The 288,358-nt window shown below is 40.2% G+C and overlaps 1 protein-coding gene across 6 annotated transcripts; it reads left to right on the top strand.

The window, feature by feature from the left end:
* Positions 1 to 80,973: 80,973 nt before the first annotated feature.
* On the top strand, positions 80,974 to 252,809 carry EPHA7 (EPH receptor A7). 6 transcript variants are annotated; one of them, XM_065400671.1, is made up of 18 exons: positions 80,983 to 81,079; positions 85,934 to 85,998; positions 90,318 to 90,987; positions 147,427 to 147,582; positions 148,470 to 148,805; positions 221,779 to 221,903; positions 225,004 to 225,172; positions 230,818 to 230,926; positions 231,659 to 231,714; positions 235,607 to 235,615; positions 236,309 to 236,434; positions 239,378 to 239,563; positions 240,123 to 240,184; positions 241,156 to 241,365; positions 242,294 to 242,443; positions 247,031 to 247,224; positions 251,280 to 251,435; positions 252,695 to 252,809. In XM_065400671.1, exons 1-18 carry the CDS (start codon positions 80,983 to 80,985, stop codon positions 252,807 to 252,809), a joined length of 2,991 nt encoding a protein of 996 aa, XP_065256743.1. The 6 variants fall into 6 exon arrangements, with proteins under 6 accessions (XP_065256746.1, XP_065256743.1, XP_065256745.1 ...); XM_065400674.1 differs by lacking the exon at positions 235,607 to 235,615 and having other exon boundaries at positions 80,974 to 81,079; XM_065400673.1 differs by lacking the exon at positions 235,607 to 235,615 and having other exon boundaries at positions 236,321 to 236,434.
* Positions 252,810 to 288,358: the final 35,549 nt, after the last annotated feature.

Here is a 288,358-nt window from a genome sequence, read left to right as displayed (position 1 = left end):
TTTCCATGGCACACAGCAGGGCAGACACCACGGTGTCATTATCAGATTACCAGCTCATGAAATACTGCAGGATCAGCTGTGTTGTGTTCATAACGCTCGCCACAAGACTGAAGAGCAGTGCAGGATCCATGCTTTCAGACAGACATGGCAGGCACGGTTTCCATGGGCTGTTGAAAAGCAGCATGAAACATAGTCGGAAGCCCATAGAATGATGGGATGGAGAAAACTGCATCATGGGATGGTGAGCCTACCCCATGAGGTACTGCGATCCCTTTTCAGAACTCCCAGCAGCAGACAGTGGTGAGGTGTACAGTGGGATAGCTACCATGGTGCACTGCTCTCTGTCGATGCAAGAGCACCAACTATGGATGTGTTCCACCATCACAAGGAACGTTGTGTGGACGTGCGAAAGCATCCAGAGACTCCAGCCTGTAGGAGCAGAAGCAGCCAAAAACAGAGACCTCTGGACATTCAGAGAACTTTCCACAATTTTTACTCGACTCAATCTGTCCTGGGATGATTGGCTGTTTGCTGCAGCCCTTCCCCTCTCGCAGTCTATTCACCTCAGCTTCTCTCCACACCTGCCTCTCTTAACCTCTCCTCCTCTGCCCTACTTTCCTTCCCATTTAGCTGATCCCCTTCCTAACTAAACCCACTAAAATGTTAATAAATAAATAGTAATAGTGGCACTAACATGACATTTGCTGCCATTTCATTGTTCACTCTGGTGTGTTACACTTCCCCCACACTGTGGGTGTCTCATCTGTTTAGATTGCAAGTTCTTTGGGCCTGTGGCCATCTATTATTCACTGTTTGTACAGTGTCTAGCAAAACTATTCTTGGTTGGCCCTTAGGCATTACCATAATAAATATGATTAATAAATTATAGTCAATGACAAGGATTAAGAACATTAAATGTAATATGAACATCTCTCAGTGATGGTATTATGCTCTCAGATTCTGTCTATACTTGTGGTGGCATGTAGAATACAGACATTGCATGCCCAGCAGTTGTCTGCTGCTGGAGCCTTTCCCCACCACCTACCTACCTCCTACAGGAGCCTTTCACTATGTCAGGAAAAGGGGTGGGTAGAGATGCAAAGCACGTTTAAGAAGAAAGATTAAGAACTCAGTTTTGGCCATGTTAAATTTAAACTGATGCCAAGACATCCAAGGGGAGATGTAAGAGATTGGATGAGATGCAGGATGGACACAAGGAGACAAATTAACAGCTGAAAGGTTGATTAGTAAGTCATTGGCATGAAGATGGTAGTTGTTGAAACAGTGTCAGCAGAGGAGATCACTCAGAGTGTAGAAGAGGAGGAAAGCAAGGACAGAGCCCACAGGCATACCAACCTATAGAATGTCAGAAAGAAGAAGAGGGTAATCTATAGAAAGACAATAGAAGAATGATCAGAGGTAGAGGCAAACCAAGAAAGTAAAAAATGCCTAAGGAGAGTAAAACCTCAAGAAGGAAGGTGATCACTTAAAAAGCAGCAGAGAACTCAAGGAGAAAGAGGAAGGAATATAGACTGGAAGGGGTTGGAGACTTTGGTGAAAGTACTTTAGATGAATGAGGTGACACTGGTGAGCGAAGAAGACAGAAGGCAGACTGGAAGGTATCCAAAATAAAGCTGGTGGAAAGGAACTTGAGGAAACCGTTGTAAATGGCACATTAATTGAGTTTGGAGTTGAAAAGAGGGGCATTGCAATAGAGCTTATGTGTCTTAAAGGCCAAGAAACAGAAGAAAAGATTGTGGGAACAGCTCTGTGCTGAATGAACACTGAACTGGGTAAATTCAGAATTGAAGAAGACTCAAGAAATATTGAATATGCCTTTTTTCTTTGATTTCATCATGGAAGATGAAGAATTGATTTAGGTGAACCATTACTGCATGGTGTGAATGATTTATGAACTGAAAAATCCCTGCTTAGAGGAGAAGAGAAGAGAGAGAGAATGTAAACAGTGCCATCATATTGTATTAGTGGTATAGCGTTATTTTCAGGGTAGTACAGACACAGTAACTGTACAATTATGTGAACTATTAGAAATATTATACACCCACAGGGCTGATCTAAAGTATCCAACCAGTGGTAAAGTGTTATGCTAAACATTAAATACTTGTTCCTTTCTGTATCTGAAAGTAGGAAGATACTTTCACAGTTAGAGATCCCTGAAGCTTTTATGAAACAGTACAGTTTGTCTAATTGTATCATTAGTATGTGCTGCAATCTATTGAAGACACGCTTTTACAATTAAATTGAAGTGAAATATTGTGTATTTTACTGTGTATTTCTTTAAGTTATTTTGATACTTGGAGCAGAAACAGCCAAAAGCTCCCCCTCCTGCATTGTGTGGAGGGGTGCAGAGGAGCCCAGAAAGAGGTACAAAGGCTTTGGAAACAGTATCAAGGGGGAACAGCGCTCACCTAGCAGGTCACAAGCCCATAGGAGCTGCTCTGCATGAGCACAGCATGGTTGGCACTCAGTGGGTTTGAGGGTTCATCAGCTTAAAGAGGGACCTAGCCACAGCATAGCCAGTTACATCAGTCACAGGAACCACTACTGGCAGCAAAACTCCTGAGTGAATTGTGCTGCTGAGTGCTGAAAAGAAAGGGCAGGATGAGAAATAATCTTTGCACAGATGCTGTGGGATTGGAATTTGATTTCCCATGCATCTCTGAGGCTCAAAGTTTGAGGACTGGCCCCTCCACATGGCCACAAATCTCTTCGCCTTGTCAGCAGAAGGACTCCTTCAATGCAGATACTGGAGCTGAAACTCACAAGGTTTTAGGATCATTGGCAGGGGGAGGGAGAGAGGAGATACACAAGTTTCTCCCCAAAGTTTCTGTTAGTTTAGAACAAAACCTTAGGGTAAATTATCTAGCAGAAGTGTCCTCCTGATAGTTAAGTGGAAACCAAACAGATTTTGGGGTAGGAAAGGCAGCGTTGATAGATTTCTAGACTAGAATGTTGTGGAGGAAGTCATCCCATGTAAGTTGTAACATTTTCAGGCTTAGCTATTGCTAGCAGATAATAGTAAATGCAAAAACAATTTTATGAAACCAAAGAACATTTTAATGTACTAGGGGTCATTTTCTAATTACAAACGCACACCTCCACATTTCTTGAAAAATCCCAACACAACTGCATACCCATATGTTTAGAAATTCAGTGATACCCAACTGAGATTAGAATTTGACCCTTATTACTTTAAGTATGTCAAGCAAACTATTTTCATGGTGGCTAAAGGCCTTATGAAAATAAATATAAGGAAGTGAGGCAAGAATATATACATAGCAGTATATTGGCTTGTGTAAAAATCTCACATTATGTTATATTTTTAACTACATAAGTGACAACTTCAAAAAACTGCAGTTTCCGGTTCCTACTATAGCTGTGCAAAAGTATCACTTCCTCTGTGTGAGCATGTCATGGTGTGCAGCCCTCATCACCAGACTAGCACCTCCTCCTGGTCGTGCTGGGGATTAACTCGAGGTCACCCACATCCATGGTCTACACACTGGCACTCTGCCTCTGCTCTCACCTATGGCTCCTCTCTTATCTCCCAGAACCTAAGAGTCCTCTTCTCAACTCAGCCCCCCGGCTGGGTCACCATCTGTGTTTCCCCCTTCTAGGACAGGGGCGAGGGAATCTCTCTGTCCAACAGTTCTGCCACTTCCCCAGTGGTGAGGACTCAGGCCCACCCACTACTCTGGGCCCCAACCAAGAGACCCTGTAAATAGCAGCCTCCTGCTACTCTTCTGTAACCTGAGTCAATGCTGCTCTATTTCCCTGGGCCACTTCCCCATGGTCCCAGCACCTTCTTCGCCCTTATCTCAGGGCCTCAGCTGCTCAGTCCCAGGAGCCAGCCACTGCTCTATCCAAGGTGCTTACAGTTACCTCAGCCCTCCAGGGACGCAGTCCATACTCCCTGGAATCCCAGCAGCAACTGACCTACTCAGCCCTGTTGCTCCTTTTTATATGGAGCTGCTGGGCCCTGATGGACTGTTCCTCACATACCCTCTCCTATTGGCTGTTCCCCACACAGCCTCCCCAGGGCTCTATTAACCCCTTCTTTGCCAGTGTGGGGCAGACACCCTATCACACACCCTCTCCCTCAAGGCCAGTACCCTGCAGGGAGAGGTATTACCTCGCAGCTGGTCCACAGGGCATCCCTCTTCTGCCTTGCCCCTTTCAATAGGAAACATACTTTTTCCTTCTCCTCTTTTGCATACCTGGCCTAGTCTCTCTGCAACTTTAAATTCCCTTCTGCTATTTGCAGGGCCTCCTCGGCAGCTGCCAATTTCTCCCATAGCTCCTTCATGATCCCTCAATCCCTTTCCCCCCAGGATCTGGATTCCCACAGTAGCCTGCTGCACCACTGGGTTCACCTCTACCTCTTTCTGGGCCCTCTCTGTCCCAATCTTTTTTGGGAATTAGCTTTTTCTTAAACCCTGTCAAGTGCATGCGGTTATACTCATGTACTCTGTACTCCCAGCATGGGCTTCCTGTCCCCCCTTCCTGGGCCCCCAACTCTGCACATGAAAAACATCCCTCCCGCCACCTACTCTCTCAGCAGATGGCCACCCTTGCCACTCGCACTTTCTGGAGAGCTTCCTCATTACAACTCAAATAGGAGCACTGCCTTTTTAGGTGTCCCCTCTAGCCATAGACATAACATAATTTTGGCCAGGCTTCTGGCCTCTGGCCCTTGGGTCTTCCCCCTTGTTCCCAGCCCTTACGGCTTTTCCCTTTTTTCTCCCTCTGGCACCTAAATATGTATCACTGTTGCATCACAATCTCTAGCAAGTACTCCTGCAGGTACCAGTTCACCTCCCGCTGTCTTTGCTGATTTTCAAGCACCTGCACCAGAAGGGCCTGGATCTGCCCTGGCTGCTTGTCTATCCCCTTCATTCTGGAGTGGCAAGTCTGGGGCCCAACCTGGGAGGGTTTTGCTGCCCTCTGCAAAGAGTGCCTCAGCCCAAGGCAACTCTATAGCCTTTTCTCTCCCCCCCTCCTCTCAGGGAGGTCTGTCATGCACTGTGCCACATTCTTCCTTTGTATCAGGAGTGATTGTGCTATGTAGTCTCTTTCAGGTCCCTTTCCTCAAGGTCAACTGTCTCATACAATCCTTCACCTGCTGTCCAGTCCTCCACACCATCCCCTTACCTCAGGGGCAAGGAAATACCCACATTCTCCACCATGTGGTCATGGGATGCAGCCCTCATTGCCAGACTGGCGCCTCCTCCTGGTCGTGCTCAAGGCCAATGCCCATGTCCATGGTCTGCACACCAGCACTCTGGCTCTACTCCCGCCTATAGAATCATAGAATATTAGGGTTGGAAGAGACCTCAGGAGATCATCTAGTCCAACCTCCTGCTCAAACTAAATCATCCCAGCCAAGGCTTTGTCAAGCTGGGCCTTAAAAACCACTAAGGATGGAGATTCCACCACCTCACTAGGTAACCCATTCCAGTGCTTCACCACCCTCCTAGTGAAATAGTGTTTCCTAATATCCAACCTAGACCTCCCCCACTGCAACTTGAGACCATTACTCCTTGTTCTGTCCTTCTAGTTTAGCTCCTCTCTCAGCTCCCAGAACCACAGTAACCTCTTCTCAACTCATCCCTCTGACTGAGTCATCATCTTCCAGGGGGTGTGGGAGAAATCTCTCTGTCCAACAGTCCTGCCACTTCCGCAGTAGCAAGTTGGGGGAAAACCCGAGCCCACCCACTACTCCAGGCCCCAACATAGAGACCCTGTAAGTAGTAGCCTCCTGCTGCTCCTTTGTAACCTGTGCAAGTAATCTTATTGTGGGGTAAGCCACACTCCCTGCCTCATAAGGCTATTGTTTCTGTGAGCATTCACACACTAAAGGGATATTTGGGGGTGGGGAGTGGGAGGGGGAATTTAACCTATCCAACACAAAATTGTCCATTTATTTTTCATCCCCAAAGTAGATCTAATAAAAAAATATTTTAAATCCTTCCACTTCCCCTTCTAACTTCAAAATTTGAGAGTTTGAAACAGTTTGACCAGCTCTATCATTGATACAAAAAGGAGGTGGAAATTTATATTTGTTTTTCCATTTATTTTTCAAATTTTGAAGTTTGAAATTTCAATGAACTTCACCCAAACAGTGATTGAAAATCCTCTGCTCTGGAAACTCCATATAAGGCCTGGGTATGGCAGGTTTTGTAAGCCTCAAAGCTTTTGAGTTCAGAAGAAAGTCTCATATTGGGATGGAAGGAGGGAAAGGACAGAGGGATTGTGGGCAAAATTGAAACTTTGATAAACAAACAATTAAGCTACTGTGCAATTCTGTATTTCCCCCCAGTTATTTTAATTTTTTTTTTACCATTCTGCACCAATTGTGATATAGAGAAGAGCAAATGAGCAGATGGCTCAAATATCCCTTAATTTCAAGGGATTTCATTATTGTAGTCCAAAAGTTACCTACGTTCCACAGAAATCTGGAGTCTTTTTACTATGGAACATTATTTACCTCAGAAATAAAGAAATTCACCTCAAAAAAGATATTCTAGCACTAGAAAAGGTTCAGAAAAGAGCAACTAAAATGATTAAGGGTTTAGAGAGGGTCCCATATGAGGAAAGATTAAAGAGGCTAGGACTCTTCAGTTTGGAAAAGAGAAGACTAAGGGGGGACATGATAGAGGTATATAAAATCATGAGTGATGTTGAGAAAGTGGATAAGGAAAAGTTATTTACTTATTCCCATAATACAAGAACTAGGGGTCACCAAAAGAAATTAATAGGCAGCAGGTTTAAAACAAATAAAAGGAAGTTCTTCTTCACGCAGCGCACAGTCAACTTGTGGAACTCCTTACCTGAGGAGGTTGTGAAGGCTAGGACTATAACAATGTTTAAAAGGGGACTGGATAAATTCATGGTGGCTAAGTCCATAAATGGCTATTAGCCAGGATGGGTAAGAATGGTGTCCCTAGCCTCTGTTCGTCAGAGGATGGAGATGGATGGCAGGAGAGACATCACTTGATCATTGCCTGTTAGGTTCACTCCCTCTGGGGCACCTGGCATTGGCCACTGTCGGTAGACAGATACTGGGCTAGATGGACCTTTGGTCTGACCCAGTACGGCCTTTCTTATGTTCTTATGTAATCATGAAACTAGAGGACATCATTTCCATGAAAGGATGAATCTCACCGCATTTTAGATTTACTGTGTGAATAATTTTATCTGTCATTTTAAGTCCATGTCACACAAATAGTGTCCTACGTTTGGGCTTTGGCAGCTTGCGTGGCATGCCAAACAAGCCCATGATCTACAGATAATACATAGCATGTATTTTATTCCTCTATAGTTAAATATGCACAGGTACAGTATAAGACTATTTTCATTTAAAAACAATTCTTTAGGAAAAAATGTTGCAAGGCAGTGTGGCTATGAACTGGAGTAGAAGCCTGAGTCCTATCTCTACCTCTGTCAGTGGGCAAGTCATGTCACTTCTCTGTACTGCAGTTTCCCCATTGGTAAACTGGGGATGATGAGACCCTCCTTTATAAAGACATTTGAAATCTACAGATGAAGAGCACCACATAAGAGCTAAGTATTATTACAACCCTATAACAAACTCCATTTCAGTTTTTTTAAAAAGGTGTGGGGGGGTGTTATTTATTGCTTATATGGAAGGCAGTTAGTTCTTGATGAAATAACCAGAACTGGGTGAACAAGCAGATTGATTTTTGCCTGAGTTTTCTTAGCAGTGAGATTTTTTTCACTATGCCACTAATTGCAACGCATAGAGGTTACTTTTCACTTCATTAGTGTTAATTTCATTAGGCCTCAACTTTAAAATTGTGTGGGATGTGGAATATTAAAATAATTGGTTTAATTTGGTTATCACTCAGAAAACTTTATCTTTTCCCTGTATTTGTATTTTGGTAGCTATACAATGTTATCATAAACAGTAATAAGAAACACAATGGCACAAAATGCTTTGGCATAGTCTCAGAATATGTATTCACACCTCCCACTGACTTCAACAGGAGTTGCATACATTTACCTAAGGGCAGAGTTTGACCTTTAAGGCCTATTCTGGATTCTAGACATAGATGTCCACCATGGGAAAAGAGGCACAAGGAGGTCCTTCTTTGCACACCTATCATAGAAAACCCACTGATTGTGTTTGAGTTAGTATTGTTCTCCACCTGCACTGACTGGTAGGTTGTGGGCCAACAGCACTAGAGTATATTCTAAAGCTTGTGTAAGCCTCAGTGAGACTCTGGATGACATCACTATGAGAAAGTAAGTCTCAGCCCATCCTGGAGATGAAAATACTAGGGAAGTTTCATAGAAATTGACAACCATTTCTAATCTCCCTATGTTAAGTTTAGAGTAGATGGAAAATGGAGATCTGCTTCCCCAGTGTCACCAATGACTAAACAGCACAAGAGATGGAATCAGGTCAATCACTGCACTGGTGCCTCTCTAAAACGGTCCAATCAGTCCTTCTAATCCAACGCTATGAAGTTTCCCTAGAAAACGTAAAAGAGAACTAAATCCCAAAGACTTTACTCATAATGGTGCATTCTACTTGTTTTATAGAAATCACTTGAGATGTCAGTTGTTGAAAGTTGACCAAATAAGTCTTGGGTAAGTCATTTAGTTATCCAGGTAAGTCACAGAGATCCAGAATTTCCTTCACTCCATATTCCTCAGTGAGCCATGCTGCTATAAGAGGGGTCAAAGTCCTATCAAACCAAACAGTATACAAAGACTGTGGAGGCTCCAGGGTCCTCGGTGAAGTAGCATGGTTTTCTATGGATTCCAGTGATCCAAGCTTCTCACACTTAGAGAAAAAAAACTGCATTCGGGAAGAATTTTAGACTTTCTGTACCTTCACACGGTTGTTTTCAGAGGAGGGTATGATATGGCCCCTATTTTTCCTTTAAAAATGTTTATATCCACCTCCTTTCTTCTTCCACTCAAACCATTCTTAATTGATTTATTTTAACTGGTACCAGTAAGAGTTGTATACCTGCTTCTGCAATTAGTAAGCACTAGGGAAGGAATTTTCAAAGTTTAAAGGCAAAACTATCCCACTGAATATTTCCAGGGTCTACTTACTAATTAATCTTTATTCAATTACAGCACATATTTCAGTACAATTATTGTTGTTCATTATTTCAGGTTCCGGCAAGTTTACAGATAACAGACATGTGGTCCAAGAATACTTTTCAAAAGTCAATATTTTTAAAAGATTGGATATTACACCAGTTCTTCTGCAACTATTAATTGTCAAATCACATTATTGTAAAGGACAACAAGGACAGTTGAAACTTAATCCATTATTTAAGAACAGCAAAAAAAATCACATAGCTTTGATTTCATGTACTGTAGATGCACGCTTGTGCCCTTCTAGACTTGAGTGAGAAGAATAAGCTGCATTGACTATGTAGGAGATTAATTTGATAAAGTATATATGAAAACACAGTCTTTTAGTGACTAAATAATGCAGAGGAAAAATATTTTTTTAAGGAATAGGATTTAACAAATGTTAAGGACTGGGAACTGGCTTTTATTTAGCGACATTACCAGTTTTACTTAATCTGTAATTTTGGTTCTGCTCATAAGAGACCATCTTTGGGAAGACAGAAGTATACTTTGGAAGTATGGAATGTATGCTAAGGAAGCAGACAGGATAGCTTAATGTACAGAGGAAGAGACTGGTTTCCAGCAATCCCCAGGCTACAATGCCATATTCTACCACCAATTGGTCTTGTGTAAATCATAGGGTAGACCTCTATTTCTCCATCTGGGAAATGGGAATAATACTTACCATCATCAGAGTTTTGAGGATTAGTGTTGTAAAATGCTAAGTATTGTGACAAAGTTCCTCCTCTATCTTGGTGGGTCCTGCACTTATTGGCGGATTTTCTTGCCTCAGAGATTCACCATGTGGGTTGGGGAACAGCCCAGAGACCTTCCCCTCTGGAAGAACCCACAGTCCAGGTCAATTGGGAGGTTTGGGGGGAACCCATGCCCGCCCTCTACTCCGGGTTCCAGCCCAGGGCCCTGTGGACTGCAGCTGTCTACAGTGCCTCCTGTAACAGCTGCATGACAGCTACAACTCCCTGGGCTACTTCCCCATGGCCTCCTCCAAACACCTTCCTTACATCTGAAGAAGTGAGGTTCTTACCCACGAAAGCTTATGCTCCCAATACTTCTGTTAGTCTTAAAGGTGCCACAGGACCCTCTGTTGCTAAATACTGTGACAGACCCAGACCAGTGGGGTACAGGAGTCTGGTAGAGGGCAAATATACTGGTCACTGGATGAGTAGTTTTCTGTTCCCTGAGTGACCAGAGCAGGGGCTGCACTAGAGTAATCAGGAACCTGCTAGAACCAGTTAAGGCAGGCAGGCTAATTAGGACACCTGGAGCCAATTAAGAAGAAGCTGCTAGAATCAATTAAGGCAGGCTAATCAGGGCACCTGGGTTTTAAAAGAAGCTCACTTCAGTTTGTGGTGCGAGTGTGAGGAGCTGGGAGCAAGAGGCGCAAGGAGCTGAGAGTGAGAGGGTGAGGGTGAGGGTGTGCTGCTGGAGGACTGAGGAGCACAAGCGTTATCAGACACCAGGAGGAAGGTCCTGTGGTGAGAATAAGGAAGGTGTTTGGAGGAGGCCATGGGGATGCATGAATCCCTAAATCCAGGGAATGTGTGAAAGGGATGCCAAGACCATGACTGTGTCACGAGATGGCCGGCAGCCCTGATTAAGTCAACAGAGAAGACCAGCTTCCCTGTCTGTAAAATGATGATATTTGCTGTACTTACTGCAGGAGTATTTTGAGGCTTAATTAGTTGGGGGGGGGGGTTGAAATATTTTGATGCTTTGATATGTCCATAATACTACCACTCTGTGATTGTAAGTTGTTATTAATAGCTGTAATATTAAATATACACAACCAACAGTGAAAGAAAACCACAAGGGAAGAAAACCATTCAAAATGTTTGAAGCAGCCACAACAGTTGCCTGCCCAAACTACTTGCGCTGGGCTTGGAACCAAAATTATGCATCAGGGTGCAACATATTTATGGGCTGGTTGAAATCAGAACCAGGACCGAATCTTGGCAACGTGGGCCCATATCTATAAACTACTAAAGCAAGGTGAGGAAAGAGTTTCTCAATTCAGCAGATGTGAATGAATTAATAACCAAAAAGGCAACTCTAAACCAAATGCAAAGTTTGGAGTCTGATTATGTATTCACTGATGAAACAATAATTTTTCACAGGTAGAGGGTAAGCTACTTACTGTAGAAAGTCACATCAAATTGGGAACTGGATGATTAACAAAATGTTAATTGCCAAATGTGGTATGTAATTGAAAATGTGATAATTGCCTTATAATTTCAGACATTAACACATCATTCACTGCAACTGACATGTGATGTCCTTCTTATGGAAAGTTGTATGCCTGCAGCCAATTTATAGTGCTGCATTGGCACAGTGCACAGTGCAGCTTTCTGTAGCTGATGGTCACCTTATGTTGTCACTCGTGAGCAGCTCCCTTCACTTAAGTGTGTTATTGTATTAAACATAATTATTTCATTGTCTTTCATCTCTCCATATTGCTGTTCCAAAAATGGCTTTAAGCTGTATGCACAGAAAGATAAACAGGGGGCTCAGTCATTCCTACTGGCTGTTTGGTGCTCTGCAGTGATGTATGAAAAAACGGTGCTTTACAACGAAAAGTGTGGGGAAGCTATATAGAAGGTGAGCTCTCACAGTCCTTTCCCCTAAACATAGACAGATGAGGTTCAGGAATGATCAGGGTCATAATGTTTAATTAAAGGCTTAATAGATGTTTAGTAAAAATGTTAAGTGAACTAAATACTGTGCAAATATCATCATTTTACAGACAGGGAAGCTGGTCTTCTCTGTTGACTTAATCAGGGCTGCCGGCCATCTCGTGACACAGTCATGGTCTTGGCATCCCTTTCACACATTCCCTGGATTTAGGGATTCATGCATCCAAACTAGGATTGAGGGATTGCTCTTCCCAGCCAGCAGGGCCAATACAGCACCTATTCTGCAAGAAGCCAGGTGGCTTTTCTGCTCCACTCTTGCATGTCCCTCTGGTGGAGCACCAGGAATTAGCAGTCAGAAGGAGGTGGTGCCTGCAGCAGCAGGGACAGAACATCACAATACTGGCCCCATGCTCCCTGCACCCAGATCCACCTCAAGCCAGGTACAGCACACAGACATCCCCATCCAGCCTCCTCCATCCTTCTACCACCCATCAATGCCATCCAGCTCCACTTTGGACACCACAGCACCATCGACACCTGACAACCACTCAGATATGCCCAGAAACTCCAGCTCCCCTAGCCACCTACCTCACTCATCTACTCCAGCCACAGCTGCCAAGTTTTGCCATGTTCTACCCACCCCACTGCTTAGGATAGGATATGTGGGGAAAATCTATTACTCTTACCTGTGACACATGTCTCACATAGCTGCTGTTTCACATGGCCCTAAAACCCAGTAACAACATAAATCAATATCAGAGCTGGTTTTATAACCCAGTTCTCATGGTTCTGCACTCCAGCCACAAGAGAATGCTGCCAAATTCCACTTTCACCAAAAAATTTACATTTCATAGTCACCTATGTGACAGATGCTGCAATGTCCCTGGTCCCATCTGTTTTACTGTATATGCACCAGTGCATAGACTAATGCCCACTGGTGATAAGAGGTGTCAGGCTTCTCATCAGTGAAGTCTCCTTTACTACGGTAATATGCAAAAGTCATTTGGGATGAAGCCACCTGAAAATGTATAATTCTGATTCAGAGAGCAAATGTTCCAGACATGTAACCGCCTTTCCTGCACGCGGACTTCAGAATTCATTCCTCTCTCACGGAGCTGTCAGTTGGGTGTTTTTCTACCGCTGGCATAGCACAAAGACATGTAGTACAGTATGCCACATTGAGCCAATTGAGTCATTCATTGCAGATAACCTTATCTGATGAAATTTTGGCATATTTTACAGAATAAATTATTCACAAATACATTAGATGAACAACTCTAATTTCAGATACAGCTATAATATAAAATGATCTATCAATTTGTTCCCTTCCTTCTTTTGAGACACGCTTGGCCTAAGAACACTATACTTTAAAGGCAAATCAAATCTGCAGCTGCACCTCAAATGTCACAGTAAACCACATAGATACAACAACTGGACTTTCAGTGCCCAAACTACACAGGGCTTTGGGTGGCTGAGGCAAAGAGCTCAGATACTAAAAGCAACTGAAATACTTGAACAAGTCTGATATCCCTGACAGCACAGGACAATTGTGTGTCTGTATGCACATGCAACACACACACACTAATTTGTATTACCATAGCACATAGAAGCCCCAGTCATGATGGACCAGGACCCCATTGTGCTAGGAACTGTCCAAACACGGAACAAAAAGATGGTCCCTCCTCCAAAAAGCTTACAGTCGAAGTATAATACAGGCAACAACAGACTGACACAGAAAGATGGAGGAGCACAAGGAAACCATGAGACATTATTGTTCAGCATCATAGGCAGTGGTATCAACTCACCGACAGCATAACTGTTTTCAAGTTTTTGTAGGTATCATAGCAAAGGAGAGTTTAATGGAGGCATTTGAAGGAAGATAAGACACTTCTGTGGATGCTTATAGGGTGTGCCTCCAAAGGGCATGAGGCAGCAGTAGAGAAAGCATGAAGGTGCTTGTTTGAAAATTTTATGAATGGCTGATGAAGGCTGGCATTATGGGATGATCAGAGGCAGGAGGCAATATTTTGATAGTTAATGAGATAATAGGTAGGGTAAGGATAGGCCATGAAGGGCCTTGAAAGAGAAGACAAGTAGTTTATGTTTGATATGATAGAGAAGGGGGAACCAGTGGAGAGATGCAGAGCGGGGGTGACATGATCAAAGCAATGGGCTAGGAAAATGATCATTGCATCTCATTCAGAATGGATATGAGCAGGGCAAGATTGCCTTTGTCAAGGCCAGAAAAAGGGAAGCTGCAGTATTCAAGATAAGGGATGATGAGAGCCTGGACGAGAGTTTTAGCTATATGGATAGATATGAAAGGCTGAATCTTAGAGATGTTGAACAGGAATAATCAGCAAGCTTTAGACATAACGTGGATGTGAAGGCCTAGAAAGAGGTCTGAGTTGAAGATGATGCCCAGCTTATGGGTCTTGCATGATGCCCAGGTTACAGCATCTTGCCCGAGCAACAGGCAGGATAATGGTGTTATCCATAGTGATCAAGAAAGGAGGTGGCGGAAGGGATTGGGAGTGGTAGGGGATTAAGAGCTCTATTTTAGCTATATTGAGCTTGAGCTGATGGCTAGACATCCACTAGTAGACTTCAGAGAGACAGGCTGAAATTTTAGTATGACAGGAGACAGGTCTGGAATAGAGATGCATATCTGTGAGTCATCAGCGTAGAGCTGGTAGTTGAATTTGTGTTTGCAGATGAGATGACCCATGGATAGGAGGTAGAGGGAGAATAAAAAGAGCACCAGTTTTTCAGTAACCATAAAGCATGCCCGGTGGCCCCATATTCTGCTCCTTTTGCCACTATGGTTCCCAATCCTGGGAGAGCCCCGCAATTCAGGTCAGCAGCTGGCTCCTGGGACCGGCGGTGCCACGTTCTGCTCCTTTCACCGCTGTGGTTCCCAGGAGAGCCCTTCGGTTCAGTTGCCCCGTGCCAGCAGCTCCTCCAGCACAGCTGTACCGGTAGTGCCCCCAGCTCCACCCCCCCAGCCCTGTCCTCCGGCAGGGCTGTACAGACCCCAGACAGGAGATGCAGCTGTGTGGAAGGGCTGGGGGCAGTACAGCTGTGCCAGAGGAGCTGCCAGTGTAGGGCTTCCTGGTGGCCCCACGTTCTGCTCCTGTCTTTTTCCGGTACGGTGTACCAGCAATAAATATCCTAATGGTACGGCGTACCATACTATACCATACCACCCTACTTGCACCATTGTCAACAGCAAATCTGTTATTCCTGGGGGCATTCTGCGCCAAAAAAATTAAAAATTCTGCACACAATATTTTAAAATTCCACAAAATTCTGCAAATTTTATTTGTCAAAATAACACTACATAATCATGCCAGTTTCAATTATTTTGGTAATTTATTTCAAAATACCTGTCAGCGAGTATGTCTGTAACAATACAGACACACACACAAAATTCCCTGAAGAGTAGAGAGTTAAAAAATCCACTATGACAATCCAATTCCTGTTTCTCTGCCCCCTCCCCGCCCCCAAAGTTCAGCCGGGGGGTCAGACATTCACAACCCCTCCTCCCAGAGCCCAGCCATGCCCCCCACCAATACACCCAAACCATCTTCCCCCCCAGAGCCCAGCTGCGGGCCTCCCACTTGCCCAGATACCCACCACTCCTCCCCCCAGAGTCCAGGGATCCAGAGGGAGAAATAGCCTGATGTTCAGTCCCAGGCTTGCACAGAGTTTCCTGCACACCGCCCTCTCCTTCCCTCAGGGCATGCTGGGAACTGCAGCTGCCAGGAACCCTCTATCTGTCTCCCCCTCCCCATCTCCCCCGGAAGTGACTTCTATGTGTGAGCTGGGCTCTTCCAGGTCCAGTGACCCCTAGTGGTGGCTAGAAGCACTACAGACCATTTCTGTGGGGGAAAGGAAATTCTGCACACACATTAATTTCTGCAAAATTCTGCATTTCGCAGTTCCGCAGAATTCCCAGAGGAGTAAATATGTGGCAGAGGGAACAAAACTCTTACCTTTTTATTTCAAAACACAATTCCTATATGCAATAAGCTAAAGATACACTGCCACCAACAGAAGTAACTCACACTCAAGTAGGTATGACATTACATCCAGGAGAGATCAACTAAAAATAAAATAAATAAATAAAGATATCCTATCTCCTAGAACTGGAAGGGACCTTGGGTCCAGCCCCCTGCCTTCAATAGCAGGACCAAGTACTGATTTTGCCCCAGATCCCTAAGTGGCCTCCTCAAGGATTGAACTCACAACCCTGGGTTTAACAGGACAATGCTCAAACCACTGAGCTATCCCTCCCCCTACATTGATACACCTACATTATATTCATAGTCCAGGTCATTACCAGTGGGTCACAAATAGTCAAAAGCAAACTGAATGTGGCATGTATGATTATTTGCCTTGTGGGCAGGTGACATGTGTGTGTATTCGGTGCAAGCAATCCATGGCCCTCAGAGATCAAGTGTGGGCTCTTGAGACCAGAGTGCTGAACTGGAGGAGCTAAGGGAGACGGAGGTACATAGATGAGACTTTCCGGAACACAGAGTTGTCCCACCCCCAGCCTGACAGACTCTGTGTTGAGGAGGATGAAAGTGTCAGGAAAGGAAAATATCAAGTTGGAGCAGAGGGAAATGATCCCATAGTTTGGACCCTCCCTTCAAATGATGGCATGATATCTTCTCACACTGAGGATATCTCTCCCAGAGAGGGGAGGTAATAGTAATGGGGGATTCAATTATTAGAAATATAAATAGTGGGTTTGTGACGTCCAAAAGAACAGTGTGGTAAATTGCCTGCCGGGTACAAAGGTTGTGGATGTCTCAAGACATCTAGATATACTTATGTGCAGTGCTGAGGAGGAGCCGGTGGTCATGGTACATGTAGGTACCAATGACATTGGGAAGGATAGAAGAGAGGTCCTGGAGGCCAAATTTAGGCTGCTAGGTAACAGATTAAAGTCCATGACCTCCATGGTAGCATTCTCTGAAATGTTTCTAGTTCCATGTTCAGGGCTAGTTAGACAGGCAGAATGTTGGGGTCTCAATGTGTGGATGAGACAATGATGCTGGAAGGAGGGATTTAGGTTTATTAGGAACTGGGGAACCTTTGGGGAAAGGAGGAACCTATATAGGAAGAATGGGCTCCACCCAAAAAAAAAAAACAGGACCAGATTTCTGGCATGAAAAATAAAAGGTCACAGAGGAGTTTTTAAACTAAGGGCTGGGGGAAAACGGAGGAGCATACAGTTGCAGATAAACACATCCTTGGGGGAGAATTTATTAAAGTGGATATTCTATATCAACTTCTAGCCTCTCCTCTTTACTAAGATAAAGTACAGGTAGAAATTGAAGAGAAAACTGTCAAATGAAAGCATTCCATTCAATTATATCATATGAAGACAGACAACTAAATATTGATTAATTTTATTATTGCTTGTATACAAATGCTAGAAGTTTAAACACAAAGATGGGTGAACTTGAGTGCCTGGTATTAAATTAGGATATTGATACAACAGGCATCACAGCAACTTGGTGGGATGATGATAACCAATAGGACATGGTAATACCAGAGCACAAAATATATAGGAATGACAGAGTAGGTCACACTGGTGGAGAAGTGTGTGAAAGAAAGCATAGTCAAATATAGTAAAAAGCTTAAATGAATCAAACTCTATCATAGACTCTCTGTGGATAGAAATTCCATGCTTGAATAATAAGAATATAGCAGGAGGAATATACAACTAACCCCCTGACCAGGATGATTGTGAAATGCTCAGAGATTAGATTGGCTACAAAAACAGAAAACCCCAATAATAATGGGGGATTTCAGCTATCCCAATATTGACTTAGAATGTGTAGCCTCAGGATATGATGCAGAGATAAAATTTCTAGACACCATTAATGACTGCTTCTAGACTCCATTAAAGACATACACTAGTCCTAGTATGCACAAAGGGAGAGGCAATTCTCAGTTTATTCCTAAGTGGAATACAGGATCTGGTCCAAGAGATGACTATAACTGAATCAATCAGTAATAGCAAACATAATATAATTAAATTTTATATCTTTGTAGAGGGGAAAATACCAAAGAACCCTACCAAAGTAGTGATTAACTTCAAACAGAGGACCTACACAAAAATGTGGAGATCGGTTAAGTGAAAAATAAAACGAAGAGTCAGAAGGGTAAAATGCCAGCAAGCTTCACGGAAACTTTTTAAAAACACCATAGAGGCTCAAACTACATATACCCCAAGTTAAAAAAAAATAAATAAAATTGAAAAAAACAGTAAGAGGCCAAAAAAAGCCACCATGGCTAACCAGAGTAAAAGAGGCGATTACAGACAAAAAGACATCCTTTACAATTTGGCAGGAAAACAGAAAGAAGCATGAACTTTGTCAAGTCAAGTTTAAAAGTATAGTGAGACAGGCCAAAAGAGAATCTGAAGAGCAACTTGCAAGAGAAACACAAACTATCAGCATTTTTATTTTATTTTAAGTACATTAGAAGCAGGAAGCCTACCCGACAGTGAGTGGGGCCACTACACAGCTGAGGTGCTAAAGAAGCATTCAAGGAAGACAAAACCACTGCAGAGAAGTTAAATGGATTCTTTGTATCATCTTTGTTGCAGATGATGTGAGAGTGATTCCCACACTTGAGCCATTCTTTTTCTGAGAAACTGTCCAAGACTGAGGTGTCAACAGAGGAAGTTTTAGAACATATTGATAAATTAAACAGTAATAAGTCACCATGACCAGATGGTATTCACCCAAGAGTTCTGAAGGAACTCAACTATGAAATTGCAGAATTACTAACTGGTATGTAACCTTTCACTTAAATCAGCCTCTGTAACAGATAACTGGAAAATAGCTGATATAATGCCGATTTTTAAAAAAGGCTTCAGAGGCGATCCTGGCAATTACTGGCCAGTAAGTCTAACAGTACCAGGCAAATTGGTTGAAACTATAGCAAAAAGCATTATTAGACACATAGATTAACACAATATGTTGAGGAAGAATCATGCTTCACCAATATATTAGAATTCTTTGAAAGAGCCAACAAACATGTGGCCAAGGTTGATTTAATACATATAGTGTACTTGGCCTTTCAGAAAGCCTTTGACAAGATCCCTCACCAAAGGCTCTTAAGCAAAGTAAGCTGTCAAGGGATAAGAAGGAAGGTCTTCTGATGGATCAGTAGCTGGTTAAAAGACAGGAAACAAAGAATAGGAATAAATGGTCAGTTTTCACAGTGGAGAGAAGTAAATAGCAGGGTCCCCCAAGGATCTTTACTGGGACCAGTGCTGTTCAACAGATTCATAAACGATCTGGAAAAGGGGGTAAACAATGAGGTGGCAAATTTTGCAGCCAATACAAAATTATTCAAGGTAGTCAAGTCCAAAGCTGACTGAAGAGTGCAAAGGGATGTCAAAACTCAGCGATTGGGCAATAAAATGGCAGATGACATTCAATGTTGATAAATGCAAAATAATGCACATTGGAAAATATAATTCAAACTATATATGCAATGATGGGGTATAAATCAGCTGTTATCACTCAAGAAAGATTTTGGAATCATTGTCAATAGTTCTCTGAAAACATCTGCTCAATGTGCAGAGGTAGCCAAAAAAGCTAACGGAATGTTGAGAATCATTAGGAAAGGGATAGATAATAAAACAGAAAATATCAGAATGCCACTATATAAATCCATGGAACACCCAATCCTTGAATACTGCATGCAGTTCTGGTCACCCATCTCAAAAATATATATTAGAATTGGGAAAAGCACAAGAAAGGCAACAAAAATGATTAGGTATGTGGAACAGCTTCCATATGAGGAGAGATTAAAAAGACTGTGACTAGAAAAGAGACAATTAGGTGGGATATGAGAAATCTATAAAATCATGAATGGTGTGGAGAAAGTGAATAGTAAAGTGTTATTTACCCCTTCACATAACACAAGGGGTTATGCCCTGGAATGCAGTAAAGGCCAAGAGTATAACTGAGCCCAAAAAAGTATTAGGTAAGTTCATAGAGAATAGGACCATCAACAGCTATTAGCCAAGATGGTCAGGGATGCAACAACATGCACTGGGTGTCCCTAAACCTCTGACTGCCAGAAGCTGGAACTGGATGACAGGGGATGGATGACTTGATAAATTTCCCTATCCTGATCATTCCCTCTGAAACACTAGCCACTGTCGGAAGTCAGGATTCTGGGATAGATGGACCATTGGTCTGACCCAGTATGGCCATTCTTATTTTGTTATTAGAGAAAGTTTATAGTTCAGAGAGAGAGAGAGAGAGAGAGAGAGCATGAGTGGAAATGGTTCTGCATTTTAAGATATCTTGCCATTTTATGATTAATTTTATAGTCTATGCACGGATGTTTAGCTAGTGAAGGGCTGTAGATATCCAGTACAATCAATCAAGATGGTAGGAATAAACTGTCACTCCCAATCTAAGATGTGAACATGTTTATTTATAAGCCATTCTGCTGAAATAGGAAGAGGGGAATCTAAACAGCAATGTAGAGAGGGACATCTGAAATGTTGTATGTTAAAACAGCAGCTAACAGAAAACATGCAACAAAAAAAAGACACTCAATCTTTTTTCTATTTACAAAGAGAAGAACAAAACTATCCAGTAGGTTTTTAGGCCTAACATCTGACCAACTTTAAAACTGTTACAATTGGGGTAGGGTAGGAATATCTTCTGAATTCAAAATACTAATTAGGTTTGCTTTGTTTTTATTCAAATCAACAGCACTGTTGCTGTGAAAATTTGTAAAGCCAATACTCATTACACCATGTTTGGTTTATTCTTGCAGAGATAGCAACACAGCACAAGTTACAATCGAGAAAAACTTCCATGTAATATAAAAGATTTTCTAAACTCTACTTCTAATTATAAAGAGTAATGTACTTCAAAGTGCTTAAATATGTTAGATAGCTTTTTGATTAGACACAAGTACAGCCAACATGATTTTAATAGTTGAGTCATTTGTAGAAGAACAAATAAAACCTGATGGTTTCTTCTTGGATTGTCAGGGTAAACCCCATTTGGGGTGGGGGGGGTCATATTTCCATCAGAATCATACGTATAGCCTTGTTTAACTGGGGTCTTTCTTTTAAAATGTTATTACCAAGTGTCTAATTCTATTTTCATCTTTTGACTCAGGTTGTAATTTTAGATTGAAATTTAATAAGAAAACCTCCATTTCTTAATATTTAGGGGGAAATAATGCACATTCTAGGAATCTTTATAGCTTCATAACTTACACAGCCATAAGACAAAGCTTATTTTATCCTGTACAAATGAATACCAACCTGTATTTAACTTGGAGTTTGAAGTATTATGAAATTTACCCACTCACAAATTGAAGTAACATTAAAAGTTACCTCTTCCAACCACTGAATATTGTTTTAGCTACATGGCTCCCACAGACTTTAAAGGGAGACTTGGGACTAAAATACCACATGATACTCTCAAATTTACCAATAAGCGTTAGACTTTCTGGTGGATAATTCTAGTTAATTCTGAAGCTAGAAAATTCTGTCCTTGATTGTACCCATTTATAGAATTCTTGTGACATCCCAAAAGCAGTTGATTTTACAAGTCCTTGAGAACCATTAAAATTTATTGAGGAAGATATCTACACTTGTATTTTTGAAGACCATTCTGATATAGTGCTACTTAGTTCTGTGCAGTTTATTGTACTGGAATCATTTTATATGGAACCTTAGAAACAAAGGTCCTGTCTGCTTGGGATTTCCAACCATCCACCTTCTGCCAACTCAATAATTCAAGCCTGGTCTTGGAGTTACCTTTGACTCCTCCCTGTCTCTTGGCCACATCCTTATCTGCTTTAAATCAGTGTCACACCATTAAATTCAACAGAGCAACACAGATTTACACCATTTAGGAGTCTTCCCCCTCACATCCAAGCTTGACACAATCCAATTTATGGAGCTGAACTTCCCCAAGTTTGAGGTGATTCAGAATGAGTGATTTAATTCTGGACCATCTCTACTTTGTACCTTTTATCCGATAATCTCAAACAGCTTTACAAAATATTATTTAATTAAAGCTCCCCCAAACTCTGTGAAATAAGAATACAAGGGACCACTTAGCCTAGAACTAGCATGATGGTGGTCACCTATGAGATGGGAATAATGTATCTGTTTAATAACACAACACTATCCAACACTTTAAGACAAGAAAGATAATATATGTAACTCAAAAATGGGAACAGAGAGAACATGATTATTAGAGCTGGATGAAAAATGATAAAAATAGAGTTGCAAACATTTTCACCATTCCCCTCCACCACCACCCCAATTGTTTCATTTACATTTTGTCCAGTCCTAATGAAGACTGGATCTTGAATGTGGCCGTCACGCAAGCCTTAGCACTCCTACTATTCAAAATATGCCCTCTGATCACTAACAACCATGAGTAGTCAAGACTCTGGCTTTATGTCTCTTCTCCAAGATGGCACCTCTAGCAGCATGGAAGTCACCAGCATGAATTCGTGTAGTGCCTAAATGACCTCTATAGAAGTCTCCCATCAGAGCACTGTTCCAGTTTAACCCTTTTTTTTTTTTGCAAACTAATTGAATGAGAGCACAAAGGTGATGGGCCTGCATGTACATCCACTAAAGTGCTAGCTCACTATTTCCATCTAGTAAATGCTGGAGTTGCCCATAATGTTTACACTACATATTTTTAAAATATCTGCAAAATGATGTATTCCTCCACTGTGTCCTAACTGTACAATAATTTGCTAGTGCATAATACCATGAGACTACAGATAGGAGGATCTAATTGTTGCTAATGTGCCTTATCTGAGCTACGGTTTCACTAACATATGCTTCATTTATCTAAACTGCTGGCAAATAATGCCCTTGGAAAGATTTGTTTTAGCGAGAATTGAATGTAGGCTATAAACAAAACTAATTATATTTTCAATGTTATCCATGTTAGATGATAAAACTAATAAGAAAGCAGCTTTAAAAATATTTTGCAGACCAGGTCTCTAGCACTGAGCAACTCAACAATACACACAATGGTGGTGGGACTCTTTATTCAAGTCCCAAATTGGCCTGTGGGCAACTAGGGCCAGCAACAGTCAACATCTCTTTGGAGGGAGTAGCAGAGGTGAGAGGGGGAAAGGGCAAGCCCTTTCTAATGTTAGCAGCAACGCTTGCCAGTTGATTGCTTCAAAGTTCTGACGTATTTTACATGGAGATCCAATTCAGTCCAGATACATGGGAACATCAATACTACCTTTAGAAAGGAGGTGAGGATTGGGAAAGGGAAAAAATGTCTTCATATAATGATATGAGAGTGCCTCAGATTTCCTCCAAATTTACCTGTGTGGTTTAGTGGTTAGTACAAGGGAATGGAAGTAAGAACTCCTGAGTTCCATTCATGGCTCTTAGGATGTGGGCAAGTCACTTAACTGAGTGTCACTGAGGTTTCCCCATCTGTAAAAGAGGGGATAATCAACCTTATCTACCTCGGATAGGTTTTGTGAGGCTCAACAAATGTTTGTAAAGCACTTGGAGATACTGAGCTCAAAACCAAAGTTTCACAGGTAAAGAGCAAAGTACTACTATTTCAGCTTACCAACAGCTGGTTTAAATTGTCTACATGTTAAAACTGCTACTAGTAGGCAAAATAAAACATTTTTAAGATATCTAAAATCAACTGATATTTAGAATGCTAAATAATTTCAGGATTACACCCTGAGACTATAAATCAATATAACTTTAATATAAGGACTTTTATAAGGACTGTTTTATATTTTAGAAAAAAGTACTCAGATATCAGACACTGTCATCCATTCACAACCCAAACACATTTAAAAAACACAGTTAATCAAGCTAAATACCTACATGGTATGTGCCCATACATCCTCTACTGTCCTAGGACATGCCCCAAATGGTAATAATCATAATTATAAACAATTGTGGCCAACATCCAACCACCAACTCATTTTCTTTGTTCATCTTTTAGCTTTTCACCTTGTATTCAGATGCCGTAGCTTGGTAATGTTGCAATTCTCTGGTAAATGACACATTTATCTATGCCCTTGGACCAAGACCAAGATGGGTAGGTAGGTTACAGAAACTCTACTTTTCAGTATCTCTCCTGAGGAGATACAGGGGTCTTTTGAGATGTTTCCAATAGATTACCCATGCAGCAGTAATCTTAACAAAAAGAAGATTTTACAATCAGAGAAATAATGGAATTAAAACTAAAATTTTCCACATAAGGTAAGTGTAACTGAGGCCTGGTCCAACATAAGTAATTAACATATGGAGGGAGATATGGAGGGAAGATAGAATTAGGGAAGTAAACGAACCATCAGGTTGAAAACAGAATGTTTATGTTAAATAAGATAAGTAAATAGGTCAGTAGGCTAAGCCAACTAAGATAAGAGGGAGAACATGCATTGAACTATTTACTATGAACTAGATAACAAAGGAAGTTAGGAATGTAGAAATGAGGAAGTCGAACCTTGGTCAGTCCATGGACAGCTCGTGCTGCACTGGGATTGTTTCCTGCAAAGTAACCATGCCAATCCAAAAATGTGTGATGCAATGTATAGTAAATGTAATGAGATGTGTAATGTAGGGAGAAGGTTTCAGTGTAACTTGGAGCTGTGATGTACCCTGCATCCTCTCCCCTGCGTTTGAATCTGATCAACTCAACATAACACTGCTGTATGCTGTATAAAGATACCTGAGTGGTGAAAGCTGGAGTCAAACAGTTCTTGGGAAGCTGAGTGGAAAGAGGTCTCAGAGGGAATCCCAACAGTAAACTATACAAGGCATTTTCAACTTATTTACAGAGTAAAGGGAAGTGAATAGCTTATATATCTGACCACTCTTCTCATCCACCTTTCTCTATCATCTCATCCACCTGTCAGTATCAATTGCTGTCCCCAGAATCCCCTTTTCAAGTCCCCATCCCTGGATCATCTTGCATGTACTGATATGCCTCTCCTGGATGTTCATCCATCTCTCACGTGTTAGAGTCCATTCACGCACCCAGGTGAGATTTTGCTAACTTTTATACAAATGAGTCTTTGAATCAGAAGTCTTACCTGGGAAGAAGGCCACGTGACTATTGCTTCCCAATCACCTCTTGAAGTTTCCCCAAGCCATCCTATCTTCAAGGCTATCATAAGCCCCAGTGAGTTTCATTAGTTTAAATATAGTGATCAACTTTTAGTCTGCCATTGTTCCATTCTAGAGGAGCTAGCTCATGCTTTCAGATGAATACATCCAGTCTCCACCACTGATGATCACAGAGGCAGCTTGGGCATAACCCTTTTAAAAGTTTCTTTTATTAATTTCTCTTACCATAAAACAAATTGACAGACCCTAGATCCTCTGCCATATCTATGAACACAGAAAGATCTGCTATGACACAGATTGACCTAAAATACAATGGAAAGGCCCATTACAGAAATCCACATCTATGTTCACAGCATTCACAGTTCAGAGTGGCCTGGAGAATAATTTCTCAATATACACATGTACAGTAAGAAATGCATCTCAGTGCTCTACTATCAAAAGTCTCCATGTCTAAATTGAATAGCTGAGTCACTTTTCACACAGACATATCTATGCCCTCTATAAGAAACCACCAACATTGTACAAGACATCACATTGTGTGCCATGGGTACATGGCCGAGTGGTTCATATGAGAAACATCTCTTAGCTCTACTGCTTAGGGTGGAAACAACTCAGTTACTATCCTACAGTTGTCACACATATCAGTTCTGAGAGTGGATGCTAATATGTCACAGCAGGAATGCATTTTTGACAGCACGGTTGCAACCATTGTGGAGATACATTCACCAAGTGCTGCACAGGTGCCTTGTCAATCACTACACACAGAGTCCATCACAAATCTTGATGATGCCATGTCAACAACACTCATTGAAAGAGGACGTAAAGATTTGCTGTCATCACATAAGCACTTATACGTGAATTACAAGCTGTGAGCTGCCTTGACAGTCATTCACTGTTGTCAGGCAATTTGAGAAGTCTGTTCTTTAGGTCTGATATGTGAAATATAAATATACTATGGGAGTAGCCTATAGAGTACACAATAACATGACTGTCACACACCCTATTCATGAATGCTTATATGTGGCAGTGTCTGTAGTTATGGTAGATAGGGGATGTTCCAATGTAGGTGAAACATGCTATGGCATGCTATGGCAGACTCGTGACTCTGAAATCTGGTATTATAGGCCCATCTAAGGCTTAGAAGCAAGTTTAGGATCCCACTGGGAAATTAGGAATCTCACCTTTTCCAATAGCATAATACTCCACTTACTACCTCTGTAGGTATTACGTCAGACAAAAAAAGAAAGATCAGGGATGGTATGGGTCTGCTGCTCAATGGAGAAGGTGAGCTGGTAACAGAAGATGATAAGAAGACAGAGCTGCTCAATGCCTACTTTGCTTCAGTCTTCACACAAAAAATAACATGTGACCAGGTGACTAGTGAGGAGATCAGGATAAGTAACGAACGCGTCAGGGATCTTCTGAGCAATGTAAATGAATTCAGTTCAGCAGGGCTTGATGCTATTCACCCCAGGGTGCTGAAGAAATTAGCTGAAAAAAACTTAGAGCCACTGGCAATAATATTTGCGAATTCATGGATGAAAGGAGATGTCCCAGAAGACTGGAGAAGGGTTAATGTAGTGCCCATCTTTAAAAGGGGGAGAAAGGAGTAGCTGGAGAACTATAAACGTGTCAGCCTGATTTTGATATCTGGGAAGCTACTAGAGCAATGTATTAAACATTCAATTTGCAAATATTTGGAGGATGAAGGGGTGATCACTAGCAGTCAGCATGGATTGATTAAGAATCCATTATGCCAAACCATCTTGATTTCTTTATTTGACAAGGTAACTGGTTTGGTGGACAGTGGGAATGTGATGGACGTAATATACCTGGACTTTAGCAAGGCTTTTGACACAGTCCCACATGACATTCTCTTAAGTAAGCTGGAGAAATGTGGGCTTGGTAGAACTGCCATTATGTGGATACATAATTGGGTAAACAACCTCAAACAAAGAATAACTATTAATGGAATTATGTCAGATTGGAAGTAGGTCTCAACTGGGGTTCCACAGAGATCTGTTTTGGGTCCAGTGTTTTTTAACATCTTTATTAATGACCTGGATGTAGGAATAGAGACCATACTGATCAAATTTGCAGATGGCACAAACCTAGAGGGTTTGCAAACTGTGATGGGGTGTGCACCTCTTGTTGGCTGTCGGGGAATGAGCACTGTACCCTCTTCTGGTGGTGTCTCACCTGCTGTCACCTCTGTTCCTGAACCCATGTCACTCCTAGGACTGCGGCATCCTCTTCAGTGACACTGCCCTCCAGCTGTACCACACTCCATGCCCCCCCCTTCCAAGGGGACCCGCAGTCTACTGTCCAGCCACTCCCTCCAGTGGCAAACTGCAGTCCACTGTCTAGACATTTCCTTCAGTGGCTCCATCACCCTCTTTGCCCTTGCATCTGGGCCTCAGTCTGCAGATCCCTGCAGCCTGCCAGGAGCTGCCTTTAGCTCTCTGGGTCTCTGCCTGTAGCACTGCTTGGTCCAGGGTGCTTGCTGCCCTCTGTCTGCAAGGCAGCCAGTCCTCCTCCCTTCTCAAGCTCCAGGGAGTCACTCAACTCTGCTCTGCCCTGCAACCCTTCTTATATGAGCCTGCCAGGCCATGATTGGCTACTCCTCTCAGGCCCTTTCTAATTGGCTGCCTCCAGTGCAGCCTCCCTAGGGCTGCTTTTAACCCCTTTTCTGCCAGTGATGGGCAGCTGCCCCATCACACAAACACATTGGAAGATAGAGCTAATATGCAAAGGGATTTTGATAAACAGGAGAACTGGGCTATAGACAAAAATGAATTTAAAAAAAAGACAAATGTAAGGTATTACACTGGGTGTGTGTGTGGAAACCAAATGCACAAATACAGAATGGGGGATAACTGGCTTGGCAGCAGCACTGCTGAGAAGGGTCTGGGAGTTGTAGAGGATCACAACCTCAACGTGAGTTAACAATACAATGCCTTTGCAAAAAAAAAAAAAAAAAAGCAAATGCAGTTTTGGGTTGCATTAACAAAGGCATAGTATGCAAGTCAGGGGAGGTAATGGTACCACTCTACTCAGTGCTGGTTAGGCCTCAGCTGGACTGTTGTGTCCAATTTTGGATGTAGAGAAACTGGAAAGGATCCAGAGGCAAGTGTCAAAGATGATGAAAGGGAAGAAATGCAAGCCATATGAGAAAAGGCTGACAGAACTGGTTAAGTTTAGTTTGGAAAAGAGGAGATTAAGAGGAATATATGGTAGCGGTCTTCAAATACTTGAAAGGTTGCCATAAAAAAAGATGGAGAAAAATTGTTCTCTCTTGCCACAGAGGGAAGGACAAGAGGCAATAGTTTCAAGCTATAGCATAGCAGATTTAGATTAAATCTCAGGAAAAACTTCCTAACTGTAAGAACAAATTGACGAGGGAAGTCGTGAAAGTTCCTTCACTGGAGGTTTTCAAAAAGAGGCTGGATAGCCATCTTTCTTGGATGGTTTAGACAAAACAAATACTATATCTTGGCTGGGGGTTAGACTAGATGAGCCTTGCGGTCCGTTCTAACCCTATGGTTCTATGAGTCAATAACTCTATTCTATGATTCTACTTAGTACCTAATTTTACCCTTGCTGGTCTCAGGCTGGAACAGACCTATCTACATAGCTCAACTAAAAGCCTGAAAAAAGTCCATCTGTTATATTTAAAATATGCATGCATGCAACATAACATGGATATCACACTACATAATGTGCTACCCCCAAAACACACATGTGTACACCTCCATTGATTCCCACCAAACCTATCAATTACTTCCTAGCGCACAAGGCATCAATCCACTAATTCTTCCTCTCAGTGCATCCATCCCTTCCTCCACACAATACTGTAGAAACTCCTATCTCCCAGCTTCTCTCTTCTTCTGCAGTAGTAGTTCTCTGCTCAGCTTCTCCCCATTAAGTGGCACTAAGCAAGTAGCAGCACTATTGCACTCTAATAGACTACCTTTACCAGTGTTTCCCCATCCTCAAAGGCTGTCTTAATAGAGAAAAGGGAGGGGCTGAGGCTGGAGAACAACCTGACTGGCAGAAAAACAATAGGAGGGATTCTCAGTGATTGACCCCATCCTTTCTGCCAAAAAGGCCCAAGACTCAGCAGGGGAACCAAAAAGTCAGGGCATGTTGCTAAAAGTTGGAGAGTTAGACAGATAGGTGTTGGAATAATGTTGCGTGAAATTTCCTACCCAGGAGAAAAAGAAGAAGCATTTCTCTGGTAAGTGATTTTAAAAACAACAGGATGGTAGCTGTTTGAAGCTACTCAGGAGTTTGGAGAGTAAGAATAAAATACAAGAAGATGGATTGGCATGCAGAGGGCAGGTGAGGTGGTCAAAAGTATATAATGGTTTACTATATAAAATAAACCCTTATTAAGTGGATCTGAAATCTCTGAAATCTCAGCTACAACTACCACGAGTCTTCTCTCTCTTGACATAGCTATCGAATCTTTCTCTCAATTAGTATTATGCAAATGATTTTGTTTTAGTTAATTTAAACCTCTGCAGCTCCCCTACAACCTGGGAACCTGTTCCTGCAGACACTTCATCATGAAAGTAATTGCTCTGAGTTTGATGGGATTACTGGTATGAGTAAAAGTTTGCAGGATCAGGCCCCAGATTTGTTTTTAAATTATCTTGGAAGTGTAAAACAATACACTTACAGCTAACTCGCTGATTAAGTGTCCTGTCAAGTTCTATGGGGGAAATTTTGCATTGAGGAAGAGCTCCATATTATAACAGATAAACAAATAAGTGTTTAAACAGATAAAATATAACACTAATGGATCACACACTCATGGAGGCCAAGTGCTGTGTGTTATCCAACTTTTTAACTGAAAATGGCTTTTCAGGTTCAATGTCCAGGGGTTCGGAATCATAGCTTGCTGCCTTCAGAAACTGAGAATGTATCTGTTGAAGCTGAGGCTGGAAGAGTTGTGACAATAATGAATTCTCCATTAGAAGAGAATGGGCAATGTCAGTCCTAGCTAACAAACTCCACAGAAACAATAGAAAGCCCACAGGTAAGTGGGGAACATGGAGACCTGGGAGATGGGTCGGAAACAAGAGGGAGTGTGGGCTATATTGGCAGAGAGAAAAGAGGGTCAGGACAAAACTGGGAGGCAAAATCAAACCAGTATCTTAGATGCCTATATAGAAATGCGAGAAGTATGGGTAATAAGCAGGAAGAACTGGAAGTGCTAATAAATAAACACAACTATGACATTGTTGGCATCACTGAAACTTGGTGGGATAATACACATGATTGGAATGTTGGTGTGGAGGGGTACAGCTTGCTCAGGAAGGATAGACAGGGGGGAAAGGGAGGAGGTGTTGCCTTATATATTAAAAATGTACACACTTGGACTGAGGTGGAGATGGACATAGGAGACGGAAGTGTTGAGAGTCTCTGGGTTAGGCTAAAAGGGGTAAAAAACAAGGGTGATGTCATGCTAGAAGTCTACTACAGGCCACCTAACCAGGTGGAAGAGGTGGATGAGGCTTTTTTTAAACAACTAACAAAATCATCCAAAGCCCAAGATTTGGTGGTGATGGGGGACTTCAACTATCCAAATATATGTTGGGAAAATAACACAGCGGGGCACAGACTATCCAACAAATTCTTGGACTGCATTGCAGACAACTTTTTATTTCAGAAGGTTGAAAAAGCTACTGGGGGGAAGCTGTTCTAGACTTGATTTTAACAAATAGGGAGGAACTTGTTGAGAATTTGAAAGTAGAAGGCAGCTTGGGTGAAAGTGATCATGAAATCATAGAGTCTGCAATTCTAAGGAAGGGTAGAAGGGAGAACAGCAAAATAGAGACAATGGATTTCAGGAAGGCAGATTTTGGTAAGCTCAGAGAGCTGATAGGTAAGGTCCCATGGGAATCAAGACTGAGGGGAAAAACAACTGAGGAGAGTTGGCAGTTTTTCAAAGGGACACTATTAAGGGCCCAAAAGCAACCTATTCCACTGGTTAGGAAAGATAGAAAATGTGGCAAAAGACCGCCTTGGATTAACCACGAGATCTTGCATGATCTAAAAAATAAAAAGGAGTCATATAAAAAATGGAAACTAGGACGGATTACAAAGGATGAATATAGGCAAACAACACAGGAATGCAGGGGCAAGATTAGAAAGGCAAAGGCACAAAATGAGCTCAAACTAGCTATGGGAATAAAGGGAAACAAGAAGACTTTTTATCAATACATTAGAAGCAAGAGGAAGACCAAAGACAGGGTAGGCCCACTGCTCAGTGAAGAGGGAGAAACAGTAACAAGAAACTTGGAAATGGCAGAGATGCTTAATGACTTCTTTGTTTCGGTCTTCACCGAGAAGTCTGAAGGAATGCCTAACATAGTGAATGCTAATGGGAAGGGGGTAGGTTTAGCAGATAAAATAAAAAAAGAACAAGTTAAAAATCACTTAGAAAAGTTAGATGCCTGCAAGTCACCAGGGCCTGATGAAATGCATCCTAGAATACTCAAGGAGCTAATAGAGGAGGTATCTGAGCCTCTAGCTATTATCTTTGGAAAATCATGGGAGACGGGAGAGATTCCAGAAGACTAGAAAAGGGCAAATATAGTGCCCATCTATAAAAAGGGAAATAAAAACAACCCAGGAAACTACAGACCAGTTAGTTTAACTTCTGTGCCAGGGAAGATAATGGAGCAAGTAATTAAGGAAATCATCTGCAAACACTTGGAAGGTGGTAAGCTGATGGGGAATAGCCAGCATGGATTTGTAAAGAACAAATCATGTCAGACCAATCTGATAGCTTTCTTTGATAGGATAACGAGTCTTGTGGGTAAGGGAGAAGCTGTGGATGTGGTATACCTAGACTTTAGTAAGGCATTTGATACGGTCTCGCATGATATTCTTATCGATAAACTAGGCAAATACAATTTAGATGGGGCTACTATAAGGTGGGTGCATAACTGGCTGGATAACCGTACTCAGAGAGTTGTTATTAATGGTTCCCAATCCTGCTGGAAAGGCATAACAAGTGGGGTTCTGCAGGGGTCTGTTTTGGGACCAGCTCTGTTCAATATCTTCATTAACAACTTAGATATTGGCATAGAAAGTACGCTTATTAAGTTTGTGGATGATACCAAACTGGGAGGGATTGCAACTGCTTTGGAGGACAGGGTCATAATTCAAAATGATCTGGACAAATTGGAGAAATGGTCTGAGGTAAACAGGATGAAGTTTAACAAAGTCAAATGCAAAGTGCTCCACTTAGGAAGGAAAAATCAGTTTCACACATACAGAATGGGAAGAGACTGTCTAGGAAGGAGTACGGCAGAAAGGGATCTAGGGGTTATAGTGGACCACAAGCTAAATATGAGTCAACAATGTGATGCTGTTGCAAAAAAAGCAAACGTGATTCTGGGATGTATTCACAGGTGTGTTGTGAGCAAGACACGAGAAGTCATTCTTCCGCTCTACTCTGCTCTGGTTAGGCCTCAGCTGGAGTATTGTGTCCAGTTCTGGGCACCGCATTTCAAGAAAGATGTGGAGAAATTTGAGAGGGTCCAGAGAAGAGCAACAAGAATGATTAAAGGTCTTGAGAACATGACCTATGAAGGAAGGCTGAAAGAATTGGGTTTGTTTAGTTTGGAAAAGAGAAGACTGAGAGGGGACATGATAGCAGTTTTCAGGTATCTAAAAGGGTGTCATAAGGAGGAGGGAGAAAACTTGTTCACCTTAGCCTCTAAGGATAGAACAAGAAGCAATGGGCGTAAACTGCAGCAAGGGAGGTTTAGGTTGGACATTAGGAAAAAGTTCCTAACTGTCAGGGTGGTTAAACACTGGAATAAATTGCCTAGGGAGGTTGTGGAATCTCCATCTCTGGAGATATTTAAGAGTAGGTTAGATAAATGTCTATCAGGGATGGTCTAGACAGTATTTGGTCCTGCCGTGCGGGCAGGGGACTGGACTCGATGACCTCTCGAGGTCCCTTCCAGTCCTAGAATCTATGAATCTATATCATCCCCTCTCAGATGGCTGAAGAGAAATTGAGCAAGGAGGGGAAAGGGCCAAAGAAATTTGGACGGGAGTAAAATTGATTGGGATGGTGACGTGAAAAAGTCCGGTGAGGAGAAAAGACTATATATAAATATGTAAGTAGTTAAGTTTGTGTTAATTGCTGGCATTAATTGCAAACCTAGTTAAAGCTGAGGTGTGTGTCCCCCAATACGTCCTCTCCCTCCCCATACCAGGCCCCCCATTCCTCCTATCTCCCATGCCAGGGGCTCTGTGTATCCACACATTTCCCCCTCCATCCCCGTGCCATGGTTCCCCATTCTTTCCCCTGTGCCATAGACTCCACATCCCCCATCCCTACCCTCTTCCCTTTTCTCTCCCATACCAGAACCCCAAAACTACCTTTTTGCCCCTGGAATTGGAAGGGATAGGTAGACAGCTTGAGTCCTCTCTCTTCTCTTCCCTCCAGCTAGGGTGACTAGATGAGAGACGTGAAATATTGGGACGCTGGGTGGGGGGGGTGCTAGTGGAGCAAACAAAAAACAAACAAAAAACCCCAAGAGCCGGCGGCAGAGGAAAAAACAAAAACCAAGAGCAGTCGGAGCATAGGAAAAATTGGTGGGGGCTGAGCACCCACCGGCAGCTCCACGCCCCGCCCCAGCTCACCTCCGCTCCGCCTCCACCTCCCCTGAGCTGGCTGCCGCGTCCTGCTTCTCCCCTCTCCCTCCAGCACTTCTGCCGCCATACAGCTGATTAGCGCAAGCCTGGGAGGGAGGGGTGAGGAATGCAGCATGCTTGGGGAAGAGGCAGGGCCAGGGCGGGGATTTGGGGATGGATCCAATGGGGCAGTGAGGGGGCGGGGCAAGGGCGGGAATTTGGGGAGGGATCCAACGGGGGAGGGAGGAGGCAGAGTCGGGGCGGGGCCGGAGTTGAGGGAGGGGTTGCGAGCCCCCTCCGCCTGTGCGCCGGAGGGCAAAATATCGGGACAATTCGCATCCCGACCGAACATTGGTCGGGACGCAGGACAAACAAGTAAATATCGGGACAGTCCCAATAAAATCGGGACGTCTGGTCACCCTATCTCCAGCCCACCATCTAGTATGCTTCAGGGACACAGCCCAGTAGGAAATGCAACCTTCCTCTACAATCCCCTGCTGGATCAGCATCCATCCCACAGCAGTTAAACTATTGCCAGACATACAAGCATCCTCAAGTTCAGATAGACATACAGAGAAGTGTAATTAAGTTGAGTGTCGGACCTCGCTTTGCTCAACCACTTAAACAGGTTAAAAAATAAATTCTCCAAATAATTATAAAACAAGGTGAATTGACAAAGTGGCACTGTATTAACACCATGACAAACTGGAAATATTAGTTATGTTTAAAGGATTCATAATCCTATAAGAAATCTATGTAAAATGAAAGGCTTACATTTTGTATATTTACAGAAAATGTATACAAATTATGTAAGCATTATCTTCCAATATTTCTTCAGATCTCACGCCTTCAAAAATACCACACAATCTAACATTAAGACAATATTTAGGATTCTTGTGGGATTCAATCCACACTTATTTTAGAGAATTGTTTTGGAAGGATCTGATCCAAAGCCTATTGAAGTCACTGGAAAGAGTGTTATTGACTAACAGTACTATGTGGATCAAGCTGTAAGGGCAGAAATGCTCTCTGTCTTTGTCTTTTCTGGCCATTGTGGAAGATCACTTTTTGAATGGTACAGTGCTGCTAGGCTGAAAAATATGGAACTTAAGAACTTTATCCTGCAAAACCTTATGCCAGTGAATAATTGTTACTTACCTGAGGAGTCCCATACTGACTTCAAAGATGACTTATATAATAGTTGAGCTGGAAGGTTTGCAGGATTTAGAATTTTGTTCGTTTTTAATTTGGATGAGGACAGTGAGGTAGTCATTGAGGATTCAGAAATGCCCTTCCTATGGGCCCAATCCTATGGAGGAAATGCTTAGCACTTTCAACTCCCAATGATATTGAAATGAGAGTTAAGTGTGTTTACCATCTCACCCGAAATTATGGTGTCATGGTCATTTTATATATTCAGTAGTAGACCCACTGTTCTCAGTGTTTCATTCATGTGCTAAACTACCTGCCATCTCCTGTTGCAAAACTCCTTCCACATGGAAGTTATCTTGGGTCTTTAATTTCAATCCTAGCTGAGACCACTAAACTCACTCCGTGTTATTTAGCACCTCAAGCTAGACAGCAACTTGGCTGTAGAAAGGAACAGCCAGTGTTTTATTCACCATTAAATACAGACACCTTTTAAACTGTTCACCATGTATTTTTATTAAACAAACGGCATTTTATTGGCATAGAGCCATTTTACATAAATATTTCTTGGTCAAGATCTAATAACGTAGAACATCCTGAATAACATTAAAAGAACTATATAACAAGATTTGTATGTCAGATTATATTAAAGTGAGAAATTTAAGGTAGCTTAGTTTCAAAATTATTGTAGTGTATGAACTGAATCTTGCTCAAATATATAAAAAAAACCCATAAATACACACATGCAGACGTTAGTTATCTATTCCAGATGTATGGTTTTCTTTTCAATGTTCATAATTTCCTTCTGGTAAACCCAGTCACTTTCCCTCTATTATATTCTGGAAGGGGAAAGGAGATATATTCACACACTGACAACCTTGTAACTATTAAGTTATCAGTATAATTCAGGATGTCCTTTTGTCATCATTGTGCCCTTTGGTATGAGCTGTTGGAGGCCTGTAGATCTGAAGTAGCAAAACATTGATGCCTGATCTACATTACAAACTTAGGTCGACGGAATCCGCCTTATGTCAACCTAATAATGTATGTGTCTACACTACTGGGTCCCATCTGCTGACCCAATTCGCCTGTTATGTTTGACTTAATTACTCCACCTCTGCGAGAGGCATAGCACTTAATTCGATGTTGATGGGTCAACAGAGAGGCAGTGTAATGCAGTGTTGTGTAAGTTGACTGAATTGGCCTTCAGGAGGCGTCCCATAATGTTCCACTCTGGTCGTTGTTTTCAACTCCATTGCAGAGCAGCCAGGTACACAGGAAACAGCCCCTCCCCTGTTAAAGCCCCGGGCACTCTTGAATTCCCATTTCCTGTTTGATCAGCATGGACAGCTCACCAGCCTACCTGGTCATGGTGACTCAGTGCCCCAAACTTGCTCCAGCCTGGAGTACCCAGGAGGTGGTGGATCTTAGTGGTCTGTGGAGAAAAGAGTCAGTGCAGGTGCAGTTCCAATCCAGCCATAGAAACGTAGACATCAACGCAAAGATCTCACAAGGCATAGGGGAGAAGGGGTACAGAAGGGACATGCAACAGTGCCATGTGAAAATCAGAGAACTTCGGCAGGTGTACCAGAAGACAAGGGAGGCGAACAGTCATTCTGGTTCTGGACCACAGACATTCTGCTTCTACAATGAGCTGCATGCAGTTCTTGGCGGCTATCCCACCACTATCCCCAAATACAGCGTGGACACCTCCCAGGAGTCTGAGTCCTGGGCCACCTCAGGCAACAACGAGGAGTACATTTTGGATGAGGAAGAGGAGTAGGAGGAAAATGGGAGACAGGCGAGCAGGGTATCCTTTCTCCCTGAGAGCCAGGAGCTATTTTTAACCCTGGAGCAGTCCAGCTGATCACAGGACAGCATCATGGCCGAGTGTGATGCCAGAAAGGAAACTCTGGTGAGCATGCAATTCCAATCAAACTGTAGGGGTTACATGCTCTTACGTTTTATGTTTAATATGAAGAAAAAGTGAGGTGCAGTGGATATCTGCTTCCCAGTGGCCGCTCCAGCTATGCAGGGGGTGCCCTCTGGAAAAGACTGTTTATGTGCATTGGATGGCCCGGGAATCCTCCATGGAGATCTCTAGGTAACTTTTTTGAAGGTACTCTGCAATCCTTTGAAGAAGGTTTCTGGGGAGGGATGCCTTATTTCTTCCACCCTGGTAGGAAACTTTCCCACCCAGACACTTGTAGCATCTGCTCCCTTGCTGCCCTTGTTACTCTCCAGAGACTGATATCACCTAGGGTCACCTAGGGGAGATGATAGAAGTTTTCATTACAAGTGCTCGTACCGCAAACAATAGAGGATGTGATCCCCCACACATGGTGATTTCCAGGTTCCTCAACCACAGTTTCCCTAACATGCTGGGGGTTAGGGGGAGGGGGCATTGTTCACCTGCCCACCTGTGCTCCCAACACAGGTTGCCCACAAGTTGCAGCACAAGGCCTGTTGCGCATGCCGCTGGGCCATGCTCACCATGTCTGGAACAGGAAACCGGTTCATTGAATAGTTAGGGATATTTATTATGTTCTGGCTTGCACTTCTGTGCTTTCACAGACAAGCTGACTTGGTTTCTCCTCTCCCAATTTTATCACACCATTTGCCCAAGATTAAATTATTTTCCTGGTCTTTCAGTTTCTTTATGTTTGTGCTATAAAAGTCAATGTTTGAGAATGAAATATTCTTTATTTATCTGAAGTATGGGAGGGTCGGGGAGGGAAGGGGAGGTACAGGAAAACTGATGCAACCAAGGGGATGGTACGGGAAGGCACAACGCAGATAAGCAGTGAACGTTGCTGTGGCTCATTACTAAAATGGGTTTTCAAAGCCTCCCAGAGACACAGAGCTCCTCACTGGGCTTTTCTTATTGCCCTGGTATCTGGCTGCTCAAAATTAGCTGCCAGTCTATCCAGCTCCACACCCAACCCCTGCGGAAATGTGACCAATCTCACTGCTCAGATTTCAAATTCTGAATACTCAATACTTGCAATGAACTGCTTGCAAACAAGCTACAGGAATTAGTCACTGAAGTTATTAAGTGAATATTTGAACAATACATTTTTAAAGATGTGATCTGCTCACTAACAATATGTGAACATAAGAAGGTGAAACTCATCCAGTAAATTAATCAGTACTCACTGTTCTCCTACTCTAGTAATTAATGACTCATTGTCAAGTTGGCAGGAGATAGTAAGTTGGGACCTATTCTGGCTCCAGTATTATTCAATATTTTCATTAATGACTTGGAAGCTGGAGTGGGAAATATGCTAATTGCATTTGTGGATAAATCCAATGCTGAAAGGAATAAAAAAGTTGGGGTTGTGGGGCAAGGACAGGATTAAACTGTATGTTGATGTTCTTAAATCACAAACTCTTTTTTGTGGTCAAGGACTGTGTTTACCTTTGTGTCTGTACAGTACCTAGCACAATGGGATGGCAACCCTGACTACGAACTCTGGGCATGACCTTAATATATTAATATTAACAAAAATGATAAATTGGAGAAAGTGACTGAAATAAATAATACTCGATTCAGTAAGTACTTCAGATAAAAAGGAATAATCAAATGCCCACATACAAAATGAGAGAGAACTCCCTAACTTAGCAGTACAGTGGAAGATCTATTCATTTTAGGGTGATAAATTAAATGAGTCAACAATATGACAGTTTCAAAAATGGTAAATGGTATTGTGGGTTGTAATAAAAGGAATATCATGTAAAACAAGAAGGGCAATTATGCTATATTACATGGCACCTCTGGTTGCAGTACTGTTTTCAGTTCTGGATACAACTCAGAAAAGCACATAGAAAAAACTAAGATATTAGAGGGAAGCACCGATTTTATCAAGCTTGGAAAGAAAGACTTAAGGGAAAAGATTTAAGAAGTTGGGCATGTTCAGTGTAGAGAAAAGTTGAGACAATAAACGTAACAATAAATAGATGCTATAAACAGGACATGGCTCACAATCCTCATGTTAACCATTATTAAACAAGAAGTTGTTGGATTAAGAGAGAAGTTTAACCTAGGTATTGTGGAAAACTTTAACTGTGTTTAACCACACACCACCTCTTGGAGTTTGCCAGCCACTGGGGTCTGAGCTTCTAAGGAGCCCTACTGGGGAGAGGGATATCTCAGTGGTTTGAGCATTGGCCTGCTAAACGTAGGGTGACCAGATGTTCCGATTTTATAGGGACAGTCCCGATATTTGGGGCTTTGTCTTATATAGGTGCCAATTACCCCCCACCCCGTCCTGATTTTTCATACGTGCTATCTGGTCACCCTAGCTAAACGCAGGGCTGTGAATTCAATCATTGAGGGGGCCATTTAGGGAACTGGGGTAAAAATCTGTTTGGGGATTGGTCCTGCTTTGAGCAGGGGGTTGGACTAAGTGACCTCCTGAGGTCCCTTCCAAACCTGATATTCTAAAAACCTGACTACAATTAAGATGACTACCAGAGCCCTCTGATATACCCAGCATGCTTGGAATCAGGAGTAGAGAGAGAAGGAACTAGAAACTCCAGCTCATCTGGACATGCAGTTCACTAGTCCAAAAACAAGCCAGTGTGGGGACAGCCTGATTTTACACAAAGAAAGAGAGTTTTGAATTTTGAGAGACTGTGCTTCTCAGAGAGTCCCTGCTGATTGACCCCTTCCTCCAAAGGAGTTCTTGTACTGCTGTGATATTTTAGCTGTGACTTTTCTTTAGGCCAGCCAATGCCACAGTGCTGCAATACTTGATCTCAGGACATGCAACCTCAGCTTACCTTCTGCCTTGGCAACATGTCTGGGATAGAGCTGGGCTTTGGAGAAGTTTCTGAGTGTTAGGAGGCAGGGTGTTATTTTATTTATAAATGTTTATTAATGATCATTTATTCTGAATCCCTTCCTTCCCCAAATTCTGTTCCCAATAAAGTTCCTCCCATTTTGTTTTAGTTATTTTTGATGTGTCATTCCTTTGCTGGGGTTTGTGTTATTTACCTTATTATCTCCTGTGAGCTGGGCTTTACACTCCTTGCCAGCTTGTAGTATCGATTTTTCTCAAGGGACAGCACCTCTGTGTATCTAGCACAGAGAGGAACCACTTTGAGTGGAGGCACCAGATACCCAGGACCCAACTCACATGAGGAGAAGGGAGAAAGCAAACAGCTGGGAGATAAAAGGGAGAAAGCTTATGCCAACACCTCAGGGGAGGGGCTACATATGAGAAGTGGCAATGGAAACAGTTGCCAATGGAATAACTTTCAGCTGTTCGAGGCTGAACTAAACATGCATTTAGTAAGGGTGGTTTATGAGTAGTAGAATCAGTCCAGCTACCATATAGAAAAAAGGATTATGTAATTCACTAGAGGTCTTTTTCCAAACCAAATGATTACATAGTCCATTATAATGCAGACTAATGGACCTGAAGTCTAATAAATATTCATACATACTGAAGATGATAATAGGCCAGATTCTCTGTCTTTTGCACTGCTGAACTGGCCAGTTCTTACCACCTGAGAACACCAATTTCTGTAGAGAAGTTATTGGTCCAGATTTGTTGCTACATCCGGTCTTTACTGGGTGCAGCAGAGTGGGGTTGTTTGGGGGTCAGAAAGGAGCCAGTTATGGATTCCTAATTCTCAGAGTGACTCTACACTAGTCCTGGCATAATGTAGAATGACATGGAACTGCTCGAAACAATGCCAGCTGGTACCAGGCTCCAAGGGCCACCTGACAGCTGAGAATAGACAGTGTATAACTGTGCTCCAGCCATACTCCCTCCTGCCCCAGCATAATTCCTACAGTTCAACAATGACAACCTCCATTGCTATTTGTTTGCCTCACCTACAGACACCTTAACGATTTCTTCCATGCTGTCCTATGCATGGAACAACCTCCACAGCCTTATTATTTGCTACATTGGATGGTTCTCTAATTGACAATATGGGAAAATTCCCACAAAAGTAACTATATTTTTAAATTAATGCTAAGGGGATATCCATATATAATTCTCACATACATTTAGAACTCAGTGTAATGAAGAGATGGAGGGCTGACTGGACATTTCTCTTAATAAAACAAAAGTAACTAGTTTAAGGACAAAAGGGAAGAGAAGTGTGCATTTAATGTTGTTAACAATGTTTACCACACAGTTATTAGATGTATCCCAATAAACTATAATAGCAAAGGACTACTCAATGGGAACTCTGAGGGCTCAGCATAGTAGGGTCACGCTGCATCTTTGCATATGTAATGTTTTGTTTGATGTTTATGTCCTTAATACAAGTTATAGAAAAGTCTGGGATTTTTTAAGTGAATAAAACATACTCTCTGAAAATTATTTTATCTTTGTCTCAGAATGTTTATGATTGAAAAATCTCATTTTACCAATATTAATATTATAATATTTATTGCACATAGCATTTGGTGAGCTATATGAGAGAAAATCTATTTTTCCCCCTTGGTTTATTTTTAATCTCAGTTCCCAGCTCTGCCTGTTTGGGAGTAGATGACAGAAGCATTGACATTTCCACAAGCCAATGGCACTATTCAGTGCCATAGACTGATAAGTGGAATTGACTACCTAGACAGCACCATTTGATAACCTTGCTGAGTGACTTGCCAACTCTCAATAAACTTAGAATACAAGAAAAAATGCATTTTAAACACTATGTGATTAACAATGTAAAATCATGCTGTTAACATTTGCAGTGTAGGAGCATGCTAACACTTTCAGGAGAAAAGTTCTAATATGACTTATGAAAACTGTGCGTATTTTTCCAGTCACCAGAATACAGAAGTTGTGTGTTGGAAGTAAAAGTTTTGAGTCTGAAGGATAATTAGAAAAAATACTAATTATATTTAGGTAAATTCAGATGCTTAACTGAAACTGCATGAACAAACTAGAGAGGGGAAAAAATTAATTCCAATTCACAAAGGTTCCAGTAAAACTTCTCCCACCACAAAGCTGTGAAAGAGAACAAATTCTTATTGATCATTCATGTTGATCGTCTCTCAAGATCTTTCACCTAGCAACTACTGAGATTTGCTGGCTTTTACAAAGTAATCCTTTCATGGGTGACACATACACCACAGAAAGAATGGTTTGCCTATATCATATAAAGGTCCAGTCCTGCAAACTCATGAGTATATGAGTAACTTTAATTACGTGTAGTAGTCCCATTTAAAGTATTCATATAAATGTTTGGAAGATCTGGCCCCAATAAGGTACTTAAAAATAATACAAGGATTGAAGGAATATGATTTCCAAACACTCAGTCTGCATTTCTGTGTATAGTAGCCTGTGGAAACTGCATGTAGTATTTTCTTTTACTGACATGGAAAGTCCAGTATTAGTGGAAAAAATATATATTTACTTGGAAAGTAAATTTTTAAATTTCTAAAGAGGTGTAAGGGAATTCAGGTACTCAAATATATAGTTGTCTACATCACAGCTACCATTTTGCAAATGAAGACATTAGTAAGAGAAGTGCCTGTATAAATATCCTATATGTGGATAGGACATAGACCCTCTAAGATTCAAATTTATATGCCAAAATTGTTGACAGTAGCTGCTCTAATAATTAGCAGCAAGTTCCCACAACACTTGAATCATAAACTTTGGGGGTCACCTCATCTAAATCAAAACTGGAGATTGTTCAAGTCATTTTGTATTGCAGAATTATAAGATGGACATATCATAAATTCTGTTATATCCTCAGCTGGCATTGACAGAACTCTACTGTAACTTTACATGACTTTTGATTTACTTTACAGAAAAAATGAAGTATACATTCTGGAAGTGACAATGATGTAAATTCTCAGAGGGAGGCTTTGTTGTGCTAATAAAGCAATTCACATGGGTTTAAGCTCTCTATTATTTCATCAAATGCAGAAGTGGAGCCTGAAAGGACACTAAATTTTTTCTTCCAAAGCATAATTTGGTGACTACAACTTGAGGGCCAAATCCTGCTAGCCTTGCACATGAGCTGGTAAACCAAATCAGTACAAAAGTCAGCTAGTCGGATCCCTTTTTCCTTTAAAAATAGACAAACCTGTTATATTTTCCATCTCAGGGTTTTCTGCCCAGACACAAAGCCCTGGGCTTAGAGAACATCCTTCTCCCAGGCAGTCTCCTCCCTCTTATAATTAGAGATGCTGCTTTTATAACACCTCTTTGCAGCACTTCAGTTCCTATCAACTCCTTGTTTGCCAAAGACATGGCATGTCTTTGCACCTACTCATAGTCCCCCTGAAGGATGACTCACATACATAGTAAGGTGACTGCACATCTTATAAACAGAGTACAAGTAACTCCCACTTCCTGCCCACCAAACATCCTCTTTCCTTCTCCAAACCCACTTCCTCCAGGAATCCTTTCTTCCTTCTTTTCCTCACAATCTCATCTCACTTTTCCTTCCACAACTGTTGTCTCGTGTCTTATCATTGTAGGTCTTGATTAACTTAGGGCCAGATTCTACCACCTTTATTCAAGGTGAGTAGAATGTTACTTCTTAAGTAGTCCTATTAATTTCAATGGCACTACTTTCTGAGTAAGGCACTTCTCATCCTGGGGGTGACAGAATCTGGTCCTTACTTTGTAGATGCTTGAGGGCAGGGATGTTTAACTTACTCTATATTAGTAAAGCACTATACGAATTTACAGCACTGAATAAAAAAAAATACAAACACCTCTACCCCGATATAACACGACCCGATATAAACACGAATTAGGATATAACGCAGTAAAGCAGTACTCTGGGGGGGGCGGGGCTGCACACTCCGGCGGATCAAAGCAAGTTCGCTATAACGCGGTTTCACCTATAACGCGGTAAGATTTTTTGGCTCCCAAGGACAGCGTTATATCGAGGTAGAGGTACATTATAAAATTTTAATAATAGATTAGAGCATTATAGGAATAAGTATTAAGTTCAACATCATCCTGGCCCCTCATGCTGTAGGGGCTACAGTCACAAAGAAATGTAGACCTGCCAACAATAAGCATCACCATGCCTAACTTTTAGGTGCCTAGAAAATCACTGGGATTCAGAAAGCCTGAGTTAAGCAGCTAGACTCCCTTTACAATGAAAGGGGAGAGAAAGGTGCCTCCGAATGGATTCACAATAACCAGCATGGCTAGGCAGCTCCCTGCCTAAAGTAGCCAATCGGAGATGCCAAGGAGAGGGGTATGTTCTAAGTCTTGCTTCTCTCAGTGAGGTCAGAACCTAAATCAAGGCTTTAGGGAGGCATCTCACTGCATTTGGGATTCTCAGCTGCTAACCCTCTCTTGGAGTTAGGACACAAATCTGACATCAGGAATCATAACATTCAAAAACCAGTAGGAGAACTTTAACCTGTCTGGTCATTCAATGACAGACCTGCGGGTGGCAATTTTGCAACAGAAAAGCTTCAAAAACAGACTCCAACGAGAAACTGCTGAGCTGGAATTGATATGCAAACTAGATACAATCAACTTAGGCTTGAACAGAGACTGGGAATGGCTGAGCCATTACAAACATTGAATCTATCTCCCCATGTAAGTATTCTCACACTTCTTATCAAACTGTCTGTACTGGGCTATCTTGATTATCACTTCAAAAGTTTTTTTTTCTCTTACTTAATTGGCCTCTCAGAGTTGGTAAGACAACTCCCACCTTTTCATGCTCTCTGTATGTGTATATATATCTCCTCAATATATGTTCCATTCTATGCATCCGAAGAAGTGGGCTGTAGCCCACGAAAGCTTATGCTCAAATAAATTTGTTAGTCTCTAAGGTGCCACAAGTACTCCATGTACACTGTTTATCTTTTTCGTTTGTTTTTTGTTTTGGTTTTTATAAGAGGCCAGGAGAGGCTCATGACTTTGAGCCCAGTGGTTAGGGTACTTACCTGGAATGTGGAAAACACCACTGTTCAAGTCCCCGACTCCTCCACCTGGGGGGCAGGAAGGAGGGAGGAAAGAGAGTTGAACAGGGATCTGCCACCCCTCAGCTGAGTGCAGTAAGCAGTGGATTATTGGATATTCTGATGTGGGGCTCCCTCAGTCTCTCCTTTAGAAGCTGTGGATCTGGTATGCAAGCTCTGAGCATGCTTACTGGATCAGGCCCCACAGGTAAGTTAGAGGAATGCCTGTCTTTTTCCAATTTGGACATTGCTCTGGGGCTTCGTGTGGAGTGCCCACCGCTTGTAGACAGGCAGAAACATAGGTGCCTAGGGAAATTTTACTGCAAAAATTTAGGCGCTGAGCAAGTTTAGGTACCTACGGGGTTTGGCAGCAGCTGAGCAGGGGGGTTGTGAATGTCAGTGGGGATTTAGGTGCTTAAGGTGGCAGTTAGGTGCCTAAGTCTTTTTTGTGAATCTAGTCCTAACTGACTAGAGAGGAGGTGAAGGGATTAAGGGCTCAAAGGGTAGGCCATGGTCCCATTTCCCCTTCCATGGCAGAATGTATGAATCAGTCAAACCACTTAGAGGACTGTAGGAGCATATGCCTTCCTGTGGCGTGGTGCAACTAGTTTTGCCTAAGGGACACAGCTAAGCCCATAATTTTCAGTTACACTAGCAGGAATAAAATTATAAAGGTTCTCAGTCCCAAAACATTAAGGGTACAATTTTCAAAAGTGCTTATGTGACTTCAGAGCTCATGTCTCATTTTCAAACATGGTTTAGGCACTTAGGAGCCTAATTCCTATTGATTTTCCTAAATGCCTAGGGCTTCAATTTTTAAAAGGTATTTAGACATTGTTGTGCTCAGTGTTACAATGCCTAACTGATTTAGGAGCCTAAATCCTATTTTCAAAGGGCATTTAGGTTCTTAGGAACCTAAATCTCATTGACTGTCAATGGGAGTTTGGCTCCTAAGTGCCTGAATCCTTTTGAAAATGAGATGTAGGCTCCTAAATCAGTTAGGCATTACAACACTGAGTGCAGCAACTCCTAAATACCTTTAAAATATGGGCCTAAGTCTCTTTTGAAAATGGGACTTAGGAGTGTAAGTCACTTACGCACTTTTGAAAATTTTAGCCAAGATGATTACCAAATGTTGCCAGGCAAAAGACCATCTTCTGCCCAAGGGATAGCATTGCACAATTAGGTGCATGATGGACATTCTTCATCTTCCTTTGAAGCATGCTGACTGCTGGAGACAGGATATTGAAATAGATGAGACACTGATCTGTAGCAATTCCTTAAAAAATGCTAGTCACCGTTTTATGCTTGTCCATGTTATGCACACTAAAGAAATGATTAGGAAGTTCTTTTGAGGCAGGATAGAGGAATACATCAGAAAGCATATAAATAAAGTCATGTGTGAGTTAAACGCTGACTATGTTTGGCAGTTAATAGGCATTGTGCATTTAACTCAAGGACAATTTATGGCCCTATGTGTAAATCTTCAAAAAAGTAGAAATAGTCCAGAATTTATTTTCAGTCTCTCACAAACATTAAACCATATGCTGTTCTGTCTATGTGTATAACTCCAATTGATGTCAGTAGGTGTTCCACTGCATATCAGGGCCAGTCTATGGCTCTTTGTGTGTGAAAACCAATGGTTGTCTTTAATTAATTTCTAGTATAAATCCTGTCCCAAGCTCTCTCTCTGATTTTATGGTCTTAAAACCCGCGTATATTATTCAATAATCATTCTAATAGCATCTACTCTTCAGTGAGTGAGGTAATATCTTTTCTTGGACCAACTTTTAAAGAGTAGAGATTGTTTTTTGTATTTGTAAAAGATATTACCTCACCCACCTTGTCTCTCTAATATCCTGGGACCAACATGGCTATAATAACACTGCATATCTACTCCTCAGTGTCATAAGGACCTGTACTGAAATCTGGCATGTAAGGTCTTCATATAGAGGACACCCCTGTTTTTCACTTTCAGTATTTTGTACTAAAATTGATTCTGCAGACTCAAGTTAAAGGAAACCCAAATATGTACATTTCAGATGCTTTCTTTTCTCTTCCAAGCAAATGAAAAAACCACCACACCCCAAAACAGCTGTCATTTTTATAATGAAATTTTGCAGGCAATTAACTTGTAATGCAGAATAATCTGTTTAGGTAATTTAAGTTGGACAAGATGTTGAGGTTTTAAAGCAGCTACTGCACACTCTCTGTTTTCTACTGGTGTGTTTACTGTGCATTAAGTATTGCGGGTATGTTGTTATTACCACACAGCAAGTCCATGTTTGGAGGGGCAATTACCATTCTGATGCAAAGGAATAATAGTAGAGATTGCTCTTTGTATTTATAAAACATAAAAGATGGTGATGTTGGAAAAGTGTCTACTGAGCTTGCTCAATAACTGCCTTACATGAAGGAGTTTCACTCTGCATTAGGTGATGCAAATCCACCATAACCATTCCATTTTATTGTGCATACACAGTCATAGTGTGTGCAATAACCACTCCTGAGACTGAGATTAGGAAAAAAAATCTGCTTGATATTAGACAAAATGGTGCATCTGAAAAAGCCTGCAAACCCAATGCATTTCAACAGGACTTCTCTACACTGACTTTAACATTCTGAGATAAAAGAAAGGAATGACAAAGAATTAAGTGTAAAGTTACAAGTACATTTTCAACACCTGGTGCTGTGCACAAATGCACCAAACCAATGGCTTTTTTAAAAATTATTAAACACTGTTGTTTCAGATCTAATTCATTGCACCCATGCTAAAAATTTACACCAAAGGCCCAATTTAAACTCAGAGCAGAGGAATTCAGAATTAAGGGCTCAGAGCAGAGCTCAGGACTGGAGTGGTACAAAGGGGCTGGAAAGCAGTTCCCATCCTATGAGTCCCCAGTCAAGTAAAGCAGACACAGTTAGCTCCTACACCACCCACTCTGCAGCATTGATACAGGGGTTGTACAGAGAAGTGAGGTTGGCTGTGAAGAGAAGATCTGACCAGTGTACAACAATGGATGGCTCTATGAAAGCATAGCCAGTGTTGTATTAATTTAGTATAATAAATATAGAGAGAAGGGTAGCATAAAATCCCTCCTTGGCAGCTGTACTGAATCACTTTACCTGTAAGGGGTTAAGAAGCTCAAATAACCTAGTTGGCACCTGACCAGAAGGACCAATGAGGAAAGAAGATACTTTCAAATTGGGGGGGAGGGAGGGGAGGATTTGTATGTAGTTCTCTTTGTTGTTCCCTCTCCGGATGGAGGAAGAGAACAAGCAGGTACAACATCTCCTGAAAATATACCTGGAATAATAGATCTAAAACCACAGAAATTGTAAGTAGGCAAGGAAATGCGTTAGGTTATCTTTTGTTTTAGCTTGTGAATTTTCCTGTGCTACAAAGGTAGTTTTATTCCTGTTTTTGTAACTGTGAAGCTGAGCCTAGAGGGGAATCCTCTGTGTTTAAAATCTATTTATTACCCTGTAAACTTACCTTCGATCCTGATTTTGCAGGTGTGATTCTTTTACTTTTTCTTTATAATAAAGTTTTTCTTTTAAGAACCTTATTGATTTTCAGTGTCCTGAAGACAAAGGGTCTGGTCTGTGCTCACATTGCTAAGGCAATTGGTTGGTATATTATTCTCAAGCCTCCCCAGGAAAGGGGGTGAACGAGGTTGGTGGGATAGGGATTCCAAGTGACCCTTCCCTGAATTTTTGTGTAAATCACTTGGTGGTGGCAGCAATACTGTCCAAGGACAAGGAAAGGAATTTGTGCCTTGGGGAAGTTTTAACCTAAGCTGGTAAAATATAAACTTGGGGGTCTTCCAAGCAAGTCCCCACATCTGTACCCCAGAGTACAAAGGGGGGAGGAACCCTGACAACAGTGTACAACAATGGATGGTTCTATGAAAGCATAGCCAGTGTTGTATTAATTTAGATGGAATATATGATCCCAAAGCATCAAGGTGTTAACATAACTCAGTCACTTGTCCAACATTAAACAGTTTCCAACAAGATTTGGTATACAGAGACTTCAGCCTGCTTAGTATCATGGCAAAAACACCATTTAAAGTCTTTAACCTTTTATTAAAAATATAGACGAGAAGGAAAAACAGTTGAAGTATTTGAAATGTAAATTATTAAATAAACCTTACATTTTAACATTGTTTCCTTTAGCTGGGGAGAGTTTTTAAAAGGAATAACCCCCTTGTTTGGCAGTCTCTTGGATAGTATTAAAGATGGTAATAACTGTCCTTTTTGGGGGGAAAATAAGTTGGTTGAGATGGGCTGGAGCTGTCTTTGTTGCTGCTGTTGTTAAAGTCCAATCTCATTTCCTAAAAGACAAAACAAGATGAACACACACAAAAGAGGGGAGAAAAGAATAACAAAGACAGAAAATTGAGCTTCTATGTCTGTTATTGGCTCTCACTCGCAACCTCACTGCTAGAAATACACAGGCACAGTACATGGTCTTAGCTGCCACTCGGAGACCTGGCAAACTTATACCAGCATTGGACTGCTTACAGCATTAAGAACATAAGGAGAACATAAGATTGGCCACACCAAAGGTCCATCTAGCCCAGTATCCTGTTTTCCGACAGTAGCCAATGCCAGGTGCCCCAGAGGGAATGAACAGAACAGGTAATCATCAAGTGATCCATCCCGTTGCCCATTCCCAGCTTCTGTCAAACAGAGGCTAGGGACATCATTCCTGTCCAGCATTGCATTTCTGGTCACAGGCACACAGTAGTGTTGTAAAATATACAGCCTTGGCCACCTAAGACACACACTCATTAGATAGAAGGAAAAAAGGACAGAGATAGGAAAAAGAAGAAATAAGGTAAGGAATGAAAAGGATACGTTTTAGGTGGGAGAGACAGTCTCACATTCCAGATGGTGATTGGGATTTAGCCAGAGGCAGTAGTGGTGGCGATGTCATCTGGTACCTGTCTTCTACATGGTCAGGACATCTCTCAGGACTAGGGTCATGAAAGCTTGTGGTCCCAGGAGGTTGTGTGTGTGGGGGGGCAGTCATGAGGTGAAGCTCACTCCACTAGCCAATTTTTCTCCTAAAGTATCTTTCTTTAAAGGACCTCAAAGGGAGTAATGGGTAGAATAGCTCATCCCTTTATTATTTTGTCTGCTAGTTAGGCCTAGTTTCCAAATTTTGATTGACTGATTTCTGGTCTCATACTGTTCTTGTTTACCAGGGATGATCTCAACACAATCCTTGAATTGTATCAGTAGGCCCTTTTGTTTGTACTAATTCAATCTTTCTGTCTCTCTTTTTTGCAACTTTTTCCATCAATATTTGTTATAGCTTATTGTGATATTTTATGAACCTTCATTCACTTTTAACAGTTGAGCTCAAGAGTGAATCTGTAGGCCCAATTATTACAACACCAGCGAGGTATATTTTAGAACAGCGTGAGGACGGCTCTAAAATATAGTAGGGGCCAAATCAGCCACACTAGCAAGTAGCCACAAATGGCTCCCCCAATCACCTGGGCCCAGAAAATATTGGGCACAGCTGAGGACTGATGATTAATAACTGGTCTACACAGAAACTTTACATTGGCACAGCTACATCTCTCAGGCGTCTGAAAAATCCATACTCCAGAGACCTAGTTAAGATGGCCTAACTCCTGGTTTAGACAGTGTGAGGTTGACTGAATTCTTCTGTATAAGCTATTGCTTCTTGGAGAGGTGGATTAATCTGTTCCCCTCACAATACAATCATATTTTAATCTCTTCCATCTTAAAAAAAACCTCACCCATGACCCCATTTGCCTCTTCAACTACAGCCCCATTTCTCTTCCATTTCAAAGCTCACTGAATGTACTGTTTTCAATTGCTGTCTGTAGTTCCTTTCCTCCAATTCTATCCTAGATCCTCTCCAATCTGACTTCCATGCCCTGAACTCCACTGAAACTGCTCTTGCCAAAGTTTCTAATGACCTCTTCCTACCCATGACTCAGAACCAGTACCCCATCTTCATCCTCCTTGATCTGTCAGCCGCCTTCAACATGGCTAACCATGCTTTTTTTCTTGAAATCTTGTCCCCCCCTTGGCTTCTGTGAATCTCTTCTCCTGGTTCTCCTACCTCTCTAATCCTTCAGCATGTTCTTCAGAGGGTGCTCCTCATCCATCTTCCAGCTTTCTGGGGAGTTCCAAAGAGCTCTGGCCTTGGTTCCCTTCTCTTATCCCTCTACACCTTATCTCTCGGTTATCTCATTCACAAACACAAATTCAACTACTGTCTCTTTGATGATGACTCACAGGTCTACCTCTCTCTGCTCCAGACCTGTTGCCTCCTATCCAAATTAAAATCTTAGCCTGTCTCTTTGACATCTCATCGAGGATGTTTAGCCGTTGTCTAGAATGTCGTCATCTCATGCTCAATATGGCTAAAATAGAAGTCTTAATCTCCCCCCCCTCCGCTCAAGTCCATTACCGCCTTTCTCGATCAATGTGGACAGCATCACCACCCTGCCTGTCACTCAGGTGCATAGTTTGCGTATTATCTTCAAATCAGATATTTCTCTAGATCTTCACATCCTGGGCTATGTCTAAATCTTGCTGATTCTTTCTGTATAATATCTCTAAGACATGGCCTTTCCTATCCATCTACACAACTGAAATTCTCCTCCAGGATCTCATCTCCCTTCTTAATTGCTGTAACACCCTTTTCTCGGGCCTCAACAAATGCAGTCTTGCCCTACTCAACCCCATTCTGAATGCTGCTGCAAAAATCATTCTTCCAGCCCATCACTTTGCCCATTACACACCTCTTTTTGTATCCCTCCAATGGCTCCCCCTTCTCTACTGAATCAAATATAAGTTCTTTGTTGTCACTTTCAAGGCCTTTCACGGCCTATTCTCACCCTACCGATTATCTCTCATTTGCTATAAATATGTCAGTTCTGGCCTCCAATCAGCCCATGATGCCAGCCTCTCTCGCTCACTTGCTAAATTTTCAAACAAGCACCTTCATGCTTTTTTCCAAGCTTAATATCTGCCAAGCTAACACATTATCCTTCTTCACATCCTTCTTTTAAACTCTTCTTTGCCGTGATGCCTACAAAATATTTGACAATGGTTAGGCTTCTGGTGTGCTGATATAACTGTCTATCATGCTGACTAATATTGTCTCATTATTTCCTTGTACCGTTTGTCTGTCTCCATCTGTTGTGTCTTGTCTTATACTAGATTGCAAGCTCTTTGGGGCAGGGATAATCTATTATTTTTATTAGTGCCGCCCCTACAACAATCGGGCCATGGTCTTAGGGCTCTTAGGCACTACAGTAATACAAATAATTAATATTAATCTCTGGGCTTATTTATTCTGTTATTACTATTTACTGTAGGAGGGCCTTCCAGTTGAAAATCGGGGTCCTGTTGTGCTAAATTCTTTATACATTTCCTTAAACCTCTCTCCCAGATCAGATTTTTTTCCCTTTCTTTAAAACAAGAAGCATCCATTCCCCTTCCCATCAGACTCACAAAAACATAGCCACCCAGGAGAGAGCTGAAATAGCTCTCTTGGGCTGGGCACCCCAAGTTAGAGGACAGGTGTTTCCAAGAAGTAGGGATTTTTAAGTGCGGGGAGAGATGAGCTCATTTCCATTAATTCTCTTTACCCTCAGGCAGTTCTGAGACTCACTGTTGCAGGTTTGGTTTTCTTGGGCACTAGCCATCTGTCTTAGGTTGACCTATACTGTGAATAGGTCAGCCTGCCACAGAGCCATCGTCTGTGGCCTTTGAGGGCCTGCATAGCCCACAGAATTATTGATACATTGGGCTTTTTATTCCTTCTTGCGTGAAACCTGAAATCCTCCCTAACTTCCATAAGTCAAGTTTTGTGCAAATAACTAGAATAGACATCAACGTTTTATACAAAGGAATGTTGTCAAAGTATTCTTGGGGTAAATTAAGTTGCATAAATCTCTTAAGGATCTTCAAGCACTGTATTCTTTATTTAAAAATGTGTACTGTGTTAACCAATTGTGAGTTCAAATGTATGACTATGATATTTTTGTTTTATTACACAATCTTATTTTTAAAATGTCTGGGATATTACTGCAGTGTTTTTATGATTAATCCTATTTACTTTACCAATTATTGGAGGTGAATTAAAGCTAAATTTGGCCAGACCCACAAACACTTCAAGGATCCCACCTGACAGCCTTTTCCCTCTCAGCTCCTCCATCATCCCAGAATGTCTCGGCTAATCATTGACTCACTCCCTTTTGAAGTCGGGAACATGGGTGCTGTCTCACGCCCGTTTGGCAGTCTGGTATGTTTGCTTTAGTTGTCATCTCCTTAATGCAATATGTGCAACACACTGAGTGGGAATTGCTCCCACATTATCATCCAACTGTCACCTGCCTGGGAATACCATTTTCCTGGTTACGGAGGTGGAAGGGGGGTGGGTGAATACTCCCTCCTAGATACACCTCTACCCCAATATAACGCGACCCGATATAACACGAATTCGGATATAACACGGTAAAGCAGCGCTCCGGGGGGGGGGGGGGGGGCTGCGCGCTTCAGTGGATCAAAGCAAGTTCGATATAATGCGGTTTCATCTATAACGTGGTAAGATTTTTTGGCTCCCAAAGACAGCGTTATATCGAGGTAGAGGTGTATTTGAAAGCAGGGGGAATGGAAAATTACTTCTTCAATCCCATCCTCCCATTGTCCAGGCTGCTACTTATCTAATTCACTTTGGTATTTCTATAATGCCCATCTCCTTGGTAATAAGTGCCAAAACAGTTATGTAGAAAGCAGAAAGATAACCAACAGGTGTTCTGTCTGGCAAAGTTTCCACTCCTGGGACAATTGGTAGGATACTAACTTTCCTTAACCCAGCCTTTCAGCCCTGGGAGACTCTATCCATTCTCCCCTCCTCAAAAAAATGCTTCCCCGTCTGCCAGGTGGGGTGGTGGTGGGGTCTTGGTGGCTATTTCTCTCTCATTCCATGTGAGAGTGTTCTTGAAATCTCATTTTCCTCCATCCCAGTTGATTGTGGAGGAGGGGAATGTAGGTGGTTTCCTGCAGCTTCTCATGTGGGCAGAAGTACTCCTGGTAGCTCCAAAACACTGTTAGCACTGTCCAGAAAATTCCAAAAGAAGACCTATCAGGCAGAGAGAGGTGAGCAATGGTCAGCATGTTCAGTATAAGGAGAAACAGCTCCTCGGCATGAGCTACTGCTGAGTGACCATTAGTACTCAGTGCTCAGCATTCCCAAATTTGGAATGCCTTAACTCCAGGCGCATGGCCAAAAGTCCTAAGGATCCTACCTTAATCACCACTGCCAATTATATTAGCTTTCACAATTTCATGGGAAACAGTCTTCCTTATTAAAGGCAAACTTACACAACATATTTCATTATATCCCACTTACCGTAGCAACCAAAGAGATAATCACATTGCTGTCAGCAAATAACAAGAAAACTTGGAAAGTTGTATTTTCCTCTGGCTTTTTTTTCCCCTTTGTAATATCCAGTTAATCAAACAGCACTTTCCCTTTCATAGTTAAGAACCCTGGCCAATGACACAACTGAAGCTAAAACTATTTCAAAGGGAGTGCAAGCTTTTGTTGGGATTTGGCTGGAAGTCATAGCTTAGTGGAAGGCGAGAGTGCTCCTTGCCTTGTAAAGGAACTTTACAAGGCAAGGAACTTTAAAGAGGGTTGACAGCAAAAACTATTGGAAGATTAATGAGGATCCCCACAGCCTGGTCTTTTATGGATCACCAGTTTCTCTTTCATCAGCTATATGTACTGGGCAAGTAAATCTACTGCTAAAAAATATGAAAGGCAACTCCCACAAGCCTGCGTAAAGGTAAGAGTCCCTAAACAAAGGAGTTAACAGCATTCTACCAATGAACGCCCTAATAAAAGATAATAAAAATAAACACCTAGGATAATCATCATTCTGCCTGCCAATTAGTCATTTTGCTATTCACTGCCATGTAGCTCTGGGACTGTCTTTTCTCAAACATAAAGAAGGTAACATAGGGTGGTTAATCATATTGCTGTATCGATCTTTTATTAAGTACTATGCTAAACCTCTAAGATTGTTAATAAAATTATAATGTATTTATGACACCCAGCATTTAAGTACAGAGTTATGACTCAAAGTGCATCTAGGCACTGTCACACATTAATGAGGTGAGGCAAGTTCAGACTATTCAAAACATATTTATCATGGTAACAAAATGTGTAATATATATAAAATCTTAGGGCTAGATCCATAAATAGAACTTAGACTCAGCATTGCAGCACCTAATTTTAGGCACCCTGACACCCAGTGGAATCCATGGCCTTGAGTTAAGCACCGGGGCTCCCTATACAATGCATGGGGAAAGCTAGCCACCTAAGAATGGGATCCAGAAAAGCCAGCATGCTGAGCAGGGAGCTCTGCATAAACTAGCCAATAGGATATGTCAAGGAGAGGGGTGAGGCCTAAGTCCCATCCCTCAAATATAGTTAGTCAACTAATTCTGGGCTAGAGGGAAGCATCTATCTCTGCTCTGGATTCACAGACATGAACCCTTTCCTGTAGTTAGGTGCCTAAGCACTTTTTCCCAATGTAAACAAAGGAGGGGGTGGTGCAGGGCGCTCTACCTCCCCAGGGATTTAAACCCAGGTCTCCCACCTTTCAGGTGAGTATTCTAATCAGTGGGCTATTGGATGTAAGAGTGGGGTGATACCACCACCATGGCTGTATTTTGTGCAGGCTAGGTGTGCTCTGAAAACACCTATTGAATCAGGTCCAGCAGGTCAGATAGCTGGGGGAAAGTCTAGCTTGAGGGACCCACCAGGGTTTCGGCATGAGTTAGAGGCTGGGCATGAGGGAGCTTTGTTCAAGCCCACAGGGAGGGAATCAAGGTGCCTAGGGAATTTATGTGCCTATAGGTTTAGTGGGAGACTGCACAGGGATTTTGAGGATGTAGATATTGGATGTAAGCACCTAAAGTGGCAGTTAAGCACCTAAATCCCTTGGGGATCCAGACCTTAATGTTTTACCTAGGTCCTGATGTTAACTCATAATAAATTACATTTGTAACTTATTACAACAGATTCAATTCATATTATGTTATGTAATAGCCCATGGAGACATAATTAATTTGCCAGTTTTCTCATCTCTGTATGTTATTTGCTTGATGGTATAGCAGTTCACACACTATTTAAAATGATCATGGTGAGCTCAAAGAGCCCTTTCCTCCACCACGGTCCCCACCTGCATACAGACCCACACCAGGGGTGAAAGTAACATTTAACACTTACTGGTACGGGGGCTGGCTCCGGCCCCCAGAAGGGGAGGGGCCTCAGGCAGAAGGGGTGGGTCTGGGGGTCAGAGTCCCCCAGCCAGCCCATCCACGCTGCCTGGCCCGTGCCACCTGGGGCTCTAGTGTGGATTTAAAGGGCCCAGGGCTCTGGCCACTGCCACAGTAGCAATGGCCAGAGCCCCGGGTCCTTTTAAATTGCGGCCCCGGGGAAGCTGCTCCTTTTGCCCTGCCGGGGGTGGGGTAGGGTGGGAAAGAGGCAACAATGAGCACTTTAAGCAGGGTCCTTTGCCACGGCAGCGCTTTAAGGACCCTGCTTAAAGCGCTGCCGTGGCAGCACTTTAATGTCAGCTGAGTACGGGCCAGTACCAGCGGCCACTTTTTACCGGTACACCATACCAGCCTGTACCTGCTTACTTTCACCCCTGACCCCACCCATAGTGAACATGGCTATATTTTTCAGCAACTTATCCAATCGCTGAAGCCCTAATTCAGCAAGGTACTTAAGCATGTGCCTAATATTAAGCACAGGGATAATCCCATTGAAGCCAACATGACTTAAATCTACTTAGAGACCTGAGGTTCTGGAACAGCCTCCCAATAGGATTTTTGGGAGCAAACAACACAATTAGTTTCAAGAGAAAGCTGGACAAACGTATGAGTGGGATCGTATGATAGGGTTGCTATGCTTGTCAGGCAGGTCTTCGGTGACTGAGCCCACCGGCCAAGGCACAGTCCACGTGCAAAACAAACCAACCCCTTCAGAGCTACATAATCCAAGGTGTCCCCCAATATCCCACAGCCCCTCTTGGACATAGTCTTCTAAAACAGTTCAACAGAGCCCATTGCGTGTCCTCCTCTGTTGGTGTGTCCTCCTCTGCAGCCATCCCTAGGCTCAGATTTTAACCAGTCCAACAGGGCCCATCAAGATACCCTCGCTTGGTCTGGCTAGGTTGCAAGGCTCCTACTCTGGAATTGAGCAACACCTCTAGGGTTTCTTCCCTGGGGACTCCTTGCCTCTACTTGAGTCCTCAGTGATGCCAGCCTTCCTGCTGAGCCACTCATCTTGGACTCAGTTCACTGAGCACAACTCCCCACTGAGTCAGTCCAGTGCAGCCCCCTTCCCTGGGATACAACAGTTATAATTCCCTTCATTAGGGCATAGCTGCTTCCCACCTGTGGCTTGTGGGGGAAAACCGGTCCCACCCACTGCTCTGGGTCCCAACTCAGGGACTCTTTAAGTATAGCGGCCTCATGCTGCATCACTTTACTAATTGTTGCTCTAGACCACTTTTCCATAGCCCATCTTAGTTGAGTTCCAGGGGGCAGCCAGAAGCTCCTTCCTCACTCTCCTGGTCCCTGCCAGTAACTAGTACTTTGGCCCTTACAGCCCCACCAGCCAGCAGCACCTCTTACTCCCCTGGTTTCTGCTAACAAACTAAAGTGATGCTGGACCAGCACTTCCTTTTATATGGGTCTGCTGGGCCCTGATTGGCTGTTCTTTGCAGCCACTCTAGCCCACTTGGAGGACCTCTCTACTGCTCCTTTCCTGGAACAGATGTGCCAGGACTCTGAGGCCTCCGGCAGGGGGCCTCTAGTCTTAGTCCACCCCATTACATGTCCCTAACTCAAGCCCTCTCAACATACTAAAACCTTTCACTCAAGTTCAGTGGTGCTCTTAACTCAAGCCAGCTGCCCCAAGAAGGGATATAGGCTAAAACTCCAGTGAGCACAACTCATCAGTTGCTAACAGGAGCACACTGTAGAGTGGATGCAGGCTAGCCCCACTCAAGTGCCTCTAGTTCTCCAATGCCTTCCCATAATTCCAACCAGTTGCCCAGAAAGGACAGACAAGTTATCCTACAATACACTGTGAAGGAATCAATAAAGTGGCTCTGTGACGTTGTGCAGTCTATATGGTTTTATAAAAACATGATAATAAGTGAATATAATGTAACTGGAATAGTTTGATAAAAACATGATAATACATGAATACAATGTAACTGGAATATGCTTCATGCAAAAGATCTCTTGTAAGGTATCATTACAAAGCTTATAATCTACTGAGTGTGATCATCCTATTTGTATAAATGTACCACTCTTGTATCTAAAACTAGAAATATGAAATATAACTCTGAGGGCCTATTGTAATTATGCAAAGTGTGGGCCGTTAATGGTGGTTTGGAATCTTGACTCCCATTAACCAGGACCATTGTCTGCAGATGGCTGTGTTTACCTGTGAGTCTTCCTGTATGTGTGTGTGCTGGCAAGTGGGTAATGAAGTCTTGCAGTGACATGTGATCATGTCACCTGAACTGGAATCCATCTTTAACCTGGTGCTTTTCCAGTGGGGGCGGGGGTGGAAACACAGAGGGACAAAGGGTTCCTGCCTTATGCAAAAGATATATAAAGGAGTGGAAGAGAACAAGGAGGGAGAGGAGCCATCATGAAGAATCCCCTACCTATCACCTGAGCTGGAACAAGAGCTGTACCAGGGGAAAGAATTGTGCCCAGGCCTGGAAGGCATCCAGTCTGAGAAAAATCTTACTGAAGCATCTCTGAGGGTGAGATTATCTGTATTCAGTTTGGTTAGACATAGATTTGGGCATTTTATTTTATTTTGCTTGGTGACTTACTTTGTTCTGTCTGTTACTACTTGGAACCACTTAAATCCTACTTTCTGTATTTAATAAAATCACTTTTTACTTAGGAATTGACCCAGAATATGTATTAATACTTGGGGGAGCAAACAGCCGTGCATATCTCTCTATCAGTGTTATAGAGGGCGAACAATTTATGAGTTTACCCTGCATAAGCTTTATACAGGGTAAAACAGATTTATTTGGGCATCTGAGTGCTATAGACAAGCACACTTCTGTGAGCTGTTTTCAGGTAAACCTGCAGCTTTGGGGCAAGTAATTCAGACCCTGGGTCTGTGTTGGAGCAGACGGGAGTGTCTGGCTCAGCAAGACAAGGTGCTGGAGTCCTGAGCTGGCAGGGAAAATAGGAACAGGGGTAGTCTTGGCACATCAGTTGGCAGCTCCCGGGGGGGTTCTGTGATCCAACCTGTCACAGGCTCAGCTTAGTGCAGCACTAAGATGTGCCCCCAGAAGTCCTAGCACCTCACATGAAGTCAGTGAAGCACCTGTGTGGATGGCACAATTCATGTATTATTTCACGGGGTGACTGCTCTCGCTCAAGCTAGCCTAACTCAAGAGGAATAACTCAAGTGCAGCTAATTAGAGTTAACTCCACAGTGAAGAAAAAAAAAACCAGGAGTCCTTGTGGCACCTTAGAGACTAACAAATTTATTTGGGCATTAGCCCATGAAAGCTTATGCCCAAATAAATTTGTTAGTCTCTAAGGTGACACAAAGACTCCTCGGTTTTTTTGCTGATACAGACTAACACAGCAACCACTGAAACCTATCCACTGTGAAGAGTTATCCTACTTTGCCTATCCTTCGATACTAAAGCAGAGGACTTACTCCAGCTGCACTGTTTAGTTGGAGCACAGTACAGCAATTACTTTTTGCTAGAGCTGCTCAAACTATTGGTTAACAATACTCCATACAAATCTAGACCTCCATTTGGTTAATGGATCATTGACTGTTTTTGTATTTGTTACTACTCACTAAATAGTTTGAATAAATAATTTTCAGGCTATGGGTTGCTCGTGAATTGCTCATCTCAGCTAGTCAATATTGATGCCAAGTGGTTGGTCATCTAAACCACATGGTATTGATTCCATTCCTTACTGTTTGATTGAAACAAGAGAATGAAGTACGGGGAATAAACTCACTTATTATGAATAATTGTGTGTGTAACCTTTGGGATTGACAAGCATTTCCAGAAATAGCAATTGGTTGTCAACACAATAATATAATCCCAAAATCATAGTGAACTGGGATTAGAAAATATTTCCATGAAAATATTAATGGAACAGAATTTTGGGGAGATTACTATTTGATCAGCTTTGCTTTTAGCTTTCTGCAAGAACACAAAATGGATTTATTGGTCATTGAGACCAAGTAACAATTCCAATTTTGAAAGTTATAACCAACAACTGGAGCCTCTTTCCACAAATTTTATTTCAGTTAAAACAATCACAGTGTTGAAATGGCTTTATGTGAAGATGACAGTGGTTAATGAAAGTTGTATTAAATAATTTTCTCTATGTTTGCTGGACCCCTTCTTCTGACATCAATAATTTAACAATTTGCATTCTCACATTACCTGCAAGTACACTGCTTTTTCCTCACTCCAGATTATTTTTATATTTTCAGGTTGATTCCAGTTTCCTTTATGCAAATTTTCTACTGCCCCCAGGATGATATATGCTGTATAAAGAAAACATTGCAAGGAATTAAATAGCAAGTAAGAAGAAATTTCAGTGCAATTGTATAGTTTGCCCTCCATTTGCAGGAGAGAGCAGGAAGAGTATGATAGTTTCAAAGTCTTATATCAGAACAAAATAGAAAGTTTTAAATCTTTATTCTCCACATCATATTCTGCACCTATAATCCAAGTTTATCATGTCATCAGACTGAGTTATAGTTTGTAGTTTTCTCTAATACAAAGTCTCCTAAACAGAAGTGCGAATGAGAGATCATGTATTTTGCCATTCACATCCAGTATCTTTTAAGGAAAGACTATAAAATTCATAACTTTCAGCATAACAATAATAATGCCATCAATAATAAAGTCATCTAAAACATCCCATTTTAAACTTTCAGGCAACAAAAGTTGTTAATCAAAAAAACAAGCTTTCAGTCTTGCGATGTTCATCAGATTGTACAACCATATTCTCTTCAATAACCAGTAAATAGTTTTCTGAGCACTCTGAATGTTTGTTTTATTTTAGATTGCAGAGTTTGTTGATCCTCCATCTTCATTCTATAAGCTCTCTGAGAACTTTCACTTTCTTATCATCACCTGTTCATTTCCAACCTCTTCAGCTCCAGTTTTAAGATCCAGGATCATGTTTATGAGCCATCCATGCCTCATGAACATCAAGAAATAAGGTGCATTCATATGCTTCCACTAAGTTATATTGTTATACTCATAAGTCAGACTGAGCAGGCAGAAAGGCCATTTTCTGATAGGGACCTCTGCCCCATTATTAGTGTTTGGTTGGCTCATTCACGAAGCCCCTCGTTTTGTAGATGATAGGCCATGGTCTTTAGCTTGTGTCTGCCAAAGAGCACAATTCCTTGAACATCTGTGATTCAAAGGGTGTGCATTATACTGGGATCACTTTGATGTGGTAGCCATGGGATTGGACAAAGTAGAGCAGAAGGTTTCTGCAGTTTCCAGTAATAATGTCCTGGAGAGTAAGGCAACCAGGAATTTGATAAAGTGATCCACAATGATAAGGAAGCTGGATATCCTACTCTGTCTTTGTTCTACACTCAAGTGGCTTAAGACTACTAACTTGAAATCTAAGCTGGTCTCCTATCCTCTGACACTGGGTTCCTCCTCTTGGTAAAGGCCTGGCAGTCCTTCCATCCTTCGTGTACATCTCAGTTCCATCTGAACAAGTACAACTGCCTGCAAATATCCACTTGGTCTTTTTCTCCCCAAAGTGGTCAGAAGCATTGTGGAAGGCTTCAAGAATCATGTCGCCGCTCATTTGAAGCAATACAATCTGGGCAATTTCTTCATTCGTTCCAAGATCCATGCTATTACATGTTAGTCTGCCTCCCACCACTCAGTTGTATAGCTTCCTAAGGCAGCCTGTTCTGGTCAGTGGCAGACAGTGTTGTGTCATGCCAGATGATCTTCTGAATTATAGGGTTTGGATCTGGACTACAGGTTCTAGTACTTCTCATACTCATTTAGAGATTCCTTCCATGCTCATCCTCATAGGAAATGTCAAAAGCCTGAGAATACACCTGTACCACATCAGCTGGGCCTGGGCCAGTGACAAATAGCAGAATCTGAGTTTTTATGCTTGTTGGGTGCATCTATACACAAATATTTTTTTAAATAGGAAAGCTTAGATTCTTGAGCACAAGATGACAACCATAAATGCAAAGTATCAGCTCACTGAACCACAGAAGACTGGACCAATTCACCTCCTACCTTCACACCTGCAGAGATGGTAGAGATTCTGTGTGGTCCTAGATGTAGGGACATATTCTAGGGTGGGGCTTAAGATCAGGGGGGTTGGGTGGCAGGTTTCAGACCCTTGATCAGCTGTGAAACTGTCAGAAATAATCCATGGGGGCTAGTGGAACTGCATTATAGGGCTGTAAGTAGCAATGATACATGTGAAAATTAATGGTGCAAAAAATGCAGCTATTTGGGGGAGAAAAGAAAAGAAAAGAGCCTGAATCTGACCCCTGATTATTAAAATATTCTTATACCTAGTTTCTTCCAGTTGCAAATGTCATTAGATTATACTTTAACTAATCCCTTGAATTTTGTTCTTTGTAATCTCAAAATTTTCAGAGTTATACAGCATAAAAACTCATCTTAAACTTCTCAATTCTGATCTCTTTGCAGTGTTGTAGTTCAAAAAAAGGCAAATAGGGTTTTTTTTAAAAAGTTTTTTTGGGGAAAAAAAGATTCCAGCCTGAACTGTGAATACCAAATTTCAACTCAGCCTTAATTTTTATGGCCCATTTATAAACCCCTAAAATGTAGGTTTGAAATGGAAATACTGACATACCCATAGCTATAGTGTTGCTGTAGTAAGAAGCTGTTTGTCATCTATTATTCATTGGAGACAGTCTTAAAACTTCTTTTCTAAAACATCTCCTTCCATCCTACTTTAAATTCTTATAGTACTGTATCATAAAAATAAGTTGCCCAACTTTGTCAAGTGTCAGAGGCATTCTGATTGTTTATCCCTAATGATAATCCAAGTTTCTGACATGTAATAATTTGCTATGTTCCACGTCAATCAAACTGATTTTCCTGAAAATCTGCAGAAACCATGGCTGGAAATTTCAGAGTGTTTTTAACAGTGTGTTTCTAACAGCTACAGTATTGTTAATCTGTAAAATATAACTAGACTCAAACTGGATGCATGCTTAACTGCATGATTAAAATAAGAATGCAAAAAATTGATTGTTTAGCTGAAGACTATTTAAAAAAGGTTTCCATTCTAAATGCTACTCTTAGTGTATTACCGCCACTTTGGGAGTGCAGTTAGTTTACTCTAGCATAATCAAATTTGCTGGTTAATCTGTTTCCAAAAGGTGTTTGGAGATGCAGCTGCACAAGCAAATGGGATCTTACAAAAAAATATGAATATTGATTAAGTTCCAGATTTCTTTATTCCCAAGGGAAGTGTGAATTTTTACACTAAATCTTTAAAAATTAATTTGTATTTTGCTTGTTTTATATATTAGTGATGTGGGTTGCTTATTAATCAATATTTAACAATGTAATTACAGCTGTTTTTAGTCTTACCAAATAACACAGATTAATAAATGACCTGAAACTAGTGAAGTGTGTAGAAAGGGTAATGAATTCTTTCCATCAACACATTAATTTATTAGTAATAAACAAAGAGTATGATGAATTAGAAGAATTTGTAGAGTTTCTGGATATTGCAACAAAAATTTCCAGATGAAAGCATTTAATCATTCAGTTTTCCTTCATTTACTTCTCTTCATGTGTTATAATGGTTTGGGATTTGCCTTTCTGAGCTGCATTAAGCAGCCCATCTAAAGCTCTATTTCTATACTTTATGTAGGTTCACGTTGATCCAGCTCATATTGCTACACATCAATTTTACCTACCACTGAAGTTGGGGTAACTTTGATGTGAACTAATTAAATTCTTTCTATTTAGACAAACAGCTTAATGCAGCTCAGCAAAGCACTGCTGAATTAGCCCTATCTTTCTAAACTATCCTTAACTACATTGGATTCCATTTGAAAAGGATACCCAATTGCAGGTAGAAAAAAGCAACTCTAGAAGTAGTCTGATTAATGTGACCTGCCTCTGTCAGGTAAGTGGGTTATCATGCATATCTGCATTTCATAGAGACATAACTGTTAAACCCTAAGCAAATCTCATTTTTTAAAAAAAATTCTTATTATATCCTTTTTATGAACTCCACAGGCATTCAGATATGGACAGACACCTATTATATTTAAAGTTGCATATGAAAAGTAATGCTCAAAAACAACTAATTTCTACTTACTTTTATCAGGTTTGGGTAAGATAAAATAAAAGCTGAGAAACCCTACTGTATAGGATACTAGGCTGGAACTCAGAAGACCAGGGCTCAATTCCATTGACTCCAGTGGAACTTCGTTGGGTTACACCAGCTGAGGATCTGGCCCCCAATGCTTACTCATTGGACATAGCTGTGGAGAGGAGTTAGTTACCTTACCTCAGGCTCTGCAGTGCTATGACCAACTCCCAGGCCTACAGCATGTATGCATGCAAAGCTTCTGTTGACTTCCGGGGGACTTACAACAAGTAAATATTACAAATCAGATCCCAAAGGTGCAGTGGCAGATGTAGCACATATTTGGAGGACTTATCAAAAGGAGATACTGGGTTCTTCCCTCTGGGGGCTCAGACAGCACTTACTCACAGGGGCTGCAGAGGCAGTATAACTTAAAAATATGTATGAGATTTCAGTAGGTTAGAATGGGGTGAAATCACTGTTACCCTAATGGGTCTAAATACTCAAAATCTAGCATAATCATGAGGTTCATGGACCAAGCATATTTACAGCTGCTAAGGATCTGGCTCTTTATTTGTATATGGTCATGTATATAGTTTCACTATGTTTAAGTTTCTAATACGAATATGTACACCGTATATAACTAAAGATATTTTTAATTTGCAATTTTTCACAACTGCAATATAGATTTCCCAAATGCTCAGCCAACAGACCTAAGTATGGATGGCAGTTAGTCCAGCTCAGGATTTGCAGTTGGATAAAAAGCCCCAAACCTTCTTTCTTTATGTAAAACTACTATGAACGTTCTGGGAATTGTGCATGTACTTTGCATGTTATACACATACTGAAAGATCAGGCCCTAAACAGATATGCTTCAGCATTTTTTTCTGTAAGGATAAGATATTGGGTTCTCCTCCAATTTCTGATAAAGCATCCTTCCCTTTCAATCTTTGATAGCAATAATGCACAGGCGCAGTAGAAGCAGTACAGTCTTAAAAGATATGTACTGATTTCAGCAGGAAGGAATGTGACCAAATACGTTAATTTGCTGGGCCTGATTAAGCTCCCCAAATCTAGCATAATCATGCTTCAACTGCCTACATGCAATGCCCATTATATGGCAGGATACAAGGGCTGGAGCCACATAAATGGTCCTAAAAATCCTAGTTTTGCCTAGGAGAGAAGTCCTCTGGTGCAGGCACTATGCAAAACAGCCTTCCAAGTACCCTATCACAAGTTTTGGCAAAAAGGGCATGGTGGGAATGGGAAGGGTATGTCAGGGGCAGAGCTTCATCATGCAGAGATTGCTGCCAGTGCTGCTGCCCTCAGAGCATCCCCAGAAAGCTGCCTTAATTTAGACAAGCTCCCAGTGCCTTTCCAGCCCCCAAAGCATCGCAGGATCAGGTGAGCACAGAAGTGGCTGAAAGCTGTCTTAGCCCCCCTTTCCCTGGGCTGCAAGTTCGGTGCTGTGCCTCTACATATCTCACCTTCTGGGTGAAAACATTCAATATGAACCTTGTTCTTGTTTCATGGGAAGCAAATTCCCCTCTTCCTAATGGGATGATTAGGAGGAAACACATGTTAAAACTGTATAGGGGACAGTCTAGTCTAGACTTTTGCACCAAGTGTTCAGAAAACTAATGTCTAATGATGTGTTCCTGACAGATCCATTGAGCTGTAAAACTACATTAAAACAAGATTAAAAGGTATGAAAAATCGTGGAGGCTCAGTTAGGTTTCAAATATATTTCCTATTGTTAGGATAATTATTGCAACAGACTGGTTAATTTTGCTCAATGGTTTGGACCCTAATAGACTATAATACATGAACAAAATACTGCAGTTTACTTCAAGGTATCTTAATTCCAAATTTCCTGCTTCTATAGATTTAAATCAGGCAATTCAGATTATATGAATTCATATTTTTGGTTTCATTTCATCTGATTGTTTATGATCATATTTAAAAAGAAAAAACAAAATTAAACTCAAAATGAAACAGGAGAGTCCCTCACAGGAGACTATTCCAGAAACTGAGTTATTGCAGAGTGACAGCTAACGTTCTGACAGATTGCAAATTAAGTAAGAGATAGGAAATAAAGAGTATTAATAAATGGTAAATCTCATCACAGAAGCAGGTAAATTATGGGGTGTGCCAAAGAAACATACTATGACAAACATTGTTTAATATATTTAGTAATGATCTCAAAAAGAGTGAACAACGAAGTAGTAAAAATTGCCAATGACACAAGATTATTTACGGTAGTCAATTTTAGAAAAGACTGTGAGAAAAAGGAAAAGACTCAAAAAGCCCTAACAAAGCTAGGCAACCAGGCAACACGATGATAGATAAATTCACTGTAGACAACTGCAAGGTTATGCATTTGGAAAGAAAAATGTGAACTATTCAAACACATTGATGGGCTTTACATTTATTGCAACCACTCAAGAGAAAGATCTAGACATCACTGTAAACTCTACAGCTCAGGGACAACTGCTCATTGTGCCATCACTGATTAAAAAAAAAAAAGACATTGTATTTTAAAAAGTCATATTGAATAATACTGAAAATATAATATATAAATTCATGGTGCACCCTCACATTGAGTACTATGTTCAATTCCTGCCACCCCTTCCTCAGAAAAGATATAGCTGAAATAGAAAAAGATCTAGAAAAGAGCAATGAAAATGATAAAGTGTCATAGAGTGGGCATTAAAAAAAAAGATTCGGAGCGTTCTGTTAGGGCCTGATTCTGTCACTCTTATTCAGGTTGATTAGTACCTTACCTGCACTGAACTCAATGCAACTACTCATGGAGTAAGGTAATGCCTGAGTAAGGATGATAAAATCTGGTCCTTAGAGGGGGAAAAAAAAGAGAGGTGACATGATACAGGTATATAAAATAATGAATAGCATAGAGGAAGTCAGTCAAGTGCTTCTATTACCCTTTGTCATACTACAAGAACAGGAGAAAAAAGGTCACTCAAAGAAATTAAAGTCAGCACATTTAAAACCAATAAAAGTAAATACATTTTTAAATAAAGCATATCTAATATGTGGAACTCACAGCCACAAGATAATTTCCACAGTTACAGCACTTATGATAAAATGTATAGGATATAAAACATCATGGTTCAGAACAATACATCAACCACTGTCTGGGTGTAAAAAGAAACATCGCAAATGGGCATGTTAGATTAGATAATGCATAATAGTTAGCAATCTATCACATGCTCAGGATCTAACTGATGGCCCTATGTGGGGTCAGGAAGGAATTTTCCCCCATGTGAGATGGTCAATGCTCGGGGAGGGGGGTTGGCCTTTCCCTGCAGCATGGAGTGCTGGTCACATGCTGGGATTATCTGGGAATAGCTCATACTCCTGGGTGCATTCTGCACCAAAAATAATAAAAATTCTTCACAAAATATTTTAAAATTCTGCAAACGTTATTTGTCAAAATAACAGTACATAATCATGCCAGTTTCAATTATTTTGGTAATTTATTTTAAAATACCTATCAGTAAGTATGTCTGTAACAATACAGACACCCACAAAAATTCCTCCAGGAGTAGAGAGTTAAAGAAACCCCTATGACAACCCAGTTCCTGTTTCTCTGCCCCCTTCCTCCCGCACAGAATCCAGCCAGGGTGGGCAGATATCCACAACCCCTCCCCCTGAGTCCAGCCATGGTGCCCCCCTAGCCAATACACCAAAACCCCCTCTCCCCAAGAGCCCAGCCATGGGGCCCCTAACCCAGATACCTGCACCCCCAGAGCCCAGACACCCACCACACACACCCCCCCGCCCTGAGCCCAGGGATCCAGAGGGAGAAACAGCTCAGTCCCAGGCTTGCACGATGTTTCCTGCACACCTCCCTCTCCTTCCCTCAGGGCATGCTGGGAACTGCAGCTGCCAGGAACCCTCTAGCTCAGGGATCGACAACCTTTGGCACGTGGCCCGCCAGGGTAAGCACCCTGGTGGGCTGGGCCAGTTTGTTTGCCTGCCGCGTCCGCAGGTTTGGCTGATTGCGGCTCCCACTGGCCGCGGTTCGCCATTCCAGGCCAATGGGGGCTGCGGGAAGCGGCGCGGGCCGAGGGATATGCTGCCTGCTGCTTCCCGCAGCCCCCATTGGCCTGGAGCGGTGAACCGCGGCCAGTGGGAGCCGCGATCGGACGAACTTGCGGACGCAGCAGGTAAACAAACCGGCCTGGCCCGCCAGGATGTTCACCCTGTCGAGCCGCGTGCCAAAGGTAGCCAATCCCTGCTCTAGCTCTCTCTCCCTCCCCCCAGCAGTGTCTTCTATGTGCGAACTGGGCTCTTCCAGGTCCAGTGGCTCCTAGTGGTGGCCAGCAGCACTGCAGCCCATTTCTGGGGGGGAAAGAAAATTCTGCGCACACAGTATTAATTACTGCAAAATTCTGCATTGCACAGTGGTGCAGAATTCCCCCAGGAGTAAATCTCACTTTATCATTTCTCTGCTGTTGCAGGGGTCCTGGTGCACCTCAGTCCCTCCTATTCTCTGACTGTGGCACATAACAGTTTAGTCTCCTGAGCTGTAATACATTGATCTAGTTTTGGTTGTTGGGTAGGGTTTAGTGTGCAGCTGCTGGGTGGTGTTGGTGGCATACAACAAGTCAGACTAGATGATCTGCTGTCCCTTCTGGCCTTAAAACTAGCTTTCTAAAAGGTGGGGGAGAAAGTTTGATTTTTGGAAGGAGAGAGAACTGATTTTGTGGAGGAAGACAACTGACAGTGTGCAGGGGTGAAGACTTCAGGAATTGTAGGAGTGATCTGGAGGAGGGGAAAGAGGGAGTTATGTAGTGGAAAGTTTTCTTTGGGGGAGCTCATTCATAAATGATAACATTCCTAGAAGAGGATTTACTTTAGCTTGGAGGGCACAGACTTCGCTAATGAGGTGAGTGATGAGAGGCAGAGGAGGGAGTTAGCTGTGAGTATGCAAAGCTTATACATATCATGTAAACAGCAAAATTAGTTCTCAAGCTTTTCAATGAATTAATGTGGTGAGGGCTGACCCATAGTTGTGGAAAGTGAGAGAGCAAATGGTGAGGGAGGCACAGGTAAGTGGAGTTAGAGTGTCTTGGAAGGGAGCAAGTGTAGGTTCAGTGGACAGACTGGGATGTTGGTGAAAAATGGGACACTTCTGCTAAAAAATTGTCCCCTTTTGCTATGTAAAGTTTTGACTAAAAAAATCTAAATTTCAAATTTTGAAATGTTTCAACCATTTCTAGAAAGATCTGCAGTCAGGGCAGAAGCAACCACTGAAGAAACCAGTTGAAGTACCATAGCCTAGCACACATCAACTCATTCACAGCCCCCCAAACACACACATTGATGAGCCTCCTCCCTAACAACCAATCATTGGAAAAAACAGACTACCATCACACATACTCATCAACCTCCTCCCCGCCCAACCTTCCCTAGCACAAATATTCATTAACCGCACACACACTTACTAACTAGGCAGTGTACCCAACATACCAAATCAACCCCTCTTTTCACCAACATTCAAACCACCTCACCAGTATCCCCACACACCTCTACCCCTCCCAAACCTAGGGAGGAGAGCACTAGAGCGCCTACCACTGGTTCCTGCTCTCTCCCTCAGCTAACTAAATAGGGGGCTTCTACCACTTGGATCTTCATATTACCCACCACAGCAGGAGTTCAAGAGCTGAAAAATCATTTCTCTCCCCTCCCCCCAGCCTAGCAGGGCTCCATAGGAACTGGGGGGGGGGGGGGAGGGAGGGGATTGAGGATACCTGCAAGAAGAAGCAGTAAGTGGAGCACAGGGCCAGCTATGGTCACTCAATTAGGGTGATCTGCAAAGAACGGGGCAGCCAAACCCGCAAAAGCTGGTGGATATTCCAATACTTAGATTCACCAAGCCAGCATAAAACAGCTTCTTTATTATCTTACTGGTTACTCAGAAGTCCAAACAACACAGTTCCCTTAAAGTGATCTAGCCTCAGGCCTCCATCCAGGTACCCACCTCAAATATGATGAAATTTTTTTGTAAATCATATTTCATCATATAAAAGAAAAAGTTCTACCAATCCCAAAGTATCGGACACATTACCTCCCAGGTTAATGAATGTTTCAGATCTTACCCAAATACACCCTACAGCCAATTAACTAAAGTAAAATTTATTAAAAAACAAGAGAGAGAGAGTATGGTTAAAAGATTAATATACATACAGACACGAGTTCAATTCATTGAGGTTCAGATTCACAGCTGAGATGGTGAGTTTTGTAGTTGCAAAGAGTCCACTGTTCAAATCTCATATTCAGGGCATACCAGTATAACTGGGATCTCAGTCTTGCGACTCAGACATCCCCTAATGAAATCTAAGCAGATCTGAGATGACAGAATCAGGACCCAAGGATCTTTTATACAATTTCATGTCTTTTGACAAGTTGGGATTTCCTCAGGGAACAAAGGGTAATTAGGATGACTTTGAAGGATGTCCATCACCAATATTTAGCTATACAAATTAACATAAGGCCAGAGTCTATGCAAACGCCCCGCTCGTTTGGGGTAGTACGGCCTTGTGGCCAAAGTCCATGAAACACGCCCCTACTGTCAGGGCAGTGTGGCCCAATGGCCAGGGGGGCCACCGGTAGGGGGGCCAGCAGCCCAGGTAGGGGGGCCTGGACCCACCCGACTCTACTGGGCCCCGACGCAGGGCCCTAGGGGAGTCCCACCGAAACATGCCAAGCTTACCTTGGTGGGAGATACACCTCTGACACCACCCCTGGGTCACTTCTTATCGCAGTCTCAGGCGTTGTAGTCCAGGAGGCTTTGGGATCTCTTAGTTCCCTAGCACCAGCCGCTCCCTGAGGCTCTGTGGGCTGCTGGGGTCCGAGGCAGTGGTCCACATCTCCACTCCCTTCTAGCACAGGCTGGAGGTCGTCCTCAGGAGGAGCTTCTGGCACACATCCTTCCTCATCAGCGTCTCTTCCTGACTGAGCTGGGCTGCTCTCTTTTATACTGGTACACCTGGAGAATGCCCAGTAGGGAGAAGGGGGCATGGCTTCCTCAGCCCACAATGTGGTGTTAACCTCTTCCTGTCCGGTGTGGGGTGAGTGCACCCCATCACAGGGTACAAAAATTCTGCCAGTATATATAAACACAGTATGTAAATAGTTTTCTGCACAGAGAAAAGATTATTTGGATTTGGACTAAAATCACAAATAGCCAAACCCTGTTTTCTATCATTTCTATTAATAGAGACTGATTTCTACTCTCACTCATTGTTTTAAAACAAATGTGACTGTCCTTGGAACTGGTTTTGTGGGTAGTGGCTTGTGTGGATGGACCTGTATTCAGAATCATTTTCATAAACCATGACTGAGGCTGTTTTTGAACATCTTTGTAACCACCGTTTTGAACTTGATTTAGCCCTGTAAACAGTAGCAAACAAAGCTTGTTCAAAATCGGCAGAGAGGGGAGCTGTGTGTGAACTTAATTTTGAAACTATTTACAAATACAGTTCTTTCTCCAGTATAAACTGTACAACCTCGGAATTTGGCCCATTTTTTCTACATGGGTGCTTTACTAATTCACAATAAATTATGTGACCAAATGTGCATTTTCACATTTGTCAAGGGGCTGATTCATTGAACAGTGGTCCAAATTCTGCTGTTGGTGCAATGCAGTCAATCCGTGTAACTCAGTCAGTGCCAACAAAATGAGGCTTCATAAGAATGGCTATACTGGGTCAGACCGAAAGTCCATCTAGCCCAGTATCCTGTATTTTGGCAGTGGCCAATGCCAAGTGCCCCAGAGGGAATGAACAGAACAGGTGATCCATCCCCTGTTCCATCCTGGCTAATAGTGATCCATCCTCTGTTGCCCATTCCCAGCTTCTGGCAAACAGAGGCTAGGGACACCATCTCTGCCCATCCTGGCTAATAGCCATTGATAGACCTATCCTCCATGAATTTATCTAGTTCTTTTTTGAACCCTGTTATAGTCTTGGCCTTCACAACATACTCTGGCAAGGAATTCCACAAGTTGACTGTTTGTTTATTTGAAAAAATACTTCCTTTTGTTTGTTTTAAAACTGCTGCCTATTAATTTCATTTGGTGACCCCTAGTTCTTGTGGTAGGAGAAGGAGTAAATAACACTTCCCTTTTTACTTTCTCCGCAGTCATGATTTTATAGACTTCTATCACATCCCACGTTAGTCATCTCTTTTCCAAGCTGAAAAGTCCCAGTCTAATAATCGCTCCTTATACGGGTAAGACGTTACATACGCCTAATCATTTTTGTTGCCCTTTTCTGAACCTTTTCCAATTCCAATATATCTCTTTTGAGATGGGCGACCAGATCTGCATGCAGTATTCAAGGTGTGGGTGTACCATGGATTTATATAGAGGCAATAGGATATTTTCTGTCTTGTTATCTATCCCTTTCTTAATGATTCCCAACATTCTGTTCACTTTTTTGACTGCCGCTGCACATTGAGTAGATGTTTTCAGAGAATTATCCACAGTGACTCCAAGATCTCTTTCTTGAGTGGTAACAACTAATTTAGACGCCATCATTTTATATGTATAGTGAGATTATGTTTTCCAATGTGCATTATTTTGTATTTATCAACTTTGAATTTCATTTGCCATTTTGTTGCCCAGTCACCCAATTTTGTAAGATCCTTTTGTAGCTCTTTGCAGTCTGCTTGGGACTTAACTATCTTGAGTAGTTTTGTATCCTCTGCAAATTTTGCCACCTCTCTGTTTACCCCTTTTCCCAGATCATTTATGAATATGTTGAATAGGACTGGTCCAAGTACAGACCCCTGGGGGACACCACTATTTACCACTCTCCATTCTGAAAACTGACCATTTATTCCTACCCTTTGTTTCCTATCTTTTAACCAGTTATTGATCCATTGATCTATTGATCCATTGATCTTCCCACTTATCCCATGACAGCTGACTTTGCTTAAGAGCCTTTGGTGAGGAATCTTGTGAAAGGCTTTCTGAAAATCTAAGTACACTATACTCACTGGATCACCCTTGTTCACATGCTTGTTGACCACCTCAAAGAATGCTAATGGATTGGTGAGGCATGATTTCCATTTACAAAAACCATGTTGACTCTTCCCCAACCAACTATGTTCATCTATGTGTCTGACAATTTTGTTCTTTACTATAGTTTCAACCAGTTTGCCCTGTACTGAAGTCAGGCTTACTGGTTTGTAATTGCCGGGATCACCTCTGGAGCCCTTTTAAAAAATTGGCATCACATTAGCTCGAGATTCACACTACTTTAATTGAGAGCAGAATTTGGCCTAGTAAGTGTAAATTTTCAATCAATAAAAAAGGATTATCTTAAAAAAAACCCAGCCTTTTGATTTCATTGTTGCAGTTAACCATTTAATTTGATGGTGTTTGAATGGTAACATACTGAGTTGAATGGAATTTCCAGTTGCTTTTTTCTCGGGGATTTGTATGTGAAAATTGATGGTTATAGTCCATTCCCCTCAGGTATTTCAGTTTACTTGTAAGCAATATTTCTTCTTTTATAATCTGACCTTGTTCACACAAGGTAAATAGCAACCACTCAGCGTGATGAGACAAAGTAACTCTGTACCTTCTTACGGAATAAAGTATTAAGAAACATTACCAAGAGGCAGGGGAGAAGGAAAAATCAGATTAATTGAAAAGGATTTCAACTTCTGTGTACATCTCATAAAGATTCCTTGTGGTAGAACCTGAACTCATTAACGATATTTTTTTCCTATCCATATGACCATAAAAGAGAGGAGGTACAACAGGGGAGCTTTAAGATGTTTTTCTATTGTATTTTAAAGTTGCTTCATTTTAACTGTGAATAAATCCATCACTGTCTTTAGGATGCAGTCGGTACTTAAAAGGATTTTGTAAAACTGCCGGATTTAGCCCAATGTCTGATGGTCAGGCAGGCAGGTCAATTTGAAAATGGTGCTATTGAGGAAAAAATAAGTATTTTAAGAAATACAGTAATTTCATTTGTGTTTGTGAGAGAGAAAGTGTGACAGTGTACCCCATAAGGCTTTATGGGCGGGGTGCTTATAAATGTATGTATGACATAACTGGAATATGTTTTGTGCTGCCTGTGCCATGTAACATATCTCCGTAAAGGTTATGGTCTACTATATCTATTCATCCTATCTGTACACATATATCATTTTCTACTTGAGGTTAAGAATATGGGCTGTATACTTGCTTGGTTTCTAAGTAAGCTTTGTGAGGCATTTGGTCAGTTTCTTTAGGAAGGAATTCGCAAGGTTAAGTACCTAATCAGGAAGCACTTGGGGAACAATGGATCTTGGAATGCTCCAATCCACATAAGAAGTCTTCCTGGAGACATAAAAGATACCATGTGGACAATGGCTTCGGCCTGTAAAGACTGAGTTATGCAGGGACATGTGACTTGCCCAGGTGACTCCAGAACTCCATCTTGGAGCTGGACTTTGCATAGGAATGAGGAGGGGGTCTCCACCCACAAGAGAAAGTCTATTTAAACCCATGGGAGACCCCTCCATTTTGTCTTCAGCTGGCTAAAGAAGGAGCCTCTCCACCCCCCCAGGATACTTGAAGGAAACTGGAACAAAGGACAGTAACTACAGGGGGTGTGAGTGATTGCTGGACCCAGGCTAAAAGGAGATTAGCCTGTAAAAGGGAGCATTCTGAAACTGGTGAGGATCTTATCTGTATTTAGTTTGATTAGACATAGATTTGTGCATTTTATTTTATTTTGCTTGGTGACTGTAATCAGGCGTGGACTCACCCCTGCGGCGCCTCCTGCTGGTCGTACCGGGAATTAGCTCACCAGCCTCTGGAGCGCCCTCTGCAGGCCAGCGATCCGCCTGTCGTTGGCCCCATGTCCCTCCTGGACCCCGGTGCCCTTGGCTTAGGTGCTGCCCCCCCCCTGGCAGTACCCCACTCTTTTTCTGGGTCTCCCCACCCAGGGGAACCCCCACCTCCTATCCCAATGTCACCTCAGTAATGGCTACTGCCAGTCACCATCTAGCCCCCGCGCCCTGGGGCAGACTGCAGTCTATCAACCAATCATCACCGGCAACAAGGGGTTTGGACTGGCTGCCTTTACCCACCCTCAGGCTGCCCTCTGCAACCCCAATACCTATGTGGCCCTAGGACCAGGCCCTGCAGCCTGGGGAGTTGCTGGCCTAGGGCTTCCCAGCCCTCCAAGGCCTTTCCCCAGCCCTGCCTCACTCTAGGTCCCCAGGTGAGCTCCCTGCAGCCAGGCCTGTCTCTCTCTACGGTCAGAGGGAGACTGCTCTGCTCTGACTACCCTGGTCTTCTTATAAGGCTGAGTGGCTCAGTTCGGGGCGTGGCCCCAGCTGCAGCCACTTCCCCAGTCAGCCGGGGTTTTGCCCCTTTACACAGCCCCAGCCCTCTGCAGGGCTTTTCCAACCCCTTCAGGGCTGGAGCGGGCGTTCACCCCGCTACACACACATACCCCCTCACGATCCCACACTCGGGGGAAGGGGGGTGGTCCCCTAGCTTGTGCAGCCCGGAGGTGTCCAGCCAGCCGCACTTGCTTCTCTTCGGACTCCTTTAATTTCCAGGCCAGACCTTCCCTTTCCTGGCGGGCCTTTCGGAGCTCCGCGTCCGGCGGGCCTCTTCCGCAGCCTCCAGCCGCGCCCGTAGACCCGAGTCCCCCAGGCCCTCTTCCTTCTGGGTCTGGGTCCCCACGGCAACCGTCTCCACACCAGCCTGGGTCCCGGCCTCTTGCTGGGCCCCCTGTGTTCCTACTCCCTGGCTGAAGACCGGCCCAGCAACGGTCTGGGTCCCGACCTCCCGCGGGGTCCCCTCCGTCTTGGGTGTCACCTTCATCAGCTCCTCATGCTTCAACCCTTCTGGGTCTCCAGGCACCTCCATCAGCCGTACCCCAGCTCCCCTGAGGGGGCAGTGCCTCTTTATGTGTCCCAGTTCATGGCAGCCCCAGCAGGCTCTGCACCTCTTGGCTACCTTGGACCTTTCGGGGTCCTTCGGGGGTCCCACCCCCTCACCGGGGCTGACCTGAACTCACGGCCTCGGGCCAGGGCATGCCCACTGCAGGTGCCCTCGTCGCCCACAGGCCCAACATGTCCTCTGCCGCCTGGGTTCCCTCGCCCAGCAGATTAACTGTGGGACTTGTCCCTGTCTCTCTTTGGGGCGAGGCGCCCTGCCCCCGTCCCAATAGGGACAATCCCTTTTTACATGTCCCTGCCTTCTGCAGGTATGACATGTCTTCCTCCTCTACCACTCCTGCCGGAGGATCCTTGCCAGGGCCCGCTGCTCATCCACCAGCTGGCCCAACTGCTTGTGGAGGGCCCACTGCACCTCCCATAGTCTCTGTGGGTCATCAGCCCCCTTCATCCAGGGTGCCAACACCTGTCCCCAACCAGAGTTAACCCCTGGGCCCTCTGCAAAATATACCCCAGTGTACCAGGGTTCCATTATCCCCCTTCCAAAGTCTCCAGGCAAAAGTCCTGCTGTCCTTGCTCTGGCCCCTTATGTCAGGGGCGGACCGTTCATGCCCACGTTCTCCACCATATGTAATCAGGCGTGGACTCACCCCTGCGGCACCTCCTGCTGGTCGTACCGGGAATTAGCTCACCAGCCTCTGGAGCGCCCTCTGCAGGCCAGTGATCCGCCTGTCATTGGCCCCGTGTCCCCCCTGGACCCCAGTGCCCTTGGCTTAGGTGCTGCCCCCCCCCAGCAGTACCCCACTCTCTCTGGGTCTCCCCACCCAGGGGAACCCCCACCTCCTATCCCAATGTCACCTCAGTTATGGCTACTGCCAGTCACCATCTAGCCCCCAAGCCCTGGGGCAGACTGCAGTCTATCAGCCAATCATCACCCGCAACAAGGGGTTTGGACTGGCTGCCTTTACCCACCCTCAGGCTGCCCTCTGCAACCCCAATACCTATGTGGCCCTAGGACCAGGCCCTGCAGCCTGGGGAGTTGCTGGCCTAGGGCTTCCCAGCCCTTCAAGGCCTTTCCCCAGCCCTGCCTCACTCTAGGTCCCCAGGTGAGCTCCCTGCAGCCAGACCTGTCTCTCTCTACAGTCAGAGGGAGACTGCTCTTCTCTGACTACCCTGGCCTTCTTATAAGGCTGAGTGGCTCAGTTTGGGGCGTGGCCCCAGCTGCAGCCACTTCCCCAATCAGCTGGGGTTTTGCCCCTTTACACAGCCCCAGCCCTCTGCAGGGCTTTTCCAACCCCTTCAGGGCTGGAGCGGGCGTTCACCCCGCTACAGTGACTTACTTTCTTCTGTCTGTTACTACTTGGAACCACTTAAATCCTACTTTCTGTATTTAATAAAATCACTTTCTACTTAGTAATTAACTCAGAGTATGTATTAATACCTGGGGGAGCAAACAACTGTGCACATCTCTCTATCAGTGTTATAGAGGGTGAACAATTTATGAGTTTGCCCTGCATAAGCTTTATACAGGGTAAAACGGATTTATTTGGGTTTAGACCCCATTGGGAGTTGGGCATCTGAGTGCTAAAGACAAGCACACTTTTGTGAGCTGTTTTCAGGTAAACCTGCAGTTTTGGGGCACGTAATTCAGACCCTGGGTCTGTGTTGGAGCAGACGGGAGTGTCTGGCTCAGCAAGACAGGGTGCTGGAGTCCTGAGCTGGCAGGGAAAACAGAAGCAGGGGTAGTCTTGGTACGTCAGGTGGCAGCTCCCAAGGGGGTTTCTGTGATCCAACCCGTCACAGAAAGTATACACACACACACAATATTATTTTTGTTGCCACATTTTGAAGGGTTTTATGTGTTCAAATAATTAACATAATATAACATATGCATAACATATAGTATAGAAAATTATAAGAATGTTTGTATACTGCAGGTGAGACAATCAAAACCCTTATTTTTTTATTATACCCAGGACATGTATATATCTCTTTATCACCCTCTTCGCTAGCTTTCCTCTAAAAAAAGCTTTTACGTTTTCTATTCTTAGCCAACCCTAGTCCCAACCATAGGTACTGGAACTATGGAGGCTGGGGGGGCTGCCGCACCCCCTGGCTTGAAGTGGTTTCCATCATATACAGGCTCTACAGTTTGGTTCAATGGTTCAGTTTGGTTCTCAGCACCCCCCACCAAAAATTGTTCCAGCACCCTTTGTCCCAACTGAAATTCATATATATTTTTTTCTTTTTTACAAATGCTATATAGTGAAAATCATATTTATGACTTAGTGATCCTGAATTAAAATGTTACCACTCATCACAGTTATGCTAGGAAACTAGAAGACTAGCTGGATTAAGGACTTTTTTCCATCTGGCTTTATTACAGTTATAGTGTGTGACATTTTGATGCTATATGAAAACCAAATTTACCTGTGAAAACCTGCGGGGAAATTACAAAATACCTGTTTATGTGAATTTAAAATAAAATAGCCTTTTAAAAAAATGTACCAGCAAACTCATTGTTTTTCTCTTTCTCTCTCTGTATGAGTGCGAGAGAGACAGCAAGAGAATAATAGCACCAGAAAGCATGTCACCATATTAATAACAGTATCTACAATAGCTAAAAATGATATGTTCAAGAATTTATTGAATTTAATGGAAAAGTATTCATACTCTCACCAGTGAGTATTAGTTATTCAGTAGATGAAAGGAATACAGTAAACTTCACATGCTACCTCAGTGTCATTCTCAGAAGTAATGATGAGGCCACTGGGAAAGTGTTGAAAGCCTAGAGGATCTATTCTATTTTGGAGGTTGCTTATCAGACAGTGCTGCATAGATGATTTTTTAAATTCTAATTTTATCTACTCAAGGATCCTATAAACAATCTCCCACATTTTAAATTTTTATTTATAACATACTGTTTTGCAGTATCAGTGTCTCCGTTTATATAAGGATTGTTTCAGATTCTCATATAATCTTGGCATTGAATTGTAGTTACATTCCCTGTGTTTCTTTATAATTATCTGCTTCCAAGATATAATCGGTTATTCAGTTTATTTCCTTTAAAAGGACACAGCCAAGATATTTTTATATAATTATATAAAAACATTTAAGGTAATATAAAATAAATCTGTGGGACATATGCATTATAAAAGCAAAAATACCAAGCGAAGAATTTAAGAGAAGGAGAAAGGAAAGGAGAAGATCATTTAATTATTATGTTATGGTCCTGCAGTAAACTCATCTGAAGAGTAGAAACTTCACATTCCTTCACAGCACAACTGTGCATCTGGTAGTTGTTGACACAATTAGGTTGTGTATTCCATTCAGACAAAGGCCATCTGCGGTAACATCCCCATTATAGTTACCAGTAGCACTTCTATTTTCCTCTCACTCCATCTCCAAGTCCACCCTTCCTTTTTTCATTTTTTAAAGCTTCAGTTCAGGAACAGAAACTTTGTTTGATTCACCTTTTAAAAAGCAAGATATAGGTAACAGACATGTAAGGGCAAGGAGGGTGGATCTTCTGCTGGAAATGCAATATTCAAGTCAGTGGGGGTGAACTTTGACAAAGGGAGATTTGGCAAGTTTCTTTCTTTTTCTTATTATCTCATTGTTATCGGATTACCCCTCGTTTTGGATTACACCCGATAGGGTAAAAGCGTCTAATATCAATCAGATTTATGTTGTCATTAACTGGTCTCTTCATAGTGTTGGGAAAGTAGGCAAATGAAATGTTAGTGTTATGTCTGGAATAATTTTAATTTTTTTTTACACAGACTTGTTTTAAGAAATGAAACACAAAGCGTACAAAAAGTTCTGAGTTTCAGTAGCAAAGTGTTTACTTGCTCTGTGTTATGAGTGGCACCACAGAGATCGGAAAATATAGTGAAAGGTTCCCGCAGAGGTCAGAGAAATAAGAAAAACTATCAAGGCGGAATGTTCTGCTGAGTGGTTTCGACTTGTCCAGATTTTACTCAACAAACCTTTGCTTCCTCTTTGGCGATGTTCATCGTGGCACGGATGCCGCGATCGAAAGGGTTTTTTAAATGCTCACGTTGTTTGGGGGGTTTCCTTTCTTTCCCCCCTGCTTCCTTGGTCGGGGCTTGTTTAAAACTCTTGCAAACGTGCTATTACACTGTGACCAGTAAAACACACTGCGTTCAACACCCACTTCGAGCGGTGCCCACTCGGGGGAACTAATTTGGTGGTGGCGGCGGGGATGCTGCAGGAAAGATAATTAACAAAGTTAGCAGGCGAGGGATGGTCTAAAGAGTCAGTGCCCTGAGAGTGAATCACTTGACTTAGAGGAACGATCAGAAAATCACCGTCTCCTTAAAGACTGGGGCTTGTGCAGCCAGTCTCCTTTACGCCATCCTGAGAGATCTTGTCTTTTTTAACCATTACTCTTGTCTTTGCTTTATTGCAATCCCCAGCAGTAACGAGCCTGCCTGGAGCGCGGCTCCCAGCCCTGCCATGCCCACTCCACATTCACGCCCGGCCCCGGCTACACACTCAACCTGCGAAGAATCCTGTGCCAGCGGCAACCTGACACCTTCCCCCGCTCATTGGACAGCGCCGCCGGCCCCGCCTCCACTGCCGGGGCGATTCGTTCCCCAGCTCAGCCTCCCCGGTCTAGCTTGCCGCTCCTCTTAGGCCGGCTGCGACTGCCAGTCACTTTGAGGGACGGCCCGCTCTCCTGGCTCTGGCCCCGCCCCTTCCCCCCCTAATTGATATTATTGGAGTGTGGAGCTAGCAGCCAGGCTGCAGTCGGAGACTCGCAGGCAGCAAATACGGTGTGCGGAAACGCATAGGCAAGAGAAGCAGGCAGCCGGGGGAGAGAGAGCTCCATGCAAAGGCAAAATAAAACACATAGCAGAACAAACCCTTTAATCCCCAACAAGCGGCGGCAGTAGCAGCAGCGATCGTACAGTACATATAAAATATCCTGCTCCTGCATCATGGTTTTTCAAACTAGGCTCCCTTCTTGGATTATTTTATGCTCCATCTGGCTGTTTCGCTTTGCACACACGGGGGAGGCACAGGCTGCAAAGGAAGGTAAGGTGATGCAGAAAACAAAGTTTGGGCTTATTTATTTCCGTGCGCACACATTGCAATGTTTTAGTGTTGGGTCTGTTGCACACTGCATGCAGCGCCTTCCCCTAGTTAACAGCTTCTTACTGAGGTGGAGGAGAGGCATCCACCACGGGCAGTGTGTGTGTGTGTGTGAGAGAGAGAGAGGGAGGGAGGTCGGGACAAACTGCATTTCATTTAAGGAATTGGGTTTTCAAGGCATTGCACTTGAAGAGCTGATATATTGGGGAGGGGGGTTAATGCAGGGAATACTGTCTATTGAATTGTTAATAGTACTCGTAGTATTAATACTGTTAGTAAGGTGAGGATAAGAATTCCCCCGTCCCCCCTCCGGGTGGAAGCTACTGTACTTTGTCAGGGGCACGCAACCAGAGTGCCACAGCCAAGACTGCAGCGGAGTTTCACGACTCTGGACGCTCCCCAAAGGGGTTGGGGGGGACTTTTTGTTAGTCCCCCAGGTAATCATAAACTGTCTAATAAAAGTCCGCGTCTCCGTTTCCTGCTGATGCGGGCCTGCAGGTCTCAGAAGCCGGTGGGACTGAGACGCTACGCGGAAAGATGTGGCATAGATCATGTTGGGGTTCAATTAAATGTAACCGAGGGATGGATCTATAGGATGCTATATACATGTATTATATCTGTGTGTCAGTATAAATTGTATATTATCTAATCATCTGTAGGCATCTCTGACTAGATGTATATAGATAGAGATTTTTGTTCCATCTGCGTATCACAAACAGGGCTTCATAAATCCCATCACTCCAGCATCAGTCTATTTTACATAAAACAAACGCATAATATTTCCTATTAAAAGAGAGCACAGGCAGTTTTCTATCAGAGACTAACATAAAAATCAATTCAGAAAGTCAGTCCGGGCATTTCTTTTCGTATGGGGAGGGAGAAATAAAAATGAGACCTTTTAACTCTGATAGTGTGGTATCAGTTTCCATCTTTGGGAGGAGAGGACTTGGGTTTTTTTTCTCTCCCAGATATGTCAATATTCGTCTTTGAACCATTGGCTTAAGGTAAAGTACCTTTCTGAGCCTCAAAAAGAACAGGATTACTTGTGGCACCTTAGAGACTAAAAATTTATTAGAGCATAAGCTTTCGTGGGCTACAACCCACTTCTTCGGATGCATAGTTGTGGGTTGTAGCCCACGAAAGCTTATGCTCTAATAAATTTGTTAGTCTCTAAGGTGCCACAAGTACTCCTGTTCTTTTTGCGGATACAGACTAACACGGCTGCTACTCTGAAACCTTTCTGAGCCTGTAGCTGGAGCTTTAAAACTAAGCTCTCTCTCTCAATTAAGATGTTCTTTGTCCCTAATAGAAAAGGGGGGGGGGAGAGAAACACCAAAGGCCCTTCCTGGGCGGCATTCAAAGTTTATTTGAAGAGATTTAAAAAATGGAATAATGAACTAACTCCTGGAAGGGCGAGAGAGGCTGAATGGGGGAGGTGAGCGGAAGCGAAGCGCAGAGAGGAGTGGGGAGCTGTGCTTGGGAGCTGCTTTGTGCAGGCTGCATGGGGAGTGCGCTTGGAGCTGTGACATTCTGCTCACCGGGACAGAGTCCCACGTACACCTCGAGTTTGTGTTTCCGCTTCGAGCGCTCAGCAGCTAGTGGGCTGTAGGCTGAGCTGGCAGGAGGAGGGGGGAGCAGCAGGCAGGCAGGGATTTCGGATCCCTATGGCTGTTAACCTGCTGCAAATCTCCTGCGCAAAGTAACTTTCGTTGCCACTGGATTTCACCGTCTATGGTGATGAGAGAATCCAGCCCTCTGCAGACACCTCCTTCTCCGTCGGAAACTAGCAAGGCAGAGGGGCTGGGGGTAAGAGAGGAGAGATCCGAGAAGTCCCAAAGTTTTCCCAGCAGGAGCTGGATAAATAGGCGCCTCGAGGGGGAGAGAAGGTGATGGGGGTCTGACTAGGGAGGCGGGAGCTTGCAGGGGCAGAGGTGACCCAGCCAGGCCGGGTCTGAAAAGTTTAGCATAAAGGGATCCTGAGTGGGGGTGAATTGAGACTGGGTCCCGGGGTTGGGGTGCGCGCTGGCTTACACGGGGCAGTGAGTTCGCTGCCTTCCAGCCCTTGGAGGCATTGATTGGAATCGCAGCGGCATGGCTCGGAGGTTAGACACAGGTTAAACACCACGTTTGACTCAGCTCCCTCCTGCCTCCCGTAGGCTGCGGCTGCTGGGCTCGGAAAGGCTGCTTCAGCCCTGTTGAAGCCAAGGGGAGCCTTTGCCATTGACTTGGGGGGGGGGGGGCACGATTGCATCCGTGAGCTGGGCACGGAGATGCCTTGCCAGCGCGGACTGGCGGCATTTGAACCCCAGCCCCGAAGTGAGGGCCCCGGCGGTGGCTTAGGGGGAAATCTGAGCTTGGGTCGGGGGTGCGGCGGAGGCGAGAGGCTGCCCGTGGCTCTCCGCAAACAGCGCGCCCCTCTGACTGGGTGCAGAGCCCGTGGGGGAGTCCCCAGCTCGGGGAGCGCACGGGAGCTCAGCTCAAGGGGCACCGGAGGGAGTGAATAATTCAGGCCGAAAAGGGCGGATTAAAGCCTCCCATTGACTTCCCCAGCAACTTTTCCCTCTGTCCCAGCTTTGTCTTGTGTCCGTTGTAACGCAGTGAATGAACCAGGCAGACTTGTCTTTCTTCAAAACTGGGTAGCGTTGCTAGTCAGTTTCTGCAACAACAAGAAGTTCCGAAACTCAGCTCCTGTTCACTTTGAGCACTGCATAGAAGAACTTAAGGGCTGTCTTGGGAAGTAGATGGAGAATGTTGCCCACCTCTTGGGGAAAGTGTCTTTATCTCAGAAACGGGACATGCTGGATCTAGACTGTAACTGTGTAATAAAAAAGGCTGTGTCACCCACATAACTTTTGAAAACTAAGACAGCACTAGGAAATTAGCATTTCATATTGCATTTTACCTATTCAAGGCATTGTACAAACGTCCGAGTAGGAAATATATTTCCCAATAACTTTTAGTGCAGTGGGGAGTATGCCATATGATTATGTAAAGGTCATCTATGTGGCACTGCTTTTTAATGAAGAATTACTGCCAGATTACACTGGCAGTAATTCTTGGCCATCCACTATTTCATGGGCATGGTGATGAAGGGGTTAAACTTGCACTGTACCTAAATTTTTAGCTTATCAGCATTGTCCTTGATTAGCAAGCCAACACACACACCATCAACTCTTCTTTACCTAGTATTGCTAGTTAAAGCCCCTTAGATAGCGAGATTAATTAATTAAGAAGATAATCTATGTAAAGAGAGAATAGCAAATTTAATTCATTAGCTCAAGTGTATGTTGTCTTACAGAAATGGAAGTTACAGTTTTGTCTTTAACATGTTTTAGCTATTCCTGTGTCAGCATGAACCTTTATGTAAAAAAAGTGTTGCGATCCTTCTAATAATGTTTTAAAAAACTATTATTCTAAATTATATTTGACATAGGCTATAAACCAAAGGTATTGCTCTACCTAACAAAAAGTTAATTATACTGAAATCAAGTTTAAGAATTAAAGCAGAAGATCGAAATATATGTAACTACTTACTCATATAAAACCTTTTACAGTGTTATTGGTAGAGCTGTAATACTTTTTTATAATTAAAATGTATATTGTGGTTATTTGAAATTGAAATGTGTTTCTCTTTTGTTAAAACAATTATTTGTTAAGCAGTAAATATGACTTTTTTTGTTCCAAAAATGTAGCATATATAGACAGATATAACATTAGGATTTATCTCTTTCCAGTTTAAAAGATTATTTTTTAAAATGCAATCTAAGAAGTTATTTCATAGAGTTCCTTAGAAATTTCAAGGTTAACTAATGTAAGTGCTGTTTAGAAATTTTGTGAAAACATATGCAATAATATATTCTGAGGTTTAAGACTATAATTAAATATAATCTCATGCTGATTGTTGTCAAAATATCAATATGATTTTCCCCAATATGTAATAAAGTGGACATTTTATATTTATATTTAATGATTTGTTTATTGGACTAAGATTGAGAAGTCTGCATTAAACACTTTTACCAGCAAGTCACATTTAATTAACAGCTTTGTGTATCAGAACTTCTTTTAGAAGTCTCATTGGATATGTATACACATATGAAAATATTTATTTAATAAAATGTTGCACAAGAATTAGTTCTAACTAATATGCGCGTTCAATATTTTGAAAATGCATAATGCTACATAAGTACAAAGCCTTATTTTGTGGAATCTTATTTGTCATATATTGACTTGTTTAAATTAATAGTCTCATAAGTATTAAGGGACCATCTTTTCTTGTGCACTACCCTTGACTTCAGAGTGGGGATCCAAGCAGGATGTAGTGTCCAGCAGTGTCCAAATCAGTCTGGACAATGTTGAAATATTGCCGAATTTCATTTTAAAAAAACCTTAATTTTAATGAAAAGTACATGGGAAATATCCTTTGTAATAAGGAACAAGAGGAACACATATTCACAATTAAACCTTAGAATTTTTATGACACTTAGATAATAAGATGGTAAGTATAAATTTGTAGACAGGCATAGAGAAAGATGCAGTAAAAAATAAGATTTAAATATTGCTGCTTAATAAAAAATGTGAATATCATACCTTAAATAATATAAAAACTTTTCTAATTACAAACATGCATATAGTGGTGAACATACATAATATATTTATTCCTTTATTAAATAATATTGACTGATAAAAAGAAGACTTTATATACATTCTTGTTGAATTTCATCACAAAGCTTTTGATTTAGTTTAGTAAAATTCTTAAGTTCTTTCTTTAATACATAGTGGAAACTTTTTCTCTTGCAGTAATATTGCTGGACTCTAAAGCACAACAGACAGAGTTGGAGTGGATTTCCTTTCCTCCCAATGGGGTAAGTATTCAAAAAAAGAAAAAGAAAAAACAAACAAACAAAAAAACCCCTCCAAACATTGCTGAGTGTCTCATCTAGACAAATTTTTAAACATGCTTTAAACAAGCTGGTATTTCCCAAATTTCCCTCAGGAATCATAGTGAGTGTTTACGGCTCTTAAGTTTCTGTTGTGAAAAGAAGCATACCTCAGGTTACAGTGTACAAAAGCAAGCCAATTACAAGTAAGAGTCTCTTCAGTAACTCACCTAAACCCCTTTATTAGCTTTATGCTTTGTAGTGTAATCCTTTGTGGTACTTGTGACACTGTATTTTAAATATATTTTCTTTTCTCTTTTTCTTTTTGGAAGCAAATATATTTGTATATGGAAACTGCCTCAGAACATGTTATTTGATATTTTCCAGATAAACCGTGATAAGAAATTTATATACAATATATTTGTTGTAATTGAATAGCGTAGTATGAAGTGCTCTGAAATATAAACATATGTATTAGAGATAGGTCTAAACCAAAACCCAGACCTGAACATTCCCAAATTTTAAGGAGCTTGAAATCTGGCTCTAAGTCCAAATTTTGTGGCTTGGGCCTAGTTCTCATTTATACACTGCAATACCTTTTAGAACAACTGCATCCCAAGATGTTCTATGAAAACTTATCAACATGCAAATAGCTGTGTCTTCAGCTCTTAATTAGAAATTGTGAAAAAACACATCCCTCATCTCTTGAAGAAGAACATTTCAAGAGAGGAGAGTATGGCCAGTTGTATTTACCTTAGAGCTCAGTCCTACAAACCTGAAGTCATGTGAGTGGTTCTTACTCCTGGAAGCCATTTCATTGACTTTTTTGGGGCTACTCGCATGAATAAGGGCTTGCAGGATCAGGCCCTTAATCTTCAGCGCCTTACGAAATCTGGAGCCAGAAGAGCGCGACATGTGAGTGAGGTTATAAAAGTGTAACAAATCCTTTAAATAAGAAGAATGAAAATCTGAAAGTGTCTTAGTTTAAAAGCAAGATCGTAAAATCAATACAAGCACAAAACGGGAATGAGTCTGAAGACTTGAGAAACTACGTAATGTGAGCCGAACGCTTAAGATGGATAATAACTTTGGCATTAGCATTTTGCATTGATTGAAGCCTTTTAATAGAGGTGTCTGAAAGATTAGTTAGAAGAGAATTGCAGTAGTCTAGCCTGGAGGTAATGTAAGTATGAACTTTGCTAACGTATTTGAGGATGAAAGGTGGAAACATAGTTGACTAATATTGTACAAATGGTAAAAAGATGACCTTTTTAGGTTAGAAATATGGATTCAAAGGAACATTGAGAATCCAAAATAACAGCTAAACGATAGTCAGTGAGGATGGCTAAAAAATAGTTTCCTATAAATTAACAAAAAATTACAATTTATTGATGGTGTTTAAAATTAAAAATATAGTAAAATTTTTTGTTAAATTCAGCTGCATTTAATTCTCCCCATGTAGTACAAATATCATGAAAACATGCACAAATAGAGGAGAGAAACCAATACATCATCCTATGCTAGTTACATTTCAAATGTACTCTCTGGCTCTGAGTGGCATGAAACATGTTTTATATAACTAAAGGAATTAACGTGTAATATGGTGTAGGTATACAATATGTATTAGTGGAGGAAGATAACCATGTATTTCACTCATATATATATATAAAAGAATGAGATAAAGAGAAATAAAAGAAGTTAAGTATCTGAAAAATCAAGTATAGTGTTCAAGTCATTCCAAGATGATTTTTTTAAGCAGTAGTTTTCAAATATGGTAGACAAATACAATTATGCTCCGAAGTATCTATAACATGTGCCTATCAAAGGGAGGAAGTTTGAACCCTTTCAGAGGAATGTTTGAGTAGTACAGCTATGACTACTGAAATTTTTTGGATAAACCAACAAACAAATGCATATAAACTATCCTTATGATCTTCCCCGTGGTTTTAGAAAGATGGGGAAGGTGTGACGATGGGTGTTAGCATAAGAGATGATCTCTACTGGATTTTTTTTTTCCATCCAAAGGAGTAATCTGAGCACCTCCAAGATTAATTACATTAATTAACAAGCATGGAATCTCTGGCTCTTCTTCTGGTTTGTGTTACCTTACCCAATGCAGAGTTTTGTATTTTTATGATTATTTTGGAGGATTTGGGTGAGGGAAGAAAGGAATTCAGATGATCAGTGGTCTGTATTCTGCTCTTTGAATACGCTAGGGTAACTCATTTGACTTCAAAGATGTTACACTATTGTAACTTTGGAATATCTGAGAGCAGGATCTCGATCATGATGGGAAAACTGCTTACATGAGATAAAATATAACATACTCAAAATGAAACTGAGAATGAGAGCAGCAGAGTGAAACTCTTAGAGTGAACTTAGGCTCTGAGCCCTTTTTGTGAACTGTTTTTTGAACTGCAGTAATGCCAAAAGCCCTGCTCCATGGTCATGTTTGTTTGTTGTTGTTGTTGTTGTTTTGCTAACCTTATCAATACTAGTCCATATAGGAGAAAAAAAAAATCTTGGTAGTTAAAATCTACTAAATGTATAATGAAGATAAGCTTTCTTCCTTTCTAAAGAGTATTAGGTTTTAAAATGTAATCATTTGTTAACTATAGAAACATTTCATAATATTTTACTGTAAGCGAATACCAGATGTGTGGTACCATATATACCATACCTATAGTAACTGAAATACTTTGAAATGCATTTTGATATGTTCAGCTTCTGTACATTTCAACACTTACAGCCATAATATATTTTGTGGTAAAAACTTCCAGCATCAGTTCATCAACATTTACTTTTCTTGGAGTAGTAGAGCAACATTAAATTATCTCATTTGCTGTCAAGTAGGCTCATGAAGTATTGCATGCTGCATGACTTTTGGTCTGGGAAACCAGTGTCCGTTAGTGTTTGCCTTTCCTGCCTGATTATCAGTAACAGCACATTCTATAGGTGTTCAATCCTGGCACGTGCTGTGTGCTCTAGCCAATCCAATAAAGCACATGCTTAATGTTAAGCACATGAGTAGTTCCACTGATGTTAAGCATGTGGTTAAGTGCTTTGTTGAAATGGGCACTTGGAGGGATTGAGCTCTAGTTGGCTGTGTTATTAGACACCATTTAACTAATTGAACTCTTTAAATGATTCCCATTTTATTTAAGTTGTAATTTCTGCTATGAATTGAGCACTGCAATACATTTATAACAAGTGTAAGGGCCAGATTCTGCTTTTAGTTATACCTGGGTAAATCTGGAATAAGGGTCTAACCTTAGTTCAACTGATGTCAGTGGGAGTTTTGATGTTGACTTCAATAGGTCTGGGATTTGTTTCCAACTTTGTAAAAACAATGGAATTATTGTGCATTTACCATTTTAGCACCTAGATACCATGGTGCCTGAGAAATGAAAAAAGAAGGAAAGCAGGCCCTGAACTTGTAAATCCTTATTCAAATGATTAGCCCCTACTCAAGTGTGTAACCCCATTGACTTCAAATGAAATCCCATTGTAGTGAGGTAAGATTGTTTCACCATTGGTCAGTGAGCCTATTTGTATGAGTAGGGGTTTGCAGGATCAGGTTTGTAGCTTGTACATGGGAGCTGAAAATGGTCCTAAATGCATAAAGTGATAAAACAGCTGGAAATGTCATCTTCATGATTTATTTTTTTCTTCATTTTCAGTTTGTTTTCCCTGCAAAATGTGATGATGATCATAATAATGGTAATAAATTGAAGTGTAAAAATAATAATTTCAAACGCAGATTACAGTTACTAGTAAAGAGTCAGGGCTCATTGCTTGTGCACCAAAAAGTGTCACTGAGGTTTAGATGCACAAGGACTGCAAGATTAAGGGCTCTCAGTTTCTGAGACTTCTTTGTTGGTTGTAGATTTGTTTCTAGCAGCACATCATTGATCACCTTCTTCATTCCTGGCTTACCTAAAGTTCTGATTGATGTAAGAAAATGTAGGACTGAACCCCAACTATAAGCTGTATTTGAGTATATTGTACAGTACTTTCTAGAACTTGTAATTAATGTAACTGTAAACTGTTGTAATATGAATAATATATTTTGAAGGTTATTCACATGTTAAAATACATGAAACACAAACTAGAACGCCATTAAAATTTGTGATTTTCTTACACAAAACATTAGCATTTTAATAATACTCCACTATTTTTTATGAGGCTTCACTGTTTACAAAGGAGGAAGACCAGACCTGTGTCAGAGTATTTTTATATATGTACGGATTTAGTACAGCAGTAAAATGCTGTCTTGTATTAATAACTGTTTGTTGTTGTTTTAGTGGGAAGAAATTAGTGGACTGGATGAAAATTACACTCCTATACGAACATACCAGGTATGCCAGGTCATGGAACCTAACCAAAATAACTGGCTTCGGACTAACTGGATTGCAAAAGGCAATGCACAAAGGATTTTTGTAGAACTGAAATTCACTCTGAGGGATTGTAACAGTCTTCCTGGAGTACTGGGGACATGTAAAGAAACTTTTAACTTATATTATTATGAAACAGACTACGACACTGGCCGGAATATCCGAGAAAATCAGTATGTAAAAATAGACACCATTGCAGCAGATGAAAGTTTTACCCAAGGTGACCTTGGGGAGAGAAAAATGAAACTTAACACAGAGGTGAGAGAGATTGGACCTTTGTCCAAGAAAGGATTTTATCTTGCATTTCAAGATGTAGGTGCCTGCATTGCTTTGGTTTCTGTCAAAGTCTACTACAAGAAATGCTGGTCTATTATTGAGAACTTAGCTATTTTTCCAGATACAGTGACTGGCTCAGAGTTTTCCTCTCTAGTTGAGGTACGAGGAACTTGTGTCAGCAGCGCAGAAGAGGAGGCTGATAACTCTCCTAGGATGCATTGTAGTGCAGAAGGAGAATGGTTAGTGCCTATTGGAAAGTGTATCTGCAAAGCTGGGTACCAGCAAAAAGGAGACACTTGTGAACGTGAGTAAACCTACACTTTTAATAATATCCTACAATAGCAGTTGGGTTCTACAGTCACATTTCTATTGTCTTTGCATCAAAATATGTTATTAGGCCCATACTAATACTTCGAGCATTTGAATCTATACACTTCACATTGGCTAATTTAAAACAATCAGCTGTTTCAGGAATGGAAGTCAGCAGTTGCATATTGCATTTCAAATATAAACCAGGCAATTCAGAGCACAGTTTAATGTAAATACAGTTGCAGAAATTACAGTTCACACAGAAATAAGGTCAGGATGACATTCCGTGTAGTTCTTTGTAATGCTACTGAGCAGATTGTATCTTGCTAAGAAGACCTTATTAACGTTCTTGCATGTGAGCATTATATAAACCAAGGATCGGCAACCTTTGGCATGCGGCGCGCCAGTTTGTTTACCTGCCGCGTCCGCAGGTTCAGCTGATCGCAGCTCCCACTGGCCACGGTTTGCCACTCCAAGCCAATGGGGTTTGCGGGAAGCGGCGCGGGCCGAGGGATGTGCTGGCCGCTGCTTCCTGCAGCCCCCATTGGCCTGGAACGGCGAACCCTGGCCAGTGGGAGCCGCGAGTGGCCGAACCTGCGGACGCGACAGGTAAACAAACTGGCCCGCCCCGCCAGGGTGCTTATCCTGGTGGGCCGTGTGCCAAAGGTTGCCAATCCCTGATATAAACTATTTGCTGTTGGTCCATATGTTTTGTGACAGAAAATTATAAGGAAAATAAAACTCAGGATATATGGAATTTGTGCTAAAGTATAGCGCATACTCCAAATGAAAACTGAGCTACAGAGTTTTGAATCTGCATTTCATTCTCACTCCTGTGCAAATGCAGTAGATTTATTTATTTTAAATCTGTTTCAAACAGAATATATCAAAATATCGAGTGGCAGAATTTCAGTCAATATTTTTCTACATAAAATTAATTCAGCTAGAATCTTAAAAATAAAACGTTTCGGTTATTTATGGATTACATTGGGTCTAGTTAAATTATCAGCAAATCCAAGACTGGGGAGAGCTTTTTATTTTGTATTTTCAGCATGTAGTTCATCTGGTAGTGTTAGGTTATTGGAAAGCAGTTACACTTCAGAGTAACACACAGGATTAACATTTTCACCCTGGCTAGTGAATAAAAATCTCGAAGTAGTTTGTTTTTTGAAAACAATCTTTTTAGGTCTTGATTCTGTCACCCGTATTCATATACTTACTCTGCAATTAGTGTCCCCACTGACTTAAATGGGGCTACTTGGGTACAAAGGCAATTCTGAACATAAGTGTGACACAATCAGGCTGTTTTGTTTACAGTGAAGGTTCTAGGATACTAGGTACTTTGTATAGTGAGTAATGGTTCCAAATATATTTAACACAGAAACTGATATCCGTCAGACTTTTCTTGTAGCATATGATAGAAACATACTTGTCTGTTTGTAGTGCTGCAGAAAAAAATGATATAAAAATAAATGTGAAAGTGAGAAAACACTAAAAAGTAAAACCATTACAGGCACTGAAGAATCAAGGGAGTGACGCGTATACCTGATTTAATTTGGGGTTTGTCTAAGATTAAACCCTGCAGTCAATGAGTCTAATGAGAGTTTTGCCTGTGTAAGGATAGGAAAAGGACTGCAGGATTTGGCTCATACTGAAAGAAAGAAAGAAAGCAAGCAGTGTCTCATCCTGAATCCTTAGTCCTCAGGAAACTCACATGATTGCCTTCAGCAGGGGTTACAATGGAAGATTTGGTACATAGTTGGAGTGTGTGGAGTTGATCTGGGATCTTTCCAGCACTCTTTCAGCATTGTGGGGGAAAGGGCTGAGTTTCTACCATGTGGAGGGTGATCTCATTAACAGTTATAATGTGAAAAACTGCTTACACACATCAGTTCAATACGGTGTGTCTAGGTTCTGTTAAAAGTATTAAAATCATTCTGCCCCATCAAAGCACGTTCTGAAACTTTCAAAGGTATTCTCTAGCGACACTGACTTTTTTTTTTTTTTTAAAGCATCTTAGTTAACTCACAGTTGATGATGTGAATCATGGATAGGCCTATAATTATAATACTAATTTTCTTTGACTTTCAGTAAAGGAGAGAAAGTGCCCAGCCAAAGGGAAAGCAGGGGTAATGGGGGAGGGGGAAGGGAATCAGTGTTTGGTAATTGGAATTCAAGGAAATTGTTTAGTAAATAGGCTTCTTAATTTCTAACCACAGCAATGTTGACAAAGGAATTAAATGATAACGTGTACTTGAGTTCATTTGCAAGAACATTGCCCATTTTTGGCCTGCTTCCAGAGCAATTGCTAAGAGAATACGCAACTCTGGAAGCAGTCCAGAGGCACATTGGTAGGATTTCTCCTCTTTTCTTTCAGTGATCTTGTTAAGAGTTTGAAAACAAATTCTAGCTCCATATTGAGGCAAGTTAATATATTGAGGCGAGAGAGAGGGTGGGAGGCAGCCACTCGCTGAATGAATGATGTTACCAGCTTGAAGTCAAAATGATCTGGGTGACTCTGTGGCTCTATAGTAGTTGCAGTCTCTGATACTTGTTAGGATTCTCTGCACTTGAAGGTGTTATTAAGTATGATCAACTATATAGTGACTGATAATGCAGCTGACATACTGATACAGTCACTGTTTTTGTGACAGATATTGAAAGAAACTTATCAGAACGTTGACACTAATGCAAGTGGCTATCTGTTACTGTCAAGCTTTATAACGGATCAAGCAGAAGCAAGTTGGTGCATGCTTCCTTAATCCAAAGCTTTTGTGGTCCTTCTTAAGGGCTCAATGCTGCAAAAACTCAGTGCCAGGCATTCTGCATTGACTTCATGCTAGTAAGCATTGGACATAAGACCCTGTCTTGATGGGCGAAAAGGATATGTTTTTTTCTTCAGTCATGGTAGCTCAATGGAGTTAATTTAACACCATTGAAAACCCTGCTAAGATGCAGGCTAACATGTCTGAAGATGTATTAGATGGCTGTCTTGTAGCCAAGGGAGGATGGCTGGTGAGAGCGTAGACTACAACATAGCCATCTAATACATAGAATCATAGAATATCAGGGTTGGAAGGGACCTCAGGAGGTCATCTAGTCCAACCCCCTGCTCAAAGCAGGACCAATTCCCAACTAAATCATCCCAGCCAGGGCTTTGTCAAGCCTGACCTTAAAAGCCTCTAAGGAACGAGATTCCACCACCTCCCTAGGTAACCCATTCCAGTGCTTCACCACCCTCCTAGTGAAAAAGTTTTTCCTAATATCCAACCTAAATCTCCCCAACTGCAACTTGAGACCATTACTCCTTGTTCTGTCATCAGGTACTACTGAGAACAGTCTAGATCCATCCTCTTTGGAACCCCCTTTCAGGTAGTTGAAAGCAGCTATCAAATCCCCCCTCATTCTTCTCTTCTGCAGACTAAACAATCCCAGTTCCCTCAGCCTCTCCTCATAAGTCATGTGCTCCAGCCCCCTAATCATTTTTGTTGCCCTCCGCTGGACTCTTTCCAATTTTTCCACGTCCTTCTTGTAGTGTGGGGCCCAAAACTGGACACAGTACTCCAGATGAGGCCTCACCGATGTCGAATAGAGGGGAACGATCACGTCCCTCAATCTGCTGGCATCTTCAGATGTGTTAGCCAGCATCCTAACAGGGCTTTTCGATTGTGTTATGCTAACTTATTTGAGCTACACTAGTTGAAAAAGTCATCCTTTTTGTCTCTCATGAAATCCTCTATGAGTAAGTATTTGCAGGACCTTAAGAAATAACGTTTATCTTTTATTTTTAATTTAGACAAATTTCACTGCCAATATGTTGGCAGAGGATATCTGTGTCATGTAAACAAATACTCTGCAAATAGTAGTAAATGATACTGCTTATCAAAGATTAAATTCTGAACTTTGCCACTAGTTTTCCCCTTGTGTTCTATCTCCAGCACCAAATCTTTGAATGTGTATCCATATGTAAATATCCTTATTTTGGATGTACATTGAATTATTCATATTATAAATTTGCATTCCAGTAACATCTAGATGCCTAAACCAAGTTAGGGCTACATTGTGCTAGGTACTGCACAGACGTATAATAATAACGGTCTCTGCCCCCAAAGAATTTACAGTCCTAGTTTAAAGCAAGCCATAACAACTAGGTGAAATGAAGTGTGTGGGGGGAGGGAGGGAAAGAGGGGGGGAGCTTATATTCTAGTGCTTGATCCTGACAGTGCTTAGGAAATGGTGAGCCCCTAAAACATCCACAGACATACCATTTCTGCTACTATAAAAACTAATGGAAATGTTAGCACTCAGGAGCACTACATAGGACCCATTCCTGCAATTCTCACATAGCCTATGACCTGTGCAGTGGGAATTTCACCTATTTTGCCTATGCAAGGAACACATTTGGGATAATATTTGAATGACTGTGGTTTGGGGGGAAGGAGGGAAATTCTTTGTAAAGTTCTAGTATAATCCACTTTCCATATGTTTCACATTATTTAAAGAGAAACTATACCCATTCGCTCCTGAGCAGCAGTATGATATTTCAGAAGGTAGGAAGCACCTCTCAACATGAATGAACTGAAAAAATATATACGAAAATTAATTTGGCACCACGTCTGAAAATTTGGATTTCTGGAGTAAGCCAAACAGGTACAGTTTACTCTTAACTGTTTTGTAATACTATGTGCATTAGAAGAACACAACAGAATAAAATTTGCTTATCCAAAAAATGGGAGAGGGCTACAACTGGTTGTGGAATGCATGTCCTGAAGTGAAGAATACATGCTTGATTTTTGAGCTGCATTGTATACTGGATGCAGCAACTTGCAACAAGCTACGAACTGCTACAGGAACTACTGATTTCTTTTGGGACATAAACTTTTGGTGCTAGTAAATGTGACTTGACAGAGAGGTCCAGCCTACGAGATATATTATATATGACACATTTGTGATATGGCATTTTAGTTACATTTTCAGGCATATTCCACTTCTGAATAATTTTTCTGATCAGTCTGAGTTAACACTGAGCTAATGTCCTAGCTTACTATTAGGAGGGACTGTACTGCTGGAGGAGCCTGTTTCTGAGACTTAAAGATTGGCCATTAAAGTTCTCCTAGCACTTCTAATAAGAGTGGGTTGTATGGACTGTAAATCAATGTAGAATTTGGCCCAGGGTGTCTATCTCAAGAGTTGTGGCTAACCTGTAGTTTGGGGTAATTATCTCCTGTCTATCTAAATTCCATGCTGTTTCAGTTTTCCCTGCTCCTCTTCCTTTGCACTGCTGAGAAGGCTCATACAGAGCCAAAATCACCTTCAGGTCCCTTGCTGGAGTAGAGCCAGTAAGGTTGGATCCCGTCTCCCTCCCAGTACTCCCAGGCACAGAGCTGTATTAGGTGGGGCATTTCAGGGTGGGGAGGAGGTGTGCTTGGAACACAATGCACTAGCTGTCCTCACCTGTCTGTGATGTGATTTCAAGCAAGTTGTAGCTAAGGCAGAGCACAGGCAATTTGTAGCTGGCTCTCTGATGGCTTCTCTCCTTTCTGCACTGAGCAAAAGCTGGATGTGGCAGACTGCCCCGTATTCATTTTCCTTTTCTAAAGTGTTCTGTAATGTTTCTGTGCACTGTTAAACAGTTGTTGGTTTGGTCCCCAGATGTGACTCTATTTCAGTGGGGGATGCTTCTGTGTATATCAGTTTGTGAAGAATTTAGGCAGGGTTTAAAAAATGTGGCTGATACCTACTTGCTGGAGGATGAGAAAGGTAAGTACAGGGCTCTGACCCCCTGCCATCCCCAGCTGTTCAGAGGGGAGCTGGGATTTCCATAGGCTTTCTTGAAGATGCTGCTTAGGGACACCATGTTTTTATATTGGTCTTTGGCTAGAAAGTGACTCTAAATTTGAAGCTCCATCCCCTTTCAGTTGCTAGAAAGTAAAAGGATACTGGTTTGTTTTTCTTTCCCAGAGTGTTCTAGCTGCCATTCATGAAGTGGCTGGGTGGAAGAGTGTTTTTTCTGCCCTCTCTCTCTCCCACAGCATCCTAGCTGTTATGGAGACAAGGGTTTTTTACTACTCTGCTACATCCTTCTGGTCTAACTGTAGGTGGAATGGGTCTTCAGTACTGTCCTGCTCCTCTAGTCTTTTGGGTGCATTGTGTAGAGAAGGGAAGGGGGAAGAAGTTTATTCTACTTTACTACTTCTCCAGCCTTGTCCCCCTTCTCCTTCAACCCCCTGCAGAACTCCATGCTTTCCTAAGTTAAAGGAGGGAGAGGGAGTCTTGCTTGTGGTCACTGGGTGATAGGTCCCCAACACCACCACCCATTCAGTCACTCAGGTACTTGCATGTGGGATATCCCAGGCCTGTTAAGCTGCAAGGCATAGACAGGAGGTTCCCTTGAAGCATTTCCCGATGGTATCCTGCCCCTGAAACTGGCTACTCATAGAAATCCCAGACCCTCAGAATCAATGTAGCCGATTTTACCAGTTTTACCTTCAACTACTGATCCTGCATAACACACAACACTTGCAATGAAACAAAAGTAGGTTTATTAAAGAATAGAGATTCCATTAGAAACGAGAGAGTGATGTGAACAAATGGTTACAGTACAAAACAAAATAATAAAACGCAGACTAGGGCCTACACCTATGAATAGTTCTTTCCTGTCTAGTAGGAACAGGGGAAAATAGTAGGTTTTTTCCCCCAAAGCTCAGTCTGTTGCAGAGCTCACTGGCTTCACCGGAACCAGGATCCAGCTTTTCACAAAAAATACCTCTGCACAACAAAGAATCTGATCAGTGAATGGATTCGGAGTGCCTCTCCTCGCTGTGTTATACTGAAACAGTCTTTTGTCTCTATTCATAGGCAGGGCGATCCCCTGTCTGTTATAACGTTTCTTTTTTTTGTTTCCAAGTGGTTTCGATTGTTGGCAGGGGGATTCTGGTGGTTTTCCATTGACTGTTCTGTGGTGGGGCAGTGGTAGACAACTGAACCTTGCATTATGTCACTGGCTAACCAGGGAGGGAGGCAACTCCCTCCTGCCTGAATAGGCCATCACCAAAAAAATCACTCCATGGGGACTCCTTTTAACTTTGAGACCTTAGGGCCATAAACTACAATATAGTTACATTATTCCTTCAATATTACCCCTACATACATTATGCCATGATTATGAACAAGCTTTCAACAGAGACCTTACATGTTACCCTTTACGGACAATTATCCTGTGAGCAATGTATTTGATGTAGTGAGTTTGTCATATCTGAGATTAGAGTTGTTTGCAAAGAACAGGGGATCCTTTGTCACGGAACCTGTGCCAGAGAAGCCTTCCCTGAATAATCAAAATCAGGTATAAATCGAGATTTGTGTTTAGTTGTTGATCAAATGCTGGGTATGTGTTTAAGCCGTGAGGATCTCCAAAGTACTCCCATTGCTGTACAGCTGTGAGATCTGCACACTGGGGATACATACTTGTGATGTTTTCTTGAGCCTTTTCCTGCACTGTTTCTCCTAGGTCCTCCTTCCTTCTCTAATCGAAGAAGTAGCCACAGGCTCCCTCATTGCAGCCTTTTCTGGTGCCAACTTCCTGGCCTTTTTACTAGCCCTGTCTGTTCCTTCTCAGCTGAGCTCCTTCATAAATCAGGGGTTACTTAGGCCACCTGATTCTCCTCAGGTGTGGCCTATCTGCTTAATTGGCCCTTGTCAGTTTCATTAACCCTTTCCAGGCTAGTGTGGAGTGAATACCCCATCACAGATGCCCAGAAAAATGGGAGTTAAATGTGAGGATTTCCCAGGGTAAAGAATTTTATCTTAAGAGTGAGCAATTATAAACCTGATGCTCACCTGGTGTGAATCATAAAATGTAGAATTCTGATTCACTGGATAAAATGATTTCCATTTTCACTTTTTACATTTGTTTAGAGGGATCAAGGAGTGAGCTGGGGTGAGGGAGACAGGGTGTGTGTGGCAGTAATGGGGCTAGAAGGAGTTGCAAGCCAGGAGGAACTAAGGAAGCAGCAGAGAGGCTACAAAAGAGTGGGGGAGCAGATAGTAGTTGTTTTTGTGTTTTCTCAGGAGGGATGGGGGAGCATGTGTGTGTATATATAAGACCTCTGTCACTTTGGAATCCAAGTGCTGATAAATGTGTAAATGTGTTTGGGTAAATTATTTTTGAAATAAATATGGGGCAGTGGGGGAGTAATAGGGATTTATTGAAACAAAAAAGAAAAGAGGCAGGAGGTGGCATTTGTTGAAAAAGTGAGTCCATACCTGCCATGTGTGGCAAAGGAGTTGAAGGCAACAGAAGTTCCATGCGCAAAGTTTTTGCGTGATTGGGCTAGTATTTTAAGTGTTTTGTTGTATTTCAGAGCTTCAACAGTGTATGACATGAAATCATGTTTTCACTTTGTCCCAGCTGTCAGTTCATCAGTATTGATTAGCTCAGGCATTCTAAGAATACCTGGCTCTTACTACCTGAGAAATCATGGAAGTTGTTCTTTCTTTGATCTTTATCTGGGCCTGCAGTTGCTATTGTTTTATTACCACTGAAGATTGTTAGAGTAAAAAATCAGTTATTGCTCCCTCACTCTAGGCATTAATAATACATGATTTAAATGTTTTCCCTCCATTCTGCAAGCCCTGGACTACAGTGGTAGTCTGGTTGATTTAAAATGCTAAGATGTTCATAGAATGTGAATGTATATTCACTTAACTTGAAATACTATGAATTAAACTATTTTAAACTACCGTTTCTGCAAAAGGCAAACTGGAATTTTCTAAGTGGATTCACTTACTGAAATATTTCAGTAGCTCTTTATAAACTGAATAATTTTGTTTTACATTTTATTCTTCTGTAAATATTAGAACTCATGCTTTTTAAATATACTTTGTTATTCAGAACTACATTTTTGTTGAGATCAGAACAGAACTAAGAAGAAAACCTGGATTTTAAAAAAAAAATCTAATGTTGGTTCAAGGGTTCATAATAAATGTGAGAGACCCCATCACTCATGTGATTGGAAAAACTTCATATTTGCCATTGTAAGTCTTCACTAAAATGTGGTGTTGTGATCAACTTTTTCATGAAGCCTAAGAAACAATGGCCAGCTCCTATTTAATTCAGCATTACCTGTCATTTAATTCCCTTGCTGTTTGCAAGACTTTCCTTACCAGACAATGAGTGAACCACCCAACGTCTCCTTTGGCCTTGAGCTGGTGTAGTGAAACAACATGATTAATAGTGAAAGGTGGAAACAACATGTTTAATAGATTCTGTGGCCAGAAGGAACTACTGTGTGACCGTCTAGTGAGTCTGACCACCTGTATAACTCACGCCATAGAATTTCCCCAAAATAATTCCTACAGTATATCTTTTAGAAAAAAACACCCTATCTTGATTTAAAAATTGTCAGTGATGGAGAATCTGCTATGACCGTTGGTAAATTTTTCAAATGGTTAATTACTCTCACTGTTGCAAATTTATACCTTATTACATAGAGAGATTTCCAGGACTGTGTTGTTCTGAGGTTAACATACACTTAGAATTTCATTGATAATTTAACAGCTCACAAATTATTAAAGTTTAAATCTCATTCAGGAGCTTTCATTCCCTCACATTTCAAACTCCTTTAATTGTCCATAACCGTCATTGAAAGCATTTAGTCCCTACAGGCAGTAAAATGATTTTCTTAAAGTGTGTGTGTGACCCTCTCTCTCTCTCTGTCTCTTTCTTTCTGTTGTAGTTTATAGCAGAAAAGTGTTCTCAGAACTTTTCCTCTCAGGACCCTCTTCAGACATGTGTCAAACATGGCAAAATCTGCCCAGAGCTTAAAGGGGCTCTTTTGACAGGAAAGAAGAGCATTTTTTTACACCTTTCCACCAGCAACTGCATGTGACTCTGCTTGAACCTCTGTAGTACAAAAATGTTGTCCAATGCATTGAACAAATGACCAACAGTTGGGAAAATACACTCATGGCTTCTTGATGCCATTATGATTCCCTCATGGAGGTAATTTATTATATCCTTTGAGCAATAATTTTCCTCATACAGTAAAAACTTCTGTCTTGGGGCCTCAGTCAAATCTCACTTCTAGTGGACTAAATCAGGAACAGCCCTACTAAAGGCAAAGAAAACTGGTGTAAAACTGGTGTAAGTCAAATCAGAATCTGACTCAATTATTTTACCTTATCAGTCCCTGTTTATTTGTGTGGGTAGCCCCATTGATTTCATTGGAACAACTTATGAGGTTAAAGTTAGGCACATGCATAAATGTTTGCCGGACTGGAGCTTAATATTGGGTTTTTTTGTCTTACATGTACTGCAGGTGTAGTAATCCTCTGCTGCTGATTCTGTTTTAGATTATAGCTTCATGTGACCCTTTTAGATAATAGCAGATCTACTGCAATAATAGCATCAGCCATCTTGAATGAACAGATAACTGTTAAATTAACATTACTACCAATTTTTATAGTTTCTGGTGCTTCATATTTACTTCAAAATGTGTTATATGAGAGCTAGGTTATTAATTTTTTTGTTTTTAAAAAGAATATTACTGTGCATATCTCCTGGTGCATAAGAGTACCACAGATGGTGTGCCAAGTGTGAGTAAATGTTAGGTCAAATTTTCAAAAGTTGCTTTTTGAAATTGTGCACTCAAGTAACATTGTGTAATTTTTACTTGCACAGTTTTAGAGAGAAATTTTAAAAAGTAATCCCAAAATATTTCCAAAGGAATTTTTTTTGCCATATATGGTACAGCTACAGTGGGCCATAATGATGATTTTTTTCTTTTTGAGGACATCGGAGTTTTGGGTATATAATGCCCAATCTTACAAACTCTCTATTTAAAACAATGGAATGATGGGCCCAATCCTGGTCCATCAAAGTCAATGCCAAATCTCCTATTGATTTCTGTGGAAGCAATATCATGCTGAAATCGTATCCTTATTAAGTCCCTTTGATGTCAGTGGAAGTTTAGCATATGTTTAAATGCTTTCCTGAATAGGTATGTTTTTCGGAATATGGGTAATATGGGTAGGAGAAGACATATACCCGAGAAGTAAATATTTGATGAGTCAAGAGTAACTCCACTGAAGTTATCACATATTATGTTCACACAACACACAGACTAATCTCTGTCATTCATGGCAGCACCACTTGTTATATATTCCTTTCTGATTTACTCATGAAAATAAATGCCATCACAGAAACCATCCATTATTTGTCTGTAAAATATCAGAAATGGTCTAGATTAAATTAATGTATTTATTTAGCATATTATGACTTGTCTTCACTATGGTGCTAAGTCAATATAAATTACACTCCTTCAGTTATATAAACTACGTAACTGAAGTTGACGTAACCTATGTCGATTTACTGCGGTGTCTACACTGCTCTATGTTGATGGGAGAGCTCTCCTGTCGACATAGCTTATGCCTCTCGTTGAGTCGGATTGGCAGTGGCACCAATTTAGTGCCGTAGTGAAGACAAGCCCTTAACCATTATCCCTTAACCCTCCTATCAGTAGTAGTAGATATAGATTGATAGGGTAAAATCCTGACCCCAATGACTGACATTTTTGCCATTGACTTCAATGGGCCAGGATTTCACCTCTAGATTTTTAGGGCTAGAAGGGACTATTAAGATCTAGTCTGACCTTCTGCATAACACAGGACAACATTAAGTCCAGTGTCCTGCATCAAACCTATAACTTCAGGTTGAGTTAAAGTATATATCTTAGAAAGACATCCCATGATTTAAAGATTTCAAGTGATGTAATATCCCATGTCCTTAGGTAAATTTGTCCAGTGGTTAATTACCTTTACTGTTAAAAGTTTGCACTTTATTTCTAGTGTGAGTTTGTCTGGCTTTAGCTTCCAGCCATTCGATCTTGTTTTCCCTCTCTGTGCTAAAGTAAAGAGCTCTGTACTATTAGAAATGTTATCCAAATGTAGGTATTTATAGATTGTGATCAAGTCACCTCTTAACTTTCTCTTTGATAAACTATATAGTTGAGCTTTCCAGTAAGGCAGGTTTTCCAGACCTTGAATTATTCTGGTAGCTTTTTTCTGAACCGTTTCCAGTATGTTTACTGAGGCACCAGAACTGGCACAGGGTTGCAGTAATTGTCTCTCTAATGTATGACCTTTGCCATGGAAGTCAAAGCTAGCAAAGGTCTTGGCCAGATATTTAGAGGTATTTAGATGCCTAAAGATACAGAAGTCAAAGGGAGTTAGGCACCTAGCCACTTTTGAAAATCCCACTAGGTATCTGTTTTTATCTTTAGTTGCTTAAATTCATTTAAAAATCTGGCCCTAAGTGCACCTAAAGCTGATGTTTTCAATTTGGCCATATACCATCCTATTTGAACAGTTATATAATATTAACAATACTTATTCCTGACTGGATTTTCTCATTTATTTCTTAAAAGATCCCCTCTCTTCTTTGTAAGGCTCCCATGTGCTTTCTGACTTGTTTTAATGTTTTTTTCTTAATTGCCGATGAGATATTTTAGAACATGATCCATCAACCATTTAACTAAAGTGGCTGTTCGAGCTGGTCATAGTCTTTCAAGTTTCAAAATTTCAACATTTGTTGCTGGATTTTGCCAAAGAATTGGCAAAGAATTGGGATTAGACAGCTTTCACATTTTATTTGTTTTGTTTTGACAAGCTATATTGGTTGTGTGTTATTATGCATCTGACCCCTGTACAGTAGAATTAAACACTTATCTTTTTTCACACTGAGCATACTGTCACTAGAAAATATTCTGAGTCTTAACATACTTATTTTCATGTTTGCTGTATATGAGCAATATATTTGTAACATACAAATGGAAAATAAAAATGATGCCTGGTTGCTCTTGGAACTAGGGGAAATTATTTGTTTGTTTTTTGTTTTTGCAAGACTTAGAAAGTGGCATTGCTATTTTAACTGGCAGCAAATTCCAACATTCCATACTGTCAGCTACTAATTAACTTGCCTGTAGAATTTTCAGCCAGACCCAACCTGCAGCCTCTTGGGAGACCAAAAAGTAACATACAGTATATATTTAAAATCTTAAGGAAGATAGAAAATATTGTCTTGGCTATGAACACAATATTCTATCCATGGACCATGAATATGCCTTTTCATTCCACTCACTTTTGCCTCTCGTTAGTTATATAAGGATGCTATTGGTTGAACACAAAGGGATACTCTTTGGCCTTCCAGGGATCACGGTCTGTCAGTTGTTTCAATGTGTCAATTAAAGTGAATCTGTTTATCTTTGTGACTAGTCTAATGTAAAAAAAAAAAAAGTCTTGTCAGTGAGATTGCTAGTGAATTATGACAAGAAATGAAGAAACTTAGAATAATAATGTTTTTCTAACATGTTTTTTGGAGTGAGAGGGGAGGAGTGACATATTTCCTTTTGATCTTTAGTATAAAGATTTCCTGTCATAAGTACAGAGTTGCAGAGACACAGTATTGTGTGTTAGAATGGTTTAAAAATGCATATTCAGAAGTCTGAGATTTAAGCTTGTATAACACAAGCTGAGACAAGGTTGCCTTGTTAGAAAATAAAAAAACATTCATGTTCACAGTAGTTCAAATTAAATATGAATCTTTTAACACAGACTTTTCTTTTTTTCTCTCTCCTAATACAGCATGTACATGAAAACACAATCTAAATTTTCCCTGATCAAACCACACGTTTGAAGTCCACCATTTTAAAGAGATGTATGTATATTTAAGCAATGACAAGGGTATTCATCATTCATTAACATTCAGGAGATAGCTGACTGCCAGTTGCCAGTCAAAATGGAGTCTGGGTGAATACTGACATTGATTGATGGACATGCTCTGAGAATATGCACGAACAGGCTGCTTAGGTCATTTTGAACACATAAAAACCACTGTAGCTAGGCTCCACAGACACAAAAAGACTCTTTGCTTGGGCTTTCCTTTCCTTCTAAAGCATCCCAGAGTATCCGAGATTCACATGATTGATAAGGTAAACCTTAGTTTTCGAACAGCATTGTCATCAATTAAGGAAAGTGTCTAGTTTGATCTGGTAAATATGGGCGAATTGTATTCATGCTGCTTCTAGCTGTGAGCTGAGTGTCTGAGGGGGGAATCTGGTGCTTAATCATTCAGCTTGACACATCTGTTTTTTTTTTTTTTTTGATGTTTTATAATGTGCATTTTATATGCATACCTAAAGATGATTGGTTCTCTCCAGCGGGTGGGGGAGGGGGGCAACTAGGTAGAACACTAAAAATGCAGAGCTGGAAGAGTTCAAATGTTGATAAGGCACCACCCAGTATTTCACATACTTTGAAAGCTTTCAGTCTCCCAAATAATGCAGAAATGAACTGTGGTTTTGCTTATGTAGTGAAGAAACTAAGTACTATAAAGGATTGACTGTGGTGTTGCCGCAAACCCAAGGTAAAGGGCATTGCGGTGTTGTGCTTCCCCGGGAGCAGACCGTTGACCATATTGTGACTGCAGTTTGGTCCCTGGTTACTTCCGCCTTGGAATAGGAAGAATTTTGCCCTAGACTTATATCTGACACAATGTTACTTCCCCTCCATGCTGGTTCAGCTGTGCTGGCTGGTGCAGGAGAGGACAGCGTAAACTCTGCCCACGTCTCACTGCTGCCCACCCACACATGTGCACGAGTAGGGACAATGGCCTGATAGAGGCCCTGTGCTGCAATCTGTGATATTGGTAGCCCATGTAGAGGAGTGAGGGGGCACGTTCTAGCCTCTTACTCCCTTGTGCTGGTGTACAATATAAGTGACTTGAAGCTGTGGAGAGCTATATAAGCACTAAATATTATTATTTGCATTTTCCTGTATCTTAACACTTAGTAAAGTCCACCGGCAAAGTGATCATATTTGACTTGCATTATGTGACCAAGGTTAAACAGAAAGTGGGTTATTCATTAAGATGGGGCAGGGAAGGAAGGGAATCCCTTGGACTAAATCAGGGGTAGGCAACCTATAGCACTCGAGCTGATTTTCAGTGGCTCTCACACTGCCTGGGTCCTGGCCACAGGTCCGGGGGACTCTGCATTTTAATTTAATTTTAAATGAAACTTCTTAAACATTTTAATAACCTTATTTACTTTACATACAACAATAGTTTAGTTATATATTATAGACTTATAGAAAGAGACCTTCTAAAAACATTAAAATGTATTACTAGCATGCGAAACCCTAAATTAGAGTGAATAAATGAAGACTCGGCACACCACTTCTGAAAGGTTGCCGACCCCTGGACTAAATCATTCCCCATTGATTACCTGTGGGGAATAGACCCTCAATTTAAATCTCCCCTGCCTCAAGTGCTTATTGAATCATAGAAATGTACGGCTGGAAGGGACCTCAAGGGATTGTCAAGTCCAGCCTCCTGTGCTGAGGCAGGACTAGGTATACCTAGACCATCCCTGACAGGTGTTTGTCTAACCTGTTTTTGAAAACGTCCAGTGATGGGGATTCCACAACCTCCCTGGAATCCTATTCCAGAACTTAACTACCAGGATCAGCTGATGGATCTCTCATTCCACTGAGGGGCCAGGCCTGTCCATATGAAGACCCTATGTCTCCACCTCTGCTTTGGGTCCCCCCCGAGCTAGGGAAGATTCTGCATTGCTGGGCCCCCTTGCCCACTGATATCCCTTTTTGGGGCTTCTGTAGCATGGAGGGGCAATCCAGTGGAAGTTTCCATAACTTCAGGCTTGGATGAGGGAACTAATCTCCCTCTCCCTGGTCTGTTTCCTCTCTTCCCGCTCCAGCTAGGTGGAGGTAGAACCCCTTCGAGCTTTCCTCATGGCTGGGTGGAGTTTACTGCAGAGGCAGTTCTGCCTCTTTCCATGGGCACAAGTTCCCTTTCCCCTATCTCTTGGAGTGAAGCGGGGGACCAAAAGCTTCTTTCTTTCTCACTTTGTTTTAAATATAAAACTGCTTATTTTCCCTTTGGCAAAATCCTGCTTGTGTTAGACCTACAAGTAATTAGTCCACTTGTGGGACCAATTGTGGGAGTAAAAAGAGCAGGAATTGGCCCCCTGTCAGAACCATCTGTTGTTAACACAAAGAGCAAGGGCCCAAACTCGCTGTCCTTACAAAAGCAGAACTTCTACTTCACTTTAATAGGAGTTATCTTGAAAAAGGGTTGCAGGATTAGCCTCCTAAACATGCAGTTTTTCTTATTATTATCATTGTGATATTCCCTGAAGTAGTGTGGTGGTGGTGGTGGTTGGTTTTTTGTTATTATTATTTTTTAGTGATTGCCAACAAGCGTGAGTGTTGGCATAAACTCACATGAGCATCATATATTTTAAGTTGCAGTATGTTGTATTTTAGGCAAATAGATGGAGTTAGCTTCATATGTATTTATGCATGCTGTCATTCACAGTACATCTGTATTAAATTTGTGACTGGAGTTGTGAATAGATTTCTTTTTCTGCTGGTTTTGGGATTGAGGGAAACTTCATTTTAACTGGAGCTAGTTGAGAAATAGGCTTTTTTTCTGTGGGACATTTTGACATTTTTGGCAAAAAAAAAAAAAGCAAAATATTTTGATGGAACACTGAAATAGTTTGATTTGGAAATGCCATTGCGGTGTCTGATGGGAGTTGTAGTTCAGCTGCCTCATGTTTCCATTCACCTCTATAGGCCAGTGTCCCTAATTGTAGTAGTAATAATAACTATAAAAATGCTTTTCTTATCTAGCACTCTTGATCAGTAAACCTCAGAGCACTTCATAGTCATTCTACGTATTTATCCTCACAGCTGTCTTGTGAGATAGGGAAGCATTTCCCCCATTTTACAGATGGAGAGCTCAGGCAAAGAGAGGCTAAACAACATGCCCAAAGTTACACAAAGTCCATGGCAAAGCAGGGAATTGAACTGAAGTAACCCATGTTTTAGGCCAGTGTCCTAACCACTTGACCATTCTGCCTGACTATATCACACCTTGATTCAACATTTCAGAATTGAAATATTTTGGTTTTTGCGCATTCAGGGTTTTATTTTGGGGGGTGGGGGTGGAAACAAGCATTTAGTAAAAACCCAATTTTCAGTTAAAAATCAGTTTAAATGAAAATTTTTGACCAGCTGTACTTTTAACTAATTGGGGAATGCATCACTGAAATAGTTTAAATATGATTCTTAGCTGTGGCCGAGGAGTGCACAGCACAATTCCAGGAGCTCCTGAGAACTGTTCTCACTTGTGCCAATTGCAAATCACATCAAGGTGATGACATGACAGATAGGATCTAGCAAGATGTATGTGGCCATGCCCCTTTGCGCCTGGCTAGGCACCTATGTTGGCCATGGTGGAAATGGCGTAGGGGTTGTTACACTGGCTATATAGCACTGGAGGACCAATCTTTCTATGTCTGGCTACACCGTTTGTAGGATCACTTTGAACCACCAGTTCAGTACAAAACAGATGTAGCACAGCCCAAAATCTGGGGCAATATGTGTAAGTTTTTGTGAGAGGCTGTTTCCACAGCGTGTATAGGAACGTAAGTATTGCTGTATTGGGGCAGACCAGTGTGGCATCTAGTCCATTATCTTTTCTCTGGCAGTGGCCATCTGTGGATGATTCAGAAGAAGGTGCAAGAACCCTGTAAATCTTTCCTCCTCCCTGAAGCGTTCGCTTTAACTCTGTTCTTTTCATGTTCTTGTACCATGCCCATAACTATGGTATCAGAATGCCGGAGGGTTTAAATCTCTGATTTTTTTTTTTAGCCTATCTACCATAACGGTGGATAGTCCCATTCATCTAAATGCTTAACCCTTTTTGTGAATCCTACTAAGCTCTTGGCCTCAGTGCTATTTGTGTCAACAAGTTCCACAGGGTAATTATGTGTGTGTGTGTGGGGGGGGGGGGGGGGGGGGGTTAAACTAGTTTTTATTTACACATTTGTAGCCTTTCAGTTTGATTGCAAACAGTATAAAAATAGAATTATACTATGTGTAGACAGATTTCTATATATATTGTACAGTTATGAGAATTAATAGCAAGTCCTTTACTTTTTGGTCTTTTCTGTCAGTGAAATTAATTTGTGTAGCCATTATGTCTGGTATCAAGACAAACATATTGTTCCCTGATGGTCGCAAAATTACAATGGTTGTTTCTCGGCTTATCAGCACTTTATGAGATATGAAAGGGTTAAACTCTCCAGGCAAACCACATATCTCTTTCCTTAAAATGCTATTGGGAAACTGAGATAAATGGTGAAACATTTTCTGTGTTGACATGATGTTCGCCTGTCCAATTGCATCCTTCCCAACAGACAGCAGAGAAGCAATTACAGAAAAAGACATCTGTGCCAAGGTTTGGCTAGCCAAAGAGGGCAAGCTCTCGTGTTTAAAAGGTATAGAATCCAATCGATGAAAATGTCTGGACCTGTTAGCACCAATAAAGCTGAAGGCCACTGGGAAGCTCAGAGAGGGTCTTTTGTTATGGAGAGAGAAAGGAGGCTGAAACTGTGACACTTAGGGAGGAATAGGGTCAGCTAGTATGATCATCCATCTTCCTCTGTGGCAGCTTTTTGTCAGCTTCTAACCCCGCTCAGCAGAGGATCTAAACACCTCTATTGTTGACACCAGCCAATTCTCAGCCAAGTGTAAATGAAGTTAATATTCACTGACCTTATGCATAGCCAATGAAGGCCCTCTGATGACATCTTGGAAATAATGTTATCTGACACTTCAAAAAGAAAATGTTGGCAGGTTTTTTTTTTCTTTTTTTCTTTTTTGCTGAGCAAGTTAACAAATATACATTGTTTAGCCACCTCACATTTTAACTGATTTCCATCATAATCACAAACGTCTTTTTGGCCTTAAATCAACTTTGTTATATTTTCAGTTTGTTTATCATTATATCTTACTCTTAGTCTGTGAGAGGTACCTTGGCTTACTTGCATAAGAAATGTAGAGGCCAGTGAGCAAAACTGTGTATATGTTGATAACTGAATAGGAAATTAAAATAGTTTTCAAGAGAACATATGAGTCAAGAGAATGCCTTTTTCAGAACCCAATGAGTAAAAAATTCAGACTAGAGTTTATTTGATTTATAGATTTATTCAGAGAAAGTACAGTATTTTAAAACAAGACTATGAAACTCTTTTTGAGAGACCTTGTTAAAATTAATCGCTAAGATCTTCCTTTGTCTCCGCTACTGTTTGTCATGACCAAACCTTGTTCATCTGACAGTATTTTAATTACAGAAAGTCCAACAATTTTCACAATCCTGCTTTGCCAGAAAATGTATTTAAGAGAAAAATATCATCATGAGCTTTTACAGAAGGACTTATAGTTCAGTAAAATATTAGCTAATGAAGAGACACATGAAGGAGCGGGTATAAACTGTCTTCTTGAATATGTTCTCTCGAGTGTTGATTATTATGCAGATAGCTGTATTTATATAGTACTTTTCATCCAAATGGATCCCCAAACAACTCACAGACTCACTAACTGAATGCATGTGCACCATCCCTGTATAAAATCAATTGGAAAACAGCTACCATAGTTCAAAAATGAAACAATGCAGCTGTTTTTAAAGCACAGCAATGCTGCACAGCAGTGTATGGCGCTGATTCAAGGAAGCACTTGTGCTTAAATGCTTTTCCGAATAGCACCTAGCACTGGAGGTGAAAACTACCTTATCTAACAGAAATGCTTATCACCCCCTCTAGTCTTCCCTGCAGGTATGCCAGCTATCTGCTGTCCCATGTCAGGCATGCTTACCTTATAAGAAATTAGGAGATCACAGTTTGTGGTAGCAAAATATGGCTTCAGGTTGAGCAGTTATTATTAATCAAGTATGTCCAGCTGTATCCATCAGCAAACTTTGCACAGCTGCATTCCCCCTGCCATCCCCGCCATGAACAGAAAACAGCTATAGATAACAGAATTATCTGTTTCAGAGTGGTAGCCGTGTTAGACTGTATCAGCAAAAACAATGAGGAGTCCTTATGGCACCTTAGGGTAGGTCTACACTTACCCGGTAGTTCGGCGGCAAGCAAATCGAACTTCTGGGTTCGACTTATCGCGTCTTGTCTGGACGCGATAAGTCGAACCCGGAAGTGCTCGCCGTCGACTGCGGTACTCCAGCTCGGCGAGAGGAGTACGCGAAGTCGATGGGGGAGCCTGCCTGCCGCGTCTGGACGGAGGTAAGTTCGAACTAAGGTACTTCGAACTTCAGCTACGTTATTCACGTAGCTGAAGTTGCGTACCTTAGTTCGAATTGGGGGGTTAGTGTAGACCTGCTCTTAGAGACTAACAAATTTATTTGGGCATAAGCTTTCGTGGGCTAGAACCCACTTCATCAGATGCATGGAGTGGAAAATACAGGAGCAGGTATAAATACATGAAAGGATGGGAGTTGCCTTACTAAGTGTGAGGTCAGTCTAACGAGACAAATCAATTAACAGCAGGATACCAAGGGAGGAAAAATAACTTTTGAAGTGGTAATGAGAGTGGCCCATTTCAGACACTTGACAAGAAGGTGTGAGTAACAGTAGGGGGAAATTAGTATTGGGGAAATTAGGTTTAGGTTTTGTAATGACCCAACCACTCCCAGTCTTTATTCAGGCTTAATCTGATGGTGTCCAGTTTGCAAATTAATTCCAGTTCTGCAGTTTCACGTTGGAGTCTGTTTTTTTAAGTCTTTTTGTTGAAGAATTGCTACTTTTAGGTCTGTTATTGAGTGACCAGAGAGATTGAAGTGTTCCCCTACTGGTTTTTGAATGTTATGATTCCTGATGTCAGATTTATGTCCATTTATTCTTTTGCATAGAGACTGTCCGGTTTGGCCAATGTACATGGCAGAGGGGCATTGCTGGCACATGATGGCACATATCACATTGGTAGAAGGCAACTCCCATCCTTTCACGTATTTATACCTGCTCCTGTATTTTCCTCTCCATGCATCTGATGAAGTGGGTTCTAGCCCACGAAAGCTTATGCCCAGATAAATTTGTTAGTCTCTAAGGTGCCACAAGGACTCCTCATAGAATTATCTGTAAGTATACTATAGGTATCAGTCTTTTTGAAAATTCTGTGGAATGATGATTATTAATGTTTGGACTAGAACCCATATCTGTAAGGAAACAATCCAAAACTGTGACATTTTTGGCAAAGATTGGGTTAATGGTTGAAGTGCGTACTATAATCACAGGGATTGCTGGTAGGTGATTATCTGACATGCTGGCTATCATGACAATCACCAGAACAGATCTGCATCTAATTGGCATCACTCATATTTGATCTGAAAGTAAACAGTCCTAGAATTTTTTGGAAGCTGTGTATTGATTTTGTTCACCTCACCAGTTTTGTTTATTTGTATCTATTATAGCTGTGAACATGTTTCCTATGACAGATTTACATCTGACATACATACATACATACAATGACAGCATCTGATCGGCTAGATCAGTGTTTCCCAGACTTGGGACGCTGCTTGTGTAGGGAAAGCCCCTGGCAGGCTGGGCTGGTTTGTGTACCTGCTGCGTCCGCAGGTCCGGCCGATCGCGGCTCCCACTGGCCGCAGTTCGCCGCTCCAGGCCAATGGGAGCTGCGGGAAGCGGCGGCCAGTACGTCCCTTGGGCCGGCCCGCCAGGGGCTTTCCCTACACAAGCGGCGTCCCAAGTTTGGGAAACACTGGGCTAGATGTTTTACTTATGGGTTTTGCTTGATACCAACTCAGATCTTCAGATGGGATTTCAAAAGAGAGTGAGTCTGACCATGTTCCTGCATTTATGAAATCACTGACCAGTTTTGTTTAAAATACAGCACTGTGTTGCATTAGCTTTTGGATAGTCACCTACAGACTGAGAGGACACATGCCGTCTACCTCATAGAGCAAATAATTAAAAGGTCCATTTTCTATTTTTGACTGATCATTCTGAAGTGGTCAGCAAGAGCAATTTGTACAGACAGATTAATTAAAATAAGACATTTTCACAGTGGTTTTGGGATGGACAATACACCTCTACCCCGATATAACGCTGTCCTCAGGAGCCAAAAAATCTTACTGCGTTATAGGTGAAACCGCGTTATATCGAACTTGCTTTGATCCACCGGAGTGCACAGCCTTCCCTCCGCCCCCCCCCCCCCACCCCTCCGGAGCACTGCTTTACTGCGTTATATCCGAATTTGCGTTATATCAGGGTAGAGGTGTATTATTATTATTCTCGAGTTACCCGGAGAAGCAAGAGAATTGCTGAAATATAGTCAACCACTGAACTGTGCAATAGGGGGCCTCATCCAAAGACGATTGAAGACAATGGGAGTCTTTTCATTAATTTCATTGGGCTTTGGATCAAGCCATAAAATTACTAAACAAGCAAATTACTACCTACGAGACCTTTTAAAAGGATCTATTTATTGTGCAGGCAATATCCAGTAATAACTAGATTCTGGGCCAGGTCTTGATTTCCTAAATCCACTGACTTCTGGCTCAGTTCTGACATTCTGTCCCTTTGTCAGGTTTATCCTGGGGAAGGTGTGGAATGCCAAAAACATACTGAAACTTCTTTGTTTTTGTTTTTGCCATTGCTTATAAAATAAACGGATAGTGGAATATGGTGTTTTGTTTAATATTTTTGGCGCAATGCTGTGTTTTGCTTTGAGGGTGAAAAAACTTGTTTCTCTGAATTAAACCATGGGGAAGTTGATTCATATCTCCTTTTGGTATTGAATATGAGTCCTGTTTTAGTTGAAAGTTTACAAAATCTTAGCTTTCTATAGGCAAAAAACTGAGCAAGTGATCCAAAAATAATGTAAATTGAAAATGTTTGGTTTAATGTACCTTTCTGTTTGTTTGTTTGTTTTTCCCTGTAAAAAGACAGAAGACAGGTTCTTTGTACTAAATGTCAGTGGAAGATTCATTAGGCCAATAGTGAACTGTGGGTGTCTGAGGAGGTGGCTATTTTCTCTTTGTTGCTGTTTGAAGGGAGAAATAAGCCTGATAGTACCAATAGCTGGTTTAACATTGTCACTCTGTCCAGCTGTTCCTGTAGAGGAAACCGGGCAAAAGAGCATGCAGGGACTGGGGATATAACATTCTCATTGGGAGCTAGAATGATTTTACTATGATTAATCTAACTTGTAGGGGGTAAGGACTTCAGTGACAGGCTTTGGTCTGCTTCTGTTATTCAGAATAATGGGTAACTTTCACCTCCTACCTCTGGGTCTCTGTAGAAAAGATCTGTATGGATCGGTGTTCATTCTGAATTGCATTGTCAGCATAGCTGTGATTTTCTTTGACAGTTACATCAGTGGGGATGAGAAGAAAGGAATTAGGCATGAAAAATTGCTTTGTTCTCTTGAGTTCTAGACAAGATTTTGAATGTGTACCATGCAGTCTTCAGCACATCTGCAGATGATTACATTTATAAAGAATAAACATCAAAAAAGTATTTTAAAAACTTAATAGTGCAGGAAAAAAGCAAAAAAAAATCATTTTGAAAGAGGAGACTGAATATTCTATGGTGAGTAGCCTACCCTATACAAAAATAATTAAAAAAAACCAGATTATATGACTAATAAAGAATCACCTTGAAAGCTGAGTTGACCAGATAGCCCATCACTAATTTAACCAAAGTATATAATTTTACAACAAACAAAATTTGGGACATGCAGAAAGGATCTTGGTTAAATCTTAGATATTATTCTTTAATCCTCACATTTATGAAACAGTCCACCTGTTTCTACCAGTAGGGCAACTGCAGCATAATGCCTCCAATTGGTTAAAGGGCTTTTCTTTGTTTTCATACTGTAATATACCTACACTTCAACCATGGCAATATCCATTATGCTGAAGATCTGCGCCTGGGGTTAGCCACAGAACGATACAGTTTAGGCCAGGGGTCGGCAACCTTTCAGAAGTGGTGTGCCGAGTCTTCATTTATTCACTCTAATTTAAGGTTTCGTGTGCCAGTAATACATTTTAACATTTTTAGAAGGTCTCTTTCTATAAGTCTATAATATATAACTAAACTGTTGTTGTATGTAAAGTAAATAAGGTATTTAAAATGTTTAAGAAGCTTCATTTAAAATTAAACTAAAATGCAGAGCCCCTGAGACCATGGCCAGGACCCAGGCAGTGTGAGTGCCACTGAAAATCAGCTCGCGTGCCACCTTTGGCACACGTGCCATAGGATGCCTACTCCTGGTTTAGGCAATAGGTTTATTTGAGAGATTCTTAGAAGTACTTTTTGGTTTTGATTAGTGACAGGTTGGTAAAATGAACGCAAGAAAATAAGTTTGGGACCTGATCCTGCTTCTCCTGAAGTTAGTGGGAGTCTTGTCATTGATGTCAGTGGGAACAGGGGCAGGCCCAGTTCCTGTTTGACTGTTTTTTTTCCTCCCCTTATACTATTTCCAAAGTACACTTTGTACCTTAAGATAACAGCAATTTCTTTCCTCTTTTTTTTTTTTTTTTTTTTTTTTTTGAGACACAATTTCTGATAGATACAAAGGCCTTAACCTGGAGAACTAAACTTGACAATGAAGGGCTCAATTATGAGCCTTGCTGCGCACCCATACAGTGAAATAAGGAAGCATGAGGAGCTACTTTACTGTACTGTGTGGGCTGTGTGCATCACCGTACCCTGCACTGGAGGGTGTAGTAGGCACCAGGGTGCTGTTACTGGCCTTCCTGCTCAAATGGGTGGGAATGGACTGGCAGAAGTGGATGAAGCTGAAGGCTTTCCCCACATCCTGCCTGTTGCCAGAACCTTTTCCAGCTGCCAGAGCCTTTCACTGCTAAAAACAGAGTAGATGGGGCTTGCACTGCTTGGGTGCACAGAGAGCTGTGTAGGATATATACCTTGCGGGTTCAGGCATGTAGGGCACTCTACTCTATTTGCCTGAGCCGTGCCTCACCGTCTACACTGTTATTTGTACCCGTGCTAGCTGGGAATGCAGTGTCTATACTCTACACCCCCCCCCCCCCCGTATAGGCATACCGTAAGAGAAGCACCAAATATCGCGAGAATCCCCATAAAATCATGTGAGTTGGCAACACTGTTAAATGCGTAGTTCTTCTCTGAAATTCCTGTGTAAAAATAGGACCTTCTTACTGAATACGTGTGTTCCATTTGTGTATTCATAATCAGGCCTGCTCACATTCTTGCTGTTTTTCAATGCTTTTAGCCCTACAGAGCCAACACACTACAGAAAGAGTGAGCTGAGGATGCTATTAAATCTGATCATCACCAACAACGTTGTTTACTGAGTTCCAATAGATTATATCTGTGCAAACCGGTAGAAGACAAATGGGTTGAAGAGGTCTCTCTGAATACAATGGGGTTGCACAGGTATAATCGAGGGTGTAATTTAGCTTGCAGAAACTTCATTATGCCTGAAATGGAAAGAAGCCAGTTTGGTTTTCACAGTCCAGAAGTCCAGACTGAGTTTGCATGGTTGGCAACTAGCAAAAATACCTGTTTACTTGCAAACTGAGCAAATTTGATACAGAAATAATTGAAGGACGATAAACATGGATCCACATAATGCCATTTTTAGAGACCCTTTTTAGAGTACAACCATGCTTTAAGTAGTGTGTGCTGAATACCCCCAATGGACAAGCTAAATGGGACATTCAACACATAATGGCATGATCATGCAAATCCTTCTATGGTAAACATCAGGGAGCACATGATAGTTGCATTCCTATCCTCATGTAAATGGAGGCTATGTGTGGTCTCAAGTTGGGTTCAGAATTAGGAATATTCCCTCTGCACTGAGCAGAATAGATTTTAGGCCCATGGACACCTACTCCTTTGTACTCAAAAGTGCAGGATTAGAAAGGAATGGGGGAAGGGCTGGTGAAAAGCAAGCATATCTGAGGAAACGTGGGCTGAAAAGTGATCCTCAGTTTGCAGATCAAATGCTCAGCTATGTATTTCTCCATTTGGCCTTACTATTGCTGCTGAACTGGAGTAAGTTGGTGGCTATGCAGAAGCAATCTAATTATTTCAGGGTTGGTTTCCACTGCTTTCCCTATCCTGCACATCCTCTTTTATATGTACTGTACAACACTGCACTTACCCTGTGCAGATCTAGCCCTATACATTTAAAACTTCCTTTTTGTTGTTCTCATGTCTCACAACATCCAGCCCTGTTTGGATTTCCAATTCCTGCTTCATTCTGATATTTGGCATGCCTTATCCTGGTGACATCACATCACTCACTGAATCTCCATGGAGCAGTGGGTGACCTGTGGGGAGATGGGCAGGCATGTCAGGTAATATAACTTCCAGTTCTCCACTTAGCACTTCGCTAAATGTGATGCCGTAGCCATGTATACCAGGGCTGAATTTTACTCACTCTGCAATGGACAGTGTTTCCAAATTGAACAATTTTATCACACGTCTGGTGATATTGTGTGTGTCCCCCTGTCCTGTCCCCCCCGCTTAAAGACCCTGTTGCTGGAGCCATGAATCTCAGCTTTCATTTTTGGTTAAGGAGCAAAGCTGGAAAATGTGACCTGAATGTACCTCAGAGGGTCATAAACCAGAGGGCAAAGAAAAAGAACCCTACACGTATTATTTAAAAATCTCACAACCTTTAAGCCAATTTCATGATTTTGGGGGGCCTGGCTCATGCTTTTTTTTTTAATGCTTGATGTTGGCAGTAGTGAACATATCTCCTTTTCATTCCCTTGTACAGCATTCTCCTCTCTCTCTATGGATGTTAGTGCCTGTCAGTTGTTTTTCCCCTTGGTGACCGTGGAACATGAATACTCTGGGTTTGATTCTGATCTCATATCACTTTTACAACACTAACTTCAGCAGGTTACTCCTAATTTTCGTGGGTGTAAGCGGAATCAGAATGAGGCTGTTGACATAAACAGATTGTACCAAAGTTCTCAAGTTCATGTGTTCATGGAAAGATGTGCATTTGCTATGTGGGGACTACTCTGTGACAGCTGGTCCAAAAATGTGTTTCCAGCATTATTGTACCGCATACCCAGAGTGTAGGAGAAGTCTGTCATGGGATAGCGATCACATACCTGTGATGTGGGATGCTATACCATGCTGTGGGAGAAGCTACACAGAAGTCCTTCTGCCCAGAAAAAAAGAACCCTAGCAGCCTGACTCCTAGAGCATAGGAGCACAAACAGGTGAAGTTACACATCCCATGGCAGGACTTTCTGGATGACTGCCACATCACTAGGCAGGGGCCAGTAGTTTTTCTGAGGTTTAGGTTGGACTAACTCTACCTACCCGCTAGAGCCTTTTGAGCTTCCAAGAGGAATATTCATGCCCTGGAGGGGGAAAGTAACTAACGTTTTGTGGTATTATATTTTTGGATGGAGAAGGAAGGTAGTTCTTGTTTTGTGTGGACTCATTTTTCCCCCTTTTCTTTTTAATTGCCTGTTGTGTGCTTCAGAGGTGGAAGGGGAAGAAAATTGATTTATTTATTAATAACAAATAATGGATTATATTTGTGTATAGTGCCTGTCAGCAAGAGTATCCTTGATGCTGCCCAGAAGCATCCCTATTAAACTCATTAAAATCACATAGATATGTTTATTCTTACCACCATGTATTAATAGCATTCAGAGCTATTACTATCTTGCTATTGTGCATTTGCAATAAGTTGCATTCTTGGGTCAGCACATACACTACTTTTCTGTGATAAATGAGCAATATTAACTATCAGGGCAAGAACAGATTAAAAAAGTTTAGATGTCAGCTTTTTATTTTACATTTCGGCTATTTTCTTTCTGTTGCTAAAATTCTAAGGTAAGTGCTAATTAGATAGTATGTAGTGTTGTTCTGGACAAAATGCACCAAAAAACCAATGATATATGTGAGATACATGAATGATATTTTTATCCTCTGGACAGACAACTTAAAGTCCCTCATAGATTTCCACCACAAATTTAACAACCACGACCCGTCCATTAAACTCTCTCTGGAACGTTCCCATGCTAGCATTAACTTCCAGGAAATCAAGATGAGCTTCAATAATGGGGGGAGGGATAGCTCAGTGGTTTGAGCATTGGCCTACTGAACCCAGGGTTGTGAGTTCAGTCCTTGAGGGGGCCATTTAGGGATCTGGGGGAAAAAAACAAAAAACACCTGTCAGGGACAGTACTTGGTCCTGCTAGTGAAGGCAGGGGACTGGACTTAATGACCCTTCAAGATCCCTTCCAGCTCTATGAGATAGGTATATCTCCATATATATATATATAACCCCACAAATAACTATATTCAAGAAACCCCCAGATCACCACACCTATCTTCACAGATCCATTAACCACACCAAGAAATCTGTTATCTGCAGCCAGGGACTCAGATAACACAGAATGTGTTCTGAAGAGAAAGTCCAGGATATACACCTTAACACACTCAAAACCGCTTTCACCAAACAAGGACACTTCACCAGAGAAGTAGACTGCATTGGAGAATGGGCCACCCAAATAACCCAAAAGAACCTGCTTCAATAGAGAAATAACCCCGACCACACACCGTTAGCTGTCAACTACCATCTCACACTGGAACCTCTTTGGGATAACATCAAACTACAACCCATACTTTATAAGGTCCCCATCCTGAAAGTAATCTTTCCTGAACCCCCTCTTCTGACCTTCAAACAACCTCCAAGCTCACCATCAGATGCAAGCTCCCCGCAGATCAGGACCCACCAACTCAAAGTGGCACCAGACCCTGCCAGAGCAACAAATGCAAAATCTGCAGACATATCTCCAATGCCACAATGATCAGCATCCCGCACAACACACCTTTCAAGATCCAGGGTCCTTCACATGCCTATCACAACATGTGGTGTGCACCTCATCCAGTGCACTAAATGCCCCAATAGTAACTATGTGAGTGAAACCAGACAATCACTATGCTGTCGAATGAACTCACACAGGAAAACAATAAAAGACAAAAACACCCATATATCACCTGTGGATGAACACTTTTCACAAAGCGATCATTCTATATCTGACCTATCAATCCTCATTCTCAAAGAAAACCTGCACAACACTCTCAAAAGCTGAGCCTGGGAGTTTAAATTCATAACTTTGCTAAACACTAAAAATCATGGTCTTTATCAAGACACTGGATTTATGGCTTCTTATAACAATCTGTAACTCACTAACCACCCCTTTTTGTCCTCTGAGTATAGAGGTGTTTAAGGGCTACTTCACCTTGAATGGTCCTTTAGTTTAGCATAAACAGCACATATTCTATCTATTCAATCTTGTATTTAGCTTTGACACACTTAGTACCTTTCCCAGACCTGAAAAAGAGCTCTGTGTGGTTCGAAAGCGTGTCTCTCTCACCAACAGAAGTTGGTCCAATGAAAGATATTACCTCACCCACCTTGCCTCTCTAATTAGATAGTATATCATGTAGGTGTTGTAACTTTAACTCTTAATATTTTGAATCTGAAAGAATGATAAAACATTTCCCCGCAAATCTACAAAATGATGTGGAAAAAAACCGAGTACTTGCCTCTCCCTTCTCCCTCCACCACACATTCCTTAATCCAGTTCCTTGGTTCAAGGTTGATACAACCTCACCAGCAAAGTGCCCATCATTATTCAAATAGGAGGTAGTGTTCAGAGCAAGGCAGGATAATTTGGGATTCAAGAACAAAAAAAGTAACCTTCACATTTATACTGAATGCCCTCACTTAATTTGCCTCTTTGGAGAATTAGGACATTGCTAAAGTTATAGGGATGTTCAGATCACTTTAAAGATATGCTGGTTCCTTATGGAAAATCTGAAAAACATTCCATAGTACACAGAAATATTTCTTCATGTGTGCTGCCATGTATGTGTGCATGTATATTTATTTCTACCACTATTCTGTTTAAAGGTGATGGGTCTCCTTGTGCTCCCATAGAAGTAAATGGCAAAACTATTGGATTCAGTTGGAAGAGGATTAGTCCAAATATTTGCATGAAAACTGGATCTTTGTTGCTCAGTTCCAGCTGATTGTTTCTCAGCTAAAATCAATGGGTAGAATCCTAGCCCCCATTGAGTGCAACGGGGCCAGGATTTGACTTTGAATATTCTGTTTATTACCGCATAATCATTTCTATGACAACTAATGGATGTCACAGAAGACTTGTGAGTTCAGATAAGAAATATCAGCAAGAGCTGAACTTCTAAACAACATAAGATCCTGTTTTAGGTAAATGTGTTGTGTAAAACCAGACAATAAAAAAGAGAGAAGTCCATGACACTTAAGGTTTATTTCTAGGTTTTTGATGAGTCAGCTGCTCCTCAGTGGATAATGACGAGAAGTGAAAAGGAAAATTGTCAACTTTTTGAAAGATGGCTAATAGAGTTAGGATATAGATTATTTTGCTATGTTGAATTTTGTAGCTATGAACAATGCATAGAGCACTTGCCAATACATTCATGAACTATTTTTTTAAAAAAGTGTTTTCTATAGTAACAGGAGAAGTGAACTTAATAAGAGATGTGATTTTACTATGCTTCTGTGCAGAAAGTTATTTGTTGTAAAGGGCGGACTTCTGAATGAAACATTTGTCTTCAGCTTCCTTGTAATCTGCCTTACATTTAAGCCTGTTAGCTCAGTAGGAATAATGTGCCGATTTTCTAAGGATAAAGAGAATTTTATCCCCTTTCCCCCTTCTATGGTCTCTGTGCAACGTTTCCTTAGATTTCACAGTACCTGTTTAGTTTTAGCAGCTCTAATTTCAGTCTATCGCTTTCCCTGGCTGAAGTGTAAAAACTGATATGCTCTTCTCCTTGAAGGAGAATATTCAAGAAATGCAATCCCAGTGAGAGTGCCATTTACCAGCAGCAGGGATCCTTTCTTCCTGTCATTTTCTTAATTCAGGCTCTGTTTCAAATCTTTATCAGCACCTGTCCTTTTAAGGAAACAGATTAAAATGTCTAGGGGTAAATGGAGGATTGATTTGGTGTGAACATAGAGCTTCTGTGCTTTTACAATGCATGCAGTTATAAAAGGGGAACCACATGTTTTAACACTCTTGCTAGCTGTGTAAGATCAGTCTTCCTTGCTTGCTTACCCATGCTGCTTTTAGTTCTGCCTGGAACATTTTAGAATTAAACTGCATGTTGTATTTTAGGCGGGGAGGAGGGAGGGGAGAAGTTTTTAGGTAAAGTGTAAGAAGAGTTGCCAATTTTGGTTGGACGTATTTCTGGAGGTTTCATCATGACATAATCTTTAATTTAAAAATTAATCTTTAATTCCTGGCGACTCCAGGACAATCCTGGAGGGTTGGCAATTTTAAGTGTAAGAGTGGGGCTGTTGTATGGAAATACTGAAGAGTTCAATCATTGGTTCGTTTGATCTGTTATAAAGATTAATGAAGTATGCTAATTGCAAACAGTAACAAAAATTATATTCCTAAAGGTTACAGAACTCATTGCTGGTTACTATACCTCAGAATGTTTCAGTGACTGTCTTTCACTGAGCTAGAGATAAAAGCTCTAGATATACATTTTGTCTATTTGATCTCATTTAATTTCACTGTAATGAGTCACATAGACATCAAGATTTATTTGAGTCTAATAAGTAGTTGGAACAGAGCACCCTAATAATAGTTGTAGTGCTTTCTGGAATTCCATTTCTCCTGACTTTGGTTGACATTGTGACTCTGAATACTGGAAATTAGAAAGGGGGTTGTGGGAAGATCCTAATTCAGAATTCACATTTTATTCATCATTATTTAGCCTGTATGGACAAAATCATAATTAAGTTGATTTTTCTACATTGCCATATCGGTACAGTACTTTGAGTGCACTGTATTCCTTAGCAAAAAATTCCCAAATAAGTAGCAGTGTATGTTTATCAGACAGCAATTCGGAGAAAATAATTCATGAGCTCCGATTTAAAATATGACTAGATAACTTCAGACATTACTCATCAACTCAAAGGAATCCTCCATCAGCAATCAGTGGACAGAGTAGCTGAGTCTTATTGACTCACTTGGGAAAAGTGTGTCAAACATGATCTGTTTATGTTGATGGCACTAATTTTTATACAACTGATGCTATGAAAACTGCTGCCTCTGTTACCATTGTTGATACCCTTATGAATTTTTAAAGGAAAGCTACAATGACTTCTACTATAGCTTTCTGTGATTACAGAGGAAAAAAATCCACTACAGCCTGATCCTGTGAGGTGTTGAGTGCTTAGTGGATAGAGCTCTGACTGGGACTCGGAGACTGGACTCCATTCCCTATCCTGCAATTTGCCTGCTGGAGGACCTTGTGAAAGTCACTTCACCTCCTCTACCTCAGTTTCCTCAGCATGCAAATAAGTATTTTAAAATGTCTGGAACTATTTCACTATCTTTTATATGAACAAGGAATTTGTGTAGTCCCTGGAAGCTGCCATTTTAATGACACTTCTAAAAGACAATGCCTTTTGATGAAATGAATTGAGACAGGAATACCAGAGCTGCTGCCAGAGATACAGAAAACTATACTTAAAGGCACAGGGACCAGCAGGAACTTTTCACGCTCTTTGTAGGTAGGAAATGTAAGTACACCTCTACCTCGATATAACGCTGTCCTTGGGAGCCAAAAAAGCTTACCGCGTTATAGGTGAAACCGCGTTATATTGAACTTGCTTTGATCTGCCGGAGTGCGCAGCCCCGCCCCCCCGGAGCGCTGCTTTACCGCGTTATATCCGAATTTGTGTTATATCGGGTCGCGTTATATAGGGGTAGAGGTGTATTTCATTAAACCAGACCAGTCAAAATAAGCCCCTCCTGCGTGTGGACATGCTCATGCGTGTGCACACCCCCAATTACCTAAAAAGATGTGGCAATTGCTACCTCTTTACTACAGCCCTGATTTTCTTGTCTTGTTACATACATGGCATCAGGCTGACAATATGGCTGCTTCTGAATTCATTATTTTCTATTTATTTTTAAATATATAGGTATAGTATCGAGATCTGCTGATGAAAAGCACCATGTAAGAGCCAGGTATTATTATTCTTTTAAAGAAATATAGTAATTATTTTTGTAGCTAGGTTTTTCAGTGGATCAACTGCTTAGGACAATTTCTCTATTCCACTGACATTTTCCTTTAAGCAATAAAAGTGCTTTCTGGAGCTGTATATATTTATTGAAGAAAATTTTGTTTTTAGTTATTACAGAAATATCTTGGCTCCACTGTCCTCACTATTGTACAGTGAGAGACAATCTCTGCCCTGAAGAGCTGACAGTGTAAACTGACAAGACAAAGAGGAAAATGAGATGGCAAGTGGCAAACCTAGGAATGGAACCCAGGGCTGTTGGCTCCCAGTCTAGTCCCCTGGCCACTGGACTTTACTGCCTCACAGTGGTATCAACAACACTGACAGAAGAGGCAGCAGCTTTCACAGCATCTGTTGTGTCAGCATTAGTGCCATCAGCCTAAATGGACAGTTCTCCCAAGCAAGTCAGTTTTTTGTGCAAAAGCAGATCATGTAAAACTTACTAAAAACCTGTAATATTTAGCTAGCAATGGCGTCCTGAAAGTGAATAAAGAAAAGAAGGTTTGAGGTTGGAAAGCTGCCCCACATAGCCCAATGCGCTGCACAGAAACAAACACTGCTTATATATGCAATTTGTCCAGGTAAGATGGTACCCCAGTAATGATTAAAAATTAGTCAAACCAAAAATGTGAGTCAAATTTCCCATCTGTTCATGGGACAGATTCTCTGCTGCTTCCAGGCTGGGTGTTTGTTTGTTTTTGTTTTTTGCTTTCTCTTCTTTATCTGAGCACCACAAAGGGAGTGGAACTGGGTAGAGAATCTGCCCCTGCATACTTAAAGAAATATATGTATATGTATCTTTAAAAGAAAAAGTCAGTATTACAACTTGCTGTGCTTTTTTGTTTGTTTGCATGACATTTTAAATGTGTGTGCCTCATATCAAGGCCAATTGGAGCAAGGCAGAGTAAGAAGGCCCAAACCTATTTTTTTAAGATAGGTTTGATGTACCTTCTGTATATAGCTTCTGATTAGCTATATTGCCTTCCATAGAAGTTGAGGTTACTCAGCACCTTGCAGTATAGAGACCTGAATGAAGGCAATAATGAGCAGTGGAGGAATAATAGACATGTTTCAGCAGGAAGGAATTTGCAGTGCAAACTGAAACAGAAGATCTGAATCTAAATGCCAGCTGGACAGTCTGAGGAAGAGTAGGCAGACAAAAGTAGTCTTGAAACACTGTGCTAGAAGCTTCACTTATAGAACGGGAAGCAAGGAGGCTACAGATCACATTATCATGGTCATTTTCTAAGAAATAGGGTATTCAAGAGAGAACCTACTCAACTCAACAGCAGTAGCTCTTTGGAGAGACTTGTTAGACATCTTCAAAGACTGAGAAGTAAAGAAAATAACTGTAATGTACTTTGCGATCCCGGCCATTAAACTGTGGTTAAGGAGAAAATGGAAATGTTTAGGTTAATGAAGGCGGTATACTATCTTTATTTATAAAGTTACTTACCCCTCACTGCACCACAATATTTGGAGTGTCTATATATCATAATTTAGAGTAATTTAAAACTCATAAAATTAAACTACCCTCGGAAAGCTTAACAGCTGCAGACAGTAAATGGGTCTGCTCAGAAAAGACTGTATGGGCTGTGTGACCTTCAGTAGAACAGTAGGGTACTCTTATCTCCTGGATTTAATGGGAGTAGTATAAAACCGGAACATTTATGCATAGGTAAAGGGGTGTGTGGGTACATGGGCTAGGTTCCTTCCCAATACTTAGCAGAGCACAAAGACCCATTTCTGAAGTTTGGCTTTATCGGTAAATCAAAACCTAAAGGGCAACATAAACCTCAGTCTCATCTTCCTTCCTGAGCTTGGCTGTCCCTGGGCTTTCCCTACACCTGTCCTTCTACTCTACTTCTTCCTGGCCTAAAGAGGCACCCTCCCATCCCACTCCTTTTATGTTGTGGTAGGAGTTAATTGGACTCCTTTGGCAGTAAGGGTCAGCAGTAATTCCCCTGAATCTTAATGTGGGGTTGTAGTACCTGAGCCTAGGGTGACAGAACACAAGAACCCTGCATTCTTTTGCAGGGTCTTACAATCTGCTGACTTGTTATGTAGTGTTACAAAGAGAAGAGGGATAATTTATTCTCACCTGCCAATGGGCATAAATAAAGATGCTATGTGCTTAAACTCCAGCAGGAACAATTCACATTCTTTATTTTATTTTTTATTTTTTTGAGGGGGGGGGGGGCAATTATAAGATCAATTAGACATTGGGACAAGCTGCCCAAGGGATGCTGTAGAAACTTCATCTTGGAGAAGGTCAAAAGTCTAGACTAGACCCCTGCATGCAAGCTGTGTGTATTCTACCCCACTCTAGCGTGGTAGACTGGACATTTTGTAGCAGCTTCAGTCAAACTATAAGATGGTTGTGTCAATGAATTGAATATAAAAAACAGATTCAATCAGTACAGGATCCCCGGGGTTACTTATTTTCACATTAAATTCCATTTATTTTACGCTGCCTCCCATTTTCATACTTACGTGACAGATTTTTCTATTGATGATGCACACACATTGTGCGGTGTGTCCTGGGGTACTAGTGCGAGGAGGGAGAGGTGGAGCCATACATTTGGAGCTTTGGGCACCTGTGGAAAGGTAGGAGGCAGTTTGTGGAGCAGGAGCAAGACTAAAGTTTGTTTAAGAATTAAAACTGGCTGAAAAACAACTCTCTTACAGTCGTGTACATATGTGGGCCTGATCCTGAAAATACACTTAAGCAGAGTTATTCATGTGAAAAGTCTCATTGTTGTCAGGATGAGGCCTTCTCCTGTGTGCTTGAGGGTTTTCAGTGAGTTTGGTGTTCATTTTTAATCTTAAACCATGTTACAACTAGCCAAGTGTTTCTGTTTTACTTGGCAAAGTTATCCACCATTATAAAAAATAAATAAATGCCGCAGGTCAAACAGTGTTCAGCTTGGTCCATTTGGGTACCTTATTGGATAAGGGCAGCAAAAATAAACACAAAAATGCTTTGTGATTTGAACAATGGAGTTAATGGTTAGACAGAGGAGCTGGCAGCCTCTTCAGTGCAGAATGTGATGGTGGGCTGTTAATTAGGGATTCTCACAACCTAGCATTGTACATGCTTCCTGCTTATTGTGCCCCATGTGCATGATAGCTAAGTCCAATATGTCGCTGTTGCATCTGAGATTTCACAGATGTCATATGTGTGATGTGTCTCAAAATTTAAAGGAAAATAAAATGGGCAAAACCAATTAAAGTGCTTTACTTTTCTAAAAGTGTAATAGTAGAATAATGATAAAGCCTTGGAAACCTGAACTTTTGCATGGCCAGTAATAACTGGTAATGTTTAACTGCTCTTGGCTTCATGTCAGTTACTTACCTGTTCCTGTCACTTACCAGTTTAAAAATAAAAGACCAGAATAGAGCGTCATAGCACAAAGTAAAATAGCAATACATTTTGAGACTCTGTCATTGCTGATGTGTTTTACCATTGCATATTAAATAAAATAAAGGGGTCTAATGATAGCACTTCTAAAGAAAATACTAGTCAGCCAAGACTAAGGCCCCGATCCTACAAACGCGCACGGGCTTAACTTTAGGAACATAAATAATCCCACTGATGTCAATGGAACTTGTGTACTTAAAGTCATTCATATGTTCAAGTCTTAATAGGAACAGCGTTCATATTTGCTAGTTACCTTTAATATAAGCCAGTGGCTAAAACTTTTTTAAGTAAGTTAGTGCATGGCATAGCAGTGTTGGTTCTGGGAATTTCAGGAGATTTAATATTCACTATGTGGATTCCTGAAAAACTAAATGCATCTTAAAAAAAAAAAAAACCACACACACAAAAAAACCACCCAACAATTTTTATTTTGCAGAGCATGTCTATTGTAAATAAAACTAATATCATTTTCTCAGCATCACACAACAAATAGATAATGAATGAGGTCTGGAAACAAAGAAAATCTGAAATAAAATTTCAGTTTTTCTTGCTTTCTATAAAATTACTTATACTCCATATAGAAAATTATCAGTTTTATCATCAGATTCTCTTCTGCGTCTTTCCAGTCCTTGGTATCCACTTTCCACTAACTTTATTTAATTAAAATGGTAAGCCATTACATAACACTGTAATGCAAAGTCTTTTTTCATTTTACAGTTTAATAACAGAACTCATTTCTTGTAAGTGAAGAACAGGATTCAGGTGTTGAAATCCCTGATAAATCCTTGCTCCCTGAATATCAATAATATCAATAATATCTTGTGATGTTCTCTTTCCTACAATATCTTTCTAGGGTTTAATGTGTTTTTATGCCAAAAATCACTATATTACACTCTTTTTGATAATTACTAGCTAAAAGATGTTCAGTTCTTTTAATACTTAGTTGTCTCTATGGTGTTATTTTCTACTGGCTGTTTTCTATAGTGGGATTCAATATGCTTTAATTCCCCCTTCTATGTGATTTATTACTCAATTCCTGCATTTTACTTTCTGAAAGAATGTATACTTTTAATTATTGCAAAAGCTCATAAAAGGAAAAAGCAAAACAAAAAACCCTACACATTTTAAGCTGTGGCACATTAAGTTATTCCCTATAGATTCAATTCTTCCTTAATATAACCACATACAGAAAATCCTTAATTTAGCACTAAGGTTGCTCAAGTGCATGTTTACTCAATACAGTCACTGAAAATCAAAGAAATGACTAGCTAAGCCAATGTTCACATTCACACCAAACTCTGTTTTAGTGCCTTACTATAAAAATTTAATATCTCCCAACAACAACAAAAAACCCTCTCAGAAGATTCAGCTCCATAACTAACTCACTTTCAGTTCCAACAGATAGCCAGTCACAACGCATGTGACCAATTCTCCACATGCACACTCAAATATACCAACCTCAACTAATTAAGATCTGATCTCCACAGTAGACAGATTGTTGGCCTCATTTTAGTCACTGAGATTCTATTGGCATGACAGAGCAATACAAGTGTTACAAAAGTCTGTGTGTGGAGGAAAAATAAACAGACCCCTCTGGTATTTGTCAGGGGAAGATATGATCTGCCCAGGATAGCTTTAAACACTCTGTTTGGAGATTGATCCACTATGTCCATTTGTCATTACTCTTCATTCTTCATCTAGTGGCTCAGGTAAACTTTTTAAAAGGTGTTACTTTTGCATGAAAAAATGAAATATTCAGGGTGAAGTTGTGCATTTGAGTGTGATATGAGGAACTGGATGGGTGTATTGTGGTTGGCTATATACATTAGAACTGACATGAGTAGCTGAGAAAGTAGTCTAGAACCTCTAATCAGCAAGTCTCTGCACAGCTTTGTGTGCAGACCGTGGCATTGGTTGTTAGCACCTCTGTTCCTGAGCTCCCTTGCATGTGTTTATTCATCCCATCCATGCAGTCACCATATATGCCTCCCTCTCAACAATCCCCCCACACCCCAGATTTCCTGGGAGTGGCCATCGGGCATTCCACTCCATCTCCTAGGCTTGTTAATAAAGAGGTAAGGAGAAAGAGGCATTTTGAGCTGTAAGTTTCTCAGGAGTGGAGGTTGCAGATCTGTTATGGAGAGACCCTCTCCCTTTGAGCATCCTGTAGTTCTCCAGAGGGCAAACCCATTCAGAAATGAGCAGGTCTATTGGACTATATTCCTGCTGCCAGATGTAATAAGCATCAGGGAGTCTCAGGCGGAAGGGGGTGAACATAGATGTAGGCAAGGGAACTAATAGGCATGAAGGCCATTGGGGGAGAGGGAGGCTGAAACTAGAGAGTTAGGCTTCCCATTGGGGCCAAGGCACTGGACTGTGTAGTGGGACTGGGGACAGATGCATGGTGGAGCTCAGAGAGGCAGCGCAGAATGCCTTCTGCCAAAGTCTGCATGTTGCATTCTGTCCACGCATCTCCAGCCATGCCTATCGCTGTCTCCCTAGGATGTGTTCTAGCCTCTTCCTTGAGGCAGCCCACATTTGAGAATGATTCCTATAGATTGTCCCCCCAGACTGAAAGATTTAAGAGGTAAAACTAAGTTCAGCCTTAATTATGGAGCAGCTAGGGAACTTCTATAACACAAGAGTAACTCTTTAGGGAATTGCATCTTCGTGATATGAGGGCAGAAGTTAGCCCCATCTATCAATTAGGCGAGTTGGAGAACTTTGTGAACCTGACATAAAAAAACCCAATTTTTTACTTTGTGAATCAGCTTTCTTTGCTTACTTGTGACAATTCCATCCAATTCCTCTCAGTTTTTTTTCCTGCTCAGCAGTTAGCAAGCAGACTGTGAACCAAACACACGTCTTATTGTGAACTAAGAAATCAAAGTTGATAAGAGTTCTTGTCTCAAACCAATGACATGGAGTAGCTATCTGAATGATTACTCAAAAAAGGAATTTATGTGGGGGGCAGATTATTCATAAACAGGGCTCTGAGTCATGGTCACATGTGTTAGATAAATGTATGAATTGGCTTGGCAATCAAAACTAATAGATGTAGCATGACAACATAAAGGACCTTCCCCCAAATTCAGAACTCTGATTTCTTTATCTCATTGCAGTGTCTTTAGAATGCTTTCTCCTCACTGTTCTGATGCCAACTTGAAGCGGCACAACATACACAAAAATCAGAGCTTTCAGAATTTTAAGTCTGACACTAAAATATGGTAAATACATTGGATCTTTGTAAAGGAAAGCTTTCCACAGCACACCAGACAATGTAGATTGTATGTTTATAGTGGCAATTATCAAGTAAAATCTATAAATGGCATTCGAATAAATAGCCCTTTGGATGCACTATCACAGGGCTTAATCCAAAGCCCACTAAAGTCAGACTCTCATTGACTTCTTTGGGCTTGGATCAGGTCTTTAGGGCCCAATTTACTTCACTCATGTGAGTAGTCCCATTTGAGGCTCCAGATGTGCAGATACACAACCAGTGAACTGTCCTAACTCAGTTGAACTACTCATGTGCATAGGGTTATCCATGTTCTGCTGTATTTGAGGGATTTGACCCTTTAAATACAGTGTAGTGAATGAGTGTGCAATGAAGCATTTTTTAATGTTTCAGAAGAGTACAGTCAACACTACAATCAAGGTAAATGGCTAATGATTTCAGAATAAAGATTGCAGTTAATTTCAGAGAAGAAGAATGTTAAGTTACCTAAAAAATGAATGCCCCTGAAATCCCTAAATTGGTTTGCACTTTTTTCTTACTTTACTTTTCCACCTTTTTTTTTTTTTTTAGGGCAGCCCATGAAAAGATTACTTCTTATAGCCTTTCCTGGCGAGTGACAGAGCTAAAAAGCTTGATTAAGCAGCAGTATAGAACTTTCCAATCCAAGAAAAATATTCTTTTGTGTGGGTTTGGTGAATATCTTTTTGTCTTGTATAACAGGAATAAAGTCTGTTGCTTCAGAGGATGCCATGCTGGCACTAAAATGCTTTTTCAGGCATCCAACTCCTCCACTTCGCATTGGTGTTTAATCACTTGCAAAAGCCATGTGTTGCTTCATACTCTTCAACCATGCACATTATCCCTTAATTATATACAACTAAGCCCCTCTTGACTATAAGACATTTTGTTTGTTCAAACGCATTTACAAATACATTTTCTTATCAGTTCTTTGTTGAACATTTACACAACAGGGAGCTGTTTAAGTATGAAAATAAACCATTTTAAAAAAAACCTTGTTTGACCCACCCACCTGGCCTCCATCTGTGATTATTCTGTTTTCACAATCTGTCGTCTGCTTTTCCTCTGCATGCTTTTTATCATTTCAGATGGGTGCTGTCTTTGAACTTACTACCCCTCCCTGTTTTCTCTGAGCTGCTTAGTGTGAAGTGACATTTCCATATCCTCAGGATCAGCCAGACAGATTTGATATGTTATCAGCTATAAGATACAGTGGTGATCAGGGTGTGCAATTAATAGAGACAGCTTCATTTCACAGTATTGTTCCTCTTGCTTTACTATTTGGATCTGCAGAGTTACGAGATTCTGGGAAGTTTCCCTCATGAAAACTTTCAGCAAATAAATCTATCATAGGGTTATCACCCTTTCTATTACCACAGCCTTACTGAAGCAAACCCAGAAAAAGAAATCCGTTCACATTTTAGTCTAACTCCATTTCGTACTAGTACATTACCATGATAATGTCCTTCTTCCTGAATTTCTTTCAAATGGGGGTGTTAGATTTGTTTTTATCTCTTCAGAAACTGCTGCCTATTTCTGTAGATTATTAATAAAACCTATTCTAACTTAATTTTTTGATTATAATATTAGAAACGTAGGGCCTGATGAAGCTCCTTCTGAATTCAGTGTCAAAAGTTCCTTTGGCTTCAATGGGATTTGGAGTGGGCCCATATTTTGAAAAAGTTTAATGTTTTTATTTCCTTCCCCATACCTTCTAGTCCTCCCGCCCAACTAGACCTAATTGTGGAGTACAGGGAGCTCAATTACATAATTTTTCCTCCAAAAAACACCAGTCCTACAAATGCTTATGCACTTCCTTAACTAAAGCCATGTGACTGTTCCCACTGAAGTCAATAAGACGACCTGCTGCTTAAAGTTAAGCACATGAATAAATATTTGCGGGATTGGAGCCTAAATCAGGTCCTCCATTCCCCAGCACAGAGATGCAGAGAATGGTCTGTTTTGCTTTTCCTTGTCACAACAGGCTGACCTTTCTCTTGGATAGGTTGGCCAGATGTATAGTTCTGGGGGACAGCCTGGAATCCCCCAGATATATTCTGCTGGATCAAGGCCTAGAACATTAACAGTAGGTCACACTATCCAAAGGAAACAAAAATCTGGTATTAAATTATTTTAATTACATTTCAATTGGAAAGCCTATAGAGATGTCTGCTGCTGTTTTACATTATGAACAAGCCCTCCGGATGTATTTCTTGCTGGCTCGTCATTAAGCATTACTACAATTAAATTAAAAATCTAATTCAAATAGATCGTGTCAAAGCATTTTTTAAAAAAATCTACACTTACTGCCTTTTTTTAAAATTAAACAAAATAGTTTATCCTGAAACAGGCTACCTTCGTTTTCTCAAGAAAATCCCTGTAATTCAGTCAGAGATTTCATGCAGTGAAGCAGAATTTTGAGATTGTCCTCTGGAGATCTGTGCATGCATGTCAGGGGTGCTGGAACAATTTGTATAGTGCGGGTGCTGAGAGCCACTGAATCAAGCTGTAAACCCTGTGTATAATGGAAACCACTTCAAACTAGGGGGTGTGGCAGCACCCCCTGTACCACTAGTTCCAGCACCTATGATGCAGGTTGTCCTTTGCATGTGGAATAAGGAGGTCAACAGCCCTGCGACACAATGCTCAGATCCTGCAGAAAGCTCTCTGTAGGGATGGGAATCCAGGACTGAAAAGAATGGAGCCAAATTTGGGGAGGGGTGGGAGTGTTCATAATGTCCTTCCCCCCCAACACTGGGGAAATGTGCTCAGAAGTTTATACCTGAGGGTGCATTAATTCTTGAAAGCACTCATCTGAGTAGTGGAGCCTCCCGTTGCAAGTTGTTCAAGGGGCTGCTGCCTTTTGGGGAAGCCCAGACAGAGCTGACAGAGCTGTACTAATGGGGAACCAGAGGAGAGCTGCATTGGCAGGTAGGATGGAGGCACAGGGCATCTGAACACATAGACCTCTACTACTGGCAGACCCCAAATTATACAGGGCACTGCGGGGGAATTTTTATTTTTACAAGGAGAAAAACATCCTCCCTTAGCCTTCCCACCCCTTCACCTCCCTTGACAGAAGAATTTGGAAGACGCTCCACAAAGAGAATGTCATGGATTTTCCCTCAACCAACCGCACACTCCCTCTCACAGGTTTTTCTGCCGGAGGCAGGGGTAATGCAGATTGTCTTTGAATATTTGGATACTATGATCTGATGAGAGGAATATGGAAGGCCCCACCACAGACTTCAGTTGTTCACAGCAGAGTGAAGGAGACGATAGTGTTTTGGATGCTCTCCCTGGCTGACTTCATTTTGAAAGGCTACTTCAGACAGTATGGCTCTTCTAAAGCCAATCAGACAAGAATAAACCTTCCACCTGTTCACTGTGTTCTCTAACATCATTCTCATGCACCCAGTTGCCAAAGGTGTTGGTCTTTACAGAGTATGTGACTCTAGCCCTGGGAAAGGGGGGAAATAGTTGACAGCAGCATAATGCCTAAACTAGTGATAGCCGCCAAAGCAGAAGTTCCCTTTGAATTGGGAGCAGCCTCTAAGGCAGGGGTGGCCAACCTGAGCCCAAGAAGGAGCCAGAATTTACCAATGTGCATTGCCAAAGAGCCACAGTAACACGTCAGCAGCTTCCCCGTCAGCTCCCCTCTGCCTCCAGTGTCTCCCACCTGCTAGCAGCACCGCCGATTACCACCTAACCCTCCATCCCTGCGCCTCCCACCCGCCGCGATCAGCTGTTTTGTGATGTGCAGGAGGCTCGGGGTGGGGAGAGGAGGAGCAAGGGCACGGCAGAGTCAGGGGAAGGGGCGGGGGCCTTGGGGGAAGGAGTGAAGTAGGGCCGGGGCCTGGGGCAGAGCCAGGGGTTGAACAGTGAGCACCCTGTAGCACATTGGAAAGTTGGTGCCTGTAGCTTCAACCCCGGAGTTGGCGCCTATGCAAGAAGCTGCATATTAACCTCTGAAGAGCCACATGTGGCTCCGGAGCCACAGGTTGGCCACCCCTGATTTAAGGCTATGTAACAAGAAGCATCAGCAGAGCCTGTTTGCTTTTGAATTGAGCATATAGTGTTAGGAAAACAATTGCTACCCGGAATTTACCACATGGTAACCTATCGTTTCAGCTCTTGCTATGTATTTCTACCTGAACTTTCTTCCTTAAATAGAAATATTTTAAAGACATCCTGGGTGAAATTCTATGTCATATGTTATGCAGGTCAGACTAGAGGATCATAGTGGTCCTTTCTGGCCGTGAAATCTGTGGATCTTTTGTAGTTCATTATAAAGCCTTCAGATAAATACAACAGTTGCCAGCTTTGACTGCTTTTTTCATTTTTTCAGAAAATTTAATTGTATTATTACTTACTATATATTATTTATTGAGCTCTGGCAGTAATCTTGATGCTATGTAGGACATAAAAGAAGACAGTCCTTTGCCTAAGCTGCTTGCTATCTAAAGCCCTGATTGTGCTTTGCTCATGGACAGACCCCTGTGCGTGGACAGACACTTGTGCCTGCAAAGACCCCCACTGATTTTGGTGGAGTTGGAGTTTAATTGCAGTGGAGTTTGAAAAAGGAGAGCACAAAATGTAGCTGGTTTGTGGATTGTTCTCATTGGGAAGCTTCAAGCAACTTTGTTCATCCAAGCTACAATCAAAGTAATAGCTGACGAAAATAATCTATTTTATTGATTTCCTCACTGGTAATTTTATTGTCTTTTTGTTTGCTTTTGGAGCTATTTCTTGCTACACACTGAAACAAATCTGTGACCTTTTTTCAGCATAAACCTTTCATGAGTCTATTTAGAAAATGTCGCTGTATTTGTATTGAAAGTTTGAGTTTGTGTAGCTAGTTTTATTTCATTATAACAATGTCTAGTGCAGGGGTTGGCAACGTTTGGCACGCGGCTCGCCAGGGTAAGCACCCTGGCGGGCCGGGCCAGTTTTATTTACCTGCTGACACGGCAGGTTCGGCCGATCGCGGCCCCCACTGGCCGCGGTTCGCTGTCCCGGGCCAATGGGGGCGGCGAGAAGCAGCGGCCAGCACATCGCTCGCCCGCGCCGCTTCCTGCCGCCCCCATTGGCCCGGGACGGCGAACTGCGGCCAGTGGGGGCCGCGATCGGCCGAACCTGCTGTGTCAGCAGGTAAATAAAACTGGCCCGGCCCGCCAGGGTGCTTACCCTGGCGAGCCGCGTGCCAAACATTGCCGACCCCTGGTCTAGTGACTAAAAACCAGCATAGCTAAATGATCTGTCAGCGTTTGTGTTATATAATCATAAAACTTCACTGTGAGAGCATAATAATCTAGGGGCTGATTGTTCCCCTGAGGTCCTCTGATGATGGCTATCATCCTTTGCTCATGGAGGAACCATACATGCTGCTCTGAATCCCTTTGAAGAGCCTTCAACAAGGAGAAGGATGGGCCAGTAGCTGAAATGGGAGGGCCAAGACAGAGCTGCATCATTCCCTCTAGTTCATTCAGATTTCTCCTTGGATAAGCCCTCTGAGCAAATGTGGAGGCACACAGTCTCCAAATGAATGACTCAGATTCTGGTAGGGGGAATCCACTTTCTTCTTTGGTGGGGCTGGGGATGTAGTTCTGTACCCTGATGTTGGGTTGGGGGATGCATTTCCCACACTACCTGCATAGAGCTTGTATCCCAGGTGTTATGAATTTTACCCATAGGATAAAGTGTTGTTATTAGAACATGTTAGCTAGCATAGCTAATGGATTCTAAAATTCTAGCATACAAGAAGTTGTATTTAGCAGCTCATACTAAAGTAAAATGTGGCTCATCTGTATTAGAGTTTTAGAAGCTGTTAGTTACAATGTGCTAGCTAACATGTTCTATTAAAAAAACTGTTTATCCTAGTCCACACAAACCCAAAGTGAGTGTTTTGTATACAGGCTACCTGGAAAGATTATTTTTTTGTTTGGTTGGTTTTTTACCTTTTTCCCCCCCCTCTGGAATATCAGGAATGTCGTCTTGTTTTCCCTATTTTTGTTGGTGTACTTCTTTCATGACTTGGAAACATATTGTGGGAGTTTTCTCAGCTGTTATTAGAGCTGACCAAGAACAAGTACAATTATTTACAACAGTCTTGATGAAAAAATTGTCCTCTTTTAAAGAAAATTTTGACCAAATTTTCTTGTTGAAATATTAACATTCATTAGAATTTCTAATTGAGTCAAAAAATAATTTTGAAAAGAATCTAAAATCAGAATATTTTTATCAGCTCAACCTTTTGAAAGACTAGGCATGTTAAATAATTAACAATAGTCATTTTTATACCAGGGTTTTTACTTAACTAAGTGGAAAAAAAACACATTTTCCATCTCAATTAATCATGTTTTCCTTCCATACTTGTAATGTCATAATACCATTAATTCCCCAGTTTAACATAGAATCGTCAGTGGACTCCAGCAGGGAAAAATAAATTTCTGTGAGGAACTGGAAAAACGCTGAACTTTAGGCACTTTTTTATGGGTATGATTCTGCAAGGTGCTTGAGTTCTGTGGCCCGATCAAGCAAAGCACTTAGTATGTGATGAACGTCAAGCATTAGAGCAAGCATCTTGAAGGTTTGATCCTTATGTTTTCATAAAAAAACAAAAATGGAAAGAACTAATCTATTTTCCTCTTTTCACATCCCCTCTTTTGCAGAGTTTCAGCCTTTTTCATTTTCCGTTTTTTGTGAGTTTCACCCGTTACATTTTCAAAGCTGTTCGTGGTGATTTAGCTGTGCCATTCCCATGAAGGTTAATGTGAGGTCACATGTCTAAATATTTACATACTTTGAAAATGTAGGGGGTAAGCGTTAGGTACTATGCAACAGTAAAATTTGTCCAAGTACTTAATTTTGTTCAAGACTGCACTTGTGTCACTTTAATTGCCATTTAAATGCATTCTTTATTACAGCGTTTTCATTCATAGTATTTAGGCTCTAAGTAGTTCTGTTGTTGCAGTGCAGTGAAACTGTGTATTCTCTGACTTGCCCACTCAAGAAAAGAAGCTTTATATTCTGTGATTGTTTAAGTATAAGCCAGCAAAACATTTGAGAGTATTGCTCTATAACTATTGGATTTCTTTGCTCCTAGAGAAGTTAAATAAATGATCTGGCATCTTGCTACACTGTTTGAATCTTAAATGTATCAGAAGGAACCTCTTATATTTAAGAGGATCTGTAGGAAGTAGGAATTTTCATTTAATCTTAAAAAAACCCTCTATAGTATTATTTAAATGTTCAAAAAATTGTGCAAACAGCATTATGTGAACATCTCGGAAGACATTAGGAAGGCTTTGGACAACAAGGGTTTATTAGGTTTGGGAGGTGAATATCAAGTCAGAGAGATTCTTGACAGGCAACAGCAAACATTCTGCTAGTGATGGTATGCAGTCACAGGACAGCCCTATTTAGATATGTCATTCACACTATTGCTGATGCACCATTAAAAGTCTTGTGTTTACTCTGGCTAAACCATACAACATAATTCTTTGATTGAAACATACATAATCTTTAGACACTATTGCAGTTAAAAAAACATTTGCAAGATGAAATAAACATCTTTTTCAGCTAGACATTTATCATTGTATAGCAGTTAGATAAATGAAATACTACAGTCTGGGATCCTTATAAAACACTATATATTAGGTGCCATAGAAGGCATAACAGATGCCATCTCTGACTATAAAAGTAATTTACACTGTCTAACTTAGTCATGACTGGAACACACACATGAATTACTGGAAAAGGGGATCTGGGATTATAAAGTCTCCCTTTGCTGCTGGATTTTTTCCCAGCCCCCTTTTGCACTGAACTGTGCATTTGAGAGTTATTATAGGATGATCTGCTTCCACTTACCTAAACTTTGCAAATAGACTGACTCTAAAACTACCAGTGCTTAATGTTATGATCTATTAGTCAAGTCTATGTTGTAAAAGAGTGAAACTTTTTCTTTTAAAAACTTCTGTTTATAACTATATTTACTGCCCATGTGATTACAAAACGTATATGTCCTGTGCCAAATTGTCATGTGTTTGCAGCAGGATAATACAGAAGGGGTCTCACAAATCTTAATATAATCATTACACCATGTTGTTTTCATCCTCCCAGTCTGCTGTTCATTTTCATTGTGAAAAATCATTATAGATCAGTGACAGGAGGTCTGGATTTGAGGCTGACGGTTGTAATTACTCCCACTGAGGCACTGTCAATAGGATTAAAATAAAGATTCTGGACCTGTCCATCCTAGATGAGGTCAGCAACACTGGCAGTGTGAGTACTCTTTCTGCAAGCTGTGCTTTCAGTTCTGAATTATAGAACCATAGATTTTAATATGATACAAATATTTGAAAGCTCCAGTGTAGAAAGGCCAGCCTTTTTCTGCATTAACTAAAGTGTCCATCTGTAATAAATAATCTAGCAATATCCATCCCAGTCCTGAGTATATATGTATGTTAATTTTAAAATGTATTAGAACCCCAGAGAGTTACAATTACAGAACAATCCATTTTATGTTTTATAATTAATAAGCTCCTTGCAGCTGCATAACTTCAGCCAAGAAACATCTGCACAAACTCCGAGCATATACATAATTTCTACAAGAAGAGTTTAGCTGAATTACCCTTAATGTCTACTGGCGTAGAAAGTGGTCTTGTGATTTGGTTTGCGTTATCTGGAGAACGGATGTTTATGTTCAGTATGTCCACATCAAAACAAAACAAAAATTCTAGCCACTGCCTAGGGAAAAATAATAATAACTGAACAGAGCAAAACTAAAAGGTAAATGGGAATCCCTATTGATCAAATCAATTTTTATTCAAAATGCACGGGAGGAGAGGATTAAGGGTGAAAAACCTGGCCCCATTGAAGTCAATAGGAGTCTTGCCATTGACTTCAGTGGGGCCAGGATTTCTCCCCACATTCATAAGTAAATTGCTTGCAGTTTAACCCTCATCTCCACCAAGGTCCACTTTTTTGTCACCATTGGATTATTAACTTCTTAGAGTAGAGGCTACTGTTTTATTAACACTACTTTAATCTGCACTATGTATAAAACTATGCTATTTGTACCATTATAATTTGCATATGATGGCAGGGTCAATTAAACATGACATATCAAGAATTAATGAATGAGCGCTATTATTCTGATAACATAGTGTATATTTATTCGTTTTCTTACACTGATTATTCCAATATTATATATTGGTGACAAACAGTAATTAAAGTTCCAATCACCACATGCAACATATTAAGTTTTGTTATTTTTCATGCAGACTGAGAGGTTATGATAAAAAAATCATGTTCAGTCAAGCATCCACCATGCCAAAAATGATAGAAAGAGGGGCTGCATGCCCTTTGATTCTCTAATCTAACTGCTCTCCCTAATTTCTCCACATTTCTTCATAACAATAATTCTCCTGAATGAATGTATCATTAACGTCAGTCCTCTTTGCCATCGTTCCTCCTATTATCTGAACAAGATGTATTGCTAATCTATCTTTCTTTCCCATATTCTCCCAATTTAAATTCAAACCCAGCTATAAAAAACACTTCTAGCTTTTCACAGCTTTTACACTGAAAAGTTTTTAAAGTTGCATCAAGAAATGTATATTACTTCAGTTAACACCTTTCTTTGTCCTCTTTGTCTCCCACAAATGGGACTCCAAAATGCCATATACTGCTTTCCACATCTGCTCTGGGGCTGGAGCACCCATGGGAAAAAATTAGAGGGTGCGGAGGCAGGGAAGGCGGGGTGGGGGTGGAGCAGTGGCAGGAAGAGGCGGGGCGGGGACTTGGGGGGAGGGGTGGAGTGGGGACGGGGCCTAGAGTGGAGGGGGTGGGGTCGAGACCCCCCCCCGGCAAGATGAGGAGTCGGTGCCTAAGCATGATTTTTAGTTAGCCGGATGTCCGCTTATCATGGGTGGGCCCAAGTTTCCCGTGGTCAGGCAAAGTCCCACCAGTCCTGTCTCTCAGTGTTCTGTGCTGTATTTACCTCAAATTTACCCATAAATATGTCTTCGAAGAGACCAGCAAGCAGTGGCAGTGTTGGTAATGCTGCTAAACGTAAGCACGTGTCAATATCAATACAGCAAAAGGTGGAATTGTTGCAGAAATTGGAAAAGGGCACATCGGTGGGTGCTTTGTGTGAGTTTAACAATGTAGGGTCATCTACAGTATATGATTTGAAGAATCAAAAGAATCAAATCCTTAAGTTTTTTGCCAAAAGTGACAGTAAAAAAAAGTATGAGTATTCGTAAGACATTGAAAGAGGGGAAAAGCAGCGATTTTGATAGTGCGCTTATACATTGGTTCAAGCTTTGTAGGAATGAAGGTGTTAGAATTTCAGGTGAGATTGTGATGGCACAAGCAAAAATATTCCACAAAGAACTTAACCTGCAGCAAGAGTGTGACTATTCGCAAGGATGGCTTCAGAAATTTCAAAACAGGCATGGCATTAGTCTACATTGCGTGTGCAGTGAAAAAAGAAGTGCAGATACGGAAGCTGCCGCCAAGTATGTTGATAAATTTGCACAGTTAGTTGCAAATGAGAAGTTATCCCCAGAGCAGGTATACAATGCCGATGAAACTGCTCTCTATTGGTGTTGTATGCCTACAAAAATGTTGGCTAGTGATGCAGAGGAGCCACCATCTGGTATGAAGGAGTCAAAGGACAGGGTAACTGTCCTTGGTTGTAGCAAAGCATCAGGAACTCACAAATGTAAGCTCATGCTTATTGGGAAAAGTGTGAACCCAAGGGCATTCAAAGGGGTGAAAATATTCCCAGTGATCTACTATGCCAACAAAAAGGGATGGATAACAACTAATCTATGTCTCGAGTGGTTTGAGAAATATTTTGTACCGGAGGCAAGAGCCCATTTCACCTCGGTAGGTCTGGATCCGAAGTGCAAAATTGTACTAATTCTCGACAATTGCTCTGCCCACCCTAAAGCAGAGCTGCTTGTCAAAAATAACATGGTGGGACTGTATTTACCCCCAAACTGTACCTCAGATTCAGCCTTGTGATCAAGGTATCTTATGATCCCTGAAGTATATGTACAGGTCCAAGTTTATGCACCAATTGCTAGTATCGCTTAAGGATGGGAAGAGTCTGACAACATTTAGGAAAGAATTTAACCTCAAGGATATGATTTGGACACTAGCTAGAGCCTGGAAAAGAGTAACTCCATCTACTCTGAAGAATGGATGGCACAAATTGTTGCCAGCCCTAATGTTTGAGGACAGTCCTGATGTCAATGATGAGTCCAAGTTCACTGGATTTGAAGTGTCTGAAAACCAAAAAATTGTTAGTGAGTTAATGGAGCATGCCAGTGGTATGTCCCACCCTGTAGTACTTGAACTGGCCAAGATTTTGGGAGAGGAAAATTTACTAGACTGGATGGAACTCAGCACAGATGCACCAATTGCTAATCAAATGATGGATGAAGAAATTGTGCAAATGGTACAGCAGGGAAAAAACAAAGATAACGAAGAAGCCAGTGATGGTGATGAAGATGATGATGAATATGTCACAGAAAAAAATTCTATTGATAAATGCATTCAGTTGGTAACAAATTTAATAGAAGGACTGGAGCAAAGACGTTTCATTTCTGAGCAAGCTATCATGTCTTTCTACATGATACGAGAAAAACTCATTAAAGAAAAAACAAAATACATGAGACAAGCCCAGCTGCAAGATTGGTTAAAGGTAGAGAAGAGGAGTGTGGAGCAGCACTCTACAGTCAGAAGTCCTGTCGCCTCCACTTCATCTACTCCGGATATACCTACAGCAGAGACCCCAGATGTAACTTGAGTTAGCAGTTATTGTCACATCACTTTGGAAGGAATCATTTTAGATGAGTAAATTATAGATTTGCCTGTATTATTATCTATTTATTTTTTATATTATTTTATGTTTTTATGCTTTATCTACTTATTTCCTTGTGCCAATACAGTAAAATTGGGTAACAACACTAACACTTTGTTATGAAGTGAGCCGTAAGCCTTGGCTAGGCGGCCTTGCAAGCGTTGTTCAGTTTATTCACCTCGGTGGCGAGATAAAAATAATAAGAGACCCATAGGCATGGGAAGTAGGGGTGCCGGGGGTGCTGCAGCACCTCCAGGCTTTGCACCGAGTGGGGACCCCCTCCAGGTCCCAGCTGCCGGTCCCCCCACCTGGGGCTCCAATAGCGGCCCCAGGGTCTCAGCCGCCTGTCCCTCTGCTGTTGCCCATGGTCCCAGCCACCGGCTGTGGGGGCTCTGCTGCTGTCCAGGCTCCTGGTCGCTGGGCTCCGCTCCTGGCCCCGGCCCGGGCCTCCACAGCTGCCCCCAGCTGTGGTCCCAGCCTGGGGCAGTGAGGTGCTCGGAGAGGGATAAGGCTGAGACCACAGCTGGGGGCGGCTGCGGAGTCCTGCAGCTGATAGCTGGGACCCCGGGCGATAGCAGAGGGGCCGGCGGCTGGGACCTGGGGCCAGCAGCCGGGACCCTGGGTGGCAGCAGAGCGGCCGGTGGTTGGGATCCTGGACGGGGGGCTGGCGGCTGGGACCTGGGGCCGGCATCGGAACCCCCAGTCAGGGGGCTGGTGGCTGGGACCCCGGGTGGCAGCGGGGACCACAGGCAGGGGGCCACGCTGGGTGCAAAGCCTGGGGGTGCTGCAGCACCCGCCGCATCCCTACTTCCTATACCTATGGAGACCCGCTGGCACTCTGCATTGACCTCCTGTGGTTTGGAAAATTCTCTGGTTCGGCACCGGTCAGGTCTCGAGGGTGCCGGACTAGAGAGCTTCAACCCTTCAATTCCCAGTACAGCCATATGTGTACTAGGAAATACCCAGAGTTACTGCAATATGGTACATTGGACAGGGCCTCTGGAGACATCAGTTCTGTTCCCAGCTCTGATGTAATGTTTGACCTTGGGCAATTTGCATTCATTCTGTGTGCCTCTGTTTCCCCCATTTCAGGCTTTTTTCTATTATTTCTCTTCAGGACACAGGTTGTCTTTTCCTACATATTTGTACAGTGCCTAGCACAATGGGGCTCTGAGCTTATGTGGGGCCTCTAGGTGCTAATGTGGCATGAACAATTATTTCGTTGTTTTGCTCAGCATGCACCACGTGCCACATTTAAATGTGACTCCTGTTATTTTTTCAAACACGGCAAATTGTCTTTTTCCCATTTAGGACCACCACATATGCGAAATCTGAAATTTTAAAACAAAGCTACTTGCTACCTAGGCAAAGTATCAAAATATTGAGAGATATAGGATCAAAAGCAAACTGGGAGTTAAATTGAAATCACCACCTCAGCCTTAGCTACAGAGTAGTTGTTACAAAAGGATAATACTATACATACAGGTCTACGGATAGCATTAGTATTTCTTTGGCAAATGGTTATTTACAATTAATGAGAGACACAGTTTGGGTGAGGCAATATCTCTTATTGGACCAACTTTTGTTGCTGAAAAAGATAAATTCTCCAGCTCCACAGACCTTTCAAATACCATCTAGAGATGTTAGTCACTTTTTCTCCATTAGATCAAAATATATATTTTAATGATTTATAATTTAAAAAAATTAAATTTTGACAATTCAGGGAAATTGAGCCAAGGGGAAAAACAATCAATAGAAAATGTCCTGTCTTAGCTTAAAAGAACAGAAACCATCTCAGACTTAAAAATGAAATAAAATTTAGAAAGGAAAAAATAGCAATAAGCTAATTTGTTTCTTTAATTCCACCAGAAAAAGAGGAGCATTGCCCTTTTTAATATAATGTACGGTACCTTGAATATATCCCTTTTTAAATTTCTTAAAACCTTTTTGTGTGTGATATTGGTAACAATTTGCTATTAGACTTCGTGGTAGAATCAGTTGAAAGCACCTTTTTAAGGCTGTTAAGGAATGCATTGCAGGAATAATGTTGCTCTATATTTATGGGGTGCTTAAGTTGAAGGAATAGTAATTAAATGCTATCACATGGGCCTCTTATTAGAACTAAAGATGATGGAGATTGTAGTATGATACAATGAGTGTCTGATCCTGCTGCCTCTGGTATGCACTGCACAAGAATAAAGAGCATTCACTTAGACTAGTAGCAGACATTCAAATCCTTTGAACTATAATAAGAAATGCACACTTACTTTAAATAACAAGTGACTGAGCATATACATGTCTAGATGAAGCCATCAGGAAAAAAATGTAAAGAGGTTTTCTGTTTGTTTTGTTGTTTTGTCTGAAATCTCTATTTTCTTTTGGCATCTTTGCTTTGTAATGTTCCCTGCTGAGAGGGACAGACTGGATTCACAGTAGGCATCTGTGCCTTTCAAGTTGCTCTTTGCTCTGCAGAGGGCTGCATGCTGGAAGATGCAGTGTGTTTGTCCAGTGCTTTCCTCATCTTCTGAGGAACTTGACTAGCTAAGACAAGACAGGAAACTTATTATTTGGTCAGGTGGCTGGATCTTAATTGAGTGTGCTGGAATAATAGACGTAAGTTTAATTCATTAATATTTATTTATAGTTCATGTTTACAAAACAGTTTAGGATCAGTGCTCTTCGCTCTTGTCCTGGAAATCTTGGAATAATCTTGAAAGAGGATGAAAAAGACTAATTCTGCATTAAATTTGAACTCCTAGCATTATCTGAAAACTCAATGTGTCAAGTTTATCCAAATGTTTGTTCCAAAAAGCTCTGATGAATGCATGCTAAGGCATTCTTGTTAGATGTTTGTTTTTTAGTGGTGCTATATTTGGCATGTTACCCTGCAGGGATACAATCAATAAAAGAGAACATATTTTCCAAACATAGGGCTAAATCTCTTCTGAGGTAAATTAATGCAACTTCATTGAAGTCAAGCAGATAATTTGGCTTAGAACCCCTACTTTTTAAACAGGACAAACTCCAAAATGTCATTATGATTATTGTCTTTTCGACCTGCTTTGTCTTTAGAAAATTGAAAAAATCAGAGGTAAATCTTCAGAGAATTTTTCATTTGTTTCATCTGTAATGAACTAAATCAAGAGTGGATTTTATCAGTCCAAGTGAGGAAAATTTGACCTGTATAATTTATATCAGAGTTGCATAGTGCTCATATATATTAAGTGGAATAGTATGGCTACTACACTACAATGCACCTGACCTAAAGCCCACTGAAGTTCATCTGACTCTTTTTTCATTGATTCTAATGGATTTTGAATGAGGCCCAGTGTTTTTAGACTGTGCCCATCACTGTGGTATCTGATCTCCAAAACCACATGCAAATATTTAAAATATCAGTAACTATGAGACAGCCTCACCAATCAAATGTGAATGTTACCAGAGCAAATGTTTTTTCTGTGGATTTATAAGGACTATTTAACTAGCTTTTCCCAGTGAAGATTTTAACACCTGATATTAAGCTTCACCCACAATAAATTTTTCACACACATAAGCAGTGGCTTAGAGGTTAAATTGTCTGTGCTGTGGTTGCCTGATTTATTGGAGAACAGAACTTGAGTGAAGCAGTGCAATTGAAAGAGCCTGAGTTTCATTAGAAGCTTCTAGAGGAATTCTGTACTCTTGCGTGTTTTCTGTTGACAATGGTTGCTATATTAGCAAGTGTGCCCCTGTAACCTTCTTCACTTAAGGTGAAATGGGGTCATAATCTGTTTACCATTGGTGGCATTTCCCTTTGTTCAGTACGATGCAGCCATCCTCCATTTGGAACATTCCATCAGGTTTGGGAACAAGGAGGATTACTTAGAAAATAATCTGTTTAATAACCTGTGCAGGTTGATTTTCCACCCAGTAGTTAACTGAAGTAAAGGTTAAAAATATATCCATTAATCACATTCAGGTAGGTTTTTAAATGTTTTTGCTCTATAAACAAGAAAACGCATTGTGATTTGTTTAATAGAAAATAAATGCTGGTGATTGAAAATGTGTTTAAAAATCACAGTTTAATAGCTGGTACAATAAGCAAGCAAGCAAACAAATATTGTAACTTCACAGTGGGCTAGGTTGTCCATAGCCCTTTAGAGGGTGCACAGGGGTGGGAGTGGGGATCCAGTGAGCCATTCCCCACTCCTTATACCCCTGGCACAATTGTCCAGGACAGTCACAGACTGCACATGAGGGGGAATGCTCCTTCCTAGTGCTTCCTGAGCTACTCGCCCAGATAGAGTGGAAGGGGTGTGAAGGGAAAGCCAGAAGGACCAGGCTCCATTTCTTACTGGCCTTAGGTGCTGGTTGGGCACCCTGGTGAAAGCAGACTGCTTAATCCAGAATGAGGGGGGATTTGATAGCTGCTTTCAATTACCTGAAAGAGGGTTCCAAAGAGGATGGATCTAGATTGTTCTCAGTGGTACCAGATGACAGAACAAGAAGTAATGGTCTCAAGTTACAGTGGGGGAGGTTTAGGTTGGATATTAGGAAAAACTTTTTCACTAGGAGGGTGGTGAAGCCCTGGAATGGGTTACAGTGGTGGTGGTGGAATCTCCTTCCTTAGAGGTTTTTAAGGTCAGGCTTGACAAAGCCCTGGCTGGGATGATTTAGTTGGGGATTGGTCCTGCTTTGAGCAGGGGGTTGGACTAGATGACCTCCTGAGGTCCCTTCCAACCTTGATATTCTATGATTCTATGATTCTGTGATCCAAAAGAATGGGGTAGCATGCACACTTTCTCTGTGTACTCTGGGAACTCTCCATATAACTGAGGTGGAGAAGAAAGCAGGGCAGATGCACATGCAAGTGTATATCTGAGTTTTTTTTCTTCTCCCTTAGCATGTGGCCGAGGATTCTACAAATCATCTTCGCAAGATCTACAGTGCTCTCGCTGTCCTACTCACAGTTTCTCTGACAAGGAAGGATCTTCCCGATGTGATTGTGATGATAGCTATTATAGAGCGCCTTCTGATCCACCATATGTTGCGTGCACAAGTGAGTCAGTCATGAATTTAATAGTGAAGGACGTTGCTTAACCAACTGGGTACAGCCATTTGTAGTTTGTTCTCACTAGTACTTACTATTGGCCTTCAGTATGTTTGCAAAGTAATAAATGAAACTGATAAATGAAATTGAACTGCAATGGGAAAATGTACACTGAATATAGAATCAACATAAATATAATTTCATGTTTGCCCGATGTAACCTTGGGAAAGAGAAGTTACTGGGTAAATACATAACTAGACATAATAGAAAGAATGCAAGCATGGTTTTCCTACAGTCTTAAAATTGTCACAGACTGTATGCCTAATATGATACTACACAAAAATGAATTGAATGCAAAATGAAAAGTAACCTGTGTGGATTTGGACTTTGATTGAAATGTAATGGGATCTAGCTTAACATTCCATCTGCAAATAGACTAACCTACACAGATTGGTGGTTCAAGTAATGAAAGTCTCCAAAATCCAAAGCTGTACCCAAATACTGCTGTAAATCAATCAGAGCTGATTAAGGAATGCCTAAATGCATTCTGTGCTGTTTGCTTAAAAGGGGGAAAAATCCCCATACTAAAAATGTTGTAAGAGTAAACTTTTGAGGTGTGTTAACTGATCCTTTTAATTGCACAGAAGAAAAACGGCTAAAGTCAGTTGCAGTAAATACACAGACAATTGTTATCCTGATTCCTTAATGGAAAATAAATAAAGCTTTTTGTCAAGTGAGGTCAAGGAAGCTTTCATGTAATTTGTAGTAAATGTAATGAAATGTTTATGTGAAGAAAAATGCTTCGTCTAGTTTGAGCCTCAGTAATTAAAACACTAGGTAAATGTCCCTCACTGATTTCATGTATTTACATTGTCCTTTTTGTGTGTGTTACAAAGGACCTCCATCTGCACCACAGAACCTCATCTTCAATATCAACCAGACTACCGTGAGTTTGGAATGGAGTCCTCCTGCCGACAATGGGGGAAGAAATGATGTGACCTACCGAATTTTGTGCAAAAGGTGCAGCTGGGAGCAGGGTGAATGTGTTCCCTGTGGGAGTAACATTGGATATATGCCCCAGCAAACTGGATTAGTAGATAACTATGTCACTGTCCTGGACCTGCTGGCTCATGCTAATTACACTTTTGAAGTGGAAGCTGTAAATGGGGTATCTGACTTGAGCCGTTCCCAGAGGCTCTTTGCAGCTGTCAGTATTACCACTGGTCAAGCAGGTAAGTTTTCATGACTCACTGTGAGAGCAAGAGAGACTGTGAACCTGCAAAGTGCGGGTGCAGTTTTTCAGGTTTATGTTTGATGGATTCTATCTCATGAATCTTTTCATTTTGCCACCTAATTAGCATATGTTTATACTATATCATGATAACCTGCTACCTTTTCTTGGCATGATAATTGCTTTGGCAAATAGCATTTTACAGAATGTATTTATCTTCATCCTTTTATATAGGTTCTCTTGGGTCTGTACAAAAATTCTCTCTTCTACTTACTAAAGTATTGGTGCTACAAGGAGCTGAAGAAAAAATACAGTGTGAAGGTTCTTCTGCATAGGCTCCCTTTCTGAGTATTTTAAACCTCTGTTATCTTCCTGGGTGCCTGGAAGATGACTTGGGTATCTGACACTGTTTTCATCATTCATGTCTTCCCTCAGGATTACACTTCCAATTTAGTTAATTTGTCCAGATATTTGATGATGAAATTCAGTGAGAATGTGACAATTATTCTTTGTCCCTTATATTTATCATAATCTGACAGGTGAAATGTCAGGGAAAATAAAATCAAACTAACATATCGCCCATGGGGGAAAAATGTATCCGTTTTCTATATGTGGAATAAAAAAAACCTAGGAAATCTCGTATCAGGATAGTGAAATGGTAAATTGCTTGTTGATAAAAAATCGTCTTATGATTCGACTGTATTTTGCTTTGTGGCATGATCTTGGGACAGTGTAGTAACCCTGCTAGGAAACTAACCATCTGAGGTTTAAGCAGAAGTCTTAACCCGTGCAGTAATTATATTTGCTGGGTTTCTGAAGGAATTCTAAATGGCAAATAGGAAATGAATGTGTATAGACTGGTTTAAGAAATAATGTTAAGTAATGTTTTAAAGTATTTCTCATAATTTATATGTCTTTTTAGCACTTTTTATTGATCATCATAATCAGATTTTTTTAAATGCAGATATTTATTCTTTTCTGTGGAAGCATTCACTATACCAGTGCATTGAATCATAGTCTACCCACTTTGGTCTCCATAGTGAATTGAAGGGCTGTGTGGGGGTCTGTGGAGATAACTAAGAAAAACAGCCTTGAAAATGTAAAATGATTACTATCTTTTCAATGAAAAGGGGCTAAACATTTATCTAATGCTGAGATTGTCTGTGACATTTCTAGGTTCTGTGGATCACAGTCCTCAAATTTAGGCTTTGTCAGGGTAGTTCAAGTATCTCCACATTGATCTGCCAATATACCTCAGTTCTTGCCTATAGGAAATCTCTGTTTCCATGTTCATTCAGCCTTTGGTCTTTCTGTTGGGATTATGAATGTAGACTAATAACTGTCCCAAAGTTACCCCATTTTGGCACCCTACTTTGCTGCCTTTAAATCGCTTGGTTATGGTTTTTGAAGCTGCTACCAATTTAATTAAATGGCTGTCTCATTTCAAGCAAACAGATGGACGGTATTCAGGACAGGATATACATCTATTCTGAACTATCCTATGGTGAAGAGAATTAGAGTCCTCTGGTATTTAGTTGGCGAAATGGACTTCCATTATATGTACCTTGGTGATCCAGTAGCACACCAAATATGTATGAGGAAGTGTGGTCCAGTGGCTGAATTCATAGCTAAGGAGGTGGGAAAAGACCTATTAGGTCATCTGTTCTATCTGTCTGCCAATATAGGATTCCTAGTACATTTTCTAGTATTTTCATAGTCATGGATTTATAGATTTTAAGGCCAGAGGGGACCATTATGATGATCTAGTCTGATATCCTGTGTAACACAGGCTATAGAATTACGCCAAGTGATTCCTGCATCGAGCCCATAACTTCTACATTAAATGCTGTAGCTCATCCAGAAAGACATCCGGTCTTAATTTTAAAGCGTGTAAGTGGCGGAAAATCCACCATGTTTCTAGGTAAATGTTGTAAGAGTGCAGGAGTCGAGAGACCTGGATTCTGTTTTTAGCATGCTTGCTCTCTATGGCTTGTTGTGTGATCTTGAGCAGGTCACTTAAGCCAACATTTTCAAGTGTCCACTAATTTTGAAATTATGGCACAAAGCCTGATTTCAGTTGAGGTTTTGGATGCTCATCACTTCTGAAAATCAGGAGCTAGATATCTCTGGTTTGGCAATCAAATAGTGACACATCATGGGTCCGGTTTTGAAAGTTTGTCTTCAAACTCTGCGCTGCAGTTGCCCCATCTGTAAAACGGAAACAATACATGCCCATCTTTTAAATAGCACTTTGAGATCTTCTGATGAAAAGTGCTAAATAAATGTAAAGTATTTTCTCTGTCTCAACTACAGAAATCCTTTTAAAGAAAAGACTAGCTTCCTTTTTACATTTTTCAAGAACAATTATAGTCACAAAAAAGGAATGTTCTCATTTACATTATTTTGTAGCAAAAGGTTTTGCTGCATAATGCTGATTTCTTTGGTTAAGTGTGTGTGGGGGAAATATTTTATATGGAACAGATTGATGACTATAATTGAAAATAGAGAGACTGGTTACACAAAGGACAATGTAATACATCTGTGCTCCTATTTTATTTTTACCATGGAGAGAAGAAAAATGTTAGATTTATTTATAGCCAAGTAAACTAGAATTCATGCAGCTCTCATTTGTGACTGGGACTCTTCTATACTACTTCCAAAAAATGATTCTTTTTGTATGCCTGTATTGGTTTTTGTTTGTGTAAATGTGTGTATGACTAAACCCTTTGCACTCTCTATTGTGTTGTCACGTTAGGTGGCTATATGTAATAACTGGGCATACCACATGCATGGAATCTTGCAGTGAGATTTGCCCTTTTTGTGTTTTGTTTCAATGAATGGATCCCTGGGGCTATCTTCCCAAAATTCAAATAATTGTGTAATGATAACTTGAAATCATTTATAAAGGAATGAGGTTACAGAATACTTTCTGCTCATTAATCTGCTTTTATTCTCCCACGTATAACGGGACCCTAATGGGACAAAGAGATCATGTCAGGGAAGGGGATGCCAAGTTGAGTAACACAAGGGGGCTAGATGTTTAAGATCAAATTATTTGTTTTTGTGAAATAAATATTGGTGGAGGAGGTAGGTAAGTGGATAAACTGCATTCCAGCATCACAATTCTCACAATATGTATGTGTGATGCACAGCTATTGGATCTTGTGTTTAAAAACTGTGTGGTGTTATAGGCTGTATCCAGAGCCATGCAGCCTACATTAAAAAACACAAAAGAACAAAGTCAGAAGTGGAGATACAAAAAGTATGTGAACCCAAAGGTGTGACCTAGCAATTTCCAAAGAACATGAATCTAAATTGAGGTTTACTGGTATGAAATGTGCAAAATAAACTCTGATCCTGCAAGCTGATCTATGCAGACCCCAGCGGCCACCAGTCTTGTAGGAGTGGGACCTACTCCTGTATAAGCCCCAGACACAGTGGATGAGTGCATTTGCGAGGGAGGCAAAGGAGTGGTGCACTACCCACCTTGTGGGGGCCTGTAAGAAAGTTGTTCATGGAGGGTGAAATTCACCTATGTTTTTGCTAGGGGTCACACAAGGCTTATGCACTATTTAAAACTCCATTAAATCCTCAAAATGGGGCTTAAATGTATTGGTATGAACTATGTATTGGTAATTTGCTTATAGCCCTCAATTTCTTTTGTAAAATACATGAATAATTTTTTTTTTGTATGTAAATGTATGCCAGTTAACTAGAATTGATACTGATAGAGAATACTGGACCAAAATTTAATCACCTGATTCCTGCAGACAATCCCACTGAAGCCCATACAACCCTGTTTTCATTGTTGAAATGGTGTTTGGATCCAAGAGCAGACTTGCATGCAACAGCGTGGTGCCAATGAGAGCTTTGTGAGTGCACTTGGGAATGCATTTGTTCAGATGTAAGTTACAGTAGGGTTGGTGAACTTCTTTGTCTTGCACCATCCTCTTAGTCCCTTTATGACTTCCTGGACCACAGTTGGTCTTGCGTTAGTGAGAAATTCACCTTTTCGCACCCGTGGAATAACTTCTTTCTGATTGATCACAACCCCTCCACCCCCTCAAGATTTCCTACTCTCCCCACCTACCACCCACGAGACTACAAGGAGTTAGACTCCTTTTGTGATAACTTGGTATTTATCAGGTGTGCAACTTAGACTACTTTAGCACTTAGGCCCCAATATTTACATCACTGATAATTCTATCCCATATAATTGGAGTTGTCATTTAAGGGAGTTATATATTTAAGCAGTCATCACATTTTTTACCAATGTGTATTAACCAGTGTTTTTAAAACTACCTTATTCTGTATTCTTTCTTACCCAATAAACACTGATGGATCACTCTGTATTTTCAGGAATGTCAGGAATGACCTGCTGAGTGCTTGTTCTGTCTCAACAAGTGAAAGTCACCCAGTAGTTTTGTTCCAAACCCATTCCACATTGCCAGCCCAAAACATTTAAAAATCCACAAGTTAAGCCCCCTCCCATAAAAAAGATTAACTTGAAACTAATGAGATTTTTAAAAATAACAAACTTAGGCTCTTTTTATTTGCTTTTTAATTTTTGTGCTTTCAGGATTGATGTTTTCAAGCTTTTCTCTGCAATCATTAGGGCTAGAACTTCCCTCCCTCCCTCCCCCCCCCTTTTAAATGAAAGCTGAGATTCTGATGTTATTATATGATTCCAAGAGCTGGGGCTTTAAGAAAAACAAAAAATATCATGACTCACAATACGATCATGAGAGTTGCCTATTTGATATAAGATAACAAGAAATGAACAAATGGATAAAACAATTAAAATATCCCTGTTGTAAGGTTGCGTGACATGAACTGTTTCTAGCATTCTTAGGTACTTCTGCAGTCTCTCTCATTATGGGTATCTAAGCCTCTGCATTTTCCTTCACCGTCTACTCCAGCTCCCCATCCTCTTCTCTCCTTGCTTCTCCTGACACTTTCCAGGATTGTTGCCTACACCTTTTCCCCTCCCTTTCCACCATCCATCCTGTCCCGTCCCCTTCAACCTTTCTTCTGCTCACTTTGGGATGCCTGCTCCAGGTCTAACTATCTCACCACTATCCACATCCTTTTTTTGTCCTCCTCCTCATTCTCACTGAAGTCTGACTCTCCTCCTTCAACAATGAGCTGTCTCACAGCAGAGGCAGCGAGCAAGAAAAGGTGCACTAGAAGAGCTATTGGTTTCTTGCTCTCCCATTCCAGTCTGCTCTGTGACTCCTTTTCTGCCTTCCTCCCGGACAATGTTTGCTTCGTTATGTACTGCAAATGGCTTCATGTATTCAGTTCTTAACACTTACATTCATCCCTCAATTTCCCATCCACACCTCCTGTGACTTCAGCTCTCACCCGGATGTCCTGTCTGACATTTCAGCTTCCAACTTGTTGGACTTTACTTCTTCATGTATCTTTTAAGCCTGTATTAGTTCTCCCACAATTAAAATGGCCACTCCCTGGACTTTTTCTTCATGCCGCGCTACTCCCTTTCTACATCTGTTCCCAGTTCCTCTTCTCTGACCACACTCTGATCTCTCTCACTATTGTGCAGTAATCGCCAACCACTTAGCCTTCCATGCTTTAATCCATCAATATCCCTAAGTTCTCTGCCACCTTTTATCCACTCTTTCCCTCCCTCTGCACTGTGGATTGCTTGGTTAGCTTTGTTCTGTCTTCCACTGTTGATTCCTTTGTCCCTCTCTCTCACCACAAACTCCAGCCCTAGCCCGCACTTCACATCCTCTTCCTCAGCTCTGCTTATGTGCCTCTGAACACCTCTGGAGGAAATCCAGGAACTATTCAGACTTTCTCCCCTATACATTTATTTTTTCCCCTTTTTTAACACTATTTCTCCTCTCTCATTGTGCTCAGAGGTTTCAGTCCCCACCACATCTAATGTCTTTCAACATCTTCCTCAAGCCTTTATCCTCCGCAGCACTGTAAGCCCAGATTTTGCTAACTTCTAGAGGTGCTCACATGTTTCCAAATTTTAAGTTTTTTGACAAAATGTTTTGTCAAAAAAATTTCAACTAAAGAACAGCTAAATATTTTTTTCAAAAAATTTTCCAGCTGCAGAACTGGTGGAAATTTTTCAATAATCAATTTTTTTTGACTTGTTTCAAAAATTTAAAAACAAACACAAATTGTGTGGGTTTCTTTGAATTTAACTGGATCATCAACCCGATCTACTAACTATTTTAAGGAGAAAACTGACAAAACCCAGCATGTCCTTTCTCCACCCCTTCCCATTCCTCCTTTCCAAGATATTAAGCTTTGGAATGGAATCAATTCACACACACATTAGTGTGCAGCTGTGTTCCCGAATCCCTCACATGCTTAAAGTTCAGGATGTACATAAGTGTTTGCAGGATTGGGTCCATTATCACTAAAAATATGAACTTTTTTTTTTAATAAAGCCCCAGATTGTGTTCAGGGTAACATTCATAAATCAGTTCTGTTGAAGCTGTAGAGATCAGAAGGGTACACGTACTGATGGTTATATTTTGGGCTACCATTGTGTTTGGTTTTCGTAGTGAGAGTTAGAAAACCACTGCTACTTCTGTTTATTAAAATAATGTCCAAGGTGTATCTTAATGTCTTTTGTTTATTTTGCATTTTCTTCAACCTTGCATACACCCGTCTAAGCCAAAGGATGGGCAGGATAGTTCTTTATGAACTTTGTACAGTCTGTGGCTTCACTTGAGTACAAGTAATACTGTAAAAAAATTATTGGCCCATTGAAGTTATTTTTCTCACAATTGCTATTATGCCTTTTCTGTACATTTTTAAAATTTTAAGAAATAGATCAGGTTATTTCCACTGAAATAAATACAGATTCATCTAAATCATTTTGTCAGATTAATATTACAGGTATTTGACAGGAGGTTGTAGCTGGTTTTATGCCTGAATGAAGCTTATGGAGAAAGACAATAAGAATTCCTCTGTCTGAAATAGAGACCACCAGATCTGAGGGAGGAGTTTGTTCATTGACTGATTATGTCAGTCAATGTAGCATTTTAGTGGAAGATTCACAAGATTAAAGAGATACTTAAAAATGCTAGCTAGGGCATTATTATAGAATCAGCTCTAAATATTATATTAAGAGTTTTAAACCATCTGAAGCATAGTAATCAATCAACTGAGATTTCAGTCACAGTAAACTACAATCATCAAAATATGTGATTTCAGGCTGTTTTGATAGGTTAATAATCAAAAAAGTCTGAAAGAGCAAAGGTTATGTTCTTGAAAACTTGCTGCAGAACATGGGATTTAAATTTGTTTTACTATTTAGGTAGATATTCCTAACTAAGAGGTAGGAAAGAAACACATGGGGCAGATGCTAGTCATGCTAGGGTCTGGTCCTGCACCATTGAAGGAAGTTCTGTCATTTGCTTCAGTGAGAGGCGGGTCTGAGCTTTAATGCACTGGCTAGATACTATAATGTTGGGTAAGATATAAGGAATAGAATAGAATAGAATAGAATAGAATAGAATAGAAAGCTCTCACTTTATATCACATCTTACTTCTTATTGCTAACTACAGCTGTTTAAAGTTTTCTAAACTTGAGTATTTTTTGTCAAAATTAGATACTTTGATAAATATTGGCTTTTTTTTTTTGCAATTTTTTTGTTCAAAAATGTTTCCCATATTTTGACCAGCAGTACACCTGACAGTTTTCAAGAGCAGGGTGCCACAGTCATTTAAAAGAATACAGCAAGTATTTGTGGCACAGCATATATGAAATTTTTATTATTAAAATTAATAATAATATTGGGCTACTCTAACCAATTTATGGGAAGTAGGAGATTGGCTTATACATTTGCAGCTGAATTCTATGTTGCCAGCTACACAATCAAAAAGCAATGTGAAATAGAGATAATCAGGCCTGGCAGTGTGACTGTGAAATGTTCAGTCTTGTGCACTGAAGCTACTTTTCACTTACTTTGTGCCTTCATTCCTCCTCCCTCCCCAAATTTGTTAAGTAAACTAATGTCATAAAATGGTGTATAGGACACACAGAAGCAGCAGGTGCCAAAGAACATTGGCTTGCTGATGGACTGCGCAATGCTAATACTAAGCAGTGATTTCATGCTGAAAAATGGCTTTGTCCTCTACCTTGACTTACGTGACTTTAACTGTTGGGCAGTCATATTTCCCATGTCTCAAACTTTTTTGCTTTGTCTTTTTACTACGTTGTCTTCTCTTAGTGTGGGTGGAAGATGACTCTGTATGGAGAAATTATGGGATGGGTGAATTGGCAGGCCAAGAGAGGGTAAGTAGGCTATCTGAAGATATGTTTTTATGGGCTTGTCTACACTTACCAGGGGATCGACAAGAGGGGATCGATGCATCAGCAGTCAATTTAGTGGGTCTAGTGAGGACCCGCTAAATCGACTGCAGATCACTCTCCCATCAACTCCTGTACTCCACCTGAACGAAAAGCACAAGGGGAGTCGATGGGAGAGTGTCTCCTGTCGACATAGCATAGTGTGGACCCCGTGGTAAGTAGATCTAAGTATGTCAACTTCGGCTACGTTATTCATGTAGTTGAAGTTGCGTAACTTAGATCAATCTCCCCCCGTAGTGTAGACAAGGCCAATGACTCTTTGTAAGGGAGGTAAGTCTTGGCACATCTTCAGTGAATCCCCTTAGCTCCCTTTGAGAAATTTCCAAAGTGGGAACAAAAGTGGAACATGAAATCAAACTTCTTGGCTGCATAACGCCAGCTCTGTTGTGGACAAAGAGAGCGTTAATCATCACCTACCATGGAGTGTCACACACATCAATTATTATTTACTGTTTATATTAATCATAGACCAGGACTTCATTGTGCCAGGTGCTGTGCAAACACAGAACAAAAAGATGGTCCCTGCCCCAAAGAGCTGACAATCTAAGTATAAGATGAGACAAATAGCTGGAGATGGGGGAGTACAAGAAAACAATGAGACAATATTGGTCAGCCTGATAGACAGTGGTCTCTCCACACCAGCAACCTATTGTCAAGTTTTTTTGTAAGTCTTGTGGAAAAAGGAGTGTTTTCAGGAGGGATTTGAAGAAGGATAATGGATTAGTTTTGTGGATATTCTTCCCAAATGTGAGCCTCGGAGAAAGCATGAAGGTGCTTGTTTGAAAAATTAACAAGTGGGTGATGGAAGCAGCTGGAATGTACCCCTAAGTTCTGCTTGGATGATGCTGTAGACCCAATTTTAGCATAATTTTGGGTGGTTCCATCTAGTTAATGTATGATCTACCTACTGATTTAGGAAGTAGCTATGTTATTTTCAGCCTTCTTATCATGCACAAAGTGGCCAGCTGTGGAAATGAGCTTATTTAAGTGTCTGGCAATTTTCTGTGCTCCTTGGACAGGACCAAAATGTGTCTAGCTTTGCATATATATAGACCATTTGGTTATATAATAGAGGACATGCCTGAGTTGATATTAGTGCTGCTGTTTGGAGTCTGTGCATTATTGATTGTTGCAGATACTTATTAAATTACAGATACTCAGCTACTGCTGTTGTTGGGCCTTATATCAGTTCCTCCATTTCAATGTAGAGGCACTATTCCATGCCTACTTCAGCACCACAGTCGGTCTTTTTTTTTTTTCCTCTCAGCCTCAGAGACTTATGGATCTGATGGATTTGTGTGTGTGTGTGGTCTCCTAACTGTTTATGGGGCAAATCAGATTATCCCTTTCAGTCAGGTGGTTGGTAAATTCACCAACATCTCACATTAACTCTGAGTTCTGTAGAAGTCTATCTCACCGCAATGAAATGTGCAAAACCAAGGCAGACTCATCAAATACAGAATCAGTGACCACATCCCAATGGTGGAAACTGGTAGTTACAAAGCACAGTCTAAACCCAGAGAGGAGAGATTGTGCAGCCAATGTGATTATGCTAAGTAGGCACAATCTTGCATTTGGGTCAGTGAAAAACTGCCCCTCCCAAAACAGAACACCAAGAAGTTTTCTGCATCTCTGCAGTGTAAAGGCCAACACACCCACGAATACACCGTTTTATGAAGTGCAGCTTTTACTATCTCCTTGGTAAGAAGGTAGCAGCTTCATAGGCTAATGTTTCTGGGAGTGAAGTCATGACCCCACCTCCTTTTCTGCCTGCCTCCTTTAGGATGTAATGAGCCACTGGGGATGCAGGGATGGAGCAGTCCAAGTAGGTGCCTAAGGCCATAGAATAAGTCAGGGGCTCAAGTGATGACACTTGCTTGGAATGTTTTACACATGTGTGCACCTGCATCATTATGTAAATAAATTATATATCAACGATCATGAGCTGCATAGAAGAACTTATTCTGAAAATGTTGAAGTTCAATATTATGCGTCATATTAGTTAAAGCATTGTAGTGGTTATATTTAGAACTAATTATTGAGGAAAAATAGTTAGTGGAGAAAATAGAGGGCTGGGAGACAAGTGATTTGGGTTGTATTCTGGGCTCTGCCACAGACTTCCTGTGTGGCCTGAGTATATAGATTTAGTTCCTTTGCCTCAGTTTCCTCATCTGTAAAACGGGAATAATAATACTTAGCCTATCCTTAGTTGTAAGGATTCACTTCTCAGGATTTGCAAGGTATTTTGAAATTTGCCAGTGGAAAAAAACTATGGGAGTTTAAAGTATTATCAATATAATATAATATATAGATATTTTGGTTTACTGTGTTTGAATTATACTAAACTCAAAATACTATGTTAACATGAATTCAAAGATCTGACTGAAGTACTGGCAAATTTAGAATTAAAATGTTTCACTCATGTTTTTTTGCCTAGTAAAAACAGAGTTTTGAGAGAAGTGCTTGATTATAATTGTGGTTAAAGATGATGTGAAAAATTTTTTGACCCAGAATTTCCTGAGTTTTGTAGGCTTACATCACATCCTTGGTATTATAGGGTGTTTTTTTGTTTGTTTTTGTTTTGTAGTTTGTTTTTTTTAAATAGTAAAGGCTCACAGTCACTCTTAGATAAGCAAATGAACACTACTGCTGAAAAACACTATTGCAAATGTATAAGCGCTCTTGTATCTGAAAGCCTAATTGAGCTCCTATGTAGTGAATTAAAATTTCTTTAAATGTAACATCTCTACATAATGAACAATGTGATGATAGAGGCAGTGTACTGTAATGGTCTCTATGGAGGTCTGTAAATAAAGAAAAGAAGATGGTTCACATAGGTATAAGGAGTTTTTACATTAAGCTTAAATGAGAGAGTATCTGTGTGCTGGCATACCTTCTGAGACATTTTCTGCTCAGCTTATGCAGAACATCTTGTCGAGTTCTGGGAGGACACTATGTCTACAAGTTCTAGGAGGGATAGATTCCTCACATTGGTGCCTATTTAATAGCTGGATGCCCGTTGTGGTGAATTTGTAACAGCTGGCATGGTTTGTAGGGCAAATGTGCAATGAGGCAATGGATTGAGAATGCTTTGGGTGGAGTGCTTTCTTAAAATGATGTTCAGACAACTCTCTTGTGAGGATGTTCAATCCCATCCTCTAGTTCTTAAAAAGCAGATCCAAGTTTGTTTATTTAGCACTTAGTTCAATGAAGTCTAGTCCTGATTAGCTCTACCATATTATAAATTATTCATAATAGTAATAACAATAATAATGCTGCTGCTGCTTAAGGTTAAACTCTTCTTGCTTAAGTGGCAGCAGAGGTGCAACTTCATGGGAAAAAAAGGTTTTGGCAAGGGGTCCAGAAGTAAAAATGCATGAGTCCATGTTGAGAGAGAGAGTGAATGTTTTTTGGAAGGCAGAGGGGCTATATCTTCATTTCTTCCTCCTCTGCTTTCATGAGCGCTTAGTGATGGGCATTATAGAAAAAAAAAACATGAGGCTATATTAAGATTAGATAAATCTGCTGCTTTTGGATCCAAAAAGCCAGTGTTCAAGACCTAGCATGGACAGTTTTCTCCCAATGCTTTTCTCCAAGCCATCAGACTCAATACACATTCTTTATTGGATAGTGCAGTGATAATGGTGGTTCTTTTATTGATTGAACTATTTTTGTATACATTTGCATTTCTATTATAAATTCTCACTGGTAAAGTCAAAATATATCATTGGATCTAGTTCTAGGGCAAAATTTGTGGGCAATCTGAGAAAGCCACGGTGGGAAGCTGCAAATTGAGAACAATAAAACTGTTATCCTCTATTCAGTATTTAATTTTAAGATAGTAGATGCTGATTATCTTCTTTGCTTCATAAGTGATGAATGGAAGCAAATTTGATGCAGACAAGCAATCTGGTGGAATGATGCAGAGCCATCTATGAAAACATCTGTACTAATCCACCAATGCAGTAAATTATAGCTACAAGCAAGACATTGATCCAGGAGGATCATTAACAGCTTTAAATAACTGATCCAAGTAATAGGGTAAATGAGAGAACATTATCAAGACTTGACTTTTTAGAGCTGTCAATTACAATTGCTAAAATACAGTTTCTACATTGTTTCAATTTCAAATACTTTATGACTTGAGTTCACTGTGTTCTATTGTGGGCGGCCAACAAGGTTCAATGGAGTAGTAAAATCCACAGGAAAAAATTATTCAGCCATCCTGCATTCCATTTACCAGGAGGTCAGTCACAAAGGGAGAGATAATTGCTGCAAGCCAGCAAAATTAATCGGGGATGAGCCAGAAAGAATGATGTATGTTCTGTGACAACGTACGTGACAGAGATGTTTGTACAAACCTGTAGCTGCTTGCCTTTTTGAGGACACAAGGACAGGAGAAGGAGACCTGTGAAAAACAATTAGCATGGCTTCAGTGTGAGCAATTCTTAATTATCCATAGCATGTCGACAGCAGATAATTAGTGTCCCAATTTTTAACAATATTTGGTCATTAACTACAGCAGACTAGAGAAGAGCAAGAGCAGAGACATTTGTCTGAGCTAAGTGTTACATAACTGCACCCGCATGTGAACACAAGTCAACTAAATCATGCTGATGATAACAGCATGGAAATCCTGCTATTGTGTGACTGATTCAAATGCATCTAAGTTGTAATGTACCATAATCTACATTTTATGTCCCTTTATGGTAAGCTGTTAAAACTGAGATATCAACCCACAGAACAAAGCAGCCTTAAATGAAATTTGTAACTTAAAGCTCCCTCTATAATCCACTGCCTGTTTGTTTGTCCTTAAACTTGGCAAAGCATACCACAAACAACGTTGGCCACTTATCTCAAGTCACTTCAGTATTAAGAGATTTTTAAAGGCATGGCTATGAGCTAATTACATGTAAATCCTAATAGTTTATTAATTAAAAAAATGATGAAAAATCCTTATAGAACCACAGTTTGGGGATGCCCCCTTCTTCATCCCATCTCTCTCCTTCTCTCTGACACACACACACAACCAACGTTTTAAAGTATTTTCTGCTCTTGCTTTCTCCTGGGTTCAGACTATATTTCCTGGTCTCTGTAGGACAAAATTTTTAGTTCCATTGAAGTCTGTGGCAGACCTCCCAGAATATAGCCCTATAGCTATAATTTTCTGTTGTTTTCCATTTCTCTGCCTTAGGGCCATATCCTCCAAACCCTTACACATACATGAAAAGTTTTTTGTTGCACACTGTTGTCCCAGCAAGTTCCGTGTACCCTCTTGTGTGATAATATTTGTAGACTTGGACAGAATCATGTATATGAAATAAAGAACCAAATGATAGCATTTCAGAGCCAATGTACTTCTTTCTCCAGAAGCCTTCAGTGGAATTGCTCTGGATATTCACTAATGTAACTAAGTTTCTTTAGTTGCTCTCTGATTAGCAAGGAAGAGGAAGCAGTTTACTCTTTGGTATCGTACTGGGTATGTCTACACTGCAATTAAATATTCTCAGGGCTTGGGCTGTGGCGCTGTAAAACTGGGGTGTAGATGTTTGGGCTTGGGCTGGAGTCCGAGCTATCTCACTCTCCCCCCGCAGGGTCCCGGAGCTCAGGCTTCAGCCCAAGCCCGAATATATAGACTGCAGTTTTACAGCTCTGCAGTCCGAGACCCTCAAACCTGTGTCATCCAGCATGGGCGAGCTGCAGGTGTTTAATTGCAGTGTAGACATATCCATAGAGGCTATTGGGATAAATCAAGTAAAGAGTTTTAGGGCTACATTCTGCCCTTCTATGTGTGCATTCCAAGTTGGTTTGTGGCCCTTTATCTCAATTCCTGTCACAACCATAACATATTAATTAATTAATTGTAGGTTATATGTTTAATATCTTTTGGGCCTTTGGTAATGTTTCATTAATTTTTGAGAAAGTACTAAAAAAGGAAATAAGTAAACAAGAACATTAATGACACACAATCAGTGTTTTAAAATGGCCTAAAAGGCTATTTATTTAATCATATTAGTACGTTGTGTTTAAGATATTTACTACTAACTGAACAAAGAGACATTTTATTCAGTATATGCATATGTAGGGATGTCTTTAAAATAAGGATAATTAACTTGAGTATTTAAATACTTAGTATTATATGAATATATATGATATATGAATGTTTAAAATGTAAATAAGAGTATACAATATTTGTTTCATTCATTTTTTCTTTAGATTTAAGCAGCAATAAAAAGATGCCATAGATAAAACTCTAAGTGCCCTAACGATTAATCAGACTTATACTAATGATTATCCATCTGCAATACATATTCACAGCCAGCCAGCCAGTAGTATTAAATAAATATATACAGATAATTGTAGCTAGCCATTCAATCAGCGCAACAGAACCCTCCCTCTCCCCTTCCCCCTTCTCCAGAACATAGGCTCAGCTTTCTCCCCGCTTGCCCAGAAGTTATCAAGTTCAGGCTACCTTGAACCAAGATGGGGAGCAAGTTCTGAAGGCCTGGGTCCCTCACCAAAAATGTTCTTTTGGTGGCCTCCTCTGCTTTAAATGGGGGTGATCCATTTTGAGCACCTCTCAGGAAGGCAGGTCTCAGCCGACTTAGGGCTTTATAAGTCAAAACCAACACCTGAGGGCACCAGTAGGCAGGGATCCCAGAGCATGAGTGTCAAGTACTAGAGAGGCCCTGCTCAGTAGGAGAGCTGCTACATTCTGCTCTAACTTTGGTCTCTAGAGTACATTGTAATAGTCTAATTTTGAGGGAGAAAAAAAATGGATAATGCTGGCAAATTCCCAATCTAAAATAAAATGTCCCAACCTCCAGCCAAGGAACAGATGGTACAAAGCTGATTTGGCTCCTGCTGTAATGTGCTTATCTAACAGCAGCTGGGGGTCTAGAATCATCCCTTGGCTGGGAACTGTGGCAACCAATGTCTGACACATTCCCTGAATTAAAGGGTCTGATATTACCTCTGCCAGCAATTGTTTGCTTCCCCAACCCATCATTATCACTTTGATCTTGTGTGGTTGAGCTTCAACCAGCCTCTCATATACTCCCCAGCCTTAGCTAGATACTGGCTGAGGCCCTGAACCACATTGTCCAAATAGGATGAGATAGAGACATACAGTTGGGTGTCCTCGGCATACTGATAAGACTGCACCCCATGACTCCTTCAAACACTCCTAGTGACCCCATATATGCTTTGAATGAGGGGTGACAGAATGACACTCTGCAGCACTTGATTGCGCTTCAGGCAGAGGAGTTTTTGTCCACAACTGCCCACTGAGCTCTCTCCAAGAGAAAAGAATGAAACCTCTGGAAGGCAGCCCCATCATTTCCCTCTGAGGTCTGCAGATGAGACAACACCACTTTGTGATAAACGGTATCGAAGGCAGCTGATTGGTCTAATAATATCAGCATAGACATGCAAAAATATTGACCATGTGCATTAGATATTTTAAAGTTGTAAGTGGGCTGCTCTTAGCTTTTTTAAAAGAAGCACTTCATTTGTGTGCAGTTGGAATTTTGTATCCTTAGTTGGAGAAAGTCTGCATTCTGCCTTTCAGCTAAGAAAAACTAGCCATGTTAGGTGCCACTGAAAAGATTTCTGCTTCTTGTAAAGCTGCCATGACAATTAAGAGCTTGATCTTGCAAACCCTTACTCGCATGAGGCAGACTAATCCTTAATGAAGTCAGTGTGATTACTTGAATGGAAAAGGATTATGAGACTCAGAGCTTGCAGGATTGGACCTTGGGGCCTCAGTTTTAAACACAAGCAGCAGCAGGATCAGTGCCTAAAAGAGCAGAGCAAATTTCACTATGTGAATTAACAACAAAATAAAATTCTAACAATAGCGATAAACAGGGGTGCTCAGAGTCCAGCTTTCTTTAATATGGAGAGGCAGCCATCACAACTACAGATCGTAGCATATATTTACCTCTTGATTTTAATATGTAATTGTTTTGTATAATCTAAGGCTGTGTCTACACTGCCCTGCAGTTAGGACTACAGACATGTGAATAGAAGGGTGCACCAAAATGCTACATTGTAATGCAGTGTTCCTAGTTTGCTTTAATGTAGTCTGGTTTGAAGAGGACTGTGTTAATGCATTCTAGGAACCTTTCGTTTGCACACGCTGCATCTACATGGAGGAGTTATAGCGCAGCACTTTGGTGCACAATGCTGTTGACATCACTGGGGGGCAATGTGGACAAGTATGAACTGAGGGGCAATGTGGACAAGCACCAAGTGAAGTTGAAATTTTAGGACATTTTGAAGTCTTTTAAAGAGCTATATAGAAGGTGGTGATTTTGTATGCCTGATTATCCTATAGGCTCAGTCCCTTAGTAAAATTCTGTATTATAAGGTTGCCTTTCTGTTAAGCTGTCCTAAGGTACTTTGCAAATTTTCAAGTTAGGAATATGTCAAGTCACTCAGCAATAAGTCAGGAGACAGCAAAGGAACTTGATTTTCAACTATTAATGGACAAGTCCTATCTGGCTGTTTTGTCTTAACTAGATAATCATTTATAGTGAAAATTATGATTTTTCAAATAATTTTAAGCCTAGGAATATTTTTTTAACTTCTTTTTGCAGATCAGTTATCCCCCCCTCCCCCCCCGCTTGTTGTGTCCACAGGGAGAAGCTCCCTCAAAGAAAGCAAACAGCTTTGACAGAGGGACATCTTAGAACAATAGCATTTATTTTTCAATATGAAACATCTGTTTTGTGTGCATAGTTTTAACTCTTGATAGTCCACATACCATATCTTAACTGACAACTGAATTCTTTCAGCAACTCTTCTGTATCTGATGTCCTATGAAGAGTAACATGAGCAAGACTGGGATGCCTTCTTATCCCTCCTCCAGAAACAAATAAAGTCCTGTTAAATATTAGTGTGACATCGGCAGACCAGGTGCCAGCTCATGATAAGACGCCATGTCTCCGCTGACATATACATAGCTGGAGCCAGTCTGGCTCACCCGTGTGTTAGTATTGTTAAGATAAGTATTAAAGTTATAAGAATGTGTTTAGTGTTTAGACTTCATTGAATGCTTGTGAGTTGCTTCATGCATTAGTCTGACTTATAACATCTGTATCTCATATTGTAAGGTAATATTTGAGCATTTACCCCTGAGGGCATTCTGCACCAAAAAATTAAAATTTCTGTGCACAATGTTTTAAAATTCTGCAAAATTCTGCAAATTTTATTTGTCAAATACCTGGTCTTGTGGCTTCCCTTTGCTTTCCCATCAGAAAGTCATTTTTCTGCAGGGAAGCAATGAAATCTGTGGGAGACAAATTCAGTGCATGTGCAGTGGTGCAGAATTCCCCCGGAGTAAGTCTCTGTTACTGTGTAGATCACCAGACAGGAGAGACACATTCATTCGAGTGAAATGCTGGTCTCCAGAAGGTGTTATGTCCTGCTTGAAAAGGAAGGCCTGTTGACACCAGACAGGCTATAGTAGGGTTACCATTCATCCGGATTCACCCGGACATGTCCGGCTTTTCTGAGTTAAAAATAGCATCTGGGGGGAATTTGTAAATGTCCGGACTTCCCCCCCATGCAGAGCACGCGCGGCTGACAGGGCAGCTGGCCAGATGGTGCCACTTGCACTGGGCTCCGGCAGCCAGAGAGAGCCCCTTCTCCGCTTCCTCCTCCTCTCCCCTGCAGCTGAGATCACTCCCTCCCTCCCTCCCTCCCTGCATTCGCAGATTGCCGGACGTTCGGGCCTCTGGCAGTCTGGAGCTCCTCCCCCTGCCCAGCGCGCCGCTCAGCAGCACTCTGCGAGGGCGGGAACCGGGTTATGCGCTCCGTGGGGGAGCTTGGCAGCGTGTCGGGCTGCGCATGCAGCCCGACACGCTGTTCTGAGCGGCACGGTAAGGGGGCCAGGGGGTCGAAGAAGGGGCAGGGAGGTTCTGGAGGGGGCAGTCAAGAGACAGGGAGCAGGGTTGGATGGGTCGGGAATTCGGGGGGGGGGCTGTCTAGGGGTTGGGGGTGTAAGGTTTTGGGCAGTCAGGGGACAGGTAGGGGGTAGGATCCTACGGGGGCAGTTAGGGTGGGGGGGTCTCAGGAGGGGGCAGTTAGGGGACAAGGAACAGGAAGGCTTAGGTAGGGGGTGGGGTTCTGGAGGGCAGTTAGGAGCAGGGGTCCCAGGAGGGGGCAGTCAGGGGACAGGAAGCAGAGGGGTTTAGATGGGTTGGGAGTTCGGGGGGGGGTGCTGTCAGGGGGTGGGGAGTGGTTGGATGGGGCGTGGGAGTCCCTGGTGTCTGTCTGGGGGTGGGGGTGTGGATAAGGGTTGGGGCAGTCAGGGGACAGGTAGGGGGTAGGGTTCTAGGGGGCCAGTTAGGATGGGGGGAGGGTCTCAGGAGGGGGCAGTCAGGGGACAAGGAGCAAGGAGGCTTAGGTAGGGGGTGGAGTCCTGGGGGGGCAGTTAGGTAGGGTTACCATATGTCCGGTGTTTCCCAGACATGTCCGGCTTTTTGGTCCTCAAATCCCCATCTGGGGGAAATTGCCAAAAAGCCGAACATGTCCGGGAAAATAGCTTTGCCGGCATCCCTGCCCCAGTCCCCTGCTTACCTTGTGGCTCCCACAGGCTGCGAGCTGCAGGCGGATTCCCCCGCGGCGGCTGCTGCTGCTCCCCCCAGACACCTCAGCTCTGTGTAGCTGAAGAGCCGAGCTGCCCGAGCGCTACTGGCTTCACAGTTTGCCGGGCAGCCCCCAGACCTCCGGACCCTGCGCCCCCGGCCGGGCACTTCCCCAGCGCAGCTGGAGCCCGGGAGGGGAAGCGCCTGTCCGGGGGCGCAGGGTCTAGAGGTCTGGGGGCTGCCCGGCAAACCGTGAAGCCAGTAGCGCTCGGGCAGCTGTTTCGCGGCTGGGAGGGAGGAGGGGGAATGCGGGGCACTCAGGGGAGAGGGCGGAGTTGGGGTGGGGACTTTGGGGAAGGAGCGGAGTTGGGGTGGGGAAGGGGCGGGGCCAGGGCCCCGTCGAGTGGCCTCTATTTTTAATGAGGAAATATGGTAACGCTAGGCTATAGTGGAACATTAAAGAGGAAAAAAGACTTTGTTTTACTCTGTCCTGCTCTCCCCACATGAAGATGAGTCTTGCAAGTGAATCCCTCCCATCTGCTGAGTTTGCGGCTCAAACCAGAAGGGGAGAAGGAAATAAAAAACCCTAACAAGGAGGAACTGTATCTTCATGCAGCTGGGACTCAGGAGAGTGGGGGCAGGCAAGGATGACTATACATAAGCAAAAGGTCCGTGGTGCTTAACCTTGGTTAGACCCTAAAAGACATATAAAGCTTGCTTATTACAGAATCTTCTGTTACTTTTTGAAACTTAAGATTGGAACGTGTGGGCATATATGTGTGCATGCTTTTACCATGTAAATAACTGTTTTATTTCCTTCTATGTAATAAATCTTTAGATAGGTTATTATAGGTTTGGATACAAGCTTTGTCTTTGGTGTGAGATATAAGGTGCAACTGACCTGGGTTAAGTGACTCCATGTTAAGGCCGGCATAATGCCTGTGGAGTTAACACTTGATAATTGGTTGGTAAAATTGAGTATAGAACTCACAGCCAATTTGGGGTGTGTGTCCTGGTTCTTAACAGTCTACTCTGAGGTTGGTACTCATGCTCTTGAGCCACTGCAGCACAACTTGACAATTAAGTTTTTCCATTTAACGGTTAACAGAAGCATTTCACATTAGTATGTTTGCTGCATGACTCTTTTAGGTCTAATCTTGTTCCCACTGAAGACATTGGCAAAATGCCTGTTGCCTTCAATGGGAACGGTATCAGGCTCTTCTTTTTGGTTCAGTTTTTCCTTGATATCTCTAATGTCAGAAATAGTGTCATTTAAACAGACTAGGAAACTGATGGGCTATATGTAGATTTATTTATGTTAGTTAATCTACAACACAGAAAGGAAAACACAAAGGAGATACAGGTGTTCCAACTGGAAAGGTGCTAAATCACCTTCTGTGAACTGCTGTCTTGTTTCACTGATGTTTCATTATTTTCTCAGAGCCAGGGATGAAATGGACGAATGAATCTTAATTGCAGTGTCCTGTTGGCTAAATATCAGACAGTTCTCTAGATGGGTGCTTGGTAGTCTGACATTCAGAAACGTTTGTGCTTCAGAGCTTGGTTGGGATCTAGTTATAAGTAAAACATGTCGGGAGAGGTAAAAAATAATCTCTCATTAGAATGAGTCAAGTGTTTAGAGTGACTGTGTTTTTTAATGTAATCAATAACCATTAAGAAAATAGAACTACATACGGTATTGCATACCTAATCGGTAACCCCATGACAGATATATTTTGGTACATTGCTTTATTGAACCAAAAATGATTTCAAAGTTAAATTTTAAAAAAAGCATCCAAATGATTGGACTTGTTTGTATTGCATTCTCTCCTCCTGCAATTTCAAAACTTATTGACAAGCTCAGATAGTGTGTTATAATTAAAAAGCTGAACTTGGGATCAAGTAAACTAAATTTCAGGCGAATTTGAACTTTCTGTTGCACCATGTAACATGAACAAAATATTCATCTATTGCCAAAAATTGCATTCCTTTTTTTTTAATCTCTCAATTTTGTATGAGAAGGGAAAATAAATGATAACGTGTGAATTAAAAAAAAAAAAAAGAAAAAAGTCCAGAGTTCCTCTTTAGAACAGAAAATACCTATTTGTTAAATATACAATACTACTTTCTGGAAATCTGTGAAAATCTTGAATATACTTTTTGTAGAAGTAATGTAATAACTTGCTGTTTCAGGAACATCGTCTTGCTATAAAACCCATTAAAGGCAATGGGAATCTTTCCATTGCTTTCCATGGGCTTTGGATCAAGCCCTGTCAGACGGTGGGGGAGGTGGTTATTATTTATTTTATTATAAAAGTTACATAGAATGGGCCACAATCCTATTCACTTACTCACATGAGTAATCTCATTGTGGTGACAGCATTTAATTGTGGGATTATATTAATTTTACAGACAACGTAAAATAAAGTAAATGTGCAACACCAATCAATAGGAAAATACATATTTTTATAATTCTGGGGTATTGCTGTTAACAACTGGGCTGTATGTTCCAGTACTCTTTGACCATCAGATATTAAATCTAAAATCAGCCTACTATTTTTCTTTCAAAATGTGTATAAAAAGAGACAGATCTTGGAAACCTTTATTCATGTCAGTAGTCCTGTTTGAGTCAAGGACTTTATGAATATATATGGATTTGCAGAATCTGGCCAAATGGGGGCCAAATCTTATATTCCTTCTGCATTCAAAAATCCATTTACTTCAATGTATCCTCCTTCCTCAGTATGTCTCAAGAGGAGCTTTTGGCATGCCAGGCGTCCAAGGTGGACCTCTATGGCTGTAAAAAGTAAAAGACAGTGATCTTCTTTAGAATTAATATCCCATTGGGAAATGTCACTTGCACATTATTGTAAAACATTCTTTATTTTACTGTTGTTTCTGGACTGTAAATACATGTATTGATGTTAAAGAGTTAATGACAAATTTCAGAAGACTTTATTAAATAGCAATAATGTGAGATGCTACTTGTGCCACTTGATTTACCTAATTTATGACCCTGTTTGATTACGACATCATGTCTTTCATCTGTAAAGATTGTACCCAAGGGACTAGTCAACTTATTAATTCATCACTTGCCTTCTTTTACGGTTGCAGACTCCTATTATGGCGCAAAAGTAGAGAGATATACTAATCTGAAAGCTGCCAGCCAACTGGTTCCACTCTAGTTGACCTTTTGTTTGCAGGCACAATCCTGATAACTTTTCTATTGGTTTCTTTTTCTCTGAGGTTACATTACAATCTATTCTTTTGTCTTATAGTACTATGATGAGAGCAAGACAGCGTGAATTGAATTCAATGTCTGCAGTTACCGTAGCCTCTAAAGAGGAAAGGCCTGCCTCAAGTTAACCTGTAGCTCTTTTTTTAAAATGCCTTTTGATGTATCTGTCACCTGATCCATCAGCAATGAATAATTTTCATGGAAGGTGCACTTTAATTACATTCCCATTTGACTTGCATTATCATGCCCTATCTAGGTAATTAATCTCACCAAGTATCCAATTTCGGCCTTTATTGCAGGCAGGCAGACCTTCTGAATTATGTGTGCTTGAATGGGCATTGGGCCTGTTGTTAAACCAAACAGGCCATGAAACACTATTTTGGGTGCTCCAAATTTTCTTTACAATTTATCCGGTAAGGTTTTTCCTTGCTGTGGACTCTGTTGTAGCTCAATTGCTGTGTTTGATGCTATCAAGCCTTTTAGAGTTTACAGAAGTTGAACTCTCTAGCAGATACTGACTGAAGCACAAATGATTAAAATATCAGAATCCCAAGAGCCATGCACTCTTTGAAGTAGTAGTCAGCAGACAGTGAAACTAGGTATAAAAAAATAATAATTTTTGGTCCTTGAATAATTTATCAAGTTCATAGCATAGCCAAAGGTCTACTTTGAATTGGTGCATTCAGAGGTCATATTAGTATTCCTCCTACCACTATAAGATTAGGAATTGCAGTTGTGTTTAATTTTGAGTTTCACTGCTCTGTGGGGTGAAAAATGGAGTTTTAAGAAACATTGGGCCCTGAACCAGCAGATTAATGTACATTTCTTGTAGGGATGATTATTCTTATATCTTATTCACTGCTATCTAGAAATAGTAGCTAAGGACTCAGGTGCTAGAAAGCTACAGCATGTGGGAAGCTGTGGAGAAAATACAGTCTTTAAGGGTAAAAATGAATAAATAAAAGCACACAATTAAAACCTTGTTGTTAGGTGTCTACTTTAATGGGGGAAATTCTATATCCATCTTATGAAAAACTTCTTAGTGCTTCTAAAACTGTTTGTTTTTCCACCTTGAAAAAGAAAATTATTTGATCTGAGTTTTAATTAAAAGGAATCCAATTCTAGTTGCTCATATTTTAACTAGAGAGTGACCCAAGTCCCTTAGCTAATATCCAGTTCCAAACTTCCCCAGAGTTCAAGGTTTCCAGGGGGTCATAGAGCATAGAGCTTAAGGCCAGAAGGCTCAAGGTTTTGGACTGTGTTTTAGCATTTGGGAAGTATGAACATTTCTGAAGCGAATGGCCAGTTCTTAGTGGCAGTTTTTAAATTAGTTGCAGCAGGCTGTTTTAATAACTTTAGCATAATCCTCATAAAACATAAAGGGAGTTTAACATAGATGCAATGGAACTTGTAAAGCTTTTTGTTTCACCTCCTCCCCCCTCCCATTAAACTTTTAAAATAAATATTCTAAATTTTGGTTTCAAGTCTTTCTTTAATATAAATCAGTTGATTGGCTCTCGTCCAATCAGAATAGTCTTATTTTATTTGAAAAAAATCTTTTTTCATTTTATCAAGAGTTCCCCATAGACAGAAATCTTATTGAAAATATATAGTTTACATATAGAAAATTTAGCTTCAGTATCTAAAGTCTGAAAAAAATTAACTGGATCCAATTTTGGGGGGTGAGGGGATAAAACTGGTTTTCCGATTGTTTAACCCACATCACACCACTTTGAAGCCTTAAAACAAAACAAACAAACAAAAATAGTGAGTGAATAACACAGGGTTGGTATTGGAGTACAGAATCTTTCACCTCTAGGTTACCAGTTCAAATCCAGTCTAGTGAGGTAGTGATCAAAAATTGTTACCATCTGAAAGTTGTTTAGTAGCAAACAATTATGTGAAATCAAATGAAGATCTCAATTCATTTTCTAGTGTGTGAGCATCATCATAACTGGTACTTGTGGCAGTCCCAAAACAGAAGGCAAGGATTAAAAGGCTCACGGCATGGTGAACCTTCTCATCCCTGACCATAATCCCTCTAGGTGAAGGCAATACCTGGAGAATCTTATGCGGATACGTTGTGCTGTGGATAAAGAAAGAACTTAATTTTTCTGCTATATACTGTTGGTCAGGACCTTCAACAGAATAGTCTTTTAAATACAATATTTTATTTTTTTAACTTACTTGCATTGTACACTACCCTAGTGTGTCTCATTCCCACTGATAGAGAATTACATGGTTGATACAGAGAATTAAAATGTACTAATGTCCAGTTAGCTAACATTTAAACACATTTACTATAGATTGTAATCATTGCTTAGTGAACCACTAAAAGCAAACCAGTTCACTTAACTGAACATAACAAGGAAAAACTAAAAATAGTCATAGCTTTCTCAGTGCTCTTAATTTCCCCCCCTTTAATTTCCATCTCTCTTAGCAACTATGGTTAGTGGCAAACTGCTCTTTTTAACGTTACATTTCATCCGGAGTGAACACATTTTGGCACATGCACTCTCATTTTTCTGTATCCCCAACATATTACCTGTTTTCCAAAGTGCTGTGTATGAAGTAGGCAGACTTAGAATAAAGTCTGAGAAGGGCCCACTGACAGGTTGGGCAGTGAAAGATTTTGAACCTGTGCATAGCATGAGGATTCTCTCTGTCTGCTGTCTCTGCACCTCTTTGGAGGCAATCTGGTCCCTTTATTGCTGTCTCTGAAGCTAAATGGTTTTCTGATTAAAGCATTGGACTGAGACTCAACGAGATCTAGGAAAAATTAGTCAGTCCCACAGACTTTCTGAGTTACCTTGGGTAAGTCATTTAATCCCTCTGCACCGCCATTCTCCATGTGAAGAATGGGGATAATAGAACCCTCCTACATCAAAGGGGAGTTGTAAAGAAAACTCCACTATTGACTGAGTGGAGCTCAGATACTCAGGTGTTGGGGGCCATATAAGTACTTTGAGAGACTGAAATTCTCAATCTTCGTGCAAATTTTGCTTTTATAAAACATAAAATAAAATGGAGCGTTTGTGGTTTTATTCCTAACTTGCAGCGTTTGGCCTCCCCGATTCAATAGCAGGCAAATCCTGCCTTGCATAGACCCCCCTACTCTCTCCCTAAAGCCTCAGAAGGTCCTGAATGCAGCCCCTCCCTGCTGCAGAGTACAGCTCCATAGAGGGTACCCTGAGTTCTAGTGTGCAAAGTTGTGGAGCAGGGTTGGGTGAGTATCGCCACAACTATGTGGGGAAGTCTTAGTGATTATCAGTGTCTACTGAAGCCTGACGACTGTGGCAGTATGCACAGAGTAGCTTAGCTACTGACTGAAGCCTGGAAAGAGGACTAGCCTACTTCCCCCTATGCATTCCCCCTCCCCCTCCGACCCTGAAATAACTCCTCTGCACGTAGTCCATGCTTTCATGCTCTGCACAGATAACGTGATTTAGCCCTAAGGTGGTGTTTTGTTTTTGTTTTTAAATATATTCACTTACCAAAAAGTCTTGTGATTGTGACTTTTTTTAAATAGTGTACAGTTTCTGGAACTTTGTTTTTAATCATTAATCTTTTTGACACCATTTTTTTTTTTGGCAACCTGGTCATTGTGAATCTTTCTGTACTGTTCTAGGTCAGACTCCCATGGGAGAAAAGTGAGTCTTTGAATTGTGGATTTAAAATTGAGGCATTGATGCACTCCACTACTCCCTGTTGGCACTTTATTTAAGGGCCCTCTTTTGTTGTGGTTAATAGTTCACCTAATGTACTAAAATAACATCACTGGTCACATTAAAGTGATCTTGCATGTTTCACTCCCCCACAAAGTAGGCAGTTAATTTGGCTAGATGTAGCATCACTGCTGTTTATCTTTTGTATGAAAAGGCCTTAGGATTTTATATACCGTAGATGTCCCTAAAACTCAGATATCACGTCTGTCACCTTCCTGCTGATTTGCAGTCATTAAAAAGCTCAAGAGGTTTTTCTAGAGTAGAGCATATATGATCGGTAGCCTGTGTCTGAATTGGTATGAGGTTAGGCAACTTTACATCTACTGCTTTTATAAGATAAGGCAGGTTGTAAAACAGCAGCTGAAATGATTGCAGATTTTCAGCTCAATTTTATAACTTTCATTTTTGCTGTAAGTCTCATTAAAGTGAATTGCAGCTTCATAAAACAGATGTGGCAAAATCAGGCTGTAAATATATAGCTGACCATTATGTTTACAAAATCATTGAGTTTTGCTTAAGAAATCATGGAACCCTATATTAAAAAGGTGTTCAGTATAAAGAAAAAAATCCTAATTCTTTATAGCATACATCTTGTCCCATGATTTTAGACAGTAAATCCAAAAACGGGGAGGGGAGGGATGAGCATGAAAGAGAGTGTGAGGGAGCAAATGCTAAATTGCTTTGGAGTTTCAAAAAGAGTATAGCTTTTCAAACCTCTTTATTCAGAGAGCCACCCATAAGCACCGAGTGGAGGAAGACAAATCTGGCTTTCTCAGTATGAATACCAAAAAGATATGAATTAAGGCATAATGAAAGTCAAGTTAATGACCTGACCATAAGCCAGCTTCTCATTGGTCAGATTTTTTCACTCCAAACTTTCACAAAATTGTAGGCTTTGCTTCTCTAAGGTTGAAAGGAAAGTAAAATATGTAGCACTGGGTGGGATGGGGAGGAGGGAATAATAAAAAGACTGTTCCAAAAGTCCCCATTATTTCTTTGCCACTGCAAATGAAAATGGGCAAGAATTAATTGCAAGCATTTTGGCTAATTTGCTATCAAATGTGCACAGTGTACAATGAGTTCTACTGTGCCCTATTCCAAAATATGTTAAACCCTTTAATATGAGTATCTGCTATGTAGCCTTTTGATCACAACAAACCTTTTACTATCACACCACCTTGGGACCAAGGAGTGGTTGTGACCAGTTCGCTGGTATATTTCTAGTCTTTGCTTTTTCCCCCCTTCATGATACTGGTAGTTCTCCCAGTCATTTATGATGGTGATTTTCTGCATAGCAGCACTAGTGTTTCTCCCATGCTACAGATTATTTTTAAAGTTCCGCAACTTTATTAATAGCTTCCAAAGGCTGACCAATATGTCAATCTGATTATAAATAAAATTTGAAAGAATTCCAGTACTAGTCTGACCCCACTTGTGGGCAGGCCTTGAAGCTTATATAGTAGAGCTATACTCAACTATTGTATTCAGTATAGCATATGAAAGCAGTTAAAGTATATATTAAATGAAAAGTGAAATTTTCCTCCTGGTATTAGAAACAAAGGAAATAGAATTTTATCAATGTGGTAAGTACAACATTTTTATACCAGTTTTACAAGCCAACTGAGAAGATGGAGCAAAAACATTATTTTTTAAGAGAGACCTCTTTATCTTCTTCTCTGCAGCACAGAAATATATTCAACTTAATGTAATGCTATGATCCGTTCTTAAACTGTCAGATTTCTAAATACAAGTCATGTATCATGACAGTGCAGAACAATGTACGTGGTACCAAAGCAGTGTTGTTAGTGAAGGTGAAAATATGTAAATTCTGCCTCGATCATTGGGGAGCCATGTTAATTTGCATTATTCTTTCAACCTTGAAACTGGTAGGTTGTGATCAAATTAAAAAAAAAAACAAAAAACCTTCCACCAAGATATATTCAACTACACAAAAGGTTCCTTAGTCTTTCTATTTGATAGTATTATCAATCTGATTTGTTAGGGTATATACAAGCAATTGAAGATACTAAAAATTCCAGAGAATGTTTATTTTAATTTTTCAAGGGAACCCATTAAGCGACACATTTTCAGGTCAGCCTTACCAGGTCTTCATTTTTATGCTCATGATTTTGCAGGTGCATACTATGCCAGTTAGAGTATTAATGATTTGATTGTACTCACTAAATTGTGGACATAAAACTGCCTACAGCTGCTTGGACTCACAAATTGCACTGAAATGCAGGCTAGAGTTTGAAAATCTAGTCGTAAGTTTTCTATGTGAAATTATAGATTAGTACATTGAGGTGCAGCAAAATTAATTGCACAGTAAAAGTGCTTAAACATACAATTTTAAATTTATTAAAACTCTTGCCAGATTACAGTGTTAACCATTTATAGCAAATGCATTAGTAATTACAAGTCCATTTTACTAAGCCAAAGTAATTTAAGGGTAAGTGTTACAGTGGATGAAATATTTAGTTTTTATGTAGGTGATTGGAAATGTGAGGCATAGACAGACAAATCTCCTGCAGCAAATTTTGGAAGTAACTGGTCTGTGGTAACAGATTATGCATTAAACCACAGTCACTCAAATGTTCTCAGCACACAAAACATCTGTTTACTGTCTGTTGTGAACATATATATTGCAGTAGAGCTCAAAAATAAATAAAGCATTGGTGTAAATTTAATATAGTTTAATATTTGTAGAGATTAGCAGTGATAAAAATAAAATAGAAGAAGCTGACTCTTATATGAATTTGATGAAATGTTCCACAATTTTGTGACATTAGATATTGTTGTTGTTATTTTGTTGTTTGGGGCTGGTCTTTTTAAAAAGTATTGAAGGGCGTTTTGAGACTACGGACATAATGATTTTATCATTAATGTCAATAATACTGCACCTCAGTTTGATAAAGGAGACCTACTAATGCTTATGTTTTGGGGGTTTTATAAAGGTAAAAATATTTCTTCTGAAAAGTACAAGATTGACAACCCTGAAGAATTAAGCCCTGTGTTTATATGCAGAATTGAGATAACATGGGCACCAACACAAGCTTCTCTTTACTGTTTCACCCGTGTGATTCCATCACAGTTTGGTAGAAACCTAAAATACTTAATCCTCCAGCACGCTCCATGCTGGGTCTGTCTGCTGAGACAAGTCAGGGTACTAGTTGTAATAGTGGTTTTGTGGACACCAGCCCAGCTGACCATCTGTCTATCATGCTTATATGGCTCTTATTACAGCAGTATCTGAGCTCCTAACAATTTCTAGTGTATTTCTTCTCATAAAACCCTCGTGAGGTAGGGAAGTGCTATTATCCTCATTTAACAGATGGAGAACTGAGGCACAGCGACTAGGTGACTTGTCCAAAGTCACACAGGAAGTCTGGGGCAGAGCTAGTGTTTTAACTACTAGACCATTTGTCCCCTCATTGCATTGTCCTCATTCCATCCTCCTCTCATTTTTCAAAGCTCGCTGGATATCCAGCAGATGGCAACAACTTTTAACCACTGCAGATTTGTGAAAAGCTCTCTTGTTACCATTCTCCAATTTCACAGATATGCCCTCGCTATAATCAGATGGTGCTATTTTCCAGTAACTTAGAAAGATGGGGTATGTGTTGTTAGAGACCATCTATTTTAAAAGGATGAACATAGAGAAGAGAACTAGCTAGCTGAGACTGTGTAGGTTTCCTAGAGCTACATGTGAACAGGGTATTATGAAATAGAGACAAGAAGGATATTGTTCACATTAAGACTGTTGAAAACTTATGTATAAACAATGTTGACAGTTTATGTTGCTGTTTTAATATGGATGTCAAAACCTATAATAGCCTAAAATATTTGCTGCTTTTATTGGGTTTACAAATTCAGAACCAGAACAACAATTTTTTACCAGTTTGTTTTTTATTAATGAATGTTACATTTGTTAACCTTTAATGATTTGTAAATTCTGCATTATTGATACCAAATATACATCAGGCTCTATTCTGACTTCATCCTTTTTCCTAGGCAGATTTTTTTTACAGTATGTGGGAAGAAAAGTGCTTGGCTTATATTAGAGTCAGTAAAAAGAAATGTCCAGAAATCATTACTTCACATCTAGGCAAGAGTTAGATGACTTTATATTTGGACTTTCTTTAAGGGTTGCATTAAACCATTTATGGGTCCTTCCCTGTAATCATATAAGGGAACTTTACAAGCCTTAATTTTGAGTGCGTCTTATTAATGCGTTTTTAGGGTTGGCCTTACTGTGGACTGCACAGGAACTACTTAGTGTTAGAACTTCTTGGTATAAATACTAATAGTACAGTCTTATGTGGTGTCCAGGTCTAATGCCTTTTAAAGGGAGCATGTGTATACTGGTGCTGCTAGTGTTACCATATCTGATAACTGAAAAGCTGCTTTATTCAGATGCTGTGCTGCTAATGGCTCAGCACTGGATGGGGCAATAATGTTTACTGGGATAGTCAGGTGCTAAAATGAGGAAGTTTACAATGGGATTAAAAGAAAGTTACTAGAGCAGCAGATCATTGTTGTTCTATTGCACTGAACTCCTGGAGGAAGATCCAAAAAGCTATGGATAGGGAAGATCCTGCCTAGCAGAATTACCATATGATACAGAATAAAGTATCTAGGCTAAGGTTTTAAAATTTGGCCTGTAAATTTGGTGCATACATTTTTGAGTGCCCAGCTATTGATACCTACGGCCTGATTTTCATCAGTGATTGGAACTGAAGTTGTAGGTGATCAGCATTTCTGAAAATCCTGCTTTGAGGCATAGAAATTGAGGCATCCAAACTTAGAGGCCACATTTAAGAACATGGGCTTCAGTTCATATCCCTTACACTTTATTATCTTTATCATTATTATATATTATCATTCAGCAACTTAAACAGAAAGGGAGAATGGATTTGCTTTGGGTTTTTTCCCCCATGATTATGAAATCTTTGGTGATTAGTAACAGCTTGTTGCAGTTTTCAAGAATAATATATCCTTTAACTGCCTTGTAATGCTGTCAAGATCAGCAAAATCGTAGGTTATCTGCCAAGAGGTGGCTATAATATTGTACAGCTTTTAAACCTTTTAAAATTTGTTTTATTTGTTGTGTTTTTATGATTTTTTGTAATCTGCTAGTTTAATTTGCATTCTCCTGTTTTCCACCCTTGTTTAGACTAAGGGCTAATCTATATGGGGTGTTGTTCTGGAATAGCTATTCCTGATCAACTTCTTGTGTGGACCCTCTGCTTCCACATTAGCTTTATCTACTTCAGAAGTGGATTTAAGCTAATTTGGAATAAGGCTAGGTCTACACTACCCGCCTGAATCGGCGGGTAGAAATCGATCTCTCGGGGATCGAATTATCGCGTCTCGTCGGGACGCGACAATCAATCCCCGAATCGACTCTCTTACTCCACCAGCGGAGGTAGGAGTGAGCGCCGTCGACGGGGAACCGCAGAGGTCGATTTTGCCGCCGTCCTCACAGCAGGGTAAGTCGGCTCCGATACGTCGAATTCAGCTACGCTATTTGCGTAGCTGAATTTGCGTATCTTAACTCGACCCCCCCCTGTAGTGAAGACCTACCCTAAAACACTCTTATTCTGGAATAAAAGCAATTGTATAGGGAGTTAATAAAAACTAGCTATTCTGCTTTAAATTTATATCCTACCTTAATCCAAATTAAGTTCTCAGTGTAGACGAGATCTTAATTAACTAATTAGCATCTATCCAATACATATTTCAGTGTTCAGACCAATATCTATGGTAGGTTGCAAAATACTGCTTTTTGTATAGTCAAGAGAGATGCTTTTCTGACTAAATTATGGAAAAGTTTGAATGTTGCATGGTCTGTGGATACAGCTCCTTAGATTATTATCTCCCCATATCTCATACTGAGTGGAATACTTGCAGTGAGAACCAGAGTATTGAAAGAAGTGGTGTTGGTGATTCAACAGATACTTTCTCTGTGGATCATACGGAACCCATAGCCCATCATGAGAAAAGGAATTGTGCCATTGGAGTTGCTGCCTTTCAGATGAGAGACAAAACCAAAGTCCTGTCAAATGTAGCCTTGGCATTCTTTGCAGGGTTACAGGTGTTAACCCCAGTGTCATGAACAAATTCTAGTTTGAGAAGTTATGTCTTGCATACCTGTAAGTTCAATTGGATAAGCTATTAATTTCCCATCCCAAACTCTTGTGAAGTATTTCCGTCTTCCAGGTGCTCTTTAGCTGTTTGCACATTTCACCTGAGACCTGATTGAAGTGATCTTTCTCTGTCTCTCTCAATCTTTCCCCATACACACACAAAGTAATTGTGAAGACCCTTGCAAGTTCATAGAGAAGCTCACCAGAAGCCAACTACAAGCTCAAGAAATTGAAGTTAATATTCTAGACTTTGCACAATCTGTATCTAGGCCAGAACATGGAACTGAAACGTCTTTATTGGTACTGATGGATGATCTCCTCCTGTCAATGGATAGAGGAAAGACAAAGACATCCATTCTCATCTTCTGGGACCTCTCTGCAGCATTCAGTACTGTCAACCATGAGATTCTGCTGTCTCACCTGAGAGAGGTGGCAGGGGTCCAGGGAAATGTGCTAATGCTTTGGGTCCTACCTGGACCCAATAATATTGGGTAATATTGGGAAAGTGCACCTCCATTACCAGACCCCTCACTTGTTGAGTCCCACAAGGAACAATTTTCTCTCTGGTCAACATCTACATTCACCTTATAGGTGAACTGGTCAGATGACATGGACTCAAATGCCAGAAACATGCAGATGACATCCAGCTCTACGTATCCTTCACCAGACATGACCACCCCACTCCACCAAGCCTGCACAGTGCTTAGACATGATAGACTCATGGATGAGGTACAGCTGTCTGAAGCTGAATCCAAGCAAGTCAAAGGTGATGCTGGTGGACAGAGGAAAGAATTTGCCACCACGGTGCAGTCTCCTTTGATTGAAGGTTCACATCCACAATTGTTTGATTCAGTCCACGAATAATGCTTTCTGTCTTCTCCAGCTGGAGACTGAATCCCACCCTGGCAGATGTTGACCTGGCCTCAGTTATTCACAGCTTTGTCTCTTCTCAGATGGACTATGCAATGCAGTGTACCTGCACATAAAGACTGTGTGACGGGTTGGATCACAGAAACCCCCTTGGGAGCTGCCACCTAATGTGCAAAGACTACCTCTGCTCCTGTTCTCCCTGCCAGCTCAGGACTCCAGCACCCTGTCTTGCTGAGCCAGCCACTCCTGTCCGGCTCCAACACAGGCCCAGGGTCTGAATCACTTGTCCCAAAGTTGCAAGTTTACCTGAAAACAGCTCACAGTAGTGTGCTTGTCTTTAGCACTCAGATGCCCAACTCCCAATGGGGTCTAAACCCAGATAAATCCGTTTTACCCTGCATAAAGCTTATGCAGGGCAAACTCATAAATTGTTCGCCCTCTATAACACTGATAAAGAGATATGCACAGTTGTTTGCTCCCTCAGGTATTAATACATACTCTGAGTAAATTACTAAATAAAAAGTGATTTTATTAAATACAGACAGTAGGATTTAAGTGGTTCCAAGTAGTAACAGACAGAACAAAGTAAGTCACCAAGCAAAATAAAATAAAATGTGCAAATCTATGTCTAATCAAACTAAATACAGATACTCTCACCCTCAGAGATGCTTCAGTAAGTTTTTCTCAGACTGGACACCTTCCAGGCCTGGGCACAATTCTTTCCCCTGGTACAGCTCTTGTTGCAGCTCAGGTGATAGCTAGGGGATTCTTCATGATGGCTCCTCTCTCTCTCTGTTCTCTTCCACCCCTTTATATATCTTTTGCATAAGGCGGGAACCCGTTGTCCCTCTGGGTTTCCACCCCCCCTCACTGGAAAAGCACCAGGTTAAAGATGGATTCCAGTTCAGGTGACATGATCACATGTCACTGCAAGACTTCATTACTCACTTGCCAGCACACACATATACAGGAAGACTCACAGGTAAACACAGTCATCTGCAGACAATGGTCCTTGTTAATGGGAGTCATCAAGATTCCAAACCATCATTAATGGCCCACACTTTACATAATTACAATAGGCCCTCAGAGTTATGTTTTATATTTCTAGTTTTAGATACAAGAGTGGTACATTTCTACAAATAGGATGATCACACTCAGTAGATTATGAGCTTTGTAATGATACCTTACAAGAGACCTTTTGCACAAAGCATACCCCAGTTGCATTATATTCACTTATTATCAAGTTTTTATAAAACCATATAGACTGCACAACGTCACAGACTAGTGCTTAGGAAACTCCAGCTAGTACAGAACACTGCAGCATGTCTCCGCAGCAACATAAACAACCACAAGCACATCACACCTGTCCTCCTGTCTCTACACTGACTTTCCATACAATATTGAATTAAGTTCAAGGTCTTGGCCTTAATTTCAAGGTGCTCTGTGACCTGGGCCTAAACTGCCTAAAGCTCTGGGATAAAAACCATGGTCAATAACTTTGCTCCTCTGGCAAAATGGAACCCTCTACAATATCAGTAAAGCTCATCTGTAGGGGAGACAAAACTTCCTTGGGGCTGGTCAGACACAGTAGAATGAACTCCCCCAGGAACCTGAGGACCGACACAAACCTCACCACCTTCTGCTCCAAGTGCAAGGCACATTTCTTTGACCTTGTCTTTTCTGACATAAATACATAGCAACATATATATTCAAAACAAAACAAAAACACCCTGCCAAAATAAGACGCTCCGCTGCATGCTCATCTCCCCCTGGGGTCAAGATGAGACAACAAATACCACATTGTCACATCTCTTAATGCACTATGGACAGGCACTCAGACATTCTGGTTGTCAGTGTGGTATAAGAACCTATACAGAATAGAATCAAATTTGGATCTTTCTGGGTGAGAATCCTATAGGGGTTAACATCCTCAGCTAGTGTGAACTGGTACAGCTCTCAAAGGTTGGAGATAGTTGGTTGGATTTGGTGGCTCATAAGCTTCTTTCTAAAGAAGTTGCTAAACTATCTTTAGTTGTGCCAGTATTCATGAACGTAAATAACACAATATTTACATTGAAATTAAATACCAAAATAATAAATATTGTGACATTCAATAATTTTTACCTAATATTAGTCATTTTGCTGTTGCAGCGATATTGGGTTATCAGGGAAGAATTTGAAAAACAATCTCTGTACTGTCAATTCTGCCTGTAGATACTATTCCTGATATTTTTCTTCAGTTTCTCTGTTACTGAAGGTGGTGGAGAGAGTATTTTCACATTGTTCCCCTAAGTGCCTAATAGAAATTGTTAGATTATACCTGGGATCTGGGACTCTCATAGGGAGGTAGCAACTGAGATTCTTTGTCATTGCCTCCTACATCAAGCACTTCACGGTTAAGGAGACAACATATATGTCTTTCTGGCTTTAACAGCTTTCAACTAGCAAACATTACAGCAATAAGAATTTAGTCCTAGTGTGTCTGATATTAACAACTTTGTTAGAAGATGCTAGAATTAATCAATTTGATCTCATAGGATAATATTCTAGCCCAAGGTCCTTTTTCCGTCTATCACTTTATAAAATTTGTTCTAGTCTGGGCATACAAATTAGAGTTGGGTGAGTCAGATAGGACAAAATATACACAAATCTTTGAGCAGAACTCTGCTCCCTTTCTGATGATCTAAAAAGCTCCAAGGGCTTCTGTATCTGATGCTCACCAGAGGTGTGTAAATTGTAGAGCACTTTAATTGCCCTGTGTAGACCCTGCTGACACATTCTAAAAGGTACCTAGTACACTTTGATGTAGTCCTGGTAATGTAGAGCATGTCACCAAGGTCTTCATGGGACAGGGAGAGTGCAACATTTTAGAACATTCTACAGTTTACTGCCTTGTGGTGCACATTGCTGCATGTGTAGACAAGCCCAGAGGTTTTGGTGTTTTTTTTTTTTTTTTTTTTTTTAAATCTCTGCATTCTGAGAGACTTTTCTGTCTGGATTTTACACTTGGTAGGAACCAAGAAGTGAAACAAACATTTAAAAAAAATCTGTCTCCTAAGAGTCACACACTAAAGAGGTTCAGGTACATCTGAATAAGAATCCACCCTTTTAATTGCTTATCCAAGCATCTTACCCATCATTGCATAAAGTCTATTTGTAGATGATTTTCTTATATCTTTTGGCAATATGGAAATATTGGGAAATATGACTTTATAGGAGCCCATGCAAAAAAACCCCAATTTTATAAGAGAAATTTTTGTTTGGTGAGGGGAAAATCAAAATATCCAAAATACTTAATGCAACTTAATAGCATTTTTAACAATTATTTTCATGCCATCAATACTTCTAGTATCTGTGGGCCTGATCTCTCTTGCACTGATTTTCAATGGTAGAATTACTGTTTCAGTAGAATTACTCTTAATTTGCATTAGTGTAAGTCAGAGGAGCATCCAACCCTTTATTTTTCTAGGTTTCCATCAGGATGTAATTGTGTTTTGATCCAAAATACACCTGCATCTCTGCCCTGCCACTATACTATTTTATATCAGAGGTTCTGAACCTTTTTCTTTCTGAGGCCCTCCCTCTCCCCACAACATGCTATAAAAACTCCATGGCCCACCTGTGCCACAATAACTGGTTTTCTGCATATAAAAGCCAGAGTCGGCGTTAGAGGGTAGCAAGCAGGACAGTTGTCCGGGGCCCCAGGCCACAGGGGCCCCCACAAAGCTACATTGCTCAGGCTTCAGCTTCAGCCCCAGGTGGCAGGGCTCAGGGACCTGGGCTTCAGCCCCATGCAGTGGGGCTTCAGCTTTCTGCCCTGGTCCCCAGCGAGTCTAATGCTGGCCCTGCTTGGAGACCCCCCGAAACCTGCTTGAGGCCTCCTAGGGGGCCCCAGACCCCTGGTTGAGAATCACTGTTTTATACTACTGTATATATTAGAAAATCACCCCATACATCCCTGCCCCTGTTTTTTTCCCCTCAGTTCCAAATGAATTTCTATGTGGATCACTCAGTCAACCGTTGTTCTCATTTTACTCTCCATTAAAACCAGAGATCATGTCAGTTTTCAGGCAAAGTGAATTCAAGGATTTAATGCAGTGGTTCCCGAGCACTGGTGTGTTTACCAAGAGAAATATTTCATCATCTTATTGTGACTATACTCTGCTTTCCTTTCTGCCTGGCCCATTGCAGTGGTACTACCTGTCTCACATTCAGTTAGTACGCTCTAACCTACAGAGGAGTTGCCCGACAATACTGAAAGAAGGACAGGAGCCACTTGATAATCAGGCCGCAAATTTATTATTAGATGCCTGGGACTACCCGGTGGATAAAAGTGTACAGTGCAGGCAGCACCATGTTCATTCGATAACGGTCCAGAGGCTTCCTTCAGCCCCCCCTTCATTTTCCATCCAGGTGCTTCAGCCAACCTATGGCTGGGACCTTACCATCCACCCCGCCTGCCTCGTAGGAGGGTTAAGGTGAGCTATAAGAAAGGGGGGGTTGGCTCTCTGCTGTACGAATCATAGCAGCCCTCTCCCCCACCCCATTCCGTTCCTTTAAACAACACCTCCTTCTTAAGTCCTTTACCAGGCCATTTATCCGATCACTGGATGCCTTCTCTATCGAGAACCTGCACTGGACATCCTCTCCACACTTACATAATGAGTTGTGACATATAGCCTAACCCTCTTTCCTCCTCACCAGAATAGGTCCTCCCTGAAACCCGCTGTGGGGAAGGCAGATAAATAAATTAAATAAAAAGCACACACTTCACCTAGGCCAATCTGGTGGCAAGGGGAAAATTCCTCCCCAGCCCCCTCTCCCCCCAGTGCAATGCCCACAGCAGGTCCTAGCCAAACCTGATATTTGCCACCTCAGTGGGAGGGAGGGAGGGTGGATGCTGCTTTGCCTGCTGCATGGAGAAAGAGTTTCTAACACCCAGGCTTGCCCCTTTTAAAGCCTTCTGCACTTACATTCGCAGGGAATGAGTCAGCATCACCACGCTGACCCCCACCCACCTTTTTGCAGTAGCTTCTGACCTCTGCACCCCCCCCCCCACTACCCATAAAGAACTGCTACCCTTCCTTTGGAAGCCCGGACAACAGCCCCCTGGCTTCAGGTGTCATGCGGTCATTTGAGCTGTTACATACCTTAATGGTGGGTTAGTGCATGCACAGTTGAATGGAAAGTCATGGGTACTAGCTGGTACAAATTAGGTGTTAGCTCTTACTAACACATGGTAAACTGACTCTGTCACTCCAATATATTCACAACTATGGCTCTAATGGAGCCCTCATTACTGTGGTGGGGCTTTGCTTGATTACATAACTTTCAGTATTTAAACAAACTCAACCCAAATTCATGGTTCTGAGCTTTAAGGAATTTGAAAGAAATTAGTTTGTCAAGGGAAAAGGAAAAATGGACATTTTTATCAGTGAATTTCTTTGCACAGTAAAATATAAAAGTAAAAATGCCAAAAGAATGAATACTAGGACTTGTGATTTAGACCCTAATCCTTCAAACACTTATGCACATGGTTAATTTCACTACTAAGATTTGTCTCATTAAAGTCAGCGGGGTTTTTCATGATAATAAAGTTAAGCAAATGTGCAGGCTTGAGGCCTAAGAAGAGACAGCCTGAAAAAGGTTTCATTAGCTCTGGAGTTCTACATTTGCACATCCGCTTGTACTTGCACCAAAGTCCTCCCCATAAAGTTCCTTGAATTTTGAGAGTTTAAGGCTGGCTATTATTGCTACATAAATAGCTTGTTGCTTTTGCTAAATATATTCATCAGAGGAACAGAAAACTGAAGAGCCACCTGGAGTGAAGATTTTAATATTTCGTTGTTACAAACTGACTCCAAAACCAGTGTATTTTTTCCCCCAGCAGATTTGGTGTGAAAATGTTTAGCGTAGCAGATGGCGCTACAGCTGGTAGTGTACATGTTTATCAGGGTAGCTGGCATTTAGCTGTATCCAAAACTGATATCAAGCTAAAAGAAGCTAAAATGCAGCAGTGACTGGAAGCTCAGACGATACTTTATTTGATCAGTTAGGAGTAAAATTCTTTAATTTTCAGCACTCCAGCCTCAGAGGAATAGTTTCAATCTGGAGAAGTTTTAAATTTAAAAATAAAATAGAAAAATATATCAAATAAAATATTTAGATACTTACTCTAACTTTGTTTTAATAAATAGCCTGGGGCATTCAGATCATAACCTTGGGTGCACTGAAATTGAAGGTTTAAGTGACGAATAACATGCATCTGCAAATGTTTAATTATCATATATGTTTTGCAGGCAGAATACAGAATCTGCATGGTCACTTATTATACAGCAGAGAATTTAGATAGAGCTTAAGAAGGGATGCATGACCAGGGAGGAATAGGAACTGAACAATTGCAAATAAATTACTATCATTATTAGTAGTAAGACAATAGTGCTTAAAGGCCTCAAACACAATTGGTGCCCCATTGTGCCAGGCACTATGAAAACACATAATGAGAGTTTCTGTCCCAAAGAGTTTATAATCTAAATAAAGAGGACAGATACATGAATTGAAAACTTATCTACAAATTGCATATGCAACTGAAAGCTCCTGAGTCAAATTTAAGACATACAAGTGACAGAAAACTTAAGTTTATGTACCCCTGGCTAAATCCAAATCGGGTACAAAAATGGATAGAACAGTTCAAGCCAAAGTTACACCCATTTATTAATTCGAATTTGGACCACTGACTTTGACAGTATTACAGGAATAATACTGTACTCAGGATGACCAGATCAAGCATACTTTCTTTCTTCCAGATACAATTTTTCTTTCTGTGCTGCTTGTTTTCCTTTGGGTCCTCTGCAAACATAAGACCTATGGAAGAAAGTTCTGACAGGTGCATTAGTTTTCCTGGTCTCTATTAGATACAATATTCCAGAATGTTGAAATGGTACAGGATTGTGTTACATAGTGCTATTTTGTACAGGACACTTCCGTATAATTTCTATATCTAAGGAGTTATGTACTGCAACTGAGATCTGTTCCTCTTATCCTTCCATACTGCAGTACTAATTTCCCTTTTTTGACATGTGAAGTTCCAGAATATTCTACTTTACTTGTTGCTAGTGGCACAAGTAGCAGAGATAAGTGTCTCTCTGACCATCTGAAGTGGCAACATTATAGATGACTGAGTTGAGACAGTTCTGCTCTCTTAGCCTGAACCATAGCACTAAATTACTCCTACTCACTGCACACAGATGCTTGTTTCCTCTTTGGTGATGAGTAAACTTTCTGTGTCATGGATCTGACCTTAAAATGTGAGGGTGCCCTCAATAACAAAACAACAAAAAACCTGAAAAACAGGAGCTGATTATTTTATATACTCGGTACAAAGGCGGCAGAGCTGGGGCTGCCAAGACTTGACCTTTTGTTATTATCATTGAGATAAGTTAACGTAAAAAGCATGGTGAGATCCTCTGGGCCCTTTATACTGGGAAAGGGCCAGAGCAGCTGAAAAAGGAGTCCTAAAAGCCCCAGTGCAGGCACTGTTCTGGCCACTGAGGACTACTTGGAAGCCCTAGTGTGGGGGGCATGCTGGAGGAGAAGGGCAGATTGCAGCAGACAGCTCTGCAGAGATTCCATACAGCACTGCAGCTCATAGGCCAGCCCCGGGCGGCTACTGTAACTTAGACAGACCCCCAGGGCTGTAAAGGTTACACTTGGGACCTCTCTAGCCCCTGGAATAGTCTAGGATTGTGAGGGTGCAGTGGTGGCTTAAAGCCGCCCTGACAACCCCATTTCCTTGGGCTGCACCTCTTAAAAAGTTAAACATGTGCAGAATTTTGGGCCTTTGATTCTCTGTTGTTGAAAAGCCCCTTATAAAAAATATCTACAGGGCAGTAGGAAAGCCCTTATGAACATTTAAAAACTGAAAAGGTTAAGTAATTCTATTTCTGTACCAGATATTTTTAAAAATTAATCAGCTTCAGATAATTCAAACTGGCAGTGTCCCTTTTAAGGACTATGCATCCAACACTCTCCTCCAACAGTATTGGGCAATTACATACAGTTAAGTTATAATTATGCAAGTCAAATGATGGTGAGATAATATTTTATGATGTAAAAAGCCATGATATTTTATAAGGCAATGGCTGTATTTAATATATTCAAACTTCTACTCTTTCCATAGAACATGAACACAGTTACTTGTATTCAGGAACATGTGGAACCCTTTAAAAATGAGATTATGCTGTATGGAAATCCAGATTCTTTTTGTAACATGTGGTTCAGTAAGCTTATTCTTATCTTGCCTTTTAGCTTTTTAATGTTGTCTCTGAGCTTCACTAATTGTGTTGGGCCATGCTGGCTCCAGAGCACTAAACATTAGCACAAATATGCAAGCTTTAAATATGAACTTGGCCAAATTATATTTTTAGACTAATGCTTATGTAATTTAGTATATTATGGATAAATGAAAAGGAATATCCCACATTTTTATTTTTCAGTTTTTATAATATACTCTTAATTGTATCCAGATTAGATTTTTTTTTTTGAGAAAATAGAAAAAAGAATATATTGCGGATATGGCACCTTTAGATGTTCCACAATGTAATTTTCATAATAAAGTAAAGAGAGTTCTGTTTCTCCCCTGTGTAACGAACTTGCATTAAAATGTCGTGTGTCCTAATGGTCATGTTATTGTAAAGAAAGCCAATATAACTGGTCTCCAGCCACATTGCATATCATGGTAACATAATGTTCACCTTCCAGAAGGCTCTTTTCAAGGAGGAAAAAATGCACAAATGAGGCTGCTCAATAAGCACTTCCATTAAAAACTGCAGTATGTTAAAAACACGCTCATTTCTCTTTTCCAATGAAACTAAGCATTTAATAAACCAGTGCTGAGCAAAAAAAACAAGTGCAGGTGTGAAAAATATATTTATTTCCCACTCTCAGGATGCATCTCTTATTTTATTTTGATGACAGCTTGCAGCGTACATCCAGTTGAACTCAGCAGACGGATCTTGGGTTAAATCCAGATGCTGCTTTGCACTAACAGCTGGTGATGAATACTGAAGTCAAAATATATAGCAAAATGTTGAGATTTAGGGCCAGATCTTGCTTGCCGGGCTTTCTTCATGGGAGTTTTGCATGGCGACGGTCAGCAGGATTTGGCTGTTACTATAAGAGATCAGAAGAAAAAGAGTATGCTAAAGTGTAGTCCATGGTAAAGATAAGAAGAATTATTCCAATTAGGACAAAGCCTGTATTTCACTTAATAGTTTGTAATCCATGATTGAAGGTGAGAAAAATCGACTGGCGTAGTGGAAAGTTTAACCATTATAAACAGAGAGACAATAAAAGGCCCTTTATAATCCATTTGTTATGATTAGGAATTGAAGATTAAAACTTAATAGGCAATACATAAATAAATTAGGGTTGTAAAGCAATTAAAAAAATTAATCGCGATTAATCGCACTGTTAGACAATAATAGAATACCATTTATTTAAATATTTTTGGATGCTTTCTACATTTTAAAATATATTGATTTCAATTACAACACACAACACAAAGTGTACAGTGCTCTCTTTATATTTATTTTTGATTATAAATATTTGTGCTGTAAAAAACAAAAGAAATAGTATTTTTCAATTCACCTCATTCAGGTACTGTAATGCAATATCTTTATCATGAAAGTTGAAGTTACAAATGCAGGATTAGGTACAAAAAATAAATGCATTCAAAAATAAAACAATGTAAAACTTTAGCGCCTACAAGTCCATTCAGTCCTACTTGTTCAGCCAGTCACTCAGACAAACAAGTTTGGTTACATTTGCAGGAGACAATGCTGCCCTCTTCTTGTTTACAATGTCACCTGAAAGTGAGAACAGATGTTCACATGGCACTGTTGTAGCCGGCGTCGCATGATATTTACGTGTCAGATGCGCTAAAGATTCATGTGTCCCTTCATGCTTCAACCACCATTTCAGAGGACATGCATCCATGCTGATGATGGGTTCAGCTTGATAACAATCCAAAGCAGTACAGATTGACACATGTTCACTTTCATCCTCTGAGTCAGATGCCATCAGCAGAAGGTTGATTTTCTTTTTTGGTGGTTCAGGTTCTGTAGCTTCCGCATCAGAGTGTTGCTCTCTTAAGACTTCTGAAAGCATGCTCCACACCTCATCCCGCTCAGATTTTGGAAGGCACTTCAGATTCTTAAACCTTGGGTCGAGTCCTGTAACTATCTTTAGATATCTCACATTGATACCTTCTTTGCATTTTGTCAAATCTGCAGTGAAATCTGCACGAACAACGTGCTGGGTCATCATCCAACACTGCTGTAACATGAAATATATGGCAGAATGCAGGTAAAACAGAGCAGGAGACATATTATTCTCCCAAAAGGAGTTCAGTCAAAATTTAATTAACACATTATTTTTTTAATGAGCGTCATCATCATGGAAGCATGTCCTCTGGAATGGTGGTCGAAGCATGAAGGGGCATACGAATGGTTAGCATATATGGCATGTAAATACCTTGCAATGCCGGCTACAAAAGTGCCATCCGAATGCCTGTTCTCACTTTCAAGTGACGTTGTAAATAAGAAGAGGGCAGCATTAACTCCTGTTAATGTAAACAAACTTGTTTCTCTTAGCAATTGGCTGAATAAGAAGTAGGACTGAGTGGACTTGTAGGTTCTAAAGTTTTACATTGTTTTGTTTTTAAGTGCAGTTATGTAACAAAAAAATCTACATTTGTAAATTGCACTTTCACAATAAAGAGATTGCATTATGGTACTTGTATGAGGTGAATTGAAAAATACTATTTATTTTGTTTATCATTTTTACAATGCAAATATTTGTAGTAAAAATAATAATATAAAGTGAGCACTATACACTTTGTATTCTGTGTTGTAATTTAAATCAATATATTTGAAAATATAGAAAAACATCAAAATATTTAATAAATTTCAATTGGTATTCTATTGTTTAACAGTGTGATTAAAACTGTGATTAATCGCAATTAATTTTTTTGAGTTTATCGCGTGTTAACTGCAATTAATTGACAGCCCTAAAATAAATTAATAGAAATATGTTCTGAGAAAGAAGGGCTTTACATAAAATTCACCATTTCAAAGGATGCTATGAATTTAGCTAAAACATATGACTTGATTTATTTTATTTTTATGTGTGTATGACCAGCCACCATTATGGAGTATTGTCAAAATGCCAGTGAGTAATCCAGCATACCTGGATCAGCCCAATGAATGTCTGAGTGGAAAAAGAGAAACAGATCTACAAACTAAAAACCCTAAGTTAATTTTTAGATGTGCTGCCAGTAAAATCCACCAGTTTTTCTCTTATTGATCAAGCCTTGGCACCACTCTTGTTGTCTCTATATCCTTCAGTTTTTTTAAAGCTATTAGAGACTGATCCTACCCTTATTGAACATAAAAGAGATGGGCAAGTGCAGGCTGGGATTAATGTACACTGCTACCTTCACAGTTTTCACTGGCTTATAAAGGTAAACCAGTGGCTGGTTTATAATATGCTTTGCAGTGTGGTTTGGGAGACTGCCAGAATCGAAGTTATTTTAGTAAGTTTGGCCCTTCTTCTGAGCAGTTTGCATTTATTTTAGTTTTCGTTCTAGTCTTTGACTTCTCTGTGTTCTCCAAATTAAACCAATGCCGTTTTAAAAGTCTTGTTTCTCTTCTTTTAAATATCACGAAGAAAGCAAGAAAGTTGCTACTGACAAGTGGCAAAGTGGAGTGTGTGCTTTTTACATTTCATGAAATGAATAAGCCCTTTAAGAGATTTTAAATGTGTTCCCCTGTGCCATATATTGATGCCTAATCACCTCATTTCTGGCAAGTGATGAAATATCCTTTGGGCTAGTGAATGCTGATTCCCCTCTCCCCCTACAGTGATATATTGGGGTGATTTCATAATAGTCTGAGCTTTCAATTGCAACTTTATTTTGTGGTGGTGTAGTGTTAGCACACTGGGCTGTAATACACAATATATATGACTCTTCAAAGTGAAAGGCTAATAGTTGTTCAAGCAGGTCAGTACAAGGCTGAGGGCAGAGGATGGACACCTTGAGTAAATGTGTTAAGCATAGCATGATTTACTTTAATAGGCTAAAAGCTTTTTAGCAGTAAATTCCCTTTCCCTCTGCAGATTGTGGAACCAGGTCCTCCCATTTCTAGCTGTTAAAATGTAAAAAATCTGTCCAAGGCCTAGATTAATGTGAAAAACTCTGGATAAAGTTGCCAGATAAAACAACCGTGTTCGCTTTCAGAAATGGTAGTGTTGACAACTTTTGCAATATTACTGTGAGTCTCACAATATTTAAGTATCAGAGGGTTAGCCGTGTTAGTCTGGATCTGTAAAAAGCAACAAAGAGTCCTGTGGCACCTTAAAGACTAACCGATGCGTCTGACGAAGTGGGCATTCACCCACGAAAGCTTATGTTCCAATACATCGGTTTGTCTTTAAGGTTCCACAGGACTCTTTGTTGCTTTTCACAATATTTAGTGAGCTTCTTCCCTTAAAGCCCCAGCTTTTGGAATCAAGAGATTGTATGAGAACCTAAGTTTTCATTTTAAAAGAAATAGTAATTCTTCAAGTGCTGGCTCATGTCGATTCCATGTTATGTAGGTGCGCACATACCTATCATGTAATGGACATGAGCAACACATCTTGAAGAACAACAGTTACGAGAGGTAGGTAACCATTTTTTTCTAACCCTCATGGTCGTGGAGAAAAACTTGAAAACCTAAAGTGAGTGCACCCTAATGGCTCAGCAATCAGAATAAAAACAATCCTAAATTTATTTTTTATTTTTTTTAAATCTCATGATTTTTTATGGCCTGACTCATGCATTTTTTTGGAGGTCAGACTTGAAGTTGTATTCTACTCCATGATGGAGTAGAATACAAAAGGCAGAGTGTTTCTTTAGCTCCCACAGAAGGTCAAAATGTCAGAAGAAGAACTATTCCTCATAACAAGGAAGATTCAGTAAATAATTAGTTTCATGCAAAAGTATAGTAATTTCAGAGTGGAATATCTGTAATAGTGGGCTTTGAATGGGCACCTATTGAAGTCAATGGCAAAAGTTCTACTGTCCTTACAAGCACATTAGTTGCATGTTTCTTCTTAATATTTAGTTGTGAATAATTAATAATGTGGACTTTAAAGAAATGTTATAAAGTTTCAGAATTAATAGTACACTGAAATGAATAGAAGAAGTTCACACATCTTAGAACTACTGTTTCAGAGTTTCTGCAGATGCAGGAAGACACCACTGCATTGATTTGCATTTTTTTCATATTTGAACATTTTCCTTTGCCACCAGGACTAAAAAACGAATTGTTTTGAAAATGAAATCTTAAATTCTGGAACCCAATTCTGTAGCATCTTCCCCGCTAGAAGAAGAATATAATATTTGGGGTCCTGTTTAAAGCACTTTCTGTGTTTTTGTTTTAAAGCATTACAATTGACCAAAGAAGAGTCCTTGTTTCTCTGATCATCTCATATCCTAAATTTATAAGAAATGTCTTAACATCAAAGACCATGTAGGTTCCTAAAATTAACCTGTTCACTGATAACAATAACGTTCATAGAAGGAAACAATATGATGATTTTGTCTGACTTTTGCACAGGTCATAGAATTTCACAAAGTGATCCCTGCTTCCAATTAGATTAATGCTGTTTTAGTTCTTATAAAAAATAGATATATTAAACATCAAAACAAAACTATTCAAAAACATGAAAATACATATTTTATATATATATATGTGACAGAAGTAATAAAGCCATCAAAGGTATGAACACTGGGCATCAAATGTGACTTAGAACAAAAAATTGATATATGAAAGGAATAGATATGTTAAAATCTATTTTCTGTGTACCAAACCAAACTACAATTAATAAAACAATTAAAAATTGAAGGAAAGTCTTAAAGATTTGATTTCAGCATCAGGGTAAGGTATTTAACAGGCTTTTTCGGTACATCTTGCTGCTTTTCTGATTTTAAAGCACATTTAGGTAATATGTATTTTTTTACCGTTAAGTATCACTGCAAACTAATTTGACATCTAATAATATCCTGAACATGTCATTCAGAAGTATCAGAATGCTGCAGTCATAAACAAGTTTGCTTTGAACCTCATTTGTCTCTCATTCCTGTACAAATACAGTGATTTAAGCGATGGAACCGCATGATTTCTTTTCAGAATGTTTGCATTATGTCAAACATTTTGCTATGAATAAGGTTCTGGGTTTTCTTTTTCTTTTTTTGTTTGTTTGATAACTGGACATTTGAAGTGTTCATGGAGCCTCATCAGTTTAATCATGGTGGTATCTTTGTTTTTTTTACAAATGTAAATGAATTTATTTTCTCAACATCCCTGTTACGTGAAATGGTTTTATTATCCCCATTTTACAGATGGGACACCATAGTGCAGAGAGCCAGATATTTAAAAGTATTTAGGCACCTAAAGATGTAGATAGGGATTTACAAAAACTCATAGGAATTAGGTGCTTAGGCACTTTTGAAAACTCCACTAGGTGCCTATCTGCATCTTTAGATAGAGAGAGATCAAGATCAAAAATATCCATTAATTTTGGGTGCCCAGTTTGCTGGAGATACACATATAGATCCAGATTAACTCCACTGAGGATTTGACTGAGTATAATTTGACTCATTATAACTGCATATGGATAAAACAAAGATAAAAAAGTCAATGCAGTTTGTGGGACTATCTGTTGGACTGTCTGTTGAACTGTTGAACTATCACCTGAATATTTTACAGAAGTGAACCAAAATAATAATAGCACTTGCTCCTGATTAGTTATTTTGTACAGGTAGATTGTTTGAGTAGACACCAGGTCCAAATTCATTCCTAGTGCAACTCAGAGTTCTACCAGAGATGAATTTGGCCAAGTGTGCTGCAGATAGAAAGTATCATTGCTTTAAGTAGTAATACTTCAGTATTACTTTCATGGTTTTTAAATTATTTTTGTTTCAGAATTAGCATTTCAATAAAAATAAGAGAATGTTCGTGCAGAAAATAGTGTTTTCTGGGAGAGACAGCGAGTGTAAATGTCATCCTCCCTCTCTGTATGTTCTCCTACTCTCACTTTATTGGTTGAAATGCAGAGCTAAAACTGCTTTTCTGAGCAGCCGGTGTTTTAGCATATTGAGGAATTTCAGAAATTATAGTTTTTCTAAATGTAATCTCTTCTAGTAGGAAGGGAGGGAAAGGATCTTGCCAAACGTTCATCCTGTTAAAGAATGACTGATTTATAAAGTAGCATTCAAACTGATTTTATTGATGAGGTCGGAGTGGATCACATCCTGAATTTATTGCAGATTAGGCTCGATTAATCTATAGCCCAGCATTCTACCAGCTGTGAGCTTTGCTGCAGCTTTTTTATTTTTTAAAGGCAGATTAGTTTTGATTTCGTTTGGAGGGGGATTGGAACCCACATTTTTCCTTCTAAAGCACGCTGCTAATAAAGGACAATCCTTTGACAGGTCTTTCATTGGGTTTATTGAAACCTCTTGCACTTGCCAGAGCAGGTGATGAAGGAACTATGTGAGCTCAGTTCAGCAAGCCATTGAGAAATATGTTGTAGTTTTCAGAGGCAATAAAGGTTCGGTTTGGTTAGATCCTGAGATGGTGCTTTGAGTTATCAAGTAGCACATCACTCAATAGTGATTAAGCCTCAAAGGCTTCAAAACAGTAACCATTTCACAAGACAGAAAGAATACATTGTCTTACTAGGACCCCTTCAGTTTTTACTGTACAGCCGATCTTGTTTTCTCATCTGTCTTTTAAAACAATGCAATTAGAAGGCTTCTATCTCACTCTATCCTTTTATATTCCATGGTACGGGAGCCTACCAAAAAGTTCACCCATCCATATTCATAAGAAAGTAATATTGAAATTCAAGAGCTAAGTAGAGGGTTTCAATATTTTCATGAGAATAGTGTCCTCTCCCTCTTTTCAAATCCTCTCTTTAATACTCTTCATCTCAAAGTACATAAATCAACATGATAGAAATTATGATCTCATTGAAGATAGGCACCATAAAACTAGTCAAAAACTGTGGATATATTTTTACAGCAGTCAGCCTAAATCATAATTGTGCACTATTTGCTCAAGTTGGTTAGTGTGGTCCCATGGGAGGAGCACAGAATAAACATAATATGGACATAATGTGTTCCAGTATTTTTTAGTTATTATTCCATGCTGAAAATGTGCATTGCATCAGACTCCCCTCCCTTACCGTACTGCTTTTATTATTGAGGGCTAGGAGACATAATGAAAATGTAAAACAATTCATGTGTGTGAGTGAAGCGAAGACAGGAGAATGCTTTTGCTGAGTTATAGCAAGCTGTATTTTTAAGGGTATATTGTGACTTCCATGACATACCCATGCCAGAGAGTAAGAGGGAAGAACCATTCATTTTAGGCCCCCTATACAGGCTACCTGTGTCTTGGGCAATTAGGCCACATGCCTACTTACGCCCTTCCTGAGACAGGTGGGTGCAGTAGGGCAGGGAATGGGAGGAGCCTAGTCTCTACTCCACTCCACTCCATTCACTGCCCCATGCTGCTGGGCCAAAGCAGGATAGTTGCAAGTGGGAACAGTTGTGACGTTTGGGGTTCACCCAGGCCACTAAGGGGTTTGTTCACCATCTGCCTTGTAACCTTGGGTGTCTTGTGGCTGTGCACCTTCAGGCCAGCTCTCTGACCCCAGCACTTCACAAGCCTCACCTTGGCTTTGCCCAATCTGGTTGCTCCTTGCAGGCTGACCTTAGTACGCTCCCTGCCCCGAATTCCTCCCACTGCAAGGACCAGTCCCTCTCACTGGACCCTCACAGAGAAAATATTAGGTTTGCTGCCTTTACAGAGACAGTAAAACGCTCCATGCTGTCAGCTTTCTGAAGCGCACACTTTACTGAACTTACACAGCAATGATGATTTATAATGAAAGCAAAACAAGTTTATTAACAAAAGAACATGGATTAATTATATCAAGTAAAGGGGACAAAGATAGAAATGGTTACAAGCAAATCAAAGCAAAAACGCATCTAAAAGACTAAGCCTTAATCTAGCAAGATACAGTTCGTTCAAGAGGGTTTCTCTCATCTACAGTCTCTTTCCCAGCATTTGCTAATCAGCCTGGACTGGACTCATCACGGAGACCAAGTCACTTGGTTCCTTTGTCTCACAAGGTAAAGGCGCAAGCTGGAGATTCTCTCTGTTCCTTAGATTCTTTGTCTTACAGGTCAGGAAGGCCTCCTGGGGACTCAGTCCCGTGTGTCTCTCTGGGGTGCAGGAGCCATGATAATTCTCTATTTCTCCAGTTGAGTATCAGAATAACACCCGCCAGTTTAGCTTGATGGCTTTATCTATGGCTAGTATGTAAACTGAGGTAAACTAATATTCCTTTACCTTGGCTAGGCTGTTCTTAAACATGTTCTAGTAACATCATACAGACAGAATTCATAACTTCACATATAATGTTAACACATACATTTTACAAGGATATTAATAACCAGTGTGGTGTTAGCATTCATATACCTCACAAGGCATATTATTGCAGCAGGGTATAGGGTATGAATATAGGTGCCTAAGATCACATCAGTGTGGTTAGTACTTTATTGTTTGTATAGGCCAGAAGTAAATCTCTACAACCTCCACCTCTGAGCTAGGAGAAGGCAGGAGAGAAGTTGTGACTCAGAGGGATTTGTCTGATGCCTCCTGGGGCTACTTCTTGAAGGCTGCAGTTTACACACTACCCCCTGCTCAGGGCAGTGCCTAAAATTGAAATGTACTCCATACTATCATGAAGAGAATCATTCATTTTTAACAAGAAATGCTCTGTGTTTTTAAGGTTGGTTATCTTGTCTTGCAGTGTGTGGATGGCTCCTGTTTTATTTTAACCCCTTCCTTTCAGTGACCTTTCATATTAACAACTAAAGCTCGTCAACTAAGAAACCCGTAATTTTTAGATGCTTTTGTTATTTGATTAGTATGGGTAGCCATGGTGAACCCTCTGGGTAGCCAATAAGAAATCTGGTTATTTAGTATAGAAGGAATAAAATAAAGTAATAAAGGAATATAATAAAAAAAAACAGAGCCTAATCCAGCCATGACTCAGATGAAGTCAGTGGGACAAGCTTTGAGTAAGTGCTGTAGGAGCAGACCCCAAAATGTAGACTCATAACTAAGCTGATCATAAACAACAACTGAAACAACTGTATAAAGCCGTACCTGCCTGAAATGTGTTTGGTTCCATGGCTATGCTAGGGCAAATTGTTTCCAAATTGTGGGGTATGGCCCAAAGGCGGGTCACCACACAGTCCCGGGTGCAACTGCATTCTCCAGTCAAATGGTTTGGTTTCAAAGATCTTAAAGCATTTCTTTGAGTGCATATTGCTAGGGATTTCTGTCACTAAAATTGTTTACATTAAAATGAAAAGGAAACATACACTGTTTATTTGCAGTGTTATTGTTCATAGGTATGCAATAATTAAATTAATAATTTTCTCAATAAACTTTTACCTTTATGGCTGTAATTTCCAGACCAGGTCTCTGACCAAAGGTAATTTTTTGTTAGTTTGTTTCTTTAAGAAAGAAGGGACTTGACTGTTTAACAGAAAATGTTTCAGCTCTTTGGAGATATAAAAAGAGTGGGTGAGGAAAAATACACTTTTCCGCTGTAAAAAAAGAATCTTGCAATATTATTTGAATAGCTCTGGCACCAAAATTGCTTGGGGATAGAAAGTTAAAATTGGTCTGGAAAATAACCATGACTAAGGTGACATATCCATGATTATTTTGGTGAAATTTTTCTTTGATTTTGCAGAGTCATGAGCCTTTGTAAATTGTATGTAATTCATGTGGAATACCTTTTGAGGAGCCCTGCTTTGTTCACCACTTGTGTTGACATTCATGGACTCTGTTTGGCATACATAGAGTAGTAAATAGTAATAAATAGTACACATGTGGTGGGACCTTGCCTTCTTTTTTGTTTGTACAATGCATAACACGTAGGATCTACTAGAAACAAATAACCATTATTAATAATAATCAGACTAATATTTGGTTCTAGGTTACCACCTATGTTATTGGATACCTGATTTTGCTGATAGTAGAGTAAGATAAGAAAGTATACTAGTAGAGTTTGTTACACAACTGTTTTGCCTATTTATACCAAAAGCAAACATATGGCAGATTTATGCCAAAGGCATGACAGTTTAAAGAATCTTTCATAGAGGTGTAAAATTTAGAAAAGCACACTTGTATTGGAACCCATTTCAACTGACTAATAATTGTCCTTTCCTCCACTCCATTTACATGTATTTCAGGTATTTTTGTTTGAATAACTGCTTTTCCTCCCACAACCCATCTCCTACTGACTGATCCTTCAGGACAGTCAGAATCAAGTTTTCATGATGGTCTCTAACTGTGAAAATTAATGTAATACACCTCTACCTCGATATAACGCTGTCCTCGGGAGCCAAAAAAATCTTACCGCGTTATAGGTGAAACTGCGTTATATCGAACTTGCTTTGATCCACCGGAGTGCGCAGCCCCCCACCCCCCGGAGCACTGCTTTACCGCGTTATATCCGAATTCGTGTTATATCGGGTCGCGTTATATCGGGGTAGAGGTGTATCGCAAATCAGGTTAGTGATTGCACTGCAGGCTCAAGTCCTGCTAAAGAAGATGGGAAGAGATGTAGACTGTCTTGTTTCAGCACAGATATCCTTGATAAATTGACTAAGTGGGAAGAAGAGTTGTCCAAAACTAGTAAAAATAAATAGATTTGTTTAAGTCTGTTACTTACTCTGCTTTGAATGTGCTTCTTTAAATCCATGGAAATGTGGTTTGCAAAGCAACTTCTTCATCTTGCGTTTGGAAGTGCCAATGAAAATATCAAACGACTGCAGGGCCAAATCAGACAACGCTGCCAGTCTTGCATAGAGGGAGAATCTAAGTTCATGATTAGGCATCCTTCATTATTAGTTATCGGATATATGTTGTTTGTGTTGTAGAGTCTTCTGTCAAGTTCCAGACCTCATTATGCCAGGCATAATGTATACATATTATCAGGCATTGTGTATACATATAAGCAACATAATAATAAAAAGGTATCTGACCCAAAGAGATTTTAAGACTAAGTAATAATGCCATCCCTCACCAGGGACACGTTGAAGTGCTAGTGTCTTATTTACTGCTCATGCTGCATGGGGAAGATGAGCTTTATGCTTCTTATTTCTTGAGTTCCCTCAGTAATTAGGATATGTCCCTCTATTATGGCACTGTCTGGGGCACATCACAAGTTCCCCACTTTTCCTTCCACCATTTTAAAAGGAAATCTCCATCCCATAGTTAAGTACATATTGCCTCCTTTCTTATCCTTTTCCATGGTACTGAATCCTTTCAGCAGATACAGCAGAGAATTTTGGAGTAGGTGAGATTGAGAGGGTGTCACAACAAATTTTAGGCCTTATTGTGGGGAGCCTCAATCAAATGGCTTTCCAGGTAGCCACTGATTTACTTGAACCAGCCTTGATCACCTATATCATCACATATCTGTGATGTGAAGCATTATGGGTCAAAAACATTTGATTTAACATATCCACATAGAACTAGGAAAGCAAAAATGTCATTTCTCTGGAGGATTTAAACTGATGCATTTACCAGCCTTGAGGATAACATCATCCTAGACAAGACCACAGAAATATACTTGTCTTTTCTAGAAAAGTTACTGCTGTTAACTGTTTTGATTGTCGTCCTATTTTGAGATTTCTGGATACAGTGAACAGGAATAATTGACAGATAAATATTCATAACAATGATTCATAATTTTTCCACAAACAAGTTTATTACAAGAAATGCAGTGGTATCGTTGCTTGTATCTCTATTTTTGGCTAAAACAGGAAATATTTAAATAGTATTTATAAAGATTTTTTGGCACTTGTTAATCTATTTGCCAATTTCAGTGTTATGCAAGTTTATTATGACAATACTCTTGTTTTATCTTTTATCTTGCTATAATTATCAATATATGGTTTTCTTATAAAATAGAATAAAGTCCTTATCGTTTTGGGGTAACTCTTTTTATTTATTTATTTAACAATTGACTTTTCTTAGTGGTTATCGAAGAATACAGATCCATTCTGCTCCTTTCAAGGAGCACATTAACATTTCAGCATATGTATTTATCACATATATTGTTAAAGATGAGAAATTGGATTAAATTCAAAGAGATGAAGGACACCTTAATGGGTTTTTTTTTGTATTCTAATTGAAATTATAATGAAGAAAAAATCTCTCTTAATCACAGCATCTGTCTGGGGTGGAGCAATATTCTGGTCTCAGTTACTCCATCAGTGAAGTTGCACTAGTATAACAGAGAGCAGAATTTGGCTCCTGTACTTAAAATAGATCAGTCTTTCAAACACATTATGAATACATGTATGTAAATTAATGTACAGTACTTACTGGAGCTATTTACACCAACTGAGGTTCTGCTTTAAGTCTGCATAAGAAGGGCTACAGTCAACCCAGCTATCCTAACATAAGCAGATAAGTAGCCATGACCACATCCCAAATCACCTTCCCTTACTCCCTAGGGCATCCAATTCATATGGAATCAAAAGACAATAGCTTCTTTTTTGACTAATACAGAGAATTATGATGGTTGCCATCAACAGATGCTATTTACATAGTTACCACACAGATATCCGAGATATCTCATCACTGTTTCCCTACTCTTGGCAAAACTGCCAGTGACTTCAGTGGGAGCAGGATTGTGTCTGTAATAGGAAATAACCAGAATAATCTTGTGTGACGATTGAGGGTAAAAATTGAATAGTTAATATTGACCATTGTTCTATTCATAAGGAAGTGTGTCCTACGCTAACTTTACCTTCTTCTTGTAGTAACAAGATTCTTTAGACACTGTCAAGGAAGGTAAAGTAGAGTCTTTAATCACCAAGGCAAAGATGAGTATTGTGTGTTTGATATGTTGAAAAAGGGGGGAGCCAGTGAAGGGATGCAAAGAGAAGGATGTCATTGGCATTTTGAATGGATTTGTAGGGACAAAGTTGTAGAAGTCAATGCCAGATTATAGTCCTGACAGTTTGTTTTCTTCAGGCCCACTTGCCAGAATGCCCTTTCTTAAGGTCTAAGGTATGGATTGACCATCTCCCCCGCTCTGTGGCCAGCTTCACCTTTTTAAGCTCCACTTCTCCAGGTAGAGCATGCTTTGCAGGTGCACCTAATTGACACTACCTGAGTGGGATGGGGGCATATCCTATCATGGATTCTCCTAAGAAATGTCCTTACTGTGCAACAGACACACCATCTTTCACCTCAGAAAGCTAGTGATGTTTCCCAGGATGTCGGGAGCACAGATCTTCTCTTGTTAATTGCTGAAATCAAAGCCTTGGCAATAGAGAAGTCAGGCAACCCTTACAAATAAACTATTTTGTCATTATCTCAACAAGGATGTAAGGACTAAAAAGATTATTAGTTTCACACCATTTTCTTTGTCACCAAAGCACAAGTCATTAGTAGCTGTGATTACTTATGCCAGACAGCAATATAAAACAGAACAGAAGAACAAAGTTCCGTGCATGGTTGATGTTTCAATGAATCAGATTGGCCAACAAACTAAATGAAAAGTAAACATATAAAAAAAAAAGTCAGGCATTATGTCTTGTATGAAAGCACATTGTGTTATCTCTCTTGTGCTGGAAGTTTGGGTTAAAAAATGTCCTGGTACTTAGTTGATTTTGTCTGTCTCGACTAGGGCTATTGAGAGAACACAAATACAAAAGCAAAGTAACCTAGAAAGTTAAAAATAAAGGTAGAGTGTCCAAATCAATAAATAATAGCATGTCACAAACAGAGTGCAATGGTTTTAGAGGACAAATTAAATTAACCACTTTCAAAGCTTGAAAAATTACAGAAAACGAATTTGGGAAAAAAACAAAGCCTTTGAGTCTGAAAAAAAGGTGAAGAAAAGACTGTGAAGAACAAACTGAGAAAAGGGACCAATGGGAAAACAAGAAGGGATACAGAATTCAATTTTTTTAGGATTATCATTTCATACCATAGGCATAATTCAGCCTTTTCAATCTATGGTTTAAGGCTGATTCCAGTGATTAAAAGACCAGAATTTGTTTGTCAGCACTTGGCAGACACTCCTGCCTCAGAGCCTGCCTCCTTTTCACCAATACACACTATCTTCATTTTCCTTCTGCAATGCTGGCAGATACCTCCCGTGTCTCTCAATGACTGGTCTGTGGACAGGCGCCGGTCCCTGAGATCTCCCTGGCACAGTTTGGGAAGGCAGCAAGCCGGTCCCTGGTATCAAAAAGATTGAGAAACACGGCTCTAGACCACCTGCGAGTGGCTAGGCTCAGAATGATATTGCAGTTACTGAAAAGGTGGTTCCCAGGCTTTGAGGAGTGCAGTGAGATTTTAAAGGGAAATGATGAGTTCAAGTGAGAGCAGGTGAAAAACGATGATAGAGTTCAGTTTGGATGGAGGCTGTGCGAATAAGTCCCTTTTGGAAACCCTCTCTTCAATGACCTGCCCAACAGCCCTGGCTGCCTCTTCTCATTTGGATTGACTTCTGAACTCTTCTCTCACTTCCAGGGGATAGGCTCATTGCCTTTCTCTTCTGCAGTGGGACTGGAGGAGAACCAGGACTATACTTTCCCACTTCTCTGATACTGTAGCTTGGGCCTGCTCTTCCCCTTCTTGCAGTCAGTGTGGCTTAGGGCAAAGTCCTCCTTCCCTCTAAAGTTACCTTGATAGAGCAGGATGAGCAGGGACTCATGACTCTCTTTTCCCCCCTTGACAATTCCTCCATAGGGAAGAAGCCTAAGATCTTTCTTATCACTTCATGTAATGGCATCGGTGAGATTCAGCCTCTCAGCTGGGTCCTACTGTCATCCAATTAAAATTCCACACTCTCTGCTGTTAAACCTCAGAGTGCAACCTGCAGATAACTTAAATTTCACATGCTCAAGTGGTCACTGGGTCAAGACCCACAGAGAGGTGGCTAGAAATAATGCATGCAAATAAATAAAGGAAAAGTAAACAGGGGAGGGATCAAGGATGGATTTATAGAGTTGCAAGGAAACCAGAAGCATCCTATTAGAGAGTCACAGGAAAGGGAGGAGAGAGAGTAGGAGCTATGTTAATATCTTCTTCCATCTTGTTCCCATTTTTCTGGGGAGGGGGAAAGATGAACATCCTCATACAACACCCGTGGAAGTCAGTGGACTGACTCTGTGTCCACATCGGGCCCTTCGTGAAATTTTAATCTCGAAGCTATGAAGTCGGTTCTTATTTGAGATTAATTAGAGAGGCAAAAGAGAAAAGGAGATTTACTCTTTTAACGAGAAAGAGTGGAGCAAAGGATGCCGCTCTAGTCATAAACAGCATTCCTGAAATTATGCCACTGCATGGATAATTAGTGACAGCCGGGCAATCTGGATTGTAAGGAAATGGTAACACAGTTGATCCACCTGTCATTTCAATAATAAATAGACTCTCAGTTTGTTCCATTTGTTTATCTGTTACAATACCATAGTATTAAAGTTCTATTGATTAAATCATCCTTTATTTCATCTTTTAAAAAATTATATTACTGCAATTTAAAAGGAATTTTAAATACACTAGTATGCAATTTGTTTTTATTGATGTTTTCACCCTGGGGACTTTATTCCTTTGCAGATAACCTTTGAAATTAACTCTCTGTTAACGTGTTAAATGCTTTAGGTAATTAGATTGTTCCCTGAAAAGCACTAAAGAACACCTGCAGTGTCTTAAGGTAATAACCATCAAACTGTCACAGACTAAGATGACAAGCAAAAATGTTCACAACAAAGGGAAGGAGAAGACAGATCTGGAAAGGAAAACAAAACATAGTATTTATAAAATAGATTGTAAAAATTGTTAATGCTAAACGTGATGTTTGTGCCAATATAATGAGTCAGATCTGCTTTGAGTGAAATACTGTATTACATGCTGCTGAATGTTACCAGTGCCTGCAGGGACAGTTTGCTAACCCTCCGTGAACATATACAGCCAGCTCTTCAAAAGAAATTTCCATTATGTAATATTAGAGCTTTAAATAAGTCCTTTATTTATTGTGTTTGTGCATGATTTGACTTGTTAAACACTTGAGTCATAGGCAAGGTTCCTCTAATAAATATCACTACTACATGGGTAAGAAGAGTTTCTGCAGTCTAAGCTATATTAATTGATAATGTGCTCTAGTTATGCTGATTATTTGTTTTTTTCTTTTTTTGCATTACATCTCACAAAGCTGCAGTAATCACAATACTATGGTACATATATTTTTTAAATTCCTATGGAAAGGGTTTTCAGAGCTTTGGGTGTTTTAGTGTATAAGGGATGAGAATTGTTTCCAGAGACCTCAGAGAGAAAAGATCAAGGTGGAGGCTTGAGTGAAGGCAGAATGAATAAAGTGACATTGTCCATCTATGCCAGAAGACAGGCGAGGCAATAGATGTGGTTTAATTGGGCCACAACATTATTCACTTCAAATAGCTGGGCGTATCTTGCAATAAATTGTACAGTGCAGAAGGTTATCATGTCCTTAATCATTTCCACACAATCCCCAACCTGGTCCCAGCCATCCCATGGCTGGGCACCTGCCGCCCTCCCCTCGTAAGAGGTTAAGAGGGCTAGAGAGGGGGGATGGCGCCGTGCTCTACCAGAGGCGGGAGCCTAGAACCACACTTCCTAAGCTCCCTTAAGGAATGTTTTCTTTTAAATTCTTTTCCAATCCATTTTCTCCAAAACTTGTCTCCCTTCCATAACAAGTACCTGCCCTGAACATCTGCCACAAGGAGGTACCAGCACTTTAGTTTGCTGCCTCCCTCCCATTCCCCACTGGGTTCCCAGATATTCTGTGGCCACATTGGGCTGTGCCCAGGGCCGGCTCCAGGTTTTCTGCTGCCCCAAGCGGAGAAAAAAAGAAAAGAAAAGAAAAAAAGCCGTGGCAGCTCAATCGCGCCGCTCCACTCTTTGGCGGCAGTTCGGCGGCGGGTCCTTCACTCCCTCTCTTCCTCTTTGCCAGCACTTCGGCAGCAGCTCAAAGAGGAAGAGAGGGACTGAGGAACCCGCCGCCGAATTCCCGCCGAAGACCCGGACGTGCCGCCCCAACAGTGGGCGGAGTGCCGCCCCTTTGTATTGGCCACCCCAAGCACCTGCTTCCTTAGCTGGTGCCTGGAGCCGGCCCTGGCTGTGCCTCAACTTCCCAAAACCTAAAAGAAGTTCAGATATTTTAACCCCAGGTAGTGTGCCCAAATCCTATTTGTAAGACACTCTCTTTGTTGTTACCCAGGAGGTACCTGTTTTATTTTTGAAAAAAGTACTTCAAGTTCGAATATTATCAGACTCCAGATGCACCTTTTCACAAAACCCTTAATTCACTTGGGAAAGGACAGATACCAGGTAAAAAAAAAAACCTCGAGAAGTGGTTTAAAATAAGATTTGTCCTCATCCTCACTAGGTATATTTTATGATTAATTGAGCCACTGATGGTTAATTGGAACAGAAGGTGAATTCTTTTGCTTCTTTTATTATTTTTGATCCGTGAATGCAATGAAGCTTTCAATGAGTGATTGAATAACTGTCTCTCTAATTTTGAATCCAGCAGGATTCATGCAAAAGCTAGATGATGGCCTCAGTAGAAAACTGCATCCTGAGGTAATGAGTCAATGAACATTTTTATCACTGAGTAGCCAGGGAAGTGTTTTAGCATAGCAACATTCTAAGCGGGGTTTTTACATATGTATCCAAGTAAAAAGAACTAACATGCATTATATTTATTGCCAGTCTGTGTTGCACAGGGAATCATACATAATTTATTTTTCTATTTTATACAAAGAGCAGCAGTGAAAACATTAAGTTCATTACTTTAAATTCAAATTCAGGAAATAAAAGCTATAGTTGACCATGCAACTTTAAGTCTACCCATGTGTGCGCATTTGTTATGATACAGGGCCTGATCTCACTTATATTGCTGTGAAAAAAAGGAATTCCATTGAAGTGTGGTCACATAGACAGAGCACAGGATTAGCAGTCAGACAACATGGGTTCTGTTTCTGACTCTTCTGTGGGTTACTGTGTGACCTGAAAAAGACACTTAACCTTTCTGGCTTCTAGTTCTGTTAAATGTGGACAATAATGTTTATTATGCCCACCCATATAAGCGTATTGAGATCTCTGGATGAGAATTATGGAAGCATTAAATATTATTATTTGGTTGATATGACTGGTAAACACAAACTTTTTATGATTTTTTTGTATATTTAGAAATATTACTGTTTTGTAGCCTCAGGGCCTCTTTGTGTGATGTTGTGCTATACAGTCTACATAGAAAAACATCTTCTATACTGAAGAAGGGCAGGGAATCCTAGATAATAGGAGAAGGTTGTAGACAAAACTACTTACAGAATAATAATATAATCATACCTTCGCAGAATTCACAAGGACATTTTAATCTGGTTGTGAAAAATGAGAGACTAGCTGATTAGTGATGCAGCAGGTTCATGATCAGTTGCAATAATTAAATTTTTAATGGCATGGAAATGCTTCAGATTCCATTCATTTAAAAAAATGCAACTGTGCTATAAAGCATCATTTTACTTCTTGGGCCTGAATCTGATCTTGTTTACAGTGGTATAAATGAAGGGTAACTCAACTGAAAGAAATGTAACTGAACTAGTGTATAACTGATGTGAGATCAGAATCTGTCTCTGCTAAGAGTGGAACCAATCAAAAAAGGAAATTGCACAACTGACATTTTGTAATGTATAACAGCAGCAAATTTGATGGGGAGTAATTACACAAAAAACTTAACCTTTGGGCAATAAGCTTAGGTTCCTCTCATATCCATGATAGCTACACTAGTGTATAGGAAAATGTAGCCAATAAGAGGTGTGTAATAATTTGACAATTTCCTAGTACCCTAAAATCATTTAGTTAAGTCTTTCACGGCATGACTGATTTCTGTCCAGTCATACATTTTTTTACATCATGCAAGTGCAAGTGTAAACTTCTGTTATAAGCAGAAACTGGAAAGGGAACAGACTTCTGTGTACACTGAAATGATATAGGGTAACATTTTCAAAAGCACCTAAGTGACTCAGGAGACTCATTGAAAGTCAATGAGACCTAAGAATTTTTGAAGATAGTAGTGGTGTATTGTCTATGCAAGAGGAAAGTCGGATACACAGACAATAAGAGTATCTTTTAAAATTATGCTAGATAAATTCTTAGGGCTTGTCTATACAATACAGCTATACACATTACTGTAGTATGATTTCTAAAACGCACTGACCCATGTAGATCCTGCTCGTGTGCACTAAAGGTTCCCTAGTGTACTTTACTGTAGGGCTGTTTGAAACTAGGGGTGAGGTAGGGTTGTGATTCCGAGCTTGTATGCACATAGTATCACTAACTCTTATACAGCTAGCTCAAGTATAAATAGTGGTGTAGTCAAGCTGTGGTGAGTACAAACCCACCGGAAACCAATGGTACATACTCAGCACAGCTAAGCCATGCTGCCCTTGCAGGTACAACCTTGGCTACACTGCTATTGGTACTCAGGCGATGAGGACTGGTGAGAGTATGTGTATGCAGACTGGGATCACACCCCTATCTCGTAATATAGATGTAGTCTTTGTGCTCACTAGCAATGTCTACACAGATCAATTAATTCACAACACATTAGTACATTTTATAAATCCCCTCCTTCCCCACCGTAGTGTGCATTACACCACTGTATATATGTATAAATGTATAAACTAGCTCTTAGTAAAATTACATAAACCCTGGAAATGTGTTATTTTTATCAGTATAATTGGTTGAACATTATTTGCAGGAAACCGAGACAGTATAATAAACTTCAAGTATTTGCATATATTTTGGGCATGACTTTATTAAAGGAATATATATATTCTCTCTTTGAAATATCTATTATACTGTTTATAAATAGAGATTCTTTTTTAAGTTTGAATGCATGTTCTCTGTCTTGGTTTGCCAGATCTAATTTATGGAATAGTTTATGGAAAAAAGATTCTCATGCTTGAAATGACTTTCATTTAACATTTTGTTTTAGGGATACATTAAAGTAACATTGTATCAAAGGGAATTTCTATCAATGATCAGGAGGTTTGTACATTAATAGACATAAGGCCAGATGCTGATCACCTTATTCACACTAGTGAGCAATTACTCAGAATAGTAATCTCACTTCCATTAATGGGATTACTGTTGTGATTAACTTTGCATCTTTGTCGGTAAGGAGTTCACAGTCTGGCTTAATTTACACCAGTTTTATAGCTGTGTAGCTTCATTAAGTTCAGTAGAGTTACTTCTGATTTATAAAGGAGAGAAGAATCAGGTCCATAGTGTGTACTTGCGAGCCCTCTGTTCCGGGAACTCTCACTGCAATCTCTGGGACTGCCGCCTGCTGTGTTTGCATAAATGTACTCACTATTAGCAGTGCTATTATAATGAATTTCAAATGAAATTGGAAAGATGAAATAGAAATTGTACACATTTTAGGAGTGCTAGCAAAGAAAACTTTTTTTTTTCTCCAAGCACACAATTATGTCCTTGAATGTGGCACAGTACTAATTATTGTTTTCCATTGACATCTTTATGGACTATTTATACATTTTGCAGTTAATATTTGATCAGTGATTTTTTTTTTAATGGCACTCATCTCCAGGGTTTTGTTGGCTGTGTCTGAAACAATTTTTTTCCCCCCTGAGATTGGAATGTATTCAAGTATCGCTTGGACATCCTATTCTAATAAACATAATCATACCAGGGTGCAGGCCTCTGAAACCATTGTTTTATTCGTCAGGCATCATATTTCCCTTCAGAAATATCATTCTTGTTTGTGGACAAGTTAAGCGTGAATGGTATTACCAACTATACAGTAAAAATCAACCTATATTAAGATATTTTTCCATGACTAACATCCTTGAAGTTGACATCTTCTTGTGACTGAGTAGAGAGCAGCAAGGAATTCAATTACAGCAAACAGTCTCTGTCATTACACCTGTCCACTTCCACGGGAAATGATTTGTAAATTGTGCTTTATTTTTTCACCCCATCAATCTTTTGTCCATAATTGACACTCGTCACTAGAGATGAATAACAAGAGAAAGAAAACATAAAGTAGATGAGTAGCCCACTGGGAAAACAATGTCTCTGTGTTTGGGAGACTTTTATAAATTGCAGGACCTCTGGGTCAGGGTTTTAATCCAGAGGCAGATGTTTTGCTTTTGAAGAGTCAGTATAAGAGCTGAATCTCAAAAAAAGGCAGAACAAAAATAAAAAACCTAATTAATATAAAAATATTTCTTCGGTGGAAGAAAACAAACACTGCTAGAGAACAACGCCTTTCTGTGTTAGTTGTAAGGCTAGTTTATTATTCTAACACATTTGTAAGAATCCGCTTTGTTCCCGACACGTCAAAACCCATTCGAGAAGCAAAAGTTGTGGATGCCTTGGGAACTGGTATTGTCACTTGTTACACAAGTCAGCATCAGTTTGGTGCTGATTGATACCCATGTCAGCAGTTCTGAAAGAAATGGGACACAGAGATGCCAATAATATTTGTACCAGATGTCAGGCAAAAGAAACAGGGAAGTTCATAGAACAGGTCTTGGAGCAGATTCTGGCCAGAAATACTTGACAGACAAACATTTAGCTCTTATCTTCATAAAGTGTTTTTTGTTTGTTTTATGTCTTTTTGAAGGTTGGAGTTTTTGTTTTGTTTGTTCTTTTGTCCTTATTGGTTTCTGTCCCACGATTGTGTCACTGTAGACAGCACACATAACTGATCCCAGGGCTGACTTACAAAGCTTGATAATAGGAATTAACATTGAACCTCTTTAATTATTTTGAATACATCAGCAATAACAAACGGATGGAAAGTTACTAAATTATTGCACATCCAATACTAAATAAGGGCATTTCTTGCAAATTTGAAACTGCATAATTTTAGTAAGAACGGTGTGAATATGATCATATTTAGCTAATATGTGAGGTGGGGAGGGGAATTAATCAGAATGTAGATTCCTTTTAATCTATTTCTCACTCCTAGTTTTTCCTTAATCGATTTGCAGATATATTCAAACAGCCATTCTTACTGTTGCGCCCCATAGATCAGCAGGTAATTTAGGAGCTTTTCAACCACAAAAACAATGAGAAAAAGCTGTAATGGAGTAGTGCAGTCAGCTATTACTTGAGTTTGTGCCTTTTACCATCTACTACTTAAAAATCCCCAAGCGGTTCAGTGAGCTGGTTGCCTCTCTGCCCACAGCTTACAGAGCATTGTAAGCACACAGTATTATATTTATGAGCCAGAAAGCAAAGTGTATCTGAGGAGAAGTTAAAGTGGCTTCTCTGTAGGATGTTGTTAGTGTAAAATAACTGATTTATTTGGATATGTTTCTGTATGCTGCAGCTTGTAAACACAGTGGGGAATTTCTCTGTCATTGATCCAGAGCAATAGGTACTAATGGCATAATACAGTGGTACTCAATAACCTTTTATCACAGGCTGCTTTGTCATGTGGAGACTTAACCGAGGGCCAGAGATATACGCTGTAACAAAAGTGAGAGTGCTGTAAATGTTTGTCCATCTATTTTAAAATATTCAGTTTAAGAGCTGCCATGGTTTCTGCTGCCACTTCTGTACGTATTACTGTGTGATTTTGGCACATTAGCGCAAACATGAAGACGGATATACACAAATGTTTCAAAACAGACAAACACTCTTAGGAAGAGAGGTAGAACAGATCACTGTCATAAGCTGAGCATCAGTGCCATACTGGAGCACAGGCTATTTTGGTTTGTTCCTGAAAATGCTTTGCATGTGTGTGGGAAATTTAGTAAACAAATAAGGGAAATATTTATACCAATAAAGTTATACAATGCACACAGACATGGGGCAAGATTTGATTTTAGCTATGCCTGTGTAAACGCAGAGAGACTCTGAAGTCAGTGCCGGCATATACTCTCTGGGTTAAATTGTGGTATTTAGCTACAGTCTAGCATAAGGTCTGCACCATCTTCCAAAATTACCTAGTTGCATTGTGGGGAGAGTAATTTGCTACAGTTCTTTCACAGGACTGATAATGGAGAAGTGGGGAGATTTTTATTCTCTCCTTTAACAGCCACAAAAGGGCTAACAATAATCTAGTCCAGTGGTTCTCAATCAGGGGTACATGTGCCACTGGGGGCACACAGAGGTCTTCCAGGGGGTACATCAACTCATCTAGATACGTGCCTAGTTTTACAACAGGTACATAAAAAGCACTAGCGAAGTCAGTACAAACTAAAATTTCATACAGACAATGACTTGTTTGTACTTCTCTATATAATGAAATGTAACTACAATATTTATATTCCAATTGATTTATTTTATAATTATATGGTAAAAATGCGAAAGTAAGCAATTTTTCATTAGCAGTGTGCTGTGGCACTTTTGTATTTTCATGTCTGATTTTATAAGCAAGTAATTTTTCAGTGAGATGAAACTTGGGGGTACGCAAGACAAATCAGATTCCTCAAAGGGGTACAGTAGTCTGGAAAGGCTGAGAGCCACTGATCTAGTCTTGTCCTAATATTTTCCTATTTCAGTTTCTTTCTACGTAGATCTTTGCATGCACTGTATATAATGGGCCAGATACTGAACTCAGATAAAATGAGTGTAAATTCAGAGCAATTCCAGTCAGGGCGGGCTTTAGGAAGTGCGGGACCCCTTCGAATACCTGGCGGCGGTCCGGGTCTTCGGCGGCACTTCGGCGGTGGGTCCTTCACTTGCTCCGGGTCTTCCGCGGCACTGAAGGACCCGCTGTTGAAGTGCCGCCGAAGACCCGGACCGCCGCCAAGTGAGTAAAAATTAAAAAGGCGCCTAAGTTAGGCGCTCTTCTTTGGGGCTCAGGGCCCTCTTAGGTGCGGGGCCCGATTCGTGGGTATTGGCCTAAAGCAGGCCCTGATTCCAGTCTACAATAATGTGCACAGAAAACAGACAGACAATATATATTTGAAAGAGAGATTATTTAAATAAATATATAATAGGTAATGGTATGATTGGTACTTCCATTTATGTTTTGCATTTTTAGGACTGATACTGAATACTTCGTCAATTGATACAATATGCCCTTATAGTTAATATTTCATGTAATTTTATTGTAGCCTAAGATAAATATTTACAATGATATACAAGCGGATCTGAACACGGCATTACGAAAAATCTACCATTTCTGAATAATTGCAGCATACCTTGGGGATACAAAAAAGTACAAGGCCAAAAGCCACACAAGAAATGCTGTTAGGGTGCTGTACCATTAAAGTGAATGGGAGTTGTGCCACTGACTTCAGTGAGCATAGAATCAAGCCCCAATTGTCCTAAGTGTCTTATTTTTGTCATAAAATAAAAGGATATACTACAAACAGTCAACTCTGTTCACTTACTGGATATAATATTATTATGGCAACACTGATGAGGAAAGCCCAGTTGCATCCATAGTTCCACTATCATTTTATAATAGGGAACCCCCAGTCTTGCAGTATTTATTGTCATCAATTCAACAGGACTTCTTTGCATAACCCATGGCTGCAGAACTGAATCCCTCATTCCTTAAGGATTTGAGCAATTTTGTTTAATGCAAACTCCACTTCTACATGAATATTTCTTGCCTGGAAATGTTATTTCAAGACAGATTTCTCACAAAGCACATCAAATGAAAAGTTTCCGTGACTGATGTTGCTGGGTGTAATTGCAGTGCATTGATGTACGGGACTTTAAGTCTAACAAATCTTGGAGAAATGGCTGAGTAGCTCTCTTTTGCAGAGTATTTTTATGAAAGCTGCATTTCAGTTGATTTTGTGCTAAAAGTGCCCATGCAATGCCTTACTTGCTGATACACAGCAAACTCCAGCTTCCCATACTTTCAGTTTTTCAGCTAACATTGTTTTGTTTTGTTTTTTAATTCTGGTTTCATGTTAATATAAAGAGGAAAGCATTTCATTTCACATCAATCACTGTGCTTTGGAAATGTTATCACATTGTATTGAGGAAAATTGTAGGACTGAGAAGTAGACTAATTTATTTAGCTCAGGATATAGGTTAAAGGCATGGGCAAGTAGTGTGTTTAAAAAAAGTGTTAAAAAAGTTGGGTGTAAAAGATTATTTTCTAACACTGTTGTTGCAGTTTTCTATCTATAAATATTCATATATATTATTAATAATGTGCCATGTAGTTGGTTTAGGGAGATGGATGTAACACATTGCCCTACCGAATGCAATGTTCTCTCCGTAGCAGAGTATTTCCTTGGAATATCCTGCTCCTTTTGACATTTCGGTTTTAATTTTCTCTACAACCTGATCTGAAAATGATGACCAGCTTGAAATCCATATAACTTGAAGGCTCTATCAGCAAAGCCCAGCAAAGTTATATTTCTCTATGGCTAAGATGTTGAAACCCAGTGAAAAAATCAATTTTTTCTTGTGCTGAATGGTATATTTGAAGCACTTAAAAAACGGTGAAGGAGTGTGCCGAGCGCCTGTCATGCTAGCAGTGCTTTCTTCTGCAGCATGTGTAGGGAGCAGTGCTTTCTTCTGCACGTGTCAGTCCTGGTAGGCTGTGAGCATTTGATGTACTGGTTGTTGTATCAGCACGAAGGAAGGAAACGGGAGGTGAGGAACGTCAGAAAGAAGGTTGATAGCAGACAGTGTTCTGAAGAGCATGTGTTCCCCAATGGAGCACATCATAGAAATAATTAGATGGATTCTGAGAAATGGTGACTCTTGGGAGCAATGGTGTACTGGGAGTTGAAGAGTGCACAGCACACCGCCCTACCATCAGGTTCCTAGCTGACTGGGAGTGCTGTCAGAAATGTCTCTACCACAAGCAGCTTTGCTATGGATCCTTCTGCAGTTACCAGTTTACTGGAATGAAGAAATACTCACAGTAGCAATGTAGCCATAATTCTGATTCGTTTTTGTTGCTTAGGGTTGTTTGGAGGTACGATGATTCTTTTTTGTTTGTTTGTTTTAGACTATCTTTTAGCTATACCGGTTCTTTTTAAGGGATGGATTAACATGGTTTGACAAATTTTCAACTCACAGAAACATTGTGAATTAAAAAATTCTATTGGTTTATTAATGAATGTTCAGGTCCTTCAGGAGACACTGTGGGGAGGTGGCTGGGCATGGGTTTAAGGATCAGAAAGAAGCCAGAAATGGGGTGGTGGGGGGGAATCAATGAAAACTCGAATACAAAACAGATAGTATTAAGAGAGCAACAGAGAGTCCTGTGGCACCTTTAAGACTAACAGATGTATTGGAGCATAAGCTTTCATGGATGAATACCCACTTCGTCAGACACATGTATTAAGAGAGTGAGACTATGGGGGAAATGACCATAGAGAACAAGAGAGAAAAATTGTAATGGAAAAAAATAAATACAGAGGCCCTGATTCTGAGCTGCACCTCTCAAAAGGAGCTCAGAAAATGCAGCCCAAGAGGCAAGGTAAGGTGGCTTAAAGTCACCTCTGTGCCTGTTGAATTCTGGGACGAGCACCCAGACGAAGTTGCTCTAACTCACAGTGGTTTCCTAGAGGCACCAGTGAACTGCTCTGCCAGCCAGGGCCGGCTCCAGCATTTCTGCCGCCCCAAGCAAAAAAAAAAAAAGAAAAAAAGCCGCATTCGCGATCGGCGGCGGCAATTGGAAAAAAAAAAACGCGATTGGCGGCGGCAGTTCAGCGGCAGGTCCTTCGCTCCTAGAGGGAGTGAGGGACCTGCCGCCCCCGAATTGCCGCAGGTGCCACCCCTCTCCCTTGGCCGCCCCAAGCACCTGCTTGTTAAGCTGGTGCCTGGAGCCGGCCCTGCTGCCAGCCCAGAATAGCCAGGGTAGAACACTCTGGTTAGTCAGTCCCTTACCAACATCCCTTCCCCCTCCCTCTGCTCTATGTCAGGGGCTTCAATCAGAGCTACAATGTGTCTTGGGGCCATGTACACCAATCTGGGAACAACTTTGAACCAAGGGAATTACTGATTGTGGCTTTTCTTAGCACTAGTACACAGCACAGTCTTCCCTTTAACTAGGAAAAGAACATACCCGTATTTTATTTTGCTTTTAAATCAAATCCGTCTTGGGAGAAAATAAGGCTGCCAGTTAACAGGAAATAGGGTTCACCGACTCAAACTAGTTTTGCACATCTACAATATAACTTGGAAGGTTTGCAAAATAATCTAATTTTCCTCCCCTTAATTTGTTTTCTCTAAAGGAAAAGATGAAATAATCCTTTTTTTGTCGTAGGCTTTGTCCAGAGGTTAAGTGGGAGCCATGCATGGCACACATTACTTTCCCAATATCCCCAGATAAGCAAGGTTAACTAATCCCAAAGGGAGTAGTTCATATTGCTTCCTTGGTTAAAAGAAAAATAAATAGGATGACCAGTGGAATCAAAAAATTAAATCAGATAGAACCAAAGGGAGTGAACATTGGGAACAATTTCAGATGACCTTAGTACTGTATAATTGTATTAGAATAAGTATGAACATTAACAATTTTGGACATCTAAAATTTTAAATTAACAGCCTGAAAACATTTTACTGGGTGAAATAGAATATGATACATGGAACACAAGGACCCCTCTGAAATTCAGCCAGCATGCTGTTGCTACTCATTTAGACAAAGAAGACAACTAGTTAATCATCACAAAGAAAATTAGACAGAGTAAATTGGTTTGCTGCATTCCAGAGTCTTAGCTACCAAAGGAGTATTTGCCACTAATTAGAGTGAAAATACTCCAAGCATGCCGTTATCGAGAGAGAGAGAGAGAGAGATCTTGGATTTTGAATGCTTCTACTAAACCATGAAGTTTGTGTGATACAGTTAGATTTTATCAGTTCAGCAGCCTATGTTAAGGGACTTCAACTTTGATTATATTGACTAATGACATAATAGGTTAGAATGAAAATTATCAGGCATGCTTTGAATCCTTTGTTTCCCTGGATTCTCTGAGCCCTCTAATGAAACATAAATAGGTTACATTTTAAAAGATATACTAATGCACAATTAAAATAAAAAGAGGTTAGAAATGCAGAAATTGAGTTTCCTAGAGCAACATTAACTTGGCCATGCAGAGCATATTTTGACTTTTTCGTTATATTTGTACAACATTTAATTTTGAATTAGCATAAATGTTAGAGTTTAATTTGCGTATTCTTTAAATTAAGAGAAGAAAAATGCCCATGCTTAATATTGGAATGGAAAAGGTTTAAATTAGGCTTTGGGTGAAGGAAAGCAGAGTTCACTCATTTGCTGCAGCAAAAGGCCCCAGATCTTCTCTGGGTTCCTTATGGATAAAGCCTGAATCCAATGACATCAGTAGGATCAGGCCCATTAGTTGTCTAGAGATACAGCCATCGCAGTGTGAAATGATGCACTATCTGCATATCTGAAAACAAGTATAACTTTTCCCCCCTAACTAACGGTTTATGACTTTCAGAATCTCAGAGAATGCAGGAGAAAATCATGGGATCCACAATATTTTTTTTCACTGATTATTTTCTCCTGTTGCTGATATTAACCAGTCATTTTTTAAGGCTTGAGTTTTGTGCATTTCCGTGAGAATTTTACCATTTCCCCTGTGCAACAGCCCCTTCTCCTATCAGAGAAGAGAAACTTTATGATATCACAAAAGGTGTCGGTTTCATCAGGATCTTCTTAAAAAAAAAAAAGATGCTAAGGAGCATGCTCAGAAGTGATTTTCTCCTTTGTTGTTCTCACTTCTTTCGAAGGGTGTCATAATTCATGTGTATTCCTGTCGAGCTCAAGTGAATGGAAGCAGAATTCCTTTTTTAGGAGTTGGATCTTCCTGCCTGTTAGCACACTAACCACATCTTCCTCAGTCTTATCTTCTTTCACAAAGTTATTTTAGACTCCCATTTGGGGCTTATTCTAACAGCCATATGCAACATCTTGGGTGGGTGGGTAACATTTTAAGCCTGGTTGTCAATATATGCTTTTTCTAACAATGGCGAAACTGAGTTGCTAGTTTCTTAGGATGCAAATACTAGATTTCAGATCCTTCAGTCTGTTCTAAGTGCCTTGATTTCAGGTTGAAAATTTGTGATATTCAAAGAAGGGGTGAAATTTACATATTATGTAATTTTATGCATAAAAAAGAGGGTGCAGGGATTCCTTCTGGGAAACCATAATTTTTTTTAGTTTCAGAACTACTTGAACAGTCTTTACTGCATCTTTTAAATCTCAGACTATTTCCATCTTCTGAAAGGGTTACTAAAGTGATTCTTTTTCTTTGCCCCAGAGCCACCCATTACCTTTGTTGGTAGTGACTATTTTTGTGGGTGTTTGCTATTTTATTACTTTCTATATGTAGTTGGTCACTTTTCATGAATTATGACATCTGACCAGAGCAGTGGATCCTGTGTCTGACAAAGGTAAAATCAATTTTATTTCTAATTTTGATTTCTCCTAGTATGTATGGATCCATTGCTCTGAATCGATTTTCTGGGTCTGATCCAACTCTCATGAACAACAGTGGGAATCTCACCGTTGATTTCAGTGGGAGGAGGATCAGACCATCTCAATAGCCTTATTCTACATGAACTTGATCCTGCACCATTAGAGTTAATGGGAGCCTTTCCATTGACTTGAATGGTAGTAGGATCCAGCTCTGATGTGCCTGGTATACCATGGGAATCTTTTGTCTTTTGTCAGGACAAGAGGTAACATCAAACATGGCTAAAATGTCATACAACTGACATTTGCAAAGTGGTTACATTTGGGTAGTTTTCTATTTCACATTGTAATTTTTTGTCTCCACATCTTTGGAAGTACCCATTAAGGGGATGGTGTCACTAGATCCACTTAATAATAAATAAGAAAATCTGCCACCTTTCAGTATCATTAGACAGGATTACCCATACATTATTATTTTTACCCAGAACTTGGATCTGTTGTAAGAGAAATCAAAATTACTTGTGCAAAAACCTTTTCAATCACTTATAACTTAATTATCACTTTATTACCTGACCAATATATTTTCAAATGGGACTGTGGTGTCACACTATTTGCATACCATGCTTCAAGTTCTAAAATTCACCTGGTTTTTGTAGTATGTGTATCGAAAGAATGGTGCAGTAGAAAAACATAGAGTATGGGGTTTTGTATTTTTGTTTGTTTGCTTGTTTGGGGTTTTTGTTTTGTTTTGTTTTACCTCTTCACTCTGCAAGAACATACAGTATTAATTAATTTGTCAAACTTTCATAAAGCACTGAGATTAAGCCTTGAAAATTTCACCCCAAAAGGAAGAAAGTTTCAGAATGTTTTGAGTGAGTGAAAACAAAGGTTTATAATTGAAACAGGTTTGCAATCTTTACTATGTAGATTTCATTACCAAGAAAATGCGGTCATAAAAGAACATTGCTGGTAATTGTTTGAACTGGATCTGGAAGCAGCCGTTTGAAATCAGTCCAAATATGATAGTCTTTTTGTTTCTTTCTCTTCATTTTTCTTTTCTTTTTTTTTATAAGTGTTGTCAAAACATGTGTAATAAATATTTGGACTCTTAATTTACCACAGGAGATTAATCTGAAAATCTACTTTCCTGGCTTAATTAGAATTCATTTGCTTAATTGTCATTCTGATCCTATCAATTCCAGTTTTGCACTAGCTTGAACAATGCTATCTTGTTGCTGTTTGCACTTTAATTTAGATTTCTATTATGGTTTATGAACAGTAATAAGGTTCTGCTTGAATATTCATTAACTTTTGAATTGTGAACTATGAAAAGGTGCTTTCCTTTACCTTAATGAAAGTGGCACAGCATGGGACTGATCGGTAGTGACGTTTGATTTGAGACATCCAGCAAATTTGCTCATTGTTTATTGACACATCTCATCCAAACAGCTCCCTCGCAAGTTAGCGAAGTAATGAAAGAGAGAGTGCTGCAGAGGAGCGTGGAGCTTTCCTGGCAGGAACCAGAACATCCTAATGGAGTCATCACTGAATATGAAATCAAGTATTACGAGAAAGTAAGTGCATGTGAAATGCACAGCAATGTGCTGTTTGCATCATGTCATCCCACTCTTCCGTGGGCAAATTTTAATGCCATGGTAATTATACCATACTATTATCTGTTGTGTCATTTCAGGTTGAAGTTGATTTTTAATAACCGTCTTCCTATCCCATTAATTTATTATCATGATAGGTTCTGTATATTGTATTTGTATATTACACAAATGAAAACATTCACTCGATAGCTTATCTTGCTTGTTTTTATATGATTACAATAAGCAGGGCTCTTGTTTTTGCAAGAGACTTGTGACTTTTCTATCTCTTATCCCTTGTTTTTAATATGTTTAGGCTGTTGGAAATGTGCTGTTGAGATCAGACATAAAATAAAGCCCCCGATCATTTTTGGTAATAAAATAACCCCAAAATAACTTTTCTAGCGTTGGGCATGTTAGACCTGATGTCTCAAATCTTGATCCATTTCCCCTGAAATTTCAGTTGGATGAATTATCTTTCACTTGCTCCCCTAAAACTCTCAATAGTGTGTTGGTAGAAAGTGGTTGCATTTCCATGGTGGATGAAGTTATCCTTGTATATGTAGCATGAACTCCTGGCCCCAGTGAAGATGAGGGTTCTTTTGCCATCGACATCAGTGAGGCCAGGATTTTATCCATAATCTCTAAAAAAAAATTTGAATCCTCCAGAATGAAAAATGTTCTATACATGCAAGATATTAATTAGTGCTATAAAGGCTTCTAAAAAAAGGCTGAATTAAGATATAATAAAGGAAGGAGCTCTTTTGTGATCGCTGTTGAGGATGTATTTTAACTCCATATCCAAGCTAATAATTATATTTATTTCAGAGCTGAGTATGTCAAGTTTCTAGGTAACATACAATTAGTTAAATTCATACCAGATTGTATCCAATATCAAATGTCTCATATAGTTTTTTGTGCTGAATAACACAAATATACTTATCTGATTATTTTTACTTGGGTTAGAAAGAAGAGTAAAAGGTAGATAGTTGAATGATCATAACTCTGAGTAACTTAGTTTAATTACTCTTATTACAACACTTGTCAGAGAGCTGCATACCTCAATTTTTAGCTTGCAATAAAAATTTTACTGTTTCTACAAGTTAATTCATTTTTTCACAGACACACAATAGTGAAATTCTACCTTGGAATAAATTACAAGTCTTCATATGTTTTTCAAATACTAAATAGTGCTATTTTTTGCAAATAAATGCCATTTTTACATATCCTAAATAGTTTCTTGCCTGTAAAAATCATCACTGGTCTTTGTAAAACAGTGAAAATGCTAGATGAAATCACAAAACATTTAGCTTTTTGTGAATAAGACTCATGAGAATATGATTTTATTATTTATTCAATATATTTGTGTTGTTTCAGTGAGTTGTGCAAGAGATTTGCAATAAATGTATTAAATTACTGCTATAAGGGAAATATCTGCCAGTCATCAATTAAAATTAAATTGATTAATGAGAATTCAAGACTAAGGACCTGATCTTGCAAATATTCACTCAGAAACTAAACTTTGTACCTGTGAGTAGTCTTTTGAATTCAATGACACTGCTCACATGCATGTAAAAGCAAATGTATTTTAATTTGAAATATGCGTCTGACTCTTGCTTACAGGAACAGTCACAGTTAGATAACTTAAAAAATAAAACTTCCTAAACATTCACCTTGTTTTAGAACCAAACTCATATCAAAAGTTTCTGAGGTTCTGAAATGTTCTGATTTCTGGCTAGGGCTGAAATCTTACAGGTAAGTCTGTTCTTGTGAGATTTCTAGCCCAGTTTTTTCCCCAAATTCAAGAGGTTTTCAAAGTTCAAATAAGCTTAGTTTATGTATTTGAACTCAAACTCTGAACTTCTGGAGTTCTACTGACATTTACAGTATTAGAGCTACAGAACTATTCACCACTTCCTGGTATTTCTGCTTCCTTCTCCTCCACATCCCCTTTTCTCTCCATTCCCCCACATACACATACATTTCAGCATCCCTAACCATGCTTATAGATGATTGATTTCCTCTTGGGGAAGATATGAAAAATATTTCTACACTAACTGACATGCTCACTCAAAAGACAGAGTGGACAGACCATGGGAGAAGGCATTATCACATCTTATACAAGAAATCTGACACATCATATGAAATGCTATATTTCAACACCAGGGCTTTGTTGTTACACTGAAACACAGTGGACAGAATTCTCCACTGGTTTCATTGGGCAAAATGCCATTGAAATCAACACAGTTGCCCATATCTACACAGAAAGAGAATTTGGTCCAGCAAATGCCTTGTACGGGTTGCTATCTGAATTGTTTTGTAGTTTCTGATACAGTTTGCGTAGCATTTTAAAAAATAATGATTATGTATAGATATTGCTATTTTTAATTTTTTCTAGGTCAAATCCTGAACTCCCTATTCAGTTTTTAATCTGTTTTACCTTATGCAATGGAATCCATGTCAATTTGCCTGAGTGAAATCTGAGTTAATAACTAGTCAAGGACCTCAGTGTTTGGCCCTGATGTTGATATATTGCTATTGGCAATAAAGGGGCAGTAGAAAGCTGTAAAAAGGAAAGCAAATAGCACTGCTCTGATGAAAAAAGAGAGCTTCCTATCTCTTTTGAGGACAGTCATAGTTGTCTGAATAAGGGGTTCAGGATGAAGACTATTTCCTTTGGAACAATACGAGAAATTGTTTTCATTAAATGTAGGAGCTGAATTGTTAAGATACCATTTTAATGTTGTTCCTCAACCAACAGAGAACTTCTTTGGAGTTCACTGATGATCAAACTGTTCATACATCAGAATCTGAGGAAATGAGGCACAAAGCCAATCATTTTATCTCTGGATTTTTATGACTAACAGCATGTGCTTCCCATTTAAATTTTATGTCATTTTAAGAACCCCTCAATGAATGACACTGTGTTGTAATACTCCACAGAGTGTGCTACATTCTTTATATGGGAGAAAAAAGAAAAGAAAATTGAAATAAACTGCCAGGACCAGTTGTCAGTTGCTTATGTGCAACAATAATGAAATCTGACCTGGAAATATAATTTCATCCTTTGTTTTATTGTTTCTAGGATCAAAGGGAGAGGACTTATTCAACAGTAAAAACCAAGTCCACTTCAGCTTCCATTAATAATTTGAAACCAGGAACAGTGTATGTTTTCCAGATTCGTGCTTTTACTGCTGCTGGTTATGGAAATTATAGTCCCAGACTAGATGTTGCCACACTAGAGGAAGCCACAGGTAAAATGTATTCACGTTTGAAGGCAATTAACATTTTTAGTTGAAAAAATGAATATACTATAGTGTTATCTGAACTAGAAAGGATGGAGTTTGTACTATGAAATCTTATACTTTGGGAAGACATGAATTACTACCATTGTATTTTGGTATGGGTGATGAGCTGCCTATTGTGTTTTACCATAGTTACTAGTAATTATAGTGCTGTAGATAGCCAGGGAAGAATTGTAAGTTATTGGGCTACTCCTGTCTGATGGCCCCATTCTATAGGGAGAAGGGATGTTTGGCCCAAATACTACCCTATGCTCTCCCCACATAAAAGGAGATTGGTGGAAAGAGGGAGGACCCCACAGGACTTTCCAATAATAGGGAATGTGCCTCTACTCACACTTTGCCAGATCATTTAATTTTTTCTAAGTACATAGCCTTCTTTTCCTCCTAACCCTTCACCACGACATAGCTACATATGTTGAGGACTGCAGAACTACAGCAATTCTTCCATGTTTTGTGGGTCCAGATGGGAGAGGAAGCAGAAGAGCGAGGAGCCTGAGAATGTTAGTCACTGAGCTCTAGAAACATTGAGATCCCTTAGACAAACTACCTACCTGGCAGCTCCACAACTCTGCTGCCTCTAAAACAAAGGTTTCCCTGTTTTGGGTCATCTGCTTCAGGTAGACCTCTCTGCCAAACAACTCAGCCTGATGTGCAGCCAAAATATGTAGCCTGCGATTGCTTGCAAGGTGAAAAGGCCATGGAGTTAGTATGCTAAATGTGGTATTCCTTTATGCTTTGAAGAATTCCTGTACAAAGATACACATTCAGTGCCTGACTTTAATTGTATTTAGGTATTACAACCATGAGACAGAGGAAGTTCATAGTTAAGTCTTGCCGCTGACCTTTATTTGTTTGAAATAACGGAAGACTGTGAAAATGAAGTTCCGTGCAAATTATAGTACATCCTATTCTTTCCATTTTAGCCAATCTGCTGACAGATTTTGCTTTGAATAGATTTCTGGCAAATAAATTCAATGTTTAGTCCTTATTTATGATTCTCTCTGTTTTAGGCACCCATCACCTTGGTATTTAAGTTCTAATGATCAATGTCTCTAATTTAGTGTCTGTAATCTGTTTCATTTTGGTTGACCAATCAAGAAGAGGTTCTCCATGTTTATAGTCCATGTTGTAGACCAGAATAGTCACTGAGATTAGCATAGATAATTTTAGGAGCAAACATTTTTGGCAGGATCTACAAGTACCAGTATGTATGCCAGTGGTTCTCCACTTATTTATCATTGGGGCCGCATATGCCGCAGGAACCGGGTGGCAGAGCAGCAGCAGCCTGGACCCTTCCCACTGTGCAGGGGCGGCCGGCTGGCTGGCTGCCCCGGACTCCTCCCGCCATGCGGGGCCGGCCTTTAGCACGCAGCGGAGCTGAGCCGCAGCTGTGTGATAATGGGGCCGCATGTAGCCAGTGGGCCGCAGGTTGAGAACCGCTGATGTATGCCAACATTTGACAGACCAGGAAAAACAATAGTGTAAATATTCCATAGGCTTTTTTATGTATCCCATTTTTGACTCTTATAATGAAAAATTTCAGACAGACTAACAATACATTTACAGTTATCCAGTACGCACTGCAAAACTTTGAAATTTGAAATAGGCAAAAGCATGTCACAGGGCAGCTTTCTGTTGTGACATACCACATAAGCTGCCTCATTCCTCAATTAAAAAAAAATTGGTTTTCACTTTGAGAGGAATGCCACAGGACACAATTCTCTCTCTCATCAAGAATAAGCAACTTCTCCTCTCTTTTCTTCTCTTCCGTATATGTTCTTCCATATACCGTTTTTCAGAAACTGGGATGGAGGATATTTTAGGTTAGTTATTTGCACTGAATTCTCCTTTGTCACATGTATCTGTACTACTGGCCTTACCATATCATTTCTGGTTTATGTCTTATGTTCCTATAGCTCATGCTTCAGAGCTTCAGACAGCCAACGGCAGCAGTCAACAAGGGATTTTTTTCACCCCCAATATATTTAGGGTTTATTTATCTCCTTTCTCTGAAGCATCAGGGACATTGAGTGGGGTGGGGTGGGGCGGGGCTCTGAAGTGGCACTGAGCATTCTTTCTCTCAGGTGCTTAGCTGGGAGGTTCTTTCTCATATGATCAGGGTCTGACTGTTTGCCATATGTGGGTTCTGGAAGGAATTTTCCTCAGGTTAGATTGACAGTGACCTTGGTGGGTAGGGGTTGCCTTACTCTGCAGCATGTGGGTACGAGACACTTGCGAGGATTATCTGAGTATATCTTACTTTATCATTTCCCTGCCATTGCTGGGGCCTTGGGCATCGTGCCCCTCGGTCCCTCCTGTTCTCTGCCTGTGGACAGAATAGTCTAGTCTCCTGTGGGTTGTAGCACTTTGGTTTCATTTCTGTTGTTGGGTTTAGTGTGTGGGTGCTGGGTGATGTTGGTGGCCTGTGATGTACAGAAGGGCAGACATGTTCTTGTGGTCCCTTCTGGCTTTAAACTCTGTGACTCTGTTTCATAATTTAATCTAATTGAGGCTTTGGTAGCATTTAGAAGGGAGACCTCCAAGAAAACTCACAATGCTTCAGGGAGCTGAGTAGATAAATTTGTTTGTGACTCCCATCAAAGCGAGAAGCACACTAGTGTTTTGTAGTAGTGGTGGTGGACCACTGTCAGGGTGACCGGACGTCCCAATATTAGGGGCTTTTTCCTGTATAGGCAACTATACCCTCTTCCCAAAAAAAAAAGGGTCCCTGATTTTTCACACTTGCTATCTGGTCACCCTAGTCACTCTACTGCTGAGGTGCCATCTTCCACATGATTTCTTGAGCTGGTTCTTGGATCTGGCTGAAGAGATCAGATCCCATGAATGACATTTTTGAAATAGTGATGGTGATAACCCTGTGTTCAGCATCCAAATTCAGATAAATATATTTTGCCCACCTAAATTTTCCATCGAGTTTCAAATGTGTTTTCACTTATTATCCCAAATTGCTGTGTGAACAGTGGTGCTGTACTCACTAAAACAGATATTATCTTCCATTCTGGATGGCAGCACTTCAGTACTGGGAGAAGGAGACCCTTTATATAGTAAACAAACACAAATTTCTGTGCTGTATATATTTGTATAAAAGGAGTTTAAGATTATCTGTAAAGGAAGATATGTGTATTCTGTATGTCACAGATCAAAGTATATGAATTATTATAAGTCATTCATTGGTTTGTAGAGACACAAGTCCCCTGGGGAGTGTTATAAATCTACATGATGTCCCTCAAATGACCATTTTGTCTTTTGATTTGTTGGATTTATTTGAAAGACGGTTTAAATCACTTACGGCCAGTGGATCTGAAGAGGTTCATGGGCACTATTTATTCCAGTAAGTATATGGAATATATTGTGCTCCTGAATTGTACTCTTGAGTTCAAACAGAAATAAGTAGCGAGCTGGTTGAAAAACTGGATATATTGATATTTTAATCAAAACTTTGATAGGAAAAAAAGGAACTAAATATTTGTGAATGTATGAAGACATCCGTGAAGTAGAGCTACAATCTTCCTGCTTTTATCAGACCACACACTGTTTGAGGGATCTTTCACTACAGACAGAGCATTAGACAGGGATGCCTGTTCTTAGATGGGGATGTACACACTTGAGGACTTCAGTATCAAAGAAAGATTTTGTGGGGAGCCTGTTTTAACCCTTCTTACACAGGATTCCACTCAGTGTGTGGGAGGGAGGGGGATTAATTGGGATCAGAATCAATTATTTAATATTCCAGGCATCCAACTGTAGTTTTTAATGAGTTACCTATTTCACAAGCATGCAAAGTGAAATCTATTTGGTCTAGAATTAGCATTTCAAAATTATGGGCTTTGATAGGAAACTCTATCCTCTTCATAACTGTGGCAATAAAGGAGAGTTTAGTGCAAATAACTACTCCATAATTGGCGGTTAGAAGTTTAAGTCCATCTCCATATATTCCCATTATCCACTACAGAGGTAGTCCATTAGGCATCTCCATAACTTTTTAACCCTTTGGCTTGTCAAAGCTGACCCAAATCATAGTTACCCATGACTACCTTTAATAACTTCTCGTCCTTATTTAATGCTTTTTATCGGTAGATCTCAAAGTGCTTTACACAGCAGGTTAGTATCATTATCCCCATTTTACAGGTGGGGAAAGTGAAGCCCAGAGAGGTGAAGTGACTTGCTCAAGGTCTCCCAACAGGGCAGAGCCAGGAATAGAACCCGGGTTTCCTCAGTTTCAGAGCAGTGCTCCCACCAGGAGGACCTGTTGCCTCTCTGCACTGTGCAACAGACATTTCATGTGCTCCAGATTAAAGAGTAGACATGTATATGAATAATGAGATCTTCCAGAGTTATATCAGATAAGAAGTTTGAAAAATATAGTTCGGAAAGGGTTTGTATCCTCATTGTTCAGGGAATAAACATTTTCCAAACTTAGGAGGGTTAGGAAGAAAGGTCACTTATTGGCAGTTTATTCCATAACTGCCTACTGAGTGGTTTCTTGCACTTTCTTTTGAAGCAACTGGTATTGGCCACTGTAAGAAGCAGAGGAATCATGCTGATTGGCTCACCTGCTGCCAAACAGAGCAAAGAATATCTGAATTTTGTTTCCATGGGAATTCTGGAACAGGAACCTGATTTTGAGGTCATTTCAGTGGCCCCAGACCTGTGGAACTCACAGGGCCCTGGCTCCAGCAGTTCTTGTTTAGTTAACAGTACAAAGTCTTAATCATATAAAAGTACCACCTCAGATGTATTAAATGAGCCATTGCCACACTTTCTTGCTCTAATCCCTCCACTGCCTCCAAATGACTCACTTCCAAAATGCTTTTTTCAACAATGTTGCCTGACATCTGTTACTTGAGTCTAAAGTTCATGGGCCAGATCCTCAGTGGTGTAAATCAGCACAGCTCCATTGACTTCAGTAGAGCTCTGTTGATTTACCCTTTCTGAGCATGTGGCCCCCTCAATATATGGTGAGCAAGCCACATACATTTCAAACATAGAGGTTCCTCAAGCAGGGTGCTTATATCCTCAGTTTACATTAATCTGACATATATATTAACAATAGTAGGGTCACTGAGTAAAAAAAAAAATGGAATCATGTGCAGATTTCTTGGCATGTAAGTCCTTTGAAGCAAGGATTGTGTTTTCTCTTGCATTTGGAAAGCACCTAGCACAGTGGGTGCATCTGGAAACAAATGATAAATAATAGTAACGATAATTATAGCGATGAAAATGATCCACAAGAGACAAAAACATGATGATTCAGAAATTGATGCACATAGGGCTCCTTTAGGTTGGGTCCAGTCCTAGAAAATAGTTATTGTGTGCTTTCAACTAAAACAGCCTCACTTGTAAAGTTCTGTTCCCCCTGGATACTCATTAACTCACCCAACATTTCTGGTGAACTTAGGATAGATGCCTTTCTTTTAGACCAACATTATCGTAACATTTAATGTCTGTACAAAGTTTCAGGTTACAGAAGAGGTAAACGATCTGTCTGTGATTTATGAGGGTTTATTTAACCTTTGCAGTTCCTTTCTACAGTATATTTTGAGTTAATCTGTAGCTCTTTGCTCTGTTTGTAGCCACAGCCGTTTCCAGTGAGCAGAATCCTGTCATTATCATAGCTGTGGTTGCTGTGGCAGGCACCATCATTCTGGTCTTCATGGTTTTCGGATTCATCATTGGACGAAGGTACTGTACGTTGTCTAGCTGTCAGCATTTCTGGCCCCACTGTTGTAGAGTCCTTGGAATTATACCAGCCTGTATCTTAGAATATGTAAATGGAAACGAAAGCAATGTATAATCTAATATGGACAATTTAGCTCTAAATTCCATTATAGGATGACAAATTAGCCCACTTATTTTACATTTGGAAGAACTCTGTTAGTTTAAGAAATTCTTTTTGTCTTATAGTAGGTTCTTCTAAATATTTGCAGCTTCTCTGATCTTTTTCCTTGAAGTGTGCTATTTCTGCTGAATTGTTCACACATAGAGAACTTGACATTTTACCTATTCAGCCATTCAAATAACACTTGCATTTGGGGACAAGAGGCAGAGAAGTAAATTTAAGAGCAGCATCATGTCAAAAATACCATCCCTGTCTCTCCTTCTTCAGACTCTTTAATCTTCAGGCTATTTTGCTCATAGAATCACAGAAAGTTTCTAATGAGGATTGCAATTTTGTTGTTTAAGCCTTTAGGACTCTTCCCAGCAATTATTAGATACAAAAGCCTTTTGATTGGAACTGTTCGTGTTTTGTTTTAAAACCTGTTATTGAAAGAATTACAGCTGGGATATTTTTAAAATGCCTGCTGGAGTTAGGCTGCTAACTTCCAAAAATTCCAATCTGGTAGAACTTTAAATATGATGCAGTAAATCATTATTTTCCTGTAAAACTGACCTATTTTATTTTATTTTTTTCAGGCACTGTGGCTATAGCAAAGCTGATCAAGAAGGGGATGAAGAACTTTACTTTCATTGTAAGTGTTTTGCTTCCCCCCCCCCCCTCCTCAGGAATTCCCAACCCAATTATAAGACATTTGGACTAGCGGTATTGGAATATAGACAATACCAAAACCACATTCCTATAAAGAAAGGGCTATAATAAATCTGAAATGCTGTGTAAACAGCAAGTGTGAATTTAGAAACGATAAAAATATATGACCTACACAAAAAAGGAGACAGATTATAATCAACATTGTTCATGCCATGCATTTTATTTCTGTACATTTGTGTGATATACTGTTGTTCCCATTCTGCATTTTTCTTTTGAATAATTGTTTCACACCATCCTAATGATCCCCCTGGAGATGCTGTAAATTGATAGGTCCTTGGCCAAGTGACTGTGTGAGCTTTCCCTCAGGCAAGCTTCTGATTAAGAAAGTAAGGGTCACTGTGTCACCCCAATAGTGAAACTGTTCTGGTCAAGAACTGTTTTCTGTTACTGTGAACATTGCGTCACTGACATCTGTAGATCGTAATATTAATAGAAAATAAAATAAAATGATGTGAAAAAGGCTCATCTCTGTAATTCCCAATCTCTGCATTGAGTCGCTTGCCTCGTTGCAAAAATAGCACTAAAAACTGCTCCCACTGAAATCAGTGGTGAAAGATTGGCCTAATACCTGTTCACCCAGTATTAAGGAATGCTGTCAAGACAACAAGAAGGTTAATAGATACTCAGTACATTTTGGTTCTGTGCCCATTTCTCATACTTCATTAGGCAGATTATTATAAGACTTATTAGAACCATGCAAAAATAGTTTGACAATCTGTATCAGTTCAAACAGGTAAAATATAATAATAAAATACAGCGTAATTGTTTTTCAGTAGAGCCTTCAGGAATCTTTTGACTACATTTTTTTTTCATTGGAAAATGCCAATTTATCAAAACCAAAACTTTTCATAGATGGTTCTAACAAATGTCTCAACTCAAAAAATTTGAAAAAGTTTTGTAATTGTCCAAATGTTTTGTTTCAGCATTTTCTAAACAAAAACTTCCAGTTTTGGAATCAACATTTTATTTTAAAAACATAAGCTAATTGTATTAGAAATAAATTCAAAAACTTAAAAAATGATCAAAAAAGGAAGAAAATGTTACAATTGATGCAAACAGAATTTGTTTTTATGATTATTATTTTCAGTTCACAATTTCTTTTTTTAAGATTTTTGTTACAATTTAGGACAGGATTTTTTTTTTTTTTTAACTCAAAAATTTTCACAGGACACGAAAACCATTTCCTATCCAGCTCTAATTTTAAGCTGTGATACAAAATAATTTTCTGATTATGCCAGTATCCTCTCATACCTTATAATTTAAATATCAATAGAATACTCTGTTGATTCTTACCATGCCACCAATTATCTTTATCACTTACTGTCACTACAGTCATAGGTTCATTCTTACAAATGACTGCTAACAAAAATACATTTTTTAATCCTGTATTGCTTTGTGTTAAAGTTACTGTGTCAGTAGTTTATCAGGGTCTGGTATCACATAGTGAATGAGGCAGTTACTAGTCACAAACCTTACTTTCTAGCATCTTCTTAGTGCAAAACTCTTTAAATTAGTAAGGCTAGCCAAAGACTCAGGTCAAAGTTGTGTCAAGATTTCTGTCTGACCTTTCTAGTCTGACAATATTAGGTCAGCTTGGACTCCCTGAGTTTTGGATGTGTCACTACCTTAAGTCACTTCATTTATGTGCAGGATGTATTAAATCAAATGGTGACATCATTACAGCCTTAATCAGACAACCTACTATATTGTACATAAGAAGTGGAAAATAGAAATGGGAGAAGGATTAATTATCACATAGCCTGCACTCTAGCTTATTTTTAAAAAATGCATCAGAAATCTAATGCTACTTAACTGTAGCTACTCTAGAGGGTGACAGATTTGAAAATTGCCTCTTTTCATTTACAATATAAGCTTTATACATCTCGAAAAGATCCACTTCTTTTTTTATCCGGGAGGGGAGAAATCAATTGCATTTTTTTTATTTGCCTATAAAGGCAAAAGAATATACCAGCTAAAGAATTCCTTCCCCCAATATAAATTATGAATGCTCATTTTCAGATTTTAAGTTTCAATGAAGATGTAAAAAGGTTGATGAGGAAGCTAGTGCTTAATATTCAGGAGCTGGCCAGGAAATTCTTTCTTTCTTTCTTTCTTTCTTTCTAGAAATCTAGTTATCTAATATTCAATAACTAGAAAATATGTCAGAACAGTTAACATACACTGCCTTTATTAATACTGTAGGATGAAATATAAAAAATTACTTTTTTACCAAGCTATTTTTTAATGTTTTTGATGGAAAGTTTGGTATTTAATTTGATTTGATGACTGTATCCCCAGTGCGATAAAACACAACACTGTGGTCACCAGCTATTTACAATTTGGTGTCCTTTTGTTCCTTTAGTATCCAGACAATTTTCTTATGTGCTAAGACACAGATTCAATTTTCACAGTAACTTGAAAGCAACCATTTAACTAGCTTTTAGAGCACTGCATTTAATAGAATGTCCAATCTTTTATTTCAATCCCCCTCAACTTTCCATGGCCCCAAGTGTTACATTTAAAGATATAAGCACAATGGAGGAGTTTTGTCAAGCAATTCCAATTTACATTTTGTTTCCTCCTACCATTTCTTTTAACAATGTGTTCGAATCCACAGCAGCACTATTTCCCGTTGGTATGCCAAGATAGCTTTGGCCTGTCAAAATGTTTTATGACAGCTTGAATAAAAAACCATCAGAGCCCCATTTGAGATTCACAAGGTTACCTCCAATCCAGGCCCTTATCACAGACACAAGAGGATGGCTCATTCTCCATCTGCCTGCCTGAAAGCACAATAGAGGAGGTTAACCTATTGTTTTCTTCTTTCTTTCTCTGATCTTCTTGTTTCATTTAAATGACAAATAAATGTTTATCTGCTCAGAAACTTGAAACATTGTCATTAAGATTAGAAATAAATCTGTCAAAATACAGATCACAGCAAAAATTTACTTCTAGGTGAAATCTTAAATAATTTCTACAGGAATTTGGTATATTCATTTGGCTCTTCAAACTTCCTATATCTGGTTTTGCCTTTTTCCATTATATGATCTTTTTTAATGATTTTATTTGAAACATATTAACACATACCACTAACTGAGCTATTATTAATTACATTTCAAAATATGCAATACATTCATACATAACTAAGAGGTTGCATAGCACCCTTAAATTTTTATTGGATCAGAAGTCAATACAAAATGTGTTTTGTATTGACTTCTGATCCAATTCCTACATCTCAATATTTCAGCAATTCAATATTGTTAGAATAAGAACATTCTTCCTTAATTTCATATAGAGAACAATTATTATATCTTTTTAAATAGGCTGATTTGATTGCAGCCAATTATTGTAATGATTGGGATCCAAACTTCTTCCATAACAATAATTTGGTTAACAGACTTTTAGTACCCTCAAACTTATTTTGGCTTTACCACAAGTCCCGAACAAAGGGCAACGTGTAGTTGTGTTGCCCCAGGAGCAAAGCAGAAACCGATTGTCCCTTCGTTACCCCTCTGCTCCAGGAAGGAAGCAAACTGCGTCAGCCATATAACTGGTGCTCCCTACATCCTCAACTGAGATAGTTGGTGCATAGGGGGAAGGGGACTGGATCCAAGGTTCCACCCACTTACTCCCTTGCTTGGGAAGGGGAGTATTTGTCCCACAGAATCTGCTCTCCCATCCTGTGTTTCTTCCATTGATGTGGGTAGCCCACAGAGAAATAGAAATAGAAATTAGAAATTAATGGAGATATCCCATCTCCTAGAACTGGAAGGGACCTTGAAAGGTCATCAAGTCCAGCCCCCTGCCTTCACTAGCAGGACCAAGTACTGATTTTGCCCCAGTTCCCCAAGTGGCCCCCTCAAGGATTGAACTCACAACCCTGGGTTTAATAGGCCAATGCTCAAACCACTGAGCTATCCCTCCCCCCAAAGAGAGTAAGGACGTTCCTGCTGTCCCCTTGCACACCAGCTCAGGAGTGTAGCCAGCCTTCTAATGTGGCCTATGAAATGATGGTTAGCTTCTGTAACCGTAGCCTATAAACACTGTTAAATTCTGTTAAAGTATATTGAAACAGGAGCGGGAGCTCTCATCTCCCATCCAAAGACAAGGGGTAGTTGTGGGAGAGTGCTGCTTACCCAGGCCAGGAGAGGAGGAGGTGACTCCTCTCTACATTTTTTTGCAGGGAGAGCTGTCCCTTCCTTCCTCCCAGTTCCCTCTTACTTTAATCCCTGATTACTTTTCACCCATTGCAAACTATTTAATATTCATTACTTTTATGAAATACTTCACATTTCCAGCCAGAGATATAGTTGCTAATGACAAAGGATCATGCACTTGTGCGAGGAAGCTTACAGATGATGCCTCAGACTAAAGTTGCCTCTTAAAGCTGCTCTGATTCAGGTGGCATGGAAGCAGGTTCACTGTTCCAAGGAGCATTCTGCATAATGAAATTCCTGGGCTGACTGCACAATAAGTGCTTTGCTTCATCACAGTCATGCTTTCTTACATCATTACAGTTAAATTTCCAGGCACCAAAACCTACATTGACCCTGAAACCTACGAGGACCCAAATAGAGCTGTCCATCAATTCGCCAAGGAGCTAGATGCCTCTTGTATTAAAATTGAGCGTGTGATTGGTGCAGGTAAGGCTTCTGTATTCAACTGTTCCATTTAGCTGGGATCAAAACTCATACATCATAATGACAGGCAAATAATTATACCTCGGGTATAGAACTTTTTGCATTTACCAGAGCGGATAGAGCAATGAAGCTGCACTTGCTTATAAAATGTAAAAAATAATTATAGAAAAATAAAGAGGCTTGTGTTGGATTAAAAGCTTGTATGCTTCTAATTCCAGATCCATTTAAAAAAAATTACAAATAATATTATTACTTTTTTTAAAGTAATTTTTGTACGTGTTGTTCTTTGTCAGAGTAAAGAGGTTGGATGTTAGTGTAAATCCTGCTCACTTTACTCACATAAGTAGTTCCCTTGACTTCCATGCATTAAGAAAGCAGGATACAGCCTGTAATGTATGGTCTAATGAGGCCTTTTTAATAGAACAGAATCCTCTTTTAAAACTTTTTGTTGCAACTGTTCTACCCTTTTAAAAAAAAAAATATATATTTTATTAGTACAAAAAAGTTCTTGTTTTACCTCTCATGCTGGATTGTAATTGTACTGGCATTACATTGTTTTTCTTCCTCTTGAACTGTCTACCACCTACTTAAGCAGTGTGGTGTTCATACTCTAAAAAAGCAGTTTCATTTGTTTGCATTAATGAGATATGTGACATTTTTATTGCACTAGTCGATGTAGTGAAATTAAGTTTCCATGGGTAAGAAAAATATCAAATACTTTGGATTCCTGGAGGAAACATTCCTTTGCCTTCCTGTTCTTTTTATCAAGTATTGTTAGAATACTTTATCAATCACCCTACTATGGTTTGTCAAGCACTGTATATTATGTGTAACATTGCTATTTAAAAAAAAATCTCTACAAATATTAAGTTTTAGGCTATAAAAAAGAATGACAGCACTTAGAATTAGTTAATGTTCCACTCTCAGAATCATGTTCCTTAGGTACCCATACACATGATGAATGTTACCTTACTTTAGGTGTAACCCAGCTGAAATTAATTGAACTTCTTACGCAGTAAGCTGCTACTGAACATGAGTAAAGGCATCAGAATCAGGTTCTTAGGTCTACATACCACTTTCTTCGGTATAACTTATGTCGCTCAGGGGTGTGAATAAGCCACACACCCCCACACTCCCCGAGCGACGTACGTTACACCGACTAAGCACCGGTATGGACAGCACTATGTCAGCGGGAGGGCTTCTCCTGCCAACATAGCTACTGCCCCTCGTGGATTTATGTGCAGCTGCACCAATGTAGCGCTTCTAGTGTGGACTAGCCCTAAGTAAGTGGCATTTAGCATGATACTAGAACAACAGTATCTCTTTCAGTACAGCATTACTCTTTATGCTGCTGGTTTTAAATTCTAGATTGGCATAGTACAATCAGTAAATATGGTCTTTGCTGGTTTGCTAATCCATTGTTTGAGATGAGAGACTACCACATCAACAGGTTCAAGTAAAAGGCGCCTTCTTTGATTAGGCTGAAATGATATTTGTCAAGCCACTTTGAGCGAAATCCTGAAAAACATCACATGTAAACGAGGTGGAATTTAAGACAGAAATCCAGTTCTGCTGTCACTTACAACAGTGTAAATCCAGAATAACTGTTGGCATCCGTGGAGTTACTCTGGATTTGCACACACATAAGCAAGAGCAGTTTCTTTTCAGTGTGTAAAGTGGGCTTTCTGGAGCATGTAAATTAGAAGCAGAGTTCTCTTGTGGTGCAAGTGTCATTTTTGCTGGGTTTAGCTGTGGTCCAAATCAGTGGATGCGATTGGCTAGCAAGATTGAAAGGGAAGGTATACCTCTTACAGCAGGCTGACAGAGACACAAAGGAACTGCTCTACTACACAGCAAAGAAGACTATAGAACGTCTGCTAGGGACAGTCAGAAAAGCAGCATAGAATTCTCAGTGTGCCTCAGTTATTATGGTAGGATAGAATACTGAGCCTGTCTTGGATGAGTGCTGTGTGAGCATGTGTTTGCTGATTTTCACAAGGGTTATGGGATTTTTCTTGCTAACTTTGTCATTGCCATCCTGCTGATGCCACCTGTTATATGCAGGAGTTGGTGCCACTGTGCTGAGTCTTTGTTCTACACTATAGCCTTTTGTTTCTACCCAGTTCCCTGGTGACATGCTGAGCCAGTGGATGCTTGGCTGTGAGTATTACACACTCTGTGACATATCTTCTGGGGCCATCTATGGGCATGGCCTTGAATGCCTATGCCAGATGACCAACTTTAGCAGTCATTATGATTGGACAAGCAGCGTTTGTGAAGGCGTTTAGACCTTGCCAACGCATGCTGTTTTACTATGTGTGTGTGTGTGTTCCTGTTGTGCTGACTGGTAGAGCTGTTTGGAACAAATATACACTTTCATCATTTAATCAAACAGAGCATTTTGGTTTCTGTGAAACTTTCATTAGAAAGGTTTTGATGTTGGTGCATGGGAGAGAGAATTTACCCATTTCATTGATTAATTAAATCAATATCTTCCATTTCATAAACTTCAGTGTGATTATTCTATTTTTTGACAGTCCTTTACAGCCTGATTTTGACCTCATACCAGTATAAATTAGAAGTAACTCGAAAACAGGTGTGAGTTAAGAATCAGGCCTAAAAAAAGCAAGGAAATCCATCATCCTTTACAAAACTATTTTATTTTACATATTTAAAGAAAAAATTACTGATATTTTATAAAGACACAAATATGGGGGGGGGGGAGGAGGGAAGAGACTGACATAAAATGTTTGCTGTTTAGGCCCGATTCCTCAAAGAACTTAAGCATGTACCCAACTTTAAGCTCTTGAGTAGTTCAGTTAAAATCAATGTGACTATTCATGGGATTAAAGTTAGGCATGTTCTTAAGTGCCATGTTGAATGAGGGCCCCAGAGAGGATATTATAGAAATGAAATGTCATTCATAGTCAATCTGCTTTATTTTAGGAGAGTTTGGTGAAGTGTGCAGTGGGCGTCTGAAACTTCCAGGCAAGCGAGATGTTTCAGTAGCCATCAAAACCCTGAAAGTTGGCTATACAGAAAAACAAAGGAGAGATTTCCTGTGTGAAGCAAGCATCATGGGACAATTTGACCATCCCAATGTTGTTCATTTAGAAGGGGTAGTTACCAGAGGTAAGTAGTGACTAGATGCATCAGTCAGATAATAAGCAAAATGGCAGTAATTGCTATAATGTCCATGGTCAAAGATTCAAATTAGAAATGTACTGCATACTCTTAATGGATTTTCTCCTGAAGCGTAACTAACTAAAACAATATTCACTTTATGCTACAACCTGAGGAAAAAATTAAGATGCACACATGATTAAAAGATGGAGTACTTTGAAATACACTATTTTTCTAGGTTCAATTAGCCTCAAAGACCATGCCGGAAGATAAGGTTTCTTATGTCCTTTCATATTATCTGAAGTGTCATTTTCTCAGAGTCCTCGTCACACAGCAGGAGTCAGGAGAACACGCTGACATTTTGATTTGTACGGTTTAATTTTGCGAATTATGACCATGCTCCATGCAGACATTTAAGGACTTAGAGCTCAGTAACAGTGCTGGAGGCTTCAAGAATGTTGGTCTCAACTATTCAGCCCTTTTATAGGAGCAATATGTGTTTTATCAGAAAAAGGCACTCAGTTCAGATTATGGGTTTTCAAACAAAATGTCCCTTCTTTTCCTTTAGGGAAACCAGTCATGATTGTAATAGAATACATGGAGAATGGGGCCCTAGATGCATTTCTTAGGGTGAGTACCTAAGGAAAATATGTACAGTACTTCAAAATATATATTATGTATGTTACCAATTTAGCATAATAAAACATTTTCGCAGTCTGAAATGTGAACATGGCATACACCAATAGATCTTTAAATTGTCCCAGCAAAATCAGATTAGAAATCAGAATACCAGACGGGATCAAACTGGGGGGGGATTTCTTGGCATTTAAGTGATCCAATGTGGTACAGAAATCGTGGTTTTGATTACCATCGTAGATTGAGGTTAATACCATGATACCTGAAGCCCTGTCGTGTGAACACATTTGTTTAGAGTAGCAGTTTATTTTTTTTAGCATGGTCGAAGTCACTGCACAGGAATCCCTAAATGAAGTACAGCAGTACTTCAGAGAAGAATGAAGGGAAAAGAAAAACTACTTTGTGACAATTTAACATTTGCTGAGTGAGTGCTCAGAACTGCCAAGCAATGTCTTCACCATGTTAGCATTCCACATGTAGAAGCCATAAAATGTAGAATGACTTGCAAGATGGTAGAGAAAGCAGAAAGATGATGATGTTTCCTTGATAAATTCTATGCTGTAAATAAATCTTCAGTATTTAGGATAAACAGAGGCTTTGATCCCAAAAGTGTAATACAGTTTATTTTTTTATATATATTGATCATTGTAAAAGGTGACGAACATGGAGGCGAGTTACAAACAATGCTGTATAAAAAGAACCTGTCATGTCACAAGTTAATTAGGCTTTTATAACTTTTAACAGGTTCCATTAATTTTAAAAGTTTAGCTATTCAGGCCTTTCTCAACCATGTGTCCTGCTTTGTGGCTAAAACAAATACAATTTTGTTTAAAGTGGATTGCTTTGCCCTGAGATGCATTGCCTTTGGGGTAATAAGTGACTAGAGTGAAGAAAGTGTGCAAAGCTGATTTTCTTTTTCCCCCTCAAGTGCATTAACAAGTGTGCTGCTCCTGTCTTCCCTTCAGAAACATGATGGGCAATTTACAGTCATTCAGCTAGTGGGAATGTTGAGAGGAATTGCTGCCGGAATGAGATATTTGGCTGATATGGGATATGTACACAGGGACCTAGCAGCACGCAATATTCTTGTCAACAGCAACCTTGTTTGTAAAGTGTCAGACTTTGGCCTGTCCAGAGTTATAGAAGATGATCCAGAAGCTGTCTACACCACTACAGTAAGAAACACAGCCGTTTGACAATATTTCTTAGGGGTTAGGAGATCTTATTACAAACTGGGCAATAGCCTCTTTCAGATATGGTTGAGGGAAATACATTAATGGCCTGAGAGGTGGTAAGTAGTCCAAGGGAGTTACAAGTTGTCTTCAGAAACCTGGCTTTAAATAACTTTCAGTAAATGTCTAATAACAATCTTCTAGTGGGGAGAATTCTTGGAAGTTTTTACTGGTTTTAGTGTCTCACTCATATCGTTATAATTTTCTGAATGAATGGATATGGAAGGTTGATTTATAAAACTGTTTATCTCCTTTTTGAGCTAAGTAAAAGTATTTACACAGAAATCCAGGTATACTTCTTTTTCAGAGCTGAATTAATCTCACCTGAAAGCTAACTAATGTAAGGCATGACTGAAACTTTGCTGCTACTCCCACATAAGGGGTAACAATCCCCCCCGTATCTTCCCTTATTCCTGGTTGGGATCACTTTGCCATAGCTGTTCATAGGACACAGCTTACTCCTCTACTTTTTTGCCCAGCCAACTCCACTTCCCATTCCTCTCTACCCTCACCCTGCTCACTTATGGTGTAGATAATAGCTGCCTCATGGAGCTGATCCCTCACTGGAACAACAATCCAGAGAGAACGCACAGTGGGCTAGAGTTGGCACTTATGCCACATTAATACTAATGACAATCTGGCCCTACATGATCGGACATGGATTTCGAAGGAGCCTTAAGAAATTTCAATGGGATTTGAACACCTAATTCCCAGAGAGTCAGACCCATTTGAAATTGAAAATTCCAACATCGATCAACTTTTGAGAATGGCATAATTTTGGTGCTAGGATTAATGGAAATAATTGTAAAAATGCCACTAAGAAAAACACTATGGAAATTTTATTTATAAACAAATCTTTTTTTTTAAATAGGGTGGGAAAATTCCAGTACGATGGACAGCTCCAGAAGCCATCCAATATCGTAAATTTACATCAGCAAGTGACGTATGGAGTTATGGAATAGTAATGTGGGAAGTAATGTCTTATGGAGAGCGGCCTTACTGGGACATGTCAAATCAAGATGTAAGCTATACATTTGCTATATTTGTATGGTTGCATACATGTGTACATATCAATAAATGTTCATATCAATTTTTTTTCTTTCTACACACACAGACATAACTTGTTTTAATGCATAATAATTTTTGTAACAATATTCTAGGATTTTTATATAGTGAAAAATTAAATAGATGATTACTTAGCCAACAACATTAAAACTGTGTCATCTTCTTTGACACAAGTATGGGTTTTAGGTTTATATCATGAGTCTGAAACAGGATTGGGGCTCCAGAAATGATAAGACAGACAAGTACTTCTTATTTTATTACATTAAGCTTAGCAAGAATGACATGTTTTCATTCAAACAAGAATTCTTAGTTTCTTGAACTCATAATTATGGTTAGTCAAGTGGAAAAAGTTGTCCAAAGTCCAAGGCAACAGTTAATGACATACTCTAGCAATTTCACTATATTTTAACAATATTCTTGTTTGTATAAAATGTGACCTAAAGCAGCAGGTCATCAGTAATAGCACAGAATAGTATTAATCTTGAATTTCTTACAAGGATATTTGTTCACACTGACTCTATACAGAAACATAGGCCAGAATGATTCTCATTCCTAGTTGTTCATTTTTTTGTTTTGTTTTTATCGAATGCTCGACATCAGAGTTTAAAAAAAAAGAATATGAAAGTGTAAATGATGAGTCAGTTTGGCAGAGTGCAAAGTTGTTAATATTTGACAGGTCTCAGTGTCAAAGATTTCATGGACTGTCAAAATATGGGCAAACAAGTCCTTGGGGCAAAGAAAAAGAAATATTTACATTCCCTAGATGCCCAGTAGAGTTTCATTTCTTTTGACACCTTCCTTCTGTACTAGAGTCAAACATAAAAGGGGTCTGACAGGAATATAAGATGCCTCAAAGGAAAAGCTTACCTATCTTTCAGGGAAGAGTAAAGAAAAACTTTAAAACTGAAAAAAAAATCCAGTATCTTCTTGCTGAATTTTGGAAATGTTTTTAATTTATTTCCTTGTGTTGTAAACAGCTGAGGGAAGCATGTAAATTATCCTTGTTCATAAAAACACTAATCTCAAATCCTTACAATGACAAAAGAAATGAAATGACAAGTTATATCCCAATTAGCATGTAGATTAAGGATTTATAAATTCCTACTAAAATAATTTCAAACACTGATGTGTATTGTGATATGCAGGTGTACCCTACAACGAACACACTGTGTGCACATGCACACCAGCTAACCCTGGAGACTCACCCGTGAGGCTAAATTTTAAAAACGGCCTCTAATTACCCACAATGAATTACAGTTACAACTAACTGCAGACACAAATGACAACACTTAAATGTGTCTTTACCAGATTTGCAGACACTGTCAGCAGTTTGTTCACTTAAATGCATCATTTGTGTCTACAATTGAGTGTGGATGCAGAATTACAGGCCATGCTGTGTTTCCTTTTAAAATATGCCTCATAAAGTTTGCTGAGTTTGGAGGGGGTTTTTTTAGCCTCTACTATACTGTTTTATCCTATACTAGCAGTTTCAGTGCCTTTGGATAGATTTGTGCGTAGCAACACAATCATGACTGTCTAAGCACATTCCTGTTCTCAATGGATATATCCATACAGAGCTGAGAAGTACTAGCTGAGCATTCAACCCAAGAGCAATCCTGCAATTGCACAGCAGGACGGCTCAGGGTGAGTGGCACAGAACCCTGCTCGCCGCTTTTCTGCAGGCACAGTGCCTGTGCGTTCCTAACCCTGGCTGCCAAAACTAGCAAACAATAGTCACTAACTAGCCCAACTACTGCGCATAACCCTTCTCTGGTACCCATTAGAGCTTTGGTGTGTGTCCTGTACAGGACTACTGGTGGACTTATGTGGAAGGAGGAGTTCACTACACTCCCTTTTCTCCATATTTGTGTTCCTCATAAGGCAGGATGTAGCCCTGCAAATGGATGTTTTTCCTTCAGTTACTCAACTGTTTTCTGTTGTGGCATTTTAAAAAAGGAGTGTCCCTGGCAGTGACCTGTTACAACAAACAAAGCATCACAGTACCCAATTAACACAGCTCTGTCCCCAGAGCTGGTAGCTCCTTATCTGAAGCTAGGACTAGGCAAGTCCTCAGGCAGCCTGGGAATTTGGGAAGCACAAAGGTGTCTAAAAGAAACAATGGGCCAAGCACAGAAATGGAGGAACAGAGAATTGAGGCAAATCTAAGTGATACAAATCTGTGCTATTAGCATGAATCCTTGCTGTATTCGATTAGCTATATTTGTTTCTATAAACTATAATCATATAGTTTATAGAAAAAAAATCCCTTAATTCATTCATTTTTATTTACTGCTTGTTATCTAGTTTAGAACTGTTTTTTTTCCCCTTAGATATTAGTAATGTTTTAAAGGCACCAAAGTTGCTAAAAATTTTAGCTATTAACCGTCAGTTTAGTTCTTTAAACCTTGAACATGCACAGACTACATTTTTAATCTTTTGGGAATCACCTTCTTCCTACTCCCACCATTCTGGCTATAGCCAAATCCATTCTTTTTTGTTTCCCAATTTGATCTTTCAGACTTGTTTGCTCACACCAGATGTCAAAGAAACTGGTCCTGCTGCATCCCTAAGGCCTTTCTAAAAATAATGTCATTATCATAGTCACTTCCTATCTTCTGGGATCTCTCCAGAACACAGTGAGCATGTAAAAATACCTACTAATGTGCCTCTCATTTCATTTGCCACTTCCTCTAAAGCTCTTGAATGTATGTTGTCATTCCTAGGAGTCTTGTCAGTTTTAAATCCCTTTAACCTTTTAATGGCTGTGGTGGTGTTGTCTGGATGCATTTTTATTATTCACTGATTGTCTCTACAAGCCTGATCTAAAACTGATACTTTTATAACGAGAGATACAAAAGAAGATTTTGACGTGTGTTTTTCTTCTATCTGTAATTCCTATATTCATTCTTTAGCATATCAGAATAGTGCTTATTTTTTCATTTGAATCATTTGTTGCTTTTAAATTTGAGGATTTTCCCCTTAAATCTTACTAATGGATCTTATCTTTTACTCTTTAAAATATTTTCCCTGTGTGTATACAGTACAACTCTTTCCATTATTTGTCCCCTTACCCTCCTGTTATCTGAGTGGCACTTGTACTATCTCTGAGTATTCTTCATCACTGTCTATCTTAGGTATTTATATAGCCCCCATTATTGAAGAGGCTGAGAACTTGACAGTTTTTAATGTATTTATTCTCACAACACCCTTGTGAGGTATGGAAGTGCTACTCTTTATTTTACGTATAGAGTACGCAGGCACACAGAGGCTGGGTGACTTGCCCAATGTCAGAAAGGAAGTCTGTGGCAGAGCAGGGTCTTGAACACATCTCTGATGAGGGCCATTTCCATTAGACCATGTTTCCGGGGACTTCACTTCCCCTCTGTAAAAGATTCTGATACAACCATTGATTCCAACCAACTTTCTGAAGTTCATTCTGCATTCTTTGCAGTTGCCTTTAGTTTGCAGTTCAGTGCTCTTGCACTTTCTCACACATCCTATGGAGTATTTTATAGATGAAGTTATTGTGTTGACTAAACCCTGGATATTCACCAACTTTTATTTATCACGGCAGATTCATTTCATAGGGCTAAGCCCAGACCTGATCTTGGTTTCTCTACAAACTGAGAGGAAACAGTCCCTTCAAGAATCAGCACCCTTCCTTAGCAATTCTAATACAGTTATGTCAGTCAATGTCACTGTACTTGAAATCTCCCATGAACAGTGTTTTAGCCCTTTTTTACAAGCCTTTCTTTTCTGCATTGCTTCCTGACATGCTTTCTTATCCTGCCTGCAAGGTGCATAGCAGTTTCCTGTGATTTTTCTTTAATCATTTCTATCTTTCTCTTAAATCCAAATGGACTTGACTGAGGAAGTCAAACACTGGGTGTAATTCTTGCTTCAGACATTATGTCCTCCCTCATATCACCATGTGCCACCTTTTCATATTAAGTCTGACCTTGCTTTAGACTGTTACATTAAGATATCAGTCAGCCACGCCTCACTATGCCATTTCACATTGTGTTCAGATTGCTTGTTTGCCTCTAATAACACAGATTGGCATAAAATGCAAATTTTTCTTCCTAATAATTCCTGTCCACTAAATATTTCCTGATTTTTTTTAAAGTCTTTGGGCTTTTTGGATTTTGTGGGTAAATGCACAGACTCATATCCATTTACAAATCAGTCTTCAACTGCATTCTCTCTCTCAAAGGCCTTTGGGCAAATAATATTGCTTTCTAGAATATCTCCATCTATCCATTTATCTATTGCACCCTAGGTGAATTTAATTGTTGCTCCCTGCTGCTGATTTGACTAGGTTATACAACCATGTTCTGCACACCATAGAGTAATATGTTTAATAATCATGGAAGATAAAAATCAAGGGTATTATATGAAAACAAGAATGCTAGTGTCAAAACAACAGACTCTGCTTTCATAATGCTTTGACTGCTTAATTTAGTTGCTTGATTTTTTCCCAGTTATTAAAATTCATTCTCTAAATATTTCTGTCTTGACGAAATCCTCTTGTTCTGGCCATTAGGTTATAAAAGCAATTGAAGAAGGCTATCGTTTGCCAGCACCCATGGATTGCCCAGCAGGCCTTCACCAGCTCATGCTGGACTGTTGGCAAAAGGAACGTGGTGAAAGGCCAAAGTTTGAGCAGATAGTTGGTATTTTGGACAAAATGATTCGGAACCCAAACAGTTTGAAAACCCCTCTTGGAACCTGCAGCAGGTAAGAAAACTGCCTGTGAGGGTTTATAATTCTCTGAATATATATCGACTCTGAATGTGTTCTGATTAGCTGCTGGCTCCAGCTCCGTCCAGCTGCTCATCCTGCTACTCTCTTTTCTTCCTTCCCTTTTTGTTCCTTCTCTCCCCGTTTCTGCCCTACATGTCATTCAGTAAAAATAAAATCCACACAAAAATGACTTAACTAAAACAAAAATACCAAATAAAAGAAAAAAAAATCTTGCCACTAAAATTCGTCCTGTTGGCAAACCATCACTCTGTTCACTCCGCTTGTATGTTCTATCCCATTTCCGCCTCTCTTCTCCCTCCCCCCCACCCCCTTGTATGTCTTGTCTATTGAGACTATAAATTCCTCAGGGCAGGGACTATCATTGTCTCTGTGGTTGCATGACGGGGTCCTGGCCTCTATGCACTGCTGCAATAAAAATAATAGTAGTAATACAGTTAAGCTTGGAAGAATTTGATTTTTATCGGTAAACTTCAATTTCACTGTGCTCACACGCAAACCGATGACAAAATATTTCCATCAGTAATAATCAATGTTTACAAATGCAAAGTGAGAAAAAGGCAGCTTGAGAACTTAATTAGAGTTTGATTTAAGGATATTTATTTTGACATGTGATGTTGACAATTTTTGTTTCAGTGGTTAAAAAGCTTTAACTTTTTGAATCTCAATGTCAGCTGTCATTTAATAATTATTGTCTGATCCTACCATTGTCTGAGCCCCCCCCCCCCCAATTTCCCAGAACTGTGAAAATGTAATCAATAAAAATAAAAAAATGCTTAAAAATAAACATTGATATTTTCTGTCAAAATTATAAAAAAGAATCAAATTCTGCCAAGCTTAAATACAATGTCTATATAGCCACTCTTTTTATACTGTGCTACAGAGTGAACTCTCCTCTTTACCCTCATGACTATTTTTAATTCCATTCAGCCATTTCATCATTAATTCCTTGGTCTGACTTCAATGTTTTTTTCTTATGACTTGCCTGCTCCCATGAGTTACTCAGTCACAGTTATCTTGTGTCAGGAGACCTGTGTTCAGTTCCCAGCTCTGGCACTGACCTCATGTGTGACCTCAGGAAAGTCACTGCAACTTTCTCTCTTTATGTTTCCCTCAATCCTTTGTCTGTTTTATCTATCTGAATCACAAGCAATTTGGGGAAGGGACTCTGTCTTTTATGATGTGCTTGTACAGTGCCCAGGACACTGATCTTGTTTGGTGCTACTATAATACACATAATTATGGCTGTTGAGTAATCAGTTAACTCACGCGATTAACTAAAACAAATTAATTGTGATTTAAAGAATTAATCACAATTAATTGCAGTTTAATAGCACTGTTAAACAATAGATTGCCAATTGAAATGTATTAAATATTGTGGATGTTTTTCTACATTTTCATATATATAGTATTCTGTGTTGTAATTGAAATCAAAGTGTATATTATTTTTTATTACAAATATTTGCACTGTAAAAATGATAAGCTAAAGAAATAGTATTTTTCAATTCACCTCATACAAGTACTGTAGTGCAATCTATTTGTCGTGAAAGTGCAATTTACAAATGTAGATTTTTTTTGTTACATAACTGCACTCAAAAATAAAACAATGTAAAACTTCAGAGCCTACAAGTCCACTCAGTCCTACTTCTTGTTCAGCCAATCGCTAAGACAAACAAGTTTGTTTACATTTACAGGGTATATTGCTGCCCTCTTCTTATTTACGTCACCAGAAAGTGAGAACAGGCATTTGCATGGCACTTTTGTATCCGGCATTTTAAGGTGTTTACGTGCCAGATATTCTAAACATTCGTATGCCCCTTCATGCTTCGCCACCATTCCAGAGGATATGCTTCCATGCTGATGATGCTCGTTAAAAAATAATTTGTTAATTACATTTGTGACTGAACTCCTTGGGGGAGAATTGTATGTCCCCTGTTCTGTTTTACCCGCATTCTGCCATATATTTCATGTTATAGCTAGTTCTGGGGGAATTCTGCACCAAAAAAACTAAAAATTCTGCAGCAGAAAATTAAAAATTCTGTGCATGATATTATAAAATTCTGCATACTTTATTTGTCAAAATAACACAATATAATCACTCTGGTTTCAATTATTTTGGTAATTTATTTAAACTACTATAAAATGGATGGAGAATTGAGGTGGGGAGCATTGGAGAAAATTCCCAAACCCCCTTGCCTAACAGTAATGTAACTAGGTTTAACCCTTTATTTCTAGTTATTAGTCAACAAATATATGCAGCCACATGCTCGGTGTTACATCATAGCCAATTGAAGACCAAGTGAGGGCTGGGGAATCAAACTCACAATTTAGTCCAAAAATTTAGACCAGTTCTGATCACTAAAGCATCATAAGCATTTATAAGGCCATACCATCCTTTACAACAGTCTGGCAATGTAAAGGAGCTTTAAAACTTTTATACCTATTTTACTCCTGGGGGAATTCATAAAGAGAATGGAAACAATTCACTAAGCAAGCAGGCTGCTATATTCTGCCCCGCCTGAGGGGACAATGCCTGTCCCACGCCTACCTCCTCAGAAACACCCCGAAGCCCTGCCCCTGCACACGAAGCGTGCTACAATAGTGAGCGAGAGGAACAGAGTGTCTCTCTCTCACACACACAACTGCGGTGATTTACGTCTCTATTGGCTGCTCCGGTGCCTGAACCAACCTGCCTCCGCTGCCGGAAAAGGGTGCGTGACCGCTCTTGCGGCTTCTCTTTGCTTCCCCGTCAGAAGTCATTTTTCTGGGAGGAAGCAAAGAAATCTGCGGGGGGCATGAATTCTGCACACACGCAGTGATGCAGAATTCCTTCAGGAGTAAAAATTTTAAGAACACTTTCACTGCAGATTTGACAAAACGCAAAGAAGGTACCAATGTGAGATTTCTAAAGATAGTACAGCACTCAACCCAAGGTTTAAGAATCTGAAGTGCCTTTCAAAATCTGAGAGGGATGAGGAGTGGAGCATGCTTTCAGAAGTCTTAAAAGAGTAACACTGATGCAGAAACTACTGAACCCAAACCACCAAAAAAGAAAATCAACCTTCTGCTGGTGGCATCTGACTCAGGTAATGAAAATGAACATGCGTCGGTCTGCGCTGCTTTGGATTGTTATTGAGAAGAACCCGTCATCAGCATGGATGCATGTCCCCTGGAATGGTGGTTGAAGCATGAAGGGACATTTGAAGCTTTAGCGCTTCTGGCATATAAATGTCTTGCAACGCTGGCAACAACAGTGCCATGAGAACACCTATTCTCACTTTCATATGACATTTTAAACAAGAAGCAGGCAGCATTATCTCCTGCAAATGTAAACAAACTTGTTTGTCTGAACAAGAAGTAAGACTGAGTGGACTTGCAGGCTCTGAAGTTTTACACTGTTTTATTTTTTAATGCAGTTTTTTTGTTCATAATTCTACATTTGTAAGTTCAACTTTCATGATAAAGAGATTGCACTACAGTACTTGTATTAGGTAAATTGAAAAATATTATTTTTTATTTTTACAGTCCAAATACTTGTAATCAAAACCAAATATAAAGTGAGCACTGTATGCTGTGTATTCTGTGTGGTAACTGAAATCAATATATTTGAAAATGTAGAAAACATCCAAAAATATTTAAATAAACGGTATTCTATTATTGTTTAACAGTGTGATTAATTGCGATTAATTTTGTTAATCACTTGACAGCCCTACAGATAATAAAAAAGAATGTTGATTTCCAGTTGATAACAGTAGCCCATCAGGTTGATTTCACTCTTAATGAACTTTTGTCGTGCATTACAATATACTAAGGAGAATGTTACCAAAAGCTGCAAAATACTGTTACATACGTGATTGCTAGCCATGGCAAAGCAATTAACAGAACAGGTGAAACTGAATATTTGACCCTATTATTTTCTATTCCTTAGGAATTTTTAATACCCCCACCTTCTTGACTCTAACTCTGCCAAATACTCCCTTATGTTTAATTATTTTAGGAAACAATTTATGTTACTGTTTTCTTCTGCCTAGACCAATTAGCCCTCTTCTGGACCAGAACACTCCCGATTTCACCACGTTCTGCTCTGTAGGAGAATGGTTACAAGCTATTAAGATGGAAAGATATAAGGATAACTTCACAGCAGCAGGCTACAACTCTCTTGAATCAGTAGCCAGGATGACTATTGAGTAAGTTGGCACTGGGCATGTTTGACCTACATTTAGCAACCTTCTAAGTAAAAGCCAAATAATATTAAGCTGCAAAGTACTAGACCCAGTACAAACTCAGTTCATAGGGTGAGATTCTGTCCTTCACTGAGGTTTACTAAGCACAGGAGAGTGAGTCCAGGGAGCAGTTCATGGCTTCTTAATTCTCTGCCCTGCACAATTAGTGTAGTTTAGAGCAACCCAGCAGCATCTCTAACCTATTCCAGTTAGTAACAGTCATTTTAGGACTGTCTGCCAACTGAAAATTGACGGAGGATATCAGTGGAACGAGAACAACCCCCTTCTCCTTCCTGGCATATCTTTATGCTAGGGCTGAGAAGGCAGGAGGCTTAGAAGCTGCCCCTGCCAGCTGAGAGCTCCCCCTAAAAGGGGGAATTCTTAGCTGCCCAGATATGGCCAGTGTTTGAATTTTGGGGCCACCTGAGCAGTACAAATGTGCCAGACTCTCAGAGAGACTGTAGCCCATTTTTTTATTTATATGAAAATCACCACCCCCACCCTCAGATCACTCCCTGCTAATGAGCATATCTCAAGGAATGGAAGATTTTGAGATTCCCCTTGTAGAATGTCCTAAAGATTTTTGTGTGCTGTCTGTGTTGTGGGAGAAAGGGGTTTGCATCCCTGCAAAGGGAGTAGGTGGTTAGCATGAGGCACAAAGATTTGCTGGAGGTCGAGTGTACCTCTATATTGGCTCTGCGGTCTCTTATAGGACTTCTTGGCTTCCAGGAAGCAGAGCCCCAGGCCCTGCCCATTCCACCCTCTTCCCAGAGAGACTTTGCAGGTCAGAACGTAGTGGGGATGGTGTTATGGAAGCATCTCCACCCTACCTTCCACCTAACATATGGCAGCGATAGATCCATATGCAGAGGGTTCCTACATGCATGTCTCTAAAGGGCACAATGTAGTCACAGTAATCTTCCCCTTATACAGTGACTTTATCCTGAATGTTTTCCTACACTGAGTTTTCTTCATAGGTACAGTTACACATGATAAATGATGCAAAATAATTTCGTCTCACTCCCAAAACTAGGGAAACGTACATTTCTGATGAAAAGATTGAGTAGTGTTTTAAGCACGATTCACAGTATTGATACGAGGCTCCAGTATAGCTTTGGTACATTCAAACATGGGTTCCCAGAGTACTACTCAGTTTTAAGTGACTGCTTTATCCCATATAAGTGCACTGTACATTGAATAATTAATACATTTATCTTTCCCAGTGATGTGATGAGTTTAGGGATCACGTTGGTTGGTCATCAAAAGAAAATTATGAGCAGCATTCAGACTATGAGAGCACAAATGCTACATTTACACGGCACTGGCATCCAAGTGTGATAGATATTTCTCCCTTATGAGGGAGGTGACGGACTGAGAGAACAGCACTGGCCTTGTATACATGAAGTGCTGCTAGAAGACACTTGATCTCCTGGGTCCTTCCTGCAGTGAAGAGAAGATCTACAAGAAGCACCTACAGACTTGAACTCCTAAGTGCCACCAGAGGTTACTAAAAGGGAATTGGGATCCACCACTGATGGCAAGGAAAACAGCAGTGACAATAAACAAAGTACTACCTGAAACACATACAAACACCTTGAGTTCTCTAACCTCCTTTTTATCTAATAGACTTTTTAAAATGTACATAAAGAATTTAAAAAAGAATATATTTGTCAGATAAAATCATGATATTATTGTTAAATTCAGCAAAATATTTTCCTTAAATCTTGATTTAAGAATCTTTTTTTAATCATTTGTGTTTATTCTTCATAAAGACCTTCTTTTAGTATGATGTTTATATCTCTGGACCTTTCTAGGGCTAATTCTATGACACATTACTACACTGGGTACCTCTGAAAGGTTACTAGAAGTTTTAGAAATGTAAGAAGCATGACTGAGCAACATATATCTGTCCAAACATTGGTATCCCTTTTTGTGCCATTTTATTCTGTTAAATCAACACTGTATTGACATGGTTTGCTAACTGGCAGGGAGTCAAGAAAATGCAAGTTGCTACGAGCTCTGATATTTTTTAAAGAATTTTTTAAGGTTAAACATATATTATCTTTTAAAGAAAAAAAGGGAAAAAAAGCAATAATGACCCCTAAGTAGTTCTAGGCACTTTTAACAAATTGTTTGCAAGATGATTTTAATGGACTAGATTTAAGGTGAGATTTTCTAAGGAGTAGATCCATAAGTGTAAACCTACTGAGGTATTTTATGGAGTGGATGATAATAGGAGTGCCTCAGAAGTCAGGTGCAGTTCTCCAGTGTTACCTAACTATTTTAATCTGAGCACATCACATTTTTTTCAATGCTCTGCATTAGCAAATCTGAGAGAAATGGCTGGCATATATTTTATATGCATTTCAGTTGAGTGCAGTCCAGCTGTGAGAATAAGGATTTACTTTTTATATTAGAACTGTAGAGCATGAGGCAAGGGGCAGTTCAGAATTTTCACATTTTTTACTAGCTTTCATTGCTCTCACACAAACACCATACACACACGCATTCATTTGGGAACTCGAGCGCAAAAGTACTTGCTCAATTAAAAACTTTTACGCCATTTTTATTTATATATGTACCTTATTTTACTAAAACATTAAACTACCATAAGCAATAAGGAAGTGTGGCTACAGATATGGCAGGAATGTATACACATCAGAGAGAGATGCTTTCAGAAATTATGAAAATCGTGAACTACCCCTTCAGTAAAATGCTGAACTTCCAAAGAGAATTGGGCTGCTTCTGTTGATTTTGATAGAGAACGATCCCAGGGATCAGTCATAATTGGTCTTGTTTGATAATGTGGGCATCCACAAAAAAACTGTAAATGTTCCTTTGTAAAACTTGTAAATTTAATTTATACTGTCTTGTTTTGTACACACATTTCTGTGTAGTGAGCTCTGAATACATTGAAAATGCACTATATTTTTCTATTTTACTTGCAGAGCATCACAAAAGAACATGTATTTTCAGTGCTACATAATGTGTTTTCCCACATTTAGGACCAAAGACAGCTACAGAAAACTCAAATGGATCATTCCTCTCCCCCCTTCCCCCCTTTTTTAATCCTGTACAGTGTTACATTTTCCATTTTATTTATTTGTTTGATTAGAAAAATCAGTTTGATTATACCAATTTTTTTCTCCCTCTGCCTTTATTGAAGAAAATCTGTAAAAAGCTTTTAATTAGCATAATCCCGTTACATAGACACTTCCATTTGTAATCTTTGTAATAGACTGTAAATATATTTTTGGAACTATAACACAATGTTCACAAGGATTATTTTTCAGTGTCCATATATGATCGTTCATGCAATTCACAACACTTTGCAGTCATGTTGAGAAGCATACTTTATGGCCTGGTTTGGCCATAAGAAAGAATGGTGAAGATTCTTATTTCCTATTAGATTATCAACTCAGAAGAAATGGAGTTATCTGCATACACACAAGTCAGCAAGCTTTTTTTACTGTTAATAATTTTCTAAAAAAATTTAATATTAGAAGACAAAATGCACCGCAAGCCCAATTTTCAAACTAATGCACCTAAACCATCAGGCACTTAAGTTAGCAATTGGGAATCTAACTGTAGGCAGCCAGTTTTGAACATTTTGACACTAAATCTACAGTAAGGAACCTAGGCTGGACTTTGCAAAGGGGCCTAATGTACTCAGCTGCCCACATCCCATCATATTGCAATGGAATTTGGGTGCCTAATTCCACCTTTTGAAAGCTCCAGTTCTAAATATACACATCTCATGGGAGATGTGGACAAACCCTCTTTAAATGGAAAATGAGGCAAACACCTGTATGCGACTGTGTTCAACAGGCACATCATATCTGAGTGTCCCCTTTGTTCTTTCACCAAGGGCCTGAAGGACATTCTCCAGCTCACTGCTGCGGCAATATGCGGCTATCAAATCTAGATACAAATTTGTAATCATTGCTACCTACCCAAGCTGTATGAAAGAAGAAGTTCTAAATAAGTGGTCTGACTTTCAAAAGTGTTGAGCCTCCTCCAGCATTCAGTCCTTGACTCAGCAAGATATAATCATGTGGTTCACTTTGTAGACCCTTCATGGGACTTGAGCACATGCTTAACCTTAAGCACATATTTAAGTGCTTTGCTGAATAAGGGTTAACTTATCATGTGATTAAATGCCGTGCTATATTGGGGCCTCATAGTATAGAAGCTGTAGAGTGATCAATTATTTTCCATATCAAGCCACTTACTTAAGTACCTAACTATGGATTTAGGAGTTGAACTTCAAGCACCCACTTTTGAAAATTTGGGGGTTTAGAGGCTCGATCATGCAAGGTTCAATGCTACTCCTTTTTAATAAGAGTTGAGGGCCACTCTGCACCTTTAGGAGTTGCCTGGCAGCATGGAGCCATCAATGCAGGTTTGAAATGTTAACGTTAGGCAATGAAATTTTAAAATGAGGCTCATAACATTGCTTATGGCTACCTTATCTTTCCCCTTTACAGTCATAGCCAAGCCATCTGCTTTGAATAGATGATATAACATTGATTGTTCATCTAAATATCTTGACTGCCTTAAAGTTGCTACATATTCTTATGCCTTTAGAAGGGGAAGGACAGACCTTCAAAGCACAATCAGTATTCAAATACTTAGTCTATCTTTCTGTCTAGAACATTATTGCAATTAGGAGTATATGTATGCATATCCAATTTTTAACTGGCAAAGCATCAACATAATGTTGCTTTCAATTCTCTATGTTTGAAGGAGAGATGGAACAAGGTAAGGAAAACAATGGCAGAAAAAGGTTGATATTGTGTATTGAGACTCAAGCATTTGGAGAGGAATGGAAGAAAAAGTAGAAATTTTAAAAAAAAAGGATTCCAATTGGTTAGATAATGAAACAAATCACTTGGGTCAAATTCAAGCCTTGTACCCCATCCAACTATTTTGAAGTCACTGGGATTGTACAGGGCGTAAATCAGATTAAAATTTCTCCTTGTGTGTGCTTGACTGCTGGAAAGTTATTTCTTCCCCATGAACCAAATTTCGGTTTTATAACTAATATCTTCCAGATTGTATCAAAACACACTTGTCACTGGAGGATCTTTTCCCTTCCAACAGTGTGCAATGGATCATCTACCTGCACCTGTTAAATAAGATATTAATTCTTTATTGCTCTAATTTTGTTGATGTTCCAGTGAAAGACCCAACTGGCCCACTGGTAAATTGCCATTCTATAACACCTAAAATAAATTGAAATGTTCCTTTACATACAACTTCACTCAAGAGGCTACGTGGTCATATATGATAGTTATTGTTTGGATAAAATCATGTTTAACTGAAACTCTGACATGGCCATGTTAACAAACTCCAGGAAGGAAAAAATGCTTTGATGTATCTAAAAATGGAGCATTGTTCTTAATATCTCAATAATTCAGCTCTCTTCGTATTCTCCATTTTAAAATTAGTTTTTGATATGTTTAAACTGGAGTCATTTGGCATCCACTGAGTTAGTTTAGAGACATTATTTTAAATTACATTTGCTTTTCTCCACTAATAATTCACAGAAAATAGTTCTCCAGTGTTTGGAATGTTACAAAAACTATTACTTTAATGTAGGGAATGAGTTTTACTTTACAATTGTCAGGTAAGAGTTGAAATAAAGCAGAATTTGTCCTTAGCTTCCAAAAGGATTGATAGATAGCAATATAACAACAGTATAACAAATTATATTACTAATTTAGGGTAGATTTGTGTCATTTATGCATAGCCCATAATTAGAAGTGATGCAGAAGTACATTGGCCCAGGGTGAGTTTCAGCAAGCATTCTACCACTTAGAAACAGAATGGATCAGATCATTGGCAGTAGGCATGGAGTATGATGCTACTGAACCAAAATAAGAGTATGTCCTTTTTTCGCTTCACTTTAAAAAAAAAAGAATACTTAAAAAGTTAGAGATTAAAACCTACATTTTTTTAAAGCCAACCATACCATTTCTGGAGTTTAAAATGATATAATTCTTTTCACAAATGTCTGTGGTTTTCCTATTTCAAAATTATTTATTTAAATAGAGCGTATATGGAGGGCAGGGAAGAGAACAGTTCCCTGGTCCAGGTTAGAAATCCCGGTATAAGAAATGTGTGGTACAAATGCTTGCCTACAATAACTCTGACACCTGAGCTGAGGCTGCAGTAATACCAGCTCACGTTTCAGGTGATTGGCCCAGGAAAGTTATTGATTTTATCAAATTTGGTAGCCACCTGAAGATGGTAGATTCTGGATTTAGGAGACAACTCAAAGTGTCTGAGCTTTGAGGTAGCACATAGGACCAGAAGGGACCTCCTCGGTCATCAAGTCCAGTCCCTTGCTATCACAGGCAACCCTGTCATAAATCCCGTATATACATTTTTCAAGCAAAAACTAGTTAGATTGTTTGCCCCCACAGCTATTGGAAGACTGTTCCAAAATCTAACTTCTCTGTTTGTTAGAAACCTTCTTTTAATTTTCAACCTAAATTTATTTGTGGCCAGATTTTACCTGTTCTTGTGCCAACATTGTACTTTATCTTAAATAGCACTCCTCCCTTCTTGATGTTTACTCCTGTGATGTACTTATACTGAGCAGTCATATTCCTTCTCAGCCATCATTTTACTAGGCTAAACAAGCCAAGCTCTTTTAGAATTTTAGTTCCCGTAAAACACAAATTCTGGGCAGCAACATGTTTTTCCCCATTATTCCCCTAAGAATCAGAAGTCTGGCCAACAATTACTTTCAAGCAAGAATCTTTATTGCTTGCATAGTGCAGCCTTCCATCTACTTAGGAATATACAGTCTTAAATTAAATTTCCCTTGAAAAACAGTGGTTTAAAGGAGAGGGGAAAAATAAGAGGTTGGTGAAAAAATATGACCAAAAAGAGACCATAAATGTCATGAAACCCCAAATATTCCTGGGTTCTCCTGTCCTTATTGGTATTGCATTCTATATAGTGCTTTGCAGAACGTGCATAATTACTGAAGCATATTACATACCAGATTAAAAGACGGAAATAAAAACTCATTGTATCCTAGAGCTGAAGGGAAACAGAAAGCAAACTAGATAGTTTTTGTTTGTTTGTTTTAATGAATATATTTAAAATGTGTTTGGCTGGGTGGCTTACACATGTTAAGGCAGTAATTCTCAACCAGGGAGTACATATTTGCCCAGTTTTACAATAGGGTACATAAAAAGCACTAGTGAAGTCAGTACAAACTAAAATTCCATACAGACAATGACTTGTTTATACTGCTCTAAATACTATACACTGAAATGTAAGTACAATATTTATATTCCAATTGATTTATTTTATAATTATATGGTAAAAAGAGAAAGTAAGCAATTTTTCAGTAACAGTGTGTTGTGACACTTCTGTATTTTTATGTCTGATTTTTGTAAGCAAGTAGTTTTTAAGTGAGGTGAAACTTGGGGGTATTCAAGACAAATCAGACTCCTTAAAGGGGTACAGTAGTCTGGAAAGGTTGAGAGCCCCTGTGTTAAGGTACAGGCTTCTATAACCTAAGGGCCACAACAGTGAATGTATGCTATCCCTGAAACTGGGGGTGGGTATTTAGGACAGATAAATGGTGTACAGTTTAAGAGTGATGGGTACAATTTGAACTTTATGAGATTAAGAGACCTGGTAGGTTATGTGCAGTAAGATCATGAAGAGCATTAAAAATTAAAAAGGAAAAATCTTTTCCTGCACTTGACTGGAACCAGAAAGTGAGTGCAACAATAGGGGGAAATGTGAAGATGTTTAGAATGTGTGACTCTTACGGTGTGGAGTTCTATAATGTGAAGTTTCCAAAGCTTGCAGGGAGGTCAAGAAGCATCAAGATTTATTTTTAAAGTCTCGTAGTTAATAAAATATGGCTAATAACCTTGAGTGGAGTGTTTTTAATACTATGATTTTTCTGAAGGCCAGATTGGAATTTGTCAAAGAAACTAAATTGAGACAGATGGGAAAGCAACTGGTAATACACAGCCCATTGAAGCAGACTTGAAAAAGACATGAAAGGAAACTTTTACATTAAAGGCATGAAAGTAAAATGTGAAGTATGATGATATTTCCTCTCAGAGGAATCTAGAATGGATTTCTTTGACTGGTGTAATGATCGCAGAGTTCAGCACTGATGGTATGCAAATTGGGCAAAGTGAACTCTTGATTAGACTTGATTAGACCAGGAAAGAATCCCAAGTCAAGGAAGACTCAATCACAGTCATCATAGACATAGTATGAAGAAAATGAGATATAGCCATGCCAAACTAATCCAGTCAGCCAAATGCATATTGGATGAAGACAAGGGAACATAATTTCTAAAACCTGAGAAGCTAAATAAAGAATGGCAGATGTAGTCATCTATGGACCAAACTGTCTGCGTTAAATTGAACTGAGCACCTGATTGTAGAAAGGTAAGAGTTTATAATGAATAAGAAGCAATAATTTAGGGGTCATCTAAAATAATGTGGGTAACACGGGAAAACACACCCAGTGGTTAGCTCATGTTACAGCCAAAGGCCTGCCTGTGCCACTGAAATTAAAGTAGGATATCAGAGCTCTCAGATGCTTTATTCTAGTTGTGCGCCAGAGAGATACCCAATTAGTCAACTAAATACTCAAAAAAAGAGTGGGGGGGGGGGGAGAGAGCACATTAAAGGAACAATTAATGCTCTGAAAAATATATTCAGATTTATAAATATACATCTGACTTTACTTAATATGTTAAAAGGCAGGGTCCCTGTCCCAAAGACCCAATCTAAGTCATAGGGCAAAATATGGCTCCTATAGAACTCAACAGGAGTTTTGCCATTGTCTTCAATGGGATCAAGATTTTGCCTGGAGAAAGGAGATCTGTAAACAGAGGAGAAGAAAGAAACACAACTATTGTAATGAGCAGCATTTTGTGCAAGGGGATATGTTACTTAGGAAACTAGTGTTTATTCAACCTAGGATTATGCTGGCTTCCACTGGCTTATTGCAGGACTATCTACAGGCCATCTTTTGAGGTAAGTCTATGTGAAGGCAAGTTTCACTGGCTCAAGACACCAAACCCCTGGTTCGACAAGAAAGTAACTACTGCCAACCAGGGACCCAGCTTCAGGGGTTAGATCATTAGCTTACAACTTGAGAGAGCTGGGTTCAGTTCCTTGCTCTACTACTGATTGCCTGGCTGGCTTTGGGCAAGTCACTTAACTTCTCTGTGCCTCAATTCCCAGTCTGTAAAATGGGGGTTGCATCACTTCCCTACCTCACAGAAGTGGTATAAAAATAAATACATTAAAGATTGTGCGTTACTCAGATGGTAGGCTGATGGCACCCATAGAACTATCTTAGAGAGATGTTGCCCACAAGACACAGAGATTCTGTTCATTTGTCAGCTAGATTTTGTCAATGGTGTTCGTTTGGAGCTGCTCTCCCATTGATGTTGCATGTGAAAAAGCTGCAGTGTCTGTCCGCATATACAGCTGATGCAGAGAGGTGCAAATTGCACCACTGAGGAGTGAATGTTAGTCCTATGAGTTTAAATTCCCCTCCAAGGGAAATGACCAAGAGCATGGCCATCCAGTTGAGTATGTCCCTCCTGCTGAATCAATACTCTGGGATCCCTCTAGGTCTTGGTATAATTATTGTTGGGCTCCTTTTCCCCGGATGCCAGTGCTGGTATTAATTACCCAGCAGAACCTGTGGTCTAGGGCTAGGAATAGGAACCATGGTAATGGGAAATAAAAATATGAACGCCATAGTGAGCAGCAGTATTAACTTCCATTGGGGAATTTCTGAGAGTTTGGTGTTGTGTACCATTCCCTGCCACTCCCCAGCAACTCTGCAAAACACCAGACCTGACTGCTTCCTTCAATGGGATGTCCGTAGACTCTGGACAAGAGGGATATTACTGCTGGGACCCCTATATTTGTGCATCATCCATTCCATGAAAACACTATGTTTGTGTGTGTCAGGAGAGGGAAGGATGGCATGGCCCTAACTAGGAACAGAAACAGTAGATTGGCAACATGAGAAGACAATGACAAGAATAGGTTGAATATTGAGTGGTTAAAACAACAATGAACTCTTAAAGCAACAAGAGCCCTGATAAGATGAGATAATATGACACCTTTAGAAATAATACCCAAACCCACCACTCTATCTGAAAATTTTACTATTTAACACACAATCAAAACAATCTCACTACAGTTAGGGCTGAAATGAAGAAAGCAAGACATTGTGGGGGGTGGTTATTTATTTAACTTTCTTTAATTTTTATACTTTGCAGATCAGCACATTTGTAGTTGAATTTAATAGGTGGAAAATCCCGCTCTCATTCTTTTTTCCCTAGGCCTGCATTAGTATCACAAACTTATTGCTTATGCATTTCACAATATGTAGATGGATTAATGAAAACTGTATGGAAACTACCTCTCTCCCTCTGTTATCTCTTTCTGAATTATTTTCTGAAGAAAAAGCAGTTTGCACTAAAATTATTTTTTTAGCTTGAAGATATCTATAGAAAGGCCCATACTCTATGGATATCAAAGTCGTCTAATAACTATGCAAAACGTAGGAGCAAATCATTATAAAATAAGTCAGCAGAGAATCCAATGCTGCTCTTAATATCAATATTTTGGAATAGGATCATGTAAACCTGGATAATTTTTTTAAAGATATTGTGAAATAATTTAAACTGAAAATCCTAGGCAGCTGGATATTTTATATTTTCTCTTCCACATTCAAAGGGGACTATGATGCTTAAGGCTGATTTTTCAAGTTCTAAACTCACAACATTTAACTTCAGCTATGAAAGAAGCAGAAGTCCTGTGTCATTATGTATACCTGTGTGACATCCCTTGACTAGCATGAAACCATCTCAGCATGTTCTTCCTGAAGAAAAGTTTATATTAGGTAGTATTAATCCTTTTCCATCTCCTGTTTTTGGTTATTTTTCCCCTGATTTATTACTTTTTTTATTTTAAAATTATTTTTTAATCATTTAAGATAATATTCATTGGCCTTTTGTGAGCCAAAATCCTCAGCCCTACACTCAACCCATGTCACTGGTCTCCATGCTGAGCAGATGCCCAGGGGCTAAGGTCAGTGGAACCATCTCATTCAAAGTGTGGAGCCATTCCATGAAGGTTACTTCTGCCCGATAGCTGAATCCCCACTTCTAGGTGTGAGAACCAGAGTACAACAACAGAGCCTCTTGCCCTGCCCCACCCATAACAAGAACATACATAAGAAAGATTTCACCCTGCCCCACGAAGTCCAGCCTTTCTTACCCCAGTACTGCTCTGGGGTCCTACTGCATAAACCTTTGTGTCCATGCCATGCCCCACTGACTTTGCTGCCTAGATCAGGATATATTGTACAAGCAAGGGGAACTATAAAAAAGTTTCAAGGTTGCACAAATAAGATGACATGGTAATTTAGCTTTGTCATATCCACTTAATAATTCAGGGTTTGAGTATTTGTTTGTAAGCCATTGCACTCAGCACCTGGCCGTGAAAAAGGCTAATGCAATCCTAGGATGCATCAAGTGAGGTATTTCCAGTAGAGACAGGGAAGTGATATTACCATTATACAAGGCAATGGTGAGCCCTCATCTTGTGTTCAATTCTGGTCTCACATGTTTAATAAAGATGAAGTCAAACTGGATTAGATACAGAGAAGGAATAGAGGAATAGAAAACCTACCTCAAAAGAGGAGACTCAAGGAGCTTGACTTGTTTAGCCTAACCAAATGAAGGCTGAGGGATAAATACCAGAGAGGGAGAGTAAATGCCAATGTTGACACAAGAACAAACAGATATAAATTGGCCACCAACAAGTTTAGGCTTAAAATTAGGTGAAGATTTCTAACCATCAGAGGAGTAAAGTTCTGGCACAGCCCTCCAAGAGGAGCAGTGGGGGCAAAAATCCTAATTGGCTGCAAGACTGAGCTTGAAAGTTTTCCGGGGGGATGGTATGATGAGACTGCCTACAATGTTATATTGTCCATTTGCAACCAATGGTAGCAAAAATCCCCAATGGTCAGAAATGGGGCAGTAAATGGGGAGGGTGCTGAATTAGCACAGATAATTCTTTCCCAGGTGTCTGGCTGTTGGGTCTTGCTGAAATTCTCAGGGTTCAACTGATCTCCATATTTGGGTTGGGAAGGAATTTTCTTCCCAGTCAGATCGGCAGAGACCCTTTGGGTTTTTCATCTTCCTTTGCAGCATGGGACATGGGCCAATTGCTGGTTAAATGGTAGATTCTCTGAAACTTGAAGTCTTTAAATAATGATTTGAGGACTTCAGTAACTCAGCCAGAGGTTATGGGTCTATTACAGGAGTCAGTGGGTAAGATTCTGTGACCTGAGATATGCAGGAGGTCAGACTAGATGATCATGATGGTCCCTTCTGGCCTTGAGGTCTATGAGTATGTAGTATTACTAAATGGAGACTAAATAAAATTTGTCTTAACTGAGGGAAAATAACATTTTCAGATAAAGGAGAGCCGAGGAGGGTGAGGTAATAACTTTTATTGGAACAAGTTCTGTTGGTGAGAGAGAGAAACTTTTGAGATTACAAGAGTTCTTCTTCAGGTTTTGGAAATGTACTCATAGTATCACAGCTAAATACAAAGTAGAACGCATTGCTTAACATAAGTAATTAACACATATTTCTAGGAACCATTCAAGGTGAAGTGGCCTGTTAATACTTCTCTAGTCATAGGGGGGAAAGAAGGAAAATAAACACTGGCGGGGGCATTGATTCATGGGTTATATATTGTTGTAATAAGGCATGAATCCAGTGTCTCTATTCAGTCCATGATTTTTAGCATCTAGCAAAGTTATGAAGTTGAGCTCCAATGCTCGTCTTTTGAAGATGTTATGCAGGTTTCCTTTGAGGATGAGGACTGAGAGGTCATATACAGAGTGATTACTTTATATTGTAATCACCAAAGGTGATGTAGTGTTTTTGTCTTGTATCATATTTCTGTGTGAGTTCATTTGAGAGCATAGTTATTGTGTCATTTCACCCACATAGTTGCTATTGGGGCATTTAGTGCACTGAATGAGGTAAAACACATGTTGGGATAGGCATGTGTAAGACCCATGTATCTTGAAAGGTGTGTTGTGGGGTGTGCTGATCATCATAGCAATGGCGATATATCAGCAGGTTTCACATCTGTTGTTCTGACAGGCTCTGGTGCCATTTTTAGTTGGTGTGTCCTGGTCTGCGGGGAGTTTCTGATGATAAGCTTGGAGAAGTTGGGGGTTGTTTGAAGGCCAGAAGAGGGGGGGTCAGTAAAGGTTATTTTCAGGCTGTGGTCTCCGGGTGATACCACCAGTGTGAGGTGATAGGTGGCAACTAGGGGTCTTTGGTCAGAGGTGGTTTTATTTCTGTAGTGAAACAGATTCTCTCTGGATAGATGGATGGCCTATTCCATGAGGTGATCTACTTCTCTGGTGAAGTGTCCCTGTTTGTGAAGGTGATTGTAAATGTGTTGAGGTGTATATCCCAGAACTCCTTGGAGCATATTCTGTGGTATTTGAGTGCCTGACTGAAGATAACAAATTTCTTGGTGTATTCAGGGTGGTTACTGGATCTTCAGAAAGTCATGGAAGATGGGAGAGATTCCAGAGGATTGGAAAAGGGCAAATATTGTGCCAATTTATAAAAAGGGAAATAAGGGCAAGTCGGGGAATTAACCAGTCAACTTAACTTCAGTACCCGGAAAGATAATGGAGCAAATAATTAAGCAATCAATTTGCAAACACCTGGAAGATAATAAGGTGATAAGTAACAGTCAGCATGGATTTGTCAAGAACAAATATGTCAAACCAACCTGATAGCTTTCTTTGACAGGGTAACAAGGCCTGTGGATAGGGGGGAAGTGGTAGACATAGTATATCTTGACTTTAGTAAGGCTTCTGATACTGTTTCACATGACCTTCTCATACACAAACTAGGGAAATACAACCTAGAAGGAGCTAGTATAAGGTGGGTGCATAACTAGTTGGAAAACCATTCCCAGAGAGTAATCACCAGTGGTTCACAGTCAAGCTCAAAGGTATATCAAGTGAGGTCCTGCAAGGATCAGTTCTGGGTCAGTTTCTGTTCAATATCTTCAGCAGTGATTTAAATAATGGCATAGAGAGTACACTTATAAAGTTTGTGGACAATACCAAGCTGGGAAAGGTTGCAAAGGCTTTGGACGTTAGGATTAAAATTCAAAATGATCTGGACAAACTGGAAAAATGGTCAAATGCAAAGTACTCCACTTAGAAAGGAATAATCAGTTGCACACATACAAAATGGGAAATGACTGCCTAGGAAAGAGTACTGCGGAAAGGGATCTGGGGTCATAGTGGATCACAAGCTAAATATGAGTCAACAGTATAACACTGTTGCAAAAAAAGCAAACACCATTCTGGGATGTATTAGCAGGAGTGTTGTAAGCAAGACACAAGAAGTAATTTTTTTGTTCTACTCTGCACTGATTAGGCCTAAACTGGAATATTTTATCCAATTCTGGGTGCCACATTTCAGTAAAGATGTGGACAAATTCGAGAAAGTCCAGAGAAAAACAACAAAAATGATTAAAAGTCTAGAAAACATGACCTATGAGGAAAGATTGAAAAAAATGGGGTTGTTTAGTCTGGAAAAGAGAAGACTGAGAGGGGACATGATAACAGTTTACAAGTACATAAAAGGTTGTTACAAGGAGGAGGGAGAAAAATTGTTCTTGTAAACTGTCGAGGATAGGACAAGACACAATGGGCTTAAATTGCAGCAAAGGAGGTTTGGGTTGGACATTAGGAAAAACTTCCTAACTGTCAGAGTAGTTAAGCACTGGAATAAATGGTCTAGGGAGGTTGTGGAATCTCCATCATTGGGGATTTTTAAGAGCAGGTTAGACAAACACCTGTCAGGGATGGTCTAGATAATACTTATACCTGCCATGAGTGCACAGGACTGGACTAGATGACCTCTTGAGTGCCTTACAATTCTATGATTTTTTGAGGTTAAGGCAGCCAGACATCAGGGTCCAGCTACCCAAGAAAAGTGTCAGACACGGAGAGTGTGCCTGAGAGATCCAGAGGTAAGAACAATGACCACACACTGCCCAAGCCCAAGGGGTTATAAGCACTTGGGATCCAGCACTTGTGTCTGTGCAGAGAGGTGGACTGAGCCAGGCTGGAAAAAATGACATCTATTTAATCCATTTTGAGAACACAGCACCACCATATAATTAAAAAAATCAAAATGCATATAAAATATTTATGCCTGTTAGACATTAAGGATAGGATTTTCAAAATGCCCTCAGCACTGAAAATCCAACTACAAAGGACTTTCAGAATTCCCTCAAGGTGTTCCAGAATGCATGGAGTCAGGAGACTTAGCTTCAGCAGTCACTTCCAGAGCAGCTTAAGACTGGTTAATTTTCCCCTTGATACACATTTTATACAGCCATAATCAAAAAGCTCAACCTAAACATGTTTTGCAAGTGACTTAGTTTTTCACTGTGCCTTAGAAGTATATAAGATACTCTGAATTTTTAGGGAGTTTCTTAATTAAATTTACCTGCCAAGAAAAAAGGAAGTTGATCTTCTTTGCCCAGTTCATCAGGGATATGTTCAGAACTGGCAAAAGACTGTTTTGTATAGAGTTTATAAATTAGAAGAATTCTTCAGCGTCACTTGGACTCGTAGCTTATTTCCCCTTTGGTTGCTCTGCTAGTACAGCACGGACTCAAGAAATGTAGTTTCCAAACTTCCCTCTGTTAGTGTAACTTTAAGGGGATCATGTGTGATATAACAGCTCTGCCATGGTGATATGTCTGCACCCAGATAAAATATAGTTTTAATTGTGTAAGTATGGGGTCATTAAAGAGGGTCTTTCTCACAGAAAAAACTTTTCCATATATCAGACTGAACAAATACATCTACTTTCTCACTGGTTTTAATGCCTGCCCCTCAACCCCTCAATTTTGCTTATAATCTGAATTATTTTCTTAGACAAATTTCTGCTCTTGCAGTGAAGTCATCATTCTCTGCATGTGTTATCAGCTATTTCCAAGTAAATAGACCTTGTTGTTACAAATTCAGGAGGGGAATGAAGTATCAAACAGAAGGAGAAACGGGACCCTCAGGGACGGCAACCTTATTCAAATGCAAATATCCCCACAACAGCTGAAGAATAGAGATATATACAAGAAAAGTAATATCCTATACAGCTGTTCCCCTAGTTCATCTCTTTTGTACATCTTTACATTTCCTTTGATATTTACCTAACAATGTGGTTTCCATTTGTTTCAAAGAAATTAGTATGACTTTTTCTATTTTGCTCTGATACCTGTGGCCACCACTGTGCTATCTGGGTGCCTCATTTATCCTTATATCTGAATAAATTCATACATCAGTCATCTTTGCTAATTCAAGGAGTAACTCATTTGTCCTCAAACTAAATAGAAAGCTCTCACTGTCAGGGGCAATGTTGTGTTTATGATTTCTTTGCCACACTTTTCTCCAATTCATTCTCTATATTACCAGCATTCTAAGGGCAGGTGCAAAACAAGTAACAGAAGACGGATTTATCTTAGCTACAGCCTTCTAATGTACAATTAGTTGAAATTATGGCACCTGGGTACATAAAAGTTCTCTCTTCATCAGATCACTTCCTACGGCTGTTGCTGAACCTCAAACATGTATGGCTATTAATTCTCTTTCGAACTTCTAATGAAACATCTGCTGTCTTTTGTCCAATCTGGTGATTGAGATGTATGGCATGTTATAGAATATTAATAATGTTCTTTTCTTTTCTTGAATGAAGATCTTCCCTTTGATTCACACCGTTAAATAATCTTCTAATCTGTGAGCCAGAATGACAACCAATACTTTGGAAACAATCCTAAACATATTGGTTGGGCTGATGAAGGGGGAAGTGGAGGACATTCCTTTGCTGGTTTATTTTTCTTTAGTATTAGTGTTACATTGGCTTGTCTCAAAGTCTGTAATAAATTGCTTTTCTCTCAGGAATTTGCAAATAATTTAGTTAGGGGATTGCTAACCATATGTGTGTTTTTTTTTATTATTTTATTATTAAATCCTGGCCTGAATCCATCATTCCTTGAGCTATATTGTTTTAAAGATATTTGGCTGGCCTGTCACTAGAAGCAGAATATAATCAGTTTCTTTTCTTGGTTTTTGTTTCTTTTGGCAACGTAAGCAGTTTAAAAAGTTCTTAGAATGTCTGATATAATGTAATGATGAGACAAGTCAGTCGGTTAAGGTTTTTGATAGTACTCTTCAGTGATACTGTGAGTTTCTGATCACATCGTCAAGAAAATTGAGATGCTGCCCTTTTGGAAAATATGTACTGCTAAATGCCAATAGTGTGTGTATTTTAAAGTGTGATCTAGTCTAGTTACTACACAGTAAATAGAGACCTTTCCCCATTTTTTTTTTATGAAATACATGTTTGAAAAACATTCCTAACCTCATAGATATCCTTCACTTCAAATATTCAAAGTGTCATGTGAGATTTCAGCCATTTTACTCATTAAAGCCTAACACAAGATACACATCAGAAATCCTTACAATATATCAATGTTAGGGTCAATTATTTGGGGATCTTTGGTTTCTATCAATATTTATCCAGTGAATCAATGAGAACTTTTAACGAAATTTTGGTTTATTTATCAAATTTGGCGAGTGGCAATATATACACGGAATGGCAGAAAGAATGTAATTTGCCTCTACTTCTTCCTGATATCAGCATTCTGTCAGGCTGCCAGTTTCATAGCTATTACTATTTGTTTGACAGCACCCAAAAGCATGCCAGGTGCATTGCAAAACATGCACAAAGATGCATTTCCCAAGGAGTTGACAGTCTAAATAGAGATAACATGATGCCAGAAGATGACGGCAAAGAGAGCAGCTAAGGGGCAGCAGAACAAGAGTTACAAACATAAGTTCATGAGCTTTCTTTGGAGGCTCAGTGAATGTCTGGGTGTGTGTTTCAAGCATACAAGTTATGTACTAAAGGGGATGATTGAGATCAAAAGGCAAGTAGAAGAAGGGTGTGAAGGGAGGAACAGAAAGTTGGGAAATAAATTGTTGGCTATTAAAGATGAGGGAGGAGATGAGGAAAAGAAGGATGGGGAGGAGCACAGAGGACAAGGAGGATCAGACTGGCAGCTGGGGGAAGAATGTGGTAAATATTGATGAGTGGTGGAGAAGTGAGACCACACAATTGACCAACCAGTCATTGTGAAATATAGTTTGAAGAGCTTGATGATTCCATTAGGACGACAAAGGTGTGATCTCCTGCTGATGACAGAGAGAAAAGATGCAATGAACTGGGTTTTTAAAGCTGTCACTGGAACTCATTCCACTTAGTTACTCCCTTCACGTTGGCTGAGAATTGGGAGGGAAAGGGGAGGCTGCTGGATTAGTGTTCCCAGGCAGCTCCCACATGAACTGGTGGGCAGAAAGCTGGACTCTGAGTAATAAGGATTCATGCCCTGCTGCTACTACTGCTAGCAAACATGTAGGTGACATTTTACTTATTTTAGTCATGCAAACAGTGAAGTCACTGGGATTAGTAGCAAATAGAGCTGGCTGGAAAACAGAATCTGCTCTGAGGAAGATTCTAACATTTCAAAATGTCCTTTCATTCCAAATCAGAATGAAAAGGTGAAATTTTGAAACATACTGTGAAATTTGCTGCAATTCTGAAATATTTCATTTTGGAAACACCAAAATGACCTTATTGAAACATTTTGTTTATATATTGAAATGTTTTGATTTGATGATGATTTGACTGGGGTGAGTTTGTTGTCTGTCTGTTGTGTGCTTGCTGCTTGTCTATGGTATATACTGTGGTCTGTTTGGGGGGATGTGTGCTGAGCCTAGCAGCCTTCTAGGCAAGGCTGAGAGCTTCTTAATGAGGCTTTGATCCTTAACCCCTTTAAGAACCATTAACTCTTAACCAAGGGGTGGGGGCTATTCAGGGAGAATAGGGGTTTAAAAAGCCACTTCCTAAGCAACCAGAGGAGCTAGCAAACAGGGGAGTTTAGAGTGGGAACATGAGAGCTAGGTACACCTAATAAACAGTCTCTAAACATAGGCCAATAACCACTCCCCGCGCTCCCCCCCCCCAACAAAAAAAGCAGAGGAATACAAAAGAATTCTGGCAGAAGTCCAGCAGCAGCAGCAGCGGGGACTATCCAGTTTATTGCACTCAATGCAGCATGCATTATTACCCGCCTTGTGGGCAGGTGGTGTATGTGTGCATTTGGTGCAAGGAGTTCATGGCCCTCAGAGACCAAGTACAGGCTCCTGAGACCACAGTGCTGAACTGGAGGAGCTAAGGAGACAGAGGTACATAGATGAGACTTTCTGGGACAAAGAGCAGTCCCACCCCCAGTTTTTCAGTGCCTGTGCTATTGAGGAGGATGAAAGTCTCAGGGAAGGAGAACATCAAACTGGAGCAGAGGGAAATGATCCCATAGTTGGGACCCTCCTTCCAGATGATGTCATGGTATCCTCTGACACTGAGGATACCTCTATGAAGAAGGGAATCCTTGTTATTAGGAAGACACGGGTAATAGTAATAGTAATAGAAACACACATAGTTGGGTTTATGATAACTGAGAGAACTGCATTGTGAATTGCCTACTGGGTGCAAAGGTTCCAGACCTCTCAAGACATCTAGACAGACTTATTTCCAGTCCTGGGGAGGAGCTGCTGGTGGTCGTACATGTAGGTACCAATGACATAGGAAAAGGTAGGAGAGAGGTCCTGGAGGCCAAATTTAGGTTGTTAGGTAAGATTAAAGTCCAGGACCTCCATTTTCTGAAGTGCTTCCAGTTCCACATGTATGGACAGAAAAGCAGGCAGAACTGCACGGTTTCAATGAGTGGATGAGACAATGAGTGGGGGGGGGTTTCAGTTTATTTAGAAGTGGGAAACCTTTGGGGGAGGGGGGGAAGGAGCCTAAACAGGAAGGATGAGCTCACCTAAATCAAAACAGAACCAGATTGCTGGCATGTAAAATTAAAAAGATCATAGAAGAGTTTTTAAACTAAGGGATGGAAGAAAGCCTAAACATGCAGAGGAATACATGGTTTGGACAGACATCCCATAGGGCAGTATTTATTAACGAGGATTCTCTAAATCCTAATAAATAGGAGAGAAGAGTCAAAATGGCTTTTGAAAAGGGAAATCATGCCTCACCAATCCATTAGAATTCTTTGAGGGAGTCAACATGCATGTGGACAAAGGGGATCCAGTGGATATAGTGTACTTGGACTTTCAGAAAATCTTTAACCAGTTCCCTCTCCAAAGGCTCTTAAGCAAAGTAATCAGTCCTGGGATAAGAGGTAAGGTCCTCTCATGGATCAGTAAATGGTTAAAAGTCAGCAAACAAAGGGTACGATTAAATGGTAAGTTTTCAAAATGGAGAGAGGTAAATAGTGGTGTCCCCCAGGGATCTGTACTGGGACCATTCCTATTCAACATATTCATAAATGATCTGGAAAAAGGGTAAACAGTGTGATGGCAAAATTTGCAGAAAATACAACTTTACTCAAGGTAGTTACGTCCAAAGCAGACTGTGAAGAGTTACAAAGGGATCTCACAACTGGGTGACTGAGCAACAAAATGGCAGATGAAATTCAAGGTTGATAAAAGCAAAGAAATACACATTGGAAAACATAATCCCAACTATCCATACAAAATGATGGGGTCTAAATTAGCTGTTACCACTCAAGAAAGAGATCTTGGAGTTATTGCGGATAGTTCTCTGAAAACATCCACACAATGTTCAGCAGGAGTCAGAAAATCTAACAGAATCTTAAGACCCACTAGGAAAGGGATAGATAGTAAGACAGTAAATATCAAAATGCCAATAGTAGGGGGGAGGGAGAGCTCAGTGGTTTGAGCATTGTCCTGCTAAAACCAGGGTTGTAAGCTCAATCCTTGAGGGGCTATTTAGGGATCTGGGGCAAAAATCTGTCTGGGGATTGGTCCTGCTTTGAGCAGGGGGTTAAACTAGATGACCTCCTGAGGTCCCTTCTAATCCTGATAGTCTATGATTCTATTTAAATCCATGGTGTGCCTACACCTTGAATTCTGCCTGCAGCTCTGGTTGCCTCTGTGACGTTGCACTCCATATGTTTTATGGAAATATGCTTATGAGTGTAAATATGATGTAACTGGAATATACTTTATGCAAAAAGTCTCTTGTAAGGTATCATAACAAAGGTTATAACCTACTGATTATATTCCTCCTATTTGTATGTATGTGTCATTCATGTATCTGAAGCTAAAAATATCAAGTATAACTCTGATGTCCTATTGTAATTATTCAAAGTGTGGGCCATTGATGGTGGTTTAGAATCTTGATGTCTCCCATTGACTAGGACAATTGGTTGTAAATGGCTCTGTTTACTTGCAAGCCTTCCTGTGTTCCTATGAGCCAGCCCTGGAAGAATGGAGGTTTGAGTCTCACAGGACCTGTGACCGAGTCACATGATACTGGAATCCATCTTAAACCTGGTGCTTTTCCATTTAGAAGGAGGGGTGGGGACCCAGAGAGACAAAATAGTCCTGCCTTGTGCCAAAGCTATAAAAGGGGGTGGAGCAGGACAAAAGGGGTCCCAGTCATGAGAAAGCCCCTGCTTTTCACCTAAGATGCCTGCTGGAACTAACAAGGACTATACCAGGGGAAAAGATTGGGCCCAAACTAGGAAGAAGTCTAGTCTGTGAAAGAAGCTTATTGGAACATCTCTGAGGGTAAGATTTTACTTGTAAACAGTTTCTTAATGTATTAGGCTTAGACTTACATGTTTTTGCTTTATTTTGCTTGATGACTTGCTTTGTTCCGTCTGTTATTACTTGAAACCACTTAAATCTTACTTTTCATACTTATTAAATCACTTTTGTGTATCAATTAACCCAGAGTAAGTGATTAATACCTGGAAGAGCAAACAGCTGTGCATATCTCTCTATCAGTGTTATAGAGGGTGGACAATTTATGAGTTTACCCTGTATAAGCTTTATACATAGTAAAACGGATTTATTTGGGGTTTGGATCCCATTGGGAACTGGATGTCTGGATGCTGGAGATAGATGACCAGCTGAGCAGTGTTTGGTTAAAGTCTGCAGTTTTGGAAGCGTGGACCAGACCTGGATCTGTGTTGCAGCAGGCTAGCGTGTCTGGCTCAACAAGGCAGTGTTCTGGAGTTCCAAGCTGGCAGGGAAAACAGGCTCAGAGGTAATCTCAGCACATCGGGTGACAGTCCGAAGGGGGTCTCTGTGACCGAACCAATCACAGCCCCATCTCAAAAAAGATATATTAGAAATAGAAAAGGTACAGAGAAAGGCAACAAAAATTAGACTAAGGGTGTGGAACAGCTTCTGTATGAGGAGAGATTAAAAAAGACTGAGATTACTCAGCTTGGAAAAGAGAAACCTTAAGGGGGATATGATAGAGGTCTATAAAATCATGACTGGTGTGGAGAAAGTGAATAAGGAAGTGCTATTTACCCCTTTACATAACACAAAAACCAGGGGTCACCCAATGAAATTAATAGGCAGCAGGTTTAAAACAAACAAAAGGAAGTATTTCTTCATACAATGCACAGGGTCAACCTGTGGAACCCAGGAGATGTTTTGAAGGCTACAACTGAATTTAAAAAAGAATTAATTAGCCATTGATGGACCTGTGCTCCATGAGCCGATTAGCCAAGATGGCCAGGGATGCAAGTCCATGCTCTGGGTGTCTCTAAACCTCTGACTGCCAGATGCTAGGAGTGACTGCCAGGGGATTGCTCACTTGATGATTGCCCTGTTCAGTTCATTCCCTTTGAAGCACCTGGCATTGGCCACCATCAGAAGACAGGATACTGGGCTAGATGGTCCATTGATGTGACCCAGTATGGCTATTCTTATGTAATTTATAACACAAGTAAAAATGATAATATCAAAATGAAACGTTTTAAGCTTATGCAAATGAAATGTTTCAATAATTTTCTATTGAAAAATGTTGACAAAATCATACTCTCTCATAAAACACTTTGATTTCATCATGGTAGCAGTGTTAGTCTAAATCAGCAAAAGCAACAAGGAGTACTTGTGGCACCTTAGAGACTAACACATTTATTTGGGCATAAGCTTTCAGGGGGTTAAAACCCATTTCATCAGCCCTTTCCTACAGAAAACTGTTCTGTCAGAACATTTTTGACCATTTTAGAATATAAGCATTGTGGGGCCTGTGGGGAGAAATGAGCAAGCCCCAGAGCAGTCAAGCCTGCCCATCCCTCTCCCATGTTCTCATGACCTGAGGGGCTATCTTTTCTTTTCCAGACCAATCAAGCATCTGTCCCACAGCTAAGATAGTCGGCGAAGGGGAACACTATTGCCAATGTCTCCCCAGGAAAGGCAAATAGCCAGCTTCTTAAAGAAGCATTTGTTAGACCTTTGCATAATAAACTATTTACTGTCACAGGCAATTTCTCTTCTACCTTCCCTTCTCAAGTCTCCTGTTTTGGGTGGGGAAAATGACTGAGAACATTATGGTGAAATATTCCCAGACATATTTGTAATCCTCACATCTTTGTTCTGATTCAAATTGTTTTTAGATGTGGTTATATTATGGAAACTGCATTGAATGGATGCTTGAGGATCTATTTCTGCTGCTGGATGTGTCAATGCTGACTCCGTTAGCTGTCACAGATTCCTTTGGTATTGACTGCAAAATGTTGATGCTTCTGTGGACCCTAATAGAAGCCAATGAGGTCACTTGCATGGCTCCACTCTTCTTTCTCAGAACTTCCAGAGTGCAGTATCAGGCAGCTGCTCTTTTCTGCCAAAGGGTTGTATGTGTCACTCATATTGTTCAATGTATATATGGCGACTGAAGGAGGGATACAGGTTGCTGTGTTTCCTCATGCAGATGATGCCCATCTTTAAACTTATGTATCTTCTAGCAGTGGAACAATTTACCCATTGGACATTAGGGTTTAGATAGAGACTGGCTGGCTGAACCTCAGTTCAGATAGAACTCAATATTTACATATTGGGGATAATAAGTGAAAAAAATGGCTGAAATTGTACCACCCTCCAACCCCTGAATGACTGGTTTTCTCTGTCATTTGTTTCAAGGTTTCATAAAATGGTGGTTTATTGGATTCCCAGATAGCAGCAGCTGCCAAAAACACTTTTTATCCCCTGCTATTTGAACTTTGGCACAGCTGTCTAAGCTCTTGTCACCTCAGGGTATGATTCCAGCAATGAGATTTATGAGGGCCAATACCTTCAAACTATTCAGGAACTGAAGCTAATACACAGTAAATAGAGAAAGTATGCACAACACCCAGTAATGCTGCAGGACCAGGACCCTAGACTGAAACCCACCTCCTCAGTCAAGAGTCATTCCAAAAAAGTTTTGTTGAAACAAACAAGGGCATTTGAGTTAAACCATATGGTGAATACTCATTTTGCAAAATATACCTTAGTTAGATTCCTGTCTCCTACAGTTCACAGTAACCCAAAAGGACATTACATTCTACATATCCTGGAAAAAAAAGATGACTAGGGAATGTCATAACATGTCACAATAATGCAGTTATTAATTATATAGACTTGACAGGAACCTATTAACATATCAGCTACATACCTACAATGCTTGGAATAACAGAATTAGCATAAAGCAATATTATATTTTCAACTTTCTACCAATTATATGTAGGCAAGAAATGCATAATGTTGCCTCCACTGACTCACCTGGGCCTTGGGCATGTCACTTTACATCTATCTCAGTTTTCTCATCTGAAAAAGAGTAGATAATTATATTTACTCACTTACCTCATAGGAGTATTGAGGATTAATTAGTTAATATCTGTATAGTGTTTGAACATTTACAGTGCTACATAAATGCTAAGCATTATTGCTGTATATTAAACTAAGTAATGTGAGTTCCCTCTCTACTTGTACTGAGATCTCCATTATTATTATTATTATTATTAATTTATTATGCAGTTGTTCTACAGCATCTGTTCTTACCAGTGAATCTTTGATAACACTTTCAAGTAGGAAAACTCAGCACTTAAACATGGAGGTAGAAATCCTGGCCCCATTCGTGTCAATGGCAAAATTTCTACTGACTTCAATGGGTACCTGTCTTCACCTGGAATGTTGAACTGTAGGCAGAGACTAGAAGAGCTGGTAGAAGTTTTATTTTTATATATACACATCATACTAGAGTCCATACCACAGGAAGAGGGTGCAATTCAAAAGCACATTACATCTCCTCAGACATATATTTTTGTAGTGTTCAGCTATATTCAAACTAAAAGCTTTATCTAACTCCCACTGTAGTTAATGTTTCTCCACTGATTTTAATGGGCCTAGATTTAGTGACATGAAACACAGAAAAAGAAAACTGAAGAGGTCAAAGTCTATCAATATTTGCTCCCTGCAATCACAAGAAATTTATCATGTGTTTGCCCATCTTATCCTAATGGATGAATACCATTCTATTTTTTATGGAAAAGTCCTTGCTAATATACCTAGGAAAGAAGGTGAAAACACTGTTGAACCCTGTCTCGGCAAATCAGCTTAACCCAATATCTTATTTACCCTGAAATACCACTGTAGTAATTGTCCAAGACCTAATTGTGCACTCCAAGTTAAATAGATTATACCCAGCTACCCTAGTTACCATATACAAAATCTGAAAATGCATAAGTCCATACAGGTAATAAGAGCCCATGCCGTATTCACAACATATTTAAAATACTCACATAGTGGGGAACGTAAGTGGTTGGTGACTGACATTTGGAATTTGCTGAGCTCTGTCTTGGGATAGTTGATGTGAGGAATGAAGAGAAACCCTTTCCTTTATAGAGACTAAAAAGCAAAGGAAGAAATGCAGTAGTAGGTCTATTTCCCCTTAGTTACAAAAATGATTATTTCAAGAGCTGTAAAAACTTCACTGGCTTGTAACAAAAGAGGACTAGCTGTCATGGAAGATCTTTGACTTTGCTAGACAAAGCATTATGAATTTTGGTCTGTTCCATTACAATCTATATGCATTGTTTGAATTCAGCTGAACTCTGAAAAGTAATGTGCAACAAATTGATGACCCTACAGATTAATGGGTCATCCAACTGCCATGTGCCTTCCTTTTTTAACTGTTAATGATCTTTTAAGTGTATAGTCATAAATGCTTAAGTGTGGGTAACTCCAACATTCAGAACTAATCTTGTATCCCCTCCGTTTATTATAGGAGTTTATTGTCTCAGTCTGAACACTGCTTCTGCATTTTCTTTTCCTTCTAAATCTTATGTTCGATCTAGTTCGTTCCACTTTAAAATGTGGTACATATAAATAGTGCAGCAAATAAATGCAACTATAAAAATACAGGGGGGGAGGAGGATGAGAGAGAGTCTGAGAATAAAAAAAGATCTGAATCAATCTGTCTTTCTCTTGTGTGTATTGGATGTGAACTTTGGAACTTTGTGCAGTACAAGAATGATCAATAAAGTTGATATTTATGTACCTTAGTATCAAGTTTCTGTGTTTTGAGTGAATACGGAATACGATTCCAAATAACCTTGCCTACAACTCGGGTGTGAAATGTATCTCTGTCACTGAAAGATGAACATAATTTTCAATTCACTGTTTGATTACAAGAATGTGGCTTTGATGAAGTGATGCAATCTTTGAAGAAAAGGAAATAATTGTTTTCCTCTAGGTTTACAAAAACAAATATGTTTCTTATTGGCATTTCCTGGAAAGTGCATTTGGGCCACGATTTTCAAAAGTGGCTAGCAATTATGGGTGCCTCCATTTTTGGGTGCCCAACTTGAGACACATTAAAGGGATCTGTCTTTTTTTTTTTTTAAAGACCTGAGTACCTGCCCTCTGAAATTTAGGCTTCTTCAAGGTAGCACAATTATGTTGCCCCAAATCACTAATTACTTTTGCCAGTCATGGCCTTGATTTGTTGCAATATACACTCGCATACACATACACATACGTATTTCTGCGCCCCTGAAAACAGAAGGCATGATTCCCTCTCCCCCCACCCACTTTGTTAACATTACATGTGAAACTTCAGCCAGTGGTTAGCTATTTTATCAAAGCTGGGATATCCAGAAAACAAATTGAGATGGCTGGCTTGGAGGCAGGATTTCTAATGAATTCTAAAGGTTGGCTTTATGCTTCATCGGATACTTGATCAGCTGTGGAACTCTAAAAGAGGATTCACCCTTGTCAACCACAATTAGTATTAGTTTGGATAACAGTAATTCAAACCCTTCTGTGACCCAGTATTCAAGCTACTATTCCCATGCATAAATAATGCAATAATATTTTTTTCATAATTTGATTCAAAAAGGCAGAGCCAACAGGCCTCCTGCAGAAAATTTAAGGTCTGCATTTTTTAGAATATTTAAACTGTCAAAGACTTGCCAAGTAATCTGTGAAAATATAGAACACATCATATATAGATATATCTTTTTGAAAACTTCATGCTGTAGTACTAACTTCCACCAAAAAGTCAGTTTGAGCATAATTTGTATAAACAATAAGCAGAGACTAAATGCTGATTGTTTGGAGGAGAGCTAGAGTTCAGTTTAATGTAGGTATAACACATTAACATGTTTCTGTCATAGGAATACAAGCACTGCCATACTGGATCAGATCCATGGTCTATCTAGTTCAGTATCCTGTCTCTGACAGTGATCAGAACCAAAGAGTTCAGAAAATGGTACAATGAACTTCAGAGGTGGGATAATCATGCCCCTCATTCTAATGTCTGCTAATTAGATATGGTCTTAAATGCTGAAGCATCTATTTATATGGTCCTCACCACCATAGAATCTGAGCTCCTTACAATATTGATGAATGAATAGATGCCTTTCTGGGAGATATGCTATAGCCAAACACAAGGCTATTGGGCTTTCTACAGGATGACTGCAAGAAAATGTATGGCTTATGTTATACAGGAAGTCAGACAAGATAACCTAATGATCCCTTCTCACCTACACATCTATGAATCTCAGATGTTATCCTCACAATGCCCTTGTGAGGTAAGAAAGTAATAGTCCCATTTTACAGATGAGGAACAGAGGCACAAAGAAACTAAATAACTTGCCTAAAGTCACACAGGAAGTCTGTGGCAGAGCTAAACTGAACCTAGGTCTCTTGTATCCCAATTTAGTGCCTAACTTGCAAAGACTATTACTATTTCTCCTTATGTTGAGATTTATTTCTTCCTGTTCCTATGTGGGGAAATAATTCTTATCTATGATTTCATTCTTATATCTCTGGTTGTGCAATGCACAAAGGAAGTGAGAATGAAATCTAGAAAACAAGCCAAACTTCAAATAATTATGCTTCTAAACCAAACAGGAAAAAATACAGCTTTTGTGAACAAAAGCTGGCCCCATACAGCCTAATTTCCTCACTAATAAATAAGGTGGTAGTTAATCTGCTATTCACTGATAACAGTTCTAATTACTATTGCTCATGTACATTTATCTCACTCATATATCGAGAAAATATAAGATAAGGAGTTCAAATATAGAAAGGTTTTTTTTATCAGCATTGTTTTGATAATAACAGAAAAAGAACCACTGTCACCCTCTTCAGATATATGGTGAAGGATTTTCTTTATTCTGGACAGCCATTTTCCCAAAAGAGATCCTTGAAAACAGTAGTGCATGGCTGGATGGACTACCATCAAATGCTTTCCCCCTCCTTATTCTTGACTTCAACTATAACATAATCGTGAACTGTTACATGATGATTCCTTCAATCATTCCAGCCGCAATATCTCTCAGGGAGCATTGCAAGAAGTTGCCACTTAGCGGTCTGCTTTTAGGTATCTGTAACAGGGTATATTTGCCCTTTAAAAGAGGCGGGGGGAGTCTGGGAGGGCAGGTTACCCCACTCCAGGAATTCTGGAACAAATTAAGGCCTAGATACAGTGGTTCTCAAAGCCGGTCCGCTGCTTGTTCAGGGAAAGCCCTTGGCAGGCCAGGCCAGTTTGTTTACCTGCCACGTCCGCAGGTTCAGCCGATCGCGGCTCCCACTGGCCGCGGTTCGCTGCTCCAGGCCAATGGGGGCTGTGGGAAGCGGTGGCCAGCACATCCCTCGGCCCACGCAGCTTCCCGCAGCCCCCATTGGCCTGGAGCAGCGAATCGCGGTCAGTGGGAGCCGCGATCGGCCAAACCTGCGGACGCGGCAGGTAAACAAACCGGCCTGGCCTGCCAGGGGCTTTCCCCTGGCGGACCAGCTTTGAGAACCACTGGCTTAGGAAATGGCAGAAGCAATAGTTGGGAGAGGAAATGTTCACAGGATGATAAATAGTACTTGGGTATTTCTGAGCTACTATTATTTTAAGGGCCTGGGACCAGAAGTCTTGTAGTGTAGGGTGGGGGCAAGGCTTCCCTCTCTTCCAGCCAACCAGGATGAGTCCTGACAAGGAGGATGGATTATAACCTGTCTCTTCTCTCATAGGAAGAGAACCACCAGCAGGGGAAGGCCTGCTGAGCTTCTTCAGCCCAGGAAGGAATAGGAGTGAACCACAAAGGAGGACAGCTGGGGCGGAGCTGGTTTAAGATTCCAGGGAGGCTGAATTAGCACAGCCCCAAGAAGGAGAACTGTGGGATCCCTAAGCCCAGGTGGTGGTATCCCTTTAACAATACCATACACACAGGATCCCTTTGAGTGATGTAAAACCCTGCTGCCTTTGTCAGCAACAAAAACACACCTGCAACAATACAGGAGAGGGCACAGATGCACATTTAAGGCACAAGTGATTGGATTAACTAAATGTATTAATATTTTCTATATGAAACAATTTCCTGTGTCATCAGTGGCGAGAGAACCTAAGATCATCAGAACCAAAAGCTCAGTCTTCTACCACTTGAGCTAAAGGGATAATAATCCCTCAATTGGCAGGAACAGTAAGCTTATTTTATGATGACCAACCAGCAGAGGATGAGAAAACACAGCTATATATAAAACACAATAGCCACGTCCTTGTGTTTGATCTCTCCTTGAGGTGTCAGACTACTTTATTCTCCTTCCTTTTGTAATTTTGTCGGAAGAATGAGAGCTGTCATGAATCAAATGCTTTCTCTTTCTCACCTTTTCCAACAAGATAATCTTCCTTCACCCCTTAAAAATCATATCTTAGAACCTCTTTTTACACCAGCATAGATTCAGAGGAAGGAAATAATAAATATCATATGCTAAGTATGCTATGTAACAGTCCCTGAGTTGAGTATAAGTACAGTGTTGGTATGTGTAGCTTCATATTTTATAACAGTGGTCACACAAAATCCAAGTCTAATTTTGCGTAGGTTAATTGCTTAATAACTCACTTAGTCTTTAGAATTGTGTAGTGGTCAACCTTGATTTCTAGTTAATGCATCCAAATAATCACAGTTCTACCTCAAAATTTTCTTGTGAAAAGCAGCCGTCAAATTGTCTATGGCTAACCAATAGTCCTTTTATTTTGTTATTTTAAAATGCACCCAGGTAGTGCTGAGGGTATGTATAATTTAAATATATTTACAAATCAGATAAAATTTGGAATAGGCTTTGACAGAGAGTCATATAATTCTTACAAACCACTGCTAGTATTTCAATGGAGATCAAACTCAAACTAAGCTGATTTCAAATACTATTCTGATTCAAGTCCAGCATTTTCATACCTATAGTTTTGGCCATATGCATGTTACATGCTCATGCCACATTTTCTTTTTTGTCATTGGTGATTCCCAAAAGGCCATGTTCTATTTCTTTACTGATTTTTGAAAAATGCCTTTCTTCCCCAATTGTTCCTTAAATCAATAGGCCACTTACGGTATAAGACACTCTCAGCATGAGTAAGGGAATTACTTATCCTTTGAAATTATACAGAAACCTTATATTAATGATGAATGAGGAGGTAGTTTTCTGGAATGCTGGAGCAAAAATGAGCACAAAGAGATGTAATCTTCGTTCTTGCCGTTCTATAGCTGAATACATCTACTGGTTTTTTCCTGCTTCTATCTCTGGAGAAGATGCATAGAATCACAAAATAGCCACCCTCATCTATATTTTCATAATGAAATATTCCCAGAGCAAATACTGCATAAGTTCAAAAAGTCAGGTATTTTTCTTTTCCATTGTGGCTACCAATAGGAATGGGCTTGGGAGAGAATTCAACCAGGAATAAAAATATCAGATGCTATTAAATGTAATGAAATCTCAAGGTCAAGTTAATTTCTTAGCTTTCCTTATCACCTATTACTATGTCTCAATAACTGGCACCAATAGCTACTCTAAGAAATCTTGGCTAATTACTAATCAATCATCTCAGTTGGTTTGATCTCATCCAGTCTAACTATTGAACTTTAGAAGGAATGCAAAAAAGTAAATAGAAATCTTTTAAATCTATGTGGTTAGTCCACTTATCTTCAGCAGCGGTATAAGCTTGCAGTTCAACCTTTCATTATATTATGCTAATAGGCATGTGAATTTTATGGGGTTGGTAGTTATTCATTTAGGCATGTTCTACAGCACTAAAAAGTAAGACATTTAGCTACTAGCCAAACAACCTCATCAAATTCTAAAAGATAAGATTTCATAAAAGTTGAACAGTATTAGGGCATGAAAAAAACTTATTTAATGAAATTCTGAGTCAAGAATCATATTTCAGTATTAAGTATCAACATAGGAACCTAAATTAAAAATGCAACGGAGAGAAACCCATCATTGCAAGCAGGGGTGGGCAAACTACGGCCCGTTGGCTGGATCTGGCCCCCGAGCGGTTTTAAGTCAGTCTGCCAGCTCCAGCTGGGAAGCAGGGTCTGAGGCTTGCCCTGCTCCGGTGCTCCAGCCAGAGCACCGGGTTGGGGACCACACCACGCTGCTTGGCCCCACTCCGGTGCTCCAGCCGGGGCACTACAGCATGGCCCCGCTCTGGGGCACACGGTTGGGGGCTGCACCATGCAGCTCCTGGAAGCAGCTGCATGGCCCCGCTCCAGCGCTCTAGCAGAGTAGGGGGCTGCTCCACATGTAGGAGCCGGAGAAGGGACATGCCACTGCTTCCAGGAGCCGCTTGAGGTAAGCATCTCTTGGACCCTGCACCCCTGAGCCTCTCACCACACCCCAACCTCCTGCCCCAGCCCTAATACCCCTCCCGCTCTCACCCCAACCCCTCGATCCCAGCCCCCAGCACCCTCCTGCACCCCAAACCTCTCATCCCCAGCCCCACCCTAGAGCCCAAATCCCCAGTCGGAACCTGCACCCTTTCCCGCACCCCTGCCCCAGCCCCAAACCCTCTCCTGCCCTCTGAACCCTTTGGTCCCAGCCCAGAGCACCATCCTAAACCCCAACCTCCTCATCCCCAGCCCCACTCCAGAGCCCGCACCTCCAACGAGAGCCCTCACCCCCTCCCGTACCCCAACCCCAATTTTGTGAGCATTTATGGCCTGCCATACAATTTCTATTCCCCGATGTGGCCCTCAAGCCAAAAAGTTTGCCCACCCCTAATTGCAAGGGTATGATCCAGCAAAGCATGTGCATAAGTTTAAGCACAAGAATAGTCCCACTGAAGTTAATGGGACCACTCACCTGCTTCAAGTTACACAAGGGCTTAAGGGCTTTGCTGTACAGGGGCCTAAAAGACGATCCTTTTAAGATCAGCGCTCACATGAAAATAAAAATATTTACAAGTCTATTTAATAACTGACATTCAAATAAAAAAATCTAGACTTTTGAATTAGAATGTTTTATAAACGAGTTACTTTCCAAAGAGATAACACTAGAAATTAATTGATCATTTTGTTATTGGACTAATCAGTTGTCTCGAACTGCAATCATACAGTATCCAGTTCCAAATAAACAAAAGTAAGAAGGAAGAAAACTTGTTTATGTGCAGTAATCTCCAGAGGATTACCATTTCAGTGGATCAGATATCCTAAACCTCCTTCATTCCTGATAACAGTCACCACAGTGAGGTGACACACCAGAAAACATAAATTATCTACAGCTGTAGATAAGCAGAGGCCATCTGGGGGTTCTGAGTGCAATATAAATAGATGCAAAACAGTAGGAGAACTGGTGTTCATCACAAACCTCAAAAGGATTAGCAGTTTAAGCTCTGATTTCCTTGCTGTTGTTAGCTGTGATTTATTATCAGACAATGAGTGAAACTCTCTGTCTTATTGGTGATAATTTAATGACTTAATGGCAGTCTCTTTATCTGGAGGTCATAATTAAGCTTGTTTGATCAGGACCCCAACAAGAACCTAGCTGGTATTTTTAGCTAGTCCTATTTTTTGTCTGGGTGTAAAAGTTTGTTTTGCTAATTCTTATTAATAATATTATTGTTAATAATTATTAGTGATGCTAACTAATTATAGCAGTGACATATTGCTGTATACGGTTAACATTTGTCTGGAGGAAAAAAGGGAACAAAGAAATTGCAACACACTGAATTTAAATAATTTCTAGAGAGTTTCACATTTCAAAGTCTCAATCACTCAAGTTCGGCTTGTCAGTTTCAAGTCAAACTCAGGGGTAAAACTGAAAATGAAAAAGGGCTGTGTAAAGTCATTTTCATAGAAAACCACTTTACAGAACAAAATTAATATCAATTAAAAAGAAAATGTGCCTTCTACTATAGTGTATATCTGCACTGTCCCAACCTGTCACTTCATCAAATTCACCTTTGTGAACTGTTCCCTCTGCAGTTATCTTATTCACCTCCGTGAGATAAAACTTCAAAGTCTTATGAAGACCATTTAAGGGCTCAATCCTATTTTAGTCAGTGAAAGTTTTTGCCACTGACTTCAATGGGAGTAAGGTCAAGCCCTACAATACATCCTATTATTACAACTGGTTGAAATGTTCTGAGTTTTTGAAATTTCAGTGAAAAATTTCCAACATTTTTTCACCAAAAAAAGTCAGCCTTTTTCAAGCTGCTTTGGCTAATATTAAACATGGCTCATTTGTATTTTTTTTTTAAATCTTTTTCTGTTAAACAAACCACCAAAGAAAGGGAAAGTAAAAACTCCGTGAAAGAAATGTTAACATTTTTTTTTAAAGGAAGGACATGCAGAAGATGTGTCCTACAGCAATTTGCCCATGTTTTATCCCATATGTTTTTTATTGTTTGTTTTATATATATATAATATCAATGTGTTAAGTTCTGTACAAACACAGAACATAAAATGTAGTCTCTGCGTTTTAGGCTTACAATCTAAGTTTTTATCTATTTTACAATATGAAACATATTACAGCTCTATGCCTCAACACTTCAAGGAAAATGGTGTTGGTAGTTCGGGACCTTAAATAAATAAATGGAGATATCCCATCTCCTAGAACTGGAAGGGACCTTGAAAGGTCATCGAGTCCAGCCCCCTGCTTTCACTAGCAGGACCAAGTACTGATTTTGCCCCAGATTCCTAAGTGGCCCCCTCAAGGATTGAACTCACAACCCTGGGTTTAGCAGGCCAATGCTCAAACCACTGAGCTATCCCTCCCCTTTATGTGGCTGCTGTGGCCCCACCCAGATGTACTCACTTGAAGAACTGGGGCCTTTATATATGTTGGCATTAAGATTTATAATAAGGATATATTCTCTTTTTGGTAGAACTCTGATCAATACAAGGATACAAACTACTAGGATTAGAAAAGAGTAAAAATGAAAAAGTCTTGGATCAAGTCTTTGGGTAGCCCCAAAATTGCAGGTCATTATACACATGGAGCATTTTATTTAACAGTTTATTCATATTTCTTCACTCTATTCCATGACCTGAGCTCATTACAGAACTTACTTTTAAAAAGCATTTTATAAAAATATTGGAAGAGGGCACCCAAACAGTTGTATGGGCCAATGGACCAAAAAAACAATCCCTCCCACCCAAACAAATGACCAAAAAGCAACAGACCCCACAAATAAAAAAACAGACAAACCCCAAAACTCAGAATTACTACAATATCTTTCCAACGTAGTCTTCACTATTACTTTCAGCTAGCCTCTTTCCCCAAACCACTATACTATTTTCTCCAGGAAATGCCCGGGAGAACAAGAAGTATGTTTTGAAATCTCAATGCCTAGATTCTTGCTAAGCAATACCAGATCTGAATTTCAGAGCCAAAGACACATACCCTGCCCTGACTGAGAACTCCATGCTACTGCCTCCCTTCAGTTTGTATTTGGAAAGGGTTGTTAACTTGAACTTCTCATGTTCACGTCAATGACTTTGGTAACACAGGAAGAGAGGACATTTCCCAAGAGAGCTATGATGCAAACTGTTTAAAGCCTGATTTGTCAGAAGGCAGTGCCAGCTGAAGTCAGTGGAAGCTGGGGCACTGAACACTTCTGAATATCAGGCCCTTAGGACTTAAAAGGTCAAAACAAGCTCAAAAGACACATGGAAATCAATCAGTGGTCAGTTCATGTAGCTCCAGCGTAATGTGTACTTTATTTAAGAAGCAGGACACTGCATTCTACATTAGCTGCAGCTTCTGACTGATCTGAGCCCTATTTAGAGGGAGTTGCACTGATTTAATCAACTGTGCAGATAATCATGTGTTAGATTGATGCGTATTTATATTGTATATTAGCTAATGTGTTTTGGGTTGGATTTAAGGCTAGTATTAACGTTAATATGTAATCATTTCAAACTACTTATATTTTAGAAAATATTACATTTGTGATCGATAGGTATTGAGAAAAGAAAATATCAGATCAAAATCTTATAATAATTTTGTCAAACTGAAGTTTCATTTAATCATTTCTCTGATGAAAACTGTGAATATCTGAAAAGAGAACTAAGGGAAAAATTCTATGCTGTATTAGCATGTTTCATTGGTAATTAAAAAAAAATACTGACAGAAAAAATACCCATAGCTTATTATGGAACGAAGCTCATTTGAGTCACTTGTAATATCCCACCAGCGCGGGCCGAGGGATCTGCTGGCCACCGCTTCCCGCAGCCTCCATTGGCCTGGAGCAGCGAACCGCGGCCAGGGGGAGCCGCGATTGGCCGAACCTGCGGACGCGGCCGGTAAACAAACCCCGGCAGGCCGCGTGCCAAAGGTTGCCGATCCCTGTGCTATAGTGATGAGTAGATAGTTACACAGAGAGACACAGAGTAAGAAAAAACATTCTCTATTCAGTCCCCTTCTCTACTCAAGTAAAGCAACTGACATTTGGTAAGTTCTACAAGTGGATCAGAAGTGGCTCATGTTCAGTTGTCTGTCGCTATCAGACAGGTGAGTGATTTTGAGTTTATTAGTCAACCAACAGCAGATACTATATGTTATGGGCGGTTGGCTGGAGTATTATAGGAGAAAGTCTCAAGCAAGCTTTGTTCCACACAAAGACCCCGATCCATCATTCGACTGATTTCAATGGCCACTGGATTGGGCCCTCAGCTATGTTCCAATACCAGATGGCACCGATCTCAGGCAACAAAATTTCACTGAAATATGAAACAAGGAAAATATGTGAAAGTGACAAGGTGGTACAGTAGTTTGCAATATCACATCATGAAATCTTTGCCCAACTAAGGCAGATGTTGCTGGGGTGCTCTGCTGAGCATGACATTCTGGCTAGACTCCGCTAGACAAGCCCACACAATCACCAAGAAATCTGCTTTGTGCATCTAACGTCTCAGATAACTTTCCAAAACTAATAAGAACCCAACGTTTATTTATGATTATTCGTTGTGTTGATGTCAGTGTGTGACAAGGTTAGCTGGATTTTTTTTCATCACTAGAGCAAATTGGGAAAGTACATAAAATAAGAATTCCTGCCCAGTTCCCACTGAGAGTAGAGACAATGTCTTGCTGTCACTGTTGTGCTGTGT

The sequence above is a fragment of the Emys orbicularis genome, chromosome 3 (assembly GCF_028017835.1).
Source record: "Emys orbicularis isolate rEmyOrb1 chromosome 3, rEmyOrb1.hap1, whole genome shotgun sequence".
NCBI classification, from domain to species: domain Eukaryota; kingdom Metazoa; phylum Chordata; order Testudines; family Emydidae; genus Emys; species Emys orbicularis.
Note: the sequence above shows the minus strand (reverse complement) of the source record. Positions and strands in the feature narration are given on the sequence as shown.

Bases quoted from the DNA above. Each gene is read 5' to 3' on its own strand.
- EPHA7 (XM_065400670.1), top strand. From the start codon at position 80,983: ATGGTTTTTCAAACTAGGCTCCCTTCTTGGATTATTTTATGCTCCATC. The intron at 90,988-147,426 runs GTGAGTAAACCT...CTTCTCCCTTAG, and splicing joins AAAAGGAGACACTTGTGAAC to CATGTGGCCGAGGATTCTAC. The intron at 241,366-242,293 runs GTAAGAAACACA...TTTTTTAAATAG, and splicing joins AAGCTGTCTACACCACTACA to GGTGGGAAAATTCCAGTACG.